The 243,711-nt window shown below is 35.4% G+C and overlaps 1 protein-coding gene and 1 pseudogene across 8 annotated transcripts; one reads left to right on the forward strand and one right to left on the reverse strand.

Annotated features, from left to right (window-relative positions):
- The first annotated feature begins 36,612 nt into the window (after window positions 1-36,612).
- On the forward strand, window positions 36,613-222,812 carry LOC126767269 (CUGBP Elav-like family member 2). Of its 8 annotated transcripts, none has more exons than XR_007669044.1 (11): window positions 36,630-36,952; window positions 55,727-57,107; window positions 77,485-77,834; window positions 81,008-81,090; window positions 97,267-97,315; window positions 194,727-194,905; window positions 204,338-204,845; window positions 214,166-214,603; window positions 218,470-218,616; window positions 218,759-219,978; window positions 220,046-222,812. XR_007669044.1 is itself a non-coding variant. In XM_050484833.1 (10 exons), the coding sequence occupies exons 2-10, from the start codon at window positions 56,395-56,397 to the stop codon at window positions 219,028-219,030; spliced, it is 2,739 nt and encodes a 912-aa protein (XP_050340790.1). In that variant the 5' UTR covers window positions 36,630-36,952; window positions 55,727-56,394; the 3' UTR covers window positions 219,031-222,812. The 8 variants fall into 8 exon arrangements, 6 of the variants coding, with proteins under 6 accessions (XP_050340795.1, XP_050340790.1, XP_050340791.1 ...); XR_007669045.1 differs by having other exon boundaries at window positions 218,759-219,816; window positions 219,915-222,812; XM_050484833.1 differs by having other exon boundaries at window positions 218,759-222,812.
- Window positions 222,813-239,924: 17,112 nt separating this feature from the next.
- Window positions 239,925-240,738, reverse strand: LOC126767263 (uncharacterized; annotated as a pseudogene).
- Window positions 240,739-243,711: the final 2,973 nt, after the last annotated feature.

Raw genomic sequence — 243,711 nt, forward strand, 5'->3', positions numbered from 1 at the left:
CACCTCAGTACGTCCTTTTCTCCCACGGATTCTACTCATTTGTCAGAACCGTCCGTCGGATCGCTATAGCATGGATTCTTCTCACACTCAACGACAGAATTATCGAAGAAATTATTCAGATCGTACTATATATAGCGGCCTTATAAATTTACTGATCATTTTCCAACCTTTTGTGGTATAAGAAATGTACCTGTGAAGGGCTCCATAACCGAAGTTAACGTTTCTTCTTTTATAATATCAAAAAATCGCCTTTCGAAGAAATAGCCTTAATATTTAATACTCATTACTTTCTTGTTTATTGAAGTAGAATTCAATTAGCCCTTATTAATTAAATTAAACGCGCAGGGTTGCAAAGGGAAATTAATTTATTAGCAATTAAGTACTAATTAGTAACAGTGAGACATACATATTATTATGCATATGCGTGTATATTAAAGCGGGTCTATTTTTTTCTATAGAATTGCGGGAAATATTCTACGCAAGATTCCGCACAACTTTGCCGAAGAGAGTCTGTAACAGATTTCGGGCTAGCGATTATTAAGAGGAAATTTAAAAAACTGAATAATCGGTTGTGTGAGTGATATGTTAGATTTGTATAAACTGACCGATTGCGATGAATGATCAATCGATTATTAAAATGCAGTTACATACTAAATTTCATATCTCAGAAAGAACTTTCGATGACTCAAAAACACACTAATGATCCCTTAACAACTTCGCTTTAACAATCCTTGGCTCGAAACCTGTTTTATACCTATAGTCTCTTAGACAATGTTCTGCAGAATGATCCATAGAACATTTCACGCATACGCGTTTTTTCAGTTTTTTCTGTAAATCAACCCGCTCTAGTGATTATTCTACACGGGGATCAATACTTATTTGAACGGTATTTGCAATGTCGGAAACTTATTGAAGTGCTTTGAAGAATGAGATCAATTTTAAGAAAAAAAACTGACATCGGCTTCTTGACATATTTGGATAGTAGCAAAAAAAATTTTATAAAGAAAGAATCAGGTTGGAAATTTGTCGACATTATCAAATGGAGTCTGAATTTTGTTTTCAGTTAATCAAATATAGTGAATTTCTCAGGAAATATTTTTGAATTGTGAATTTTGGAGTAAAATAAGCAGATTTATTGTTTGTTTTGTATATATTTTTTATTAGTAAGTTAAGGTTTCAATGACTTCATTCAACAATATACATATATGATATGGGTTACTTAGGCTTCCTTAGACTTGGAAATGCACCCCTTATAATATATGGCGAGCTCTAAATAAATATATCAATGAATTAAAAGCATTGTGAGAAGCATTTCTCTACACATACCAAAGCAGAATTTTAAATTGCATCCTATCTTTCCAAACCTTTCCAAATCTCATCGAGTAAATAACAATCACCCTTTTGCCCTTTGGCAAAAGTAAATCCTTGGCAACCCTCGTAAAGCTGATTTTGTAAACATGTATCCTTACGGTTTTGCCAATTCTAAACTCTATTTCCGCCTATGCAAATATGTACAAAAGTATTAGTTCGCCTGAAGAGGGATTCCATTGCTTACGGCACCTTTTTAACACTTTCCAAAGATTAGCCACATAAGCATTGTTTGTGCGTTCCTTTTACACAAAGTTTAATAATTTAAGAAATCTGCCGAACAACAACGCACATGCTCGTATCTGCTTTAAAATGTATTCATTGTATTATGGCCGGATTTTTTTAAGCTGGCTATTCTCAAAAATCTTGTATTTGCAGTTATATATATGTACGTGTGATAGGAGATTGACCGCAAAGTGTTCTGGATGGGCTTAGCTACCTTTTATCAGTTGCCCTCAGTACACATATATTTATATATGATTATATATATTATACGTACGTCCTTTGCAAACTTTTGCGATCCTATAATACACACAAAGATGTACTACAGTTAATACGGCTTTATTTCCGTAAAAGCGAAATGTAAACATCAAAGCCTTTCCTTTGTTTTCATCGATAGTTATTCTATCAGCTTCGCGACATTGTTGCACATATTGAATCTCATCAGTTCGGCAAAACTTTGGAAAGTTGCGAATCGAACAAAAAACTGGCACAAACTAAACAAAATGGTTTAATAAAAAAATATTATAAGTCAAGGGATTAAACAAATTTACTACTTGTATAACGAAATAGTGATAAAAAGTTAGCATTTATACCACTTTCGACGACTTTAGACCAGATGATATAGAGATAGCTCAACTTCCATATTCTGTTACATTTACAATATTATTATATATTAGCATATTCAAATTTTCTAGTCACAGTGTTCTTAACAAAAGTCTTAAATACAACAAATCTGTGTGAGTGTAGCGCCTTGATACAAAGCTGGTATAAATATATACAATTAATTCAATTAAACTCAGTGAATATAGACATTATTTAATACGAAATGCTTTAAAGAGTATAAACAAAAACTGGTATAAATCGGAAAAACTGGTATAATAAACCAGACATAAAATACATGAAGCTTACATAGTTATAGTAAGGTTAAAACATGCAGAATGGAAGATGTAACGAGTAGAAACATTAAACTGGTATAAATCGCAAAACTGGTATAATAGAATAAATAGCGATTAAATACCAGCGCTTATACCATTTTCGTAAGGTGTTAACAGACAGAAATTACCGCTATATTCTCGAACATTAACAATGTTTTGAATAGTATAAAAAATTGGTATAAACCGGTATTGTAGTACAATCAAATAGAATTCCATAAGATTTATTGTAGGCTGTAAACAGACAAGCAGCAGGATGTAAAGAGTAGAAAAATTAAACTGGTATAAATCTCAAAAACTGGTATAAATAAAAATAAAATACAAAATAATGATATAACGTAAACAGACAGCAATTACTTCTATTTATGTATATTACGAAGCATTTTTGGTCTAATTTGGTCATATACGCTTTGTGCGAAATCAGTTGAGGATCTGATATAAATGAGGATATTGTGATATTGAAGCAGATATTTTAATTCGAAGAACCTTGCAGGGAAAGACATGAATCACACAAATTAATACAATTAATTTAAGATGCATTAGAAAGTTTTTGGAACCTTATGAAAAGGTGTTCCAAACTCTCTTGTTAGCCTTAAGCGCACCGTCAAACTTTGTGGTGAAAGCGCACAGCTCATATAAATTCAGCATATATAAAATCAACAAAGAAATTTCATAAAATGATCTATGCAAAATTAAAGGACCTACAAGTCTTAAGCTGACATAAAGAGATTCGGTATTTCATGTGCATTTTTTTCAAGGCTGATATAGTACTTCTACACCATGGCGGTAGCTGAACACAATATCTGCAAAATTTGTAGCCTTTGATGACCAGAATATCTTTATTCCAAGAGAGTCAAATTTGAACTGCTCTCTCTATGTCCTTTCTCACCATTTGACTACTTTCTCAAAGGAGGTTCAGGACATTAAAGTAGCTACAGCGAATTCACTCGGCTTTCCTTTATACATTTTAGTTTTTTTTTTAACAGTATAGAGGCTTACACTCTCATATCATCTTGTCAAAATTTTTAAATTACATTTCAAAGTACACCCGGATTGCCGAATAACCTACATTTGCCAACCAGCAGCGCCTCTAAACCCAGCTCATCACCGCTGCTGTGATCTTAATGAGCTACGAAGTGCAGATATTAATTATTTTCGCTTTTACCCACAACAACTGTGACTCACTTTATCAGCAAAACTTAGAACTTATCAAGAAACTCATAAAAATCATTCGTATATGCTTGAGGAGTACGTTAAGAAAGTTGGCACACTTCAGTTGCAACCATGCTCTTGACTAACCGTACTTCTCGTTCCCGTTCGCCTTCCGCTCGCATCACACACCGTTATGAGTTGCACTCATATTTCAAACTTGCCTTCCTCTCTCTCCAGTAACTCAACGCCGCGCAGCAGTTTTGCTCATTTTTCGAGTTGCTTGCGTTTACTTCGCAATTCTTTGGTCGAACTTCGAACCATTTTCATTTCACTTTGCCAGCAATACCGCAACATTTAACAAAAACTCTTGAAACAAAAAGCAGCAAAACTTTTGCCCACTTTTCACGCTGTTAGTTTTAATTTTAAACACCCGCACACACGCGTCGCCCACGAATGCGCTCGACAAACAGGCAAAACAGCGCGCCGAGCGGGCGTTGGCAGTGGTGGTCCGAACTGGCCACAGAACGGGAACGACTTGGCATTCCAGTCGCAAGCTGTTCATGAGACCACTTTCGAAAATGCATGTCAAATTTAATTAATTTCTTGATTTATACGCAAAACTTTTAACACTCTTTTTCACTTGGCCATCAGCTTGAGCACCAACCCCACCACTCACCCACACACACACACTGCTATTTGTACAAAAGCAACGCCAATACACGCTGGTGGTCCGTGACATACCAGTAGCACGGTTTCGCCTCAGTAATTGGTCGTTTGTATGAGCGAAAGTCCCAGGAGAGTTGAGACGAGCGCTCAGCCGCCAGCGGCCACAATAGCAAAAACAGCAGTTTGGTCAGCAAGTTAAGTGTTAAAGACCTGTCATAGGCGTGGGCCACCCCGAGATGCCCCTTTTTCGCCAACTGGCCGAGAGTGTGCCGCTTTTACTGCTTTCAGCACTTTTAGCCAGTAAAGAAATGGAAAAATTCACAATTGCTTAGATTGCATAAAAAGCAGCAGCAAAACTGGGCTCTTATCGGCCGTAAAAATCTGTGTGTGCCCCCGGTTAGTCACGTTCAAAAACCATAAATAGCGGCTCACAGAAAGCCGCCAAGCTGCAAAGAGAGTGAGAGAGATCTAGTCGAGCTGTTTGAAAGTTGATTGCGGCGCTGGTGCGACACGTGCGCACTTTGCACTCGTGGCTGCTGGAGGCTGTGCGGAGTTCATTTTGGCCAATTTTCATGTTTGACGTTGTTAAAATTTATAACCAAATTTCCACTTTCAATTTGCATGATTTTTTACTCGATTACACTTAGGTTTTTCAGAGTTGAACATTTATGATAATTTTTTCAGTTTTTTTGGCATCTTTTTTTTAGGTAAAAGGACTAAATTTGTACTAGAGAAACTGACTTGATTTTGTTTATAAATCGGAAAGGTAGAAAGTGATAGATATATAACATCGATCTGAAATTTTCCACACTTCCTTTTTTCCCCATAAATTTGTGAAAAAGAAGTGGCGGTGCCGGACGACTTCATCATACTTCTGTAACTGCCATACAAACAGAACGATCGGAAGTTCTTTCATAGAATCGTTCATATTTTTGAACGATATTAGTGCTCGTTACAACGGAAGCCAAAGTTTTTTCTTGTTTGAGCACAAAATATTCTCAAGCTAATCCGTTCTTTGAAAGAGCAAATATATATATTATTTAAGGAACAGGCTTGTGAACCGACTTTGGGTTTACCACATTTTTAAAGGCTTCGATTTGTAATGGATTGTGCTCACTACTCTGAATTTTCACTCGAAAACCTACCTCAGCTTCTATTACTCCTATTTACATTGCTGAGCCTCTGGATAAAGTGTATAGACTAGCATAAGATCTATATGGAAGTATTGTTCAAAAATTTTGACCAAAAAATTTCTGTTCTTTTGATACATATTGAGGAGTTTCACCGAAGTCGATATTATTTATACAAATATTTATGAGCTTCACTGTAATCCACTTAATATATTATATATAAACTTACATTACTCCTTTCTGTGGCATTCGCCTTCTTCACTGCTGATAATTAATCTTCTAAAGTTTCTTAAGTGTTGCGGTGAGTTTTCGTTTTTGCCCTTTTCGCATTTGCGGGCTTTTGTTACTGTCACAATTAAATAAACTTTTGACTAATTGAAATATGTCAAATGGTATTTCTGGTGAAATCAATAAGTTTTCGAATAGTTTAGGTTAACTTTGTATATGTATGTACCATTGCATTGAAGCTTATAGAAAAATAAATAATAAAAACCCTCAAAATGGATAGGAAAATCGGTGTACACTTCAACATCTAACTGGATGCTAATTAATGGGAAAAATTTCCAAAGGTTTACTATAAGAAAAGATGGTTTTTTAGATGCGTGGTTTTCACTGAGGCAACTGGCAAGTTGCTCTTCTACTTGATTTGTGCTCAGTTTGGCTTGCCACTTCATAATAAGCAGTCTTACCCCGGAACAACGTTTGCATATAAATTTATTAACAATATAATGGTTCGGTCCGCGTGACTGGTTCAATATTCGGTCTATATAATCGCCTAGTACAGTCGGCAATTCAAACAACCATAGATCGGACCGCATGCGGCGCACTCAGGCCAGCGTTAGGCTCATTGTGGCCCCGGAAGGTAATCAATTTAAGCATTATCCAGCAACTTCATAGATTTTGTAAAAGACCTGATTATTTTCCACCACAGCTGCCGAATGTCTTTTAAGTTAAAATATGATGGAATATATCCCTTCTCATCCAGCTGAAAGCTGGGCATTCGCTTAGATAATATTCCATTGTCTCATCATCTTCCGCGCATGACCTGCATTCCGCCAAATTTGTTTCCCCATTTTTGAAAACAAGATATATGTATCTCTTTGATTACCTCTACAATGTTGCTAAGCTTCCTTTTACCTAAAAGTAAGAGCACTTTGGTATGTCCCAAATTATCTTTGTGGTATGCCCTGTGTTACTTGAACTGATGTGTTCCTCTGGTATCCATTGCTTCAAATAACCCTTGAAGTAGCAGCTCAGGGGGATTGTGTCTCCAGTTGCCCCCAAGCAGGTCAGCTCATCTGCCTTTTCTTTTAATTTTGTGCATATATGACCAAGTATCCAGATGATATACATCTTAAATGTGCTTCCTGCTAACAGCTTATTGATTGCCCTCTTGCATAACCTAACGCAATAAGACTTTGTGTTGGTACTAAGGATGACCTTAATTGCCGCTATCTAACTATCCACTAGAATGTTCATGGACTTGTGCTTAGAGCAGAAGTCTACTTGTCACCCTCTGTTATGCTAACGATTTCTACGTGAAAGACCTTATTGTGGTAATTTAGTTTGAAGCTGCTTTCAGTTTATGAAATGCTCCTGTTCTAATTTCCCTTTTGATCCGTTGGTTAATACAGAATATAAGTTTTCTAATTGTAACTGTCGATCCCAGAACTGTTGGTCCATACTACTTATTAACTGCGGAATGCAAACGTTGTGTTTGGTTTCTATTGGGTGTCCTTAACTCAGTCGCATTGCCAGCCTAACCCAAGTTCATTAACAAGGTCGAATAAGATGCCATGGCCTAAAATCATAAGCCGGCTGGTCGTAAGCATTGTCTCAAACCTCACTAGAATGTGTAATGGCCGGATGTCAAGGATATCATCCAGAGCCTTGTTGAAATAGTTTTCATTTCACCCGTAATCCCCAGCAAACAAGTCCTTTAAACCAGCGGTTTAATACGGCACGTTTTCTATAGTCTCTCCAATCATACTGCTGCATGATATGTTAGTATGGGACACTTGAATATAGCCAATAGGCCATGTGGGGATGTAAATCCTACTTTGGGGCAATGAGTCTTCTGCAGGAGTTCCGTATTCGAAGTGCTTTGAAAGCCCTGCTCTCAATCTGGCATAGTTTTTTATCTGGGATAACACCGAGATATTTGAACGAACTCGAAAGTGATATGGTCCTACCCCTTTATGTGGGGAGATTAAATTGCAAAAACCCATTTCTATGTATTTTCTCCAGATCAACAGTTAGTAGCGACCTGGTGGGTGATTTTTATACTTTGCTCATCGTAAAATTTTATTTGTAGTTTTAGGTGTTCCATACAATAGTTCTGTGTACTCTCAAACTTATAATCTGCATAGAAAGCTACAACGAATGAAGTTTCCGGATTAACGTGCATACACATATAATAAGACGATTTTGATGAATTCTATAACAATTTCAGTAAATTTTCAATCAGTATTTCAGGACAGGGCACCGATTGTATAAATCAATGTAACACCAGTAAAAATTCCTTGCATTTATTTGTGCCTTATCGGTTGATTGCCGCATCTATGTATAACAGGTGTAACAGGAGTTGCGTGTTGAGTACCTGTATTCATATGCGGACTTAAGGTATGTTACCTCATACCAAACAACCTTTCTTTGTTTGTTTGAGGTAGTCAAAAATGCACATGAAATGAATAAACATTGAATTGGTAGAGAAGGCGCAAAAGTGACGCTCGCAATAAATGGAAGTGTGCTTTTTGGCGCCACTGCCTCATGCATATGTATGACTTCACATCTTTGGTGCCACGAGGTGCTTAAATATATGCGTGAATACATAAAAGCGGTGCCGATTAAAGGACGTGGTAGAAGATGTCGCCCAAACCATAAGCATAAAATCAACAAATTTATTTTAAAAGAATAAAGGGGCACACATTTGACAGCCTAAAAAAGATGGCTTTGGGAATTAAAACAACCCAAACAATAAAAGCAAGGTCTTCCACAGCTGCAGTGATTTCGGCATTCTAAAAGCATGAAAGGAGAATGGAGTCATGTGTAGCAGTTCACGCAAGTGAGGAAAGTTCTCTAATGGTCATTCACTTGGGAGTGGCTAGAAATGATTCTCTTACATATGGCTCATGCAGCTCACGACTTCCGGTCTTAAGCCAAGTATCCTCTGGGTAACGAAAGAACATCCATTTGAATGCGAGTTAAAATAAAAAGGCGAACCAACCCTCCCCAGGGTTGTGAGCTGGGTTTGGGACCCGCCATGTAAAAAACGGTCCCGCGCGTTGATGTCAAATCGGCTATAATCGCGTAAGCGGTGTCTACGCCAGTAAAGAAGAAGAAGAAAAGAATGAAACCTAAAAACCAGGAATATTGGTTTGTCTGTACAATTACCTTTGGTCGAAAAAAACTGAAAAGATAACCGAACCTTTTGAAGTTTTACCTAAATCTTTAGTTGAGCCTGCCAAAATCCGATTTTTGTTCAGTTGTGGAAGGTCACTGCAGCAAATTCGAAAAATGCTGTTTCGAGAAAGATGTGTTAAAAATAAACTGACGGAGCTGACTGAACTAAGCGGCTACACTGAGAAAGTGTTTAACTAAAAATTATTTAAAATATTCCATTGGACTTTTAGTATTGTATTTATAAAGGCTTAAGGGGTTCCATGGGTTTATGGGTTTCAAAAAATCGAAGTTTTTTATTGTCTTATTAAATTCTACAACACCTCTAGAATATTGTCTTAAATTTTCAATTTGATCTGAGTAATAGTTTCGGAGATACAACCTTGAGAACTTGTGCGCTCGACACTAGCTAGGCTAAGTGCGCCGTCCTTCAACGTGTTTTTCTCGAAACTGTGTTTTTGAAGTCGGCTGGCAAGATTTCTCGTGGATTATTCAACTGAACTTCATGAAATATTTCACAGCTTTTTGAGATACAGTTCTTATAGACTTGAACTAAGGATTTTTTTCGATCACAACTATTTCAAAAAAATAATGTCGCGAAAGTTTCACTGAAATTTTAATTTTTTTTGTAAAAATGTCTGCCAAAAATCCAAATTTCAGCATTCTTTCCTTCGTCCAAGTTCTACATTAAGATTTTCACTAGATGATCCTGTAAGGAGTTATCCTGCTAAAGCGGGTGCATTTTTTCGAGGCGTCACCGAAAATGGTGTCTCAGTGGCCGAGTTTAAAATATATTATTTATTTCCAAAAACTTCAGAATTTCTTTATAAATAGTTTATATTTGTAGAAATAAAAAGTTCTAATAAAATATTTAATTTTTTATATGAGAAAAAAAAATGTTGAAAAATGTCTTTTTTTCCCCGAGCAAACCCATGTAACCCCTTAACCTACTAATATTAAACTACGCTACATTCATAAGTATGTAAATTACACCAATTATGCAAATATATACTATAACATTCACCCCCAACCCAGTGCTGCCCGGCGCTCCTTGGTCTAACGCACAACCGTCACGTTTGCTAATAATCATATTTGTGTTAATCAGAATTAGTGAAATCATACGCATAACTTTGTTGATTAGAAGGAGCCAAAGGAAACGGCCAGATTGCAATCAACACGTACGCAGTAAAGATTCGACGCAACAAAATGCACGAGCAATAAACCCGAAGAAATCATTTACGCTTGTAATGCAAACACATTCGCAAAGTTAATGTGTGGAAAATATCCGTAAAAATGCTTACAACGACAAGTACCGCCTACATGAAAGGTTACGCAAGCTGATTATATATATCAGGGGTGTGTGGGTGTGCGTGTGAAGTTGGGTTGTAAGTAATTGAACACGCACAATTCATATAAATCGAATTGGCTACACTTAAATCTGATTTTTGTTGTTGATTGTTTCGCGCTATGTACTAGTGAGTGGATTTAGCAAGAGTATTTCTTGACTTACTTGTTTTCGGCAATTACTAGCATGAGTGACATGCCAGTTAAATGTTGCGGAGTCATTTTTCTTTCAGTTTTCAATAAAACTCTACCAATAGGAATGTGTCAATGTGGAAGTTGTACTTGCATATTTAAAATATCAAGGTGAGCTATTAAATATATCAGTCTTCGATTCGCAAAATTTGTGGAATCCTGAATCAAACAAGCAACTCGCGTGAGTCATAGAGATAATTTCTCAAATAAACATCACCAATAGAAATGAGTTTCAGATTTCGATGTTTTTTTTTTGTGCTACCTTATAAAATAAAGAATGGGCGAGTTCAATAAGAAATAATTAAACTTTATTAGTAATTGTAAATGGGTATAACCCCTTGTTTCGTTCTTTCTGTCAAAACAATTTCTATTCGAACAATCTTGGTGCGATTTACTCTCTTGTATTAAATGCCATAAAACGGAAAAAATTTAGTTTTTGCTGTCAAAGTTTTGAAGAGAGTTGTAGCGAGTCAAAGAAGGATCTCACCTTCTCCACTCTTGTAAGTCCGAGATTATTTATAAAGTTGTCTTTAAAGTACATGAATAATGGTTCTTTAAACAATATTCACACAATTCCAATATATACTACTGTGGGCAAAAAATAGTAAGACACTTTAATTTGAATTTAGCGCGAAAACCCATGCGTTGAAATTTTTTTTCTAGATTGGTATGAATGCCAGTGAAAGCTGTGCTGATGAGTGAAATTATTCAACAAAGACGTTATTTTCTATTTTTCGTGTGCTGAATCAAATTTCTGGTGCCGAAACTTTCAGAATGTTGAAACAGGTCTTCAGTGATAATTGTTTGCCACGAGCAGGTGTTTTTTGTTTGGTAGAGACCATAAACATGTCAATAAAGGAATTAATGCTTGAGAATCGACGATCAGAGATCTTACTGGCATTCCTTGGAATATCGGAAGGTTCAATGGAAACCATTTTGAAAGATCATTTGAGCCTAAGAAAAGTGAAAGCACGTTTGGTTGTAAAATCACTAAATTTTCTCGAAAAACAGCGTCGCGTGATCTTCTGTGAAACAATGCTTACCGAATAACACCATGGCATGAAACGTATTAGTACTGGTGATGAGCCTTGGATCTATGCTTGCGACCTGGAAATAGACGATCGATCGAGCGAATATCGTGGCAAAGGTGAGCTGAAGCCGACCAAACAAGCTATCAACAAGGATTGGTACTTCAGTGTTATGCGTCGTTAGCGCGAAACTATTGGTAAAAAGAGGCTGGAATTATGGGTCGACAACTCTTAGATTTTGCAACACGATAATGTGGGATACTTTTCTGCACAAAAAATATCAATTTTGTTTTCTTGTTGTGAAAATTTTTAAATAAATTTTTATTACTAAATTATTTTTACCAATAAAGTTCAAAACGCTTAAACATAGACTATCGGATTATTATAATAACAACCTTTATATTGTGTAGAGGTTTGATCACAAAATATCGAGGATTTAAAAATGTTGCGAGTTTGGAGAGTTCAAACATATTTTTATTACGTTGATATACTGAAGTACGATATTCAATGCTTCCTTTGCGTGTAGCAGCCGCTATGTTTAGACGGGTTTTAAATCGCTGGGCGATTTTCGTTTGTTAAATGCTGACACTTCGTCGACTGTACGTGAATTTTTTCGACAAATAATACAGTAACAATACCCCAGTTGGCATATCCGTGTGACTTTTTTTCGATTTCTAAAAGTGAAGAGAAATTTAAAAGACCGTCGTCGCTGAAAGAGGCAAAAATCGTGTTTGAGAAGTGTTTCGACAATTGGAGAAGACGCTAGCATATGTACATAATTTTTAGTGGGAACTATTTTGTAGGCGACATTATTCAATTCACATTATTGCAAATGCATATTTTTTAAAAAACGAAAATTTTTGTAATTTTTTCAACACACTTCGTATTTCGAATTGTCCTCTTAAATTTATAAGGCAAAAATCAGTACAACCCAGAAATTGCTAATTACACCGCACACTGCAAGTTCAATTTTTAAAGCACTGCAATGCAGAAACATATTTTTTAATACATATTTCCATAACTCACCCAAAAAAAGTAAGCTGTTGGTGTCGAAAGTACGTTTATTTACACAAGGTTCAATAATACGAGCCGATTGCATGTAGAAACGAAGTATGTGTATGTGTGTGCGCGTTTGTCCAAATGACATGCGGCAATCGCTAATGTTCCCAAACACATAGCAAATGTATATGTGTAGGTATATATATGCACATAAATGGCAAGTGCTCACACGCAGCGAACTTGCTGGGCAACGAAAATGTTAAGAAATTGAGTCACGTAGCAACAATCACGGACAACTGATGCCATTGTTGCTCGTTCCAGCAATGTCTGCGACCGGAAACGATGCCCTCTCGCTTTACCCACTCACTCACTTACGTGTCCGTGTGTGTGTGTGGGCAACAGTATCAGTGTGATTGTCTGTGTGTGTTGAATAACGGCGGCGGCTTCCTTTTTCAAAAGTGCAATTGTTTCTCGATCCGCACAAACGCCACTGCAGGCAATTGTTGCCTACTTTCAGGCGCAGCATGGTTGAGTGAGAGGGAGAGAGATAGAGCGACTGCGTGTTGCAGAAGCTCATGGATTGTTTTATGCTTGAATTGACAACGTCATTTAATAGAATTTTAAATTATTAACTTGTCATTCAGAATTGAAGGTCCAGTAAGCCTCTTAAGCAATGAGGGTCGGGAAGAAGTTTGCTCTGCAAAGCATAACAACATGATGTTATTACTTGAAGTTGAATGCACATTTGTGTGTGGTAAAGTATATATGTGCATATATACATACATATGTATTTATGATGCCTATTACTCGGCGCTTATTTTAAAGCATTATAAGGGAAGCATGTCATTATTAGAAGTAATACATTAACCATTTTGTTCAGAATAAGAGAGGTTTATCTAAATTATGTTACTAATTAGATATATGAATATATGCGTAGGCTTATAATGTATAATATAAATATTTAAATTATCTGATAAACAGCCCAATTAAGCCTTTTCGGTTTTTATTCATATGCGTAAATCAGCTCGCACGATGTTTTGCTGATGTTTCTTACTTCATTCAATTACAGGTAATTTCGAATTTATGTTCGAAATAGTATTTATTGGGTTAGTTCACATTCGAACTTATTTCGGTATTATATTCGAATATATTTCGGTATAATATTTTTTCATTCGGTCAAACTTTTTAAATCAAAACATAAATTTTTTGCAATTTCGAAACATTTTTCACAATATTTTTGAAAAAAATAAGTAAAAGAGGTAATTCTAATTACCTTTACTTCGAAACTTGTAACTGCGATACAAAATTTTTCATGCAATCTTAGTGTTCATTCATTTCGATTTCGAAAAATTTAATTCGAAGTTCGTAAGAGAGACAATTCTTAATTATTTTTTCAAAAGATGTACCTTAAATAGTTTATTATATCGATTGTTTATTAATTTCGAAAAATTGTATACGAGTGTATCGAGTTTCGTAAAGAAAGAAAACGGTATACATGGAATAAAACAGAGTTAACCGAATTTATTTAATAATATAATTCGAGTTCGAAAAATATTTTTCGAAGTTCGTAATGGAAATAATTCTTACTTATTTTTTTAAAAGATGTACTTGGAACCTAAAAAAATATTATATCGATTATTTATTATTTTCGTTTTCGAAAAATTTTATACGTGTTTTGCAGTAATTCATTTGGTTTTCGAAATTTTTTACACTTCTGACATACCTGGAATAAAAAAAAACTCTGATAGAGTTTATTTAATAATTTAATTTGATTTCGAAATTATTCGATGATCGTAGTAAAAATAATTCTTAGTCATTTGCGTGAATTGTATTCCCAGAACTTAAAACAGTTTATTAAATCCATATACTAACTTATTTCGGAAAATTTAATTCGAGTTTAATAGCAATTCATTTCGTTTTGAAAAAATTTTTCTCGAGGTTTGTAAGAAAAGTAAGAAGCATAAAGATATCCTCGTTTCGAAAGATGTAACTGGAATAAAAGATAGTGCACCGCATTAAAATTAATAATTCATTTAGAATTCAAAAACGTATTCGAAGTTCGTAACAAGGTAACGAGAAGTTCTAAAATATTTTGACATCGAAAGATATACCTTGATTATTCTGATATGCAAGGGATAACATATTCCTAAGTAATAATTCCCGATTGCGAAAAATTGTATTTGATGTTCATAAGAAAAATTAAAATATGCAAGTTCTTTCCAAAGATATCTGGAGTTTTTTTTAGAATTCGAAAATGTTTATTTCAGTTTTTGGCACATCTGATTTAAATATGTCGATGTGGATTTCATACGGCTATAATCGCGTAAGCGGTGTCTACGCCAATTAAAAAGAAGACGTGGAGTTCAATTTAGTTCTTGGAGTCAAAATAATTATTTATTTCGAAACTTTTTATTCGAAACTTCGACATATTTGTTTTGAATATACCCAGATTCCTAAATAATGCAATAAAATGCCATTCTTAGAGATTTTAACAACGAAAGATGTATCTAAAAAATAAATGCATAAACTAGAAGCTCGAAGTTCGTACTTTCAGGAAAATCAAATCTTAATTAATTTTGTTTTGATAGGTGCACACCTGGATATAAAAGGTTTTGTGATTTTAAGGAAATAATTAATTTCGTGTTCGAAAAATGTTATTCGAAGTTCGAAAAAAAACAACAAGTTGCAACTCATAAACATTTTGGTATTAAAATATTTCCCTGCAATACAAAATATTTGTATACAAATAGTATCACATTAATAATAAATTTCGATTTCGAAAATTTTTTTTCGAAGTTCGTTAGAAAAGTAGCAAGTTAAAATCATAAATCGAAGGATATTTGAAGAATTTAAAGAGTTATAATAACCATGTAATTAAAAAAATTTTACTTCGAAAAATAATTGAGGTTACTAAGGAAAGTAATAAAATTGAAGAAGTAGATATTGATACCAAAATTTAAGTTATTTAAGTAATAATTAATTTCGATTTAAAAAATTTAAATATACACGTAGTTAAAAATCTTCGACTTCGAAAAAAAGTAATACATTAGTTTGGATACCCTCGAAGATATGTAAAATTTTACAAATGACCTTGATAAGATGCACAATCGGTCGATAGGTCCATCTAGTAATGATTACTTACTTTCAATGTCAAGTTTTTTTAGCAAATTTTGCAACCAGCTTAAACTGTTTTTGCCTAATGATTTAAGAGAGCGTATTTTATATTCGGTTTCGTACGAATTCAGCGTTCTTACTTGTTACTGAGTAAACCCACGATTTTGTTATTAAGCAAAGTTGTTGTTTCTTCCAACAAAATTTCCAATTTGTTGCCAAACTTTGATTGTTCATTGTGTGTAAGCAACAGCAACAAACAAAAAAAAAAGAAAAATCAACTTTATTGAACTGCCGAACGCCATTCACGAATAATAAATGCGCGAGGAAATTAAAGAATCCAGCCCAAAGGCAGGTAATAACAATCGCCAGCGAGATACAAGCAAATAATTGAGCAGCGTGAAAGTGAAATAATTTCATGCTGATTTGTCTTCACTGACCATGCGACCAGCGCGCGCCACGCACCACGCCCCCCACCCTACGTTTAGCACCTTGCCAGATTGTTATAAATTTGTAGAAAAGTTTTTGCGCAAACGCTTGCACTGCATACTAATTTATTAGGACCACAACGCCAGCGCGCTATTGCCGAGTATATGTAACTGTACACACTTACACATCAAGTTCGGCTTAGGCGGACGAGCTATCTACTCCAACAGGCGACATGGTGACCACAGCTGTTGCCATCTGTACCAACCAGCGTCTCACCGCTGTCCCTCCCCCAACTTCTGGCGCTATAACGTCGCCGTAAACTTTACTTTGCCAGGCATTAGGCAAACTTTTCGCACTCACCGACGCCTATAAGTATTTACTTGCCCAGTTTCTTGCCACTCAGACGATTTATTTTGTTAGCTTATTTTATTTTATTCTCATTTTCGTTTTATTGCCGGCTTTTTTGGTGCAGCATCTCAGCATCTTCTTCGTTAAGCATTTAAGCCATTTCGCGCTAACGAACAATGTTATCGAATGTTTTAACAAAGAATTTGCTCAACTGCATGAATTGTGTGCAAAGTTGTTATCAACTTTTCCTTGCCACAAGTATTTACTATTCGAAACACGTCACAAATTATTGCCGTTTTTAGAATTTACTTCGACAAAAGTGAAAATTTGCCAGTTTTATGAAGCCAAAAATGACGAACTGACAAAGGAAGCGCGAGGAAGAAGGGGAAGTTTGAATTTGCAACGGCGTTGCTCCACAAGTTGGTAAGGCGCAATTTATTGATTTTGAGGGACTATTTTTAGTGGTGGTGTGCTTTTGAAGAAGTAATAGAAAGAATTTTTATCTATATATAATGTATTTATATATATTATCAACTGCTCTTATTTTTAATCTGCGTAAGATTTAGAAATTAAAGTGAAAGAATAACGAAATATAAATATGTATACACTATTTACCACAAATGACCAGTTAATCTATCATTTTACTTTATTTAAAAAATTAGAAAAAGTTGCATCGATCTCATCTCTAGAAACATAATGTCGAAAACTTGGAATATAATTAATGGCTGCCAACCAAATAAATTGCTCCAATCTAAAAGGAAATTGATAGCCAGGGTCAACTACACGAAATAATTCCAAAATCGTGTTATATATTACCAAAAATTCAACTCGTGCAAGAATTGAAGCCGATCGACCATGAAGCGCGTCGCAGTCGGTGATTGCGTTTAAAACCAATTGACCACCAATTCCGATTTACGCCAGGAAATTTTGTTCAGTGATGAAGCTCACTTGTGGTTGAATGGGTACGTTAATAAACGAAGAAGTGATGACGATTCACAAGGCATTGTTGTGAGACCGTTACAAAGCACTGTTTGGTGTGCTTTAAGGGCAGAGCGAATTGGTCCAAATTTCTTCAGAAATTAAGCCGGCAGTCATTGAGGAACGCTATAGAGCTATGATTAACAACTTTTTCATGCCAGAACTGGATGATGTTGATGTAGGTAACTTCGGTTCCAACAAAATGACGCTGCCTGTGCGTGGTCTCCAAGATCGCGCGATATCACATTTCCGTACTATTTTTCGTGGGGTTGTGTGAAGTTGCTTATCTGTGCCGATAAAACCAGGACCTTCCACGCCTTGGTAGGAATTATTCGGCTCGTTATTGCTAACATACGGTCATCAATTGCTGGTCTAATATTAGGCGGCTCGGCTGGAATTTACTTTTATATTTATAATAAAGGCGATACAACGACTATAGGGGTCATACAATTTTTCAAAACCATTTTTATTAAATACATTTGCCTTAAGCAGCAAAATAAGCCTACAAGTCCAGTCGGCTGACCGTCGATAGAACTCCGGTGTGAAATTATGCAGCCATGCATCTTCTATTCTTATATATCGACGGAGAAATTTGATTTTATTACAATTAAACAGTTCCAAACACTGCACAGCATCTTAAATTCGCTTTTGATTTTGATGGATTGTGAGCACGTGCGGTTGCCACTTTGCATAGAGTGTTCGCGTGCGCAATATTCATTCACAATATAACCAAAATGTACTTCTGATACCATTATCTTATCGTAACTTTGATATCTTCAGAGTCTCAGCTTTATCGAATAACTTCACTTTGCTGTCATGCGAAATTATTTGGAAGGACTTTTTTGTGGTCTTCGTTTTTAACAGCCTCTTTGGATCGACCTCTGCCTGCAACGTCCTCGGTGCTCATTTCGCCTGCTTCAAACTTAGCAAACCACTTTCCAATTTGCCTAGTGCAGAGTACAAATAATGTTCATCAAACCAAACCTTGGCGTCAATACAAGTTGTTTCACTGTTAATTTTATAACTCATAAACTAATAATTCCAAAGCTGTCAAATTTGTGCGCGTATGTTTTGAGGTAGAGGCTGATTAAGAATCTTACGGATTTAAGATTAGTAGTACCATATTTATATCAGTCTACGAACTTTTCAGCCCATCTATTAAGGTAAAGTTTGGTTTTTTTATAAATTAAAATAGATATCTAGATAAATTTCTTCCTCTTGGAGCAGAACATTTGCACTTACTATTCTATCACTCTGGTGTCTTTTTCTTCACGGTATCACATATGCATGTATGTAGAAAAAAATGCCTTATGCCTTTATAATAAACGCACATAATTTAAGAAGGTATTTATTTTTTTTTTTTATTTGTAATAATTCTTTTTTATATTCGTACCTTAATCCAAAAATACTTAAATACCAAGTCAATCGCGGCGTTAATGCCAAATTGTCTTGTGCTGATTTATTGCGCTCCATACAGCAGCAGCTATTTAAAACGATTTATTTTCGCTTCAACTTTGTTGCTTTCGCCTGAATTAAACATAATTTAATTAAATTCTTCTGTTTGATATCTGTCACCGCCCGGCTGTATTGCAACGTCACCGCAGCCATAAAACGTTTTACTATACACCAGCGACAGTTCCCGAGCACAGAGCAGAGTCCAATGCCGCAGAGATATACTCCACCGAGCATACGAGCATATATAGTGAAAATGAGAGCCGACGAACGCGATCGCGCGATGTCACCTAGTAGCAATAAAAACATATACAAAGTTGTTATTATGATCATGATCAACGCATTCAAGACATTTTCGGCGGCGACGACGACTACGAACGATCGCATAGCTGCCGGGAAGCAACCGGAAAAAATTAAACGAATCTATGGAACGTTTTGGGCGATTGCGGCGGACCAGAAACGGAGGTGACGCTACGTTCTGCAAAACAACTCATAAATATTCTTACAAAAAAGAAGACATAGTTGCGCCAACAACAGCGCAAAGAAAAAACCGAAATGATTTCGTATGAAATTTGTAAAGAAATTGTGGCGGCATTCGTGAGCGCTGGGGGCGCGCCACTTGCGTTTGATTAGCCCACTCGAATATACATATGTATGTATGTATATATTATGTAGGCAGCATTGGCGCGGCGAGGCAGCGTGAGCGTGGAGCGCAATCAAAAAGTCGCTGTCTATTATAGTGAATTCGCGCTGACGCTGATTGTCTTACCTGCAGCGCACAAGTTGCTTGTGTCTTTCTTCTCATTCGCGTCCGAAAACGCCGACTATTCTATTTATTACAATAATTTATATCTATTAATATAATAGAAATAAAAATCGTAAGCGCTTTAAGGTGTAATGTCACTTGACTTCTCCTCCCGCTTGAGCAGTTCAACACGTCTTCGCGTACTCGCCGATCTACCGTCGAAGTGCATATCATCCTCATTTAATTGTTCCGGCTGTGATCTCTGTCAATCGTCAGCAGTGCAACGTTCCGTGGCGCATCTGTCAAACGCGTTGTTGTTGCGTGTCGCTTGTCGATCAAAACATCGGCACTCGTATATGACACGCACCCCCTACGAGTGTCACTCAACGATCCTGATCGCTGTCGCACTCGCAACGCATTTGCTATTCGCGTTGTGTTCGCTGTCGCATCTGCTACATACCGACATGTGCTTCCAAAGAGCCGCTTGCCACTGGCACAACTCTCGGCAATGCCGTTGTGCTTGCGACCACTCGCGTTCGGGAAGTGTTGGCGCGCAGCAAAAGCACATCCAATCAATTTAATTCATTCCGAAATCGCATCGCGCATAGTGCAAACATAATGGAAATTCGTCCTCAAGTAGCCTGCACTTAGGAGAAGTGTATATTTTTTACAAAAATAATAAAAACGAAAATTCATAAAGTGTAAATAGCGTTAAATGGAAAATTTCGTGTAGTTTGTGCTATATATAAAGTGTTTGTTGTGATCGGCGTGTATAGACCGTTGTCAATGTGTTCACTCGTGTCGTGTTTTTGTGTACTCTTTGTAGTATAATTGCTTGTACCGAAGATGTGACCTCGCACTTCATCAGTCAAGTGGTAAAGAGAAGCAATATTATGTGGTTGTTGTTTATTTTCTATAACGCTTTGTTTGTGTTTTTCTATGCGGTTTTTTGCAATTTCACTTTGTCGGTGTTTTCTCGTGGTGTCTTTCTAATTCTAGTCTATTTATGCAAGTCTCATTGCTAATTATTTAAATGAGTCAGTGAGTGAAATTCATGTGATTTATAAAGTGATTTATTTCCTATGCTGGTAAGCAAAATCTTTCAACCCAATCGACCAAAAATATAAAGACTGTCGCTGTGCTTGCTTGGCCACTATTTTGCACTACAGTTCTATTTATGTTCACTAAGATGATTTCTTTTAAGTGATTTTAGAATTTTTTATCGCTTTTACCACAAATATCGCTTACCATCTTGAAATGCGAACCGATTGTTATGGTGGTAACCTATTTACACAAGAACGAGACACTCGGTTGAAATTACATTCTGCTTGCTCATTACTAATAATTTGAACCGTCAAACCAGTCACATCACAATCAGCGAAGCATTCAAATACTTTTGAGAAAAGTATACATTTCTATGGACCCCTATGCAAGGTCTCGAAAAAATTCTAGCCGAGATACCCAATTCCCGACTACTTTTTGTAGCGTATGTCAGCAATAACGCGCCGAAAGTTCTTACCCAATCCGTCAATCGTCTCTTCGTAAATTGCGTGGAAAAGTGACTTTTTGAAGAGTACGGCACTGGCCCACTAGGTGAGATAAAGCGCAAATGTCCTTCAATGTATTGTTTATTTCTTAGGTTTTATGGCATGTCATTCATTCAACATACTCCAATTGAGGAACGAAAGTGTTATTAATCATTAGTTATCTTCGAGGTCGATAGAATGACCGAAAGGGTCATAAAATTTATTAATACCATTTTTATAATATATTTGCCTAGCGCGCCGAGCTTTCGCATACCCAAATATTTATTCAAAATATAACCAAAACGTACTTTTGATATATTTAGAGTCAAAGCTTTATGGGTAACTTCAATATACGGTCATCTAAAAGTATTTTGGAGACTTTTTGACGGTAACAGCCTCCTTAGGTCGGCTACTGCCTTCATCGTCCACGGTATTCATTTCGCCTCATTCAATCTTAGCAAACCACTTCCCAATGTCTGATTTCTTTGGTGCAGATTTCTAGTAATGTTCATCAATCCAAATCTTGTCATTAACCATTGCTTTAGATCAATGGGTTTCCCTGCTAGTAGAGAAAAACAAACAGTGACCATAAGGTACCTATTCAAGTGAGCTTCTTCGCTGAATTGAAATTTCTTGTGAAAACTAAGATCGGTAGCCATCTCCTTTTGTGATCATTCACCGAACATGCGACGTAATTGATTTATTCACCTTCAGTTGTTGCACGAGTTGGATTTTGTAAGCACTCGAACAAAAATCCTTTCGCAAACTCTTCATTCAAGTAAATGTCCCATTGTTCTCGAACTCTCGTGTCTCATGAACTCTCATGTGTTTAAAAAGCGGCTTGAATTCATTACAATTCTATCAGAGTTTCTATTAGAGTTCACAACGATGGCTGAAGATAAAAGATCCGAAATGTTTCTTTCGTTATTTCACAAAAGCCGAACAATTTCCTACTTTCCATCGAGGGTACTATTATACTATAAGGCATGGATGTAATTTTGTAGCCTAGTTCTGATTTCTGATAACGTTTTTCAAAATATTTTTTAAGAAATTTAAGAACTTCCAAGCCGAGGTTGCAGCCATTAAGGTAGCAGCAGATCTACTGCTCCGGAGTGCAGCCTCCTTCAGAGAAGTGATCATTCACTTAGATAGCAGAGCAGCGATACTAGCCTTAAACTCATTAACTGTGCGTTCAGAGTTGGGCGAAGAGTGTCTAACTTAGCATCGAGTGTCTTTGTTATAAGACTGGTATGGGTGTCAGACCGTAGAGGAATCGCAGGAAATTGCAAAGCGGATGAGCTAGCAAGGAAAGACAACCTAGAACCGCTATCGGTAGAATAGGAGCGAGTCGGTGCTCCCTTATCCCCACCAAAATGTCGGGAGCGGATATTAAATGTCTACTAGTACATACAAATTTATTTTGGTGTTTAAGTGTTTTCCTAATTTATATGTTCTAACACAGGACTTCTTCTTTTCTATAGCTTCACAAAGGACTACTAATGTATGTATAGTTCAGATGCGATCTTTGATTAGCCCTCTAACCTAATCTAACTTAACCTAAGATATTTTACTTTTTATCAGATATATTATACTTATTAAGATCAACCATTTAACCTAAACTTTCACATTATCTGAAACTGCAGTGATATCAATATTTATATGTAAGAAGCCTAGATCGAGAATCTAACTTTAAAATATTGCTTCACAACTCTTATACTCTGCAGACACAATTTCTCTATGCCTTTTTGAATACTATCAAGAATTATTGGAAATTGGTTGAAAATATAGTTAAAGCAAGCGCCTCATATAGAATGCTCGATGTCCAATTAATTTCAAAACTATTGTCAGCGTTGGAAAAATACCGGAAAATTTACCGCTACATGCATATGGAAAATGCCGCAACTCATTACAAGCCATTTTTAAGTTTTGCTTTGTCACGTACACAATCTGGTATTTATTTTTCGAAAACAAAAACACTTTTCGAAAACAAAAACAATATTTGGAAACACCCACAGATGTAGATTCAGTATGCGAACGAAAAGTCAATATATCTAATTTTAATAACATACGGATTATTAATAGAAACACTATTTTTGAATGGTGGAGGAAGCGCATATGTCATGTTCTCCAACTAAACATAACAGAAACAGTGGCGCTGGCATATAAACGAGTGGGTCTTGGACCACTTTGTGACAATTATTTAGAGCGAAATGATTTCAAGATGATACTCAATGGAGTGGTTAAAAGTGCTGCCACATAATTTTATATATATACTTATTGTCAACTAAGATTTATAATGACGAAACATCACTTTTAATAAGTTGACAGATGAGGGAAAAACGATGTTATAGGGACCAGTCGTATTGATTTGGGAGTTGGTTATAAAGTGGTTATATACTGGTTATAAGTTGGTTATATATTGGTTATAAGTTGGTTATATATAGGTTATAAGTTGGTTATATATAGGTTATATCTAACAGCGGAAGCTGAAAATTTTATGTTACATAAGTGTAATATGACGTAGTGAATCATAAGCAATAAAAACTAAATATATTATTGACTTGATAATAACATAAAGTATAAAAAATTTTAATAATACTTTGATGATAGTTAAAATTTTATGCTACATATTATGTATTTTGATGACGATTTAAGAATATTTTCAAAAAAAAACAAACTGCAAGTCAAAAATGATGTTTGTTGGTACCGAAGAGCTGACTTGGGACCATTATTTTCTGTATACTTGAAAATTAAATAATTCATATTATTCACAATAGAGAAAATAAAAAAATATTGCTTATAAATTTTTACAATAATAATAATAATAATAATAATAACAAAAGTATAACAATTTTATAAACAAAAAATACTTCAAATCCCTCCAAAAGCCCCTTCGAAATAAAATGCATATTCTCAAATTTTGCTTATATTATTTTGACAAAAACATTCAAATATTTGCGGTACATTGTATAGAAATATGTTTGTATACCCATATGTATATATACATATGTATGTATGTATTCTGCTTAAGAATCCAAATCGCTTAGCTTTTGCCTCTTTTTCCGTCGCAGTTGACCGACAGGTCGTCGGGAATGCGTTGGCGGCACAAATTGACAAATAATCACAAAATTAAACCGACACAGATACATATCTACAAACATACATATATACCTGCATGCATACATATATACACACAATCATACCTACAAATATGCAAACCGGCCCACAATATGTTGTTGAAAGCGAAAAAATGCGACATAATTCAAACAAATTAGAAAAAGGAAAATGGAAAAATTAAAATCAAGCAAAGCAATTAAGTAAAAAGATGTGTTTTTCCATTTGCATTCATATATATATATATATATATATGTATATATGCATGTGTGTGTGTGTATGTGCGTTGCTTTTCCGCTGCAGATGTGTGCTATATTTTAAATTTTCCCTCAATTCGATTTGCCATTCGCCGATCCACAACAAATGTATGGCATAAATTTCAAAAATTTATGACGTTTTCTTCCTTTTTTTTTTGATAAGTAATTAATTCGCATCGAACGCGAGCACTTACGAGTGTGAGCCAGCGATTGGTAGGTGAGTGTGCAAAAGGAAAGCATAAGTTCTTTTTATTGGTAATTTTTATTTTGCATTGCCGGTGCCAATAAGTGGCACGAATTGACAGATATATGGTTGTGTACCGAGTAGTGCATGCATACGTCTATATATAGTTATATATGTCAATATTGAGTTACGATACTTTTGGCAAAATTTCGAAAATGCAAAAGTAAAAAAAACTGAAAATTGCGACAAAAAAAAAAATTAAAAATTCAGCAAAACGAAATATTTCAAAATTCTGCAAAAAAAATTGTAAAAATATTGCAGTTGGCATGTTTCACAATTTCGAATTATAATTGCTGTCCTTATTCATAAAATTCATATAAAAAACTTTTATGAAGTCTTCAATTATTTTAACGTCTCTAGCTTGCCATGAATTGTGAATAGTAGTGGACCGCAACCATGAAGCCAGTCATAATATCTCAAAAATATTAAAAATTATGACATATGTTTGATATTTTTATGAGACACATTAGTTTTTTAACATCTGGATTTTGTGAATCAAAAATTTAGCAGAAAATTTATAAGAAACTCTGACTTTGTGTATATTAACTGCTAGGAAACTATTAAGCGCTCGCTTCTTAGTGAGTTAAACAATTTTGCATATCAGAACATAATAATACAACGTGCTCCAACAAGACAATTTAAAAATGGCAGCTTTGACAACAAATTTAAAAACTTATGGCATTTAAAATCTTACCAAAGAAGCATCATTGTCATTTTATTGAAAGAGGTGGACGAAGCAAGAAAAAACGTAAACATTGCCTGCACTGAAACTACCCTTAATAGGTGCATACTTTAGAGCTTAAAAGATTATAAAAAGTTCAAACCGTTCCACTACTTAAACCTAGCAAACCTGCTTACAAAGGGGAGTCGATTCATCCGATAACTCTCCTCTGCCCAGTAGTCAAGACACTTGAGGCCTTGATGGCTTCCGAAAAGTGCAGAGCACCACGCCATTGATTAGCGTCATAAACGTCCAGATAGTTTATGGCCTTACCCAGAAACCACCATGCGAGTGGACGATCTTCGTTGTGTTGGACTTATCAAAAGCCTTTGACATAGTCAATCACACAGCGCTACTTGAGGACATCAAAAAATGTACGCTCTCTCCAGCACCGAAGAGGTGGACTTTGAACTATCTGAAGGGTCGTCAATCATCCGTACCATTTAGAGGTAAAAACTCCAAACTAAGAAGAATTAAACAAGGAGTTCCGCAGGGTGGTGTCCTCTTCTCATTTCTGTTTAACTTCCACATCTCAAAACTCTCGCAACCACCAAAGGGAATTTCCATCACCTCGTACGCTGATGATTTCACGATAATGACGTCGGGCAATGGCATCGATGGCATGTACTCAAGCGCTATTTCTTCGAACTTTCTCGTTTCCTCGCTGCAGGAAACTTAAAACTCTCCTCCACTAAATCCATTTCGATTATATTCACAAACTGGGCGCAGGGGTACAGACTTGACCTTCATATTGTAGTCGATGTCGTTAAGATTCCGACTATCAAAAAACCTAAGATTATAGATGTAACCTGTGCTCCTTAATTCCTCACTCGACTGTGATTATTGCCAAAGTATAAAACAGCAAAAAAATCCTAAAGTCGCTAACCGGCAGCACATGGGACAAATACAAAAAAAAAACGTTGTTGCCAACATACAAGGCAATTGGCTATATGGTCGCCTGGATGCAGGGAAACGCAAACATGTCAGAATACCTCACTCCGAATTTCGACGGGATGCCTCTTGATGTCTCCCAACGAAACCCTTGTATAGTGAGGCCCGCACGTTCCCAGTAAAGGAGCATAGCGGACTCCTCTACAAGCAGTTTCCACTAGGGTGCTTTCGCATCACTAAGACCTTCCTCAACTACGTCGACGACGTAAAATAATTCGCCGACCAGACTCCGAATGCAACTAACTTCAGACATGCACTGACCGCCATTCACAGTGGATCCATTAACTCGAATTGAGAGTGACCCTTGCGCAGTTTCGTGCTGGATGCTGTAGTAGGTTAAACTCCTACTTATCCAGAATAGACCCTGTCATATGAAATATATGTCTAGCGTACAATGAGTCCCTGATGACACTATCCACATCTTTGCATGCCATGCTAATCCTACACATCTGACACCCTCCTCCCTTTGGTCCAACTCCGTCGAAACAGCACGTTTACTGAGCCTCGATGACAACTTATCTAATGCTTACCATCCATTTTCCATAAGTTTTACTTTTTGCACATTTACCCAGAGTTCTATAACTAGATCTGGTATGAGGCCGTATTAATTTTTTTTTTCGTGGGTGCTTTTCTTAGTCTTAAGTTACTTCCAATCTAATAAATTATATCAGATTCAAAGGGATTATTTCATGATCAGGACCTTTCAATAGACCCTCCTTAAAAAACGCATAGATTCCGTTAACCTGGTTATAAAAATTTGACATATTTCTCTTCAAAATGAATAAAGTTCGATTCACTGTTAAGTACATCATGTTAGGTTGTCAAATATCTCCCGTCCGCCTTTTTTGTCTTTTGAATTTTGCGGCTATATATAAAGCGCTACAGAGCTCGTATCTGGCAATACTATATATCTTTGAAAGTTCTTGATATAACCCACAAAACGACGCTATGTGTGATTAGTTTGGATATTGCGTTCAACTGTTACAGACGTGTAAACATGGAGTTCACTAACGCCGAAATTCATGCTATTTTAAAGTTTTCCTTCGTTAAAGCAAATCCGCTAGAGAAACGTTCCGTGAGATTAATAGTGTTTTGGGGGACGGTACTCTATCACTTCGAACTGCGGAGGTATGGTTTCGACGATTCAGAGCAAGTCGGCGGAAGACCTGTGACGATAAATCAAATCATGGGAAACATCGAGTTAGACCGGCATGTAGCATCTCGTGACATCGCCCAGAAGATGGGAGTTAGTCACCAAACCATTTTAAACCATCTGCAGAAGGCTGGATACACAAAAAGCTTGATGTTTGGGTGCCGCATGATTTGACGCAAAAAACCTTCTGGACCGAATCAACGCCTGCGATGTGCTGCTGAAACGGAACGAACTCGACCCATTTTTGAAGCGCACGGTGACTGGTGACGAAAAATGGATCACATACGACAATATCAAGCGGTCGTGGTTGAAGGCCGGTGAATCGTCCCAAACAGTGGCCAAGCCAGTGGCCAGGAAGGTTTTGCTGTGTGTTTGGTGGGATTGGAAGGAAATAATCTACTATGAGCTGCTCCCATATGGCCAGACGCTTAATTCTACCATCTACTGTAAACAACTGGACCGCTTGAAGCAGGCGATCGACCAGAAGCGTCCAGAATTGGTCAACAGGAAGGGTGTAGTGTTCCATCAGGACAACGCCAGACCACACACTTCGTTGATGACTCGTCAAAAGCTATAGGAGCTCGGATGGGTGGTTTTATCGCATCCACCATATAGCCCAGACATAGCGCCAAGTGATTACCACCTGTTTCTGTCCATGGGGAACGCCCTTGTTGGTGTAAAGTTGAAGAGGCTTGTGAAAAGTGGCTGTCCGAGTTCTTCGCAAATAAGGAGGGGGCTGTTATGAAGTTGCCGTCTAGATGGAAACAGAGTATCGAACGAAACGTCGCATATTTGAACTAAAACCGATCACTGTAACACTTTTTATAAAGCATTGAATAAAGAGAAAAAAGCAGAATAGACATATTTGACAATCTAACATTTTCATATCATGAAAACTTATTAAAATGTGTGTGAATACCTCATTCGGTGCTTAATTATCCCAGTTAAGTGCTGTAGTTATCAATTTGCGCCTTGAATATGATTTGTGCGATTTCTTATCCTATACAAATGGTGACACTTCTTACATTTAACGCCGGCTGGCTTTCGCCAATGATTTTCCAAACTAAAATATTCCAATTAGAGTCCAAATTACTTGCCAAGTGTTCGCTAATGCCCCAGAAACAACTTTCTTTTCAATTTTAAAGTTTGTCCGCAACACGCTTCGAAGTCGCAACCCAGCGCGTGGTAGCCACATAGCCAACGACCAACCCACTCATCTATAGTCCACGTCAACGCATGACTCGTCAATAAATTGCTATACAAAATTCAAACAGCGAAAACAACAATATATTATACTCGTACACCCTAATACGCACACATCACAACCATTTTGTATGGTTAATACACAGAGTATGCTTCACTTGTATGCGGTAATTACAGCAAACTTGTCACAAAATTATTGACCAGCTAAATGAACACTTCCCTTCGTTACCGGTTTTGTGGTCGACAGCTTACAGCAAACATTGCTCTATATAGTATAGCTATACCATGTAAGAAAACAAATGTACAGTTGTATGCATCATAAAACATATTCTCGTGGTCGAACGGCATGCAATCAGTTACAAAAATAACCGAAGTCAAGTCAATCTAACAAGGAGAATCGACGTAACTGCGGTAAAATCCTTTGGTTGTCGAAAATAATTATTGTGCCTGCATCGAATGGCGGTTAAATGGCGCTCAAATTGAGTTAACCCAGTAAAGCAGAATAAGGATTTACATGTGTGAGAAATTTTATAGCCGAACAGCAGTGGTGCCCAAACTTGTATAGCTAGGTGCATAAATTTCAGTGATTAGGAGTATTTTATTTATTATTTGAAAAGCATATTTTCACAGCGATTTGTTTAAGAAGATCATATTATATATAAAATATTATAAACCTAGATAGGTCTAGAGTCTATTGTGCCTTTTCCTAAGTCACAACGTCTCACCCAGCCGCAGCAAATTGATAAATTAGGTGCTATTGAGGTGATGTGATCCCTATACGGAAACATGGATCCAAGGGCCTTTAAAGGTTTCGGTCCAACCATGTTGGTGGATGCTGCGGAGCGGACAAGCTCTCCGGCTTCATCTTCGACTATACCTTTTTGACCTGGCACCCAAATAAGGTTCTGGTTACTATACAGTCGTTCTATACATTCCTGCACCAATAGCGTTTTGATATCGTACGCAGAGATGGCTTTGAGTGCCGCTTAGCACGTTCATTGTGTCATTGCGGTAGTTGCGTTGGATGTTTAACTCTACGCACCGACTTATAGTAAAGACCCAAGCTTGGAATATGCTCGGAAAACTACCCATAGCTATGGAGAGTTTTTTGCGTAGTCCTGCGACCTATGCGCCCATTCCCTTCAACGTTTTCGAGCCGTCGGTATACCACTTGATTGTTATGTCCCTAAGCAGTAGCTCGAGAGCGGACGCCTTCCATTAGGTCTTACTGCTGAAAGTAAGTTTAAAATTCCTATTGAAGTGAAGACTTTTGGTAATGCTATCCCTTGGAAGGTGAGCCACTGCTATTTCGCCACTTAGGTCCTTCATGCGTTGGAAAGATATTACCTCTGCCAAACCCTTCTGCTGTCATATGGAGCAATGTGATTTTGGCGACATGACCGAAGCAACCGAGTTCCAGCAAGACTTCAAGTGCTGCTTTCGGACATGTGCACATGGCACCCGATACACAGGACGCAGGCACTCGCCTTGCAGCTTCGATTTCCTCAATATGTGATAATCGGTCGCAGGATCATGGTGTAAAACCACTTGACAATCCTTGACTTGCAGCCTCAGGATCTACCAGCAAGCCGATTGAACATGCTGCTTCCAGCGCAGAGTGGAGTCCAGCGTGGGACCAAGATATTTGACCATATTAGTCCTCTCTCTCTCTCTCTGCCCCCGGAAGTTAAGTTTCTGAGACCAGGCAGAGACCTGCGTCTCGTAAATGGGACGATGGTCATCTTCAAGGAGTTGATACCTCTACAACATTCCTTGACTAGGCCTTGTCCCCTTTGTTATCGCCAAAGAGTGTTCTTAAATTTTCCTCCTCTTCCTAATCCAGATTTTCTAAATTAAAAATTCGGCGTCTAATTTTGCTACGTGGGATATAATTACATAAATATACGTAGAAATCAATAAATATCATACATTTAGCTACCATTGACGACGCTATACACAAATGTCCTTGCATATGCCTTGGGCCACAATACCCCACCTTCATCTTCTTCAAATACCTGCTTGACAAATTGCTATGCCTATAGTAACAATTGTCTTATTGTTCTATGGCTATTTGTTTACTATTAACCGCAGAAGCAGAATGCAATCGAACGTGGGCGGATGCCATAGAACTTAAGGTTATGGCCGAATTTCCTGCAAGAAATAATGATTTACTTATATGAGTAATATTTTTTTACTCGTGTACGTTTTCCGAAGGTAGATGGATATAAATACATATAATTTCAATTCAAACTATTTTTGTATTTTGAGGTTACGATCCGCAATACAATTTCGTAAGGTCTTTGTCTGAGCTGATGAATATACATAACTCTGACTCTCCTTTATAATACGTCAACCGCTTCTTCTAGCTTCGAGAATATTTTAGTTGTGTGTTAACAAAAAGAAATTTTCTGTATGTCAAACCGGGGCTGTCATACACATATGTCTCTCGAACAGGTCACTACTTGCATAAATAATACTTTCCATCGTGTAAGAAGACCAGAAATGTATTCTAAATCAATCCGCTCCTGCTCAAATAATCGAATTGAAAGAGACATATAGCGGGGAGCACCCCAACTGACAGACGGAGAAGCTGCCGCAGGGCATATGTGGTACCCAACTGCGGTACAAACCAATATATGCGATGCATTTATTTTGGATTTGAACCAAATTCGTATCCGCTCATTGTATGTTATTAGTTGTGGTCAACAAGCCACGAAATTGTGTTTTGACTTTGAAACGACACTCCGACCACCGGATCCTTATTGGTTTGCTGGTTTGGCATTTGCCTTTGATTTGCGGGTGACATTTTGAATGCGGCAATTCTTAAGCATATGCTCATACTCACACACACTTATACATTATATATATATACATACATACACACATATATTTAACTTTGGTTAGCTTGCGGTTAGTTGTGGGTTTTTCCTTGTGGCCGGCACTTAACTTTTTCTTATATAAATTTATAATGAATTATCGAACAATAACTGGCACAAGTGACATTTTCCGTCAGTGCCTTGGTGACTTGGGGTAAACACTGCATGCCCAGGTACGATATTGGCGCCTTTCCTATAAGTTGCAAGTGGAAATGCAAAGCATAATATTTTCTATAGTTACGCTGACTAATAGAAATTCGAGTTTTTCACTGACTGTCAGCACTTGTGGGAATTTAGAAACGGTCTCACAACAGTTAAGTCGGAATAATCGAAACGAAAGCGGACTTTTATTTGGTCAAGGACTTGACAACAAAACGGACATTAACTTTTTTCGTGATATTAACATAATTTCTGCATTTATCCAATCTTCTTAATTTTTTTGGCATATTAGATGCTAAAAAGCTAAGTCACGTGACCTTGGTGGTGTATTTTTTCTCATTTCTTGATATGATTCAGTCCATAAATTCATTCGAAAAAAAGTAGAGATTTCACTTGTTGTATTGCCTATTGTCCTACCATATAGAACCATGAACGTGAAAAGCCAAAAAATCAGTAAGCCTGTGTACTCTCTATTTTTACTCTCCATAAGCAAAAAGTTGGTCCCACTTCAGCTCTAAAAACGTGTTAACCAATATTACTCTTGGCATGTAACCTAACTTTGAAAAGGTAAGCTTTTCGATGTAAGTGAGTCTGCTTTCAGAGTCTCTTCTGGATTGTATTTTACTGCACAAATCGAAAATTATCTTTCCTACTTATCCCTTAAGAAAAATATTTGCTAAAGCAGACGATGAAGATTATTTAACGTTGAGAACTTAAACTCAATTTTGCACATCATTTTAAAAATCAATTTTAGTAACTTTTAAAATTTGTTTCAGTTTAAGTCTCTCCCAGGGTAGCATTTGAAAGCTTACGGAACATAAATGTCAAAAGCACGTCTTCACTCTGACAGCCAGTTTGACAGCTAACCCTCTAAGAAATTTTTTCTAAAAGCTATAAATAGTTGCCTTAACTTGAGGAAAGGTCTTTAATTTTAACAAATTATTATTAAATTTGAGTTTAGCAACAATTATTGGTAAACCACTGTAATTAAATTCTATGTTCGAATTCACTCCATTTAAAAACCACCCCTTCAAAAGTAATGTAAGGGCTCTTTATATAAACAAAGTGCTTTCAAATACGCTACCTATTTATATTTGTATCCCCATTTAGCCATAAGCCAGTTATTAAATATGGCTTTTAATTTCAATTAAGTTTCCGCCTCTAGTTAGCCAGTTAGTTAAACTTCCACGTGCGCTCACAATAGATTCAGGTAATCCTTGTATACTGAACAGGACACATGAGGTTTGTCAAAAAGTTTGTAACGATCAGAAGAAAACGTGGAAGGTCCTATAAAGTATATACTTATAACGAGTGATTAACGTCTCAATACTCTTCTCAATAGCCTTTTTTGAGAATATACTTGAGTCGTATCAAGTTTTCATTTTATTTTTCTTCAATATTGTTAACTTATGAACCTGAACAACAATTCGTTTACATTTTGTAAAGAATGTATTTCCCGCGATCGCTCAACTTATGGTCAACACAATCGGCCCACTGAGCGTACCGTTTGCAACATCACAACCCATCTTGAGACCGAGCATTTATCATTGGATAATTTTCGACCGAATAGATCACTCTCAGCACGTAGTGAAGAAAATAAAGTAGACATAGCTAAGAGTGTACACGAAGACGGCGCCTTTCCCAACAAATCGGACTTACGTATGGAACGGTTTGGCGCATTTTATTTCTTGAATTCAATTGAATTCTTTAACTGATAGCGTACAAAATTTAGCTTGCACAAGAACTGAAGCCGCTCGACTGGGCTATCTAGAAAATTCCGAGAAGATCCGATGTTGCGATGAGGCCTATTTCTGGTTCCATGGGTATGTAAGCAAGCGGAATTGCTGCATTTAGGACGAAGAACAAGTTGGTTTGTTTGCCGGTGGAAACTTAGGCCCATATTTCTTTAAAAATGATGCCGGTGAGGAATTAACCGTCAATTACGACCCCTATTGCGCCAAGATAGCCGACTAATTCATGGCTGAAATTGCCTTTAAAGTCTCACAATTAAATTTTCAACGTGCTCTTTGATTGTAAGGTTTCGATACACAGGAATTGAGATATGTATCCAAGATTTTTTAAGAGCTTGATATTAAAAAAAAACGCGTCTCATCGGTTCTTTATTTGAAACGTTAGATTGGTTCATGACATTTACTTTTTGAAGATAATTTCATTTAAATGTTGACCGCGGCTGCGTCTTAGGTTCCATTCGGAAAGAAATTTTGGGCAACTTTTTCGAGCTTTCAATAGCCTGAATTAAAATGTTGTCTTCCAAAGCTGGAATAGTTGCTGGCTTATTTCTGTAGACTTTAGACTTGACGTAGCCCCACAAAAAATAGTCTAAAGGCGTTAAATCGCATTTGGTGGCCAACTTACAGGTCCATTTCTTGAGATGAATTGTTCCGAAGTTTTCCCTCAAAATGGCCATAGAATCGCGAGCTGTGTGGCATGTAGCGCCATCTTGTTGAAACCACGTGTTTTCTTCCATTTTTGGCAACAAAAAGTCATCTAACGATAGATCGCCATTCACCGTAACGTTGCGTCCAAAATCTTTGAAAAATACGGTCCAATGATTCCACCAGCGTACAAACCACACCAAACAGTGATTTTTCGGGATGCATGGGCAGTTCTTGAACGGCTTCTGGTTGCTCTTCACCCCAAATGCGGCAATTTTGCTTATTTACGTAGCCATTCAACCAGAAATGAGCCTCATCGCTGAACAAAATTTGTCGATAAAAAAGCGGATTTTCTGCCAACTTTTCTAGGGCCCATTCACTGAAAATTCGACGTTGTGGCAGATCGTTTAACATTCAACATTTAAATGAAATTATCTTCAAAAAGTAAATGTCATGAACCAATCTAACGTTTCAAATAAAGAACCGATGAGATTTTGCAAATTTTATCCGTTTTTTTTTTAAAAAAGTTATCAAGCTCTTAAAAAATCACCCGATATTATATACAGGTGCGTTCCCAAGTAAACAGGACTTAAAAAAAACAGAAAAAATGTTTTTTTTTTTTTGGCAAAATCAATTTATTTTATGCAAAATATTCTCCTTCTACTTCAATACAGCTTTTTGCATGGTCCAGAAGCATGTCGAACGAGTTTTGGCCGGTACCGCCAGTATGGAAGATATAACGCCTTCCTTCATGGGCAAATGCATTTTACCGAAATGGAAGATATCGCACGGTACCATATCAGGTGAATACGGGGAATGATTAATGGTTAAAATGTAATTTTTGGTCAAATAATCGGTCACAAGCGTCGATCGAATGATCATCAGTCAATTTGTGCGGGACAAACCGTGCACACACCTTTCGTAAGCCCAAATATTTGATCAAAATGCGATAAGTCAATGTTTTGAAGATGTTCAATTCCATATCCATGAATTTCAATGATGATTTTGGCTAATTTTTGATGAATTCACGCTCAGATCCAATGGAAGTTCCGGTGATCACGGATTTGGATTCGCCCACTTGTTGATCGCCATTTATGTCCTCACGACCACTTCGAAAACGTTAAAACCACTCGTGCACTCTACTATGGGATAGGCAATCAGCGCCATAAGGTTGTTTCATCAATTGAAACATTTTGGTAAAAGTTTTACCAATCTTAAAACCAAATTTAATGTTGGCTCTTTGTTCGAAGCTCATTTTCGCACCGATAACATAAACGTACTGACACTTAAAACGCAATAACTTCACTTCCAATCCATGAAATGTCATGAAGTTCTCACTAGACAATCGATAAAGATAGCAGATTCTAACACAGTCGACATATAGATGGCGCCATCTGGGGGCGCTAAATTCAAAAAGTCCTGTTTACTTGGGAACACACGTACATATATGTATATGTATGTTCCATATGTATTTATTATTATATGTATAATAAAGAAAGTACGCGTAAGTAATTCCCACGCCTTTAAAATCTCAAAATTAAAATTTCAGTGTGTACTTTTATTATAAGGTTACTATATACAGAAATCCAAATATGTGTTATACTATACGTAAAATATTTGAACAAGTATGTAGGAATGGGATTGAAATGTCTACTCATACATACATAGTACTAGGGACTCAGTTGAGACATATTTATATAATTTAATAATTAAAAAAAAAATATTGAAACAAAATTAACAATACACATACATCTGTATGCACCTACATAAGTAGAATTATTAAAGCCATAAACACCCAATAAAAATTTCAGAAAAAATTTATATACCCGCGTGTCCCAAAAAGACGTAGTAAATACGCTTTCCAATGCATTGATTATTGTTTTAGAAGCATTAGTCTATATACCGTATAAGCACTTAGGCATAGACATATTTGAAATAATTATTATTTATGCCTAAATGGATGTAAATATGTGGAAAAGTGCCCCCCTCTGCCACCACCAACCATAGGTACATAAGTATGTGCCTATGTGGCGGCTGCCAGCCCATTTAAAATGTAACTGCCCACAACATTGTAGTAAGCAATTTAATGCAACTTTCACTCACGTGCCTCCCACTTCCCGATACAACTACATATACATACATATTTCTGTAAGTACTGTAATGTAAGTATGTATGCGCCGCCAAGCACATATCTATATGAAAAAGCTGGCCCTTTGCTTCATATATGCCGTTTAATATGCGCACACAAACACATACTTGCATATGTGGGGTATATATGGTTGTATGCACATATGTACCGTATACCAATAAGTTGTTTTCCTGTCCATCACAATTCGATTATTTCCACGATTAATGTGAACGCGCATACGACGCCACCACACCGCACACCCACGCCTTCAGCACACAACCCTTGCGCCGTACTTAACACATACTCATACCTACACACCCATACATATGTATATACATATAAAAATGCTCACCTCCACCCGTACATCCGTGCAGCTCCTGTTGGTGTGTGTCCTGCCAGTGGCCGGCACTTCAATCCATTTCCAATGTAATCGTATAATTTCGTTGAACGTCGCTTGCTGTTGACTTTGGTATTGGTATTTTTTTGTTTTTATTGAACGGTTGAGTTTAGTTTATATTTATTACCATTATCGAGCGGATATCGCGCGCGTAACCGGCCTACATAAATAACAGAAAAATCAAATGCGTTTCATATTATTAAAATAGAGTCATTATGAACCACAAAAAGCAATAATCTAATAATACGAGTGTTTTTAACGGTTTATAGGACGAACGTTTTGAATGTTTTTAGAAGTATAGTGTTTGAAAAGAGAGATACTAGTGAAAATAAGTAAGTTGAAGCATTTATATTATATTACTAAAAACATAGTAGACTCACAAATCCTAACATATATATATTTACAGTACAAATACACAGTGTAATTTCCATTATGGACAGCCCTGATAACAGGACACCTCTCATAACTGAACAAAATTCATGAAAATAACGTCTTCATTCATACTTTCATACAAAACCATTCCCATAATCGGACATGAATATGTTCCAAGAAACGGACTTGAAAATTATTTAGCTAATTTTTCGTGAGAATTATCTCTATTAAACGCACAAGATTTCACAAAACGTGAAAAAGAAAATTATTGGGAATATGTAGTCCCGGTTTTTTTTATAATTCTCAATAATTTGTGGAATTTTCAGACAGTTTTTTAAGAACAATACGCAGAATGATCACAGCAATCTAATTGACTTGCTCACTGGTTCGCGTTGGCTTAAGCGAAACTAATGGCACAATTGTCATTCATTCACTCCTGCCTGACATCTGCACCCTTTTATTAGTTCAGTAGAAACATAGTTCTGAATTGCTAAATCTGACTCTAAGAAAAAATTTTAAGCACTCGCTTCTTACACGCCGCCACGTCGTTCTTCATACTTGAACAGTTCTTATAGCCGGACAAAAATCCTGCAACAGTGGGTGTCCGGATATGAGGAACTCAACTATATACGTTAAAGCACTTATCTTAGTAATTAAATACAATTTTTAATAATCTCTACAGGTTTTTAGATCAACAGTCCTTTACCGCCAAAACCCTATATTAAGATCTCTTTCTCATGTAAATACAGTGCTGAATCTTGGTTCTAATAAAAACAACACTTGGAACTCCAATTCACGAACACCTACATAAGTTAAGATCGTATAATATTGTTTTGTTTTTAGCTATGGTTCAGTCATTTTAACCTACATTATCTAGCCTATTTGGGTTGTAGTTCTATTTTCACTGCATATAAAGCTTAGAAGATGTGTGGCAACATACGCGACGATAATGCGCATGCCTTATCATAACCGAATGCAACTACGTTAGTAACGGTATTCTAGTAATAAACGATTTACTATTTTGAATCGAACACGGCTTACACGACTTGATTTAACGGTGGTATTAAGCAACATAATGAGAAAACATGTTCTGTATATATTCGAATTACCGAATCGATGTTACTAATTAGTTTAGTGAATGAATACTGCTGCTTTTGGTGGTCTTTCTTTTGTACTAAGAAAGTTCAATTCAACAAAGTTAGTCTTATATGACAGTCATGATATTTTCACATCTAGTTTCTCAGCAGAATATACACTATCCGATTAGTGGTATTTTTTTTAGAAAAAACAAAAATCAACGTTGTTTCTTGAATAAGTTTTCCACATTAATTAAAATTTTTGCCATTAATTTTGGTCAACTTATTTAAATTACTATATTTACTTCTATAGAGTACATAGACTTATATAAAATGTCATCAGAGTCTTGTCGAGCCCAATACTAAAACTACTAAGAGAAGTGTAAACCCTTAAAAAGAGCTATAAATTTGATTTAGAGAGTATCGAACTCAACACGACTTCGACTCATAATTGGGAACTATAGTTGTCTTCGACTTGCGAAACTTTACTCTTCAGCGAATCGAACAAACTCTAAGAGATGCTTTAAAACGGTCAGCACTTGTGATACACCCTTGCGCTAACACGTCTGCTGAGGTATACGTAATGCCCTTAAGGTTCTTATTTAGTGGATAAGTAATTTTTTTCGTGTTAAAAAAATAAAAATTGCAATCAACGTTTAGTTTTGTTTTCTATGAGTTGCTAATTATATTGAATTTTAAGTCTTAAGTTTCAAAAATACAAGAAAAAATAGAAATATGTATCATTTTTCACTTAAACCATTCATTGGTCTAAAATATGTATAAATAAAAAAAAATTGACACCAAATCACATAATACTAAGGCTATGTTAAGATATATTCTGTAAGTAATAAGTATAAAATAAAATCAATCAGGAGAAAATATTATGGCATAGTGAAGGGTAGGGGGCTAAGAGAAGGTTTGCCCAATTATTAATATATTCAACACCAAAATAATCGGTGTTAATGACTCTATTTACTACCATGTAGATTATTTCACATATGTATATGACAGATAAAGATACCCTGTATGATATTTTCGGTATAAGCCTAGAGACCAAGCTATGAAACAAATCACTTAAAACCTATATGTTTTGGCCAAATCATCGTTTATGACGTAATTATTGGAGATATGCATAATTTTTGTAAATATTTTTTATGTTCAGGTAACTGAAAGTAGGATATGATGCTAATAATTTGATGGATTGCATACTTTTTAGTATTATATACAAAACATTAAGAGGTTACATGGGTTTCTTATATCAAAAATTAAATATTTTATTAGAATTTTTTATTGTTACAACCATACACTATTAACAAAGAAATTCTGAAATTTTTAGAAAAAATATTTTAAAGTCGGCCATTGCGATGCCATTTCCTGTGACCTCTCGGAAAAATATGCGCCCGCGTTGGCAGGATAACTCCTTACAGGATCAACTAAAGCGAAAAGCTATGTGTTTTAGTTAACACCTTAGTTTAAAATTAAGACAAAGGGGAAAAAACTGAAAATTAAATTTTTGGCATTTAAACAAAAAAAAAAATTAAAATTACGCGACATTTTTTTTTCAAATAGTTGTAATCGAAAAAAAAATCCTTGAAAGAAGGAAAAAACTGTATCTCAAAGATTTGGGTAATATTTCGTGAGTATCTGTTGAATTGTTTTCGAGAAATCAACTTCTAAAACACTGTTTCGAGAAAAACACGTTTAAAAACGGTGCTGAAACTATTTCTCGGATCAACTTGGAAATTTAGGATAATATTCTTGAGGTCTTGTAAAATTTAATAAGGTAATAAAAAATAGATTTTTTGAATTATTATTTATTATTTGCCTCTACAGTAAACTGAGAATATGAAAAGCTGCAGGTCTATGTTCAACTAACTTTTTTCCATGTCTTAAATTAAAGACACATTGAATTATTTGAAAAAATAAACTTCGAATTACTTATGCATCCCACTTGTTCCTTGCTATGCTGCGGTCCTATGACCTAGTGCTTTATTCTGGTTTTCAAATCTCAACAATGCAAATATTGCAGATGTCGATATTGATGTCTATTTTGAAGCAAGTATGTCTTATTCTATGAAAACTGGTATCTACTTGTAGGAAGTTCGCTTGATTTTTGGTACCAAAAAGAAAAAAAACATTTTTATTATAATAACCTTTACAATAGAAAAAGTTTTACAAACAAGAACTTGATTTTCATGGTTCATTTTGTATGGCAGCTATACGCTATACTCGTATTGTTCCGATGTCGGCGGTTTCTATAAATAAGCCGCCTCTTGGATGCAAAAGATCGTGCGAAAAATTTCAGAACGATATCTCAAAACCGAGGGTCTAGCTGATGTATGTATATACTGACACAGACGGAACTTGTTCAGGGTATAAACAGTTTTGTTTTCAGCGCTATAAACCTTCAAGGCCATATGTTATATCCCGAAATATTAGCAAATTCTGCTTTGCGAATCCATCAATCTGTTGCACAATTTCAATGTTAAGCTTATGCTAACTGATATTTACTATGGAATGGTATACATGTACATATATACAGTAAATAGCAGGAAATATTGTCTTCTGTCATGTATTTTAAGTAGCTGCAGGCAATGAGAGAAATTTAAAGTATGTTCTAACCGAAATCACTGCCTTATACATATTTATTATTTTCATTTAGACTTTATACTATTTAGTATTGCTGCAGTTTAGAAAATCCCTCGAATAAAGGCCTATCAACTAGGGCGTTATTAAAGCGACACTATACACTCAACTTACCGCAAAACAAAAGTATTGCACTTACGAAATTTAATCTTATCTAAATAACATTTGATATGTAGAATTTATGAAATTAGTCAGCACCGAAGGAGGGGAGGACGGACGCACAACGAACTGCCATAAACTCACGTTTCTACTTAATCGCACACTTGTAAATGTTTACACCCACAAATGAGGGAAACAAGTAGACAGCTATGAGCTGCCAGCAAACAAACACATACACACACACTAACAATATACTAACAATTTCGAAGGGCATTTTTGTATGGATCCGCTTGGGTTTCCGGACGTACAAAATCTACTTGCAAACCAAACAATGCGTGGAACGGGCGACGCGTCTGAAAAAAATGCGATAAATGTCACTTGAATTACCTGTACCGTTGTGTGGACGAAAACTATATGAATATACAATATGTATATGTTTATATGTACTTATATAAATATGTATGTGTGTGTGGTTTTTAAAGTGCATACTCACTGCTGTGTTGTGGCTCATGTGCGCGCTGGCATTAACACAAACACTCACAAACTGCTCACACACACACATTCATACACACCTATATATATATTTTCATACACATATATATATATACACACACATGCTCGCTCATTCACTAAACAAATATCTGTAGTGTTGCTTTATGGTTCACCAGCGGCAACGATCAACAATTTGCTTTGAGATAAGAGCGCGCTATATACGCTTATCGACGAAATGATAAGATTATTCTTATCTAAATGGACGCAGATAAAACAATACACTACTCATATATAGCAATAAACGAAACTGGAGCAGCGTCAGCGTCAGAGAAATATTTTTCGAGTTAGTTGAAGTTCGTGTCTTCTGCGGCAAAGGTTCGATATAACAAAATCAGTAGTTAATGAAAAATACTAGTGCTTACACACACACTCATATCTATATATATATAACTATATATAAAACTATAAACTCTTTCTAAACTAAATTTAAAAGCGAGTTCGAGCTCAAATCTAAATCCCAGCAACAACGCGCGTTCAAAGTAATCGAATTATAATTCAAATATAGAATCATTGGAGTGCAAAAACTAACGTGAGTGAATAGAAAATAATGGAAAAATATCTATACATATACATATGTATCTATATAACTGTTAGAAAAAAATGTCTAATAATACAGCGCATAAAAGTTTTGTTGTTGGCTAGAGCCATAGCCGGCAGGATTAACTACAGCCTGACCAGTGTTCCACTGATTGCATATGAAAAGCCATTCGGAAAAGCCAAAGTGCATAACAACACTCGGTCGCACACAATGCCAATAACACAAGCACACACACAATTATTTGCTTATACACACACTGATGTAAAAGTACACATACACACACATGAAAAAATATACACACACATGTAAAAAACACAATAGCTAACACTGACACACCGGTTCTAAGTCGCCCAGTCACAGAGTCAGTGGATGAACTCGTTTTTGTGTCACTGATCTACAAAAATAATGGATACGTTGCATCGATTTTTCCGGCTTTTGTGTGCCACACTATTACTTATACACACATATAAGTATAACTGTTTTTTTTTTGTAGCTTTGCGCACGTATTATTTTCTTTTTGTAATTTGTGTGCCAATAAAGTGCTGCGAAGGTAGCGCTTGCATATGTGCGTTCCCAGGTAAATGCATGGCTGGCTGACAGTGTTGTGCGAAATAATAGGTGCGCGTGAGTTATGAAAATAAAGTAGAAACCTATTATATAAGCGCTGACGAGCTTATAAAGGGAAGAATTTTACTTTTGGGATGTTTTGCAAGAAAAGTTAATACAAAAACTTAAAAATATAATGAAAAGAAAAAATATTAAAATATAATAACAAATAAAAATTTAAGAAAAATTAAAAAATATTGTAAAACAAGAAAAAATATAAAAATAGAATAAAACTTGAAAAGCTTTAAATTCAGTTGCAGCGGAGCTATGTATAAAACGCTTATCGCTTCGCTTATACAACAGTTTCCATACAAGAACTTGAATTTGATTGACCAGTGTGTATGGCAGCTACATGCTATAGTGGTCCGATTTTAAAAATTTTTGCGGGGATTGTAGCGTTGTTTTGGGCAATGATTCGTAAAAAAATTCGTGAAGATATCTTGTCAAATAAAAAATTTTTCATACAAGAGCTTGATTTCGATCTTTTAGTTTGTATGGGAGGTATGTGTTATAGTGAGCCGAGCTGAAAAATTTCTCCACAGATTACAGCAATTTATTAGGTGATAACTCTTGCTAAATTTAATGGAAATATCTCGCAAAATTAAGAAGATTTCCATAGAGAACTTGATTTTGATTGTTCAGTTTGTATGGCAGCTATATGATATAGTTGTCCGATTTGAAAGATTTCTTCGTTGATTATACCGTTGCTTTAGATAATAAGTTTCATGAAGATATCTTGTAAAATAGAAAAGTTTTCCTTACAATGAAATGATTTCGACAAATCAGTAGCTTGGAGACTATTTCACGTATACATATACTATATATACGGGCAGACATGACTAAAACGACTCAGATCATCATGCTGATCGTTATATGTACTATGTATATATGCATATTTCATAGGGCCTCCAACGCGTCCTTGCTTGAAATAACACATTTTTATACTAAAAACTGTTTACAGATTCATTATGTTGTGGAACGGAAAGGAATGTTAAAATACTCTGCAAATGTTAAATATTTTTCGCAAATTAAATAATAACTTTCAAGTTTTGTGCTGTTGAATAATTAGTGTTCATTTTGCATAAAAGTCGATAGCTAAGATTAAAATATAAAATTTTTTCATAAAGTAATTGTGAAATAAATTGTATTTCTTATAAAACAAATTGTGTAAGTCTGATAAAAAAAAAAGTGGAAGTAGCTTAGACAGTAAATTGTCATTTCTGTCATTCACAATAGTATAACTTGTCTCAAAACTTTAAACTAAAACTGCAAAGAATTGATAGTTACTTTTGTCTACTCTTAATGCCTTATCCACACCGAGTATCTGTCGCTCTCTTTCTCTCAGTTTCACTCTCTTTCATTCCACTATACAATATTCAACCACTTTAAGTTTTACTCGTATATTGCTTTTACTTCCAAATTTTTGGCAAGTGAGCAGCGTTGAAAGTTAATTAGCAGGAAATGACGAATCGATGACGAAATTGCGCCACAAACCTATTATATAAGCGCTGAAAAATTAACAAAATATAAAATTTTACTTTTGTTTTTGGAAAATATACAAATTATATTATAGACAATGATAATTTGAAATACAGTGCATTTTCATAATAAAAAATAGCCAAAAACACATAGTAGACATTGTTCAACTGCCGTACACCTTTTGTTTTAAGAGCACTAACCTTCGGAGCATGTTTCTATGTTTAGTTTAATATAATCTAATTTTAGTACAGAATTGGAATATAATCTCGAAATAAAATTGTTTCAAAAATATGAATGTTTTATAAACTGTCGGCTGGCGTAAGGGTATGCTAGCTAAGCGCAACACTCTTAACATTTATACGGATGGCTCAAAAATGGACGATGGAGTCATTGCGTGAATATATAAACTTTTAAGTTGCCAGATGACTATGTAGCACAGTGTGACTTTGTGTACAGCATATTTCAAGCTGAGGCCTTTGCTATTGCGAAAGCAGCGGAGCTGTTCCCTTATGCACCTGCAGGCAATTCCAGACTCAACATCTACGTAGACAGTCAAGCAGCAATCAAGGCAATAAACTTGTTTAGCACATCGGTCAGAAATTTCTTGGGAAGCAGGGCAGCAATGTAAACTGTTACCAGATGTAAGCAACTTCACTTCTACTCGGTGTCAGGTCACAAAGGCATCGAGGGCAACGAAAAAGTAGACAAGATTGCCGAGAATGGTCTGCCGCTAACATTCGAAAACGTGATAAACATTGGGAAACCCATGCATTGTCTATACGACGATCAGAGGACGACAGAAGTAAGAAGTAAGACTGCAAAAGTCATATGCAAAACAGTGGATTGGAATAGATTGGAAATACACAAAATTCCTATTGGCACTCGACAGAAGAGACTGTAGGAAAATTATCGGAATATTAACTGGTCACTGTCTGGTATGACATATCGTGATTATAGGATATGTTTAGAGCAGGGCACCAGGGAAACAGTGGAGCATCTCTTGTGCACTTGTCTAAGCATCTGGTGTAGAAATTATTTTTTTGTAGCCATAATCTTTTGTTTTTGTTTTCTATTCATACTCGTAACAGTAAACTGTTGTGTTAAAATTAGCAAAATAAAATTTGGTAGCACTGAAGATAGCGGCTATGACACTTTAATGCGGCAACCTGTCTGTATATATACGAACTAGTCCTTCAGTTTTTAATTTATCGTTTTGAAATTTTGCAAACGTCATTTTCTCTTCAAGAAGCTGCTAATTTGTCGGAACGCCGATGTTGGACCACTATAACATTTGAAAAAGAATCATTGGACCGTATTTTTTCAAAGATGCTTTACGCAAACGGTGAACGATCGGAATCGCTATCGTTGATGCTTGTATGCCAAAACTTTCGAAGAAGATTTGATTACTGTGGTTTCAACAGGGCGCAATACAAGCTCCAAATTTTGTTCAGATCGGCCATTACTATAGCATATACATAGTTTTATATATTAACTGAACACATAGTTACTAAAAGAAATGCATCTGTGAAGGGTATATTAGCTTCGGTGCAGCCGAATGGTGTTTTAGATTGATTTGTGTTTGATAAAAATAAAATGTATAATTTAAAAACTTAGATTCAATTCAATTGAAATATTGCATAATTCAAATGAAATCAGCGCTGAATCTGCATCATTCCATTCATTAACTTTATCGTCTGTAGTCTATTAATTTTCACATAACTGTAAGTGCATATGAACACAATAAAATAAATGGCGTACAAAACTGCTCACACATACATATAGACAGTACATGTAAATAAGCTGACATGCACACATGCAAACACATAAAAATGCACGACAATAAAATATATACAAATGTGTTTACACACACATTCGCAAGTCGCCGAGTTCATATGTGCATAAAATAAAAATAAATGAACTACACACACATACAGAGGACGTAATGTCCTTTCCTAACTGTAACACCTTTCAACAGCAGCAGATAGAGGACAAAAAACGATAGCGCGACATCAAAACCAAAAGTGCAATCTAAAAAATAAAAAATAAAAACCAAAAAATAAAACTAAAAGACAAATACACACACACACTTGAGCACATACAGTAAATATAATGGGTGTCAGTGAGGTGGAGGCAACAGCAAACTTATTCAAGTGCATTCAGATAAAATAAACCAAAAATAAAGACCAGATTAAAAATGCATTTAAGTTTGCTTTTGTTTCTTGCGCGTGGCTGTGTGTGTGTGTGTGTGTTGTACGTGCTGATGTTGTTCTTATTACTATGATGCGCTGAGCACAAAACCCATGCACATGTGCGCCTGGGCGTGTGTGTGTGTGGAAAGACATCCAAACACATGTGTAGCCGAGGCGCTCACGTGTCGTGTGTGTCAGCTCGGCTGCAGTCTGCTATTCATGCATGGGAGAAACCTCGATTGCCTTGTTTGTGTGCGCTTCTACACATGTCTAAGCACACACACGCGCTAGTACAAAGTAGTTGAGTGTGAGCGCTGTACGGTCGCGCCGGCAGGAGATGCGCAGCGCTCTTGAATGCCACTGGTGGCCATGCATTGGCAGACGCGACAACTGCGGACGACATATTTGGCTCGGCCGCTGTTGATATTTTTATGAGCATCACCTGGTATGCATTTGGAAATCGCTTTACAGTAGCGGTTCGTAGGCAATCAGCTAGTGAGGCCACTCACAGTCAGCGCATACTTTGTGTGACAGCTATAAAATGAAATTATTATTTTTCCGTTGACAAAAATAGTTCATTTATGAGTTTAATAAAAGTGCAATAATGAATGGGGGCCATTAAAGCGGAGAAATAGTCATGAATTTGAAATCTAAATCAAGAACTTTTTGGTGGCGTCAAAGAAGAGGGGTGGTAAAGTGGGAGGAAGATAGGAAGGGTGGTTGCGCACTAATATAGAAATCTGTACAATTTTTTTTAATATTTCAAGTTCTTGAAAAATAAATTATTTATAAGGAGACATATTTTACTGCAAATAACCCATAATTTATAGAGACAACGAAACAAAACGTGAATCATTAATACCAGCTATAAATCTTTATATAGCTCCCTTCGTTCATGTAGCCATGAATGCATGTATTTTCTGTCAAATAAGCTAGAATACCCTTCACATATAAAGAAGTTTTCATACAAAAGCTTGATTTTGGTTGTTCATATTGTATAGTATGACAGCTATATGATATAGTGGTCCGCTTTGAAAAACGTGTTCGGATATATTAGCGTTGCGTTACATATGCCAAATTTGGTGCAGATAACTCTTCAAATGATAAAATTTCCCATACAAACACTTGATTTCGATCGTTCAGCTCAAACAACAGCTATATGTAATAGTGTTCCGATATCGGCAGTTCCGACAAATGAGCAGCTTCTTGGGAAGAAAAAGACCAGTGCAAAATTTCAGACCGATATCTCAAAAACTGAGGGACTAGTTCGCATATAAATAGATAGACGGACAGGTAACCGGATATGGCTAAATCGATTCAGGTCGTCATGCTGATCATTTATATATATATATATATATAGATATAAGTATATACGAGTATATATATCTATATATATTATTGGGTCTCCAATGTTTCCTTCTGCGTGTTACAAACATTGTGGTACTCCTGATCGGTGTATAAAAAGTAACGAAACGAAATTATCGTGATCGTCATTTTTAACATTTTTCATTATAAAGAAGAAGGAGAGATTACATATACAAACCGATTGAACTTTGATTTGCTATAACAATTTCTTCAACAGGAAAGCGACTTTTTCACTTTGGAGAGGTCAGAAACGATTCTTTTACATATGGTGCAAGCAGCACGACTTCCGGTCTTAGACCAAGTATCCTCTGGGTAGCCAAAGAACATCCGTTTGAAGGCGAGATAAAGTGAGAAGGCGAACCAGCCCTCCTCAGGGTTGTGCGCTGAGTTTGGGGTAGCTGGAATGTCCGGTCCCTTTATCGGGAAGGCTGCCCAACTGGTTGATGTCCTCGTTAAAATAAGGGCTGACATCACCGCTGTCCAAGAAGTGTGATCGACGGGACAAAGACTGAGACGGGTAGGTCTTTATGGCATTTACTACAGTGGCCATATAAAGGAATGCAAATTCGGTGTGGGATTCGTGGTGGGAGAGAGACTCCATCACCGAGTCCTGGCATTCACCCCGGTGGATGAATGTCTAGCCACAACCCGCATCGAAGCGAAGTTCTTCAACACATCGCTGACTTGCGCCCACCCCTCGACAGAAGAGAAGGACGATGTGACCAAAGATGCCTTCTATGAGCGCTTGGGGCACACCTAAGAGATTGGTATTGGCGCCAATTCGATATTCCAAGTGTAGCCAAGTTATTCTCCAGCTGGTCTTTCCAACGGAGTGGAAGTCTTCCCCTTTCTCTGCTTCCCCCGGCGTATACTGCGTCGAATACCTTTAGAGCTGAAGTGTTTTCGTCCATTCGGACGATAGGACCTAGCCAGCGTAGCCACTGTCTTTTAATTCGCTAAAGCATGTCAATGTCGTCGTGTAACTCGTTCAGCTGGTCCTTCCATCGAATACGAAATTCGTCGTTGCTAATGGCCAAAGGACCATAAGTCTTTCGCAGAACCTTTCTCTCGAAAACTCGTTACGTCGACTCATCAGATGTTGTCATGGTCCTGCACCATATAACAGGACGTACAATTTGGTCTTTGTTCATCGAGAGATTACTTTAATTCTCAATTGCCTACTAAGTCCAAAGAAGAACCTGTTGGAAAAAGTTATTCTGCGCGGTTGTACGCCAGCAGTTTTACACTCTTGTAGAAGACTGTACCTTCTCTATTCAGCTCTACAGCTCGAATTATTTTCTTCAGAAATAGATTGAAGATGTCGCACGATAGGGAGTCGCCTCGTTTGATATCCAACGATCCTCCCCGATTCTGATGGAGCTTTTGGTATTGCTCAATGTCAGGCTCGAATGGGTTCCAATGAAAGTAGTACTGGAAACCTCATCAATATTCTAGCATAGTGTATGTCCTAGGCAGCCAAATACCTTCGTTAGTACGGATACTTCAGTAGATCTTGACTGTAGTTGATACAAAGCTAATAAGTCTAGGTTTTGCGGTATTATATTTCTAAATATTGTATAGGCCAGTAGCTTATGGAGTTTTCTACTGTACTTCTGTATATTTTTAGAGATTTTTTTTTAATCTAAACTGCTTGAGTGGGTGTGGAGCAAGGTAATGCTAGTATTTTTTTAACTTTGGTCAATATAAGCGTTAAAGTCGTTCCGAAATTTTCGGGCTAGTACAAAAATCCTACAAGTCATCGACGCAAAGTAATTTCTTATTGATTTTTGTTAAATGGCGCTAATATGACGATAGAGCAAGTATGGTATGGAGGATGTTTTTGCTAATACGAGTATATATTTTTAATTTAAAACTCTTAGGCATGTTTTTTATTTATAAATACTCGGCGAATAATAGCAAGAATGAATTAAAAACTTGTTGCCGACAAGCAAACGAACTCAAGCTGTGCGAAAATGAGCCACCCCATGGACCATTGAATCTGAATCCGCTCCTTGCAACAAGCAAGCAAAGCCATTCGCACAGCTAGGCAGAGTGTGGCAACATTGTAAAGCCCGAGGGCTGCAAAATTGGAAGCATAAAAGAAAATAGAACGACTGTTTGTATGTGTGTGCATATGTATGCCAGTGCGTTTGTCCGTAAGCTAAGACGAGCGTGTGGCGGTGACAAAAAGGAATATTCATACAAAAATGTACAATAGATAGATAAATAGAAAAGATAAAACCAATAACCAATATCTGGTAGATAAATAGATTTACAAGTTGCCAGCAGCAGAAACAGCAGCAACAGCAACACCACCAACAGCAACAGGACAAACAAAATAACAACAACAATCAACGTAAAACTATTTATAGAATACTCAAGAAAACAAACAAGCCAGAAGCGCATATTTAAAGTGAAGGCGAGTGAAGGCAGGAAGGCAAGCTAGGCGGAGAGGGGGGAGTGGGTTGTACACTGGCGGCTGCAGATAAAATGGTTATCTGTAAACAGACACACACAAACACAGCCATGCAACGCATCACATTGACATACTTGCATGTAAACACACACACACACACACAGGCGTGCTTGGCAGTGGCAGGCGGCATTAGAGTGCCGTTCTTTATTGTGTGCTGAATAAATTATCAGTTTACAACAAACACAAGTAGCACAACAAATACTGTTACACACATTGTTAAGCTTATATTGAGTAACTGTAGACACTGTAATACGATGTTTGCTCATCCTTCGAGGCAAAACAGGAAAAACAAAGGCGAAACAGCAAAGAAAACGGCAAAAACCCAACTGACAGCCAGCAACGGCGAAGGTGCAACAAAAAGTGTTCAATTTGATTGAAAGTACAACAGTATCGCACATGGCGGCGGCAGGTGACAACAAAATTGTAAACTCAGCTCTGACGCGCAAGTAAATTCACCGTTACGCTGGGAAAAGGTTCAACACGAAATAATTAAATTAGCTTGTTATCGGTGGAACGATAGCCGTGCGATAATGTTGCAATCGTGTTTTCGCTAAGTGTTGTTGTTGCAAACGAATTATCGGTTATTCAAGCTGATTAATGGCGCAAGTAGTGTGATTTCTCATATATAGTTGGTGATTATAAATACATAAATATGTATGCACATATATATATGTATGTGATATAACATATATATTAAGTTGGGTATCTCCCCTTGGTAGAGTAAGCATTATTAGCCAACAACAGCCTAATTGTGAGTAAGTTAAACAATATCGATAATGCTAAGTGCTCGCAGCACACGAGCGCCTACTCTCCAACAACAAATAGGAAACTCCTCGCTGAATGTTTGTCATAACGCGATTTATTGACGATACGCGCATGTGTGTGTTAATAGTTCATAGTAATTGTGTGCGTTGAATTAGTGTTGCCACCCATTCGAGAAAAATGTAATAACCGGTATCTACACCAAATTTCTTTTTAGCCGATTTGATTAATTTTTATGAAAAGTTTATGACAATTACTTCAATGTTCTTCTTAAAGATCATATGGAACAATGTCAAAATTATATGATTTTCTTTTATTTTAGACCGTGGTACATGATTTAAATATAAAGGGTCGCATTCGGAAGTTCAATAATAATGTCAAGGTGCAATGAAATAATTTTTCAAAACTAGTTTTATGTTCTTATTTTCGAAGTTATAGCTACCGATAAAGTTGAGTTCTGGATTAATAGGTTCAGATATAAGAAATACCATCCTATTTGGAACCGAATGAACCGTCGAATGGTAAGGAGACCAATCAAACTGTCAAAGGTATAAAAGCACTACTCACACATAAGAGGTGTGTTCAAAGCAGATATTTTCATTTTTTGAAAGTAAAAAAATTATTCAAGCGTCTATTATAAAAGTTTGTCGGCTTTAATATAGTCGCCATTGGATGTTATGCAGTTATGTCAGCGCTTTTTCCAAGGCTGCAAACAAAGTAAACGATGAATACAGCTGAAAATATCATCGGATTTTAGAGGCAAATCCGTTTCGAGATTACCTACATTTTTTTCAAGAAAAAATACATAAAACTCAAAATTAATGAGGACGGTTTATTATCATTCGAAAGAACATTTTTTGGCATTTATTTCTTGAAGATTATCTCTTTCAAATATTGGCAGTGGCTACGTCTCAGATGATCCATCCGTTGAGTTCAATTTTCGAAAGCTCATTCAAGCATTTCGATTAGTCAAGTCCTGAATCGAAGCGGTATTGTTTGCATGGACTTTAGACTTTACATATCCCCAAAGGGAATAGTCTAACGGTGTGATATCAAACGATCTTGATGGTCAATCCATCGGCCCAAAACGTGAAATTACCTACTTACTTAAGTGTTTTCCAAAAAATTATTGATTGATGCGATGTGTGGGAAGTGACGCCGTCTTTTTGAAACCAAGTGTCGCCGAAATCACGAGCTTTGATTGTAGGCATCAAATAGTCGGTTATCATGGCGCGATAACCGTCGCCATTGATGATTACGTTCTCACCGCCATCAATTTCGAAGAAACCAAACCAAATCTTTTTTTTTGTTTTTTGATAAAATAGCAGTTCCTGAATTTTTTCAGGTTGCTCTTCGTCCTAAATGCGACAATTTTACTGGTTTACATACGCGTTGAGCGGGAAACGGGCCTGAACCGAATTTGGCTTGAAAGCGTCGGATCTTTACAGAACTTTTCAAGAACCCATAGAGCTAAGCGATATCAATTGGGAAGGTCGAGGGATTTCAATTCTTGCACAAGCTATATTTTTTACACTTTCAATTTAAGATCTCTACGTAAAATGCGCCGTCGTTCCATACATCATAAACAGTCCGAGTTGCTGCGAACGGCACCAAACCGACTCTCCACAGCCTTTGTGTACACTCTCAGCTACGGCTGCAACATTTTCTTCACTGCGGGCTGGACGTGGTCTATTCAGTTGAATATAATCCAATAATGAACGCTAGGGTTCATTTTTTTATGAAAGTGTTTTCATTTGACGAGAAATCTACACGCCATCGTTACAATCCCTGAACATATTGTGCAAATAGGCCTTCTTAAGCTTATAACTACAATCCAAACTAACAAATCAGATCTGTTTACACCCTTTTACGCTAAAAAAGCAGCTATGAAGGGTATTATGGCTTCGGAGAAACCGAAGTTGAAGTTCTTGTTGTTATTAATTCCATTATAATTTTTTCGTTGTGTGTGGCAACATTGTCGCTGATGTTCAATAAGCTCACTGAGTTCACTCTTAATGGTGCTTGTGTAAAGCGAAGCGTGTAAAGTTTACATTTCAGCAATTGACCGATAATTAAGCTGCGCCTGCGGTATTTCAAGTGCGACAGCAAATAATTCGATTTCAATTAAATAAATTAGCCAAACATATGCTGCATTCGTACCTACCTACTATACATATACATACGTATGTAGTATATATGTATATGCGATGGTAATTAATCGTAATTCAAGGTGCACAGCATTAAATGTAAAAGGACTGTACGGAATGTCCTTGATAAGTGGCGGAATATATGGAGGAAGGCTAATAGTTTTAAAATTCCTCAGACATTATGAGATAAAACTTTCTGAAAAAAATTATTGAATCTAAAAGTTAAAGTTTAAACAATCAAAATATAAAGCTTTATTAGTTTTTTTACTTATTTGGAAAAATATAAAAAAAATAAAAATTAATATGAAATGAACCAAATTTAACATAAGAAATTAAAGTGCATAACTTTTAAAGTAGCAGCTAAAAACACAATATTATAAAATTTTGATTAAAATTTTTAAATAAAAAAATATTTTGAAACATTTTTTTTTGGAAATTGAAAGTGACAAAAATTATAAAATCTTTATATGAAAATATTTAACACTAAACGAACAGCGTGATGAGCTGAGTCGATTTCGCCATGTCCATTTGTTCATCTGTCTGTATATACTTGAACTAGTCTCTCGTATTTTTCTTCCAAAGAAGCTGCTTATATTTCGGTACCTCGGCATCGGCACTATGTTGCTATATGAACTGAATGATCAAAATTATGATCTAATATGGAAAAAGTTTTTATTTGACAAAATAAATTTCCTAAAATTTGCATGGATTACTATCTTAGGCAACGCACAGCGCAGGTGACTTTTTTTTTGTTTCCGAAAGAAAAATCTACCAAAGGTACTGCATGATTCATATTATTCATCACACCCTCCCTCCAGGGTTTTTTAAATTGTCTTATGCTTTTCCGCTGCAGTTCTTTCATTCTTAGTTTTTGGAACGATATTGCAACCCATTCATTCATTTAAGCCCACACCAACTCTGAGCGCAGCATGTGACTCACTATGTTGTCGAGCGTCATGCCTTCGCTTGTTAGTTCTTCTATGGTAGTTCTCTTCACTCCACATACCTCGAGCAGGAGAAAGAGATGTGCTCTGCGTTTTATGTGACATTTCTGCAGAAAGAACTTGTGTTTCGTCATCGTTGGTAAATTTATGAAGGTATTACCTGAACGAGCCATGGGCCGACAAGAACTGCATTTAATAGATGTCTGCCGCACGGTATTGTCTCTCAATTCAGGCTGGTACATTCTTAATTAGCCAATATGTGTCCATCTCTCTTTATCTGCCGCATTCCATTGCTTTTGTCACTGATCGAGACTTGTCTTTTTCTCCGTTTTGCGCTCGTCGGCTGTTAGGTGCCTCTTCGTATCTTTTGTTTTACGATAGATTCTACTTAACTCAGAGGCCCTTATATGCGGTGGCATAAGACCACATATGATAGCAATCGTTTCTTTCGAGACCGTTCTAAACGCACAGGCAACTCTAAAGGCGCATAACCTGCACACAGCCGTTGCCTTATTGACACTTTCTTTTTGTGGCAGGGCTGTCCCCCTTTCGGGGATCTACGTTCATAAGCATTGCCAGGCAAATTATAGCTAGCAGAGCTCTCCTACTTTGGCTTGGGCCATCAATGTTTGGTATGATTCATGAACCACAGGTACCGGTCGAGGATATTTGGAGCAATGTGGTTGCGAAGGTTGGCCCAGTAGCAGCCATTTTGTATCAAAATATCTGAAATTATTTTTGTGTATTCAAATATGAGTTTAATGAATCCACGAAGAAAAGGGTTCGATTCCTTTTTGACTAAATTTAAAATTAGGCCATTTTTATTGCTTTGTACTGGCTAAGTTGCTTAAGCATATTTTAAGGGGTTACATGGGTTAACGAGTTTCAAAAAATCGAATGTTTTTATTATCTTATTAAATTTTACAATACCTCTAGAATATTGTCTTAAATTTTCAATTTGATCTGAGTAATAGTTTCGGAGATGCAGCCTTGAGAACTTGTGCGCTCGAAGCTAGTTAGGCTACGTGCGAGGTCCTTCAACACGTTTTTCTCGAAACTGTGTCTATGAAGTGGGTTTTCAAGATCTCTTGTGGATTATTCAACTGAACTTCATGAAATTTTACACAGGTCTTTGAGATAAAATTCTTAGAGATTTAGATGAATGTTTTTTTTGTGATTACAACTATTTGAAAAAAAAAAAATGTTGCGAAATATTACGTGAAGTTTTCATTTTTTTTTGTAAAAATGTCTGTCAAAAATCCAATTTACAGTTTTTTCCTTCTTCCAAGTTCTAAGTTAAGGTTTTAACAAAAACACGTATTTCTCACTTTAGATGGTCTGAGAGTAATTATACTGCCTACGCGGGCGCTTCTTTTTCCGAGGGGTCAATGGAAATATCGTCGCAATTGCCGATTTTAAAATTTGTTTTTGCATAAATTTCAGATTTTTTTTGTTAGTAGTGTATGTTTGTAACAATAAAAAATACTAATAAAATATTTCATTTATTATGTGAGAAAAAAATTTTGAAAAAAGGCTGTTTTTTACCTAGGGAAAGCCTTGTAACGCCTTAAAATGACTTACTGAGAAATCGGTCACGTGTTCCTTGGCAATCTGTGGAGCTTATTCTAGCTGATAAGAATATTATTTTGAATACACTTTTGTCACGGATGAGCTAATGAAAATATTTGAATATATATTTTTAGTTATGAACAATTTTAAACTACTCATACATACTCATATATATCCTGTGCTACACTATACATTACACATATCATATTTATGTACATATAATATATAACACATTATTTACAAATTTATTTATTAAACTAAGATTTTTTTGGTTTTTTTATTACAGCTAACTACTCTATCGCAACTCTACTGTGTGCCATTTACCTAACTTATCTGCTGAAAAGATAAATACAAAATAGATGTACATAACGGTGTGCAAACATATAATGGCAGTTACAGCAGTGCTGAAAATCTGTGTCGACATCATTGAACTTTAACTGCAGCGTAAGGACCAGGCAATTAGCTTTAATTACGACGCGTCTTATCTGACAAAAAACAACAAAAAAAGGCAGAAAAATACAAAAACTGATAAAAATCATATTAAACTGATAAAGTGTGTAAATATTTGCTGAATTTGTGCAACTATTGTGATAATAATAGAGTGTTACCCAGTGCCATACGACAAGAGCAGTAGCCAACTACCGTTTATTATTAGCAAATCGCTGAAAACCGCGGCAGTTAATTTTTGCTGCTCAAACCAAAAGCAACCAACCGAGCGCTAGTCCCACACACATACAGACACACACACACACATATGCATGCGCGCTTTGTGCAAATAGCGGAAATAACGGCATATTTAATAGCGCGCCACCAGTGCGTAGGTGTAATAACGGCATATATGCATTAAGTGTATTTGAGTGTATTAGTGTATGAGTGTGCGCGTGTTCGCGTGTGTATGTAAAGTGAAGAAAAACCACCACAAACGCCAATAAAATTTGCAAACAAACCGCGTAAATGATGTTGCACTCCATGAAATTGTGCGCCGATCAGCTCAATGGCATAACAGCAACACCTACGGAGGCCACAGCAGCGGCAACAGCAGCAGCAATGCGCGTTGCTAATCCGTCGGCAACATTGCCAACACCTGTTGCCATTGTAAATGCAAATGCCAATGCTGCCATTTCGGATAATAATAATTTAAATACTAGCAACACGGCCGCCAGCATCGCCAGCCTAGTCAGCAATGGTAATATTAACAGCGGCAACAACAATAGCAGCAGCAATGGTATCGTGCATCGGCAACTTCATCAGTATCAAGGCAAATATTTGGAAGCGCCGACTGCCTCGAAATTCCATCCATATTTGCGTCCGACGGCAGTGTTGGCCAACGAGAATTCGTGCAGCTCGCCAACTGTGGCGGGTACAAGTGCATTTGCGGCAACACTGTTTCCCGCATTTCAAAGTACGGTAAATTCCAACGTTGCCGCCAACAAAACAACTGTAACCACAGCGGTTGTTGGCGGCGCTGTTAACGCCACGACAGCACCGAGTGGATTACTTACTTTGCCAACAACGCCACTGACAGCCGTTTCGAACACCACCACCAACAGCAACAGCAACAACAACAGCGCGTCAGCTACAGCAGCGGCATTCATTAATTCCGATGCTAGCTTTGGTAATGGCAACGGCGGCGTTGGCAACAACTACACAACAGCGCGCTTCGCAAGGTAAGTACAGTCTGCCCAGCCTAGCATTTAAGATAACGGATTTTATGGTTAACGGCATATGAATATGAATGTTAATGCGCAATTAAATGTGTTTGCAGTTAGCAGTGGTTTTCAAAATGGCTTATGTGTTATAGAAACCGAAAGGCTTCTATAGTCAGAGCCTACGAATGGTCACAGCTAAAATGAAAGTCTTTTATTGTATTATATTGGTGACCTCTTTTATTTCTAATGCCTCAATGCATCTGCCTTAACTCTTGTTTAGACACACATACCATGGTTTAATAGAGTTTCTAAGCATCGTAAGGTATACGAACGCAGTTCCTTTGTGATACCCCATAAATCCTAAATATGAATTGAAATACCGTCTTAGATCGAGGAAACGTTTCTGGTTTTGCTCCAATTCTGTCTACCGAGATATTTTAACCTATGTGTAGCAAAAGCAGGCAATACAAGAGAAATGCCTAAATGCTTCTGTTTTTTTTCACATAGCCACGATGTTCGTAATACCCAAGTGAAAAGGTAGGAACCCTACAAAGTATATACATACGAATACTATAAGTGATCAACGTGATGAGCTGAGTTGATTTTGCTATATCCATCTTTTTGTCCGTCCGTTATCTGAATATTTGCCCAAACTGATTTTTGAGAAACGTCTTTCTCTCACCAATAAACTGCTCATTTTTTGGAACCATTGATATCAGACCTCTGTAAATATGCTGCCATACAAACCGAGCGATCCAACTCAAGTCCTTGAAAAACTTGGTTGTTTGACGAGTTATCTTCACGAAGGTTAAGTTAGGTTAGGTCAAACTTATTGGCCAACCAATAAGCCACGCATAGTCCAGTTTTGGTTCTTTGCGGCACCAGATGTAGTTCAGTTGCTAGGTCCATGAGGAGTAGTCATCCTTGCGCGTCAAGTGCACAAGAGATGCTCAATTGTTTTCCTGGTGCCCTGCTCTGGACATTTCTTGCAGTCTTCTTGATCTATCAGTCCCATTCTGCGGGTGTGTATCGCCATCAAATAGTGACCAGTTCTTCTTCTTCTTCTTTAATTGGCGTAGACACCGTTTACGATTATAGCCGAGTTAACAACAGCGCGCCAGTCGTTTCTTCTTTTCGCTACGTGGCGCCAATTGGATATTCCAAGCGAAGCCAGGTCCTTCTCCACTTGGTCCTTCCAACGGAGTGGAGGTCTTCCTCTTCTCTGCTTCTCCCGGCGGGTACTGCGTCGAATACTTTCAGAGCTGGAGTGTTTTCATCCATCCGGACAACATGACCTAGCCAGCGTAGCCGCTGTCTTTTAATTCGCTGAACTATGTCAATGTCGTCATATATCTCGTACAGCTCATCGTTCCATCTGATGCGATATTCGCCGTGGCCAATGCACAAAGGACCATAAATCTTTCGCAGAATTTTTCTCTCGAAAACTCGTAACGTCGACTCATCGGTTGCTGTCATCGTCCAAGCCTCTGCACCATATAGCAGGACGGGAATTATGAGCGACTTATAGAGTTTAGCTTTTGTTCGTCGAGAGAGGACTTTACTTTTCAATTGCCTACTCAGTCCGAAGTAGCACCTGTTGGCAAGGGCAATCCTGCGTTGGATTTCCAGGCTGACATTATTAGTGGTGTTAATGCTGGTTCCTAAATAGACGAAATTATCTACAACTTCAAAGTTATAACTGTCAACAGTGACGTGAGAGCCAAGTCGCGAGTGCGACGACTGTTTGTTTGATGACAGGAGATATTTCGTCTTGCCCTCGTTCACTGCCAGACCCATTTTCTGTGCTTCCTTATCCAGCCTGGACAAAGCAGAACTAACGGCGCGGGTGTTGAGGCCGATGATATATTAGTATTCCCATTATGTTCTTACAGTCTCTTCTTTGAAGTGCTAATAGAAATTTTGTGTACTTCCGATCTGTCATTTTGCACATGACTTTTGCAGTTTTGTACTCAGGTAGCTCGTTCCATCGTGTTTTTGATTTTCTTTATGATGCTTCTGGCCAAAACTTCGCATAGAAATTGTTTGGGTTTCCCAATGTTTATCACGTGTTCGGATGTTACCGTACACCATTCTTGGCGATCTCGTGCAGTATTTCATTCTTCTGCAGCTTGTAGTCGTTACGCTGATTTTCCTACGCAGTTTTCAGCGAAAGGGTCTATAGGTGGCAGGCTTAGAACCAGTTCAAGAGCCGCAGTCGGAGTTGTTTTTAAAGCTCCTATTATGAACAGCGTAGCGAGTCTCTGAACCCTTTTCATCGTTTTCAGGTAGGTAGTTTTCCGTACGCCTATCCACCATTCTACTACACCTTACAATAGCTATGCATCACCAGTGCATGCGAGAGGGAGAGAGGTACTTAACCTAAAATATTTTCAAGAAATTTGGTACAAGTTATTATCCAAGACATTGTCAAAATTTCGGTAGACATTTTTTAGATCGGACAACGGTATATAACTGCCAAACAAACTGACCGATCCAACTTCGGTCTTTGTATGGAAAACTTTTTTTATTTGACAGCGCTGTAAAACCTAAGAATACAGATCGGATCACAATAGCATAAAGCAGTCATTTGCACTGGTCTATCAAAATCAAGATAAACATATTTTTGTACTCTTTTATGCTATAAAATATGCAGCTGTGTAGGGTATTATAGCTTAGGTTTCACCGAAGTTAACGTTTTTTCTTATCTTAACTCAAAGTCCTACCTTTTCTAAACCTTTTCTAAAACTTTTTCACCACTTTCAAAATGTATAGTATACACTTGTCCAACTAAGGGTTAAGCAATGAAAATATGAAAAAGTGCACCTGACTTTTAAATTGAAATCGATTTTAGTTGAAAATAGTACAATTACAATTGCAGGGCTTATGATTAATTAATAGGTAGAAATGTAATTGTGGGAAAGAAGGCTTGAAGTAGAGCATAAAGTAGGGCAAAGTATTTTACAGTCATTTCCACAGAAACAGACAAAATAAGCCGTTTTTGTGTGTATAGGTGGGCTACTTGTACTTACACAAATTCACAGTGAACAAGCTTAGGGTTGTAAAAATGCCACATACACAGACATATTTATATATGTATGTACAGCTATATTCTTAATAAAAATTACATTTCAAACATGAATTACATGGATTGCATGAAAGACATTAAAAATCGATTATTGTCGGTTTTTTAAATAATCTGAAAAATAATTAATAATTGTCAGCTTAGAAGAATACAGCTCTTTGTCTCAATTATAAAAATTGACAACTAAAAATTTATAAATATTTTAATAAAAATAATACATTACAAATGGCGATGGTAGTTAATAGAGTCCGTCTAAGATCAAAAATAGACCATTTTGTTTGATGACATCTTGAAGGTAGCTTCCACTACCGGTCTAGTCTACTTTCACTAGCTTTTTTTGAGACTAATTTTTCATCATTAGAATCTTTCGCCATAGAAGTAAAGATGTTGCAATCACTTGGTGCCCAGTTCGCACTATGTATAAGATATATGTTTAAGAAGCTTCCAAACAAGCTTCGGTGCTTCTGATTACTCACTATTGATGAGTTGTCTGCATGGAACACAAACTCCTCTCCCATTGGCCAAAGCTGCCCGCATATGGGCTATCGTTTCCTTTAGACAGTACAAGTGTACACTACAGATTCGAATAAAGAGTTTGACCGTCAATCCTGGCTTGACCAACTTTGGCGTAGGCTCTTCACTATTCGACTACGTTTTCGCTGGTTGCTGTCGTAAGTGACCCACTTTTCATCAACAGAAACCATAATTTAAAAAAAAAGTAATCAGAATGAAAAAAAGTTATTCGTTAGGCATTCGATAAAAGTGGCAAATCTTTATACCCTGAACAGGATATACATATTAAGTTTGTCAGGAAGTTTGTAACATCCAGAAGGAAGCATCGGAGAGCCTATAAAGCCATGCCCGTCTGTCTCTCTATCCGTCCGTCTGTCTGTATATATACGAACTAGTCCCTCAGTTTTTAAGATATCGTTTTGAAATTTTGCAACCGTCATTTTCTCTTCAAGAAACTGCTCATTTGTCGGAACTGCCGATATCGGACCACTATAACATATGGCTGCCATACAAACTGAATGATCGGAATCAAGTTCTTGTATGGAAAACTTTCACATTTCACAATGTATTTTCACAAAAGTTGGCACAAGTTATTTTCTAAGACAACAATATAATCTCCGAAGAAATTATTCAGATCGGTTAACTATAGCATATAGCTGCCATACAAACTAAATGATCGGATTCAAGTTCTTGTATGGAAAACTTTCGCATTTGACGTGGTATTTTCACGAAATTTGACATGGATTACTGCTTAAGGTAATAACACAATCTCCGAAAAAATTGATTGGATTACTATAGCATATAGCTTAGATACAAACTGAACACATAGCCACTAAAAGAAATGCACCTGAGAACGGTTCGGTGCTGCCGAAGTTAACGTATTTTCTTGTTTTTTATTATTATTATTTTTTTTTTTTTTGAGTTTTAAGGCTTTCCAACTATTATATTCTACGACTCGAAAATAAGTTACTTATACGCCACCACTTCTGTCTATGTAAAAATTCATATATTACGAATTATCTTCGCAGATTACAAGCTATGTAAAAGGTTTGTTATCCAACTCAGTGGATTTGGTAGAAATCCTGATTATTTTCCACCCCATTCTTTCAATGTCTCCACTTTTCCCATTTTATAAGGAAGGCATCTTAAGTGTAGCTGCCCCGTGATAACCCCTAAACTGTTACTAATCTCCGCTTTGCCTAGAAATAGGAGCTTTTTGGTCTATTCACCATCAACACTAATCTGCCTAAAAATAGAAGCTTTTTGGTCTATTCACCATCAACACAGCTCCAAAGGAACATTGTGATATACCCTCTGTTGCTTTGTTTTCCAGACCTGAGGTGTAGGACGTAAGACCATAGCTTCAAACAACCATTGCAAGCGGTCCAGCTCGTCCGCCTTTTCATTTCCTTCTATTCCAAAAAGACTGGATACCCAGATGATGATACTAAACGCGTTACCTTTTGAGAGTCTAGTAATTGAATGCTTTCATAACCTAACGCAGTGTGATATGATATTGGCGCCACGGATAGCCTTAATTGACGCTTGGCTAATCACTACAAGGGTTATGGACTTGCTGGTTAGAGCAGAATTCCACTTACCACACCTTGTTATGCCCACAATTTCCGCGTGAAAGACTGAATTGTAGCCACTTTGTTTGAAAGTAGCTTCTATACAAGTACATATACTACATATTACTTCAAAAGAAGACCAGAAGACCGCTCCTGTTCCTATTTCACTCTATGATCCGTCGATGAACCATGTCCGTACTAATGCCGAATCTGACTCTATTGGCCTAAAACTCTTGAAACGGCTGACGGTAAGCATAGTACCTCATTTGTAGGTGTATTGGCCGGATGTCGAGGATAACTTACAGAGCTTAAGGTTTACTATTCATTGATGTTTAAAAATTTGAAGATATAGATTTCCTCATATTGTATTCAATTTTTTGAAAAAAGCTTAGCTTTGTTAAAGGACTGCTCCTTATAAGGAGGCATCATTGGGAAGAGACATGAAAAATCAATTCAATCGTGGTATGTCCTTCATTGCGAGCAAATACTTTATTCAGATCTAATGTAAAAAATAACAATTGAGTTGAGCTGCTATGTCGAAAAGATAGAAACCCATATCGTCGTCTTTCTCTGACTGCGACTCCTGCTTTTTGGAAAGGAAAATTTTTTCGGCAGCAGCGCCAGCGCCATCTGCTGGAGCAGAGGTAGCAACAGCAACAAATTTATTGCCAAATATTCAAAAATTATAATTCAATTTATATTTTACTCTCTTCACTTACAATTTACTGTACAAATACTTTGAAGAAAGCTAATTAAATTGAAATATGTTTAAAGTCGAATATAAAATTAGTTCTCGCTTTGCTATGATTTATCATGCATTCACAGACGGTGTTCGAACTGAAATGGTACGTAATAAGACAAGCCTACACTAACACAACTACCACAACACACCGCACCGCCCTATTGCCTTATGAACGGCAACAACTGACACCTGCGGTTGTCAGCGCTTGTGGAATTCATAATTAATAAATGAAAATTTGACAATTTAATTTAATTTCGTATCTCATCATCATTTTTCATACTTTAACATGCAGTCAGCGGCGGCGGCGACGGCGCCAACTGTCAGGTGACGATTGTGGCGGAGCTGTGCTGCCCTGCAGGCAGCTAACTTATCGCTTTAGAGGCACGTTTGCGCTTACGCCATGATAAACTCATTTAATTGCCACATTTTACCCACTGACTGCGTTGAGTGGAAGCGCCGCGCTGGGAGGCGTCTGCAAATACATTGTGCAACGCACCCTAGAACACGCTACGTGTCTGCTGGAATAGTATAATTTCGCTTAAAATGCAAATATTACAAAAATAACATTTGTATGCGCGCATTGAAGCGGCTGGGGCCGAGGAATATGATATTCGCGATAAGCAGCGCGCGGGCCAAGAGTCTTATTGATTTAAGCTACGACTTTGGCTAGATGCTAGTATGTTTGTAGTATGAGTATTCGAGTAAGAATTGCTGTGAGTATTGCTATGAGTATTGTTATAAGAATTGCGCTAAGTATTGGTATAATTGGCAGCGCCGCTTGTATTGTGCGCATTTGCATAATTCAGCCATAAAAAATTTCTTTTGCTGCGAAAATTTATTGTCGGAAATTTAAATTCTCAATCGAAGCGCGCGCACACACACGCTGACAAACGCAGTTACAAGTCCGCTCAAATGCCGTGTGAACCGCAACAACACAGCTACTTGCGCGCTAATAGTGTGGCTGCTTTTTGGGGCCAGCTGCAGGGTTAGCTTTTAGACCGTAAGTGTTGCTTCTACGGATTTTTCCATTTCTTTACAAGACTCTTCGCGCTTTAGTTGTAGCTGCCGCGCATTTAAAAGGTATGTATGTATGTGGCGCCACCACCCACCTGTCAGTTTGCCGCTAGGCAATAAACGTGCTGGAAATTGCATTGGCATTACAAGTGTGCGCTCCAAGCTTCCTCATCCGCTTCCTGTTGTACGCTTGAACGCGCCGCTAACGCAGCGCGCGGCGACCGGTTGTTGCGTATCAAACTCTAAATCAGCATCACACATCGCCCGCAGCGTAGTCAACTCGACGAGCGGCACGCGTTCGGAAGATGCCAATGCCAGTGCGCCCTCTTTCCTCGCTTGCTGGCATATTAATAATTCAGGATATTCAAATGCGAGCGCTGCAATGGCAATGAAGATGTCAGCAGCCGCCGCAACGCAGACACGAGGCGCATAGCTGCGACAAGACAAAACAAAAGCGCTACGTACAGCCAAATAGCAAGCTGGATGAGCTGCTCACTCCCTGTCCTAGCAATCATACAGGCGCGCACACACATAGCAGTCGCTTAATGAGAAAATCGCCTGTGGTGGCACAGGCGGCTTTGTTGTCGTACTCCCCGCACTTCGCCATGTGATTATCTTCGTTTAGTGTGTGGAGTGGTTATGGCAAATATTTCACGCGGATACCAAATCCCTGTAGGTTGTAGCCAGGCACATGACAGCGTTTTTTGTTTCGCAATTTAATAGCGATAATTTAAATATACTCGTTTTTTAGTGAATTATTTCGATATAAAAAGATTTATTCCAAAGTGGCGCAGTTGCGTAGTGTCTTGCTAAAGCCGTTCAGATATTCGGGGAATCTCTTGCGTACGGCACTAACACATAAATAATAAGGGGAGAAATCAAAATCTTAAATGAGAAGGTGGTTAAGCCTATCAGGGTTGCTATTAGCTGTGTCAAGTAAGGCAAGGGCAAGGAAGTACTAAAGTACAAGGAGAAATGAGTGCCAAAGTGAGTGTATGTGAGACGCACTTACGACCTGCGGTGATTTATGAGATGACACCACGCTGATTTTATTAAATGAAATTTATTTATTCCTAACAAAATTATTTGGGGGTAAAAAACAATTCCGCAGAACAATGCTACAATATCTGATTTAATTTTTAAGACTTCATACCATAAAATAAATAGCAAGATTTTTTAATCTGCGTAGAGCGGTTCTTGTAGATACTTAGCTCGCTTAACTGCTGAAGCCTCTTAATTTTAATACTTCAGTTAATATCGTTTGCAAGATTACTTCTCTGCTTTGTTTCTTTAAATCAATGAGCTTCCCTCAAAATGAACTAAAACTCGCTTTTTAATAGAGTAGAGTGATAGTGACAGCAAACGACGCCAGATTTTTTGCCGCTCTTTATGATATTTCTTTTCAAAAAGGAAAGATATACGATCCAACAACGAGTCCAAATTATTAAAATTTACTACCGAAATTCGGAGTCAGTAGCCTCAACTTTAAGAGCGCTACGTCCAATTAATGGTAATAATCGTCCTGCCAGATCAACAATTGAGCGTCTAGTTGAAAAATTTGAATCCACAGACACAGTACAAAATTTTCCCGTGCCAGAATTCCCGTGTCGAGAATATTGTTGCCGCCAGTGCATCAATTGAGGAAGACACAAATAAGTCTCTCACACCTCATTCTCTAACGTTGGGCATCTCTGTGACGTCGTTGCGGCAAATTTTGCGAAAAGATCTTGGTCTACATCCTTAAAAGATCAAATTGACGGAAAAACTGAAGCCACTTGACCACCAGTATCGTCGTACTATATGTTCGTGAATTGGGCTGAGCAATAACTTGAAAATGATCCGAAAAAGCGATGAGATCATTTCTGGCTGAATGGTTTCGTCAATAAGCAAAACACACGTACTCCATGAGTCGCCATTTTTTCCCAAAAAAATTACGCGCCGGCGGCGTCATTGGGCCGTACTTCTTCCGTGATGACCTCGACCGACACGTTACTGTGAATGGAAATCGCTACCGCTCAATGAAAACCTAAGATTTTCAGCCCGATATGGATGACATGGACTTTGACAATATGTAATTCCAACAGGACAGCGCCACAAGCCACACAGTGAGTGTAACAGTCGATTTACGGAAAATCAATGGTGAATGTGTTAGTCTATTTCCTTTGGGGCTACGTCAAGTCTATGGTCCATGCCAACAAGCCAGCGACAATTGAAGAACTTCGTACGAAGTTCGAACGTGAAATTACAGCAATATCCGGCGATTTAAACTTGAAAACAGTCGAAAATTGGGTTAAACGTCTGGGCTTTTCTAAGCGTGCCCGTTGTTGCTATGCAAAAGAAATCTAGTTCATTTCACAGGAATAAAGAATTTCATTGATATTCCAAACCGTAGCGATCTTATTGAAAAACCCGTTAGTTTATCGTTTGAAATACGTTATTTTGACAGCGACAGCTTTGAAGAGTGACAGTTGTAAAGGTCAAAGCGTGCTAAGTTTCCAAAAGCTTGTTGTTGAGAAAACACATTTTCGTCTCAAAAATTATCTGGAGTATCAACTTAATTATATTTGGTAATCAAAAAGACCACACGTGATTCCTAAAGGTTAGGTTAGTCTGGAAGGGTCGTCAACCACGCATATTCCGTGGGCCATCAAATGTTTGAAGCGTTGCCTTGCTACTGCAGGGCACCACGGCTTTGATTGCTGCTGGTTGGTTGTCTACGTAGATGTTGATTCTGAGGCTGCTTGTTGATGCATAAGAGGCTAGCCCTGCGGCTATCCTCTGTTTGAAATATACTGCAGTGATCCAGCAACTTAAAAGGCTGACGTATGCCTAACTCTGAACAGTATATTTCCGCACCATCTATGTCTTCCAGTTTCGAGCCATCCGTATAAATTTTTAACATGTCGCGCGCAGTTAACACACCCTTATGCGAACCGTCTTGTTCTATGATCTCTGAAAAGTATAATTTGATAAGTATTTTTCAACAGTGTTGTTCTGGAAATCTCTTTTCGAATAATGGCTAATTCTACTGAGCAATAACTAACGATATATAGGCCAAGAGTGGAAGATGAGCAATGGAATAAGCTTGCGATTTAGCTCAGTTTTTGACCACTTCATATAGTCCCTAACATAATCAATCCTCTTTTTTTCAATGGACTCGATGCCAACTTATTTGGTGAACAAATATAATTTATCGATATTATGAGAACACATAACATCTTAGGAAAAATATTGAGTTAGTCGTGCATTTGGTGCAAATAGTATTGAGCACCAAAGACCTTATAAGCTGTTCTAACAGGATGAAAAGAAACTTTCGGCTCAGTTCTCTTGTAAGACCGAGAACTACATGCAAAAGATACTAAATAATAATATACTTCAATTTAATTCTGAATTAAAGCAGTATATCTTGGGTATAATAGCTAAAACTGTTTTTATGCCAGTCCATTTTCCTTGTACCAGTTGTTTGTTCGATACGCTGCAAGCAAGTGTTTGATAAACCAAAGAGAGCTAATGTTATTATTGAATTGTCTTTAGGAAGTTGACAATGGCTAGTCATGTAAACGCTTTTCTTAAATAAGATTCGAAAATTAAAAAAATATTAAAAATTTGCATGTCCACGTTGTTTAAAAACGCAAGTCTCTATTTTAATTGACAAAGTATGTAACGATTAGAGTGCTTTTTTTTCTAAAATTTGGTTGAGCGCGATTAGCCTAATACATGTGTTTGTTTTTTCTCATTTACGTCTCCGCGTGCCACGCATAAATTAAGATATTCGATTTTCTTTGGAATGGTGCTTATCTAAAAATTCCATTATCTTCGGCTTGGCCTTGAATGACTTTTATACGACACAACTTTCTACTCAGCTGTGTTTCAATATTACATAGCAAACCAATAATACCTCCACAAGTTAAATTCCAAGCAAATATGCCATAAATAAATATATAAAACCATGCTGTGCATCCCTGCTTGCCCCCAAAATTTGCGGATGAGACTAAAAGCGGCAGTTGGAGGTTGGAGGGATGCGACCTGCAATTGTCTTTTCAAATTCGTAAGGAGCGCTGCCTCACTTTCTGCCAACTCTCCCGTAAGTGATATACGGCGCGCTACCGCCGCCTTATTACTCGCGCCAAAGCTGAGCAGCACAGCGGCGCGTTTAATTTATTACAGCAGTTTGTTACGGTGTTTCTGTCACAACAGTCTACATAAAAATGACCCATCATAAATTTAATATTCTTGCTTTATTACTTAATGGCAGCAAAACATTTTATTTACACCACACTTCGCCTCACCTTACGCGCGGACCTAGGCACTGTGCGCCGTTGTACTCGGTATTTTTAGTCTACTATTTTATTTAATATCTCGCACCGCTCACATCGCGCGCGCGGCTATAAATCTGCGAGTATCTGCTGTAAGTAGAATATGACTTTGTCTTTATGCTGCGCTTTCTTATTTTTTCTGCTTTTCATATTTTCATCTACTTCCATTTTTAATCCATCATAGTTCTACGACACTGGGCTAAATCATTTCTCACTTATATGTAATTTTACGACGATGGCGAGAGCGCTGCTGCTGCCGACGGTATGACTCGGCGACCCGTCGACCCACATAGCGCCCGCTCTACGCTCCAGCGCGCTGAATGCGAATAAAATATGTCTTAATATGTAGGCCTGTCTGGACATTTACATACCTACTTTATATTGACATATATATACAGATATATATAGTTATTAGTCGTTCTATCATTCGTGTTGATTTCAATGTGTCACTTCGTCTAATTGTCTCATCAACACTCACACACAGCCAGATAGCGAAATTGTCTGCTGCGCCCGGTGTGTAGGGAAAGCCAATTAGACACTGAAAGGAAACTAAATAATAGGGACACAACAACAAGCATAATTGCAATAGCCTTGACTTCAATGTGTAACATTGTTGTTGTTGTAAAATGAAGAGAAATTATTGTTTGGTGCCGCTGCAAGGTGCCGGGTGTTAAGTGCCGTTCGAAGGCAACTTTATGATTATAAATATTGTCGTCAGCATTGTGTCGAACGAGCAGCCGCCGACCAACCGCTTGTAGCCACCACCAACGCCAAGACATTTATAATTAATGATATTAATAGCACGTAATTATCATTACTGCGGCTTTTGAAACCGCCTTCCGGAATGATTAGTGGGTGGCTTGAAGTCTTTCTTTTGTTTTTGCTTTTAGCTTGTTGTTGTGGACATGTGCTGCTCTATTATGCATAAGTTGAACGATTTTGTTGTGGATTTCTGTTTTAAATATAAGAATTTAAGCTTGTTTTGCTTAAAAACGATGATTATTATTTATTAATATTAATTATGGCATGAGATTTAAAGTATGGGTACTGAAGCAATTTACTTACTGCCGATACGAATTCAACATTGCTAAGTGGTTTTATATGTTTTATTTAATTATGCTTATCAGAAAACAATATCTGATAACCAAATCGAGTACTTCGATAAATAACAAAAAATATATAAATATGGGAGATAATTTAATATTAATTATAATTAGTTTAATAGTTTTATTAAAAGCAGTCGATGTTTATGATAAGATTTTTGATATACATACTATATCCTTATCTTCATAAACAAAATATACTTATTGTTGTTATTTTTATAACTGAAAATCGTTCATCAAATAATGTCAAAACAAACAGTGTGATTTCAGCTCATTTTCGAAGCTCCGAAGTACAACCATAATGTTGAGATTTGCAGAATTCTGCCCATAAACAGTCAGTACTTTAACCTTAAATATATAAAAATTATTATTTTGAACTATTCTACGACTGGCAAATAAGTTACTTATACGCCACCACTTCTACTATAACAATTCATATTTAACGAACTAACTTTGCAGATTACAAGCTCTCTTTGCACTCCAGCAACTCAGTGAATTTGGTTGAAACGATTACTTTCCTCCCGATTATCCCAATGCCCTCAATTTTCTCATTTTATGAAGGAGCGATCTTAAGTGTAGGTGTCTTGTGATAACCGCTGAAATGTTACTAGTTTGTTAGTTTGCCTAGAAGTAGAAGCTTTTTGGTCTGTTCATCAGCGACACAACTCCAAAGTAACTTTGTGGTATTTCCTGTCTGGCTTGTGTTACAAGATCTGAGACTATTGCTTCAAACAATCCTTGAAAGAACTGAAAGGCCTGGGCTGCAGCTTAAGGGAGTTTTATCTCCGGCTGTCCCCAAGCAGGCCAGCTCGTCTGCCTTTTCATTTGCTTATATTCCTATACGACCCGGTACACAGTTGATGATACTAAACGCGTAACCTTTTGAGAGTCTAGTTATTGCCTGTTTCTATAACCTAACACAGTGTGCCATGGTATTGGCGCCAGAGATTGCCGCTTGGCTATACACTAGAAGGTTAATGGATTTGATGGTTAAAGCAGAAATCCACTTGCCACATTTTCTGCGTGAAAGACTGAATGGTAGTCATTGAGATTGAAGCTACCTTCGGTGCATATATGGATAATCACAAAAGACGATAGCTTCTGTTCCTATTTCACTCTTTGAGCCGTCGATGAATATGTCGATTTTGACGTTGGAACTGTTCATCACCACTGGTTACTTACTTTCTATTAGGTATTGAGAATGTTGTGTTTACTTCCTCATGGTTTTCTCATTCTCGATTACATTGCCAATTCAGCCAGAGTTCACTAACAAGTTTGAGTATAACAACATTTCCGTGATGATGGCAAATCTGACTCTATTGACCTAAAATCTGAAGCCGGCTGGGCGTAAGCATTGTTTCGTGCCTAATTTGTATGTGTTTTGGCCGCATGTCGATGATAACCGCTAGAGCCTTATGTTTACCACAGATTGGTGATTATAAATTCGAAGATATGGGTTTGCTCATTGTTCAATTGCTTGAAGAAAACTTAGCTTTGTCAAAGGCATTATTCCTACAAGGAAGCAGCATTGCGAAAAGAAATGAAAAATCAATTCAAACGTTTTATGTATTTCTTTGTGATAACAGAGAAACATTATATTCAGATCTACTGCAAATTAAAATATAGAAATGTTTGCCCAGCACACATATTCAATCATAATTTTTAACAGTAAAAATCAAACTTTCATGACGATGAGATGAGTAGCCGATGGCGAGCAGTTAGGTTGTTGTAATGGCTATCTAACGACGCACCTAGGCATTTAGCAGGCCCATTGTGGTACCACTGGAAATAAAGAACCATCACTATACATATGTACCATCTGCACCATCCCGTGCTGCTGTTAAAGTTCATAAGTACGAAAAGTTTTATCTGCGCAACTTCAGAGATGTTGTCAAAAAACACCCGATCAATAGTTGCTAATATTATCATTTATTTGTCTACTCTTCTTCTACCCTGACAGCTACTCCACTAGCCGTAATATGGCATTTCCTGTCTAATGGCATGTCTGCCTATTACACAGTGACCTGTTAGTAGTCTTACTAAAATTCCTATGTAATTTCTTTTGAATTTTAATAGTCGGTACGTGCGGCCCATATCCCGTTCATGCCACGTTTGCCTGCTTGTCGAGCAAATCAGGGATTGATTCCGCTGAGACTCGGCTATGCTTATATTATGTACTATTTGTACGTTTGTTAGAAATACTCTTTAGGGATACTTTTAGCAACGAATCTGCCTTAGATTTCAAAAGTCAAAATATTCCATGTTTACAATTGCCGAGCCCCTCTTAAGTTTTTCTTGACTGGCTCTATTGAATTAATAGAAAATAATGGAAAACCACGAAAACTTACGAATTTGAAAAGACCTTTTTAACTCATTCGTAGCTTATTAGTTTCCTATACACTATTGGAATCAAAAGAGATCAGAGCTCAAACAAAGTAGATAGCAAGACAAACAAAAGAGTAGCGAATTCATTCAGCGATGTTTTCCAACACATATTGATATGACTCTTAGGCTTGGTCGTGGTCTTTTATCGCTTATTATCGACAATTTTTCTTCTGGTATTGTTCATAGCATTCACACAAATCCGACAACTTGAATCGGGCAATTTTTTGTATTCACATTCTTATCCTTAAACACCCTTTTCTAAAATATTTTTATTATGCATATTTTTGCATACATTTTGCATAGAAAGTGAGGCTTGGTACTGCGACCTACAGTACATTGTGTCTATACAATACAAAAAATATATACTAAAATACAAATTTTCGAACTCCTCCAAAACAAATGGCATCCTGGCACCCCTTTCTTAACTTAAGCTTTGCCTGCTTGATTTTGTTGACAGTCTTCCTCTGTAGCAAAGGTGTCACATTTCATCTTGTAACTTATGGCCTTTTTGGCACACGAAACTCCCCACATCGAATTTCCCCATTTTTATTGTAGCGCTCTCCATTTTTATTGCAATATTATTTCATGTCGAAAACAATTTTAACGACGCTTGTGATGGGTGTACGAATGACGTCTTACACACACTTTACATGGATATTCAATTTGGTCACATAAATATTTTACTACTTTTGATTTTTATTTATCTCAAATTGACGCCGTCTACAGATATATACGAGAAGGTACAAGATGATTTAGGGTGTTAAATTGTGGTTGTTGTACGCATATTTATGATTGCGCAAAATAAACACGAAATAAAATTTTAGGTATTTTATATCCTAATTTATTGCGTCTATGTGTTATGCATACGCGTATTTTTTAATGGTGGACAACCCAAAATGGGGCAAAAATGTACAAATTTTGAGCAGAAGGTTGGAAAACAAAAACATGTTATGGTTTATTTGGCAAAATATAATCTAATGTCGCCTTCATTTATCTTTCAAATGCATGTGCTCACCTTGATTTTCCCACGGCTCACATCATCGCTCGCTCAGCGATAGCAGTTAGGTTGGGTTAAGATGCCGATTCTAACAGGGGATCTCACTTGGATAGCTTAGAACGCTGGTCTGTTGTGGACTCAACAAATTTCTAAATATTGGATCATAAGACCCTCACAATGCAATAAAACGCTTTAAACTTACCACAAACCTAAAAGTTAGCTATCAGTTTTGGCTACATCTTACGGTTTGCCGAAGAAACAGTACTGATATGTTTCATCCTTAGTCGTGTTAAGGCTGAACAATGAAAAAGAAAGTCATTAGATGTTTCCACCTCACTCTCCTCCATTAAACTTTGGAAACTAGTTCCGCCAAGATTCTTAGCCTTATCGCTTGGATGCTTATTGGATAGTGTCTATTAAGAAATCTTACGATTACGGGAAGCTGAACTTTGCTCTGGGCAAGTAGTTCAGTAGCTCTTCAGCGTTCTGTTTAAGTGCAAACGGATATCGCAGTCGCGCAGAAGCTGTTCATCTACTAGCGCATCTGGTGATGAAATAGCTTGATGATGTTTCTAGTGAGGACAGACACTTCTTGACTAGTTTTGAGCTCAAAGCTAGCGAGCTCAGAGCTAGTATAGCTACTCTGCTGTCGTAGTGAATGGTCACCTTCCTGAGAGAAGCTGCACTTCATAGCAGTGGTCGGGTAGCATAAAGCTATGGTTGAAGGAGAGTTTCGTATAAAAAACTTCTCCTTTAACGTTCCCTCCTAAAGAAGATTACTGCGCTTGTTCTCCGACGACTTCTACTCATCTACATATCTACATATCCCTCGTCGGAATTTGAGCAGAAAAGAAGCCACCACAGGCGGTCCACGGTTGCTTTCTATAAAATGGGCTTTTTATCTTCTTCACTTCATAGTAGCGCTAGTTTGTATGCTCTCTGCCTTTCTCTCTCTCTTTCTTTCGCAAATCAATATGTGTTTCTCTTTTCATTTCTGTTTCTATTATTGGGATTACGGTTCACTTCAACTGAAATATTCTCACCCAAGTTAAATAATATTTTTCTTCTTCTTTATTGGCGTAGACACCGCTTAGGCGTTAACAGCAGAGTTTAGGGTCGTTCTTCCTTTTCGATGTTTAGCGCCAATTGGAGATTCCATGTTTATCCAGATCCTTTTCCGCCTTATCTTTCCAAGGGAGTGGCGGTTTTCCTCTTCCTCCGTCCAATACTCTCAGAGCTGGAGTGTTTTCATCCATTCGGACGACGTGACCTAGCACCCGCTTCTGTGCAACAAAAAACGAATGTCAACAAACACAAGGCAAGTTAGACGTCGAGAAGTTGCAATCATAACAGACAGCCGAATAATTTTCAACTCGACTTGCATTCCTCCGCTCCGAGGGCAACTCGGTATAAGGGACAGCATCTCAAGCTCTTTACGTACAGGTGCAAATGAAACTACTGGTTTTCGGAAAAGACAAAAGAACAGCTGGTTCGACGAGGACTGCCGTGTCGCATAGGAGGGAAGAGAGACGCTTTTGCAGACAAAAGGAGAGAGAGGCCGAAATGCGAAGAGCTTAATAAGCCAGCCGGCAAGGTTAATGCTTGATTCCACGAAAAGATGCGGCGACTAACAGAAGGTTTCAAGACCGGAGAATACTCTTGTAGATCTCCCAGAAATGATCTAGCAACCGATGCCTAGAGCATACTAAATTTGTGGAGGGAACACTTCTCTAGCCTGCTGAATGGCATTGAATGCATATAGTCGGACGAAAGCATGCCCAACGAGTGGATTTTAAGTGTGCTCTGCCCAATCCACAAAAAGGGAGACCCCACAAGCTGCGCCAACTACCGTGGAATTAGCGTCCTCAACATCGCGTATAAGGTTCTATCGAGAGTATTGTGTGAAAGATTAATCACCCGTTGATTGAACCTTATAAATGTGGCGGGGGACCGACGGAAAATCAACAACCGACCAGATATTCACCATGCGGCTTGAATCGTCTCCGTTCTGAAATATCGTGCAGTGGCAAGTTGGATGACAACATCTGACGAGTCAACGTTACGACTTTTAGAGAGAAAGGTTCTGCGGAAGATTTATACCGCAATCCATTTAGATTTTATAGATTGTTAAGTGGCAGAATGATTTAAACGCATATAAAAAAAATTATAAAAAGAGATTATGATATATCTCCATTCTACATAATTGTAAATTGATGTTATTCACGAAGTATATTTTCATTATCTGAATCGATAGTTGAGATTCATCAGATAATTTCTAATGTCTTAATTCCTTAAATTGGAAATGGGTTCACGATTGTGGCATTTTGACTGATTTCTTTATTTTCGAGGAAAAAAAGCTAAACATAAACACATCTTTTAGGTAATTAATTTATTAAATCAACCGAGTTTTGTCTTATTTCATAAATTAGTCACATTCTTTAAAATTTTAAATTTTCAACCAATATATGGTAATTCTCGTCTCTTTAATGATCTCAAATACACATACACATATTCACAAATAAGTTTGTTTTATCTACCAAAAGTTGGAAACGGCGAAATTTTCGAAAACGAAAAAAAAATCCACTTCACCACACATTCGTTGTGCCCCAGTTTTGACTCCCCAACCACAGCCACAAGCCACGTCGAGTTTTATATTATTTTATTACACAAGTATTTATTTCCATTTTATTTGTTGCACAACATTTCCAATCATTTGGCACGAGCACAACAACAATCGCAACAACCAAAGCAACAACAAGCGCAACATCAAAACCAATCGCTAAACTTTTTAACAAACTTTTATTAGATAGACCTGCAGTTACAGTATATTTGTGCTGCGGCAATTGTTATTCCAACTTCATTTGCTAATGACAATAAAAAACAAATACAGTGGCAACAACAGTCACATACATATACATACATATGTGTTTGGCATGTAGTGGCAGCACTGCACAGGCAATAACATGGCAATAAGTCGGTGACACTGGCGAAATCGCATTGAATACGAAAGCGCTCGCAATGGCAACAAACAAATAAAATAAAGAAACAAACGGCAGCTACTGCTACAACAACAGCAACGGCAATACATTACTATAAAATGTAGCTACTAATTGTTATTACCGAACTAATCTAATCTAAAAGTTGTAAACAGTTTTACTTTGCGGGATTAGTTGCCGGGCGATTACAATTGGCCAACGGTGCGGAGGAATTGGGGCAAGGAAAGCTCACTCACAAGCGCATAAGCGTGTCCGTATGTGTGATATGAGTGGTGAGTGTGGTGCCGAAGTGCGGGAAACAACTTAATAGACTTTTTGGGTATAAGGGACTTCACTTCGAAGCAGCGATGGTTTGCAAGGAGTTTCTAGAGACCAAGTAATTTGTTGCAGAAGTGGACAGAACCTCCGATTTTTACTTTCCTCCAACAAGTGGCAAAGAAATGTGCTATATTTGTGAAATAATGAAATAATCCAAATGGAAATTTAATATAAAACAATTTCAGGAAAAAAATTGCAACTTCTTTGATTTTTATAATTTCTCCAATTTGGAACAGGGATCAAAAATACTCTGTTTGATTGAAAACCATGTTGGAACTTGACAACCTGACTCTAAAGCTATAATAGTAATAGCGGCTATAGCGTTTTTCCCATGATCAAAATTGACCCGGACTGACCATAAATACATTTTCACGTATTTTAATAAAGAAGTTTGTTATCGCTCTCAAAATAGGCTTCTGAGCCATGCCAAGTGCACCAACGCTTAATCCAATTCTTCATACGCTTGTTATAAACCTCGGCTGGGAGGACCTAAATAGGGTTTTAAATAATTTTTGTAGCGCCTTTCGAAGGACTGTTGGTCAATTCAACGTCAACGTCTTATTTATAGTAGTGTTGCGTTAGATGAATGACAGCTTTTCAGCTGCGTTACCAATCATTACTTTTGTGAACTCAACTTGACGTCGTTTTTTCTCAAAATATTCAGGTCTTTTGGTACAGATCTAGCCTATGCTTGAAACTTACAGAAAGCTATAACTAAAAATATATCCAAAAATATACCCGAAACTATATACTAAACAAAGCTTTACCAAAAATTATACCCAAAACATTAAGTAATATGTATTGAGTCAATACATAAGAGTTGTTGAGAAACTCTGCTATCCCTCTGATTTCAACACGACAACTATGAAGTACGGTGTCTTTAACTCTTTCTATGTTATCGACCTGGTGGACGACTCACTTGAGGCAAGTTATCGATGACAACACAACCTTCACTGACGACTGCTCAAATACTTGTGTTCTTGATAAAGTAAACTTCCCAAAAGACTTCTGCAACACTTTCAGTTATTTATAGCCCTAATTCTTAAAGATACACAATATTTCAAACAAACTTGTCATTCAGTATGTATTTGTTTCCATGGCTATCAAACTCACACTACTTAATTGACATATGGAGATCAAACTTCGCACCACCATCAAAAAAGTGTAGAAAGCTAGTAAAATAAATTATGTCGGCTTTGGTGCAAGTTTATGGACTTTCCCGGCTCAAATTTGTGTATATTTTTAATAAAAAATAAATTTAAGACCACTATGTTCTACTTTCATATCTCCGATCGTTACTCACTTTACACAAACTAACTAACCTCACTTTCTTACGTTTTTCTCCACCCTTTCAACAGTGAACTAATGTCTGAAAATGAGGACATTAAGAGCGCTCAACCAAACAGTAACGAACCTAATCGTGCCACTGAAGCTTATGCCGAGTCGATGCTGACCGATGATTGCTCAAATTTAATAGCCCTTTCGAACAATAATTGCACAAATGGCAATACTGTGGATAACACAAATGGTGATGCCACCGTAGAAAATGAATTCAACAAAGATCAACCGGATCCGGATAATATTAAAATGTTTGTCGGTCAAATACCCAAGTCCTGGGATGAGGCGCAATTACGTAAAATGTTCGAACAATATGGACGCGTGCATACTTTGAACGTGCTGCGTGACAAGGTGACGTCGGTGAGCAGAGGTGAGTTATACACAATAGTGTTTAGAATATTTTACAGAAAGAAATCAAAGTGATGTGAGTATAGTTTTTAAGAAATAACTTATACAATTTGTACACAAGCACATGCATAAATATATATTTATTGAATTTGATGATTAATGATATGAAGATCTCTAGTAGGATTAAAAATTCCTTATTATACTATACATTATATGGAATTATGGCTATCTTACAGGCAGACCTTTGAGAGTTGTTAAAACATGCTTTATTAGCAAGCTCCTATTACTCATATCAGATTTATGTATATTTGTACATACAGGTATTGCTAAAATTTGAGTTGAATGCGAAGTATTCATACAAATTCTAATGAAGGGTTTAGGAGCTTCTAACCAATTAGCTGTTTTTTTTTCAAAATTTTCAACATCCTCTGCAAATAAATAGTGGTATATCCAGAATATCCCCTCTAGACTACGTAATACCATTCTACCCAATTGACCTTAAACAGTAAAAAGCAAACAATGATTGGTCCCTACGTGACTCGCAATTGAACTTATTTCCCCTAGTTGACTCATTTTGACACAACTGATAATATTTTATGTGTCATACCTTTACCAGAATTATGACATTTATCATCTTGTAGCACAAAATGTTATATTTACTCAATCCAGAAAAGACTAGTTAAGTTCTAAACGCATATGATACTAATTGAGAACTAGTTTAAAACCAGGTGATCTGCATATAAGGCAGGTATCCACATGTGATTATTTAGCATACTTTTAGGCGGGTGGTCGCATAGTGAAAACCGGGTTTTCAGCCAATATAAACACATAGAAATTGACCGACTCTTAAAGAAATATGAGCATCGTTCTTACATGAGCTTAAAATAAAATATTGATATGAGTCTCTACATATTTAATAAAAGATACATAGGCGCTTATGTAGTAAGTACACGACTCTGCATTTAATAGTATACTATGTGATAGTGTTAGGTGTTTCAATGTATTAAAGCATAGTATCATTATGTTTCCGAAGTCACCTGCCTTCAAAGTACCAGCTGCGTTTGGAAAAGAAAGCGATTTGAATTGCTTCAAAAGTGTGAAACTAAAAAGTGCTTTTCAGCTGAGCCGGTCACACAATTTTTAGTGCTCCACACTTATAGCCAATCGTCCGGACCTGAGTTATGTAAAGGAGCTATTACCGTAGCCCGATTGCCGCAGTAACACACAATTTGTGGTAATGATGAGCAATATTCAATATGCACATGTGGCAATAATCCTGAAAAATGCGTTCCGATTACTATAAATATTTAAGTGGATTTTCACGAAAGGTTATGCATAAGAAATATTGACTAAGAAAACTCATATTTAAGATCTAATCAACATTCAATTATCAAGCTACACAAAATTTCATGGTTATAAATCTGTATACATACTACTGTAACATTGTGAGGACAATTTTGAATTGCTTAAAATTCAAAATCTTATATACATATATAAACAAACAGAGATCGAATAAATTTCTTCTCCGACAAGCTTTCAGTTTAATTTATATTCTATTCAACCTTTAATAAGGTTTTTAAATCTTTCAAAACCGCATCTAGAAGATCGTTCCTCTCCCGGAAGGCATTATTTTAGGGCAAGCAAAGCTTTACTTTTGTATTATTTATACAAGCGGTTTCAGATTTAGTGATAACTATGAGACATTTTGAAGGTATTTGTAGTCAATTGGCTAGAAGGTGGGCTTTAAACAGAAATGATGAAAAACTTACATTATTTAGTGGCTTTGCCCATCCTTCATACTATCTGTATCCACCACTTATTCCATGAGATCATCGCCCATGCGCATATTTACCATAGTAAAACACATTTTTTGGCAAAATTTGTTTTTTTCCTTATTCAATAAAGTTTTCGTTTTTGTAGTACGTCCTTGTGTGTGCCCTTTGCTTCAAAATAGGCCTCAGTTTCGGCGATTACTGCTTCATTCGACGAAAATTTCTTTTCAGCAAGAACTCTTTTCAAATCTGAGAACAAGAAACAGTCGATGGGGGCCAATTCTGCTGTAACCAGTGAACCGCCTGAAAGATATTTATGTTCCAATAAAGCTTTATATTCAGGGTTACCACTAGATTTTTATCCGTATTGCTAAGTGGTAATTTGTTACACCTCAATGATGCGGTCTTACTTGCACAACAACTTTTACTTCCACTAAGATGCATTCAGCCTTGAAAAGTATATATCTGTTGATTGTCTCGAACATAACGCATAGAAAGCAATCAGCTTTAACACCGAACACTTTTCGATCCGTGTTTAGATGAATTTCGTCTACATGGCTCTATTCTTATCATAAGACTGTAGTAAAATATCGACAGAAGTCAAGCTAAAGAAACTTTGAATATAATAAAAACGCTTTACTTTGTGAGACTGTTACTCCATAGAAAATTTGTAAACGCTTTGGCATTCAATACTTATTCAGCTAAGCAGAATAAGGAATATGAAGATCATGATAAGGAAGTTATGTCTTAATATGACAAACATCAGTTACTATATTGAGCTTTGATCGATATCTTAGTGCCTGGAGTCGTAAATCTTAACCCATAAATCAAAATTAACATGCTGTCATTGTACTCTGGTAACCTTACTCTCGCATTATATACACAAATCATATTAATTTATTATAGTATATAATATTTATATATATTTTTATTAACTTGTAGTTATTATATATAAAAATAAGTATTTAAAATAATATTATTAAGGTATGATATCTTTAATGCAATAAGCCACATTAAATTCTAGTGCATGTAATCCTTGTTCGGATGCGATTCAATGTCAAGTGTCAAGTCCACGTATGAGTAATACTTAGCTTTTAGCCACAGTAATGTAAATGTTGTTCAGTTTTAATTGTTCAAGTTTGTTGCATGCCGTGCCGCATATTATAATTAATATATAATTAAATTTAAAGTATATACACCCAGTGTCTGCCAGCATAAGAGATAATTAAAGCGAAGTGTTTTGAAGAATTGCATGCGGCGCTTATTTAACATTAATGTTGGCAGCTTGTATTGAGTATTGAATTATTTAAATTGACTAATTGCATTTTACCAAGTAGCGAGTATCCATTGTCTTGAACTGTCCACGTTTGTTTTCTGATCTATGTATTTTCGTTCTTCTTTTCCGCTTTTTTCTGTGTTGCAGGGTGCTGTTTTGTTACGTATTATACACGCAAGGCTGCTTTGAAGGCACAAGATGCCTTACATAACATAAAAACACTCGAAGGGGTAAGTACCTAGTACATACATAGAGTTGCCATTATCATTACTGTTTAGTATTGTTTATCCGCCGCCCCCTTTTGCTGTTATGTTCATTTGAATTTTTGTCTTGTGTGTGATGTGCTCAGTTTACGAAGAGTTCGATTCGTTTTTTTTTTTCTATAATACGAAATGAAATTTCAGTATGCTTTTGACTGCAGAGGTTCCTTTGGATTGCAATAGTGTTAATGTAAGAGAAAACGTAAATGTAATTGCATTTTTGTGTTACTTTCAATTGAAAGAAAAATTAGCTCGAAATTGAAATTATATGCGGAAGAACAGTGCTTTGATTAGCTAAACCGTCTGCACAAAAATAAACCAGAGAAAAATTAATTAAAAAAAAACATAAATATTAAATAATAAAACTTTGTTCATAATTTTCAAATTCTTAATTTTTTTTTTTCAAAATCTATGTCGTCCCGCTCAAAGTAATCCGCCTTGGCACCACTACTCAATCTCTAAAACAGTTGCTAATTCGGAATGCACCACACCTCGATAACAGAAGAAAATTGGCAACATAGCCGGGATTTTTGACCTGCTTTCACGTGGTTTTTTTGTCTTCACCACATTTTGCCACGATATTCGGCCCATTGGTGTTCTGTTTCCGAGAAAAATTAGCATAGATACAAGACTATATGCGTCAAGTAGTAGTACGTTTTAGCATGACGTCCTGGCTGTCAGAAAAAATTTTTTCACAGAAAACAACGCTTTTTTCGAACAAATTTAATGATTTTGGAAGCAATGTGCCTTCACTTTTCTTAGGCCCAAATAATCTTTCGAAATGGTTTTCACTGATCCTTCCGATCTTCCAAAGATGCCAGTAAGATCTCTGACTGCTTAATCGTGGTTCTCAAGCACCACATTTTTCCATTTTATTGACTGATCGTTGATCATCGTTCTAGATACAAGACTCATCGCCAGTGAATATTTTGTCGTCCAATCAAAAACATTTTTTCGACGCGACGCTGTTTTTCGAAAAAAATTTAGTGACTTTTCCAACATTCTGAACATTTTGTCACCAGAAATTTTGATTCCGCACACAAAATTTAATGGAACTTCTAAAAAAAAAAATCGCCGAATGCACTTTATGTACTTAGGATGGACATGCGTATACTGAACACTAATGATTATTTTGATATGACGTTTTGCACAGATGTCACTAAAGGTCATACCAACATAGAAAAAATAAATTGAAATTAAAAAGTCTTACTATTTTTTGCCCTCAGTAGTATACCGCGTAATTTTAACTTCAAGCATTATCATTTTTTTATTTTATTAGCGGATCAAAATCTTAAAAAAAAATCATTACCCGTGTTAATTATAAATTTTCATAATATCAATATTTATTAAAAGTAATCTGTAGTGTTTTTCGAATAGTTTTGTCTCTGCATGGTTCACATTTGCTTGTAGTATTTTTAAAATTATCTGTCTTAAATTTCGCATATAATTATAATTATAAAGCAACAATAATCATCACATATATTATATTACATATACTTTATTTAGCGACTTTAAATTTCTCAGAGATATATTCCGAAGACCAATTTAATATTATAAATAATGATTTAGGTGTAGTTAGACATATGAAAAAATAACCCTTTTAAATACTTTTTTGGCCAGTTAATATTTTTTTTTTTTATAAAACTAAAAATTAAAAAGCATTATATACAAAGCTTGACTTGACTTGATAGAAATTTGATAGTTTTTTGTTGATCCAGTTCCAGCCAAGGCTCTTTGCGGTGAGCACCACGAACAAAAAAATACGGTTCTATTAATAGAAAATCTAGTGTCTGATTTAATTTTTTTAATTTTATTAAGACAATGACGGCTTCATGTATTTTTTAAACTTTTCTGTAAAAAAAGCAGCAGTTAGTTGTTTTTACCCAGTCGTAATTAGAAAAAAACAAAACCTACATCATTTTTAAATAAGTTTCATATTTTCAAAAAAGTGCGGTTTTCGAGCGACCGTGGTTAGTAGCACAGAAAGCATGGGTTTGGGGAAAAGCATTCGAAGTTTTACAGGATTATTCCGGAGCACCCGAGAACCCTTTGCTAATGATCAAATAAACCGAAAAGTATTTTTTGGATTTAATTACATTTTCCAGAGAGATATTGTATTTTATTAGAATAGAAAAATTCTGACTACCCCTAGTCCCTTAAGTGAGACGCAAAAGAATGCTCAACTCGACTGAAAATCTGCTAAAGATATACAACATCCAAGTTAAAATCACAATTGCCGAGTCATCCATTTTTTTGTTGTTGATATTGCATATTTACTTTGCAGCCTTGCAACTACGTTCCGTAAACTCTGAAGAATATTGGTATGCTACTTTTAAATTACCTTAACTTTTTTAGCGAGCGTTCGTTTTATCGCTGATTTAGCAGTAAGCTTTATTTTTGGTAGTTTTTAATATGGTTAGTGACTGATCTGGCATTTTGGCGGAGTATAAACCCGATTTTGTAAAGGTATTTACAGAAACCTCTTTTTAAAGGTTTCTAGTCCAGAGTAAGTGTTATTTTTCTTTTATTTCTTTTTTGTCTATAACCAAACAGGTATCAGTGTAAATTTCTGCTCATACACACTTTCAGTATATATTATAATATACCTATCTTTAACTCGTTTGTTTAATTCTTTGAAAGTCATTGTAATTTAAAAATTATTAAAAAAAGTATTCAGAAGTTCGCTGCAACGTTTATGAAATTTCTTTCCTTATCAAAGATACCTAACCCGGTGTTAGAGGTACTTGCCTGAGGTATTTTTTCGACTTATCTTCTTACCAGTATCTCTACGAGTATATAATATGTATATTCCACTCTTTACCGACGTTGGATTAACATCAAAAACACAGAATTGCTTTCAACTATAGTAGACTTCTCTTCAACATTTTTTATATAGTAAAAGCACTAAAGAAACTATGTACAACTAGTTCGATTTTTGGCATATAAATACTCAGTTTTTATGAGCTGCTTAAATCCCTATTATTTCGAGTTAACCTCAAAATTTATCAGCATTTCAAATCTGCAACTGTTTTTCAATTATTTTGTAGTACTGCCTACAAAGGTTGTTAGGTGTTGGTTTGCAGCAGTTAACAAAAGAGTTGTTCCTCATTTACTAGTATATTTCTACAAAAGGTACTAGAACGAATCATTTAGTTATATATTCTGATATTATTTTAATTAAATAATAAACTTTCAATATTTTTTTCTAAATTATTTGAAATGTTAGGCAAGCATTGAAAAACTGGTGCTGAGTACCCAATTTATTGAATGCTATCAAAAATATAGCATACTTTCAGGCTACAGAAAACTGCTGTTTTTCAATAGCGAATAGTGTAACAATATAGTAGGTATCAACGAGCTGCGAATATGTGTGAGATGTCGGTACACACCATAAAGTGTAATTATGAGACACCGAGTCGTATGAGTAATGCAATAATTTGGAGATTTAAGGGGTTACATACGGTTAGAAGGCCGAAAAATGTCTTTCCAAATTTGGGTGTAACTTTGAAAATATTCACCGGAACTATATGAAATTTTCAGTGTGTATTCTCAAATATATTTTCATTAAAAAAAAATAAAAAAATGATTTTTTGAAAATTCTAACTGTATGTAACTCCTTATCCAAATTCCTATACTTTCATATAAATATTCATATACTTTCATAGAAGCCAGTAGCAGATATACAGGGATCAAACCATTATCCCAACCTAAGCTTAAAAGGCAGTGAATGAAAGTTCAGTAATAATAATAAATTAACAAAACATTACCAAATAACATTTATATAGTCAATAGTTCAATTCATAGAATCCGCTACTATTATAAAATCAGAGCGAGGAAAATAACTTTAATTCAAATTCAAAAGAAATATTTGAAGCAACATCGTCATATTAGAAATGTGTATGTAGAAAGGAAAAATCTCCCAGAGAGAAGTTCTGTATCCACTACAGCCAAAACTATAAACCCTTAGTGTGTACTAATATGGATTATTGTGTTAAATCATGAAAAATTTTGAAAAATCGAAAAATCAATTTCCATTTATGTATTTTTTTTTTTTGTAAAGAAATAGAAAGAACAAAAAACTTAAAATGTGAGTAAAGAATTATTATAACATTTTAAGCTATTAGTTCATTTAAATTTTCCTAGCAAAAATGTATCAAAATAGTGCTACTAAACAAGCAATGTGTTCAACCAACTGTTGAATGTTTAAATAATAAAAAATATTAACAATAGAATACATTTAATTAATTAATTGTTTAAATTTAATCAATATGATTTCAGAAGTTTCATTTATAAAGGTTTTTAAAAATTTTTCATCTGTAACTGATTTTAAAAAGTTAAAAAATAAAGGATTTTTGAAATTTTTCGCATCACATGAGTTACTGTAACGCTGCAAGGAATGTGAGTAATGTTATATATGTACTTTTTCATACCAGTTTTAATTAATTAACTTTACTGCTCTGATATATTTGCGAATACGAATGCAGTGGAGTTCGAAAAAAAATCATAGTTAGCTTATTGAAATTTCTATCTCATTGTGGCATTCTGTGCAATGCTGAGTTCGCATACAATGTGTCCATATGTACATACCAGTAAATACGCATACACAAACATACATGGAATAACATACATGGAATATATTTGCAACAATTTCAAAAGAAGCACTTGAATTCTTTTTCATTAAATGCGTTGGAGAACGAAATATGTAACAAAAATTAACATTTTGTTGGTGTCAATGTGAGAAGTTAGATTTACTAGCTATATTGATGTCTTCAGGCGATGCAAGGACTTGTTAATGCATGGCTGGATGAAGTATTCTCACTCTTGTATTGTACTTGTAGAGTTGTCGACAAAAAGCTATTCACCTCTACAAGAACAGTACAGACTACATATATGATATATACAACCTATCAACATGCAAACAACCTATATTAAATGCAAAGTAAACTTAAAAATTTGACAATTTTTTTTGAAATAAATAAAAAAATATAAAAAAAATCGGCCCACTGCGGGATTAGAAGGGATAGTTGTCAAATTAATTGTAGTTTTCTTTGAGGAATAAAAAAATGGCGAACTTTCAAAAAATGACGATTTTACTTAAAAAACCGATTATTTTATATAGTTGATCGCGTTAAATTTTTTTCGTGTATTTTTTCGAAAAGTTCATTCAAAAACAAAAATTAAAAAAAAAGTCCCCAAAAGTCAATTTCTACAAAGGTTATGGCTATTTGAAAATAAAAAAGGGTTTTTTTTTGAAAAATTCATAACTTTTTTTTAAAGTTGGACAACAAATTTTGAAAAAATTCTCAAATATGTTTTTCAAAGGGTAGAAAAGGATGGATAAGTTTCAGCCAAATCTAAAGGGGTCGAGTTCAAAAGTGGTCTATTCGGTATGGAATACCCCATATACTATTAAGAGAAAGGTTAAGATCTTCGACAATAGACTACACATGTGACTGTATAAGAAGAGAGGCGCTATATAAATTATTGCTTTCACATTTGGAGTGAAACTCCAACTTAACTTAGTAAATTCTGATACTCGAGTTTAAAAAATGTTTGAGGTTACTTTTTTGAAATTTTCTTTCGAAAACTATTTTCGTATAAAATGTTAAATGTTCTGTTTAAATAATAATAAAATAATTCTGAAACTGGATTTTTGCTAAATTATATGTATGTATGTATAAAATATATAACAAATTTTTTATAGGATATTTAACATTTTTTTATATACGGGATAATAATTCTGAAAGTCAAATTTTAGAAACTTTTCTAAAACTTTAATAAAACATTTTCGTATAGAAAGTTTTAAAATTTTTTTAATATTAAGATAATAATTCTTAAACGCGTATTTGGAAATTTTTCATATAAAAGTATTTTGCGTAAAGAAATTTCAAAAACATCATTGTTATGAAGCACGAGGTTGAAAACTCTTTGAGTTTTGCTATTTAAAAATTTTCTTAGAAAACTGTTTTCGTATAGAAAATTAATTTTCTTAATAATAAGAAAATAGTGCTAAAACCGAATTTTTGAAAAATTTCATACACAATTTATTTTTATAGGTTATGTAAATTTTTTTTTAAACTTTATTTTGAATTTTGCGTAAATTTATACACACGAGTTCGAAAAATACTTGAGGTTATCTTTTTTAAAATTTTCTTAGAAAACTATATTCAAATAGAAAATTAAGGTTTTTGTTTTAAAGTAGAAAATAATTCTGAAACTGGGTTTTTGAAAATTGCCATATAAATTTTTTTTTATAGGATATGTAAAATTTTTTTTATTAATAGTATAATAATATTGAAAATAAAATTTGAAAAATTACTTATAAAAAACTTTTTCGTACAGAAACTTTAAAAATAAAAATATTTTTCAGATAAAAATTCTAAAACTCGAGTTCGGAAAATTTGGAAATAAAATTTTTTTTTTCGTCAAGAAGTTTTAAAATTATTTTTTATAAAAATATCATAGTTCTGAAACTTGAGGCTGAAAAAATTTTTGTATCATGGTTTTAGAAATTTCCAAATAAACCTTTTTTATATAGAAAATTTTGAAATTTGGAAATAAAAAAATTTTTTTTCGTCAAGAAGTTTTAAAATTATTTTTTATAAAAATATCATAGTTCTGAAACTTGAGGCTGAAAAAAATTTTGTATCATGGTTTTAGAAATTTCCAAATAAAATTTTTTTATTTAGAAAATTTTGAAATTTTATATACTATGTATATATTATTTATATAATACTTTGAACTCCAGCTTTTGTAAATTCTGAAACTCGTTTTTCAAAAATATTGCACAGAAAATCTAAAAAAGACTAATAAGATTAATCGGAAATTCGAGTTAAACAAAAGGGATAACAGTTTTGAAATTTTTAAATTAATTTGAATTTTTCAAGTTTTCCTAAATTCTGAACCTCGGGCTTAGAAAAACAATTAGGCCACCGTTTTCAAAGTTGTCATTAAATATATGTTTGCTATGAAGAGTTTGGAAATTTTTTTAATAATAATAAACGTTTAACTCTTAAATTCAAGTTAAAAAAAAATTTCCCGGTTTTGAAAATTGCTATATACAATTGATTCTTCATATAAAAAATTAAAAGAAAGAATAATAATAAAAATGGAACAGTTCATAAAAATATATAAAAACGCTTGAAATTATTCATATAAAAACGTTTTTGGTTTAGAAAACATTGAAATTTCTTTTAATAATTAATATGATTTTAACTATAATAAATCCTAAACAATTTCATACCCAAATTTAGAAAACTAATTAAGCCACCGTATTAAAAATTTTTATAAATAATAATAATAATTTTTTCTATGAAATATAAGGAATGTTTTTTAATAATATCAAAGGGTCAATTCTGAATTTCAAATTTAAAAAATTTCAGAGCTCTGTTTTGAAAATTTTCATTTAATTATATTTTTGTACTAAGCCTTTTTCATGTTTTTGCACAGCTTTCGGTATGAATTCTCATTTATTTTAAGCTCGCAGAAAAAAATCCCGAAGTAATTGTGCCAAGTTGACAATACTTGGTCGGATAAAATTGCGAGTGCCTTCCGATTACTTAGACCCAAATATCGTGTGAAGCACTCTTAAACTCATCATAAGGGTTGCTTAGGAAGCTGAATCGTTGATATATAGGATATAACACTCCTTATCTTTATATATATTTAGAAAGCTGAAAGATTTTATATAAAATTAGTGTGTGGAGACCCATCAATAGGGACCACGTCAGGATATCCAGTGTGATATGTGTGTTTTTCGTGATTTCATAATTGCCAAAATATAATTAGCCATTGTCTGGTTAAAAGTTACTAAAATTATATCAACAGTCCAATACAAACGCTATCCACAGCTTTATTTCGCCACAATATAAAATAACCATAAAATTAGCCACTAATTCCACTTTATGTTGGATTATTAATTGTTGGCATAAACAGCACATTAGCAGTTAAGCAGTTAAGCAGTTTCGAACATATTTTGGTAATTAAATTAAATGTTTTTTCGAATCGATTTTTCCTTTCACCGACACACAATGAACACGGCACGTGCATTTGATGGTTCTATTGTTTAAAGTTTACACATATGTGTATGTAGGTGAGTGAGTCAGCTTAACATACAATTCACATTTGACTGTCATTTCAGCTGTCATGCAAAAACAAAACTCCACTTTATTTGACAAACACAGTGTGACTTTTGCTGAGCGTAAATACTCCAATGCAATTAGCTGTCAAAACAGCATTTAAATGCAAAGTAAACAACCTGTGAAAAATCCTTTCAAATACTACAAGTGTGCACACACCCACTCACACACCTGCACTTATAACGTATACAACTACATTTACATAGCCAGACAGACAGAGCGAGTCAGCTGCAGAGATTTGCGCCAGCTCCGGCACAGGTAGAGCGCTACGAAATTCATTTACATTTAACACATACAGCCACGGGCCATATGTGTGTGAGTGTGTGTGTGAACAAACACCGAACCGAACACAAAAATAGTAAATACATTTGCGCAAATGAATTAAGCATTTCACAGCCCAGTGGGAAAAGTGAAGACAATTAAACAAAGCGTTAGTTGGGGTCTCGAGATTTTGAGGCTTGTGTAGAACTGACTGAAAATGGTAGAAAAGTGGCTTAGTGGAGACTCTTTTTATGCGTCCTGCAGGCAGTTTTGGTATTCTTTAGACACACGAACAAAGTCAGAATAAAATTTGTAATCAAAGATTAGGGCTACAGTTCAAGGAAAGGGGTATGTTGCCTCTTTTTAGTCACCGACAAGTTAAAATACCGTGAAATCATTAGATTAGGATTTCGGTCAGATAAAGCTTTAACGTGTACAAAGAGTCGCTCTCATAGGTATTTCTGGTGTTCTGTTAAATACACCAACAAAAGCTCTTAATGCCATATTACACATATTATCCGTGGATACTGCCGCCAAGTGCTTTACTGCAATGTGCGCTGTAAGGCTCAAGGAAGCTGAAATTTGAAGGGGTCAAAACAAAGGCACTTCAAAATTACCTCATGCATTCCTCAAAACATAGATTATTGCAACGCAGATGCTACTCGTGGCAGCCTTTTCTCCGCTCACATACCGACGACGGATTGGTGGATGGGAGGAGTCGCTGGAGAAAAGGCGTGGTGAGCTTTTTTAAGGATGGATCGAACCTAGGAGGAAAGTCGGAGAGGAGTCTTCTGTAAGCAACTCCCCGTCAATTTTGGCTTTAATATTACGAACCTCTGTAGTGTCTTTCAGGCAGTGCTTGATATTAAGGTGATGATAGACGTACTTATACGAAGTGTAGCAACCTTCAGGGAAGTTCAGGAAACAATCACTCGGAATGCTGACCGACATTACTAGCACTGTGCTTGCTGAGCTAGTCAAGGAGTGCCAGTTTTCACTAGAAATAGGTTCAAGCTGTTTTATCGTCAGATTCATTTGAGTCCTAGCGGAAAACGCTGGCAACTGTAAAGTCGATGAGCTACCTAGAGGCGGCATTCTTACCCTGGTCATATCCGAATGAAACCAAATTGGATCTTCATTGGCGTCTTGTAATTTTGTACTGAACCAATGGATCTCGTGTGCGCTTAGTAAGCTCTGGTCCACGATTTTCTCCGCAGAACGCTGGAGAACTTCTGAAGTACTTACCCTTAAGAGAGTTATTATTAGCGCAATAATAGTGTGAGGTTCATACTGGACATTGTCGATGTGTAAAGCCTTATGACCTATTATAAAGGAGTTTTAGGAAAAAAACAGGTCACGGGAGTACTTAGCTGTCCAAGTGATAACCCTATTTGAATCGATCCTTTAACATAACCTAACCCAACCCTAGATAAAACACAGTTTTTCTGCCCAATAACACCACGGAAGAGAAATCGCTTGAATGCTATATAGGGTAACTCTTCCACTTTGAAGTGGACTGACAAAAATTTGTTTAAGGAGGTGACAACTCGTTGTTTGCTAACTACCACGGAGAGGCTTAGACAGTTGTCACCTCAAAAGACCGTGTTATTCATATACTGCATAAACTATTAGAGAAATAAATTGTGATGGCACGATGAATATCGCATTGGCCACCCCGAATCCGAAAGGGTTTCTGCATTTGTTTCGTCGACGATGCTTGGGATCCACTGGTATATAATACAGACTTAGGAGCAATTAAATCAATGGACCTCATTGGCGAACAGACATCAAAGAAAGCAAAGACTTTCTAGTCGACCATAAACCAAAAACCACTTTTCACATCAACTCGATGCTGAAGTGGATATAAAGCAGTCCGAATTGGCGAAGGAAGTCGAACTCATGGCGTCGTCATCCATGTTTTCTAGATTTGGTGTCGCGTTACTTCTTTTTGTTTTCGAAGAAGAAAAATTCACTCAAATGGGTCAAATGAGATGGTTATCGCAATTATGGAAGCCCATTTTCAGATAGGTAAAAAACGTTTGGGAATCACTGGATGAGGTCCGAGTAAGAAAAAGTCACTCAAATGTGTCAAATGAATGACTGAATTATGGAAGCCTATTTGGCAGATCATCAGATGAGTAAAAAATGTTTGGGCATCGCTTGATCAGGTGCATCGAACTATAATGAGACTCGCCGGTAATAAAAAAAACTCATTTTTTGGTAATCTAAATAACTACTGAAGCACCCATGAAAAACTAAAACCAGCATAACCCTTAAAAGAGCTATTTCCACACCAGTTGCAAAGTAGTACGATTTTCTACAGGGTATATAGGCATTCGATAAGTGCAGCGTTATTTAGTTTGGAATCAGATGCACGGAAATAGTGAAAACTGCACGACAAGTATACGCCTGTCAGTTGCTTTAATGAACATTTTAGTTATTCCACACACTCACTTACATACATGCATACATCTGTATCTGTGTGTATAAAGAGTGCGGCTGATCCCAACAAAAGCGAAGATACAGCATTTCTACGCGGCAGCAACGTCATACAGCCAGAGGAGGAATTGATTTTTTCCGTTGACGTGCGAGAAAATGTCAAGCTTTTAATGCATGTTTGTCATTTCGATTATTTCAGGTAAATTAAGTAGCTCCAAGTACATGCAACCACGTACAAACGTGTATGTATGGCACATATATATGTGTGTGTGTGCTTGCATGCATTTAAGTAATAGCACAAACACACACACACTACCGTGCATGCGTAGCCATTTGTTGGGGTTTAATTTTACTCCGTAGTTAACGAATGAGTCGGCAGCTGCTGGTTACTCACAACACGAACACACACATAGCGGCTAGGTGAGCGCAAGCACAGGTACACACTCACACCCTCACCAGTGTTTAAGTGCAGTTGAGTGCTTGCGCACGGACTTTTCAGTGCATAAAAAGGGATTGGAAATGACGCCACTTGGTCATGGCTTGTGACGCAAATGTGGGCGCTGCCCGAGTATTATGCGAAGCTGACCATTGGTTTGCGCAATTACACGTGGCATTGCACGCACTCAATTTAGCACACATACACATACATGCATGCAGATTGTGATACACGTACATGCACCCATGCAGATAGTCATACACATACATGCATACATATAAAGTAGTGCCTGTGCAGCTATGGGTGCAAGGGTACAACGTGTCGTATACGTAATGTTTTGTGTTTTTTTTTGCAGGAAATGGCAGCGGCTAAAGTCTATTCCACACCATATACTTCGATTTTCCATTAACAATTTGAATATGTAAATCTGTTTACAAAAACATTATAGCAACGCAGACACTCTACTTACTTAACACATACTACATATAAATATGTATGTATATTGCCGTTTGCATTCACGTGTGCCTGGTTGTGTTTGTAGCGCAGTGGCATACGTTCTAAGTTTGTATGCGGTTATTTGCATACAAGTGTCGTACACTTACAATAGGATTATGCCCAGTAATTGAATCAACTAATTGCCTAGTCATTAAGCAAACACATAACCGAGCTTTGAGTACATCTGATCAACGCTTGTTTATGTACTCACAAATCACCGCATATGTGTGCGCATTAGTGTGCGTATGTGTATGTATTGGCAGCAAATGTGTTGGCATGTGATATGTTTACCTAACAACACAACCAAGAATATTATAAATTGCTAGAATAAACATTTTAAATTTAATTTAAAAATTTATAAAATTAATTGCCTTTAATAATAAGGCAATAAAACTAAAATAAGTAAATATATATGCCAGAATATTGTTATCAGAAAATATCGAAATTAAATTTAGACTGAGTTTTTGAGATGTCGATCTGGAATTTGGCACACGATCTTTTCTCTCCAAGATGGTGCTCAATAGCAAGTTCTTATACGGAAAACCTTTTTATTTGGCGAGATATCTTTACGAAATTTAGTATAGATTATTTTCTAAAGCAAGGCTATGATATCTGAAGAAGAGTTTTAGATCGGACTATTATAGCATATAGCTCCCATACAAACCGAACGATCAAATACCTGTCCTTGTAGGGAAAACTTTTTTATTTGCAGAGATATCGTCACCAAATTTGGCGCAAATTATTTTCAAATATAAGGCTATAATACTTGAAGAAATTTTCTAAATCGAACTACTATAGCATATAGCTGCCATACAAACCGAACGATCAAATACCTGTCCTTGTAAGGAAAACTTTTTTATTTGAAGAGATATTTTCACCAAATTTGGCGCAAATTATTTTCAAATATAAGGCTGTAATACCTAAAGAAATTTTCTAAATCGAACTACTATAGCATATAGCTGCCATACAAACCGAACGATCAAAATCAAGTTCTTATATGAAAAACTTTTTTATTTGACAAAATATCTTCATTTAATTAGGAGTAGAATATTTTCTAAAATAACGCTTTGATATCAGAAGAATTTGTTTAGATCGGACTACTGTAGCATATGGCTGCCATACAAACTAAACGATCAAATACCTGTCCTTGTATGGAAAAATTGTTTATTTGTCGAGATCTCGAGATATTTCCGAAGATAACATTAAAACATCTGAAGAAAATTTCCAGATCGGATTACTATAATATATAGCTATATATAACATAAAGCTGCCACACAAAATGGCCGAATAAAGTTCAGGTATGAAAACTTCCATATACTTACATATGTATGTATGTGTAACTTATGTGTAACTTATGTGTATTGAATTCTAACTTCGACAAAGCCGAACTTAACGTTTTTGCTGGTTTCTAATTTAATGTTCATTACTTTCTAGGGCCAAAATTGGATATTTTTCAAAATATTCAGTTTTTCAAAATTTGCAATTTTTCAAAATTTACAATTTATCAAAATTTGCAGTTTTTCAAAATTTTCAGTTTTTCAAAATTTTCAGTTTTCCAAAGTTTGCGATTTTTCAAAATTTTAAGTTATTCAAAATTTGCAATTTTTTAAAATTTACAATTTTTCAAAATTCGCAACTTTTAAATTTCGGTTAATTATTCGTGTAGCCCTAACACACTTCACCTACCAAAAGTGTCACTCAGTTCGAAATTTGCACTAGCTGTCCTTAAAACTGTTTCATAACCATGATTTCATTACTTACTAAGCATGCTTGCCTACATTTTCTTCGTCGCCATCATTTACTGTCATCGAACGCACACATTTTCTTTTTAATTGCCTTTGATTGTGCATGTTTAGGGTGAGAGTTGCGAGCGAATTCGTACGAAACGCTTTGTATTGTAAAGTAATCAGCCATTTGTTACTTCAAATAGAGCAACACCAAGAGATAAAAGCAGTCCTTACGAAACAAAAGTAGTAGCGCATACATACATACATGCAAATGTACTTGTAGACTCCTTTAGTGTGCTCTACGAGGCATAGCCTCAAACGAATGCATGTGTTGGCATACATGTGCTGTTGGATATACTATAGGCTAGAGATGGGAGGCTTTTTTTAACAACGTTTAGTGGATGCATGGTGTTGCGCAAGACTTCGAATGAAATATTGGCGTTTATTTGATAGCCAAAAAAACTACAAAATATTTCTTTTAATTAAAAAAAAATCACGTTACTGATCTTCAAGAAGCAATTTAAGCAGCAAACAAAATGCTTCGAACTCTTTTTATGACAATGCTCAAGTAACTTTCCTCGATAAATTGCCTAAAACGAGTAGATATTTTTTATCGAACAAATGGAAAATATTCTTTAGAATAAAGGTATACAAAAATTACTAAATTTCTAATAAATGGTATTTATTTGCTTTAAATGGGCTATACAAAATGGTTGCTGAGGTCAACCAAATGATTATGGAGAAATTCCTCTTCCAAAATTTTACTATCCAATCGATTTTTCATCTCCAATATTTAGACAACATCCATAATTTTTGCCAAAAATGTTTTATTGTTATCAATATATATCGACACTTTCGATAATTTTCGACAAAACGTCGCTTTCGACTTTGAATATTTATAAAACAGTTCCAAATTGAATATAGACTTTTAATATGTTTTGGAAATCTCCAATTTTTCATGTTTTTTATTAACGATAAGCCTTCGATAACTTTGGACAGCTTTCAGCTTTATATGTTAATACAGAAAATTGAACAAAATTTTAACAAAAAAAATTTTTAATTTGTAATACGATAATTTCTATCATCAATACATACTGTCACAATCGATAATTACAGAAAAATTTTTCTTCCGAAATTTTAGTATCCAATCGGCTTTTGACATTTAATATTCATAGGAAACCAATGATTTTTCTACTTTTAATTATCAATATAAAATAAGCACTTCCGATAATTTTCGATATACGATAATAACTTTCGATTATTTTCGATATAGAATCAGAACTTTCGATTACTTTCGATAGCATATATGTTTTGACTTATGAAATAGTTTTTGAACTAATTGAACCATTGAAAGTATGTGGATTTGTATTATGAATATTTATTTTTCACTAACGATACATACCGTCACTTTCGATAAAATAACACCTCTGACCTTAAGAATTTGAAAATTAAAATTTGTTTTCAAATTAATTTAAAAATATTCACTTTCAATTATTAATCGGCTTTAGAAAGTGAATATTTATAGCGAATCTACGATTTTATTTACTCTCCTTTATCGATATACATATGTATCGGCACTTTCAATAACTTTCGATAGCACATCTCTTTTGACAATCAATGTTTGTTGTAAACTTTTAAATTTTTATAACGAATATTTACTTTCAATTATCGATACATATCGTAAATTTCGATAACTTAACCATTTAGGGCTTGTATGATAATACAATAAATAGATTTCGTTAACAAATTGATTAAAAATATAATTTACTTTTACTTCTTGGTTTCTATTACAAGAAAAAAATTGCTTTATCTTCCTTTTTCAAAACCTTACCCTGCAGTATCGATTATTCAGGCATTATCGTATTTCAAAATATCATCACACTCCACAACTCCAAAAAGGTTCTGACTTAGATAAAACAACTATTTTCGTCAATAGTCCACAAGCAGGCATGGTATATTATATCATATTTGACCTTGAATATTTCTAGAAAAATTCGATAGCAATTTAAAACTGGAAATGTTATCATTTTTAAATGTTATTGGTACAACTTTCTTAACCATATTTCCCCAAACAAAGTATTAAAAACCTACTTTTAATTATCGATAAATATCGCCAGTCATTCGATAACACAACACACACCACTATAGCAAGCAAACAGCTACTGACTAACACATACCAGCTATTTTCATCAAGAGTCCACAAACATGCAGCGTTGTTAGACAGTGCATTGGCTGGTAAGTGGAAAAAGTAGTGGATGAAAAAGTAATCAAAAGCCTTTCAAAATGCCGAACTGATCGACTACTTTGGCCAATTGTGCTCTTCACGTTGTACACCTTTTATGAGAATGCAAAGAAATGGTGGGAGGGGTAGCAACTCTGGCTTAGAGCATACAATTGGCGTTGTTATTGAGTTTCTGTTTGTATTCGGAGCGTTCGTCCGGCAGTCAATGGTAATGGTTGCATGAATGTGGAAAATGAAAGAATGATGTTGTTACTGTTATATCATTGCTCTGTGCTTTTGTTGTTGTTGCTGTTGTTGTTTTTTGTTCATACCAATCTGTGCTAAACCTTTGTAAAGTTTGCATTTACATTTGCGAATTGATTAAATCATTTTTTATTGGATTGTTTTTTGCTGTTTTTTTCTTTGCAGATGCATCATCCCATTCAAATGAAGCCGGCTGATAGCGAAAATAGAAATGGTAAGTTGTATATGGTGTTTATTATTTTTGTGTTTTTTTTTTTTTGTTATTTTTCTAAAGAGATCAAAGTATTAAGTACTGAGTTATGGTTGGGATCAATTTCAACTGTTTATTTAAATCTTAAATTATACAAAAAAATTGAAGGTGTGAAAAACTGTTGCACTATGATTGTTCTCTGGAAAGATTTACCATAGATCATCTCTTATAGTTATTATCTTATTTGCTTATATTATTAAAAAATCGACTAGATGGTAAAGATGATTGTGCCTTTTGTATTTGTCAATACTATAAAAGTTCCTAAAATTGTTAAAATGTTTTGGTGATAAAGGAAAAAAGGTATTGTCATATAAACTAATTGTCCACAATATCGAAGTATTAAAGATAAAAGCATAAGCAAAATGCTATTTGAGGACTTTTCTTTATCAAAAATGAAGATATATGATCGATGGTTATTGTATATTATTTCTTTCTTTTCAAGACTCACTTCTTCATGACACTCATGTCATGTTTCTGTTTCTCTTATTCACTAACTTTTTTCTTGCCAAAAGGATTCTTACTCAATTGTATTAATCACATGAAAATTTGTCTCCATGCGGTATGATATGAACACACAGACAGAGCTGAAAAACTAACGACACTGCATTTAGAAGAAGATAAGAGAGAGAGAGAGAGAGAGAGAGAGAGAGATAGATAAGTAAATGAGAATTGCACCGCGACCTAAAGTCTATTGTGCCCTCAGAGAGGGCGTGTCTACTATGTAAAACTTTTACGCCTCTTTATTGCTGTTGCAGCTGCTGCACGTTCCTATTGTTTTTGAAAACACATATTAAATTGTATTTAGAAGAATACTTATCTTGACTGCCAGTAAATAACTATTAGATCTGCTGTTAAACCCTCTGGAATCATATTTTCCATACCTTATAAGCATAATGATATCTCTCTTTAGCCAACAAAGAGCCACATACTATATCTTGATTTACTTTTTTAAACTGAAACAAACTCTCTTTCATATCCAACGAGGTCTGTTTCATTAATTTGTTGCTGGAAGTCTCGTTGTGAAAGCCCGCTTGTCGTGACTGTCCACGATTGTTGAAATATATCGCTATAGTTCGTGTTTGAAATATGTTTTATGGTGATGGATTACCTCTCCAAGAATATAGTTCATCGCCAGTTTTCCTTTTATACAGACCCTTTCCATTAAGTGTTGGGAGTTAATAGTCTGTTCGTTTATAGGGATCTTACATGGCATTATATATGTAGGCATTTGCAATGATATATTTATGCAGGTCGCTTTCTACATATCAAACACAAGTTTGAGCTCATAAAATGAGCATTCAAGGCGTATTGCCTTACCTCGTTATCAATGACATCGAGTTACTTTGTGATAAGACTAGTTTGGGTGTCAGCCCACAGCAAAATCATAAAGCTGGCGAGCTGGCAAGGAAAGGCACTCTAGCTCCGTTAGCAGTGGTAAGGTAACGGAACGGTACTTCACTTTCATCGTGATTTATACTTCTAGATAGCTCGGCTTCGCGTGAGCTTGTCCAGCGCAGGGCTACTATCGGTTCATGTGCTGTCGCAAGATCTTCTCGACCCTATAGCGATGGTAAGGCACCCTGGGAGCTCTTTACCCTCAGTAAGGTTAACCTGATTCCAACTGTGGGTGTGTTTTATAAAAGCAGGTCAGCGTATCTACTTTGAGAATCCTACTGAAAGTCAGCTGCAGAAGCTATATAACATGATACTAGATGAAAGGATCTCGAACCCTCTCAATTGCCCGGGTTTTTGGGATAAAGGCTTAAACACTTGGGAGCTCATACTCTCCAATGTCCCACCGAGCTAGTGGAAATACAAAATAAACGTTAAAGCAAATTTGTACTGACTGGCCACAATGCTTTTGCTGACTTAGATATAGGGCCGGCTACACAAAGGACTGCATTTAGCAGTTCAAGGGCGATCATTAGATCAGCTATAGCACGCTGTTAAGCAGAGCACTTGATCGCACTATGTCAGAGCCTTAAGCTTTCACTCAAAGTCCAATTTGAGCTGGTTTATGCATCTTTTCAAGGGTCTGTTCACTGTAGCCAGGATAAGTCAGTTGGGAGAATAGTTTAAATAGAGCAGTTGCCAGCGAAAACCCTCCAAGTCGCATGCATATATCGGTGTAAAAAACTTAATTACCGTTAATTCAAAGCTAACACTAATTGTAAAATTCCAGAAAGAAGTCAAATCATAATTACATACCCATATGTATGTGTATATATGTACATATGTTGCTAGTACTTTTTCATACCAACCGTTGCAACTGTTCGAAATTATTCTCCATTTTTCGCATTTGCTGCTCATGCATGCATCTGTGTGTGTGTGTATTTAAAAGCTCGTTAAAATATGCCGAAATATTTCACAGTCGTAACAGTCAAAACGAGTGAAAATTCAATATCATTTCTTAGCAATAAACCGGTTTTGCCTGCCGCCTTTGCGAAATGTTCGGCAATTTCGCAGCTCAAGCCTTGAATTCGTGTTTATCTGCGAAACGATTCCAATAAACATTCCCAAGTATCACTGATATGCCGCATGCCAAAGACTAACACAAACAACAAAAGCAACAACAACTGCAGTAGTCAACGAGTTGCAATAAGTTCGAAAGTATGCGCTGCCATGAAAACGGCCACGTACAAGTAGTAACATATTTTGATAAGGATGTCTATATAGGGATACAATGCGCTGCGTTCAAGGATATATTTTCGATAAGTAGTATGTGTTTGAGTAGTGAAACAGCAGCCAGACGCACTCGCCTACACACAAAGCTAAAGATAAAAACAATTGGAAGTAGTGCATTCTAGAGGATTTTTGTTGTATTGCTAGTCTACTTAATTGGTCGCACCAAAATTAATTTTTCATTTCCTGAGGTGCCTATTAGTTTTTAGACCACCTCAAACAACGATAAGTTCAGCACGAATGTCTCTCTTGAGCTTCTCAATGGTGCGAAGTTTACTAATGTACTATTTTACTTTTTAAATATCACTTAAAAAAAGTTAGGGACAGCCAAATCTGGAGAAATGAATTTTCTCTCCACGCAGCTCATTTTAATAACAGACGTTCAGGGAATTTTTTTGTAGAAACTGAAAGCTTGACAAAGATGTCGCTGACTTTATTTTGTTTTAAAAGTATAGCCCTGTGATTGTGTTTGATCGAGTACCGTTCCTATCAGTCACTTTTCGGTCATATGAAGTCATTTCAACCATCTCGAATAGTTGGATTTTCTTTTCCCCAGGATAGGTATGATTGAATTTTATGGCTGATACTCAACGTGAGGATTGCACTTGGACTGCTATATACAGTTCTTTCTAAAGCCATAAATTCCTCTCATAGAATTTGGTCACAAATCTTCCATTGCGTTTTACTTCTATTCCCACTTGTTCTCCTGGATGTCGAAGTGGTTTAGGTTTGACCTCGCATTGTCGCGGCCATCAAAAAGGATGTATTCAGAGCTTCTATGTATGTCGTCTTCTTCCAAACAGCATAACTGGCATCTGGAAACACTGCGAAAGGGCAATGACTAGTTAAAACTTCAACAAGTAGGGAAAGTCCTACTTAATTGAAAGCGCCTCCTGTTATATAATTTAGGCCAAAAGGGCCTTCAGGCCACGCCAGTTCTAGTGGTTGCCTGGCGCTTGCCGAACTCCTCTGAAATTGACTCAGTTTTATCAAAAACACAAGCCTACGAATGGTACAAAGCCTTCAAAGACGGTCGAGAGATCGTTGAAGACATACCTTGCTCTGAACGATCCTCTTCGACCTCTTCAACTGATGAAGTTATTAAAAAGTTGAATCCTTCACTTTTGCAAATCATCATGCAAGTTTTAGAGAGATGGCAAGACATTTTGGTGGATATTTTGGGTATGAAACGCGTCTTGCTCGAAAATGTGCCATATCAAAAGGACTTTTGGATGAACTGTTTTAGACCTCCAGTAAATTCATTCCTTGCAGTATCCACTTATAAAAGGGTTTATATCAATGCACAGTGTACATATAAATGCTCTCATATGTACGTACGTACATTAACACTAACAAGTTAAACAATAGACACCCTCGCATACACTTGTTACAGAAAAAGCATAGAGTTGCTAGCATACAAAGCGGGACCAAGTGCTTATCTTTTACAATCTTGCATGTTGTCTTCTGCTACAAGAAGAGTACGCTTTTACATACCAACTACACATATGGTTTTGTACTATATACAAGGATTTAGAAAAATCTGTCTGTATATATTTTCAAGCGCCACTCATCCGATGTTTGCAAGTATCGCGCAGCTGAGCTAACTGGCGAGCCAATATTGTTATTGACCAGCAACTTTACAACAGTGAATACTACCATATTTGTTGCGATGTCGCGTATACTCCACAGTGGCCAACAAGCGCCGTTAGTGAAACACGAGAGAGTTGAAGCAACACTAAAGTCAATGCAACTATAATATTTGCAGGAGCAGTTTGTGCCACATTGCTGTAGTTAACCACACTAACGGTTGTTGAACGAAAGTTTGCACGTAAATGACCACTCTTGTATATATATAATATATAAAGGGTATTTTTTCTAGACATGTGTTTGCAAGAAAAGAATAGTACCCAACTAATTTAATGTTCTGGCAAAGAATTTATTTTTGTTATAAAGTTAAAGGTTTACCATCATGTTTCGGGTCAGTGACCGCCCCTGCTGACTCAAATAAATTCCAGCCTTGAGGCGCAATTTTCAACCACCTTTTGTCGCATGCCAGCAAGAACGTGCCGAATATTCTCTTCTAATACGTCAGTTATCTCGAGCTTATCTGCTTGGACTAGCGACTTCAGATGACCTCACAGTAAATAGCCCAGCGCTGCAAAATCGCATGATCTTGGATCCTACGCTGCAAACCCATAATGCGACTTAACACGTTCTCCAAAAGTTTCCTTCAATAGATTGTTTGCTTCGTTGTATATATGGCAAGTAGCGCTGTCTTGTGGAAACCAAAGCTTGTCCAGGTCAATCTTTTCCAATTCAATGCAGAAATTGACTCTGATCTTGGCTCCATAGCGTTCTCTATTGACTGTAATATTGTAAATAGATTTTTTGCAGTCTGTTCAGTATGAAAACACCCGTTATGTAAGACAGTTTTTAGCGCAGTGCCGCGTACACAGCGAGATAGAACCCTGAACGCGGTGAAAAATGTGGTTACTCGAGGCAAAAACTTTGCCGTTAATTAAAATAAATTCATAAAATTTATATTTGTTTTTTGTTATTTTATGAATTTTATTAGGTCATCTAATAATTTTGTATTAACTCATATAAAAAATATATAATCAATTCATATAAAATCTTAATATTATAGCAGAAAGTAAATAATGTTTTTGAGATTGAAAAGCATATATATTTCCTTTTAGATATGATTCCACTTACGATCCAAAAATTTCTTAAAAAACAAGCATAACAAATTTTAAATATGGTCTCCATATGGAATAAATTTGGTTCATAAAAGTACAACGAAACCTGGGATAAGATAGAGCTTATCATACAAAAAATATCGAAACGAAAAACACACAGGACATCCGTATCGAAATTTAGTCTAACATAAACTAAAATAACCTAACCAAATCTAAACTCGAACATAGGTTAGGTTAACCTGATAATCGCACGAGCCACACATAGACCAGTTTTGGTCCTTTGCGATACCAGATGTATTTCAGTTGCTAGAGTTGCTCTTTTAGGATGCCTACGCTTGACGGAGACTCTGCGGCCTCACGATCCATACCTTCTCCAGTGAAGTCTCACGGTATGGACCCTAGATTCTTACAGCGTAGTCCTGTCAATGTGGAACAAGTACGCAAGAGATGCTCCATTGTTTCCCTGGTTCCTTGCTCTAGACATTCCTTGCAGTCTTCTCTGTCTGAATTTCGAACATAATTCATAAACATATTTGAGTTAGACACTCAAGCGCCTTTAAAGTAAAACACATTTCGAACAACAACTCTAGACTCACCAAAAATACCAAGCACCTTAAAACCCCTCAAGCATTAAGCTCGTGCAAACTTCGTCATACACCCTACTCCTCTATATACTATATACGAGTATAAACACACTTACTCCTTGCGCACCCATTTAAAACAATCATTATGCAACAATGTTTTCTCTCACTTCCTTTAGCCGGAACTTCTATTTCTTCCGTGTGTTTCCGTTAGTACAAGGACCCAATACTACACTTTTATTATTATTGTTATTGTAATAGTTATCGCTGCTGTTGCAGTTGTTGCATATTTATTTAACGGCGCTTTTTCAAAATAACCTTTACAAGGCAAACGTGCGCAAAGTGTGGAATCTTCTGCTGGCCAGATATGTAATTACACATTCGTTTAAGTATGCGTGCCCGAACACGTGTAAGTCAGTGTATAATTACGATTTAAGCAGACGTGAGCGCTTTGGAAAATATGTTTACGCTTTTATTGAGTGGCAATGTGGGATTTGCGGCGGCTGCTTCGAAATGGACGGCTGGGAAATTGCTGTGCATTGATGGGAAATAAGGGAAATGTGCGTCTTCGTAAAGTTTTATGTGATAACTGTAATTTGTGTATATATATATAGAATAGTGCTTGGGTATACAAGTAATCAAGCTTCTTCAAAAGGTTGATTTAAGGTCAACATTAAGATCAAGCTCCACGGCCAACATTGGTAGTGTTCAGGAACACAAAAGTCATAAAAATACATATTTTTCATTATCCCTATCTTCATCTTCTGACAGCAGCGTATGACGATCAGGTTATAACCTCAAAACCAGAGAACGAAACTTTATCACAGATCCTAGAAGGTCGTAAATAAAATAAATTATCTTAAATGGAAAGTAAGTCCAGATCTTTTAAATTTTTATATAGAAATATTTTAGAAGAGTTGTATCTCAAACGATAACCGGAAAGGAATCAAATCGGTTTAGGAACTTCTCTAACGAAATTATAGACACAATAATGACCGGTAGCCAAAAATATGTTAGAAGAGAGTATTACAGTTTTTTTTTCAGGTTGAAGATAGTGTTGAAGTTACTGTTACTCCCAGAGCTAAAATGTGCCCGAGAAATGGGTCTAAAGTAGTAATTGCAGAGCTTAAATGCTGCAATAAGCTATCTGACTACAAGTATTCCGAAAATCTTCATTTTTGTAAGAAAAAGAGGAGTTGCACCTATCAGTGGAAGTAAACCTTTTTAAAATTTATTCAAGCTTAAAGCGTTTCGAGAATTTTATCAGAAAGGTTTTGAGTTTATAAAAAGTTTCGAACAGAGTTGCCACCCATCTATGAAATTAAAATTAAAACACTGCAAAATAGCTGCAAACATAAAAGCAATAGCAGAACTTAACAGAAAGTGATGGGAAAGTCTTGAATTTATTAAAATTTTGAAGCAGGGTTGCCACATATTTATTTAATATAACTGAAAATATTGCAGCATTAGCCAAATTTAGAACGAGTAAGAAAACCATTGGGAAAATTAATAATATGCATAAATTATTTAAAAGCACAAATAGGGTTGCCACTTATCTATAAAGTAAATCAGAAAACATTGAAAAATGTGTCCGATTATAAAGCGTTGAGGACTACTTGCCGAAATGTGAAGGTTTTGAATTGACATACATATTGCAGTAGAGTTGCCATCTATCTAAAAAGCGAAACTGAAAACTAATGACTGATTACAAAATCTATAAGAATAAATAGCGGTCACTTAAATCTATGACAAAATATTTTAGAAATTTTGAGTTTGCATGATTTGTGAAAAGTGTTGCCACCTTTCGTAGAAAACTGTTAATATTGCGAATAGTGTTCACTTAAGCACATACGAATTTCTTAAAACATATCAGAATTTATTAAGTAAATCACGAGTTTATAGAAATTGTGAAAACGAGGTTACCACTTAAAAAATAATAAAATTCAAAAAATTTCAAAATGTGTGCGAAATCATTTGAAATGTTGAAAACCCAATCAAAAATTAAGAAAGATTTGTTTTTATTAATTTTGAAAGAAGGTTGCCACTTAACACTAACAAAATACTAAAAAATGGGCAACAAGCATAAAGTTAATGAAATGCAAATTATTTGAAGTAGACGCCTGTATAGACATCCGTTTTTAGTAAGAAAATAACTTAAATTTGGTAATATCTATAAATTAAAATTATGTATGTACGTATAAGAGCACCCTGTATTTATAGGAAAAATTTGTCAATTCTATGAAAATTAACCAAAGATTTTATTCATGGTTACCAAAATGCTCTTTAAATTAAAATTAAGTACCTATTAGAGCACCCTGTGGTTTTAGACAAAATTTGTCAATTCCATCAAAGTTAATCAATGATTTTATACATGATTACCTAAACACTCCAAAAATTTAAATTATGTACCTATAAAATCACCCTGTATTTTTAGGAAAAATTAGCCAATTTCATCAAAGTTAACCAAGGATTTTATTCATAATTACCTAAATATACTTTAAATTAAAATTTTGTTATTAGAGCATCCTGTATTTTTTTTTTAAATATCTCACTTTCAGCAAACTTAAGCAATGATTTTATACATAATTACCTAAACACTCAAAAAATTAAAACTATGCACCTATTAGAGCACCCTGTATCTGTAGGAAAAATTTTTCAATTCCATCACAGTAAACCACAGATTTTATACATGATTACCTAAACTCTTATGTAAATATACATATACATAAGCATTTCAAGTGTAAACATTTCGAAAACATCAACGCTGAAATCTTGCTGTCAACCGCTAAATTAAATACTAATATATCACTTCAAATTGCGCCAAAAGTGAATCGCACCAGTGACATCACACGCATTAGCGCGCCCAAACCAGCTGCCACATATATTTGCGCTCACGGCCAGAAGAATATAAACGAAACATTTAAGTAGCGCCAAGCGGATTTTGGGGACCCATATTTTTAAGGTGTGCATGTGTATGTGTGGGTATGACTGTATGTGTGTGTGTATCGGTGTGGTTAGAAACATATATTAATATAGGTTAGTGTCTATGTTTTTAGTTATTATACTTTTCAAAACAGCTTTCACCTCAATAGATCATTGCATATATAGTAGCAGTTAATATGTATGTAGTATATACATATATACATAGCTATATAGCAGTGTATATGTCATTTTCCTACATATTTGAGCGCGTTTCGCGAAAAACTTTTCGAAATAACCAAATTAAATGCGGATGTTGAGCGCTTTAGTGCGCATTGACAAACTGCCAACTTTATGAAAAAACACAAACATATACTCTATTCTATGTTTTATGTATCTACACATACACACGCACACTGGTATTGTATTTTTGCTGGCCTTTTGCAGCCGCAAACTTTTTGCGTGTCTTTTTTTTGCATAAGCAAATTTTAATCAGGCAAATTAAATGCCACAAATGCTGTTTTCACGTTGTTGTATTGTTGTTGTTGTAACGTTATTGGGGCTTTTTTCCCCCAGCGCACTTTACGGCATGTTGTTGTTGTAGTTTTCACGTTTAATTAATTGAAAATTGCAGCATGTTCGCTGCAGCGCGTCGGCAATAACACCTCTGTGTTGCACCGCAACGCCCTCAAAATAAACGCCCACACGCGCGCGACGCACGGCGCGCCGGCAAACAACGTCGCCAAAGTTGCTGTTGATTTTGCGCTTAATCGCCAACTGAACGCGTGATAAGCGCAAATTAAGCATATAAAATCATAGCCACACGTTGCGGCCGTCGCCGGCGACCCCGCGCGGCTGCCAACAACTGCAATTGCATACGCGCGCACTCACATGCGTACATTCACGCGTTCGCAAACATACATATATATTTGAGAGTGTGTGCAAGTGCGCGCTCATGTGTGAGTGTGTGTGTTGCGCTGTAAGCATATTTATTTATTTTTCCCGCTAATTAGTTCCTGCTGCCATGTTTAATGAATGACTTTATTAAATTTTAAATCAACAATTGTCGGCGCATTAAATCAATCACTAAATAACGGCTTCACCACTTAAATTTTGCCGCTATCGCGCCAGCGTCGCCAGCCTGCCTGCGCGCCGCGCCGCGTCCTTGCGCTTGTGTCGTTCGCGTGCCAAATTATGCTGGCGCACCGTTTGCGCCGGCAATGGGGAATGAAGAACGGTGCTTGCAAATCATTAGAGGCATGCAAACATTTGTTCTCCGTTAGGGGGCAATTAATTATGAGCAATTTGAAGACGCCTTTCGGGACGTGCTGGCTCTAACAAATCTTTGCTGTGCACACAAGCACATATTTACATAAGCAAATTCGTACAAATTTCCGAATATATGCATTTGTATGTGTGCACGTATGTGTGTGGAACATAAGTGATTTTCATATGTTCGGTGGTTGTAATTCATATAAAGCTATTTTAGCGTAAATTAAGTGCGGATAATTAATAAAACCAACTTAGAAGAAATAAGAACATATACATAGTGGATAGTGCTTGTACACATATGTACTACTCTGGGCAAAAAATAGTAAGACTTTGTTCATAGTTTTAAAATTCTTAATTTACTTTTCTAAATCTCACCTCAAAGTAAGTTCCACTTTACCTAAGTGCATTTGTGCCAACGTTTTTTTCAAATCCTCGAAATAAGTCGATTTGGACTTTCACCGGAGCGGTAGTTTGTGCTCTCTGAATAGACAGAAGTCACGTGAAGCAACATATTTATATATCAGGCGAGCACGGTGATTGCGAGTTTTGCGAAAAACTCACGAAGAATCAATGCTATATGCGACGGTGCATTATCGTGGTGCGAAAACCAAGAGTTGTCGTCTCTTAATTCCTGCCTCTTTTTACTATAGCAGGGCGCAAATAACAATCAAATGGTATTCCCTGTTGGCGGTTTGGCCTTTGCACCTCGATAAGCGAAGAAAACTCTCAACATGACCTTCATTTTTGAACTGCTTTGACGTGGTTTTTCGGGTTCGACTCACCCTTGCCACAATATTCGGCCGATTGTTCGTCTGTTTCTGGGTCGTAAGCATCAATCCAAGACTCATCGCAAATAATAATAAGTTTCATGACATGATGGTAGCTGGAAAACATTGTTTCGCAAACGTTAACCCGACGCTACTTTTCTGAAAAAATTTAGTGCTTTGGAACCAATCGTGCTTTCACTTTTCGACTGAACCTTCTGATATTGCAACGTTGCCAGGTAAGACCTCTGGCTGTTAACCGTCGATTCTTAAGCACCAATTCCTTTATTTTATTGGCGTGTTGTTCACCACTTGATGTTTATAGCCGTCCTGGACATGGTTCGTCATCAACGCGTTCTCGAACCTCTTTGAATAATTTGTACCAAACAAAAACACTTGCTCGCGACAAACAATTATAACCGTAGGCCTTTTCGAATGGAGGAACATTCTTAGCGTTTCGGTACCAGAAATTTTAATAGAAATTCTTTGTTTAACAATTTCACCCATCGTAAAAATCGCCGAATGCATTTTATGTACTTCGAAAAGACAAGAATTTGGCAGATTTTTTTAAGGTGGATACAACTATCCTTAAGTGAGAAAATTGTTTGGCGCTTTTCGAAATGAATAAAGTATAATGATAATTCTTGAGATGAAACAAAAACCTTTTTCAACAAATAAAACCAGGGAAAAATAGTCCAGCAACAGTATCTCCAGCTTCATTTTGAAACAAGTACGAACCCATCAGTCCATTCAACAGAACACAAACCACAGCAAACTGTCAAACTGTCAATTTTAGTAAACGTAATGGTTGCTAATGAATAATTTGTGGATTTTCTTCGCACCAAAATCAACAGATTTGTTTATTTCCTGCGCCATTGAGATGAGAGTGAGCCTCATCGGTGAAGATGAATTTCTTAAAAAAATCGTTTTGTTTTTCACGTTGTTTCAAGACAAAATCTGTAAATTCACGACGTTTGCGGTGGTTCAATGGCATCAGTTCTTTCGTGAGAACATTTTTATATGGATGCAAGCCCAAGTACTTTCTCAGAATCCGTCAGGTTGTGGTTTGAGGCAGTCCCAATACTTGAGAACGTCTTGGAGTCGACAATTTGTGGTCTTCAGCAAACTTGCCTGAACTGCAGCAATTTTTTTTTCCTTTGAGCAAATCTTTGTCTTATTGGCACAACTCGTCGAATAGCGAGCAGAGGTGGATGATTATTACCACCACAAACTGGCAAAAGCGCACGAAAACTTGCAATGGAGAGCGATTATTTTGATGATAAAATTGAAAAATTTGTAAACTTTGTCGTGCGTATCTCTTTCCATGATGAAATTGTAAACATTACTGAATACATTGAAAAAAAAACTCAGGTCATGACATATTAAAAATGGCCTAAACGACATTCAGAAACATAACGCTATTAGAAAACTCGGTAGTTTGATAAGGGGACTCCAATAAGGGTATTAATATAAAACTAGACTTAATATTCAATTATATAGTCCCACCCTAATAGCTTAAAACAAAACATATTAAACAAAAGTGAATTGAGTGATATCAGCACTTGATTGCAGTTCATATATCTATGTATACATTCACCTATACCAACAACAGCAACAGCACACGTGTGTCATCCCATCATACATGTAGCAGATTCATATATTTTAATAAACGCAATGACGTTTATACATATATTATATATGTGTATGTAATCATTTGTGTGTTAACTCTTCACTAAACACTCCCACAACAAGCAGCTGATCGAAGAGTCAAAACAAAAAGTTTACAAAATTTAAGAGAAATAATGTGAAAAGATTCTTTTTCTGCATAAAGAGCATGCAGGAGAACTTGCCACATGATGCGAAAGCGAAACCGTCGTAACTGAGACATTGGATATCGAATTATTAGAAGCTTCGTAACTGAGAAATTGGCTAATAGCATTATAAGAAGCGGTTAAAAAAATTAAATTAACTTATAATAAATAGTGGCTTGTGCTTTTTAATTGAAAGTGCAAAAGAAACTGACGATAAATCACTAAATAAAAAATAATGGAATGAAAATTGGAATTATAAAGGAATTGATGAAGAAGCTTACAAAAATTATGAAGAATTTACTTTAAGTAAATCTTATGTAAAAGTGTTAAGGTAGCAGTAAGGACCCTCGCAATGGGCGGTACTAGCCTAATCATGCAGCATTGGAAAAAATGAGAAAGAAATCGTCGCCTCAACATTAGAGAAGTATAGTAACGTATGCAGCGGAGTTTACCTCCAAAGTTAGTCTCAGGTTTCAATAAGAACCGCGGTCTTATTATTTGCAGAATCTCTGAAATAACCATAATAACGTTAGTGATTTCCAAAAAAGAGGACAGAACCAGTGAAAAATCAAGGGTATATGGCTATGATGCCGAAACATCGACCACCAAAAAATTCAACTCAAAACTGAGTCTCAATTTTAGTAAGAAATTTTATCTTGTAAACAGCACAGCCTTTCTGATAACCTTAAAAATGATCGTGATTTCATGAAAGGCCTCATAACGGACGCGAAAGTATTGGTTATGTTTCAGATGTTAAAACGAAAATTCAAATATCCCAATCTCAAATACCTCAATCTTTGGAACATATTTTTCAACGACATAAAATTGTCAAGAGCCCTAAAATTGTTCGGTATTATTTTACCGCTCGCAAAAGAAACAGACTGTAAAATATAAATCAAGTGATCGTGACGATTATCGCAATGCAACAAAAGAAGTAAGTTAACCCACACTTTATACCAGGCATTTAATTATTTTCACCTTAAAGCTTTTATATAAGTAATATTAACCGCCATCAAAAATTATAAAGTATTATAATTTTGTCATCTGGCAACTACAAAACAACATTCATGTGATCAACCTGCGACAGTATTCGTATGCGCTCTCACTCTCGCTCTCTTCGAGGTCTGCTCATTGATCAATTACGGCGAGCGGCATTGCCAGAGCGCAGCAAAACATCGCCATACGTAGTAGTTAACGTTGCGCTCCAGCGACATCAATCAAGCAACGACAGCGCCAAAACAAACTAAATAACAAACGCCGACAATACAAAAGCCAACAACCACCGGCATAAGTGAATACCAGTGGGGAATATTTGTATAACACATACTTACATATGTTTATACCGTTTATACATAGGTATATATGTATGTATGTATGTTTGTCTGTCGTTAGGCAAGCTTGTATGGTCGTATGGATATTGCAGGTTTATACGTTCGATCGGTTTCGATGCGCAATCGATGTAAGTGCGCCATCAGTGACGGTACTTGACGGCGGTACGTTATAGATTTCAATTCGAATTCGTGTCGGATGTGCTGTTCTACAATTTGCTGTATTGTTTTTGTAACGCGTTGCGCTCTGTTTTATTAGAAGTGCGGATGCGTTCAGCGTTTGATTGAATTAAACGCGCAGCAAAGTTCGAATTCTCAACGAAAAGTGTTGGTTTACTTAAATTGTTTTTTAATTAATTTTGAAAATAATTTTAAATTTATTGTGCAATTATTGTGGCAGTGTGTTGTGGCAATAGTAGTGCAACAATGTTGCTGTGACATATTTACTTATATGCAAGTTGTTGTCTGTGTCTCTTGTGATCTTGTATGTGTCGCACTCGTGATAAACGCGCTGCGCCCGCGTACTTTGCGTTGTCGTGTGTTTAATTCTTTGCTGAAGTTTTTGTGCAACTTTCTGTAAAAAATACAACAATTGGTGCATACAATGAGTTAACTAACGTTGTGTATAGATTTCCCAACATTATCTGTGGAGTTTTGTCAATGGCGTAGGCGAAGCGACTGCTCAAATAATTGGCGTTTTTTGTGTTATTTTGTTTGTATTGTTGTTGTTTTGGGGTTTTATCCAAATTTTGCATATAATTATCTTTTTTAACGCACAAATATAATTTTTTTTATTATTTTTCTTTTTAACAATTTTTCTCTGACTGTGTTAATAATACTTTTTGAATATTTTTTCAAATTTTTTTTAATTTAAATTTTTTTCTTAATTTTTTTTTAAATATTTTTATTTAGTACTTTAATTATTTTAATTTCTATTTTTACTTTTTTATAATTTTTTAAATTTTTTTGTGGTATTTTTCAAATTTTGATTTTATAATTATTAATTTTTTTGGTAATTAATTTTTTTTTTAATTTTTTTGATTTTAATTTTTAATAAATAAATTTTTTCCAAAATATTTGTATGTTTTTTGTTTCTGATAAATTTTAAAATTGTGTTTAAATTTTGTATAAAATTTTTTCTTTAACTTTCTTTTAATTTTTTTCCGATTGTGTTGTTGTTGTTTTGTGGTTTTATTAAGTTTTCCATATATTAAATCTTTTTTAATTAAATTTAATTTACATATATATGTATGTATATATTTTTGTTTTTATTTTTTAACAAAGTTTTTTTGTCTAATAATTCATTTTAAATATTTTTTAAATTAAATTAATTGTTTTTCATTTAATTTTATTTTAATTTTGTTTAGTATTTAAAACATATTTTATAATTTGAAAGTTTTGTAGTATTTTTTAAATTAAATTTTTTTAATTATTATTTTTTTGTTGATAACTAAACTTTTTTAATTTTCTGTTAATTTTTTTTAATTTAAATTTTTTTTCTAACTTTACTTTTTGGTAATTTTTAAATATTTTTAAATTTGTTTATAAGCTGCTTATTAAATATTTTTTTGTATTTTAAATTTTTTTCATTTTTAATAATTTTTCTTTAATTGTTTTTTATAATTTGTAAGTCTTTTTAGTAATTTTCAAATTAAATTATTTTAATTCATTTATTTTAATTAATATTTTTTTTATTTTTTTCATTAAAATTTTTTTAATTGAATTTTGTTAAATTATTTTGTATGATATTTCAATTTTTTTTTTATAATTTTGAAATTTTTGGAGAATTTTTCAAATTTTAATTTTTTTAATTATTGTTTTTTTTTATTAGTAAGCTGTTTTAATTTTCTGTTAATTTTTTTTAATTTAATGATTTAGTCATACATATAATTAATAATTTCAATTTTTGCCATTATTAATTTTTTTTTAATTTCATATGGAAAAAATAAGTATTTTCAAAATTTTTTATAAACTTTTCAAAACTTTTTTTCGATTTCTTCTTTGCCTAGCGCTTGTTCTAGTGAGTATTAGTACCTAAATCAATGAATATATATAAATTTATGTGTACTCCATGCATGTCAACGACAAACTTTGCGCTTCAATGCACAGTTTGTCCGTGATAAACTACAAAATAGTAGAAAACAATAAGCTAAATGAACTTTTTTCGATTGGCAACTCAATTAAAAGCAATTTTATATCGAATCGATTCATCGATCGAAAGCAAAAGCGTGAACAACAGCAACAAAAGCACAGCATCAGCGCCAATAAAAATGCCAGCAAACACACACATATACCTAAATGCATACCTACACAGGCACACAAACAAATATCTACACATGCATATATGGATATGTGTATGCACATATATTTTTAGCTGTGTGTGCATACATACCTCAGCGATGACTCTTGAAAAATGCGAATTGACGAAATGCGAATATCCACTTTAAGTGGCCATCGATGATAGCTTGTTTGTAGGTTGGTATGTACATATGTGTGTATGTTTATAAGCAGATATTTTATGGCAGCGATGCTCACAATGCCGTTGCTGACACTGAAGCTCACTTGCTGCTGTTGCTGATTCACTGCGTTGTGCCAACCGGCGCTAGTTTACCATTGAACCACCCAGCGTCGCATCTACGGTGACGCTCTAGTCAAACATACATACATATCTACAAATATTTGCGTACATTTTTCAATATAGTAACTAATCTAGTTTTTTTAACAGCGCCATGGCATATTAACCGGTGGACTGTTGGCATGTGATATGCCTAATTTATGCACGGCACTGTGCATACATTAACCCGCCGGTGATAATTTCGCATGCTATCTATCTACACACATACATATATATTCGTATAAGTGATATTAGCATTTTTTCCCCAAAGTAGCACAAAACAGTAGGAGCTTCGCGCTGTGTATCGCGCAAGTGCGTTGTATCGAACTAGACAATATGGAAATTGAAGTGACACTTTAAATGCACATTGAAATGAGCACGGCAATGTGACTTGGGTATTCACGGCGCGTTCGCGGCCACAAATCTATTGTTTTGCGTACAGCAGTAATTGTACTCATCAACACACAAGCTATGTGTGTATGTGTGTGTAAAATACCTGTGTACTACATTTATATAAGTACCTTTGAGCTTTGTTTGCTAGCGTTCTAGAAGCGATTTGGTATGCTAATTACGACTTTTCCACTTGCATATGTAGATTCAGTAGATGTGTATGTTTGTATAAATGTAGGTGCATATAAATATGTATGTATGCAAAGCACGAACAAATGCAAAGCGTATTAAAAGTTCGGAGAAAATTCCAAATGCACATGTACTTATCTATATGTGTGTGTATATGTCATTTTATATACCGTATGTATATTGTATATATACAGTAGCGAGCAAAATGTCTAACGAATTACCTCGTGCCAAGGAATGGGTGGATTGCCATGTCTGTTTAGATATAGCATCGCTTCTCTCCCGGAACTTCTGGAGGCTGTGGATCATCCGGTCTAGTGGATCACTTCTTTTGGCAGGATCCGCAAAACCATCTTCTTGATCGTCGCTTATGGCCACCTTGATGTCGCTAAGCGGATCGTGGGACTCCTTATTTAGGAGAATCAGCATTTGTCGAAATAGTTCTTTAGTTCTCTCCAGGCGTGAGGGGCTAGAGAAGGATTGCAGTATCGCAACATTCCCTCAATTTTCTATGGGGTGGAGGGTTCATCTGGGAACCAGACACGTGGTCGAAGGCGTAGTAGAAGAACCACTTTAGCCACCGCCTCTAGTCTAACTTTCTCCCCAACCCTTGCGATAGCTTCCTTGTAGGGAGATTCCGATCGTTCTTCAGCACACTTTATCAGCTGTGGAGGCTATGGTGCCATCCGGCACTCTTGCACCTGGGAGGTGGCTTGGGTCTCCACCTGACCACCTTCATACAGACAGCGCATAAAGCATCCACTTCCACCCATCATGGAAGAGGGTTCAATTTTCCCCCCTCCGTCCAAATACTCCGAATTCAATGGAACCTGTTAGTTTTCGCTACACGTTGCTGCCGCTTCTGTATATTGCCTATTATCTAAAGAGGCTGTCCCTCCTGCGACCTCTGTCACCTTAAAACAGATTGAATATCACTCGATCCCACCCTGTTTCCATCCACTTCCCTCAGCAGCCTCTTAAACACTTTAAATGTGCTAGAATGCTGTTCAACCTCCTGTCCAACATTCTTACCACCGTAGGGCTTTATAGTCTTCGAGCCTTTGAAGTGGTAGATTCTTACTTGTTTCGCCTCCCATGTCATTGTTCAAGCTTGTTTTAGTTTCCATGCTTTAAGGGTCCCCAACTCAGAGCCGCTGTCGACTTCCCGGAAAGGTAAGGCGACTAACTTTCGGGATCTTAAGGTTGTCTCAGTGATGAGGCCAAAGCGAAGGCTGACGCGACCCCTTATAATGCAGTGTATTCAGAGCCAACTAGAGGGCATTGTCTTTTGTACCTACCGCAACAAGTGAATGATGACCGGAAGGGAACGTACTCTGAGATATGCCCGGAGTTTAACGGGATGGTGGCAGTCTTGTCACTAACTCACCAGCCATTTCTGTAGAGTGTCAACTCTACATACTAAGATGGCAGAATTCCTACCATACATACTCCGGCTTGTTTAGAGTTAGATGGTCAACTGGAGTTCAACAAGGCCACGGAGGCCGCGGCTAATTTGGCGTGGAAGCAATGCGCCCAGATGAATCTGCTTTACATCCCATACGTTCTCTGCTTTTATTGAATTTTTTATAAACTTATTAAACATACTTTCATCGATAAAAAAATGTCTGTCTTTCTCACAAGTCCGCCATTTTGAGAACGAAATATTTCAATCTAAAAATTTTCGTATTTTATTGGCAAGTCTTACGCAGATTAGGGTACCATTTTTCCTTCTTTTCCGTATATTATATGTTCCGAGAATCACCGTCGAACATAGAGGCTCTACGGAAAAAAATATTACTAATATTGACCCAAATGATAAATTTTGCTTTCAAATGTAATGAAATTTTTTGTCTTTATACAAATATATGTTCAATCAAATATAAAAGAAGCAGACACGTAATTCTTATTTTTCATTCCAAGCATAAATTGTGGCAGTTATGCCTTTTTTCGGGGCTCTAAACACGCTTTACCCCTCGACAAGGCGACAACCTCTAAAATAATAATACATAAACAATAAATAAATTCAAATTCTACTTAACGTTCATTTGCACACCTTGCGACCTCGACTTACGAGTCAACAGTCAATCACTTAATATTCCAACGTCGCCGCCGTTGTGGCAGTTCAATCGTACGAACGAAGCATCAATTTGCTAATGCATGTAACTCGTTTGAAGCCTCGCACTCGCGAGCTCTCCCCCGGTACACCGCGCGCTCAGTGTCTGCTATTTGAAAATAAATGAAGTGAAATGGCATGAAATGAAACAAAAATCTGAGAAAATATCGTATCAAAAATGTATCATAGCCACTTATCCGCTGAAGTCAAAAACATCATCAATTTCAGCGTCAAATAATTGCGTTGCTACTCGAAATACAGGCATACATACATACAATGTACAACAACAAGCATACAGCTGCTTAAATATGTAAAAATCGCAACAACGCAAAAAACTCGCCTCAAATGTTTGTTATTTTCTTATAAATTCATTTGATTTCATCTTTTTCTTTTAACACAACGTCGGAGCGAGAGAAGCGCGTCAGCACTCGCAAACCTGTTTGCAACTCGATCAGCTGTTTCTGTTTTTGTTTTGATTCACAGCGGCGTTGGAATTCGCACAGCATCACCAGTTGCAGCGAGGCGAGTTGTGCTGCAAACACACACACACACACAATATATATGTAAACACACACATACAAGCATCCACTTATGTACTCTTGTAGCGCCTAAATGCCAATTTTGTTGTTTATTGTTTACTGTTGTTGCTGCTACTGCCGCCTCGTTGCAGCTCATTTGCTCTCTCGCTTCCTAATCAAAGTGCATTTTGCATCAAAAACGCAAAAAAAAACTGGAAGACAAGTTGGAAAAACAATTTGTAACACCAGCCGCTTGCAGTAGGGGAGCCGAGTTGTGTCAATTGCATTGCAGCAACAATCGGTGGCAATTATAATGCGCCAGCTCGAATTTCGCTCGGCGCAAAGTTAGCGATATGTATGCGTTGAAATCAATCATCTGGCGGAAAATTAGTACGTTTATGACAGAGATACGTCGGAATACGCCAATGACATGCGATCTCACGGGCACGAACGGGCTTAAATGTACGAGCTTAGGCCTAGCTGTACATATGAGCGTCGGTTGGCCGATTGCCTAGTTATGTAACACCTCCATATTTGCCGTATCAAAGCTGATTGATAGACAGGGATTCTGCTTTTGTTAAGCATAATAGTCTTTACTGTTCCCTTTTGTAAAACTTTCATTCAAGACCTCACTAGTGAATCTTCAAAACTTTTTCCAGAAACTAGAATCTTTCTAAATATTCTGAAAGTAAAGAGAGTTTATTATAGCACCAGTTATGCATCACTGCATTAAGCACAACTGTCTATAGACATATAATTTCAACTGGCACCAATTTTCTTAATATATCACCCTTCAAATAAACACTCCTTGTCATAGAAATTTATCGTAGTGGAGAGTTTCGTCGTAGAAATCCGAACTAATTTAATTTTTGTCACCATAACTTGGTTGCTTATTACTTGCAATCACGCGCCAGCTATAGTTCTAGCCATTTTGTAAAGTCAAGGCTAGGCTCAATAAAGCCGAAGTTCTTAAAAATCGGTTGCGATTAAATAAATTTGTATTTAATATTAACATATGAGTAGGTATTAGGCAAAATACACGACCAGCTCGTTCCCACGGCAGTCTACGTCTAAGTAATCGGAACGGACCCGCAATTTTATCCGGCCAAGGTCTGTCAACTCGATACGATGCCTCAAAATTACTTCAGGAATATTTTCTGTTGCTACAAGCACAACAATCAGGTAGACCTCGTTAGTGAACTCGGATCACCTAAATTTACAAAGCGATCGAGAAAAAGGTCTCCATGAGGAATTAATCATAATAGTTTCATTCCCCAGTAGGGAAGAATGGATCAGTGGTTCTGTGATCAACAATACCAAACGCGAAGTCTACATATGTATATTTATATTACTGACGAATCAAAGGGTGAAATAGGAACAGAAGCTGGCTTCTTCTGTGGTAATCCATACACAAGAGGTAGCTTCAAACTAAATAACTACAATTCAGTCTTTTAGGTCAAAGTTGTGCGCATAACAGAAGGTGCCAAGTGGACTTCGGCTCTAACCAGCAAGTCCGTAAACAATTAAGCATCAATTAGCACTAACTGTAGCGTCCAATACTGAGTCACTCTGCGTTAGGTCATGCAAATAGGTAATAACTCAAATCTCCATAGGTGACTCGGCATCATATCATCAGTCATTAGTAATATAAGGCAATGGAAAGGCAGACGAACTGGCACACCAGGCCAAAAACCTTTTACGCTTTGGCAAAATGGAACTTAGTAACATTATAAGGGTCATCACAGGGCAGCTAGCTAAAAGATCCCACCTTCAAATTCGGCGGAATGCAGAGACAAATATATTTTATGACTCCCAATGCTGCAATTTAAGAGACATAGAGTAGCTGGGGTGGAAAAAACCATGTTTCTTAAGAAATCCATTGAGATGCCACCTTTTCAGCCAACCAACCAATAATGAAAATTAGATTCATGAAAATTTTATATCCAAATATTCAATTTTTTCCTTAATATCAAGAAAAAATAAGCTCCTCTTTATGACTCTACAAATTAAGCCTCACTTTCAAGTCAATAACAATAACGCTCCTTTACGAGCTACGAACATAACATATTTCTGACCTCTATGGCGGTTATCATTTGTGACCTCTTCTATGAGTGATTCCCCTATATGTATACAGATCTTAAATCCGAGCGAAGGACTCCAAAAAAACTTTATTTTGTATGTGAATGTAGCTCAGGCTTTTTATATTGTAAAATCAGCTTCTAAACTCCCCAATTATTTAATAAGTGCCTTTAGTTTGCCATTTTACTGGTTATTTTTGTGCGCTGCTCTCTTAATTATGCCATTCGGATGTATTTATACCAGTTGTTTGTTCGATTCGACTCAATATAAAGCTTTTTTCAATAAGTGAGAGATGGCATAGTTTTATTCTCAAAGTTATTCCAATGACCTTTCTTTTAAGATGCTAAGATTTTAACAGTGCCTACTTGTCTTAAAAACATATGATTTCTTCACATGTTATCTGTTCCCAATATATCTCAGTTTTTGCTGAACAGATATGGCAAATACTTTTAAAAATATTTAGGCTTACACTATCGGTTAAACTCTGGAAAGAGTTTCCACTCCGCTTTGTGTTTGTCAGCTTGTTTTTATGTACTTATATACAGGTAAGTATGAGGTCCCATAAGTGTTCGTTCACTTCTAAGGAAAACTCTTGTGATGTTATTTTCTTTGGATTAAACTAAAGCTCTATGGTGAGTGACATTCCCAAACAAAAAAAAAACTTTCCGTAGCTTGGTCGAAGAACACTTGGACTCTCATATTAATGTTGGTACAAAGTATTCCAACAAATAAGGAGTACTTATCTTCTAATTTCTAGCATTTTAAAGATTAATAAGTCAGTTAAATACACAGGTCTTCAATTACGCTGACCTCCCTTAATGATACCCGTCAATCAATCTTCATCTAAAAGTAGATCGTGCATTGACTCTTTCTAGTTAAGCAAAATAATGCAAAACTGGAAGTCTGACGCCCATTTTTTACTGCACCACAAATGCAAGCGAGTGTATTTGTGGAAACCACTGAGCTTTGTGATATTTCTGTATATATGGGGCGCTGTTATGTAGCACAGTTATTATATATATAAACCTCTGTTCGACAATACACATTTTTTCCAATTGATTGCGGACAAATTTTCTATGAAAACAGAATGTTGAAGTGTGTATTTCATTAAAAATCTAATTAAAACAAACCATATGCCTTGTATTCGTCCATGAGGTACATGCGATTAAAATCGCATTCCAAATGGCGGTCATAAACGAAATCAATGAGCCCTGCAAAATGTGTAATATGAGTTCGGCAGTGGCTTCAGCGCACACTATAATGCGGCGTGATGGGGAGAATGAAATGCTACGCTAGTAATATTCAGTTCCATACTCTGTGTGTGTGCCTTTGATAGCGCACACAGAACCGGCGCATATCCATTCAGTTTGCTGACGTAGTTGCGATGCTTGAATCTGGCGTCTTTGCCACTTGGCCCCACAAAGCGGGCGCGCACATTTCGATAATTGAAAATAATAATTAAAATTCTGATTGAGAAGCACTTGTGACTAGGTCGTTTCAGTCAGCATGCCGGCCACATGCATATGCACATAGATACCTCATAGATGTGCAGATATATATTCATTCATATATATGTATATGTGCGGATACTTGGGTGATGTTAAACACTTCGCGCATGCCCAACAAATAGCGGCTGCCGTGGACTAATTTGTGTGATTTGCTAGCGCTGAAGGTGGCTGCGCTTGTATCGATATAAAGCCTGTATGGAATTAATAAATTTCACAAGTCCTATATTTCCTATAGGGCACACACACATGATTTAAAGATACCATTTATGATTTCTCCATATCTCCCAAAACAGCGTAAATCAAATTTAAATTATTATTGTGACTTCTCGCCGATGTTCTTTGAATTTTTTTGCGGTTTTATCGACGCTCTATTAATCAGTACTGTATTTTTTAATTGATTTTTCGGTTTGAGCTGCCATCGTTAGGGTGTGTCATTTCTCCTTACTCCACAGCCTTTTGTTGCATTTGCATTGTTCATCCCTTTTTTGACAAATTATATGCAACGTCAAATCATTTTTGGATATCAGTTGTTTTGGCTTTTACTTGAACGCGCGTTTTGCATTTCAATTAAAGAAATATTTGTGGGCGTATTTAATAAATTTTCGGATATGAGATCCATAATCGAGTTACATATATATATGTATGTAAGCTTTTTGATTTGTGATTTAATCGCCATGTGATGAAATTATTCTCGAACCTCTAGAGTAAGCAATATTGAGAGTTTAATAAAATTGTATTAAGAAAATTCAATCACAGTTATAAGTATAGCCTGCCATGATATACATATGTACATCTATATTCTTGAAAAAGTTAGATATAAAGCTTTAAAGCTATCAGCAGTTTATATCTGTCTTTTCTAGCTTAACGGAGTGATACTGTCTCTTTCTGTCATTTCAAGAAATTGTGAAATTTTTGCGAGTTTATGAAACCTCTCTCTCGTTTTAAAGTCATTCAATCTTCACAAAACAAAATTTGAACTTGAAATTGAAGAATTATATAAATTATGATCGTTTACTTATAAACAACTCAAATTTTATATATAGGTATACTATAGATAGATGCGTATATACATATGTATATACTTCAATGTATATGCATATAGATATAAAGAAATTCTACTCTTATTTAAACAAGTGTTTTCATTTATTACGGTTCGTTGCTGTTGACATGCATGATCACGTGGTTTATACATATGTATATATAAGTATTTTCAGCATCCCAAGCAGAAAATTACCAATGGTACTCTCTGGGAAATGTATCGTGAGCATATTTGCATAAATCTGTGCTTGATTCACAAAAGCTTAGAGATGCTTATCATACAACAACTGGTATAATTCCGATAGGCATTGGTAGAAGCTGTCAAGTACACTAAATCTTGAAAAAAGCGAAGTGCACAAATTACTGGTATAAATCAAACAGAGTTTTATGTTCAAATAAAATTTGTTTTCAAATCTCTAACCACTAGTTTCAAATCAAACAATAAACTGGCATAAATGTAATGAACTGATATAAAATTTCTAGAAAAGTGTTTGATTGAGAAACGGGTGCAACATAAATAGCCCGGCAAGAACAGAACGTGTAATTGAACTGCTAACTTGAAAAGAAATAACTGGTATCCATCGAGAAACTGGTATAAAATAAATAGAACTACAAAAAACAACAGAATATGTATTTGAATTGTCCACTTGTTGAAGAAGCGTGAGAAAAATAACTAGTATAAATATAATTAACTGGTATAATTTTAATAAAATGGTATAAATGTCAAAAATATATAATCAGTTTAATCCAGTCTTCGTTTATCTGCGCCTTAAGACTGACGAGTAAAATAATAAACTGGTATAAATTTATATTACGATAATGGATTGTCAAAATTAAATTGAAAATATTTTTGAATTTACAACTTGTTGAACTAGCGAATAGAAAAGCCAACGGGTATAAATGCATTGAACTGGTATAAACTCAACAAACTGAAATTAATTATAAATATCAATAATCATATCAAATCAGTCGAAGATTTGCTACGCCTTAAGAATGGCGAGTAAAACAATAAACTGGTATATTTTGAATTTATTGGATAAAATAAATATAAAATGTTTTTGTATTGATAACTTGTTGAACAAGCGAATAAAAAAGCCAACTGGTATAAATATAGTTGACTGGTATAAATTCAATAAACACCGCTTTATAATATACATATATGACAAAATAATATAATCAATATAATCAATAATATGAAGCCTTAATAATGGCGAGTCAAACAATAAACTGGTATAATTTTTATTAATTAGATAAAATAAATAGAAAATGTTTTAGTATTGATAACTTTTTGAACAAGCGAATAAAAAAGCCAACTGGTATAAATATAGTTGACTGGTATTAATTCAATAAAGCGGTGTATATGACAAAATATTATAATCAGATCAAATCAGGCTACGATTCTTTTTGAAGCCTTAATAATGGCGAGTCAAACAATAAACTGGTATAATTTTTATTGATTGAAATAAAGAAATAGAAAATGTTTTTTGATTGTATTGTATAACTTGTTGAAGAAGCGAATAAAAAGTCAACTGGTATAAGTAGAATGAACTGGTATAAATTCAGTAAACAGGTGTAAATGCCAATAACTTGAATACCAGCCCCTTAGTTTTGTTTGTTACAATAAAAAGTCAACTGGTATAAGTAGAATTAACTGATATAAATTCAGTACTCTGGTATAAATGCCAATAACGGGCATACAAGCCCCTTAGTTTTGTTTTGTTACATGTACTTGTAAAGAATTCAAGCTCACAAAACGATATTTTGCCTAGAAATATCGAGCTTGTCGAGCCTTTTCACTTGGTTTTATATTAATTTTTCCGGCAGGGTAGAAAAACAAACATTTATACCTACATATATGTATGTAAATAATATGACATAGCAACAATGCACAAATACATATTCAGACAGATATTCAAAATTAATAATTCTTTCAATATACATTTGTACTTCTTGTTGCATTTTTTTCTCATTTTATAAAAAAAATATAATTTTTTAGAGTAAAAGTTTGTGAACATATTTTTATGGTAAACAATTGTTCAAGTTCAAAAACATATTTTCTACTCAAACTTTTGTAAATATTAGTTTCGAGAAAATTTAAAAATTAAGAATAGTTCGATAGCTTCCAGCAAAAACTAAAATTCATTAAAATTTTTTTAGTTATTACTTAAAATCCGAGCAAATATGTTCATTTGTAACTCATATTTGAAAACGTGTGCAATTTGCCTTTAGTTAACCAATTGCCAAAGAAAACACGCGCACATCTGTCTTCTATTAATACATTCATGAACACGCACACACACGTGCACATACATATGTATATTCAAGAGCGAGTATATAATCTTACAAGCACCTTGAGTAAAAAATGACACTTAAACGAAACTAAAAATTAAAATTACTGAAATACGATAAACTCTGTACAACAACAATAATAATTGCAACAACTCACAACTATATGTATGTATGTATGTTGTATAAGTTGTATATAATAACAAAAGTTATAAAAATAAATAGAGTGTTTGTCGAGTAAGCATTTACAGCCGAATTGAAGGCACTTTTTCATGGCATTATGGCAAATTGTTCTACATATTTTAAGGTTTCCGGAATTTACAAAAATTTCATGACACAGACTACCCACCGTTGAAGCTTTTATTGCCGAAGTCAGTGCACAATAATTAAGTTCAAGGCTTGAGTAGTAATTGTTGTTTTTTCGCACATTTAGTTCAAATAGGAGAACTGCTTGCAGCTGCTCGCTAATAAATATATATTTTTAATTTCTAATATATTTTCTTTCCTTTTTTTTAATATACTTTATTTATATGGAATTTATATAAATAATTAATTAATGGAAATAATTAATTATAATAATTGATTTTGAGAAATTCACAATTATTATAATAAGCATCAATATGTTAAATAAAATTTTAGAACTTTAATAGTGATTCAATTTTTCTATGGTTTTACATAGACTATAATATTGTAAAAAAAGTACAGAACACATATTGCATATACACTACGAGTATGTTCTCAGATATGACCAGTTATGACTAGACAAATTTAATTAGTTCAAGATGCAGGAATTTAGTCAATGTTTCCACTGCGGTTGTGATATGGAAATTTGAAATAAATAAAAGCATCAAAGGAACTCATTTGAACTCCCACATTTATACTGGCTTAAGTGTCATCAATCAGGGTTTTAACCGATATACACAATGTACATAGATCCCATGATACGAGACCGTCAAACTCACACCTCGTCATCTGACACCTAAAAATTTGAAATAAGTCCCTTCTTACTTGACTTTATTATGATTTTCTATATCAATATCCCCTCCTGGTGTTGGTGAAAGTTAGAAAAGTTGGAAGATCAAAGATCGCACGTGGACTGCAATGTGTAGTTCTTTGTGAAGCCCTAGAAAAAAAGGTCTGTGTTCGAACTTATAAGTTAAGCAATACTCATTCCACCGATAGCGTGGTGCCTTTCTTTTCTAGCTCATCAGCTTTGCAATTTCCTGCGATTTCGCGGCCCGGCATACATACGAATCTTATCACAAAGTCACTCGATGCTATTGATATCGAGGTTAGGCAATCCTCGAGCACTATTAATGCGTACAAGGATAGTGTATAGAGTGAATGGTCACTTCTCTGAAGCAGGCTGCACTCTGGACCAATAGATCTACTGCTACGTTAACGGCAACAACTTTTGAAGTCTGAAGCTGGAGTTGATAGCGAGCTCTTGATAGTCAACCCCTCCACCAAACATTACCCAATCTTTTACCCTTCCGTAAAGAAAGTGCTCTTTTTGACGATGAGACGGCGTACATTGATTCTTATCGCTCCCAAAGCAAGATTTTTGTTTTCAACCAAAATTCTCTTTTAATAAAAATCGGGAGCAGTGCCCATCCTATTTTAGGCCCATTCTAGAATTTGTGATGCGCCTGATGGTCTTTCGGCTTCAATTCTTGCCACGAGTTAGAGTTTGTAAGCCCGCAAAACCAAAATCCTTCGACAAAGTGAATATGCACAGATGAACTCATTTTGGTTTTTTTCGATAGTAGCAATAGCGTTATACAGAGTTTGTCCGGAAAGTAATAGGACTGAATCGATTTATTGTTTGTTATTTATTGAACCAATCGTTATAATTCTTTCAAAACGTTCAAATTAGGGGCTTCTTCTGTGTCAATGCAGTGCTGCCAGCGCGATTTCCAAGCATTGAAGGCGTCACGGAAGGCATTCTCTGGAATAGCAGAGATGCGCATGCTGCTTGGATCCCCACTGCCGTCTCAAAATGCTTACCTTTCATCGGCGTCTTGCGGCATGGAAACGAAAAAAGTCCGGGGGCCACATCCAGGCGGTAGAGCGGTTGCCGAAGCATTGGCATGCTGGCCTTGGTTAGGTTGCTGTTTGAAAGAAAGTCGGTATGAGCCGGGGCGTTGTCGTGGTGCAACTTCCAATCGGCTGCGATTGACCCTTCGTTTGCGTATCTTGAGGACTTCCATATAAAACTTACCGTTGATGGTTTGTCAAAGTGGAACAAATTCATGGTGGACGATGGCCTTTGATGTCAAAAAAGACAATAAGCATAAAGAAGTCACTGGGTCAGAAATCCACATACGTAGTCTTCTGTATTTTCTAAGCTCACTTTACTGGAATACGGCACATACATAAATGCCACTATCTAAAGTTATCAAATCTTTATCAGAAACGTATATATATGTACATATACGTGCTTTTATTTCTAATTTCTAAATTATTTTTGTTGTGTGGTCAAAGCATATTCTTTTTATATGCTCAACCAATGCAAGCTGCTTGGAGCAACGAGCAGCGCGGAACAATAAAAAAGAGCCACACATGCATTCGCTCGTGCACGCATCTATGAGAACGGTGTGGAAATGAAAAAAAAAAAAATGAACAATTTGGCAGCAAGCGAGCGATACGTTTGGCAAGACAATACGCGAGTAATTCGTATTCGAACGATGTACGTATGGATGGATAAATGGATGGTTGGACGGATGGTTGGATGAGCGGATGTTTATAACTCATATGCGGTGTATATAGGCGCTTACTTGTTTGTGTGGTTGTGTTTCTGTTTCTGTTTTTGATTGTGTGTTTGTGTGTTTTCGGTTGTATGTATGTGTGTATATATGTCTGTTTGTTTGTATATAGCTATGTGGGTTTGGCTAAAATGGGCTAGGCCTGCAAAACGTCACGTCAGTTTGTCATTCGTCAGCGTTTAAAGCGAAGCGAACACAAAGCGCTGCGACAACACCGGCATTTCACCGCTACCGACAGCACTAGTATCAGCAACGTCAACGACAACAAAACAGCGCGCACCGGCAACAGCAGGCGCTAAGCTATATATACATATTATTATATACAAACTTATATATATACATACAAGTATTATATGAATATTGTGCAGTATATAATTTATTGTATGTCAACGGCTTGTATTGTGTTCGTGAGCATACGCCGGGCGAGTACTTAGTACGTAGAGTACGGGCGTTTAGAAGTGAGTGCGTGTGTGTGCAGATTTATATATATATGTGTGTGTGTACTATATAAATATATACGAACCGAAGCTGTATTTATGGCGGTGCTAAAAAATTTGTCATATCCATTAGACACAATATGAAATTTTGCGCGTATCTCTTAGTGGTTGTTGTTGTCGTATTATTATAGTGTGTTGTAGTACATGGCATTTACCTGTTGCTCAGCGCTCAATAAGTGGAAAGCGCTCGTCGCTTTGAGCGCGCAATGCGAAGCGGCGGCATAGTTTGTGGCATTTTAGTGCGCCACTGATAATCGTCGCGCTAGATACGCGCCCAGCAGCGTAAATTGACGCTTTTGAATTTAGAAATAATAGCTAACAGTTAATTGTCTTTTTTTGTATATTTTTTCATTTTTTTTTCGAACTGTTTTTGAAATTTTTTTTTAACTTTTTTTTGAAAATGTGTTTCGAACTTTTCTTGAAATTAAAAAAAAATTTTTTTTTGTAATTTTTTTAAATTTTTTTTTTAGTTTTTTACGAAGCAGTGCCAGTTGAAAACAATAAAAAGCGAGCAAAAATCGTTTATCGCGTGTTCAAACGTCAAAATGCTTGCAATCGCGCGTGTGTTTGTGTGCCTTGAAGTGTCTAAACAATTATAAAAACATACAACATTACTTAAATGTGCTTAAATACATATATATGTATATGTATGTGTGTGTTTGCATAAGAAAGCTCTGTGCTGTGTGCGCTGTATGTGTTACGTGGTAAGAGTCGGTGTATTTGAACAACGTCTTGCTTTGTTGCCTTGTGGCAACGCAACGTTGCGTTTGCATACAGCACAAATACACGCAAATATATGTATGTGTATATAGACGCCTGCATGCTGGTGTAAGTTTGCATATTTGTTGTAGTTGCACGCACGTAACGAGCACATTAAATATTTGTCATTATTCTAGTGACACTAAGTGATTTACGCTACACACGCGCGGCGGTAAATATGTATATACATATGTATGTATGTACATATGTCGCGACGAAAGTGGTGTGATAAAATACGTAGAGAAAATACACGTGTATATACATACATACATCAACACATCACACACATACCAATTAAGCGAGCGGTTTGACTTTGCTTGGCTTACAAGTATATTTACAGCGGCTTAGACATACATTGTATATAAACATATCTACATATCGTCACTAAAAAATGCAAAACAACGTAACATCAAAAAAACAAAATCGAAAATCACTGTCAGTTAAAATAACCAATATATAACCCTTATATAACCAAAACTCAAGTGTGTGCTAACCGATATATAACCATTTTATAACCAAAACTCAAGTATATTATAACCAATATGTAACCAAAACTCAAGTGTGTGCTAACCAATATATAACCATTTTATAACCAGAACTCATATTTTGTTTCAATATGAATGGTTTCAATTTTATCGTCTTACCTTCGCCTTTAAACTTTTGAAAAGTGACGTTATGTTATTTTGCATTTTAGGTGACGATATACTATATGTATTTATGTATTTATATGTAGTATGTATGTAATTTATTTATATGCCTGCGTGTTCTCACGTGTGCGAGTATTTCAACGTTATTTGCCTGAAACGTAAACTGTAAAGTGTGGTTTCAAATGAAATTGTCAACAAAGCGCAAATTTTATTTATATAGTCGAGTGCGAAAAATGTGTGTGTTTATTTTATAAAGTCTGGCAACTTGTTGAAGAAATCAAAACGTCGTTTCGCGTTACGCGTCGCACCAACTTTGGAAAATGAGCCAAGTAAAATGATATTGCCACAAACTGGTGTACGATTCCTCCCGCCAGCAAATACAGCAACTCAATATTTAAACACATGTGTGTATGTGTGCGTAGCCAAATGACTTCATCTGCCAACATCTCGTGCTGCAAAGCTGGTTGCCATTGTTTTTCTCCTAATTTTTTTTTTTTTTTGGTTTATTAAGTTTTCCCTTACCTTGAAGTTCATTTGCGCAGCGGCGTATGTTGCAACGTTGCGTTGCATTTTCAAATACAAATACATACTTACAAAAGCATACAATATGCGCATAAATACATGCAGTTAAGTGTTTGCTTTGTGCATACATGGTTACATATTTGCATATATTTGCTTATTTATATGCGTCAGAAGATGCCTTCGTGCTGACAAGCAGCTCTCGTGACATACTCATACCTGCATTACTCATATGTGTGGATTACGTCGCAAGATTAGTAATTAAAATTTTGCAAAGAGTTTGTAGTTTGGAGTATTAAATTATGGTAATTAATTAAAAATAATTAAATAGTAATAAGTTAAAAATTAACTAATACCGAATTAGTAATAATTCGTTAATAATTAATTCAAACTGAGATAGATCATCAATTAATCATTAAGCTATAAGCTATAAATTATCTAAATATTAATTAAAATTTTGCAAAGAGTTTGTGTTAATAAATTACGATAATTAATTAAAAAAAAAAAAAAATAATTAATAATTATTAAATTACTTAATAATTATTAAATTAGTTAATAATTAATAATTAATGATTTTAATAATTAATAATTATTAACTAAATAATTATAATTCAATAATAATTAATTTAAACTAAAACAGATATTAGATTAATCATAAAATTAAAGTCAAAGCTATTAGTTATCTTCATAATAGATTATTAATACAAATGTTGCAAAGATTTTGCTTTCATACATTGAGAATTGAATTACGACAGGTAATTAATAATTAATTTAAAATTAATTGCGTTAATAATTAACTATTCATTTCTTTTTTTTAATTAATTATTGAAACTAAATATGATAATTTAATAATCGTAATTCTAAACTTAATTAAATTAACTTAATTAAAATTTAAATTACATTAATTACTGACTAATTATTTATTGAAATCAATATTTAAAATTCTAAATGGGGTAATTCAAACTTAATTAAATTTAATTATTTAATTAATTAATTAATTATTAAACCTAAAAAAGTTAATAACTTAATTATTAATTTAAACTTAGTTACATTAATAATTTATCTATTTTTTTATTTTAATTAATTCTTAAAATTTAAAAATATAATTTAATAATCATTAATTTAAAATAAAAGTTGTGAGTGATCATAGTGAAAATAATTTTATTGCTTTAATCTTTGCGAGTAATAAAATAAAAAAGTAAATTTCAATTCAATGGTTTCAAAAAACTAAAAATTTTTGTCATAATGAAAATTCAAAAATATCGTGTTAATAATTAACTACCCGATTATTATATTTATGTTTTTATTATAAATTCACTTAAAAAGTAGGCAACAAGCATTAAATTATTAAAATACATATTTTTCTTAAAGACAAAAATTATTTACTTCATTTTGTTATATATATTTTTAACTTTTTATTTTATTTAGATTTTTTTTGTTAATTTTAAATTTTTTTTTTTTTTCATTTAATTTTTGATATAATTTTGAATTTTTATTTTAAAATTTTTAATTCCTTTTTAATTATTTATTTTTTCAATAATTTTATTCGTAAAATTTATTTTAACTTTTTCACATTTTGTTTTGATATTTAATATATATATTTTTTTTAATTTTACTATTATTTTGAATAATTTTTTCATGAATTTTTTTTGTTATTATTTTCTATTTTTATAATATTTTTTTTCTTAATTTATAATTTATTGTTTTGATATTTTTTCAATCTTTGATGTATTTTTAATTTTTTTAATTTAAATTTTTAATTTTTAAATTTTTTTAATATGTTTTTGTGAATAATATTTTTCATTAATTTTATTTTAATTTGTTTGTTATTAAACCAAGTTTAGAAAATGATATTGCTTATTTCAAAGACAATAATTTCTCACCATGAAGTAGTTTTTTTCTAACTTTCATTTCGGAAAAATTGTATACTGAATTTTCGTAAAAGATTCCACTTTTCTACATCCAATGAACAAACAAAACACAAAGAATTATTGTTCACTCAGTTTGAAAATTGCACCAATGTCAGTTTTAATTTGCACCGGAAATTTGAGAAATCTTTGAACTTAGCATGCTAACTATTTATATGTACATACTAACACAGCATGAACATACTAGGGTGGACCGCAGAGAACCAAATGCTTTGTCAAAATTAACAAAACCGGGAATACTTCAAAGAAAAGTTTCTAGAAATCTTTATAAAAATATCTTAAAAAATTATTAGAATAAAAAATAGTTTTGAAATTAACAATTAACTAAAAAAAATTAAATTAATTAAACAAATAAATAAAATTAAGTAAAACAAAAAATAAAAATGAAACAACATTAAATTTAAAGAAATAAAAAAATAAAATAAAAATATAAAAAAATTTAAATTAAATTAAATAGCATAAAATAAATTAAATTAAATTAAATTAAGTAAATTAAATTAAACTAAAATTAAATTAAAAAATAAAATAAAATAAATGAAAATAATACATAATTATATTAATTAAATTAAAGTAAGCTAAGTAAAACTAAGGTATTTAAATTAGGTGAAATGTAACAAAATTATAAATTATCATAAAGAAATCTTTATGATCAATATAAAACTTCAGTGGTTATTACTCATATACTTAACAATTAGAAAAAGACGCAACCAAAATTTAGTTTGTGTCTTAAGTCTTTTGTTTGCACTACTTCAAAAAACTACCTTCAAAACCAGAACTATGTTTCTGACTTTCAAACTATCTTTTTTAGTTTCGAATATTAAATAAATTTACTAAAAGTTATTTCTTCAAATAAATACAAAATTGTTTTCATTAAATGCCATATTCATAATTAAAATATTTTAAAAAATTATTTTTTATTAATAGCTATAAAATTAAAAAAAATTAAGTTTATTCTTTTTCGATTTAAAATGAAACAAACTAAAACTTAGTAAGTTTCACAATTCTACAGGCAGCTCTAAACGCCAAATAATCGAATTCACAATAAATTTTACACACCCTAGTGTTCACTTTACTATTTCCCTGACATTTTAAAAGGCAAATATTAAATTGTATTCAGTTTCGTACCAGTAAAATAAATGTTTTTCGAGTAATTAGTGAACAACAACTGTGTATTGTCACTTGTCAATGAGACCGAAGCTACTTGAGCAAAAAATCATGCACACACTCATACATATGTAGGCATTTGCACACGTATGCGAGCACGATTGGATGAAAAGTACAACACAAATTGACAGATACAATTAAATACGGAATATATGCACTGTGCGAGCAAGGCAAGCGACACGTCAGCAGCACATAAAAATTCTCTACCACCCCCTATTAACCGAAAATATGTAAATGGCAAGTACAAAAGTACCAAAACAAACAGTGAACCGTGCTGGCGTGAGTAGTAAACAGATACTCATAAAATATTCATAAATACGGTTTACGGCGCGCGGCATATTTGCAGCCACATATGCGCAGATATGTATACGAGTATGTGTGTTGCTGTGTGTGTAAAGTAGACATGTGAAATGAAAGAAATTGACATAAACCTCATTTTGAAGATGCACTTTTTGGGCATAAAAAGGCAATAACACAGATATTTGCACTCAGAAACGCGTGACGTATACGCCCCACACCGTCGCCAAGGTAGCAAATGCATGTTTGTGTGTGTGCGGGCATATGTAAATAAGTAAATATTGCAATGCCACTTATTGCGTGGAAATTCCGACATTTTGATCTTATTCAAGCAAGTGCTAAATAGTTCTTTGTTGGTTCGAGTTGAAGGCAAGACTGAATATATACAAGGCTGTATACGTTGATATATATTTACTTGCCCTAATTGAGGATGTAATGAAGTATCGCAAGAAATTTTAATTTTTGGAAAAGTTTTCTGTTTCCAGGCTGAAAATTGGTCTGCGATAGGGGTCGCTTGAGTTCTTCATAAAGATTTTTAGATTACTTATTCCTATAAACTAAAAAAATTTGATATAAATGAATGTGAAATTAAACAAAAAAAAAACTTTACTAAATTATATAAATTGAAATAAAGTAGAATAACTAAAAGTTAAGTAAAATAAAATAAAGTATATTAAATAAAAATTAAAGCAAATAAATAAAATAAAATAAAATTAATTAAATTAAACCAAATAAAATGTAATTATCTGTATAGTATCGAATTTAAAGAATATTCAAAAATAAAATAAAATAAATAAAATTCAATAAATTTAAATAAAATTTAAAAGAACTTTATTAAATTATATAATAATTATTAAAAAAAAATACTATAATAAAAATTCAAAAAAAAAATTAAAGACTTAAAAACATCTAAATTAAATTTAAAAAAATAATTTACTTAAATAAATTAAAAAAAAAAATAAAAATTAAACAAAAAAATAAATAAAATAAAATAAATTGAATAAAACTAAAAAAAAGATAATAACACATAAAATATATTAAAGAATGAAGTAAAAATAAAATAATTAAAGCTTTTAAATTTAATTTGAATTAATTAAAATAAAATAAACTAAATAATAATTATTGTAATGAATTAAAAAAATAATAAAAAAAAATATAATTGAAAAGATATTTAAACATAAAGTATAAATAAGGTAAAGCATATTAAATTCAATAAATTTAAATTAATTAATAAAATTAATTAAAATAATAAAATTTTTTTAAATTAAATGAAATTAAAGTAAAATTATATAATATCAATTAACAAAACAAATAAAACTAAAATAAAATTAAAGAAATTTAAATGAAATACACAAATTAATTTAAAAATTAATTAATTAAAAAATTAAATAAAACAAAATAAATAAAAATAAATTAAATTAAATTTAAAAAATATATACATAAAATAAATTAAGCTAATTAAAATATACTTAGCAAATTAAAGTATCAAAAGAAAAAATTAAATAAATTTAAATAAAAAAGTAAAAATATTAAATTCACTTATAATATAAATAAAAATTTAATGGAAAGAAAAAATTGAAAAAATTAATTAAACTTTCGTTAAAACAAATTGAAAAAATAATAAGAGTACATAATTAACTAAAATCTAAATATAAAACCCTTCCAATGCAAGCTAATAAGAATTCTTTGTCGGTTCACATCGAAATTTGTGCGGTCAAACACTCATTTCTAATATTCGAAATAGTTTTCTGTAATTTTGTTTTTGCAAATTTGATAACATTTAATTAACATGAGACGAAAAATGCAGGCATGTGACTAATATCGCGCACAAATCATCACTTCTGCTACAACAAAATTCGTATACTATTTTTGTTGATTTGGTTTTTTATTACTTTTCTCTTGTTGTTATTGTTATTATTTTCCAAGAAAAAAATGCATAAAATTTCTTCACCCAAAACTGTGCCAAATTACTTGCACCGCAAGAATATTTACACGTACTTAAATTCCAATAAGATGCCAAAGCTGGCAGCTCTATTTCACTCAAGCACTTATAAACTCAAAAATAGCAACTAAAATAGTTTAAGTGAGTGTGCGGCGAGGCAAAAATGCAACATATCGACAATGGCAGTGTACTGTAGCAACAACAGCAATAATAATAAGAAAAAAAAACAAAAACAACAATAAAACAACAATTGTAGGACATAAACAAAAACAATAATAACAAGTAAGCAGCAAAAACAAAAAAAAATGTACAACAAAAACAACAAATTCATATGAAACAACAAAAACAAACACAAAATAAAACCAACAACAACCACGGCGAATGTCATTTTACTGACATCAACCATATTTCAATTTGCCCATTGAGTCAATAATAGCGAGCAAACAAGTGTACGAACCGAAAAGTCGAACGATCAGTCCGGCAAACACTCACAGGCAAACGGTTGGGCTAAAGCAGCAGTTCCGTATTGTTGTATACATATATAAATATGTATATACTCAGATGTACATAACTATATAGCGACGCACATAGCACTTGTGCAAACAGAAATACATAAATACATATGTAGATATGTATGTATGTATGTATATAGTAGATGTGTGTGTGTGTATGGATTGTGCCCAAATGGAAATTTTGGCTAAATGCAGCGTTGTATTTTGATAGTTTTTCTTTATATTTGTCGGAAAAGTGGAAAAATATTTTGTAAAAAATACTTAATGTACTATATATGACATGTATACATAATATATACATATATGGTCACCTAAAATGCAAAATAGCGTAACATCACTTTTCATAAGTTTACAGACAAAAAAACGTTGTAATAAAATGTGAGATTTAGTTAGAAAATGGTTATATATTAGTTATGACACACTCACATTGAAACAAAATTTGAGTTTTGCTTATAAAATAGTTAAATACTGGTTATCATACACTCATAGTTTGGTTATAAAACGGTTATATATTGGTTATTATAACAGATAGCGATTTTCGATATTTTGACGATACGCTGTTTTGCATTTTAGGTGACGATATATAAGAGTTTGCATATTTCTCACAAAACAATTCGTGTACCGTTATTTAGCTTCCTCAAAAAGCTGATTTTATACCACCTTAACATTGAAAAATGCTTCCAACCGGCCACTTTAAAATAAATATGCACAAAGTTACCTATTTATAATGTAGTTTCGTATAAATCCAGCTGACAGTTGCCTGCACTTGCATATATGCACACACAGGCACATGTACACACACACACATACCAACCTCCATGTTTACATTTGGTCATGTATGCGATTCTGAAAAGTTCATTGTTGACCAAAACGAACAGCCACTTAAAATGCCTGCCCGCCAACTACACACACACACATATATGCATATCATACGCCGGGCAATGGCCAATAAACACACACACATGCATACATGCAGGCACACGGCGCACTTGGAGTACATTAACATGCTCGGATATGCTGCCATTCTCGACGTGATGCAAAGCTGCGCATCGATACAAGTTCGAAAGTCTACTAAATCAATTGTGACATAGCCGAAAACAAATGTTGGCAAGCAGGCGCTATATATATGTACATATATGCGTCCGAGTGTGTGTGCGCAGGAAGCAGACAGACAAGCATTTAGGCAGCGCATAGTCGCGCTTGCTGGTACTTTTGGATAGTTTTTGCTATGTACTTGCGCTGCTTGACCGGCTTTTAGCCAGCCGCCCGGCTAGATAGTGCGCTAGTAGTTGTCAATTTATGCCGCCATCACTTTCACAAAGACATTTTCGTTCGATTTATGTAGTTTAGTATCGCTTGAGTACACTTCTTTGCTTTGCCTTCATGCTTTTCGCTTTTGCGCATTTTCAAGTAGTAAACAGCAAGTGCTTCGAGGAACTGCGAATATTCCAAGTAAATTGTATGTGTATCTGTATATTGTAATGGGATTTACATTTGTTTGTTTTTTAATAAATTGTACGCCGTTGCACTGTTGAACTTATAAATGTTGGATAATCACATTCTCGGCATTATTTAGATCAAAAAGCAATCCGTTGGGTTTTATTTTGAATTCTGTGTAAAGCAAGAATTTCGTTTATTAAAACATCTCAGCTCATTCTGTGAAATTTTTATTTTATTTTATACACCGAAACCACTTAGAAATACTAGAAATACGATTTTAAGTCCGTTAACTTAGAAATTTCTCACACAAAGACATTATTTGGATCGTTCAGTTTGTATGACAGCTATATAAGATAGTGTGCCGATCTGAAAAATTTCTTGGGAGATCACACAATCGCTTTAAATAATAATTTTTACCAAATTTTATGAAGATATCTCGTGAACTAAAAAAGTTTTTCGTACAAGGACATAATTTTGAATGGTAGGGTTGTATGGGAGCTATATGATAGAGTGATCCGATCAAAACAATTTGTACAAAAAATTATACTATTTCTTTAAATAATAATATGTACCTAATTTTGTGAAGATATTTCATAAAATAAAAAGTTTTCCATACAAAAAAAAATATTTTGGTTGTTCAGTTTGTACGGCAGCCATATTCTATGGTGGACGGTTTCCACAAATCAGCAATTTCTTGGGCAGAAACGGGCTTGTGCAAAATTTCAGAACCATTGCTCAAAAGCTTTTATAGGAAACGTCGGAACTCCTTCTACCTTGTATCACAAGTGGCAAAATCGATACCCTGTTCGAATATAAAATCGTTACAGTCATCTTAAGTGTTCAATTCTGGAATTTTTGCTGTGAATTTTGATACCACTGCACAAACGAAGGGCCCTAAAAAATTTAACAAATTTTTATGGAAGAGTTTCAATTGTAGAAAAATACTCTTTGATTTACTTACCTATCAAAATTTTGAAAATCAACTTCCTATCGAAGCAATTGTAGTTACTGATGTAGCCACATGATACCAGGCAGCTCAGTTTGCTGTGCCATCATTTCAGTAATTCAATATTTACTTATAATACTCAGGTTATAAATTAGACTTTAATACGAGCGTATACGAATGCTTTGTAACTGCTATGTTCCGCAACTCTCTATAATCTCTTTTATTTGTTCTTCTCTAATCGTCTTCATTAGGTGCTAATGAGGCACATAAGCATGCGGTTGCCATTGTCCTCGGCTCAATTCGGTACTTTTTTGTACGCTCGATGTTATTTCAACTACTTTGCTTTTTAGCACTTCTGTGCCAATATGTAATACTCGTCAGCAAAACAACCAAAAAGTGAAAACGGCACAGCATTTCGAGAAAGCTCAGTGGTCACTGGTTGCTTACTAGGGTGGGTGATAAGAGTTTGTCGCGAAAGAAAATTTAGTAGTTTTTTGGATTTTGATCGAAGCATTTGCCATTTTCAGCTTAAAGTGTAATATTAATGTATTTTCAAACCAAAAATCATTACAAAGAGATTTAGTTTTAATTTTGGAAAAACATGCGCAATAATATTACTCAAAGTATTGTTCATCCTAAGCAGTGTGCTTTTACAATCTTTCTGTTAATTTTTCGGACTACATCCCGAAATAGCTGTACCAGCTTGGCGGCCAAAGATTGATTCAAGCCAACTTTTGATATTTTGTTCTATTGCTAACCGTATTCCAGTGAGAGCGTTCCGAAACAAATGGTAGTCAGAAAAGGCAAGGTCTGGTCTATAAAGCAGATGAGACAAAACTTCCCGGAATCTGTTTTCCAAAAGTTTTTTTACCGGTCTTCTAACATGAAGCCAAGCGTTGTCGTGGTGGAAAATTACTGCCGCGTGTCTAGTTGCGAATTAGGGCGTTTTTCGGCAATTACTCACTTCAATTTGTTGAGTTATTGTATGTAGCATTCTCCATTAATGTTGTCACCTGGTGTTAGTAGCTCAAAGAACAGTATGCTCTGCTGATTCCACAAAATACAGAGCATTACCTGGGCGTCAAGTATTTTCAGCGTTCTCTTTGATTTGGCTGGTTGACCAGGTTTCTCACAAAATATTTTGCTAAGTGTTGTCGTAATGAATCCATTCTTCATAACAGGCCACAATACGATACAAAATCAATTTCTTTTTGTAACGCTCAAGCAGCATATTTGACTTTCAAAATCGTATTTCAAAGTCTCTATGCTCAAATCATAAGGCACCCAATTTTATTGCTTTTGAATATATCCAGCTATTTTACATATTTCAAAGTCACTGTTTGAGTGACTTCCAAAGATTCGGCGAGCTCTTCTTGAATTTGGCAACAATCTTCTTAGAGACATGCTTCTCTTCCTCATCTTCACACTTTTTTAGCCGCCCGGGATGGTCTTCGTCTTCCAAGCCAAAATCAAGTATTAAAAATCGTACAGCCGCCTTTAACTCCTTAGTCCAACTAGAACATACATAGGTGGATAGTTAGAGTGGATGTCTGAGAACACAAGTCGGCTTTTACAATACCCATTGTGTAACCATTAGGACAAAAATCGCCTCACTCTATTATATTCTCCCTGAACCACCCTGTGCTCCTGATGAAGTTCAGCAATACAAAAAGTTTTATTTCTGTAAGCTTGAAGAGATCATCAATAAATCCTCAAATGCGATTTTTTACCAATACGAAGCCTTACATTCATACATAAAATGTTCCTAAGTCTGTTCTTCTTTCACCCCCTGACAGCTCCTACAATATGTAGTCGGTGTCATTACTTTGAATTTGAATGAACTTTGTCAGAAGAAGATGGTTTTCTTTAATGGCTATAATATGCACATGGAAGACTTTTGTTGTGACCTGGAAGTTAAAAGGCGCTTATGGTATCTAGTATCACTGAAATGACACCACTTCCCACTCCATTATCTATTTTGAGCCCATCCGCCTTCTTCTTTTCACAGTCTTCTCTCAAAGTAAGTGCAATATTGGAGAACTGTTTTAAGTTATATTCTTTAGGATTTCGAATATCCGTGGTATTGGATAGAAACGGGAACTTACGGAGTAGAATGCCGTCATTATTAAAGACGACTGATAGGGAGGATTTGCTCAGTCCAAAAGTTGACTTCGCTTGGTGGCTAATCTACTGGCCCAAAACGTGAAATTATCTGCTCATCGAGGTGTTTCCTCAATAAATACATTGATTGATGTATGGGAAGTAGTGTCGCCTTGTTGAAACCAGAAGCCGCCGAGATCACGAGCTTCAATTTTAGGCATCAAATAGTCGATTATCATGGGGCGATAACGGTCGCCATTGACGATTACGTTCTCACCGCCATCAATTTCAAAGAAATATGGACCGATGATTCTCCCGGCCTACAGACTACACCAAACTTTTGTTTTTTCTGTATAAAATGGATCTCTTCTGGTTAATTTTCATCCCAAATGCGGCAATTTTGCTTAATTACATACCTATTGAGCCAGAAATGGGCCTCATCGCTGAACAAAATTTCGAAAACTTAGAACTTTTCAAGAGCCCATAGTGCGAAGCTTGGGAAGTTATACCGGCCTCTGTTCTTGCACAAGCTGTATTTAGTACCCTTTCAATTTAAGATCTAGGCGTATAATGCGTCAATACGTTCCATACGTCAATCCGAGTTGCTGCGACGGCGCCGAATCGACTATCCACGGTCTTCGTGTACACTCACAGCTACAGCTCTTTACTGCATGCTGGGCGTGATCTATTCGGTCGAATATTATCCACTAATAAATGCTGGGTCTCAAAATGTAAAAAAAAACTATTGAAAAAAGTAACTCTGCTTGGATCAACGGTTTTAGATCTAATAAAACTTTGGCGTTATCGCGTGTTTTAAAGACCAAAACAATTGAAAACTAATATCATAAAGAGATTTTTCTTGATGAATGATTTATGTAACTGTCCACAAACATGGTTATACTTATATACATCAATCATATTTGTGTATGTATTTAGCCTTCTTCTCCTTCTTTGTACATTTCCACTGGCTTTGCTGGGCTTTCTGGCCCCGTCATAGGGTGCACACTAAGTATTCAACCTGTTCTTAGACAAATATTTGTACACGCTTTCAGTGGCCTACCTTTGACGACACAATTTTAACCTCAACTCAATAGCACACACAAAAACAGAAAGTACTCAAAGCAAAAGCTGATTAAACAAAACATCAAATAAGGCTTAATGCGACAATTGAATGAGCAAATTAAAGTGCGGTACATATTGAAATGAAATTACTTAGTCAAATATACGGAGGAGATTAAATAGCACGAAATTGAAAAATAATGACGATTATAATTGGTTTAATCAACAGGCAGGCGCACACAAAATATCACCACAGACGCTACGTGCGCAACGCGCATATCGCCAAACTGCGTGCAAATGGCATTGCGAAATTGAAATTCACCACACACGCACACATGCATACATGCAAACAGATTTTCATACACACACATACATACATACAGATTTTCATACACATACACACACATATATTTTCATATATAAATACACATATTTTTTAATGCAAATATTTAGCTACACTAAAGAGCGCAGCGTCCAAGTACGTGCAGTGTGAAAATTAAAAAATAAATACAACAACAACAACGAGTGAAATAAAATAAATTAAAAGCCATAAATAAGTGCGTGCAAATAAACGAAAAAAGAATTAATTTAACAGATACAGTGTTGAAACAAAATTAAAAAAAAAATTAAATAACAACAACAAAGTACCAAATATTACCAAACTACAACAACATTGTGGCAGCAAACAAAATTTAACGAAATTAAAACACACATACACACACAAACAAAGAATTTGTTTAACGCAGCAGGGCCGTAATGAAAAATCCGAACAGGCTGGAGAGCCCGACGCCAGCCAACCAGTGTGGCAGCCCCACCACTGCCAACAGCCTGCTACTAGCCAACAACAGTAACGCCACTTCTAACGGCAATTCCAGCAGCAGCGCCAACAGCAACAACACCGCCAGCATTCCCAACAACAGTGGCGTAGCAAATGACGCGATTAATAACAGCATCACCACCGGAAACGGAAGTGGAAATGTTAACGATGGCGGCAGCAGCAGCGGCGGACACATCGTTGACGGTGGCAACGCCGGCATGATGGGTGGCATTGGCGGCGGCACTTTGATTTTAACAGCGGCCATGCAACACCACAAATCAAACGTGCAACACCGCCACTCACCACCTAACAGTTACAACAACAACAACAGCGGCCACAATAGCAACAACTTGAACAGCACCACCACCACAAATGGCCATCAGCTGTATCCGTCGATATCGTCCACATATTGGCTGCCGCCGCCAAATCCGGCGCCATATTTAGTTCCAGGTAATTAGCGCAATTCGCAAATAAGCCAATAACAACAACAACCAATTTGACCATTGCTAGCAAACACAAACCAAAGTACGCACACATACACACTATACACAACTCACAACTGTATGTACTTATATGTATATGTATACAACAATACCGTAATTTAAAGGTACGCGCTCATTGTGGCCGACCCGCCCATTTTAATGCGTTAGTGGGTGTGGGCGGGGAGGGGGCGAGTCCTGTTAACAATACACCGTAAATGCAACTAAAACAACATTATAGCCAAACAAATCGGCAGATCCGTTATTAAATTTGTTGTTCTTGTTATTATTATTGTTTGTTGCTGTTGTTGTTTATTCAGATTAGTTAGTTTGCTTTGTATTGTGCGCGAGCGGAAATGAAAGTACAAAATCGTTGTTAGCCGGCTGGCAAGCACAAAGTTCATTGAAAGTCCGCGCAACGGATAAATAAACAAATTGCCAAAGCGCCAAGTGTGCGGCGACAGCGAGGTGGGGAGGTGGAGAGCTTTAGTTAATAGACACAGTCATTTGTTAGCTTATGTGCGCATTTTGCCCTTGGTTTTTCGGATATCCGACATTAAAAGGAATATACAGTGGCCATTTCAAGGGTTCGCAGGGTTTTTTGAGAGGTTGAAGCAAGCGCATTTAACGGTAAAAATAGCAATACTTGATTTAAATCATTTAAAATGATTTTTGACGCTTGAAAAATATATTTCTTTCATAACTTTTGTAATAGTGTCAAAATCTGAACCCGAACCTGGTTATTTTGTGAGAGAGGCAAAATCTGAACCCAACCACGGATAGCAAAATTATATCAAACTGAAATTTTTAAACTTCAAAACAGCATTGCCACTTTTATAAGCGATTCCTCTTCAGAAAATAAGTAGTCATTCACTTCCTTCTAGATTTTTTAAAGAGTGGTATATTCATTTATATTTACGGAGACTGGAATGCACTTAGGTTGGGTTAGTATATGGCTAATTCCTTACCAAAGCGGGGTATCACACTTTGACTCTTACGTACAGACCTTTGGGACGGTGAAAGGTGAATGAAAAACTCTTGCACTTGTATGTTATTGTTGTAGCGACAAAATTTTGCCGGGTTGCCAGTCCTTGGACGGATAAAAATCCGTGTCCGTTCCAGTTACGTAGACCCGACTCTCGTGGAAATGAGTTGTATATCAGCTATCGTACTTGGATATTAGCTATCGATAAAACGCCCAGGACCTATCACAAATCAGCTTAGAGTGTCTTTTCAACTGGCTGTCTAAAACGAGGAGATTTTGGCTTGATTCGGCAAAGCCGGACATTCCAGACGGAAGTGTTGCGATAATTCTATCCCATCTTCTCAGCTGGCATTCGATAAGATGTTCTATCTTACTGCATTAATCTCGATCCAACAGTGTCCGGTTTGAACTCCTGCGATTATTGAAAGGTGAACCTTGCTGAGAGGGAAGAGATCACTAGATCTCTTCCGATTTACCCAGCGACAGAAGAACCTTACGACTGCACAACTGCCTGGTAGTTGACCAACATTTGTTGAGCTGGTCTGAGACCCAACAGCTCAATAGTGTAGCACAAGAAGCCAACGGAGATTCTACCTGTTTCCGTTATTGCAACTGAAATAGCTGTTCTAGCAAGCTTATTAGCCTTACATTTTAGCGGTGTGGCCAGGACCACAAGCCAGTCTATACATAGGATAACTCCATAGAAAATATAGTGAATTAGATGCCCTTAAGCTACTTCAGCGTCTTTTTTATAATCTCTTAATAATGTATAACATAAGTACATATTCATAAATCGTTTCTAGAATCAGATTTTTAAACTTCGAGAACCCAAGAAAAGTTAAGGTGGGACAAAGCAATCACCTGCTCCTCTTTCTTCCCATGTTTCGTTCTCAAATATCTAATTCTAAATACATATATACACATATAGGTCGATTTAAATTATAGTTCCCTAAATGACTTCATTATTATAACCTCAATTAACTAACAAAACACGGACTGACGAACGGATAATTTAGTTTTGGAAACGGAAAAAATGAAAGAGTGATAAATTTAATTACACATTTTTTGTGTGCTTCTTCTGAAAGCTTTTCCCATCTCGTCATTATCATTATCAACTTCGACTTTTACTGGATACTCTTTTTTCTTTCACAACTTCTGATGTCAAAGTGCTTTATAGCCAATATGCCATCTTATAATTGTTTGATCGTTCTATAAAACTTGTGCTAAAAGGACGTTTCGAAAAAAGTTTTCTTCACTTTTCCTTAACTTCCTACGATATTATAATTTATTTGATAAATCACATCATTCAAGTTTCTTAATATAATCTCAAAAACCTTCTTGAATGCTCTATGATCCCGAATACATAGACCCACGAACCTGTCCTAAGCAAATATGTGTAAAACTTACTTTATGCAAGGCTCTTTAATCTAAGAAACTCTATCGATAACTACGAAATCTATTCTGAATAGTATCCAGTCAGTAGATGTTGATCCCGCTACACAACGCTGGTTCAGAAGCCTTTTGACCTCTAGACGGATAAGAGTAGAATGGAACGACGCTAAAATGACCAAGGAAATCTGTAGAGGTCCTCTCTCTTAGGAAGACTGTTCTTTCCGCTTCTATGTACGTTAGCAGTGAATAAACTGCTAAGAAACTTTGAAGGCAAAACCCCTAAGACAGTGGCATATGCGGATGACATTGCCATCTTAATAACGGGTGGGTGTCTACTAGGGTGCTTCAAAAAAAAATTGTTGATTTTTTTTTCAACTCTTACTCCCTCAAATATTAGTGATTGACAAACAAAAAATCCTCCTTCAAGCCATTCGCCGTAGCTTAACTCTAAGGGGTCGCTATTTTTTTAGGTTCCCATACATTTAATATAGGAATTTTCGTTTTTTTATTCAAAGTAAAATTTCACCAACTAATTTTCGTTTCTCAAAAATAACCATCGCATATTCAGAAAGTTCACTTTTCAAACTTTAAAAATTTCTGCGCTTTTTTATAACCAAAACTCCAATTATGTTTCAAAATGAATGGTTTCTGATATATCGCTTTCCTCCGCCTGTAAACTTATGAAAAGTGATTTTACATTATTTTGTATTTAATGATATACAGTTAAGCTCAAATCGACTTCTGTTCTGCGAAGCCAAATTTTAACCATAAAAAGTCCGTTATATACATACATACATATTTAGAAATGAAACAAACCCATTTTCAAATAACTTTCACGGTCCATAATATAGGTGTGTAGATTGGTATATGTACATTTATGATCACAGTATTCAATTTTGTACATACTTGTATGTATATAATGTATGATGATCATACATATGTACATATGATAGTTATATAAACATATACTCATAATACACCCCTTTTTACACACACACATTTAAAGAAATAAAAACAATAACTTCAATTTACTTGAAAATAAAGAGCAGCTTTCGGTTTAATTCTTTTCATTTTGGCGTGAGCGAAAACTCTAATGAATTTCATACATACCTACATACATATATACATTACATTTATATTATATATATATATAATACACACAGCATATGTATATTGAAATGTTAGTACGCTTGAGTGCATCTAGCTAGGCGCGTATGTAAATGTCAATATCGGTACGTAGCGCTCGTCTGAGATGGTTTAATATGCAAGTCATGTTCGATTTGGTTGCGCCTCACTTACGGTTACATTGCTGGGACAATTTGCCTGCGCATTGTCGTTTCACAGAAACACACATACACACACATGCATACAAAGAATTTTATTGTCACTATTTATAGAAAGAAAATATGTAGAAATATTCGACCAGAATAGGCCAACTATTTGCCGCAGGTAAACTTTTAGTGAGCTTACTACCACATACATATATAGACGGGTGTATAGAATAATTCTATGCATGTAAGCAATAAACATAGAAATGAAAAAAGAGAAAACGAAGCGCGCCATTAGTGATACATTTTCAACAAAGCAAAATAAACAAAATATTAGTATTATTACTTTTCGTAGTAAGAAATAAATAACGCGTTTATACAGAAAATTTTAAAATAAACAGTCAATATTGACAACAGATAGAATTTACACCACATTATTGACATTCGATGTCGGAACGGAGTAAGTGTGACTTCAATCCAATGAATACCATTTCACATTCACATGTATATGTATATGTAGATAAAGCTCAAGGTCTCTTGAAGTTATTTTCTACTACTTCTTCTACAATATCGGTAAGGTATCAAACCATAACAAGTTTTTTATAACAATCTAGTAGATTAAAAAATTATTGTTAAACAGGTGGCATCCTTTTTCATTCTCAAAATTATTTACTACTGTAGAGCTTCTTCAACCTCTGTAGCTTAACCAATCATAATTAGTTTATTATACCAATTTTATTAGATTAAAAATTTATTGTTAAACAGATGGCAACCTTCTTTATTCGATAAATTACTTACCACTACACAACTTCGTTAGCTTATATAGACTAACCAACCATAATTAGTTAATTCTACCAATTTTATTAAAATCAAGTTTTAATTTTAAACAGGTGGCAACCTTCTTCATTTGCTATTATATTTACCGCCATACAGTTTTTTCAACCTCTACAGCTTAACCAACCATAATTTGTTCATAATACAAATTTTATTCAATTAAATATTTTATGCTAAACAGGTGGCAACCTTCGTCATTCGCAAAAATATTTTATGCTATAATCTACCTACAAACTCAAAAAATTATAAAGTTGCAATTAGTTTAGAGCATGAATTTTATTGAATTCAAATTATAACACAGGTGGCAACGTTTGCTTCATTAAACCAATTTTATTCAATTCAAAATTCAATGCTAAACAGGTGGCAACCTTCGTCATTGGCAAAAATATTTTATGCTATAATCTACCTACAAGTTCAATAAATTATAAAGTTGCAATTAGTTTAGAGCATGAATTTTATCGAATTCGACTTATAACAAAGGTGGCAACGCTTGCCATTTAACATTTTTAATAATAAGCCTTCTCAACCCTCACAGATTGCTACTCACACCCCGTTTTGAGTCCAGTCAGTTGCTTGGACTTAAAAAGTTAAACAGGCGGCAACCCTTGCAATAAAGCTTTTTTAAATATTAGCCTTCTTAACCTTCCCAGATTGATTCTTTCCACCTTTTTTATAATTACTTTTTTGGACATAAAAAGTAGAACAGGTGGCAACCTTCTAAATTTAATTCTATTCAATTCAAATTAGAACACATGTGGCAACGCTTGCCATTAAATATTTTTAATATTAAGCCTTCTTAATTCTCTCGTATTGATACTCACACACCGTTTTGGGGCCAATCAGTTTCTTGGATTTAAAACGTGAAACAGGTGGCAACCCTTGCCATAAAATTTTTTCAAAAATATGTCTTCCAAAATTTCCAGCATGATTATTACACGCCGTTTTAAGACCAATTAGTTTCTTGGACATAAAAAATATAACAAGTGGCAACCCTTGCCAAAAAACTTTTCCGAAAACTTACCAGTTTGTTCTTACACGCCATTTTTTGTCCAATTAGTTTCGTGGACATAAAAAGTAAAACACTCTATGTTCTCTAGTCTCATTTTCATTGCTGGATCTTCAGAAAACATGTGTCAGTGTTTTGGCAAATATTGCTCTATTTACTGACTTGTTTTTTAAGAAATGCTATAAAATCTTTAATTACACTTTAAAAAAAAGCCATACAGCATAAAATTTTATTAGAACAAATCTTTGTCGACCGCTTCATATTAAGAAATGCTTCCATTAATTAGACATTTACTTTTTGAATCCCCGCAAAACTAATTTCTGTGTAAATGACGTTGACACAAAAGCTGCGTCTTGATCGGGAAGGACCTCTCCGATTCGATAAAGTCAGACAATTTTGGGCTTTTTCAACTTTTTGGAGAAAATAGTTCGAGCCGCAGAATAAATAGAGAAGGTACCATCTTCTATAAATGTACAAAAACCAAAGCTATGCCGATGATATTGTATGCTCAACACCCGCGCCGTTATTTCTGCTTTCTCCAGGCTGGACAAGGAAGCACAGAAAATGAGTCTGGCAGTGAACGAGGGCAAAACGAAATATCTCCTGTCATCAAACAAACAGTCGTCGCACTCGCGACTTGGCACTCACGTCATTGTTGACAGTCATGAATTGAAGTCGTAGTTTTCCCTCAAAATGGCCATAAAATCGCGAGCTGTGTGGCATGTAGCGCCATCTTGTTGAAACCACATGAGTCAACATTTAAATGAAATTATCTTGAAAAAGTAAATGTCATCTCTAACAAAATAAAGAACTCGATAAGTCACTCATAATTTTATGCTGTATGGTGCAAAAAAGTCTTCACGATGTCAACAACGGATGACGACGTTGCGATTTTCGAGAGAAAAGTCTGGAATTGACTTATTTTCATTTGCGATCCAAATACCGAAAACGATGGAACGATGAGCTGAACATTTACTGACCTTTTTTAAAAGACATTTGCTGTAAAATCTCTGTAATTACACTTTACTAAGTGCAACAAGCCATACAGCACCTGAAAACCTCACTTTATTAGAACAAATCTTTGTCGACCGCTTCATATTAAGAAATGCTTCCATTAATTAGCACATCATAAGCTACTTTTTTGACTCTGTGATCTGAACTGATGATCAGAAGTGATCTTCTTATGTGAGCTCCTCGTATGAATGCTCTGTACTGGAAAATAACCTAGGAAAGACTCAATAAAAACGTTTGGTGAGCACGTTATTGGTAAAATCATGTCGGCTAATTTAGAAAGAAATGGTTATTCGACATGTTAGTCTTCATAAGACGCAATCAGTGTTGCCACATGTTTGAAATACCATACAAAATGTGAACGCAGCAGAAATTGGTGAACTACGAAAGCCAAAATAATGGAGATTTCTTTGAAATATGAAGCATTTGGCGCTAAAAAAGGCACCCTATGAAAATTTACTTATTTTCACTTCCTTATATATGTATGTATATCTCCTCTCGCTCTATTGTGTGTCTAATTTAGTTAAAATTTTATGCACCTTGTCAGCACTCATACACAATAGTTGTAAATATGAAATTCAAATGCATGCATGCATTTATATTTAGGTGCCTTTGTTGCACTCGACCGCCACCAAATTAGTAATGCAATCGAAACAGCACACACAATTGATTTGAATACAAAATTCACAATATTATCGCGACAAAATTCTATTACACTCTACCGGGACAAGTGGACACTCATTTGTAGCTGCTAACTGCATTATGCATAGCCGCACCGACACACATACCTAGGCACATATTTACTCACACACACACATGCTTGTATTTGCGTGCACACAGCAATCAGCAAGTGCACTTTTCCGGAGAGGCACCGGTCTGTGCTCGGTAGGCGTACCTACACACCTAATTCAATTCATGCAACAACCATACTGGCAACAACAACAAATTTGTCGTTATGAATTCATAACAAATAAGAGTATTGTGCATATTATGAAGTTGCATCAGAATTTCAGCAAAAGTTAAACCCTAGTACTACATGGGTGTACTACAACGGTGGCCAATAGAAGTCCGAGTGTCGTGTAGTGTTGTCTATGCGTCCAACGCGCTACTTGAACACTGTCGGTGGGCTTGTTCGACTAAATGAACTTCTAGTTGTTAAACAATGGTATATTTGGGGAATACATGAAATTTCACTGGCAATCGGCAATGCATGCCGCCATAGTAAGACCTGCTGCCGGTTGCGTTTCATTAACTGCAGACAATATATGCACACCAATACATTCACATACGCATGCACACGCATATGTGTGGCAAGCAATATTTGGTATGTACCGAGTGCAAAGCGACAACAATGGAATATTTTCTACCAACATAATTTGTAGTGGCGTGCAATGGCATTGTGTAATATTTTCACCAGTTTGTTGTGTTGGATTTCCATTTAAATGTGCGCAAATATTGGTGTGAGCACCACCACCAGCCGAAGTGGGCTATGCAAACATGAGTTGCACGCATGCGAAACCGAATACTCGGTCAGATAGAGAACAGAGCAAATTCATAAACTCTCACATTTGTATTTATTTATTTACTTATTTGTTGTAAAGCACACACACACACATACACACGAACCATGCTGACTGTGCCTTGTGTTGTTGCTAAAAAGTCACATCGAAGGTTATACTAAAAACTCAACAAACGAAAATAATATCAACACGCCACCAACACCAGTTACACCGAAAACTTTTTGTGCTCTCCGATTGTTTTTTTTTTTACAGTTGTTATTTTCCGTTTTTTGTTGTTTAATTAACACGTGTATGTGAATTTCCACAACCCACAACTTGCTGGCAACTATAAATACATACATATATGTGTGTGTGTGTGTATGTGCGTGTTAAAGTTTAGTAAATATATGTATGTATGTGCTCGTGATTGAAAATATATATGAAAATATAGCAATTTAAGAGCAGCTTAGAAGCAGCGCTTTCTGTGCGAGCACTAGTCTCTACTAGTTTTCGGTTAAAAAAATAATTGAAAATATTTTCATTCATTCAGAAAAAATTTAAATTTTTCATTTAAACCTTTTATCTTATATATAAAAATTACGTGTCGCGCTGTTTGTCCGCGATGGACTCCTAAACTACTGAACCGATTTTAGCAAAATTTAGCACACTGTAACCAGTTTGAAGCAACTTAGAAGATAGGATAGTCAAAACAATTCATAAATAAGAAAAACACTGAAAGCTGTATTAAATGGACGCTCTATTAAGCGGACATCTTCATTAACATATTGAACGGTCCTACAATTTGTTGATATTTATTAAGTACAATTTTTAACCGGTTAACTCCAATAACAGAAAAGCTGGTTCGTCTGTGTCTGTTTATGGGAGATTTCACTGTATATACAAGTATTTCTAAACATATGTATGTATTCACAATTCTCAAAAAAAATATAACAGAGTTAAACTTCCATAGCTCAAACTTCTGTAACTCGAACTTCTTCATAACTCGAACTCTTGAATTAGCAAAGAAGTCAAATTGCATAAAAATTTCCTGCCATAACTCGTAGTTTTTGTGTGGATCATGGTGATTCGAGTTAGGAAAATTCAACTGTAATTATAATTTTCAGTAAAATACCAAATTTTAAAGGCAATTTTCTCAATGTCAGTTAAGTTCTTGGTAAACTCAACCAAAATTCCTTCTTTCTGTAAAGAACCTTTCTTTAACTACAACTGACAGACGCTGTTAACCTAACTGAGAAAACAGCCTTAAATTCGTTATTTTTTCCATAGACATTTGTATGAACATATTCAAAATTAAACATCAAGTACAGTCACCCAGATTCTTATCCCGACAAAAACGTTCTCATCTTCATTCGTAAATGAAATTTTCACTGTATTCAATAGTTTATTATATGAATAATAGTATAAAATGTACACCACAGCAACAAGTGGCCAGATCTATTTGTAAATAATAAAAATTAACAGCCTTTTCGCACAGAAAAATTAATTTATTACTTTATGATTATAATTAAGAAACCGATTTTTGGCTTTCGCACATCCGGCTACACGATTAAAGATTGGCTCGTTTAACGATCAGCTGTTATAGTTGCTTTCATTCTTAATATTTTATTTTTTCTAATGATTAAAATTCCTCAGCTGATTGCTTTTTTATCGATGCACACAACCAAATTTATAGCCAGGACAAGAACTCACAGGGTTTCAACTCAATTGACATTCCAGTTTCAACTCGATTTGGTTTCGATTAAGAATTTATGTAGTAAAATAAAATTTTTATTTTGTTTGGTAAATCGAACTAAATTAGCGCTTCAATCTAGCAAAGGTTAATTGATCAAATAACTCCTGTGCGGAAATAATAAATTCAAAATAGACTAAAATATCCCAAAATGAGTTTCAGAATATTGGCAACATGCTATCTGTGAGATTTGAATAAAGTAAGTTATTGGAACATAGTAAGATTCTTGTTAAGTAGAAATATGAAATAGAAATCTCTTTGCATGAAAGCGAGTGCGAAAAGAACGCTCAATTGGCAAAAGATTTCGAAGAGGCTATTTGAAAAACACTGTCAGTGTCCTATTCATAATAAAACATCTCTGAATCTTTGAAGACAACTTATTTAACTCAAAATGGTGCATGCGTTTAAATCGTAATCTTAAATGCTTTTGGAATAGGGTCTCTCATCCTAGACTGTTTTCTTTTTTTCATTGGGGGTATTGTTTTTACGTGGCGGGTCCCAAACACAGCGCACAAACCTGGAGAGGGAGGTTTCGCCTTTTCACTTTAGGTCGCCTTAAAAATTATAATTTTTGGTTACCCAGTGGATACTTGGTCTAAGACGAGAGTCGAGAGCGGTTTGAGCCATATGTAAAATAATCATTTTTGGCCACTCTCAAGTGAATGGCGCTCTTAGAAGCGTTAAATATTTTAAGGTAACTTTTAAGCAGAATATTAAACTCGATCGTAACTTGGAACTGTTTTGGACAGCAGTCGTAGTCGTCACGTCGGTACATTATAGTACCTAGAACTCTTACAAAATTGATGATGAAAACGCTAATCATTCGACCAAGCGATTTCAGCCTATCAGAAGTTTGTTGAATCGAAGGAGATGTTTCCTTCTGTCTTCTATCTGACACGTTCCTCATTTGTGCTTAGTTTTCCTCAGCAATATTAATTTGAGTTTCAAGTAAGTGACAGAACTAACGGTGGTAACTTTCAGATCCCTACTCCTCAAAGTAATTTTTTTACTAACGCTTTAGAAATAGTTAAAAAAAATTAAAAAATTTTGCTACAAAAACAACATAACACCTGCAATATCGACTTTATAACTCACCCAATACGCACCAGTATGAAATTACTCTCGAGTAGGGTAGTTAGTAGTCAACCAGTATATTTCTGAACCAACTCGCTTATCACTTTAAATACATATTTTACAAAACTCCACAAAAATTCGTTTTTGTTACTTATTTTGAAAACTTTCGTAGTGCAAATGTATCAACTTCATAGAATATCCGCAGGTTCGGCGTCCATGTGGTGTTAGTTGGTACCTTGCATTAACATTAATATTGTTGTCGAAACAATAAGAATGAAAATTCAGAAAATCCGGTGATAAGCAAACAAAGCGATACAAACTTTTTTTTGGAAATTTTTCGTAGACAATGGGAATAATTCAATTAGAAGCGTTTACGAAGCTGTAAATATTCATTCAGAGTGCATATTGCAGAGGTAGAGTATGTATGTATGTATTTTTGTACCGAAATATTTATTTCATATGGAAATATATGGAATTTTCGGAAATTCAGATTTAGTGAATGAAGTTCAGTTTACAATTGTGGAAAATTTATGATTTTAAAATTGCAATGTAGCTCCTAAAGTTTCTCTTTTGGAAAAAATATTAGCAACAAACTACTAATACTTTTTTGCTTTTTTTGGAATTTGTAATGTCATGTTATGCAACAAAGTTTGTAGAAGAGTAATAAGCATTAAAGACGCAGTTTCGTACTGAGCTCCCGCTCATTGGTCGAATGTATAAACAAGGGCAGACTCCCCAATTAAAGTAGCTGCCAGATGTCACGTTTTGGTATTGATTCAATTCAATTAATAAATGTTCTAATATTGTAAAATTTGGCACTAAATCACCATTCTAAAGAAAATAATTTAATAGAGAAATATTCATATTACTTTTTCTAAATCTGACCACTCCCGAATTTAGTACTTGTGTCTCAACGTGACAACGTGCTTGGTTGAGTACTTTCTGGGTTTTTTTTATAAACAGTAAATAAGATATCTTAAAGTTTTAAGAGGTTATAGGTCTATCTTTGATCATTTATTCAGAGAGTCTTAAAAAAAAGAGTTTTTTTGCTGTATTGTAATCACCAAAACACTTTCCCCTTCTATCATGGACTTTTCGCTTGCCCTGGAACCGCTTTCGCATTACTTGAAGCAAAGTTTCCAAGATGGATCTATTTTAGGTTTCTACTCTCATTACGTACAGGGCTTTGTATCCAGCAACAAGCTATTTGGCTCATCATTTATTGACTCCAATTTTACTGAACCGGAGAATCTGTTTCTATGTTCCTTTTTTTAGTGTTTAGAACATACTACATATTGCCACATACGAGGCAATTCGCTGCCACTTTTCGTCTGTGGTTACCATTTCTTCAACTAAATTTTATGTAATGAGTTGTTCACGCTTCTAATATTCTGAGTGCATCTTTCCACAGGCGGCACTTAAAAAAGCATGGATTTCATCACCCAGAGGTTCGTCTCCGTAAATACGTCCAACTTGGGATTTGCGGAAACTCCCCTGACCGGAGGACATCGGTGTTCAGTAATAGTTTACCGCGTCGTGCTTCCTACTGAGCCACATCTCTATACCTTTAGTTTGGCGGTCCATCTTCTTTTGAGCTTCCGTGTCCACCGGTCTTCACAGAGTTCAAGGGGTTTCTTCCTCACTTGTTGTCTGGTGGATATGTATATTTCTGTAAATCCATTGGAATGACGCCACTTCTCACCAGTACTGCGGATTTGGATACAGCGCGGAACGCCGAGACGACTCTCAGAGCTGCTGTTTTCTACAACTTAGCAAGTACTTTCCGTCTAAGTTTCTCATGTATGTCCATTAGTTTTATCCTCCGGACCGGATTCTGGACCTCCGGTATTTTTCCTAAGTCTTAATGCGTATCTTTTTAGCGGCATGCTGAATTTGAGCTCAGTATGTCAGTTTGTAGTCCTTTCTTATACCGAAGTATTTTTGGGTTTCGCCGTTTTCACAACAGTTGGGTCTACGTAACCGGAACGAACCCATAGATTTATCGGGTCAATGACTGTCAACTCGGCAGATTTCTATCGCTGCAACAACAACAGGTTTTTCGTCATTTGAGTAGTTTCTGAATGAACTTGTATGTTCACCTCCAGCGAGCTATGTGTTCCAATGATCAAGATCAGTTCAGTTTTTCCCGTGGCTGGGTTATGTCGCCGTGTATCCAACTACATCTGTGTATCCAACTACTCTTGTGTTCGCAGCGTAACTTATGTTAGTTTGCGTCTGGTTATATCGGTCTCACGTGCGATTATGGCGACGGCGATATTGTCTGAATAACCAATAAGGTAGCAGTCGTCTGGCATTTCGACGTATAGAACTTCGCCGTGGCTTGCATTCCATAGATCAGGTCCAAGTATGGATAAGTTACAGAAGATTCGCTGGTTGAGAACGTACATTTCGACCTTTGCAAATATTTTCCGCAAACTGTTGGTCTCATAGCATAGTTAAATTTTTACCGAAATTTTATTTCTTTGCAACTCTTCGACCTAAGACACTTTAATATAGTGAAAATATAATAAATTTAGGAATAATACCATTCATTTTAATAAATAAACTGCAACGAGAAACCTTAACGTCGCCAACTGCAGCTTGAATTCCTTAGTGTGCTATGGCACCTATGTACTTTAAACCCAGATACATAACAACTATATACATAAGCACGCATGTAAGGCTACGCTCATAAGATATGCAGCAGCCTTAATGCATTTGACTTGAATGACATCACTCGCTTGCCACAGGTGGAGCGCATTTATGCCGCAGCGCCGCCAATGAAAAACATTTCTCACACAAGTGCCTTTATGAATCGACCAAGAACACCAAGAACGCACTAACAACACCAACATATAAAAGTATGGTTTTGCATATGTGCCGACCCAACATGTCTGAACACCCAACTCTTTTAACTGCCAACGTCAGTGGCAACAGCAATAACAATACACGCCAACACGAACGGATAGACAAACTAAATAAACGCAATGGTATTTGAGTGCGAAAGCGTTAACGTAAACACGTTGCTTTGCGCGTTACGTGACGTTACGTGTCATGTCACCACACATCAGATGTCAGCCAAACGAAAATGTCACGTCAGCGAAGACAGCCTCAAGGTGTTGTGCTAACCCCGCCACTGCCTTCTGCGCGCTCTCCAAGGTGTATGTACCAATATTGTTGTTGTTGTTGGTGGTTCAGTAGCACTTTGAGTTTTTTATTTTTGTTCGCGCCAACGACACTTTAACAAATAGACAAAATTTACAACAACAAAATTGTTGTTAAAATTACCAACGTAGCGCGCACAGGAAGAAGGAAATGAATGTCGTTGAAGAAACGGAAACGATTCTGCACTGCACGCGTAGTTGCCACACTTACACGAATTTTATACATCTACACACATACATACATGCGAATAGCTAGTGGAAAGGCGCACAAATGTGTCTAGCACGTGTTGAACAACGCCTGAATTTATAGAAATCGTTGAGTGTATTGTAGTAGGTCCTTCAATGCCTGCCGGAAAAGTCGTGTATAAGTAAAAGTGTGTGTATGTGTGTGAGTTGTGGCACGTGTATGCATTGCTGTGTAAAATTTTCTCTTCTAATTCGAGGAATATATATGTATATATGTAGAGGCATTTTTATATAGTTTTGGTTTATATAGTCGACGTTTAGGTGCCCTATAAGACCGATCGGGGAACTGGTGGCTACAAAAGCTTCTGACTTTTTGTTAGAGTATCTGAATATATCAGTTAGGGTTTTTTATTAATTTTGATACATAACTATTTTTTTTGATCTGAAAATATTCCAAGTTATCCTAAACCATGAAGCACATGTCTAATAATATCGTGCGTCTCTTTAGGAACACAGAGAAAGCTTAGCGATTTTCGGATATTTCGTTAAATAGTAGGTCGAAGAGCTATATGTGGTTGGAACCAGCTTATATACAAGTATTTTTCACTTTTCTATAAGCAATGTGAATCCAAGTTTACAAACTCGGTCGGATAATGACTTAGCTTTGCCACCCGATAGCGTCACTGTTGCAAGAAAAATTTACTATTGTAAAATTGCTTCTCGTAGTCGATCGCTGGCAAATTTTCTACTGAAAAAAAAATGTACTTGGAGAAATGCAAAATGCTCCTAGATCTCTTCTTCTTTGCTTCGGCACTGTAACAGTGGGTCGGTCTGAACCAAGAACTCAAAACCTTGCCAGTTTCCTCTATTCTTTTCGAGGTCATGCCAGTTTGACAGACGCCCAAGTGCAGAGAGGTTGCTTTAAATTAATCTTTTTCTTAGCTGCATGGGCGCTATTACTTCCGTTGTTCACCCAAAGGCCTCATATCGAAGGAGCTTTTCACTGGTATCATCTTCCAAGTGAACGAAATGGCCTAACCAACTCATTCGTTGGATTTTTATGCGCTGAGCTATATCGTTATCGTCGTAGTGTTTATACAGTTTATTGTTCCATCTTCTTTGACCTGGAAACCTCCAGGTGGATGTCTCCGCAGATCTTGTAGATAACAGTTCCCTCGAACGTTCTAAGTGCTTTCTCACCTCGGTTCGTCATCGTCCATGTTTCTGCGACAAAGGTCGGAAATAATAAGAGACTTATAGATTGTAATTTTGTTTGTCGATTCTCAATTGTCTACCGAACGCAAAGTAGCACCAGTTGGCAAGCATTATTCTGCACTTGATCCCCAGACTTAGATTATTGATAAAAATGTTGCTGGTTCCAAAATATACACAGTCCTTAAATTTTTCAAATTTATAGCTGCGAACAGTGAGTGAGACGCGAGGAACCTTTGTGTGTGGTCTCCAGATACTTTTGAACTTTATTCTGCTGAATTACTCCGCTGATTCGAAGATGAACTGAAGAAAATATGGTCCCATTTTTGCAAAAAAGCTTGATATTCCGACACACCCGCTCACTTCTCTGCCATTACCTCAGGCAATTTGTCCAATTAGGGTGCGTACTGCTGCTCCATTTACTAGATTCTCCAGATTTAATCCCATGTGACTGCTACTCGTCTCCAAACCTGAAAATTTCACAGCTTATCGACGCCACGGCGGCCTTTGTAGAGCTCCAGAAAACATATTTTTTCAAACGGCTTACAAAATTACGCGAATCTTGGGTCTAGTTCATCACAAAAAAGAAACCGATGTTGTGAAATTCTATAAATTGCGAATTTTTACAAAACTTTTTTCTATAATTTACAAGCAAAATATTTGCTGGGACCACACTGATATATCTGCAAACTAATTTTCTTAGAAAAGCAGCGTATCTAACTTACCACTATGACTGCCACATTTTCAACATTTCCAGCAACATTTTTTATTTGACTCTGTGCGCTTTTGTCGTGTGCTGCCTACATTTTAATGCACACACATTCTGCTTTCATGCCAGTGGTATTTGACTGCTGTTGAAAAAGCTGCAAGCAGTTTGACATTTTCTTGCGGTGACACAGCAGTGACGTGCAACATGAAACTTGCAACCATTTCGATTTAACTCTGAATTTAAGTATGTACTCGCCGTGCATTGGAATATTTAGTTGTGTAGCCCTTTCGAAATTTAGTATGAACACTACATATGTTACTCTGTATCCCTAGAAGTAGAAGTAGGCAAGTGTGCGCACTAAATTTTTCGTTTGATGTATGTGCAACATCAGCTCTTTATAATGTTAATACAATGCTGCTGCCGCCAACTGACAGCTTTTATTGGCCTGTCATAAAGTACCAATACAGATTGACGTGAACCTATTACATTGATGCTTGTTGCAAACGATAAATGGCAGTTGTACGAGTGCTATGTGGAATAATCATTTCCGTAATACGAACACGATTGAATTTTGGGGAGAAATAAGTTGTAAGCTTGCAATTTTTGGAAACAGTAGTTTATTTTGGGGTGCGTTATTGGCCCAATTAGTGGATAGCTAGTGACTACGGATGGAATTTTATTAAAAATTAATCGAAAATTTCAGAAAAATCGATAGCAGTCATACTTAGAGCGAGATCCTTCGATTGTCTAAAGAGAGCAAATAATACCTCCCCCAGTGTATTATACCGTGAGGACCCCAAATGCTTAAAGCGTATCTTGCCAATAAGGGGCAAGTACACAAGAGATACCCATTGTTTTCCTGGTGCAAATGCCTAGCATTTCGTAGTTTTCTCTGTCAATGCTACAGAAGTGTGTCGCCAACAAACAGATGTTAGTATTCCAATTAGTGCCAATAGAAATTTTGTGTACTTCCGATCTGGTGCCTTGGTGTAGGCACTTTCTGCAGCCTTTTCGATCTGTCAGCCACATTCTGCAGGCTGTGTCGTCACCAGACAGTGACCAGTTAGTATTCCGATCATGTTCCTACAGTTTCTTCTATCGAGTGCCAGTAGGAATTTTATGCCCTTCCGATCTACCACTTTGCATTTGACTTTTGCAGTTTTGCAGCCAGGTAGCTCATTCCATCGGGTTTTGATTTTCTTTATCATGCTTCTATCCAGAACATCGCAAAGACATTGTATGGGTTCCCAATGTTGAACCCGTTTTCGGGTGTTGGCCATACACCATTCATTGCCCTTGATGCCTTTGTCGCTTGAGAACTAGTAGAAGTGAAGCTAATTGCTTCTGGCAACACTTTTCACTGCCGCCCTGCTTCGCAAACACTTCTGGCCGATATGCGTTACGAGGTTACTACCTAGATTGCTGCTTGGCTGTCTACGCCGATGTTGATTCTGGAATTGCCTGCAGGTGCATTAGAGGTCAGCTCCGCGGCTTTAGCAATAGCAAAGGCCTTAGCTTGAAATATATTGCAGCGATCTGGCAACTTAAAAGGCTGCATTATGCCTTACTATGGACAGTATATTTCCGCACCAACACTATGGTCCATTTTCGAGCCATCTGTTTAGATGTTTAGAGTGCTGCTTCCTTTCAATTCCTTTATGCCCGAAGGTGCTATATGTAAATTATCCTGCAGCCAGTTGTCGTCCCGCCGATTTTGATGCGCAGCTTGCAGCGAAGAGGTCTATAAATTGCAGATTTAGTACCAGTTCAAGAGCCGCCGTTGGAGTTTTTCTTAAAGCTTCCGTTATGCACCGCGCAGCGAGCCTTTGAACCCTTTTAATTGGCTTTCGGTAGGTGGATTTCTGTACGTCTGTCCCTCAAACTACTGCACCGTAGATATATTAACGGAACAATGTTTTCAAAAATTTAGTTCCCAATGCCGTGCTAGTATATAACATATTTAGTAAAGGGACTTTTTGGAGATTAAAACCTTTTGTTTCAACTCTGGCGCTCTCTGGCGGTCTTACTTTTGACAGGGAACATGTCCGGGTTTGAATAAAAATCTTAAAAAATAATCTAAAAAATCTATTTAGGCTATAGAATGAATATTTATATATATGAATATGAATATCTATACAAGTACATACGTACATATACATATGTAAGTCCCTTATGTAAATAAAAATATTCAAGCTAGTGATTTTTAGGTTGACTGATTTCAGTATTTCGCAACAGACTTGTGTTTTTTGCTTATCAACAAAGTTTAATAATATTTAAATCACTATAATTTTTCCACAATCATGAGTACGTACATTTATTACTATTACTACTTTTATATTTATAAATTATATGTATATTTTACACACACTTACTTACACATTGCATAGGCAACTAGCCTCTACAATTAACACTGGAGTTACAGAATAAATGTTTACAATGAGCTTTGCTTAGCACGTGCGCTTCAAAACCGGTTTTAACACAGTTTATACACATCATATTTATAACAGCAGAGATTACAATAAAAGCGAAAATGCGATGATTTTGCAGTTTGTAGCAAATATCAGTACATATTAGACAATTTGCGTGAACATCATTTCTCAACAGAAAATTATTTGTCAATAAATACATATGTATATAGTTATGTGTGTAGATATTGGCATCCAATCAAATTGCGATCTTGAACAATAATCTAATAAACCAAATAAAAAAGTTCTTCATACAGGGACTTGAGCTTGATCAAACAGTTTCTATGACAGCTATATGCTATAGTGGTCCGATTGCGGCGGTATCGACATCTCAGCAGATTTTTTAGGAGAAAAGAACATCTGCAATTTTTCAGATTGTTATCTCAAAAACTGAAAGTCTAATCGTTTTCGTCCTCAATAGCAGCAATATGAAGACAATTGAGGAATAAAATTTAAAAAAGTTGAATGCTAAGCAAAAATCGATTGGTTTTAATCATGCCTTCCTTTGACTATGTAACATTCTTTAAATGACCCAGTACTGAAATCAAAATAAGATAGTTTCAAAAATAATTGAACGTTTCCGAAACTGCAGCAATGCTGACGAATGTCAAAAAAATTTAATTATTTTTAAATAACTCCTTTCCTAATAAAAAAAAGTCTAGCGCAAATCGAGCAGCTAAAAATTGTATGACTGTCATTATAAACTCAATCAAACCGTATATAATTATTTTAAATCATTTTATAGTGATATTTTCAAATCATAAGATCTGCAATAACTGAATGTGCGTGACTGCCATACGAATTGTAGGCAATTGCTTTATAATAGCAGTCGGCAATTGACAAGTAATATCAGGCAGTGGAGTGCTTGCAACAAATGCATTCTTTTTTTTCAAATAATAAATGTGGAAATGTTATTAAGCTCAGATAGTTTTTTTTTTAAATTTTTGAATTGAGATTTTTTTGAAATTTAGTATTTATTATTATTATTTATTTTTACATGCAGCAAATCATATTTGTTTTTCAAATAACTAAGAGGAAAATGTATTTATTACAAAAAAAGTTATAAGAAAAAATACTCTTATTTATATAAATAATTAATTTTGGTATTTTTTTCATATTTACTTTATTTTTATTTTTTAATTTTTAATAGTTCCTATTTTTTATTTAATTTTCACTATTATTTGTTTTTAACTTTTTAGTTTTTAATTTTTAGATTTTAATACTAAACTTAACAAAAATATTATTTTTTCATTATATTTTACATTATATATTCTTTAATTTCAGCATCATGCGAAGTTTTAAATATTTTTATAAAATTAAAAAACAAAAAAACAATATCTTTTAATGTTGAGAGTTAAAAATTAAAAATTAAAAAATGTTTAATTATTAAAAAAAACTATAATAATAATAGTGTCATTTGTTTCAAATTTTCAATTTTTATATTATTAAACTTATTTTTTTGCTTGGTTTTATTTTTTAAATTCCATTAATTTTAATTTTTTATTTTATATATTTCATAATATGTTTTTTTTTTGATTTAAGCATTGTTCTTTATTGATTTTTATATAATAAATAAGATTTTTTATTTAATTTTTTTTTTTAATAACCTAATATTTAAATGTTTTACGCATTCTCTTAAATTTAAGGAAAAAACATTAAATAATAAAAAAGAATTTAATTTCAACATAAAAAAAATAATTAATAATTTTTTTTAATTTTTGCTTATTTTACTCTACTGCTTTATTTTTTAAATTATATCTTAAATAATATTTTTTTTATTTTAACTTTTTTCTATAAATTATATATTACGTAATATTAATTTTTTTTTTTAATTTTAAGCATACTTTTTTTATTTTTTATTTAATATTTAATAATTATTTATCAATGTTTTTTTTAATTTTCTAGTATTTATAATTTTTTTATATGCTTAAATTTAAGAAAAAACAATAAATAATAAAATACAATTCAATGTGTGTTTTTAAAAACTAATTATGTTTTTTTTTAATTTTTCCTTATTTCTTTATTTTACGCAATGCTTTTTTAATTTTTTCTGTGCAATAAGTAATATTTAATAACTTTGTATGTTAATAAAAATTATAATTATCTTTTTTTTTAATATCATTGTCCTATTTCGTGAATTAAGGCTTTGTTCTTTTAGACATTTTTTATGTATTATTTAAAAAATGTAAAAAATTTACAAAAATTATAAGCCTCAAATAAACGTTACATAAAAAATTTCTAAAAGAACAAGGCCTTAATTCACTTTCTCTTAATTTTAGAAATAAACATATTGTTTTCAAGTAATAAAAAAACATTTTTAATTTTACAAATCAATTAATTTCTAAATAAATAAATAAATAAATAAATTTAACGTTATAATGTTTTTGTTTTTAATTGAGGCATTATGAGATTTTGGAAATATATTTTAATATAATAAGAAAGTTAGAATTACTTTTTTTCTAACTTTATGAATCTATAATATATATTTAAGTATTTTTTATATGTTTTTATATTTTCTTTTTAATTTTTATTTACTTTTTGCAATATTTGTTTTTATGTAATGATTATTAGTTACATTTAAACTAATTATTAGTTTTTTATATTTACTGAAATTCTATATACCTTTAAATTCTTTTTTTAGAATTAAGTAATTTTTAAATTTTTTGATTTTAGTTTTTCCTTAATTCTTTTTAGAGTAAATGATTATCCCTTATACATATTTTACTTTTTTATTGAATATATTTAAATTTTTTAAATTTGTGCTATGAGAGATAAAAACAAGATTTTTTCAACATTTTTCTAAAAACAAAAAATAAACTATTAATTTTGTCTAATTAAAAATTGTTTTTAAAGTTCATTATGGAAAAAATGCTGTATTTTTGAATCTATCCACAATTACTCCACTAAAAAACATTTTTGTTTTGACTATGAACCGCTTTCATTTAGTTGCATAACCGCAAAGCATTATTTAATATCAAAAAAAGCGAGAACAAAAACGACAAATTTACTTTCCAACCACAGCAATATTGAAAACAAGTTGAAAAGTTTTTCCGCTAGTTGTCTGCGCCGCACACATACACATACGCGCGTTCATAATTTCATTATTTCTGCTGCACGCTTTCGGCATGACGCAAACAAAGCACCGTATCTAACACAACCTTGAACTAGGCGAAAATAAAAATAAAATTCACGAAAACACACATGCAAGCCAAAACTAACACCACCAACACACACGCACACACACCCACAGCAGCAGCGCCGACTGAGCGGTGGCGACGACACTTGATGTAAACAAGCAGCAGATTTGCATGGATAAAAAATCGAGTGTGTGCACTTGCACGTTAACAAATAAGAAACGCTTCTTCACAACTTACTTTTCATTTGTGAAATATGACTTCAAGCTTTATTCTTTTATGCACTCGTGTACTGCCACACACACACACGCACAAGCATTTACTTGGCATGTGAGTAATACAACATTAAACGAGTTTACTACTATGTACTATATATAAAAGTAAATGTGTGTGTGTGTGTGTAAAAGTTAACGTGTTTTGTAGTTGTGAAAAGTTTGTTGTTGCAAAGCAGCAAAGTTGAATGAGATTTTATGATGGCAGAATTGGGTCAGAGTTGAAGTACTTTATGCCCAAATAAAAATGAAAAGATTCACACACACACACACATGCACGTGTTTATGTGTGCACATTTTATCATGCGTGTTTCTTTTGAATTAAACCGAATGAAAAGTGTAACCGGAGAAACTTCTAAACAAAACCAAATTCGAAGTAAAGCGTAAACTTTATGCGGAAAAGTGAAGAAAACTTCAGTTAATTGCACCAATTGCAGCGCGTATGCATACAATGTTGCATGGATTCTCTTGCAACGCCTCTAGAAATGTGTATTGGCATTCTTCAAAAAATATTTAAAATAAATAAATATATATATACATATGTATGAGTGTATAAAAATAATATCGGCAATTAAATGTGAAGTGTTTACCCACTTTCAAATGAAAAATATTGATTTTAGGAATTGAGAAACCATCAACTACTTTGGAGCTTATTTCAACAATATCCAGCTAATTGGTGATATGTGTAGACATCAAAATATTGTTTTTATTTATTGAAAAATTCAATGCTCGAAAATTAAGAGAAATTTTGTTTGATCGTGAAGTAAACTCGTTCGACTTCTATGAGTTTGAATGGCAGAACCAACTTAAAATACGTTTGTTACATTGAAAATATATAGCGTAACTACCTGATTGCTCAAAAAGAAAGTTATGAGGTTGCCACCAGTTTGAAATTTTGACGACAAAATTATTGAATGGATGGGAGAACAACTGCAAGATCATAAAACTTGAAACATTTAAGACTTCTTACGGTTCAACATTTTATTTAAGAAGGTTGCCACCTAGCTCAAACTGTTAACGAAATTAAAAAAGTAACCAAGCTGTTACAATTGTGTACTGAAATTAAAGAAATATTATAACAAAACATATTTTTGATAATACAGAAAAGTTATGTGGTTGCCACCTGTTCGAAAATTGTAAGTAAAAATAATGGAATATATAAGAGAACAACGGTAACAGAATTAAACTTAAAGATTTCTTACGATTCAACATTATAATAAGAAAGATTGCCACCTGTTTCAAACTGTTAATAAAAGAAAAAAGAAACTAAGTTTTTGAATGTGTGTAATCAAATTAAAAAAATTTCAGAATAATAATGATTGTTGATTATAAAAAAATAAATTATAATGTGGCCAGCTGTTTAAAATTTTTTAGTCACAATAATTTAAAATATTAGAGATTGACGGTATGGCAATAAAACTTAACAAGTTCAAAATATTTTGCGGCTCAACATATGATTTTTTCATAAAGCTTGCCACCTATTTAAAACTGATCATAAAACGAATAAAATAGAAAAATAAATTGGTGGCAACCCATTTCAAATTTTATAGTTAGAGTACTTAAAAATATTTTAGAATGACGTTATTTCAAGAAAACTTAAATAGTTTCAATCAAAAGGGTTGCCAGCTGTTTAAAACTAAATATAAAATTAATAAAATTCATGACTAATTACAACTGAGGCAGTAAACTAAAAATATTAGTACTTTTAGTAAAAAATATTTTGAGAGGGGTTACCACTTACTTAAAAATCTCGCAAAAAGTCATAAGTTAAACTGACAATTAATGTAATAATATAAACGCACAATCGTTATTAGAATAGCAAACTAAAATTATAAATAATGTGAGTAAGGATTGTAATTACAAATATTTTGCGAAGGGTTGCCACCTATTTAAAATCTCACAAAAATTCATAAGTTTATCAAGTAACATAATTGCAATTTCGTAATCAAGCTAGAGAAGACTAAAAGTAAATATAAAAGACTAAAGTTGAATATATTTTCAGAAAGGTTGCCACCTGTTTAAAACTGAAAATTAATTTTATAATATAAACGTATAGTCGGGATTAGAACATCAAACTAAAATTAAAAATAATGTGAAGGATTTTGGTTGGAAATAATTTGAGAAGGGTTGCCACCTATTTAAAAAAAATCGAGTTAATAAAGTTTTTACAGCTGAATAATGAAACTTAAGAAGTAAAATAGAAATCTGAAATATAAAAAGGTTTTTATAGTGGTTGCCACCTGTTGCAGACAATCTCAAAGAATGAAAAGATTGATTGAAATTTCTTTGCCTACTGAATTTTGATTTTTTGTTAAAAATATTTTTTATAAGGGTTGCCACAATCAAAAAAAATAACATTGATATATTAATAAATGGAATTTTATCTCATATCTAAACGATTAGATGAACTTAGCTATGTTACCAGCTGTGTTTACGAAAGATATTGTAAAATGACGAATCGAATAGTCATACTCGACTGAAAGCGCCCTACATACATACTTGTATTATACCCCAAAGGAAATCGAATAGTAAGGAGTCCGTGATGCTATTTTTCCCTGTATCTAGAGCTCGTATTTGTTACTTATTCGAGGTTAGTTCAAATATGCACTACTCAATTGTTAAAACTATAGTACCTTTAGACTAGCAATCAACTCAATTGAACTTATTTTGGCGCTCATTTTAAATATTGCTACCTCAGTTGACAAGTTATGGACATACTTATGTATATTGAAATTTATTTTAGTGAACATGTTATTTTGCAAGTGGGTGGCAAAAATTCGCTCAATTTAGAGAAAACTTTTATGAAGGTTTTTCGCAACTAGTCTCAGCTTCAAAGCAAACGTTCAATTCAGTTTTTCGCTGGTCTATTGAGAGTTTTTGGCTATGGGTCTTTGAAAAGTCCTCAATATCCATATAACCATATAGCAACATTAGTTAGTAAATACCTTACTTTTTAAGCATTTTTATTGAACACGAACAGTTTTCTCAAAGCTGTAGGATCGCATGAAACATGAAAGGATCAGAGAGTACTATGATCGCTGTCCATATCCTCTCACTTTCTACCTAACTCGTACGAAGTAGTTTGGTTTATGTTATTACTTTAGCAGCACTTTCTTTTCTTAGTGCATGTTCTATTGTCGCTCACTAGCAAGAGTGCAAGAATAACGCCAGCATCTGAATGTGCTATAATTAGCAGGATTGCTCAGTACACTCATTAAAAATGTTTGTTTGTAAATATGTATTGTAAACACAGCCGCATATAAACGCATTTTTGCCACTTGAAAATGTCATTAATTGACACATGTGCTTTACGGCTCAAGTAGCCAATTTGTTGCCGATGCAATTAAGCTTCAAATTCACAATGCAAACCAGCCCTTTCTACGGACCTATTAATATATAACAGAGTGTTTGTAATATGCATTTATTGTAGCAACAAATTAGCGTTATAGCATTTCAATACACACTTCAGCACACTTTGTGGTTATAAACAAAGTGTCATTGAAGGTTTTACGTAATGACAAACGTAGAATTGATTTAATTAACAGACATTAACGGCAAACGCCTGGGTCAGCATACAAAATTGCATAACAACTAACATAACTCAGGCGTGTTATTGTTGTAGCAGATAAGTAATCATTTTGTGGTTAAAACAAGTATATATACAAATATACATGTACTATTTATGTAATATGCGCTTGAAATAAGAATTTCGAAATGAAGCTGAACAAATGACTTTCAGATTTCCACATTCATGTGTATAAAATACAAAACTACGTATCATCAAAAATTCAAAATTTAGCTTTTTTCTTGCTTACGATTCACTACATCATAGAATATGTATGTAACGTAATTTCATTTTCAGCTCTCGCTGTCAGTTATAACCAGAATATAACCAATTTGTAACCAATATAAACCACTTAATAACCAAAATTCAATTTTGTTTCAATATGAGCTTTTGATTATGATTCTTACATCATATTATACATATATACAAGTATGTAACATAAAATTTTCAGCTTCTGCTCTCAGATATAACCAATTTTTAACTAATGTATAACCATTTTATAACCAAAGCTCAAATTTTCTTTCAGTATGACTTTTTATGCTTACGACTCTCTGCATTACATATATGTTACACAAAACTTTTTGCTTCAGCCGTCAGATATAACCAATATATAACCTATATATAACCAATGTATAACTAATATATAACCAATGTATAACCTATATATATAACCAATATATAACCACTTTATAACCAAAACTCAAATTTTGTTTCAATATAGTGGTCCACATTTAAACAAAATTTGAGTTTTGGTTATAAAGTGGTTATATATAGGTTATATATTGGTTCTATTTATCTCATATCTATTACATCGTTTTCCTTCACCTGTAAACTTATGAAAAGTGATGTTACACTAGTTTGCTTTTTAGGTGACGACATATAGAAATACTATATATGTACATATGTATGTATATATAGTATAAATATTTACGCAGCTGAAATATGAAGATAGCAAATGCTTTTCTTCTCGATAAGGCAATTAAAGGGTCGCACATACATACATACGTACACACACAATTAATTCTTAAAGTCACAGTTAATGCATATACTACCTCAAATGAACAATTGCAGGCCATTTGCCAAATTGCTCTTTCTATTCACTGCTTTTCATTGAGACAAAACAGCAAAAGCAAGATATCTTAATGATCCTTTCAATAAATTGCTGCCACAACTACACTCGTACTGGCACTATGCGAAAACACACACATACACTCACGTATATATATATAAATATAAATATATATTCATAGTAACTCGAAATATATATGCAAGCGGCTATAAATATATGTATATACCAAATATAGCTATATAGTATATATATACATATAAGTACTATAGTGGCATAGACTATATGTATGTATGTACCATCATAACTGCATGCATATTACAAGCAGCGTACAGCAATAGCAACAACAATCGAAGTCAAAGCGGATTAAGCAATCAACGTCATTGTATTCTAATTTCAATTGTGCATAGACAGTCTGCTAGCTGGCCTAGCGGACGGACAGTCGGCGCATTCAAGCACTTTAAGTTCAGTTCCCTTTGTCTTCGTGATGCTCAAGTTGGCGACGTCGAGTAGCGTGCGATGCTGATTTTGTCTGAATTGTCGGCATTGGGCGCACTGTTTTATTACTTAAATCAACTAGTGCGCACTCGAGAAGAAATGCATTTTCCATATTTTTTCGAAGTCGCAGCATGCTACAGTGAGGTTTTGAAAAAGTACGAAGTTCGAGGGTTCTTAGCAGCCTCCGGTGAAAAAGTACAAAGTCCAAGCGCTTATTGCATTCTCAAAAGAAAATATTCTATGCTAGCTTTTTGGTGATGTCATACTAGCATTACTTACTTGATGACAGAAAATTGACAGCCAGTTGGCAGGTGGAAGAATGAGTTGTCAATCTATAGTACATTATAGACATAAATATGTCTGTGAAATTCGTAGAGAAATTTATTGAGTAACAGGTGATGGAGAAACCATCATTTTTTCATCATTCCGACTTTAGATTTTTTAATTTGATTGTAATATTTCGCAAAATATTCCACTAAACAAGCGTCAGTGCTTTGAGCACCACTTCCTTGAAAGAACTGACTGAAAAATGACAGTCCGATTACAACATGACTTTCAAGTGCGTTGAGAATCTATGAACAATTGAGCATACCACTTAACATTCCACTGAACTAGACTATTTTTTGAGCGACGTCGCGTACTAAAACAACTTCTTAGAAGAAACTGACAAAAACGTCAAAATAATAAATGCGCAGCTGTCATAAGTGACTATGCTGACGGTTTTCAAACTTGCGAGGTTCTAACAACCCCAGAATATTCCACGTAGTATTTCACCGAGGTAGACTAACTCGTGAGTGATGTCATATATGCACTATTTTTTCCAAAGAACTGACAGAAAACTTGCAGGTGAACGTAATATATTGTCACTTTTTATAAGAGACCTCAGAAAAGATGTCAAATGCGCTGAGCAACTAACATCAAAGCAGCTGATTGAGAAATCTTTGGATTACATTCATCGTTGGTATCCATCGAATATTCCACGTAACGAGATTGACGTCAGTTTAGCACAATTTTACTGAAAAGGCTGACAGGAAATTGACAGGCGCATGACAAGTGTAAGCAATGAGTTGTCAGCTTTCATAACTCAGAACTGCTGTCAAATTCGCTGTTTAGACAGCGGATAGAGCAAGCTGTATATTATCTTAATGACATTTACGATTTTAGAATAGAATAAATATAAAATTGTGCTATAAAGGAAAACATTATTTGGCTTGGAATATAGAAAAAATGTCCACATAATATAAAAGTCCTTACAATATACCATATATACAATATACAATATATATTATATAACCACATAAATTGTAAATGAAACTAATCTAATATAACATGAATACCTGTAAACAGCTGTAAACCGCTCTCCAATAGTGCATTACATTTGCTCATCACTGTACCGCCACACAGCAATGAATTAAATGAAGTTTATTGAGTTTATCTACGGCGGGAAAATTGAAGAACAAGCAAGTTTTTTCAGAAATAGCGCGCAACTGCTCGAGAATAAACGCGAATAATGAAAAGAATTGTTGCAAGCAGCAATCCCCAACCAGCCGGCAACCACTTGAAGGTCGAGTGGTGAATAGAATTGTGCTTGACGTTTTGAACGCGGTTGCGGGCAAAATGCGACAATTGTTTAGTGTAATATTCGATGTAGTTATCATTGCTTGCGGCAGCAGTTTTCAAGTGGCTATGAGAGCACAGCCAAGAACGTCCTCGTACAGCAGCAACGCCATTGTCAGCACAAGCGCTGATGGCAGACAAGCGGAGCATTATCGAACATTTCCGGGTCGCATAATTGGGGGGCGGATAATGGCAAACAGTAAGATAGCTATATTTTTGGAACAACAGATTTTTTATAATTTTTTTTTACTGAATGTTGAATTTGTATCTTTTAAGTGCGATTACTTGTTTGAACAAGGTATTTTGTGCTGAGTAATTAAGGAAAAAATTAGCACTCAAAATGTTACAGTAAAAATTTGAGGACTAATACAGTAGAGTAGAACATTACAAGTAAAAGCAGTAAGTTAATGGTAGCATAAATCGCCTAGAGAGCTCTACTAGGGACGTGGCAATCGGCCAAAAAGCGCTATGCAGTGCAAACGTGCTACCCTTTGGCGGCCATTAGTGCCTAAACGGATGCCTTGGATCACGCTGTCTATCTAATTCAAGTAACAGTGGATCTCAGCAGTAAATGTGCCACTCTTTACCGGCCATTAGTGCTTAAATGGGTAACTTTGATCAGAAAGACTACCGACTTACAGCCACCAATACTTTGGCTTACAGCAATCGGACTTCTTCGATTAACCGCAGCTCTGCTCGCTTGTCAAAAAATTTGCACACGAAATAAATTTTTCTGGAGTTATTTAAAACAAGAAATAGAACCTCTTGAGAGTTCTGTAAATTCTTGCTTTTCCGTATTTGATTAGAGCTATTTAATTTGTGGTAGTTGTTTGTTCGATTCAATTGCTCTCTGAGGCTTGTTAAATCCAAACAGCTAGTGAAAAACCGCCCTTCATAATTGTTATCTTATTATCACTTTTCGCATAGAAGGCACGAGAGCTGTCACTATGAACTCAATTAGCTGCAAGTCTCTAAATGCTATTCCTGAAGATGTGAACTTAGATCTAGTCTTATCACACTTGGATTAATATCTATTCCGTTAACTTGCAATTGGTTATATACTTGTATTTCCATCTGCTCCTCGCTATAGTTCAAAGTGCGTATAAAGCTCTCTTGATGGTTCCTACCGCGCATGATATTAACTCTGCCTCGGTTTCGTCTAAAGAGGTTCCTATCTTAGCCAACACGTTTGCTGTTTCGTTGCCGAAAATGCTCCTATGGCCGAGAAAATAAATTATGAATAAGTGGAGTTGAACTTCCAGTGAACTTAAGTCCTTATTGAAATTGTTGACTGCGCTCAAATCAACAAGTGGCATCGACAAGCCCAGCAATGCCTCCAAGCTCTCCATGTCTATAGTTGCATTCTGTATACTGTCGCAGTTTTTCAATAGAACACTACACATTTCTATGCATAGCACTTACACTTGGAAGTTGCTTACTGAGTTTAGTAGTCGGATTGAGAAAGAGATTTCGAGATCATTGGAGTAAACACCGCCTCTACTCCGCAGTCCATTTTGACACATCGATATAGATAAATGTTGTGTCATCGTCGCCTACTAATAAGCCTCTTCTTCATTCACATTCATTCAGTTTAGAGGGTATCCTCACCCGGAAGTGGCTAAGTTTAACCTTGAGGGGATCGAACCTAATTTACATCAGCTTCTTCAGCAGGGTGCTATGTGCGTAATTTTTCCCGTACCGATTTCCTAATTCCTTAATTGGTCATTGGAGTTAAAGCTTAAAGTCAGAAAAATTAAACTTATTCATATATGTTATAAAGTATGCTTTCTTTCTAAAGACTGACGTATGGAACGACTTGGCGCATTTTACGTTGAGATCATAAATTGAAAGTCTACATAGAAGATACAGTTTGTGCATGATCTGAAGCTGCTCGACCTGCCCAAGCGACGTTGCTTCGCTCTATGGGCTCTTGAAATGTTTCGAGACGATCAGACATCCATTTCTGGCTCAATGGATACGCCGCAATTGGGACGAAGAGCAACCTGTAGAGATTCAACAGCTGCTTGGTTTCAACAAAATGGCGCCACTTCCCACACGTCGCACTATTCAATGGATTTAATAAGAGAACATTTCTGCAGATAATTTCACGTTTTGGGCCGATCGATGGGCCACAAAGATCGTGTTATAACACACTGTTAGGCTTTTTTCTATGGAGATATATAAAGTCTAAAGTCTATGCGAACAATTCCGCTTCGATTCAGTCCTTGGAAGGTCATTCGCCAGATACCAGTCGAAATTCTCGAACGAGTCATCGAAAATTGAACTCAACGAAGAGACCATCTGGATGTAGGCAAAATAATGTTATTTCTAGTGATAATTGGCATTCCCCATTAAATTCTAAGTTTCTGTGTTTGTGTTTTTTCTTAGAAAAAGTAGGGAACCTCGAAATGGATCACCCAGAGCCCAGAAGCGTTGAAAAATTAAGTAAAATTTTCAAGTTTTCCAACGTATTGTAATACAGGGGACAATCGTATCTTCTTCGAAAACACAAATACTTTTTCAAAACAAAATTACTACTTATTTTTATTTATCACTGCCACAATATCATTCACTTCGGCCAATTCCACCACAACCACATACATATAGTGAACCTTAAATCACTCTCGTCCACACACCATTCTAGTTAAACATACTCACACCTCCGTCCAGCGTAAATCTTCCAAATCCGAGACTTCCAATGGGTATTGAGTTAATTCATTTAGCAAAGTAAACACTTTGAAAGTGCATTCCACCCACAATACACCTGCCAATATAGCGGTACTTCGATTAAAACAAAAGAATGTATGGCCTGCGTTCACCCAACCTTTAGATCAATGATTTTTATCACACTAAGCCAGAAAGGAGTGCAGGCACATAACTGTGCATACAAACTATTGTGCGAACGGGATGTGGGCAAGCCTGACTCGACGATTGTACACCGAATGGTTCTGATGACTTTTGGCACCGGCCACCATCAACACTTGCTACCGACAGCAGCAAGGCTACAGCTATAATGGGCGGTTCGAACAAATGAACCTGCCTGCCTGACAGGCAACGGGGGAAGAGGGTAGGCGCGCGGCCAGACATGCTGCGTGCGTTGCATGGCGCGTGTTGACTGCACCAGCTGCGGTGCCAGCGCTGCGGCACGGCATATGTTGCCAATAATACGGGCGACTAACTAACTAACAACAACAATGTGATTAAACTTGCTGCTGTGCAGCTTGCAACACAGCGTTGTTGGCGCAAAATTCCGTTATTGTTTTCGATTTTCTTGTTTTTCCTCCATTTTAACGAACGGCAACGATTGCTTTTTGGTTTTATTTTTTCGCTTTTTTGCTTTTGTTGTTTTTTCTTTCATTGCTTTGATTAGAAATTGTCGCGCTTGCACCCGCTAAAGGGTCACCACGTCCTTTCGACGCGCGTTCTTCGCTCTTCGTCCGCCTCACGCTCTCGTTTTGGCGCCGCTCGCCACCAATCGCTGGCACAACGAGCCAACAGTGGCGTATGTGGCGAATGTCATTATCTTTTATTGTCATTATGTGTGATTTTTATTCACTATCGTGCCATATTGGTATTATCGCAGAGTGCTACTCCTGCTTTGGCATTGGCTGTGGAGTGTTTTGCCGATTATCATTTGGCCGAATGCGAAAAAAACACACACACTTACTTCTTTCTACACCGAGCAATGAATTTGTGTGTCACTTGAGCGCAAACATACCGTTATTTGTGTCTGGCTGTGTGTGCATAGGTTTGTATGTGTGTGTGAAGTGTGCGTGTGTAATGGGCGGTTGGCGCTCGGTGCAAAATTGAAATTAAAATTGAAAATTGTAATCTGTATAAATTAATTGGGTGGACAGACTGTTATGGCGTTGCACGGTCGGGGCGTTTATGGCAATTGCATTTCGAATAGGTAATTAAATTTACGTGATCTGCGTGAATTTTTAATTCGCCGCATACCAAGTAGACATATGTTTATAAGTATGTATGTTGAGCTGGCTACAAAAAATTAATTTCTTTATTTTTAGGGAAAATTTAATGAAATTTAATTAAATGATAAATAATTGGTAAGCCATATTCGTCCCACATTTTTTGAGATATCGCCTTGAAATTTTATGCACGTCCTTTTCTCATCAAGAGACTGCTCATTTGTTTGAACCACTGATATTGAACAACTATAGCATAGAGCTGCCATACAAACTTACCAATCCAACACAAGTTCTTGTATGGAAAACTTTTTTATTTGACAAGATATAGTCACAAAATTCTACAGAAATTATTATTCAATATATCGCTCCATTTTGCGAAAAATTTCTTCCGATCCGACTACTGTAGCGTACAGCTGTCATATAAACTGGCCGATGGAACTCAATTCCTTGTAAGAGAAAGTCTTTTATTTGACAAGATCAGGAATCACTGCAATCTCCGAAGAAACTGTTCAGAACCGACAACTGTATCATATAGCTGTCATATAAACTGACCATAAGAACTCAAGTCCTTGTAAGAGAAACTCTTTTATTTGACAAGGTATCATCACGAAATTATGAACAGATTATAACTTCAAGCATCGCAATAATATCCGAAGAAAGTGTTAAGATCCGACAACTATAACATATAGCTATCATATAAACTAACCGATGGAACTCAAAACCTGGTAAGAGAAACTCTTTTACTTGAAGAGATATCATCACGAAATTAAGTACAAATTATGACCTCAGGAATCAATACAATCTCCGAAGAAACTGTTCAGATCCGACAATTATAGGGTATAGCTGTCATATAAACTGACCGATGAAACTCAAGTCCTTGTATGAGAACCTATTTTATTTGGCAAGATATCATCACGAAATTGAGCACAGAGTATTAGTACAGGTATCGCTACAATCTCTGAAAAATTTGTTCATATCGGATCACTATAACATATAGCTGCCATACAAACTCTAGAAGCAAAATTAACATAAACATCTATTTGTACACTTTCATTCTATAAAAAATGCAACTGTGATGGGTATATAATTTCTGTGCAGCCAAAGTTAACACTTTTTTGTTGTTTTAAATTTTTTTATAGAATTTTTGATATCGAAAGCAAATTTTTATTGCCTGCCATACTCAATTTGTGAAATGCAACAGAAATGGGTATATAACCTCTTATATGGGTACAATTCCGATAATATTTTCACTAACAAAAATAAATAATTACTGAAGCTATTGGCACTTTGCTAACACGTATACTAATTGCAGAATATATGTATAAATATTTATATATATTTATTTTCAAGCAATTAGTTGCTCGCTTATAAACCTAACACTTTCATTATATGTATACATATGTATATACCATGGTAAAATTATAAATATACAGATATAAGTGAAATGCTATTCCTTGCTGCAATCCAATGCGTTCCAATCGGCAATGCAAAGCACTCATACTAAGACAATTAACGCAACAACACCGAAAACACGTGAGCTCCCTACTTATGTGAGTTCGCAATTTGCGCAAACAATTCAACGTAAATTAGTTGAGTTAAGAAAATTGTTATTATTGTAAAGGAAAATGCGTGCACGCACGCAAGCCGACAGTCTATTACAAACACATATGCAATTTAAGTATGTATGTGCATTTGCACATGCAAACAGATTAGGCTTAGTGCCAAGAGGAGCGGTAAGACAGCTCTAGAATGCAGCTAAAATATGTTGTTACTAAGCGGATTTAAAGCTGTAGATATGTGCCATAGATTTACGTAAACAGTAAAATACAATAATATAAAGCTGACGCTATTTTTTAGTGCGAATACTAATTGAAGAGCTAATCCTTTCAATTATATATATTTCTCTAGCAGCAGTCTAAAAATTTATAGAGTACATTTGGTGATCATAAATGAGGTTAGATTAGGTTAAAAATTCCTGCTTCAGAGGGATTTCCAAAATACGAAGTAAATTCTCTCGTCATCCATAAAGCAGAAGATGACAGCTTATGCAATATTTTAGGTTATATTGAAAAAACATGCGTTTTGAGTTTACTTAAATGGAATATGTTTTTTAATCAGCCTAAAATCGTGAATGATTTAAGAGAGCATCATACGATGACTTCTTGAGTTTTTCTTCCCTACTTATGGTATAATTGTTGTTTGGGTTTCACTTCAGTAAGACTGTTATTGAAATAATAAAATCAATCTAAATAATTTTAAGTCTGTCAAAGGTCTGTCAAAACTTTAATTAAAATAATTATTCCAAGAGAAATGACAAGAACCCTAAGACAGTACAATATCAAACCTCCATGATATTGATAACAAAATCAAATTTTTTTAAGTGTTCGCTATTTTATCTGAAAATAAGTCAATCTCATGCTTTCTGGGTCTAAAATTCAATAATTTTTAATTTTTGTTCCAGAGCTTGACAAGATACATATATTCACTCTCTTTGCCGCTGAAGCACAGCGATGGTAGGCTTAGACTCATGGCCGCCGTCATTGTTTTAGCAGCTTAGGTGTGTTACGAAAGTATGGTTTTTGGTTCAATTTGATTTTATATAAGCCAATACAGAGTTAGGCTGGTCACAGAAAAACCAAACGCCAAAGAATTTGGGTTACGAACTGCTAAGTTTTCGTAATTTTTTAATAAAACTTTTGCAGTCTACTTGTAAACATGTTTATTTAATTTGATGTTTTGTTCAATTTAAATGTTTGTATAAAAAAATAGTAACAATACTGTGCTTTGAAACCTCCGAAATTCACCTTAAACTACTTCGACCAGCTAAAACTTTATCGGTTGTTTTCCTTGAAAAAATAAATAGAACTATTTCCATCCTAATTTAAACTTGGGTAATCGCTTAATCTCGAAATCCAACGCAGAATAACTAACCGGTGTATACGCATATAAGGAAGAAGAAGAATCGCTTAAGTAGACTGTAGTCTAGCAATCACCAGAACTCATATCAGCTTATACGCAGTTTTTTAAGCATTCAAGCATCAATAAACTATGAATACCGTTAAGCGAATCGTGATATTTGGTTAGGTGCATATATGTATATGTATATATTTAAGTGCAGTTATGTGCATGTATTTACCGCTCACCTACGCATATTTGCCTACGTTTGCCATTCTCGAAACACTAAAATGCACGATTGTGTTGCATATGTTGTTGTTGCTGTCGTCAGCGTAAGAGAATATACGTGGAAATCAACAGAGTTGCCACTGCAGACATTTTACTTTATTAAAACTATAATTAATATTTAAAAAAATTTCGCACAGCGATAATATTGCTTAAATTTCTTCAATATTTCTAGATAACTAAGAAAACTTCGTAGACTACATAAGCTTTAAATATTGCAGCTGCATATATTGGGTAGTCGAAAAAGTCTTTTCGTATTTCTAATCAAACTTCAACTTTTTTTTGCAAATCGTTTTTTAACATTTCATCACACCTCAAATCATAAATCTGCTCACCTGGCAACTCTGCCAAAACAAATATGATTGCATAACGCCAGAATGATGAGCGCGCTATGCGAGCTATGACTGAAATGTAGATGTGCAACGCTGCGCAGTGGCATAGCATGAGTTTTGATATATCTGCATATGTGTGTATGTGTATGTGCGTGCCACGTTTGCTTTGTGTTCACGCAAATACCAAGTGTGCATTACATTATTTTGGGCAAAATGAATGATTATAGCTGGTTTTGTTGTTTGCTGTCTGTTGTCTCGTTGAGCATAAAATATTTGCTGCAAGCGGAAATGTAAACAGCGGAAGCGGAAAATGCATCAAACTGTTTTTATGAATGCAAAAAGTTGTAGAGCAAGCACTCTTTACCAAATTGTCTGCGCGCCAGCACACCAGCATTGTGGCATCACTCATCTATATATGTATATACCCACATATATGTATATACCCACATATATGTATATACCCACATATATGTATATACATACATACATATATGGTATATATCTGCGCTCATATCTTTCATTACTTACACTTGTGTGTGTGTGCCTTTGATACGCCATTATTGCAAATATCTGATTCAATGAAATTTATCCGTTAGCATCGCTGTTACTTTTCATGTATTTTCAATTATACAAGCAATAAGTTAATTGAGTTTTCAATTCAATGCCAGCAATCGGTAGTGTCCTGTGCCAGCTGTAGATATGTTTTAATGTATCACTATATACATATATACATATGTATTCCGTTATATTTGGAGATGCTGCGAATAGTATCTGTTAACTGTAGGCATGTTTAGGATATTCGGCTGATTATTTATTAGAAAAAAGAATGAGCTCAAGCTGAAAGAGGAGTTTCTCGATCATTTCGGAATGGAAGTGACTTAGGATCTCTCGGCAGACTGTCGTGGAATCATTTAGTTTATTGTGAGAGAAGCTTTAAGAGTGGTTTTACAAATTCGGAATGAAGCACACTTAAGATCTGGTCGCTAGACAACCATGGAATCATATGGCTATTGTCAAAGTACGAAAATATGATTAATTGTAAGAGCAAGCTGTGTCCTTTTGTAATTTAATGAGTCCAAACTTAACTCTCTATAACATAAAGAGTATTAAAAACGTATTCTTTGACCAAGCAACTAATACCCTCTACTTTTAAACACTTCAGCATCATATTTGTATTCAAAATATATTCAACTCAAACTCATCCCAAAGCTTTAGTTGACAATGTTTCGTATGCTTATGGAATTCTGGAGAGTTTCAAGGATTCTAACACACATTTATATCCAGCCGTGGCATGCTTTCATTATATTGACATGTAAAGTGAGAAAATTAAAGGTAAAGCAATGACGTTTCATTGAAATCAAATCAACTAAATGCCAGAAAATATCCAGGGTTATTAAAAAATTGGTATTATAATTAGGATCGGACTGATTGCATGCATGATTTCTTTACAACGTGATAAAAAACTGATGAAAATAAAAGTATTTAGAATTTATTTCGTGTATTCCTTCTCTGACGATGCCTTAAAAGTCATGCATGTGTGTTTCAAACAGAATCTCAATGATTATCAGAGAGTTGTCGGTTAGTTAACGGATAACTATCAGATAGTATTCGGCAATAATTGCGGAATAGTTCCATTATAAGAGGCTTACTAACTCACTTCGTGTGCTCACTAAAGTGATTAAGGCCCCTCAAGAAAGAGCTTAACATTGACAATCTAGGAAAAAGATTTCGATTTTTCTGATTTTTTTCCAAAAGGAAAGGAAAGGATCCCATAAAGTATATATAATATATAAGTAAAGCGCGTAACATATTGACTTGAAATTTGACATGCCTCCATTTCTCACTGAAAAGCTGCATATTTGTCAGAACCGCCGGTAGTGGACAACTATAACATATAACTACCATACAAATTAAACAATCGGAATTAACCGCTGGTATGAAAAACTTTTTTATTTGATGAGGTATCTTGCCAAAATTTGGCACAGACTATTATCCAAGAAAACAATACAACCTCCGAAGAAATTGTTTAGATCGGATCACTATAGCATATAGCTGCCATACAAACTGAACGATCAAAATCATCTTCTTGTAGGGGAAACTTCTTTATTTTACGAGATATCTTCACAGAATTTGGCATGGATTATTCTACAAAGAAACAATATAACTTTTGTTAGAAATTGTTTTGATCCGACCACGATATTATATAACTCCCATACAAACTGATCGTTCAAAATTATGTCCTTGTATGGAAAAGTGTTTTATTTCACCAGATATGTTCACCAAATTTTACATGAATAATTGTCCTTGACAACAGTATAATCTTCGAACAAATTGTGTGGATCCGATCACTATAGCATATAGCTTCCATACAAACTGATCGGTCAAAATTAAGTCCTTGTATAGAATACTTCTTTATTTGACGAGATATATTCAGGATATTTAGCGGATATTATTATTTAAATCAGCGCTACATTTCATGAAGAAATTGTCTGGATCTGACAACTATAGCGTATAGCTGTCATATAAACTGAGCGCTGAAACTTAAGTTCTTGTAAGAAAAACTTCTTTATTTGACAAGTTATCAGCACGAAATTAAGTATAGATTATTTTTACAAGCAAAGCTTCAATTTCTGAAGAAATTTTCGACATCGGATCACTATAACATATAGCTCTCATACAAACAGAACAATCAAAATGAACATTAAGATCTTTTTATACGATTTTTTGAACGATTTGAACGTTGTTGTGGCTTCGAGTGCAACCGAAGTTGTGTTTTTGCTTGTTTTTTTTTATTTTTTTTATATTTTTTTCTCTAATTTTTTTTTACACATTCGCATTCGCTTTCGTCCACTTGTAGTTTCAACATCACCAATATCCATATGGTATAACATCCAGTTGTTTCAAAACTCCCACGGCAATTCTTTCATGTTCCGCATAAGCGTATCTCTTTATCTCTCCTTTTTTACACCGAATTCAATTGTATATAATATATGCATCTGCTAAATGCCTCAGCTCCTGCTGCAATGCTCCAGCTTTATTAAAATGAAATGTTAAATGTGAACGCCAATTCCATTAACGCACTGCAATGAATGCAGATAAAAAGAGTTTAACGTCACAAGTAAAAAAAAAAGCAGCAACAACACCGAAGAGAGTGTAAAAGAGAGTCTGTATAAATAAATATTGTTAAATTGAAAAATTCGGTACGCAACGGCAATGAATTCCGCCTCTTAGTATAATTGCAAAATTATGCAAATAATGCACCTCACCATACCGGTAGTCTTTCCGCCAGCGTAGCTACGCAGCCGCGTCGTCAGTTTGACAACGTCACCGCGCCAAGGACATGCGGAATATTTCACATACAAAAATGCAACACACACACATTTACATGCATTTATAGATGTGTGTATGTGTGTATTGATGGAGTGAAAATGAGTAGTGAAGTCGCAATTCAGTTGAGTTGAGTTGTTGCTACAGTGGCGAGGTGCCACACACCTGCTGCTGCAGTTTACACTGCTCGCTTGCCGCTTGGTGGCAAGGGTATATACGGTGTTGCAAGTTTTCTGCATTTTACAACTTAATTGAATTAATTTTCATTTTCTTCGTATTTTTTTCTCCCCCTCTCTCTCTCTCTGGCTCACAAGCTATCTACGCTTGCCGGGTTGGCGTTTTCCAAAACTTGGCAGTCTACTTGATTGCTGTAACGCATACGCCCTGGAGGCCATCAAACTGGAATTTCTGCATAAAATGTAAATTTAAACTTCCCAACTTATTCTTTGCAGCGCACTGTTTTATACTTTTACACTTTTAATTCTTTTCATGCATAACGGCGTTGTTTTTCTCTTTTTCATTTTGTGTGTGTGTGTGTTTCTCTTACACTTTTCCATGTTTGCGCATAGTTCGCACAACAAATTCGCCATTTTTTTTTTCGTTAGGCTAATAGTTGAAGTGCGCGCGTTTGCATTTCATTGCTGCGGAATATGCGGTGGCAGGCGACACTGAATTCAATTGCTGGCTGCCAATGCGCTAACATGTGCAAATATTTGCAAAGTTTTCTATGTGTGTGTTTTATTAAAATTATTAAAAGGACATATATAGCATTTACTCCAAATCACAGCGCTGAAAATGAAATATGTTTAATTTAAATCACAAAAATTGTGAAAATATATACAAATTATTAGCTTCAAGTTTTTAGGTAACCATATTTACAAAGCACTGCATTTTTTTGTGTTGAACTAATTCAATTATGACTTCAATATTTGAAGCATACTCACTGTTTTAGCGCGTTTAAATTTATAAATATTTTGTATGATGCCTATCCTGAAAGTAATAGACGTTTTTATCCCAGTATAAAAGTTTTTTTTTTCTGTCATGTGGCTCCTAGCCTGCAGAAAAAATTATGTTCTATAAGCTCAAGAAGTTTTTAACTACTTTTTTATATAATCTCTATCTCTACCTCTCTCTGTCTCTTTCAATACAGATTTTGTCGTAATATTTGTTATAAAGAAACATATTTTCTTTCATATATTAGAAGCATTGATTGTTCAGATAGCTGGTTCGAATATTTATAGTCAATATCAGCGAAACCGAGGAATGCATTGCTTTTTTGGAAGGCCATCCAACTAAACTTAATAATGTACTACATAAGCAAAGAGAACCAAAAACCAGAAAAAACGTTAAACTAAAACACATTACACACATACCAAATAGGAAATATTCTCTACAGAAACTTAAATTTGATGAGTCAGTTTGTATGGCAGCTAAATGTTATTGTGATCAGATCTTAACAGTTTCTTCGGAGATGAGATGCGCTGTTGCTTTGGAAAATAATACATGCAGATTTGGTGAAGATATCTAGTTAAATTAAAAAAAAAATTCCTTAAAGCATCTGATTCCGATCGCTTAGTATGCTATATGCTAAAGTGGTCAGATATCGACGATTTCAACAAATGAGCAGCTTCTTAAAGAGAGTAGAACGTGCGCAAAAATTTCAGATCGATATCTGAAAAATGGAGAGACTAGTTTGCATATAAGCAGACAGAAGACGGACAAGCGGACGAACATGGCTAAATAGCCTCAGCACACCATGCTGATTTTACAAATATTTTCTTCGAATATTAATGGTCACTTTCACCGAAACTGAAGCTAAAGCTTAAAACTCATTCTGTTTTAATATACAATACATCTACGAGTATATGAGTACTTAAATAGTAAAGTGAGAGTACCAGAGTCTTATGCTTATCGTCCAAATAGTTGGTTATAGAAGCAAAAGGAACAAAAAATCCATGTCTTTTGAAATAGATAGCATAGTTTATATGAGTTAAGATTGAAATCAAAAATCTGTCATATGTCATATAAAATCTGTCAACAAAAAAAAAGTATGTAGTTGAATATTGGCTATTAGCAAAAACACCCTGCTCCTGTCACAAATCTGCTTAGCTGCTATACTATTACTTCTAAGGCATCCTAGGTGTTTTTGCCTAGATCTGAGAAAAATGCGACATTTGAGGGGGAAAAGTGGAGATGATTCTTGTTCTCATCTTTTTCCAAACATGTGATGCAGTTGACATCCAGCAAGGAGTTCAAGCTGCATGAATTCCGAACTGACAGTGTCCACCTAGAACTCCTACAATTATTGAAAGGTGGAATTTGCTGAGAAAGAGGAATTCACTGAACCTCCTGCGATTTCCGCTGTGAGAGAAGCACCTTGCACAGCTACTGGTATTCGACCAGCATTGCTGAATTGACTACGACTGATTTTGACTATGACACTCATTAAATTTGGCATAATGACAATAAGCGTTTAAGCTGCTATCGCTGCTTCGTCGCAAAGCGCACAGATATCATTGAAATTTTGACAGATTTATGACAGTAAATTACAGTTTTTTAGAAAGAACGTATGCTTGACAACAATGATTAGACTGAAACAAATAGTGTGCACATGTTAAATTTAGTTTGGTTTGTTTGAAATAAAAATATAAAAATAAAAATCTTATAATTTGACAAACACTGTCATTAAATACGTCAAACACTTCATTAATTTTGACATAAGGAAAACATTGCGTGATAAAAAAACTTCTTGAGTTAACAATAAACATTAATTATCAAACATTTTTAAGCTGTCATCCATTTAGTATTAAATATGACAATGCTTCTCACTACTCGAAAGTGAGCAGATCAGCTGGACTGACATAATGACATAGTTATGACATGTCATCTGCAAAAGTTTCTTCTGACTTTCAGTTTTCATGAACTACACAATATATCACTTAGTTGTAAAATATTTTCTGTAGAAATACTGCCTGCTTAGTTTAACATTAAGCACCCGTAGTTTGATACAAAAATTTGACAAAAAATTATGGCGCCGTTTTCGTAACCAGAAGGGTAATCAGGGGCCCAGTCTTACGCCTAGGTGATTCACAGCTTTTTGAGTTCTTAAAATATTCTTAGTCGTTTGCATGTTTATTACGAGAGTTATGTGCTTGTTCGTCACCAGTAGTAACTATGTTATTCTGTAGCGAGTTGGAGGTTATGTGTGTGAAGCCAGTCAGCGCGTCCGAGTCATGACCGGATTCAGCTTTCTTCTGGCTTCCTCTGTGTCTTGGGCTATCATTACTGCTGCTATGTCGTCCGTGTAGACGATTAAATATGTTTCGTCTGGTATTTCAAGTCATAGCATTCCATCATAACTAATGCTCCACAGGTCTGGGCCTAATATGGATCCTTATGCTGCTGCCGGCATAACTTCTATTTGTGGTGATCCCTCCATAGACTGGTACAGCAGTTTTCTTTTACCAAGAGAGCTCCCCACTACAAATTGAGGTAGTCGGAAATTCTAAATTTTTTTTCTAAAGCATTGATTATCCATCTCGCGCTATTGAAGGCATTGCGAACATCTAAAGTCGCCAATAGAACTATTCGTTCGTATTTGGGGGTTCTAGGCTGGGGTTTCTACATTCAAAAAGATATGGTAAATGAAAGTCAATTTACATGTGATTATTTCTTCGAATTTCTGACTGTGTCAGTCACTGACAGGACAGCATTGAAACTATGCTTTATGTAGACCTTCACTTATCAATCGAAGTTCAACACTGCAGCAAACAACAAATCATATTTTTGAGAAATTCAAACAAGCAGCTCATGAAAAAAAAAAAAAATTTTCATTGTCAAAGATTTTGACACCCTCGTGGGTCGTTAAATTTTGAAAGTGGAAAAAGAATATCAGTACATATTATAACAAAAAAACTGACAATATGAAGAATGAGAATTTTTTTCTTCTGCGTCCTCATCATAAATGAAACATCACTCCAATCAATGACAATTAAAACTTCACTCTTTTTTCGACGCTTTCAAACTGCGACACCTCTTAGCACGCGACAACTGCATACAAAGCAAGTATTTTGCGGAACGCACTCCTGCACTGCACAAAGCGAAAAAGGCTTCACAAAGCCATTTGCAGCATTCAAGCTGTCAAACAATTGCAAAAGTGTGCGTGAGGCATGTTGCATATATTAAGCCGACAGTCGCTCTAAATACGCGCATAAAACTATTAGAGTGCTGCACTTGTGAATTTATTTAACTTTTATTTTCGTTACTTTTTTTTAGTTTTTTGCGACCTCACACATTATGCCGTTATAACGAAATTTAATGAGATAACTTTTTGACATTTAAGTGAATCATATCAAAAAAGTTTCTTTACGATTTCATGTCTATTGCGCGGCACAAGCACACACACACACACAGCGACGTTGCCTGGCCAGGTATCAAAGCTATTAAAGCATGCAGACGATGCGGAGATATGTATGTATATATATATATATGCATATATGTACCTTCATATGTATGTATATATACATATTTATTATATCTATACTACTTCAAAAACATGTATGCATGTCTATAAGCAGCTAAGGAAGCACTTTGAATTTCGCTGGCGTAAGTTCGCTTCCTGTGTGGCATGCAGCATGCACAAAGGCATGGCTACAAATGCACATTTGTATATATATACTATACATATATACTATATATCATAAATATATCTACATGCGGACCATGTCTCAAGTTAAACGCAGCTATGCAATCATAGACGTATGGCACTGGGGATTCATATGCATATGCATATATATATGTGGGTGTGTGTGTGGCGAGGCAAGGCGGCTGCAAGCAGTAGCAGCACTGCTGAGTTGTGCGCGCAAATATGAGTTGCTGAGACATTTGCAATGCTCCGTTTGCACTATAATTTTCGCACACCAACACACAGACGCACACATATGCCAGAAGTCAACGTCTTTTTGCGCTTTACGATGAAATTACAATTCCACCACCAATTACTGCAAATTGACATTGCATTTTAAATTACTTACTTACACGCTTCTCACTGTAATTTTGTGCGTCGCCTCGCAGTTGTTGTTGTAGTGACATATGCATATAGTGTATCTGCTTTTGAGAACATAACTTTACTTGCAGCGCAGTTTTGTCAGCCATTTTTTGTGCTTGAGGGGTTAGTATGGTATAGAGTGCGCAAAAATAGTCTAACTTTGATAATTTATTATGGAATTAGGGAGGGAGAGCGTGATTTTTTACCTTTAAGTCTTTAGTAAGCACATATTTGAGCATTTTACACTTTTCTTAAGAGATCCACCGCTGCCAATAGTGATTCTGGATCTACTGCTATTTGAAAGGAAATAAAAAAAACATCTTCAACAGCATAATACTTTATTATTACATAAATAAAAATTTCTTCCAAAATTACGGACTTATAAAGAACGTATGTAAAAATATATAAAAATGTTGAGTTTTTGACCAAAAAATTAGCAATAATTTTTTAAAATTTTTTTTAAAATTTTTACATAGTATACCATACTATTCTTCTGTTTATCTACAGTTTTTATTTCACATAAATATGTACGATAGTCTCCGAGGCTCATCATAGCAAGATTTGAAAAATTCAACTTTCACCCGACTGGCTCGTTTTTTTTCAAGCTACGGCGAATTGGTAAACAAAAAAAATTGTTTCCCACTATTCTGCCGATCTAATGAAGTTTTCAGAACCCTAAAATCTACTTTGTGCCAAAAGAGTACAATTCTTGAAAATCTTATGCTGCCTTGACCCGCCAATAGACCAGCACAGAACACTTTGAACACGGTAAAAAATAAAAGAAATTAAGAAATGAGGCTGACAGATCGAGAAGACTACAGGCATTGTCTAGCGCAAAGCACCAGGGAAACGATGAAGCATCTCTTGTTCACTTGTCCCGCATTAGCAAGTGTGTAAGCATCTTGGGTTCCCACGGTATGAAACACTAGAGGAGGTATCTCATAGACCTAGTAAGTGAACTCCAATTGGTATCCAAATGAACAAAACTAGTCCATGCGTGGCTTATTGGCCTACCATATTAATCTATTTAACCTAAAAAAATTCAAATTTTAAAAGGTTAAAATCGCTTTAGCTCAATTTCCTGCAAAACTGCGAGTCCAATAGAAAAAAATAATATGGCACAGTTTTGGGTAATGAAAATATCTGTAACTTTTGAAAGCACACCTTTCTAACATAACTTCAAAATTTAGGCGAAAGATTCATATAACCAAATTGTTTGGATTTTTCAATATTTTTTGTATAAAAAAATTTCCATTACAAAATTTGTTTTAAGTACACTTCTTTTGCCCAAATACACTATATTTTATTTCAAACTACAACTTTTGTGTGTACAAAATTTTAAAATAACCTCAAAATTTTAACTAAAATCCAATATCCAAGTTTTTGTTTTTTTTTTAATTTTTATTTTTTACAAAGCATAACCTTTAATTACCTTAATATGTCATGTAATTCGCTGTATTTTTTATTTAAAATATTAGGAAGGAACCTTATTTGAACTTAAAAGCCAAAAAATCCAAATTTTCTATCAAAAATTTCCGTGTTAAAAATTGTTTTTTTTTTAAGTTAGTAGGCTTTAAATTTTCTAAAATCTTTGCTTTCAAATGGTATAAAAAACTGTATACATTACTATGGAAAATTTCTCAGAGAATTCAAAAAAATGCCACACATCTCTGCTTGCTATGATTTTTTTTTCCTAATTTTCAAACAAAACTTCTCACATCAAAATACGCATATTTTTAAAAAAGCTAGTAGGTCTTATGTACGCTAAAAACTCTGCTTTCTAATTACTTAAAAAATTTTATATATTACTTTCTCAGACGATTCCAAAAAATTCACCACTACTACGATTTCTTTGCTTTAAAAAATCCACACCCCATAATCTTTGTCTGAAAGTATGCACGTATATGTGTGTATTACACCGTTACTCCCTCAATTGGCAGCATCTGCATATTTAAAAATTAATCCTCGCCATAAAGCAACTGCGCTGCCTTCCCCAGCAGCTTAACACTTTTGTTTTTAAGTGCACAAGTCAAATGGCAAGCCGGGGCGTATACGTGATATATTTCGTAGAACTTTAATCTTGAACAATAAATGCAACTTATTGTACCCGAAAGTATACTGAGTGCTACGCAGTGCAATCGCAGTGAAGTTACAGACAAAAACTTGGCTTTGGTGTGAGATTTGGGTGGGGGTATGGCTGTGGAAGACGCGCAAAAGCTGCAGCTAAGTCGCAGCGCCGGCAAGTTGCCGTTGCATAAGCACCGACTTAACTCAACAGTTTTCAGTTGCAATTGCACATTTTATTGCATTTCCTTCGTTACACATATACACGAAGATAGATTTATAGCAATACATGCACACACATATACATACATGTATGTGTTGCTGCCTGCGCATTTGTCTACGCCATGTAAAGCGCAGTTGACAAAACTTCGGCCCAACACATGCAAAGTAAATCACAATTGCAGCAAATCGAATCATCACAAAAGTTTGCACATCTCTAACACGCATACATGCATTTGTTTGAGTATCGCTCGACGCGCTGTGGCACTGTCTTAAATATGCGCACAAGTTTATGCAACACTTTGTTGGCTTACATATATACATACACATATCCACATACTAACAAATATTTATCTTGCCATCTATCTAACTGCACACACATTGACTCAGTGTCTTTATCACACGTTCGGTCGAAACTTGTGCAATACAAACGCAATTTCAGTTGCGAATTCTAACTGTAAGCTCTCAAGTGTGACCGCCATTGCAATTTGTAACGTTGGATATGGTTCGGTGTCACTCGAAACATTAATACAACATGCATTTATATATACTCATATCTACTCACACACACACACATACACGCACATATGCACCCTCAAATCGTTGGCTACACGCATTCTGCGCGCTTTCGTATTGCCTTTTCCTGCAAAAGTTGTACGTAAATAAACTCGCATGCAATTCTTTTATCTCAGCAACGGAAGTGATTGGAAATTGTTTCGTTTTGCAGCTGAAAAGTTTACTTTTTCACTTTGTCAACTTGCAACAAGCGACCCCCTCGACCCATATATCACGTCGCTGAGTGCCACCTTACAGTTGGAGCAAACTTAAATTTTCCTTCAACGCTTTAGTTGGATTGTATATGTCTATAAATGAATATATATTTGTGTATATATATATATATATATATATATATATATATATGCATTCGTGTGCTTGTGTCTGCTCTAGAGCAGCTTGTTTGTTTATAAAATACGACTGGCGCTTATTCTCACACAAATTTGTGCACTCGCTCGTTTCTTTCTTTCTTACTCTCTCTGCTTTTTTATTGCTTAGTTTCTGCTGCAACTACTTGCTGCCGCTTTCTTAGCGCACACAATTTATTTGAGGTTAGTTTTCGGACGTGTGTCACTTGTGCTGCCCCCAGCCCGCCCGCTCCGCTTGTGCGCATGCAAAAATTGTTGTGGAAATAAAATTTATTTTCATTGCGAGTGTCGTCTACGACCACTTCGTTTGGCACTTTGTGCTTGCTTGTGTATATATGTGTGTGTTGTGGCATAAACCGTTAGTCGTACACGTTCTTAGATTATTGGGTAAATTTTTCTTATTGAAGTGTTTGTTAACGAGTAGTATTGCCAATGCACTTTGGCTTAAGCGCACACAACTTGCAACACTGCTTTGTTGCTGTTGCCTTGTTGTGCAACTAACGAAAGTAAGTTGCGGCGTGATAATGCGAAAGTTTCGAGAATTTATACGCATTTCCACTAACACAATGAAGCGTAGCTGGCGCAAGACTTTAAGTTGCATAATTAAATGACTGGCGTATATAAAGATTTAGGGCAAATATTGGCACTTGGTGCGCTTAGTGTAGATTGTATGGATGATATTTTTGTTTTTTTGTTTTACGTAAACTTCTTAAATGTATATTTTATGAGAAAATCTAGGTACACGAGAAATGATGAAATAAATATTTGAAGCAGTAGAGTTAGAGTACCATATAATTCTATTATATTTAAGAGTATAAGCAACCAGTTACCAATTACCTTACAACTAGTATGAATTCTAAGTTAAATGAGTCACGCTATACATGTACTTCTTCGAACAAATATTGCTAATGCTTAGTAGCCAATACCTTGGTTTTGGATTCTGAATGAAATGGCAGCTCTTGAATGTCTTCAGATTGATCTTCGTCCCAAATACGGCAATTTTGCTTTTTTACATATCAATTGAGCTGGAAATGGGCCTCATCGCTGAACAAATATTTGGCTCGAAAACTTCGGATCTTCTAGACACGACTCACGCGTGATCTTTCAAAACAAAGTATTAAAAAAAAATGCCTCTACTTGGAGCACCCATTATAACAATCCAGTTTTATTATTCCTTCACAAGCTAATTTTATTTTGAAATTTGTTCACAATATGAGTACGGTTTAACCTTTTTCTGAAAACGAAAACTTTCGAAAAAAAATTGCTTTATTTTTTTCATTTTCAGTTCTTTCTTCTGAAGTTCAGGTGCATTGACTAATATTGTCATATATACCTTTTTATAAATGATAACTTGTAGTTAAAACGACTAGTTACCAATTACTTTTAGACTAGTTATCAATTACTTTTAGACCAGTTATCAATTACTTTACGACTAGTATATCCCAAATGACAAACCAGTCAACCAACTGTCTCTTTCTATACAAACAACTTTTCTTCCCCAGTTAGCCGTTGTCTTATGAGTTATCAGCTGTGATGTTTCAGCCAAAAGTATGTCAGTTTTATATTAGTTAAAAAACGGTAAATAACTTTTTATCTCTACTTGTATCCTCAGCAAGAAATTTCAATTCCAATTTTACTCAGAAACTCCGCCTGATTAGCCAACCTCACTAAGCTGCTTTTCTGAAGTCACTTTCCAAAAAATTGGTATAATTTTGCTCTCTTTTGACCGTTTTGATACTAGTCCTCTGTTCTCTACTTCAAAATGCTTATATCTCTTCACTAGTTTTTTTTCTTTTTCAACTCTTCTAGTGGTTAAGCTTTTTCTGAGATGCCTCCAAGTGTATTCCTCTGTTCAAGTTGTTGTTCCACTGTTCAAGATTTTAGACTTCGCAAACTACCAGCAAGGAGACAATTGTTATTTAAGTGCGGCTTACTTTAATTTCGGAATTATATTTTTCTATTCTGCTGATTAGCAAACTTTTTTGAGAAACATCGCAAAATTTGTCATGGAAGACTTCCCTTTCCGCTTCAAGATATATGTAGGTGTGTAAGGAATCCTACAACGATGTCTACAGCGAACTAATCACTTTTCTGTTAGTTTGGAACACGATTTGTTGTAACTTGAGACTTTTTACTTACGTTTAAAAACTCTCACTCAAAATACATGAATCATTATAATCAGGATGACGAGACGACTTGAAATACGGATGACTGTTTGTCTGTGCGTCCGTCAATGCAAGCTGTAACTTGAGTAACTTGACTCTGACCTTCCCTTAGTCTATACTAATATTGACTACATTTTGATTTCTAAAAAAAGTGGCTGCAGATTTTCATCTATTTAGAACTCTTCTAGTTAAGAAAGCGAATTTTGCTTATACTTTCACAATATTTGATATGAAAGGCCCCTCTATGCAGTTTATAACAGATCTAAAGTGGTGAAGAATTATATGACACTATCTTAGAGGGACTATCGCCGCTGATAAATACTTTTCTGTAATCGTCGAACACGAGTCTGAGGCCTTCGATTGACAGACTCTCAATTAAGATGCTTTACTCTGAAGATTTTTTACTCACTGAATTACTAATCGGATTTTCATTAGAATACAAAATATACAAAAGGGGCTGACAATTCTTCTAATTCCAGCTTCATTAAAAGTTCAAACGATTTTTTTATTTGTGTTGATATTCGACTTGAAGGAATGAATGAATTTTTTTTACTTTACTTCAAGAGGAAACAAATTTTTTGTAGTTTCTTTAAACAAGTTTTAGAAGGCACTTTTTTTGTTATTTTAGTATGAAACTTTTCAAAGTTTGAAACCTCTTTCAACCAATTAAACCACCCCCACTCATTTTCACTCACTTTAGTCAAGTATATTGGTCGCTAAGTCTATCAAAGTGACTAGATTGTGATTTATGGAAATTATTCAAAATTATATGAAAATAGCAATTACACTCATTAGCCTCATTAAATAAATAATTTGCAACCAACTTGCAGCACGCACAGCACTTAATCGCTTACAAATACTACCACATATATAGTGGTATTTATATGCAACTATATAAGTGGCAACAGCTGTAATAAGTCGAACTCAACGTGCGTAAAAAGTCGCATATAAACAGCCACCAGTCATCAGCAGCGTCGATATAACAGTTGCCACGGCCACAGATTCTCAAGCGCTGCGCGTACTCAAGCGACAGTTGGAGCGTGCAGCAGCTTGCCGGTTTTACGTAGCATATGCGCAGGCGCACTGGCATTTGGTAGTCGTCTTGCAGTTAATGTCGGTGCAATAATTGCCTATAAAGTGCTGTAGGTGTGCTTTCACCACTTGCCTTACATGCAACACTGCCCCGCAACCACTTCACCTGAGCGCATTCGCTTATTTATTTGTGTGTGTATATGTGTTTGTGTGTGCTTTGGTAATTTTAGTAATGAACACTTGGTTTTGGGAGCGCAGCTGCTATGCGCGCGTCAACTACTCATAAATACTCGTAAATATGGCTTTCATGTGCATTCATTATTGTTGCAATTATGGTGAAACAACTTTTCTGCGGTTTATGCGCGGTGAACACTTTTTTGATATTTTTATGATTTTTTTTGTTTTTTTTTTATTTTTTATATTTTATACCCTCAATAGAGTTTGCCACAAAGTTTGTAACATCCGAAAGGAAATATCGGAAACCCTATTAAATGTATATATAACTATAACGAATGATGAGATGTGTCGATTTTGTCATGATGAGTCGATTTAGTCATGTCCGTCTACTGACCGTCAGTCTGTTTGTATATATACGATCTACTCTCTCACGTTTAGAAATATCGATCTGAAATTTTGCAACTGTCCTTTTCTCATCAAAAAGCTGCTCATTTGTTGGAACGGTTGATATCGGATAACTATATCATATAGTTGCCATACAAACTGAACAATCGGAATCAAGTTCTTGTATGGAAAAGTTTTTGATTGACAAGTTATCTTCCCGAAATTTTGCACAAATTATTGCGTAAGTAAATAATGTAATCTCCGAAAAAATTGTTCAGATCGGACGACTATATCATATAGCCGTCATACAAACTCAACGTTCAAGATCATGTTTTCGTATGGAAAACTTCTTTATTTTATGAGATATCTTCGCAAAATTTGGTATATATTATTCTGCAAAGATAGGTTATAATATTTTGTATAAAATATTTTGATCGGATCACTATATCATATAGCTCCCATACAAACTGACCGTTCAAAATTATAGCCTTCTATGGAAAAATTTTTTATTTGACGAGTTATGCTCGCGAAATTTGGCGTGGGTCATTTATTAAAGCAACTTTATAAGTTTTGAAGAAATTGTTCAGATCGGACTACTATATCATATAGCTCCCATACAAATTGACCCTTAAAAATTATATCCTTATATGGAAAAATTTTTTATTTGACGAATTATGATCACGAATTTTGGCCTGAATTATTGTCCGAGATAACGGTATAATCTCCGAGCAACTTGTGTGGATCGGACCACTATAGCATATAGCTGCCATACAAACTGATCGTTTAAAATATATCTATTGTACTGAACTTTTTGTATTTGTGTAGGGTATTAAAGTTTTGAGGCAAATGAAACTACAGTTTTTCCTGTATTTTTTACTGTTTATTGCTTCTTTACTTTTTGCGCGTGCTTACACGGGCTAACCCTACAGCAGCGTCCGTCAACCACTTCCCGAAGCAAATTATTTTTGTAGTTTGTTTAAAGTTCATTTTTCGTGAGTGTGTGTGTATGGGTGTGTTTGAGTTTGTAATTTGCACATTATGTGCTTATATTCGGCCATATGAAAGCATAAGTATATAATTTATGTGTATGTTGGGGCATGTTGCAAGAACACCAAAACATACACGTGTTTTTTGGAGTTGCAGCCTCCGTTGCAGCGATAGTTTTAACCGTTTTTTTTTCTTGTTTTTTGTGCAGAGCTTTTCAACATTCCGCTTTTGTTTTTCTCATTTCAGAGCGTAAACTTTTCGTTGGCATGCTGAATAAAAAGTATAATGAGGCCGATGTGAGGCAGCTGTTCACGGGCCATGGCACCATCGAGGAGTGTACGGTGTTGCGCGACCAAAATGGGCAGAGCAAAGGTTGCGCTTTTGTGACGTTTGCAACGAAGCACAATGCCATTGGAGCGATTAAGGTAAGTACGTGTGTATATTTATGTGTTTGTGTGTGTGAATGGCTGAGCAAGTGAGTGTTGCGCAGTTGCCCGGCACCACTTGCCACTTGCCACTAACCACTTGTGGTGGCACCGCAACGATCAACGATGCGCATAAGTAGAACGCGATTTGGTTATGGCGCAAGCATTTTTAAATACCCTTCTACTTGCAACAGTGTTAGTGTGCGTGTGTGTGTGCCTCTACATGCAATTCTAGTGGTCTCCGCGAACTTTTGTATCCTTAATCTTTGCTACGTACTTGCCACTTGCAAGCAAGCGCCGGAAACTGCTGGTTTTCGTCTTGAAGATTTCGTGCTCGTGCTTCGTGCTGCATCAACTACACGCTTTGTTTTGCGCAATTTCTCATAAAGCGCCCACTTACGCTGCCATATCCCCACGGATATACCGCAATGCCGCCAACGGCTGCAGACTGTCGCATTACTCAGCCACCATCTCGACTGCTACACACACCAGCCGCCATCAAGTGGGATGGGGGACGATGGAGGCAGGCGTTAAGCGCGCACATCCGACTGCAGCAGGCGGCGCATAAATGTGTGAGGTAAATGACCCAAGAAAATAAAAGTTAAATGCTGAGCACCCAGCAAAATCGCTTAAATAAAATGCATGTAGTACTTGCCACCACCGACGACTTATGCGTGGCGCGCTCAGTGTGTGGCACTTGACAAATTGGCGACGGTATCATTTTGGCTGAAATGCAGTGGCTGTGGCAATAGCAATAAAACAACAACTACTTCAATCACACACAATGCAGCTCAACTGCAACGGGAAATCATGAAATAACAAGTTAAATAAAACGTGTAGGGAGGAGCTAAAAGCGAATGCAGTCGCAGGTTTTGTAAAGTCGGATTTTGCAAGGCTCAGATAGTTATCTGACGAAACAAACTTTGTATATGAATTCAATAACAGTTTACGTCGAAATACCGATTCGTTTGAAATTAAACTGCAAACTATTTCATATGGAATATATTGGTTATATAGTGGTTATATAATGGTTATGTAGTGGTTATATAATGGTTATATAGTGGTTATATAATGGTTATATAGTGGTTACATAGTAGTTATATAGTGGTTATATAGTAGTGATATAGTGGTTATATTTTTTTGGTTAGTGGAACATAATTATGTATCGATTTATAGCACCAAAGCTCAATATGTCCGAGATACAACTGTTAACACATATGTCACCTTCTTTTAACTTGATTAAAACATCACAAGTTTCAACCGATATATATAGTAAACTATTATATAAGGTAATACGAATGCAATAATTCATGGGTCGATTTCACAAATTTTCAGCACCGAGCTACGACATGTCGATGACAATACGTTCACTTCATTTTGCTAAGGTTACTTATATCTCGCCAACCGAAAGTTCCCGACTTCCTAAATTAGGTATATGGTACCACTAGGGGCATATCGAACCGATTTTATCCAGACTTATCACTAGACTTTCATTTAAATATCTTACGAATTATGGAAATATTTATAACGGCCTCTGAAGTCCACATATTTGGCACCTTGGGCTTGAAAAGGTCATGTTTAAGACCAAAAAATAATATTTTAGTTATATGGGAGCTGAGGATATTCATGGATCGATACCACTTATTTTTTGAATCAGAAAATGTTTACCGATAAAGAATATATATATTCAACCAATAGGTCGAAAATAGATATATAATATTAAGCATATGGAAGCTGAGGTAATTCATAAACCTATTTCACCCAGTTTTGGGGTCAAACTGTATTAGAACGTATCGAATATGAAACATTCCCATATTGTTCTAAGCTAGCTTAGATATTGACGAATATGGACCTTACAAAGTCAACCGGAAGTTCCGAAGCCATTGAATTAAATATATGGGGCTAGAGGAAGTACCAAACCGCTTTTATACAGGTTTAGCAAGAGACCGCAAATGGGAGAAAATATGATGATGTTATTAAAATATCGTAAAAATTAAAGAACTATGCTCCGTATTATGTGAGCCATTGCTACTGAGGTCAATGTATTCGTTATCAGGAGTTTAAAAAGCCATTGTCTGATTTCGATCCTTAATCTTTTTCGTCTTTATTGGAGTAGGTTGTTTCCTTTTTATTGGGATCGTTTTTTACGTGGCGGGTTCTAAGCCCAGCGCAAAGCTCTGGGGAGGGATTGTTCGCATTCTCACTTTAGCTCGCCTTCAAACTGATGTTCTTTGACCACCCAGAGGATATTTGGTCTAAGACCAGAAGTCATGCACTGCTTAAGAAATCGTTTCTGGTCTCTTCCAAGTGAATGGCGCTCAGAGAACTTTCCTCACTTGCGTGAACTTCCACATATGACTCCATCCTCCTTCGACTATTAATACTCACTTAAACAAATTTTAGTTACTCTTAAATATTTACTGCTCGACTTATCCATTGCCAATTGAAAACAAAATTGGTTGAATTTTTAATGGTATCTTATGAGAAATAGGCGTGGCTGTAGTCCGATTTTAATCATTCTCAAACTGAAACATATAGATGAAAGCTTTTGACCATAAAATTGTGATTTTAGAAGTTTTCATTACAACTTTTATGTAGATGGTGGGCATGGTTAAAAACAGATTTCAGATAGACAAATGCTCCTACTAAATCGGTGTGGTTTGACGATCGTACTTTGGCTTAGATGCATATCAAACCTCTCAGGGGTCAAAGCACCACCCACTTCTCCAAAATACCCGATTTTTTCTACAAAAACATTTTTTTAGTAGTTTTCAATATAACTTTTTATAAGAGATGGTTAAGAACCGACTTCACATAGAGAAATGTTCCCACAAAATCTGTTATGTATAACCTTCCTACTCTGGGAGTTATACATAATAAATCTACCAGGAGCGAGGCCACGCCCACTTTTCAACAAATTTCAAATCAAAGAAATTTTTATTTACCATCAGAGCTCTGCACTAAACTTGAGATTTTTACTCAACTCGATCCATATACAAGTCTACATCCGTCTCGAATAGTTTAAGTTATTACAAACCACTCTTGGTTAAAAAAAAACTCACTTATACTTTGTGCAACATGTTGCATGAGTACAAATATTCATACTAGTGAGCTGCAGCAGCCTTGCCAGATTTGAGCAATTCCTCATAATATGTCTGGAAAGCATAAGCGCAAAGTTGCGTAGCTTTCTTCTAGATCCTGCGGCACAAATAAACTCAAATTTTCAAAGCCACCGATGACAAGCCTTTTCCATTTGCAACATTGCAACTACGCGGTCGCATAAACTACAACAATAAAGATCAATAAATTCCGCTGATTACGTCTGGCAACATTGCATTGTTAAAGCGCTGCGACAATAACAAAAGCTGCAACATGAATAGCAAGCAATGTCAAAATCATACGATGTTGCATGGCGCAAAACATGCCACGTACCGCATGCCATATGCACTGCATGCAAGCCAAAGCAACGACCGCACTCCCCTAATCAAGCAGCCAGCGCGCATATATCCTTAAAAAAATATATATATCATGTCTATGTATATACATATGTATGTGTGTATATATATATATGTGTGTGTATACATGTATATTTTGTATAAATATGTGGCATATAAAAAATAAGCCCTTTTGATCGGCTGTGCGGCAGGCGGAAGGCCTTGCCGGCGACGCCGTCGTCAACAGCATCAAGCGCGCGCTAGGCAATGGCGCGCTACAAGAAAATAAATTGCAACGGATAAGCATTACACATAAATATTAAATGCAACGTGAAGTAGAATGCAACTAGGATGCAAGCACTCCGGCCGCGCCAACTATAAACAGTTAAAAGTGTAGCTTGTTTGTGTTTTTTGTAGTTGTGTGTGTGTGGGTTGGTGTGTGTCTCTTCCCCACATTGTCGTAATCCTGGGAAGCTTTTGCCCCTCGCTATCCTTGCCACCCCTGCCAACTCCACGCTGCAACACAATAAAGTTTTACTCCACGGTGCAACTGAGTTGTGGCATGTTTCGCTGCTTATTTCCTATGCTTACAACTTTTCACGCGAATTTTTAAATTTATAGCGCAAATGTGTTGCACGTTCCGTGCCGCCGGAGAAAAAATCGCTTGCTCCTATCGATTTTATGTATTAACGCCCATGCCTGTGTGTATGTGTGTCTGTGTTTGTCTATATTTGCACTTGAGTACACAAGTCTGCTGCATCTCCGCCAATGGCAACAAATTATAAAGCGCACATAATACAAATGTGGCAACATTTTTGTCTTTCATGGCCGCGTTCCGCTTGACACTTGCCTTCAAACCATATAAATCGGGTAAACATACACGCATAAGCATTTGAAGATAATGCAGTTTTGTGTTCTTTAGGTCGCAATGACATAAGAGAAATCCAATATCTGAGCGAAGTTTGCAAGCATCGTTGGTTGTATTTATTAGGAATTAAATTCAAGTTAGGTTTGGTTAATCTGGTAGGCCAATAAGCCACGCATAGACCAGTTTGTTTCTTTCTTTTCGATACCAGATTCTTTATGATACCAGATGGAGTTCACTTGCTAAGTCCAAGAGGAATAGTCATCGTTTAGAATGTTTTGCAAATGCGGCACAAGTGCACAAGAAATGCTCCATTATTTCCTTGCACCAGACAGTTCCTGCAGTCTTCTCGATTTGTCAGCCCCATCCTGCGGGCATGTGTCGCCACCACAAAAGTTTAGTAAACTATTGTCTAACTACCGTATATGAGGTAGCCGAAGGCACCTGACCGTCGTATCCAATTAGAATAATAGAAGCGGTTTACCCAAGTAAAACTGAAATGGTCTTATTTACCAAAAGGTATAAAGTGCCAGACGTTCCTCTCTCCTCATTCGGAGACTTACGCCTTCAATCTGTTGATAAGGTGAAACATCTAAAGCCCATTCTTCATCGAAAGCTTTCATGGGGGCCAAATATGGAGGAGATACTAAGGAAGATACCGATTGCCTTATAATACTGCAGATGAGCTATAAGAAGGAAGAAGTGGTGAGTATCACTAAAGGTGTAGTTCTACTTGTATGTGGATGAGGAGAAATTGCTGGAGGAGTGACGTAATGAGCTTTTTCATGGATGTGTCAAGGATAGAAGGAAAGGTTGAGGAGAAATTCCTATAAGGAACTCTCCGGAGTTTCTCATAAGGAACTGTCCGTAAAACCAGCACTGGACCTATGAACCTCACACGCACTTTGCAGGCATTGAACGACGACTTCTGAGCAACTCCGAGATTCTGTTGATGTAGAACTGGTTATTTGCTTTTAACAAAGTTCATCTTTCGTTGGTGTAGGTATGGAAGGAAGTGAGGTGTTAACAGCCAGCCATCAGCTGTCCGGCTCTTGCAGTTCAGCTTTTGCAAGATTGAACCAGGAGCCATAGCGTTTCACTAGCCATCATAATACATTTATGACAGGCTCAAAACTCTTTACACTCTCAATCTACTTCTGTTTCTCTATGCTAGTCCGTTGGCTTATGCTAATTTTTGTTAACTCCAAGTGTTGACGACTCGAAGACGGTTATTTCTGAATACCTACAATTTTAATGGAATAAACTTTTCAACTCGACTTTATACAATAACTTTTTCAACTTTTGAGTTTTACCAATTTTTATCTCCAAACCTACTTGTTTATCTCTCAGCATTGTCGAATCCAAGACAGTTATTGCTAAATATCACATTAAAATTGTATACGCTTTGCCATTATTTTTGTATATTTTTATGTCATTATTTTGACTTATACCAATTTTTCACGTACAAGGACAAACTTTTTTATCTGCATGGTTAAAAGGATCGGAGGCATTTGGTAATAATTCATAAAAGTAATACACAGCTTTTTTATTATATTTCTATTTCTCTATGTCAGTCATTTGACTTATACCAATCAGTCATTGGACTTATACCAATTTTCACCTTACATCCAAGAATTGTGGAATCGAGAACAGTTGGTCTGAATAACTCAATAACACTTTTATAAGCTTTTCCATGATATTTTAAATCCTTTGTGCAACATTATGACTTATACCAGTTTTCTATCGACAAAACTTGGCGCATTAAAGTCAATCAGTACTATAAATAACACAAAATATGTACAATAGATTTTCAATCTCGAAGTCTTTCGAAACCACCTTTCGCATATACAGCTGTTATACTACATACTTATTGCACCACTTTTTTGAAAGCAATTACTCTCTTTAAACAAAACGTCTTAAATACAGATTTGAATTTAAAGCAATTATAATTACAAACCCATTGTTGCATAAATAATGTGTTCACATAATTCCTTGGAAAATTACTCCTCAACCCTTTAAATTTTCAAGAAAAGTACAGCCTCCCTCATTAGAATAAATATTTATGTAAATATGTAGGTATGTACACTTACATGTATATTGTCCCTTAATGTCCATCTGCAGCGGAAGTTTGTGATTTTACTGCATTTCCCATGTACTATTAGTTGACCTCTTCCGCTGTTCTTGTAAATGCATGTATGTTTGTGCAAATACCTACGAGTTTGACTGCAAGCTGGGGCATACTCCAGCCTTGTCAAAACTATACATATATATGTACATACATATCTACCGCTTGCTTCGTGATGCCTCACACGATTGCATGGCAAATATTCTAGGTACGAGCGTACAAGCAACACTAGTGTTGGTGCAATTAATCATCTTGACAGTTACTGCAAAAATATAACCGCGACTTATTGCAAAAAGATACGGAATTTTCAAAAGTACGATAAGGTATAACCTAGAAATACATATACAGGAATAGAAATAGAAATGATAGTGGAAATGAAATTCTCAAGGGTTTCAAATTCATATTGAATTTACGAGAAGTTTGCTTTAAGTTGACTTTGGAGAAATTGAAAGTAGAAAAGATGAAAAACGTGAAAGGTAGAAGTAGTTTCAATACTTAGTTTTCAATGAAGATGAATCGATTTTTAATGAATAGCTTTAGATATTATTTATAAGAGTATATAGATGTTTTTTATATAGTTTGGAGGTGCTCTCATTCACTCTTTAAGGTCCTGAAGAGTTCTGTTTCTTAAACTTATTGTGACATAATCTGACTGAAATGTTAGAGCAGTACAAGGTTTCGCAAATGAAATATCGACATTTTTTTACCTAAAAGTACACTTTAGGGCTTACATACTTTAAACGCGTTTTCTCGAAACTGCATTTTTGAAATCAAAAAATCATACACTAAGGGTACACGGAGACTATAACATGTATGCCCATGAATTTGACCGTAGCTTCTCAGTACCATTTTCTGGTAAACTATGTACGATTTTTTTCTTATAATTGCAACTGCTCAGGGTATAACCGAACAGGCTATATTAATTTTTCCACGATATTTGTAACACTCAAAAGACAACGACGAAGACCCTTTAAAGTATATATGATAAAAACCGTGCAAGCTGAGTTGACTTACTAATGTCCGTTTATACACCATCGACCTTAATTTTTTCACACTTCTATTTCACCCCAAGAAGCTACTTACATATTTGTTAGAATCGCTGATGTCGAACAATTATAACATATAGCTGCAATACAAACTGATCGATCAAACTCAGGACCTTATATGGGAAACTTGTTTAGTTGACAAAGGTATCTTTGCGAAGTTTTGCATAGATTATAATCCAAAGCATCTCTGTAATATCCGAAGAAATTGTTCAGAACGGACAACTACTACTTATACCAGCCAAACTGACCGTTTAAACTCAAGTCCAGCTATTTGAGAAGGTGTCACCACGAAATTTTGCACAGATGTTTTCATCGATGTCATTCCAAAAAAACCTCGCCTTTATCTTGTTTCAGATAGCATGAGATCCCTAAATCACTGTCGCTTATAAAAAATCTCTCGAAAAAAGTGCCCTAAGATTGGCCCAGCATTCTCCATTTTACTAGCAAAACGTCAATAAGAAATTCATTTATAAAGGGTGATCCATTTCATGGTTCTCCACTTAAAAAAAAACAATGAACAAACACAAAAACTCCAAACATAATGGCGAATGTTTATTATCAGTCAAATGAACATTCTTTGGCATTTATTTTTGGAAGGTTATCTCTTTCAAATATTGGCCGCGGCTATGTCTCGAATGGTCCAATCGTTAAGTTCAATATTCGATGACTCAGTCGACCATTTCCACCGGTAACTGGCGAATGACATGCGTGATATTATGCTCCATGGCCTGAATCGAAGCGGGATTGTCCACATAGGCCTTAGACTTTACATATGCCCAGAGGAAAGGCTCTAACAGTGTGCCCAAAGCATGAAATAATATGCTCACTGAAGTGAATGTGAATAAATCCATTGATGTGTGGTCGAAATCAAATATCGCCGAGAGCACGAGCTTCGTCATTGACCGTTCTCACCGGCAATATTTTTGAAGAAATATGGTCCTATGATTCCATCGGCCCACAAACCACACTAAACCGTTGTATTTTGTATGAAATGGCAGCTCTTGAATTTCTTCAAGTTGCTCTTCGTACGCCAATTTGCCTTTTTTTCATACCCATCGAGCCAGGAATGGGCCTCATCATTGAATAAAATTTGGCTCGATAACGTCGGATCTTCTTGGAACTTTCGCTTCGCTTGGGAAGTCGATCGGCGTCAGTTATTGCATATAACATGACAGCTTGGCATGACTCACGCGTGATCTGTCAAAAGCAGGCTATTAAAAAAGTTCCTCTACTTGGATCAGCCGATCAAAGTAGACATTTGCTTACTTTTAAGTGTTTAAACTTCCTACCAACTGCTACTTGTATGTACTTTAATATTTAAAGTAATTTAAAAGCACTGCAAAAGTCTAAGCACTTTCTCCCTCTCTCTTTATCTCCATTTAATTACACCAAATATGCTTACTTCAACTGCAAGTGCCAGCTACAACTCGGTTGTAATGTGATCGCTTTGCCGGTTTAAGAGCTTCGAAGTGTTTCGGGCTTGTTGCGGCGTGTTGCCGATTTCTAGCGTAGCCTGCAATAAACTCTCCGCACAGACAGTGTGCCGGCAGTGGTCTTTAATTACCGTCACCATAATTCCTGGCCACCACAGGCTTTGCTGCAGTATTGTCTTACATTGCATGAGAGTAATTAGGAAAATTTCCTGCGCGTTAACCCGCCAGCTGTGGGGCAGTAACGTTTAAGACAATTTCTGCCACCAAAGCACCAGACAATGCACACACTTTGAAATATGCATTTAAATACACGAAATAGAATAGACACTTGCGAAAGATACGCCAGCGTTTAGCTTATGCAATGACGTTAAATTAAAAACATATTTTCTCAGCACTTCGGAAATAAAATGTGAAAACTTTCTGCATTTAAACCTTATGCGCGCCAGCGTTTAGCAGTACATACACAAACACCCATTTTAACACTTGACTACAACGAGATTTTCATGCACATTATTTCACACCATTTCAGGCACTGCATCAAAGCCGCACCATGGAGGGTTGTTCGGCGCCGCTCGTTGTCAAATTCGCCGACACACAGAAGGAGAAGGACCAAAAGAAAATGCAGCAGCTGCAGGCGAGTCTTGTCGGCATTACCGCACTGACGACCCCCTCTACCGGCAGCATTGCCGGTCTGGCTGCGACGCCTACCAACGGCCTCAGTCCGGCTTCGGGCGCCACCCTAGTACCCAGCCCCCTAACGGCGGCCAGCGTGCGCTCAAATTCCTCAATGTCGGCAGCATTGGCAGCAGTGGCCGCTGCACCACAACCCACCGCTGTCGCTAATCCTGCCTCCGCTTTGGTACCCACTTCGGCAGCGATCTCAGTGTCGCCATCACTTTTAACGGCCGCCGGCACAGCAGCGCAGCAAGCATCGCCATACCTGACCACCACGGATGCCATGAATGCGTCGGCCGCACAGCTACACCTATTCCAGCAATTGCAGGCCTTCGGTCTACATCCAGCGCAGTATTTACAAGGTGAGTGACAAATGACTAGCATACAAAGCAAACAACTATACTCTTTATGATAAGAAGGTGGCGATGTGAAGCAGTTTCTCTCCAACCCCAAAAAATGGCGCTTTTGGCGGGAAGCTTAGTCACGTTGCGAGTCTTGCATATACATACATAGTTTTTTTTTCTCGAAATTCGTTAATTTTCATACTTCATTGATTGCCGAAGTTGTCGAAGCGCTGTCTTCTCTCAAAATTTACAACATTCGCCCTACCGTTGTCTCCTCCTTTTCCCTCCAAGTTATGTCTATCAACTAGAAGAAACTAAATTATTTTCTTGTTTTTTTTTTTGCACTCTACTTGTATAGTTTTTGTTGTTTATTATATTTTGTTTGTGCCTTGATTACTTGTTTTAGTTGTTGTTGTTGTTTCTCGTATGTGAGTCTATTAGTGCAAACATATTTACATGTGAATAACTCCACAGCCTGCAAATGCATGAGCATACAGTTATACATGCGGATTTGTAAGCTCCCAATATATGTATGTACATATGTATTTGTAATCACTTACATATGTATGTGTAGTGTGTACTGATGAACCGCCGACCATATGAAACAGCTGCATTTCATGTAACTGCCAAAATGTAACAAGTCAGTTGCCACAAGTGTGTAACAACAGTTTTAGTTAATGCCAAACTAGAATATTTTTTGTTGGTGATATTTTGACAGTCAACAATAAAAGTTTTGTTTCGGAATTTAAGTGAGCAAACGCTATAATATAGGGTGTATGTTTTTGTGCTATAAAATTTCGTAGAGGTAGAGCTGTCAAACCAGCTGTCATATAAAGCATTTGGGTTTGACATTTCTATTCAATTTACGAAATTTTGATTGTGATATCAAAAAGTGAAAGTTTGTCTTGAGAATTGTTCGGAGTTTCTAATCCGTTTTCTTAGACTCCGTCAAAAGTATGTGGTTCAATAAGCCTACTGCATGCGATCAGCAGCAAACCAACACCACTTTCGTTATTAACGAGATAATGTCTATTATATTGGAAAAAATTTATAAATATAGCCGACAGGAAGATTTTAAGATGAGCCGCTGGATCAAATGCACGAAAATTCTCGGTGATTTATTAGAAAAAATTTTAATTGTATACCTTAAGAGACCCTATATATTATATGTAGGGACCTGCCACACAGTGTATTTATGCTTTTAACTGTTTTTTATAGTATTCTTGAGCACGACCTAAGGTGCAATATATACTTATGACTGTTATTCTAATATGAATATTTAGTTGGACACCGAAGAAGTTATCGTGCTAACCAAGTTTCTACAAATAATTTCTAATTATTTTAGCATCGCCAACTTTGTGTTGACGAATCTATCACTTCGTACCCTTAGAATCCGTCAAGGATGTCAAACTTTAGAGAGTTAGAGAGTGTATTCATATTTTGCATATTCAGTTGAACACCGACGAAATTGTCGAGCTACACAAGATAACACGAAAGATCTACTTCTAAACCGTCGTAACTTCCTTTATGATCGACATATCCATCACTTCAAACCGGAGCTACAAACTCTCAATTCATATTTTCAGGTTATAAAAAACAGGCCGGTCTATTAGCACTTAATTCTGGTTAGCCCAACAATTTGCAGAAGCAGGCTCAAGGCTCTAGATTCATTCTACGTGTACAGGGATCACATCACCTCAGTCGCGCACAGCCGGCTCCTGGAATTTTTAAGGTTGCTGGACCTTGGTGATAATATGTGATATAGGGGAGGGCACAATAGGCCGCAGGTCGCAGTGCCAAACCTCAATTTTTACTCTCTTTCTATTAGCAGGTAGAGAAGCATACTTTATTCAACTAAACTTTTCCTTTCTAATAGTCTTCTGGTATGATTTTAGATATGAAAATCTTTCGCTCACTTATTTATTGTTGAAATAAGAGAGAACTCTTCCTCGGTTACCTCGAAAGTTCACTAGTTACAGCACAATTCTTTTTTTTTGAAGTTGTAGTTTTTTCAATCAAAGTCACAAAACTTAAAAAATAGCAGAGTTATTTTACTGAGTATTGTTTTACCGGCCGCTTTTAGGAGGAAGCTCTCAATTTTTAGGCCTTCATATCAGAATGACTTGAAAAACTGTTCATGTAAACTACCATCACCATTTCACCTGATTATCCAACATAATTTGTTATTTATCATACACTTTGGAACTTGTTGTTAATTTTTATGAGACTTAACTTAAATGCTAAGTCAGCTCAGAATGCTAATAAAAGGAGTTCAATTGTGATCTCGTTAAAACTAAGAAGACCATTGTATAAGCTAACGAGCTCTTTGAACCGTCTTGAACAGTAGAGAAAACAACTAGTATAAAGTAACTAAAATATATTCATTTAATATAAGATGTTTTCAAATCGCTATATTTGGTGAATTGTGGTCAAACAGATAACTGGTATAAAAAATACAAAAACTGGTATAACTAAATAAAAAACTTCTTCCAACAATATACATAACTAACTACAAGACATCCTCAAATCGTTATATTTTATGAATTGTGATCAAACATAAAACTGGTATAACTAAATAAAAAACTTCTTACAACAAAATACATAACTAAACACAAGATATCTTCAAATTGTTGTATTTGATGAATTGGGGTCAAACATATAACTGGTATAAAGTATTTTTTTATAAATAAAATTTATTTTATTTATTAATACACTGGTATAATTTAATGAAGAAATTCTTATGACGATATACATACATGATATATTGCGGCAAAACAAATAATTGGTATAAAATAAAAAAAACTGTAAAATATTTAAACTGGTATAAAATATTTCTTCCAACTATTTACATACATATCTAAAAAATAAAAATGTTTTCAAATCGCTATATTTGGTGAATAGTGGTCAAACAGATAACTGGTATAAAGTTAAATTTTCTATACAAAACTGGTATAAATATATATAAAATGCTGCAATTTATATCTTTGCGGTACGCGTGACCAAATTCGGCAACTAGTATAAAATAACTAAATGATATAATTGGGCATAAAATTTTTATAAAATGATTTAAATGTTTAAAAGTTGCTTATATCTGCAAAATTCATGATACATTACGGCAAAACATTAACTGGTATAATATAAATAAAATGGTATGAAAATGATAAAAACTGGTATAATTTCAAAGAATATGTTTAAATCGATATATTTGATAAAATTTAGTCAGTTTAGTAACTGGTATAAATATGAACTGGCTAAAAAAGTTAGACTGGTATATTTATAGAGAATTTGCTTTCATAATTTTAGTTAAATGTGGTCTAAAAATTAATTGGCATAAAATTAATGTTCAAGCATATTCAATAAATAGAACAAAAATCAATAATACAGTTTAGTGAGTTGCGATATAACGAGCATAAGAGATACGAATCGAACATTGCTGTCATTAACGTCAAATCATTTTGAAAGCTAAAAATCATATCAGATTCTTTTTAAATAACCGGCTTATTAATTTTTTAATAACTGTAATTCTTAATCTTTTTCATTCCAATTGCGAAGATTATTCAAAAAATTCCATTTGCACTGGCGCTACTTGGCCCACAGCGCGAGTTAAAAAAAGCTCGACTTTCGACAAAACCTCCGAGTGCTTTGCAAGGATTAACAAAAACCAGCAGGCATTAACTCGTCCACACATACAAATTACAATTATTAATGTATATGCTTAGTAAGTACATGCTTTAAAGCACCAGCAAGTACATATGCGCAAAAAATATAATGGACGGCACACTTGTAATCGGATTAAATGTGCAGGCACTGACGGGCAACCAACACACACACATCGCTGTGACCTGCCAGTACAATAAAACTGATGCAAATATGTGTATGTATGTATGTGAGCACAAAAAAAACTGCATTTACATAAACACATACACATGTGATACAAATACATAATGCATTAAAGCTGCTTTGTTTAAATTCACTTAGAAGCATTTTTGGTGGGTCCATGGCAGCACCCACCACCGGTGACGAAAGCTGACCCGCATAATGATCATCATATGTGCATACACACTTACATGTGCGCCAACATGACAGTCACGTCAATCACTTAGAACCATATTTCCATTTTTTGGGGCCCCCTACAACAACACAGAACTGGCCAGTTTCAAGCAATTTCTCCGCTTTGTTTGAGACGAACATTTACCGTCGGAGAGCTGAAAGGCAACAACTGTGTTGAGTTTTGCTGATATGACTGTAGACATGTTTACAATTATTTTTTGTGTTAGAATAAATTTAATTTTATTTATAACTGTACATGCACTTAAATACACAAAAAATGTATATGTACATATGTGAATGTGCAACAAAAATTATTCTCCTTTACTATGTACTTATTCATAAATATAAAGAGAAATATATGTGTGTGTACTCATGTATTTATTTAGCAGAAGCGTTGTCCTTCAACCATAATGACACCGAACGTATTTAAGACTGTAGGCCCCTGCTCGCATGGCAACTAACTTAAGTGCAAGCACAAACTAAGTACAAATGCTGCAAAGAACGCCCATTGTGCTTTGCACTCGTTCGCCATACTCTTTGCGAAAGCGCTTTGTAGGTGACTATTTGAATGTATAATATTTAAAATGTCAACAGCGTTGAGTGCCGACTCGGCAGGATTTTAAAAATTTCAAAAAAAAATTGCAGCTTGACAGCAGTATGAAAGCTTTCAGGGAAGATAGTATGGGCCACATGGGAAACAATAAGGCTGAAGGATACTTACGACAAACTGCTTATGTATTGGTGTGGTACTTCCGAAAGAAATAGAAACTTTAATGTCAGCAAAACATTTTGTTTCTTTTTATAGGAATCAGAAGGCTCTTAGTATTTCTCGTTATTGCACTAAATAGAATGTCATGTGCTTATTTAGTTTTAATTTTTGATGGACAATAGAAATGTGTTACTTTTGATTCTAGAGCTCAAAGTCAAAATAAAATTTCGTTTATTTCTATTAATAAAACTAACGGTCCTTCACTCAGATTGTGGTTATTGAAATGATTTTACATACACATTGAGTTATACTTTCATCTTCGTCCAGCACCATCTGTCTGTCTATGTGAAATCTTTGAAAATGTTCCGAATATTCACTGTAGTTATAGAGGCAAGGGAAAAGTCGACTGGTATATTGGCATGTTGGGGTCATGATTTCTTCCACTTACTGCTGCTTACCTCAAATATCATTCAATTTTCCCTTAAAATATTCTGGACCCAAAAATACGAATGTGTCAGAAAAATATCGAGAATTTTAAATTTCGCGTTTTCGCAGAGTCCAATTGACAAAATTTTTGTATTATCTTGATCCCATTCCATTTTCAGCAGTATTCATTGCTTTAGTTTGTCTATAGCAGTCGCTAAGGTTAGACACGTTTGTATGAGCTTGGCGATTTTCGTTTGTTAAAAGCCTACATTTCGTTGCTTATTTGTGAATTTTTGACCAAAAACAATACTGTGACGATGCCCCGACTTCCATAATCTCCAGACAGGGCTCTATGTGACTTTTTTCTATTTCAAAAATAAAGATTAAGGTTCACTAAGGGCCATCGTTTTACAAGATCGATGACAATCCCTGAAAGAGTCCTAAAACTCATACAACAACTAAATTTGCTAAGCTCGAATATTATAAGAGCTCCTACTGACAGTGTGAAATGGAAGCAATCGGTCACTCGCCATATAACGGTACCTGTAGTTAACTTTTGATCGAAAAAAACGGTCAATGTGTGATATAACTGAAATTAAGCGATAATCCAATAATATCTAATAGTGGTATGTCCGTGTGTGAAAAATGGGTTGAATCCGATGAATACTTCCCTTAGCCCACATATAGCTAATATAAGAATTTTCGAACTTCCGGGTGACTTTGTACCGCATATATCGGCCAATATGTGAGTTAACCCAATGAAAATAAGAGTCCAAGTTTTACTCATAACAATATAGCCTAGCCGCTATATAACTAATATCAGGATTTTCGAACTTCCGGCTGACTTTACTCTATATGATTGGTTTTACAGCTTATAGTGTTTCCCTGGCTTTAATGCTTGCAAGTTGCAAGAGTATAAAATGTTCGGTTGCACCCGAACTTAGCCCTTCCTTACTTGCTTAAAATATATATTGAATTATTTTCTTCGACAATGATCTAGTATTGACATTTCGGCCAATTCGTGTGTATTGCTACTGTCAAAAAATTACCAAAAGAAAAAACGAAATTTCGGAACTCTTTAAATGTGTATTTACTATTCCCTCTGCCCTACAACTGAGGTCTCGTGAACTAGTTAGCTTATCAGTAATAAAAAATGAAGTTATTTGTATATTAATACTACACCTATTGCCGTAGGCTTTGGAGAGAAGATGATGAGATGTTTTAGTATATATTTTAATTAAATTTAACGATTTAGAAAAGTTTGAAAATTGAAAAATATTTCTTAATGTATGTATATTTATAATTATATTTTTTTATATAATAAATAAATATATAACTCTTAAAGTTATGATTAGCTATACATCTCATAAAAAATTTGATATATTTAAACAAACAAAACAGTTATAGCAGTCTACTAAAGAAACACCGATTATAAATATTTCTCCCAACTGTTGTTACACTCAGACTTTTGGCAAACACTTGGTAATTGAAAGCAGCTCTGTTGGAAAAAAAGTACACAACTTTTTTCTCTACTTCTTTTGTATATGTATGTATTCATATGTGTGTGTAGTTAATTGCGGCGATTACAATTAAACCATAAGCCACACAGAAATAATTATTTGCTCTGTTTTTTTTTTGTAAGTTTTTTTTTGTGGTGAGTAATACTTACGCGGTTTGTTCGAAAAATATGGTGAATTAAAAATTGCATAATCTACGTTCATAAATTCAAATTAAAAAAATGTATTTAATATATTTTTAAATTTAATATTTTAATGTCATTTCACAACACGCATTCACAGCGATATTCGTACTTCAATTCTTCTGTTCGATATTAAGGGTTTTGAACTTAAGTTTAAACTAAAGCTGCTTGCACAAAACGTCGTCTGAAAAAAATCACGGCACGTACAAATTGGGCTCTCTTCATCTTCAATAATTTATCTAATTGAGAATCTGTTATGCTTCAAACATACTTTGCTCACATCTTTCATGATTTTCATCTGATCTTGAATAGCTGGGTTCGAAGATAGTTTACAGCTTCGCGCACATCTTCGATAACCTACTCGAAGCAGTATTTTTTACTTATGTAGGTTATACTCGACGGATACCTCCACAAATATTTCAGCATCAAAAAACATTCTACACCACTCAAAAAAAATTTATGTTTCTTGCAATAAAAAGAAACGCTACATAGTTCAAAACTAACTCAGAACTTTTTCATTGCGAGCCGCTAACTACCGACCTCTGCCCAAATATTGCCACCAACGATCACTTTTAATATGAAAGTGTCCTAAAAAGTAATAAATAGATCGATTTCAGAGCTTCAGAAGATATTCTCAAATGGTTCTAAGGGCAATATTCAAATATAATTTCAAGAAAAGCCCTTTCTTACATTTTTTTAAACAACTTGGACGCACCTTAAATACGATACGGTACGCCTAATAAGCCATAATACTCATTTGTAGAAGTCCACGCAAGTGAGGAAAGTTCTCTGATTGCTATTCATTTGGTAGTGGCCAGAAACTATTCTTTTACATATGGCTCATGCAGCTCACGACTTCCGGTCTTAGACCAAGTATCCTCTGGGTAGCCAAAGAACATCCGTTCGAAGGCGACCTAAAGTATGAAGACGAACCATCCTTCCCCAGAAGTGCGCGCTGGGTTTGGGACCCGCCACGTATAAAACACCACAATGAAAATTGATGATTGATTTTTTTCTTCTAAATAGCGGCTTGATCCGTAGTATATGATGGTGGTCGGAAGCTCGAAGCTTAATTCATTATACTTAGATATCTCTGGAGTGTCAGCTAATGATTTATTTCATATTTCCATCCATAATACACTCTTTTGGATGTTTACTGTATTCAGATAAATCGTCATGCCATATTCCTAGAGAAGACGAAATCGATGTCCATTACATTTTTTAATAAATGCCAAGACTTCTGTCTCTCAACTTTCCTTCCTTTCCTTACTGCATGGATGATTAGGTCAAGTTCAATACAACAACAATATATGCAATTTGATTCACGTGTCATGCGAAATATGAGAGTTCATCATACTTTTCGAACAAATCTCGTAAATTTTTTCATAAGTATGTACTATATATATATATAAATATGTATATTCTTATTCTCTCACACCAATATACATACTTTGTCATATTAGCAGCGCAGTTTCCGCCACCACACTCGTGCTTATCGTCTGTCTCCGCCCACTCGACCACCCACTCTTCTCGTTCTCATTTCTCTTATGATTTCATTACTTTTAAAACATAAATCTCTATCCTCAATGTCTCGCTACAATTAAAGCATGCAATTAGATTGAATTTTGTCTGTGTATAAGTGCATACATACATACTTGTATATTATTTATTAACTCTGACCCGCCGTAGTGGTACCACAATGCATTGCGCTGACTTAAACGCTAATACAATAATGTCATTAATTAATACACACACAACGCTTACGCTGTGACGAGCGTCTGGCGTGACAAATAATTCGCTGGTGCGCAAATTAATAAGCGCGTTGTTACCGCAAAGTCTCGATTTCGCCGCAGCACTTTTAATTTTCCCATTGAAGTTCTCATTTAGTTTAGTTTGTATTTGTTGTTGTTATTGCTAACCGCATTGCATTTTCGCAAAGTTTATTTTTCTGTAATTTATTTTTATTGTATTTTTATTGTAATTTTCTCGATACTAGCGTATTTTGATGCATTTTCCTTTCATTAATTATTTACATTAATCTATAATTACTCAGTTTATTTATGTAAGTAGCATATATTTTTGTATGATTTTTTTATACCCGTACACTTTGTATGTATGTTTATATGTATTTGTTTTATGAAATATTATTTTGTTCATTTTGAAATTTTACAACTTAAACTGCAAATAGCAAAAATAATTTTTTTGTAAATGTAAATAATCCAATTGGGTGTGTGTTTTCTTCTATGTTTATTTTTATATTCGTTGAACATTTTTTGGTATGTCTCTATGATTGACTCTGTGGTCATGTACAAAAACAAAAAACCAAAAAAACCTAAATCAATATCAAAATCATAAAACCACAAACAAATTCAAACAAAAACCAAAAATCCAAAATACAAAACCTTTGATAAACCAAAAACCAAAAAAAAAAAACACATAAAATGGAAATATCAGGACTAAATTTCCCACCGGATCACAGTGTCACAACCGCATCTCTATCGGCCGCTGCCGCCGCCGCCACCGCCGCCGCCAACCATGCCACAGCCGGTGCAGCTGATGCGTCTGGCCAGCCCAGCAACACTGTTGGCAATGGACTACTCTCAGCTCGATCCATTCCGATGCAGAACCTGGTAACGCTGGCCGCACTAGGTGCGCACAACTATTCACCCAACCAAGCGCTGCAGTCACACAGTCACCTCGTCGCCTCATCACAACAACAACAGAGTCAACACCAACAACAGCAACAACGTCAAATACACGGCCTGTCGTATGCCCCCGCACAGGCGTTAAGCGCCAGCAATCAGGCGCAGGCGCAAGCGCATATGGCCCATCTACTACAATCACCTCTAACTATGACTGCACAGCTGACCGGAGCCACCGCTGCCAATCTTTGTAAGTATGCGTCAAGTGCCAGTATGGAAATGGGGTCTGTATTTACTGAATAGTCTTATATAATATGGTATTATATATATATAATGTGTGTAGTTCAAGCATAAAACGCTAAACTCGTATTTAAGCAATTTTGAGAAATGAAATTTTGAAAACAACTTAACTAACAACACAACTCAACTATGACAACTACGCAATTATTAACACAACTCAACTTTGAACACTACCAAACTTTGAACACAACTTAATTTTTAAAACAACTCAACTTTGACAACAAATCAACTGTGAACACAACTCAACTTTGAGCACTACTAAACTTTGACAGCAACTCAACTCTGAACACTACACAATTTTGAAAACAACTCAACTTCGACAACAACTGAACTTTGAAAACAATTCAACTCCGAAAACAACTCGACTTTGAAAACAACTCAACTCTGAAAATATATCAACTTTGACAACAGCTTAATTTTCAACTCAACTAAACTTTTAAAACAACTCAAATTTGAACACAACTCAACTTTTAAAACAACTTTATTTTGAATAGAACCACACTATCAAAACAATTCAATTTTACACACAACTTAACTTTTAAAACAACTCAACTTTTAAAACAATTCAACTCTGAACACTACTAAACTTTGAAAACGATTTAACTCTGAACACTACTTAACTTTGAAAACAACTCAACTTTGAACACAACTCAACTTTAAAAACAACTAAATTTTGAAAAAAAACTAGAGTTTGAAAACAACTCAACTTTAAAAAAACCCAACTTTGACAACTATTATATTTTGAACACAACTCAACGTTGCCTTAATTCGAGTTTAGTTTTTATGACTTTCCCGTCTCATACTCGTGAATGTTCTTAACGTTTCCTAGTTGCGCACCGCATGTAATATTTAGTTGGAAAAATTATTATTTGGGTTCCTCATTAACACTGCATCTTATAGAAAATTTAGTTTTTGTTTGTTCTTGCTTGAGTTTAGCACATTTGCATGTCTTAAAATGTGTAATAACGTTCATACAACCAAATAATAAAAGCAATAACAGTATAATATTCAAACATGTAATAAGCGTCTCCAATTAGTTGTGGGCACATATAGTATAATATTATTTGTTTAGAAAAGGAGGTCCACGTAGTAACGCCGATAGTATACATCAAACAAAGGGCATTGTACTAAAACATTGTTGAGTTGAAAATCAGGAAATCATTTTTCCCAAGCACCTAACTCATTTGTATAATCATGAAATGGCAGTGCCAACTGAAACAAATTCAAAATATCGTCATTTTGTTATCAGTTGTAAGGTAATTTACCCGCAATACAAATATAAACCATAACTATTATACTTATACCTGTATAAAATGTTACGAGAGCAAAATAACACCCCAGAGACGTGACCGTTTTTCTCAACTCAACTCATTTCCCATTTGGTCTTCATAACCCACAAAAGCCTTATTTTTGTATTTTAACTATACTAAGTAGGGTCCGGTTGACTTCAACACTATATTATAATTCTGTGGTCTCTGTTCTCAACCTATTACTCTTATTTTAAAAGTATTCTCATTCGCCAGTTCTCAGTGAAAGTGTTTAGAAAATCGCTGGCGAAATAGTTTCTCAAATACTTCCTAAAAAACAATCAGTCAAGTTTTGGTAACTTGGCAATAGTTTCGGAACATATTATATTTCGATATTACGGAACTATATTTTGCCACTAAAATAACAACAAGGTCAACAAGTTGCACCAAATTATGTATTTAAAAAGTACCAATGATCCGAATAATTATAGGTAATTGATAAAATTAATCATGTGATCATCATAAGATTGCTCTGAGTAAGGATTTAATCTGACCACACAAGACAACTTTCGGAAGAGTGATGATGTAGCAGTAATCTGGTTTTAATTTAAATTAGGTTAGTAGTCTTCGAATTGAAACAGTGCGACAGATTTAAAAACGAAAGGTTTCGACGAGATCAAATAGATAGATCGGGAAAGTAAGGTTAGATTAGCAGGATTGAGGTGAAAAATATGGTAATAAATATTAAAATATTAACTATAACTATAATCCCAAAGTAGAGCTTCAAGTTTACATAATTTTCGAATTTTTTTCTTTCAAACAACGACATTCAAAAATGTATTGAAATAGTTGGGGATATCTTACTATTCAGAAGGTTTTATGGAAACAGTTGAATTAGTTGCTATTTTGTATCTTTTAATTTCTATAGTAATATATGTATAAATAATAAAGAATCAGAATTGAGTCAGAATACTTTATTAAAGGGTTGAGTTACTTAAAGCCCAAAATATTCTCCTCCAAGCATTTTTTTAATGAGTTGAGTTCTCTAAAGCACAGAATCTTCTTCGTAAGGAATTTTTTTTTAGTAAATTGAGTTCTTTGAAGAGCAATACCTTCTCGTTCAGGAAATTTATTAACCAGTTGAGTTCTCTACAGCCCAAAATTTTCTAGTTCAGATATTTTTATTAACGAGTTGAGTTCTCTAAATCTGAAAATTTTCCCGTTAAGAAATTTTTATTAACCAATTGACGTTTAGGAATTTTTATTAATGAGTTGAGATTTCTAAAGCTCCAAATCTTCTCCTTCAGGAATTTTTAATAATGCACAAAATCCTTAAGCATACCAATTATTTTCCAAGAGAAAAATACATTTTTCGGCCACACTCTCTTCACATTAAAGGGACCCTCTCTCTCTTTCTCTGGCCACTTTATTTTAGTTTGGTATATAAAATTGAGATGAGGAATTCCTTTATTGCTTAAATCTAAGAGTTTCTGTATTAAGTGCCCAATAATGCCAATGAATTCTGTTCAGTACATTTGTCACGATTAAGATTTTTTTAAATCATATACTTTGGAAATGAAAGGCAAGAAAAATAAGCACCCTTTACGCGTCATATATGCATACACGGCGATATGGTTATACAGTTAAACACAAAGAAAAAGCAGACAGTAAACAAAATTTTAGCAAATATTCTGCCTAACACAAAGCAAAGAATTACAAACTTTACATAAATTTTTTTATAGAGAAAAAAATATTTTTCACATACAACAAAAAGGCCGAACCTGCTGCTGTCAACCATATTCAATATAACCAAAAAGGTGCATAAACTCATACAGATAACCACACACAAAACCAAACTGTAGGTCGATATTAGGCAACCAATATTAAAAAATAGTGAAATATAAATACATACCGTCACCTAAAATGCAAAACAACGTATCGTCAAAAAAATCGAAATTATTTTTTTATTGCTTACGGTTCACTACATCATATTACAAACATGTAGCATAAAATTTTCAGCTTCCGTCGTCAGATATAACCAATAAATAACCAATAAGTAACCAATATATAACCATTTTATAACCAATACACAAATTTTGTTTCAATATGAGTGGTTTCTATTATATTGTTTTTCCTTCGCCTATAAACTTATGTGAGTGATGTTACGTTATTTTGCATTTTAGGTGACAATATGTAGGCGCATAAACAGGTGTATCGCATCGTGCGCACCCAGCAAGAAAATTATGTATCGCCCTCAATGCATGTTTTCCTACTTTTATTGCGCAGATTGTTGTAGTCAACTCCTATATGTACGTCTATGTATACCTGTGTATGTTAATGTCTTTACATAGCTATGTATGTTTGTGTGTCCCGTGAATTTGTGTAGCTCTGATATTTCTCAAACAGACATTTGTGGATGATATGTTGCGAAATCAGTGAGCTCGTGTATACAAACTGAACAAACAATGTGTTTTCAGCGGAAAAATGATGAAAATATATACATTTGGATTTTCCAAGCATTTAAGTAATATTCTGTTTTATAATTTATTTTGCTAAAAATTTTATATAGGGCCCGGTGGAGAAAGCCTTACCTCACCCTATGCACCGACACTAAGCCCCTTAACTAACGGTGCCGCCTTTGCATCAACTGCTACACCACTAACCACCACAGCACTGCAGGCCGCGGCAGCAGGAGTCGCTGGGAAACAAGTCGAAGGTGAGTTGATACCAATTAATATGGAAATTAATTTAATTTAAATCGAAATTAATTTAATTTAAATTTAAATTAAGTTAGTTTTTCAAGATTTTTTAAGCAAACCAGCACTTACACTAATACATATATGTTCAACTCTCTGCAGGACCCGATGGCAGTAATCTTTTCATTTACCATCTACCTCAGGAATTCACCGACACTGATCTCGCATCCACATTTCTGCCATTCGGCAATGTGCTGTCCGCCAAAGTGTTCATCGACAAGCAAACTAATCTGTCCAAATGTTTCGGTTTTGTATCCTACGATAATCCGCTGTCGGCGGGCGCGGCCATACAGGCGATGCATGGTTTCCAAATCGGCACCAAACGCTTGAAAGTACAACTAAAGCGCTCCAAGGACGCAGCTAAGCCATATTGAAGCAGCTAAAGCATAGTCGCCTGCAGCTAATGTGTGACAATGCGGATGATCAATGAGACGTTGAAGCGGAAGTAGTAGAAGATAAAGAGTATAGCCTGCAGCGACAAATAAACCAAAGGCCCCAAATTTTCATAGTGAAAATAAAAGTTCAAGTCAAAGTGCTTAAAAGCACACACACATACATATATACATCTAATTGCATATATATATAAATATAAAGACCAAAGAAAGAGCTTAAACTAAAACAAAGCAAGCAAAAAGTGTTAGGGAAGTAGCTTACCTGAAGCATGGTTACATTCAAACAAATTTGCTGAATTGTTTAGGGATAAATTAAAAAGCAAAATAAAGGCAAACCAAAATGTTGATTTTTGTTTTTGTATGTAAAATGTAACTATACAAATATATTCAGCATCAATTGTTATACCTAGTATATATAGTAATATTTACAAAAGTCCATATTTACAAAGAAAAATTTGTTCTTGTAATTAAATGTACCATAATTACACCTTCATTGCGTAAGATTTGTTATAAAACATATTTTTTTTTTCAAAAGTCATTTTTTGCAAATTTAAATATATATTATTAACAGTGCTATCACATAGACCGATCCACAATTTCTCAATGCCTCGAAGCAAAACAAAAAAAATATATGCTCTGCAGCTAACTAAAGATCTGGAACAATTAAAAAAAAAGATTTAGGGAAAGCCAGCGCTATAGCTAAGATATTATAAGACCAAAGTTGCTATAATTTTGATTTTTTTTCAAAACCACTTTTTTTAACCAACAGTTTCAAGACTAACCACTTTTCGTTAACAAATAGTCTCAAGAACATATTTGCTATAATTTTGATTTTTTTCCAAACCCAGTTTTTTGTAAACAAATAGTCTCAAGACCAAATTTGCTATAATTTTTATTTGTTTCTTCAAAACCACTTTTTATAAACAAATAGTCTCAAGACCAAATTTGCTATAATTTTGACTTTTTTTTTTCAAAATCATTATTTGTAAACAAATAGTCTCAAGACCAAATTTGCTATAATTTTGATTATTTTTTTCAAAACCACTTTTTGTTAACAAATAGTCTCAAGACCAAATTTGCTATAATTAATTTTTTTCAAAACCACTTTTTGTAAACAAATAGTCTCAGACCAAATTTGCTTTAATTTCGATTTTTTTTTCAAAATCACTTTCTGTTAACAAACAGTCTCAAGACCAAATTTGCTATAATTTTAATTTTTTTTCCAAACCCATTTTTTGTAGACCAAATTTGCTATAATTTTTTTTTTAAACACTTTTTGTAAAAAAATAGCGTCAAGACCAAATTTGCTATAATTATGATTTTTTTCAAAACAACTGTTTGTAAATTTTTACGGTTACTTAGTTTTGACTGACTTCCGAAACATGCCGAAAATGCGCAATAATAGCTCAAAAAAAAAGCGCAATTTCATTAAAAAATTTCTTTTCGCCGCTTGAAAATTAATTTCTTTAAAAGTTTTTTGATGAGCTTTGGAAAAATTAGACATAAATACTCTACACTTTGTTTCATTGCTATAAAGATAGCCCTTCCACTACGAAAAAATGGAAAGAAGCAAATTTCTCTTTTTTCCTAGTTATTTTCACGTGTTTCCATTATTATTAATAGGTGCGAATATTAAATTGAGTTGGTGTAGTAAAAAAGTATTTCGGCGGTCAATAAAGCCCATGTATCCAAAATAGGACTTACATCAGCTGGCCATTCCAAAAGATCAATATTTTTACGTTGAAGTCACCTTGTCGTCAAAAGATTTAGAACACTAAAACAGAACTTTTAAACTTCACTCGTGATTTATGTGAAGGTTTTCGCAAATATATAGAGACTATGATTTACTTATTACTGTGGTCTGACAGCTTTAGTTGTTTATACCAGTTTAAGTAATTTATACCAAAAGTTTGTTCGCCTCGCCACTCTCTTAGAATTGGCAAATGGCAGCTCTCATGAGTGTTCAAGGAAGAATTTAACAACTTAAAAACAAAAACTCAGAAAATTAAAGACAGAACTACTGAACTTCATTTGTAATATATCCATCCACATATTTTCGATTAATAAAGTTACGACTCAACTAGATTAATATTTTATACCAGTTTGTTTGACCTAAAGTGTCAAAATTTTAAAATTTGTTCAGTTCTTTTATTAAACAATAAGTTTGCATAGTTTTTAACACAACTTTATAACAAATTTTAAACAAATTAAATATTTATTCGTAAAAAGAAAGATTCAAGTATCATTTTTTTTTTAATTTAGGCATTTTTCTGAAGTCAGTTGAGCAATTTAATCAAACTCCAAATCAAGTTTTATGATAAGTTCCTTATTTCTTTGCTGTTGTTGTTGTAGCGGGAGAATGATAGTCCTTGACCGAATAAAAAATCCGGTCTGTTCCGGTTACGTAGACCCAATTGTCGTGTGAATTATTCTTATAATTATTTCTATAAAAGTTGGCAGCTCATCAACCATTATACGGCAGCTTTAGAGGCAATAACTTGTTAGTATTTTTATAAATTATAATTTACTTTATTTTCTTAAAATTCTGCCTTCTCTTCTACCTAACCTTCTAAGTAAAATAAATTAAAAATATTTTCCAAAATATAATGGGTGCATTTCTCATAAGCTCGAGACATTCGTAGCTCTGCAAAGATTTCATTGCACATTTACACAAATAAAATAAATAAAATCTTTATAAAATAGTTTACACAGGATCAGTTCTCAGTAAGCGACTGGCAAAAGAACGCACAACTCGCTTAAAAACTCACCAAAAGAAGCAGTAAGTTCAGAGTATTTTATGCTAATTTGGTACAGAAAATGAATGATTAAGTTGCTATTATCCCTTGAAAAGCGTTTTCGTATTTTAGCGCGCGTTCTTTTGCCACTCGCTAACCAAATAACGGTATATATAATAACGTTGCCACATTACACCACACATTCTTAGTAGCCATGCAGTGATCAAGAGAGCTTTTCTTGCTGGATCAATGTAAACATAGCACAAATGTTAACCGTAAGCACATATATTTTAAACAGTTACATTTAAAATATATTTTAATTTTGCTTTTGTTAACTGCATAATAAGTTTAAGCCAAGCTCTTAGCGCAAGCACTTCTTAGTCATGAAACTTTCGCACCAAATAAAAGTTGCAACAAAATAAAATAAAATTTGTAGGTCACAAATTGAGTCATAGTAATTACAAAGAGTCAAATACATACATACAGTTATGTTATATAAACATCTCCGAATATGCCACGCTTTGTTTTAACGCATACATACATAAATCAAATTTACAAATTTTTAATTAAAATTAGTTGTGTGACTTAGTCTTAGGCCAACATTCGTAGTAAATTAGTAGTGTTTTTAGTTTCCGTTAAATATACATGTATGTGCAACAATTTGTTGCGCGTAGAAATTTTATAATGTAGGCATACAGACATATACATACATATATGTACGCGCATAAGTGTATATGTGTGCTATCAAAAGTGTACTTACTATTTACATAGCGGTAAATTAAGTGTTTAACCTTCAGACAGATTCATATTCACGAGTGAAATATGAATGCATATACTAATATATAATATATATATACATACTTACATACAAAACGCTACAATTTTGTAGAATTTTATTTTTTCTGTGGAAATCTGTAAAACGGAAAACTATTTTTAGAGCATAATATTAAATATTAATAAATGTATTATTGAATTATTATTTAATAAAATAAAGAAACTAGTAAATGCATTAATGGGAATATATTGAAAGCGAATTTTTATTATTAATTATATAAGCAGTTGTCTGAAAACTATGAGTGAAGTTCGTATAGCGATTATCCGCCTGAAAAACAACAAAACTGCGGACCACGATGGATTACCGCCCGAGCTATACAAATACGGCGGCGAAGTACTGATAAGGAGCATGAATCAGCTTCTTTGTAGAATATGGTCGGATGAAAGCATGCCCGACGATTGGAATTTAAGTTTACTCTGCTCAATCCACAAACGGTGGACCCCGAAATCTGCTCCAATTATCATGGAATAAGTCTCCTTAATATCGCATATATTTGTATATATAGATTCTATCCAGCGTATTGTTTGAAAGACTGAAGCCCACCGTCAACAAACTGATTGGAACTTATCAGTGTGGCTTTAGACCTGAAAAATCTACAATCGACCTGATTTTCACCATGTGCCAAATCTTGGAAAAGTGCCGCAAAAGAAAGATCGACACACATCTTTTTGCTGTTTGTAGTGAGGATACTCTTTAACTAAGTTTGATCGCACAATTAGCGAGGTCAGACGCTTTGCTGTCGGGGTGAATGCTTGCTTACCTTCCCGAGATTTTGTAGATGCACGTCTACTGCTACCTTAAGAGCAACGACTTCTGCCTGAAAAACATTACAGTAGTACGGTAGGTTAACGCTCAACTTGGCGGAGAGCTCCTTACAGAAAACTCTCCATCCAACCTTCCCTTTCATCTTCAACCCTGCCCTGGTGTCCTTTTCTCAGAATATTGCCTTCTATTCTAAAAAAAAGTGCTTATATTGTTAGTTAACAACATTGGTATCTCAAAGGTATCTTATGATCTAATCGAAGGTCGAAGAATAGGAGCGTAAGAAGAATAGGAACTTAAGATATAATCTTAAAAATGCGATCAAGGTTAGGTTAGGTTAGATCGTAGAGTCGACCTGAAGTCGATAGATCGCATTTGGACAGATATTCGTCTTTTATGGCACCCATAAATTCCTAAAAGTGAATCACCGCATTCTTATATATCGGCGGTTAATACCAGCCCGAGCAGCTTCGCTCGGATTGCCAAAGATATGTCTGCATAGATTTCTCCGCCCCGTGAATGAGTCTTTTGGACAACGTCCAGTCAAAACACCTACAAAAGAGACGAGATTGACTTTGCTAAGAGCCAGTAGTTCGGAGGATCTCTTATGGTTCACTCTGAACCCAACGAACCTCGCAGTCGCACATGTTCTGGTTGTGGACCAACGCTTCTTGGGCTCACAGGAGGTTCCAATTCCAACGCCAGAACACTAGAAGACATTGGAATACCGACTCATTTCAAATCGTATGAAATTGGGTTAAAGGTGCCCTTCCCAGTTTTCGGCGATTCCGCTGTGACCAGTCAGAGAGCTCAAAACCAATATAGCCGCACGGCTATCGGAGTGAATAAACAAGCTAAACTTTGGAGCTGTACGATACATATACTGCTACATTTAATGCAGTCACCTCCGCTTGAAAGGCGCTACAGTGATTTTATAGCTTGAAAATAAATATGATGGCGAGCTGCCAGCAAAAGACTCCACAACTTACTCTCGCTCTCAACTCCCGACGGTCTCGCCGTACCCACAAATCCCTCCTAGTTGAGAAAGAACCGTCAGGAGATGGTTTCGTGATGCAGTGATCTAAATTGTAAGGAATGCAATCGAAGTAGTGGTGGAAATTTTCAGTATGTCCCCGTCCAGAGCCCCTCACGTACCGAGCTTCCCTTAGTATAATAGAAGACTTCGCCGTCAAGCACCTACTAGCTATGTCTACAGATGCAACGTTTAGAATGGCATTGAGTACCATTATTCGGGTTGTCCTTAGTGAACCACAGATGCCGATGAAGACGCCTCTTTGAAGCCATTCCAGCTGCTTAGCTACACACAACGACCCCTTGAAATACTATCGACGGTTTCATAGAACCAGAATATTACTTTCAGGTTGGAGGCTCTTACCAATTGCTTCTCTATAAGAGAATAATGCGAATAACCCTTCCTACTCTGGGCTGACGATGTTTGGCCGCCATGAGAGCATCCTATCAAACCATTCCAACCCCGCCAGAGTAATATCAGAAATTTTAAATCTTCTTGTAGATAAAATTAGCTCAGTTTTATTTAGAAGTAACCACATTTAGGCACACTTGGGTTAGGGATTTTCCTTTTATCAAAAGACCTATGTACATCGTGTGCGTAGGCAACCACCCGCGAGCCTTGTGAAGGTACCTCGATATCAAGCTAATGATAAAAAATTAACAGTCTTCATATACATAGTTGTTGAGGACACTCGATAATTCTTGATAATGCAAATAAAGTTTGTATGTAATTTGAAAATAGCGGTATTGTGCAGCCTAAAAATATGCTTTGATTTTTACACACACACCGGAAATTGCTTAAAAATACAACACATTTTAAGAGAGGCTAAGATAATGAAAAAAACCAAACTATAGTTAATCTAAAATGAAATATTGCAAGTAACTATAAACCTAAATATTAAAGAGAAAATAAAAATTAATAAAAAATCACTGTTTGGATCGAGACGTACATTGTTTGTTAGTGCAACAAATATACACTAAATGCAAACAAAATTGCAAGCGTTGGACTGTGTGGCGTGAGAGACAGAAACCACGGAAAATTTTATTTAGAAAATTGGTCTCAGCAAAAAAATTATGTAAAAATTTAGAAAAATATACATAAAAAAATAATTATATTATTTATTATATGCATTAGTACTTAATATAACAATTATTTGAGTTTTAATATTGTTACTAAATATAAGAAAATCCAAAGTGCAATAATATTTTAAGAAAAAAATCATAAAATTCCTAGAATTCATAAGTAAGCTTCAGTATATAGCTGCATTGAGACTTTATAAATAAATAATAAGCAGTAACTGGAAAACTTTATTTCCGTCGTTCTCTGTTTTGGGCTCCACGCCAGATTACTTTCCCTTCATATGACTGATTAAGCCACTGTGCCTGTTAACAGGAAAAACCGAAGAATATAGTTGCAGGCTATAAAAGTGAAAACAAATAAGAGTGAAGCAGTGAAAAGAAATTACTTGGCAATTTATGTTTTCACACCGACAACAGAAAATCACCCGCGGCACTGGCACCAACGCGAGCCGCGCCACGGCGATGGATACGTTGGCTTTGGCCGCGCTACAGGCACGGCACACAGCGGCTGTTGCAACAAATCGAAACAAATAAAATAAGAAATACATATATGAAAAGCATATACTCGTATAGCACAACATGGCTATTGAAACCGAAAATCCGACATAAAAACAACGAAGTGTTGCAACAATATTTGCAACTATTTCAGCATTTTCGGCAACAATAACACACCTTTGACACCTCAAACCAAAGGAAACGCGAAAAAAAGCATTAAAATTGTTGCCAAACACTGAAATTGGTTGGAATTGAGGGGCGGATTGGCGAGGACGTTGGTACATATGAGGGCTTGGTTGCGGATCATGGTAAAGCGGGTAAGAGGGAGCGCGCAGCTTTGCTGTTTAAATATTTCATGTGTTGATAGCAAACATTGGCGGCCTACTGCCGCAGCGCCCCTTTGGTTGTGTTGTTGTTGGCGTTATTGTTGCGCCAGTAGACGGACAACCGTTGCCTGATTTATGACTTTAAGGATAACGGCAAGCAATCATGATCTGCACAGCTGTAACGTCAACATTGTAGCGGATGAACACGGCAAACGAAACTCGCACGTCTACAACGGTGGGTGGCAAGTGCCACCAACTACAGGTGGAAGTGCAGCAAACGAAGGCGTAACGCTGAAGGAGAGCAGAAAAACTTTAGTAACAGCAGTATATAAAAAATATACGGTATATAAAAAAATATCCTGTGTATCCTGCGAGTAAACTGATTTCGCGGATGCCGCACAGACATTTCGTTGGAGTTGATATTATTAGTAAATCAAATTTACAGAAAGCATCAAGTAACGGTATTTTATGTGTGGTTGTGAAAACCCAACGTGTTTTGTGGCAGTGCATAACAGATGCATGTGTATTTGATTGTGGTGTTTTAAAGCCAACAGTTTATATAATTCTTTTAGGAATTTTATTTTTTATTATTTGTAGCTAAAGGAGCAACAACAATGCAATATGCAGTTATAAAAAAAATGTCGATACGGAATTCAGAGCATAATAAAAATTTATAGGAGACACCCACATATGTTTGCAGATCTTGATTTTCAAGTGACAGCGCAAGGACCAGGTGAAAATCTAAGCGACGGCATACTTCGATATATTTTACTAAAATCTCCTCATTTTGTTTTCTTTTCAGAGGGTTTTAAGCAATATTTAATTATTCATAACAATATTTCGAAACATATAGAAAATATGTATTCAGTAAACATGGGCTTTCTAACCATTCCATTCCAAAAGTAGCTGCAAAATCTGCGATCTTTTTCTGTATTTCCCTCTCTTTGAAATTTCTTGTTAAATTAAAAACGGCAAATGGTGATGTCTTTTAAGCGAATTATTCCTTATTAAGTCAGGCTATGTAAGGTTAGGTTAGATTTGGGCTCAGCGGAAGGATCACACATTGACTGTAGTGACAATTATTTCTGAAGCCAGAAGAAAAATTCTGTATTTGGATATTAACCAACGACAAAGCGACCTTAACCTATCACAAATCTACACAAGTGCTTGATTTCTATTTTCGCTTTTTCACCTGAATCTCTGAAGGTATGAAATTTAGTGACTTGATCTGGCAATTCGAGGAGGAAGTTTTGAGATCTTTACATCCCATTTTCAGCCAAACAGTTAATGCAGCTGACAACCGGTAAGATGGTCAATCTTACCGCATGAATCAAATAGTGTCCAGTTAGAACTCATACAACCATTAAAAGGAGAACTTTGTAAAGAGCAAAGAGCTGTCTGACCTATCGTAGTCCAGAAGGACCTTGTGACCAGACAGCTGCTGATATTTGACCAACGCTTGCTGAGCTGAACTCAGGCCCAACAGTGCAGTAGTAAACCACAAGAAGCCAACGGAGCTCCTACACGTTTTGATTCTGCAGTAATTGCGGCTCAGCAGCCTTACAGTTTCCTGTACAACCACGGGGGCCAAACCAGTCTAATCACAAAACTATTCGATACCAGAGGTAAGAAGTATTCCTTCTACCATTCCCGAGCGCACAGTCAGCATCGGAGTAGATAGCTAACACTATGAAGGAGGATACGTTCGTGGCTATGTAAGTACAAAGTAAACGTAAAAATTATCGGTTTTTCGGCATAGATCACCTGCAAATAATTGCGAATATTACTTCCAACTTTACAGTCTTTGACTGTAAACGACTTAAAACCGGATCGGATTAGACCCTGTAACACCACTGCAATAGATAAAGAATAAGTAAAATAAAATGATCTACATTTGTAACCGACGGCAATTGAAATAATATTGATGATATAGTTGGTACATTTTTGACATTCTTTTTAAGAAACTTTCAAGGTATAATGTTTTCCGATTGAAAGCGAGTCGGCTTTCCGATATTGTCTTGCGTTTTAGCGCTGGACCTATGCACCCACCGTAACCTCGACTAGCCAACAACCATAATTTGTGCGGCTGCGAAAGCTTTCTAGCCCCGAAAAAACCGAAAAAGGTCTTTCGAACTTCTGACCCTTAGCAAATTCAGTATCGCCATAATGGTAGGTGTGCTCAGTGTCTCAGTGTCCAGTGAGCATACCTACCATTATAGCGACTGCACAATATGTTCACACGCAGTACGGCTAAATATTTTGTCGGACGCTCTTTGCCTATGTTGTATGGAGGTAGGTGAGTCTTCAAGGTGAGATTAAAATATCTCGGTAGATACACTTTTGATGAACTTAGCGAAGTGGCTTAGAAGATATTATCTGCCTTAATACAGGACTTGTCCAGAAAGTAAAAGGACTGATTTTCTTCCGCCGCGCCCGACTTCGGAGCGTACGCGCAACGACTGGATTCGGTGGGGGTGTTCCTAGCTAACGAACGAGCGGCTGGTCAGTTGTCTCCCAGCACCTGGAAAGTCAGGACAAATATTTTCCGACGTGTTTCTGTGAGTGGTGTAAACCGTCGTTAGAGCAGAGGTACACGATTAAATTCTGTCTGAAACTCGGTAAATCTGCTTCAGAGACATTTGATATGAGCAAATAGACACTTACCCAGATGTTGCTATAACAAGAAATGGTGTAGTTTGGTGGCATCAGGCCTTTTTGGCGGACCGGGAAGAGGTCGCTGAAGAAGACCGTGTTGGGAGGCTTGCGACTTCGACAAACACCGACAATGTGACTCGTGTGCGCAAAGTTTTGAATTCATACCGTCGACTAAGTAGTCGTTTAACTGCGCAGATGTCAAATTTGTCAAAATGTGTCACTTATGATATTGTGATGGAGCACTTGAATATGCGCAAGGTGTCCGCGAAGATGGTCCCAAAAGTGTTCACTGACGACCAGAAATTGCTACGAGTGGAAGTGTGCCAAGAAATTTTGAACATGTGTGAAAGTGACCGCCAATTTTTGATGAGTCATGGATCTTTGAGTATGATCCCGAGAAAAGGCTGCTGAAAGGCAAGCATTTTGAGACAACAGAGGGGATCCAAGCAGCATGCACCTCGGCTCTCAAAGTTATACCGGAAAATGCCTTCCGTGACGCCCTCAACGCTAGGAAATCACGCTGGCAACGCTGCATCGACGCAGAAGGTGCCTATTTTGAAAGAGTTTAAAGAATTGTAACGATTGCTTCAATAATTTTTTTAAATCGACTCAATCCTATTAGCTTTCGGCAAACCCTGTATAAGTGGCGTAGCTAATATTGGGTAGTCGGAAAAGTCTTTTCGTATTTCTAATCAAACTTCAACTAATAAATAAATAAACAAATGTGTACCATTTTAGCCAACTACTTTTTGCCATTTTTCCACTAGAGACTTTATTCCATCAGTGTAAAACTTTCAACAGTGTAAATCGAAATTTCCAGAACGGAAGCGAGCGAACCATTGTTTATACACGAACTGATACTGTATCGTCTCCGTAAACTTCACAAATTTAAATTGTGACTTGCGTGGCATTCTGTTAACCTATGATAATTTTGAACACTCCAGTCTTTGGAAAACTCTTCTCTTATACGAAATCTCACAGAGCGATTTCATATTTAGTCCATAGTTTTCAAGCGAATTTCGGCGAATTAGAAACGAAGGGTTGAAAATGCAAATGCAAAAAGTTTGGTAATAAAATAAGCAAAAAAAAATGTACATCCGCTGAACCCAAGCTATAACAACTATTTTCAGGTGCATTTTTTATAGCATAAAAAGGTTATAAAAGATCATTTATTTTGATCGTCAATTTTGTATGATAGCTATAGTGGTCCAATATAAGAATTTTCTGCAAAGATTTTACCATCACCTTTGACAATAATCTGTACCAAATTTCGTGAAAGACAAACTTAATAAACCCTTTTCCCGGTATAAAAATAGCAGTAATTTCTGAATTTACCAAACCTTTGCACCAATTCGTGGATTTCTTTACCCGCTCACGCTCAACTGTTATTAATTTACTCGGTTGCCATTGTAATGTTCCAATATTACCTAATGTTTTCCCTACAAGTTCGTTAATCAAGATATCGCTTTCAACGTATAATGAAAAATGTTTTAAACAGAATTTTCATAAAACGCATATTTACTCGCCATTGTATAGTTCCTGCATTCGAAGTGCCTTTTGGCCGAGTTTCCGAATTACTAAAAAATATTGAATCTAGTGAAAAGTTTTCAAATAATAATTACTAACTATGTGTGTGTGTATATTTCTTGCATTTATACCTGGCACATACAACATTTACTATATTGAAAATACTCCGCCACTCCAAGTTCTTTAGTTATTTCATTTTCCTTAATTACCGAACTGGAAAACTAAATAGAAATGAAAGCACACACCTTCTGCAGAATTTAATAACAATGAATATATTCGAATGCAACAACCAGCACCACCACATACAATAATCTCACATAAGTGAGCGTTTTTGATACACACATACATATGAGCATATGTATGTATATAAAATTTCTTTCCACTCATATGCTGCCCCGAATGTTGCACAATGAACAAACGTTGCCACTTTCTGTTGGGGGGAGGAAATAAAGCACTGTCGGTGGGATTTTTAATCTGGCCAACTATTTTACAGTAACAACAAAGTTTAAGTTTCAATAATGAAAGGGTGAATTTTCAAAAAAGTTGCCACTAACAATGGCTGACAGGCTGCATAATGTCGAAACACAATGGAATTTGGAAATTGAAAAGCGCATATGTGAGGGGAAGGAGAGGGAAGAACAAAAAACAGAAAATATACTATAATGTGTAGAAGTATGACTTGTTAAATACATAAATGTAAGTATGTATTTTTTAAACATGAGTGGTATATATACCTACATGTGCATATGTTAAAGTGATCATAGCTTGGTTCAAATTTTAGAATTTCTAATACTGCAAAATTCGGTACAAAGTTACTATTTGTTAACTCACACACCTTTTTCAGCAAATTTCAGTTTAATTCTTTATTCTTGCATTTAAATGAAAAATGTGAAATGTAGTGGCAAACTTATTGCAGAAACTTCTTGAATTTAATCCTCTTGCATTTATGGTAAAGTTTTAATTAACGTATTTATTTACTTTGAAAGCTGTAATGCGAATTAAAAACTCATCTCCAATATTATTTTCTAGTCTTGTCTTCTCAAAACAATACAGGGTGCGCCAAAAAGTATTGAAAAAGTTAAGTTAAAGCTTTGGCATTTACAAACCAATTGTTCTGATTGGCCTTGTGTTTTGGAAGCCTTCGTTCGGTAGAATACTAAACATTAATCAGCGAGTTCCGAACGTGCACTCGCTGTCGGCTTTGTATTGAAATATGGAAAATAGAAAGTGACATATTAAAAAATCTGATTTTTGGACACATTTCCCTCCATCATCATCCTGTTATCGTTTATGAGCAAATTTGACGCATAGCCCTACAAAAGATTGATTATTTGCACCTTAGTTGTCACCAAAACCTTCAGTAAGCAACTTTTTTCCAAACAAAATTAAAGATGTCTAATGGAAAATGCGAAAAAATCGCTTCCGATAACTAATTTAAAGAACAAAGTATGCCACGTCACTCTCCGAACTAAATTCGACAGTTTCTGAAAATAAAAACTATCGAAACATCAGATTCAAAGTAAGTGACAATGACTGACAACTCATTTCACTAGCTTTTACTACTAATAACTTCTTTTTTATATTAAGTTCGGTTAGATCGTAGCATTGATATTCGAAACAAAGGTAATCCTGTATCGCGCTTGAACAGCTGGGAACGTTAAACCTAAAACTAGATTCATATATCGATGAAGAATTTTGAGCTTACCACAATATCGTTAAAGAAGTTATTATCAATCCCAGCTACTTCACTGGGTTCGCTGAAGTTATCTACCAAGATAGTTCAATCTGAGTCTAGCAAAAGCTGGGCATTAAAGAAGAAAGTACCTGGATGATTCCATCACGCCTTCCTTTATACAGCCTTGGCAAAAAGCGTACTAGAAAAGACGAAGAAACATTGTTGGCGACATACGAAACATTCAACCGTCCAGTCCTTAACTATACCGCACCAATATGGTCGCCAAGTTACATTTAAATGCAGACGAGGAAGCTTTATACCAGAACACTGCACTCTGGACTATAACGATCCCCGATCGAACATCTACAAAGTGAGACCCGTATGCTTCCAGTTAAGAAGCATAATAAGCTCCTCTCCAAGCAGTTTCTGCTTGAGTGTTTCCCTTCCCCTGATTTTAGATATACACTAACCGCCATTCACAGTTTAGCCATAAACACCTTCACCGACTCCTGCTCAGTGAATGGTGTGGTTGGAGTCAAACCAACACCCATGCAGCCAATGAGCTCGAGTTTCCGCGAGAATCGAGAGTGACACTTGCGCAACTTCGTTCTGAAGACTGCAACAGGTTAAACTCCTAGAAACCAAACAGATGTCGAGCATGAAACAAGTCTCCGCATGGCTCTAACCTCCTCTTTGTATGTCAAGCTAACCTTATACACCTGACGCCATTCTCCCTATGGTCTGTTTCCATCGAAACAGCACGTTTCCTGGGGCTACCCTTGGATGACATCCATGACAACTTATCTGAACCTCCCCACTCTAATGGGGACTTAAAACTGTTACAACAATAACAACGACAGAGTACCGACTCGATTCCAATCGGATGAAATTGAGTTAAAGGCCCCTTTCTAGCTTTTTTGAAATTTTTTGAAATACAAAAGTATTTGTTAGCAATCTTCCTCTATTGAAAAATTCAAAATAAACACATAAAAATTATCCGAATAACCCAAATCAAGGATCAGCATGATAGAAGGAGCACCCTGTATCTATTGAAGCGCTTTATTATATTTCACATTATTTTAGTTTATGTATCGCAACAAAATTAATTGCCCTTATAAGCATTTAAATGTAAATAATTCTTTAAATGTACTTAATATTTGCAGGGGCCTTTAAAAACTGCATTATTTGTCCAATTAAAATGATGAAACTCATCGGTTTTAACCAAATTGAATTTATGCAACAAATTTAATAATATTTTACCTAAATACAATATATCATAGGTATTTAAATTGAAAGTGCACATGAATACTTTCAATAGACACAGTTTTTTATTTACTTAAAATGTATTCAAGAGAATGCCGGAAATACCAATCATGCAGTGAAGTAAAAAAATATAGCAATTTAGTACAAATTATGAATTTTACATAATTGATAAGATATTCATAATTAAAATCAGTTAAGAGAATTAAATAAATTCAAGTTAGGCTCCTTATTTCCCGGCTAATGTGTGGTCTAACAAGTAGTATGGATATAAGACAGATATTTAAATAGATCAGATATTCTAGATAGTTGGCTGCTGTGGTAGAAAAATACCATAAACCCTCACGTTTAGAATAAGTAGTTTTAGTAGCTACCTCAAAAAAAGCTGAGTCGCTCTAGATTCAGTAAATATGCATATATAATGGAAGTTTTTTAAACATACGATTTTCAGGAAGAAATAAAACGCATATCATTAAAAGTTAAAACGATAAGTGTTTGTCATTATGTTTCAAAAATGATTTCGGGCAAGTGACCGCAGTGGCTGGCTTCCGGCGAATATTCTTGATTAGGCAAGTGACTTCACATATTCTCAAGGCAAACGACGCGAGATAAGGCGCACATCAAGCATTACTTTCAATAAATATATTGCCTTGCTGGCATGTCGCGCCGTCTTATTGGAACCAAAGGTCGCCATTAATATTGCTCTATAGCCTTGCCCATTGACTGTAAGATTATTGCCGCTTTCATTTTTGAAGATATGTGGACCAATGATTCGCTCTGCCCTTAGAGCACACCAAACAGTGACTTTTTGAAAATATAACGGCGTCTCAATAATGACTCCCTATTTATCAACACTCGATCCATTACCCAAGCTGAGTTTTAATCAAGTAGCAGCTGACAAAACGACCAACTCCGAAAAATGGGTTGGCTCATTGATAACCACACCTCTAAAAAACGACCCGATATGTAACGTATGATCCAAGTAGAGGTTTTTGTGTCAATAGCCTTTTTTTGACAGATCATGTGTGTGTCGTTCGGTGCCGCTCGCAGCAAGTCGGTCTGACGTATGGAACAACTTGGCGCATTTTACGTCGAGTTCTTAAATTGAAAGCGTACAAAATACAGCTTGTGCAAGAACTGAAGCCGCTCGACCTTCCCATCGTTTTACTCTATGGGCTCTTGAAACCTTCCAAGAAGATTTGGTTTTCGAGCCAAATTTTGTTCAGCGAGGAGGCTCATTCCTGGCTCAATGGTATATAAAAAAGCAAAATTGCCGCATTTGGGATAAAGAGCAACCTGAAAAGATTCGAGAACTGCCATTCCATAAAAAAACATGCAAGTGTTGTTTGTGGGCTGGTAGAATCATTGATTCATATTTCTTCAAAAATTATGCCAATGAGAATGTAACCGTCGACGGCGACCGCCGACTATTTGAAGCCTGAAATTGAAGGTCTTGATCTCTCAACGGATGGACCATCTGAGATGTAGCCGCGGCCAACATTTGAAAGAGATATTCTTCAAAAAATGAATGACAAAAAATGTTCTTTGGAATGACAATAAACATTCCCATTAAATTTGAAGTTTCTATGTTTTTTTTTTAAGTAGTGAAACTCGAAATGGATCACTCTTATAATGAAACTTATTTTTATAATTTGCGATGAAATTTCTACACCTCACTGTAACTATACGATACTTTAATATTTTCAAAAAGAATAAAAAAATATTTAATATTAAAAATTCTGACTTTCGAGTGGGCTTAAAATTAAAAGTTTTTTCTCTCAAGTATTCAGAATATAATTGGAATCTACTGTCGGTTGGTTCTCATCAAAAGTCCCAACATCGAAACTCTTATTAAATACAGATATACGCTGTATTATATTTGGAACCGGAAATATTTTAATTTCCTAGTTTTATAGCGCGACTACTGGAAATACAACGAAATTAAAATTCACATTTTTCTTGAGACGATTTTTTTTTGTGTTCATGGTTTGATTTATATCGCCTTTAAATATATTTTCTGAAAAAGCTGATTTGACAAACAAGCTGCTCATAACCTCAATTGCATTGCCTTTAATTACGTCTGCTTAAATAAATATATTGCCGTTAAATTTAACTGATTATTAATTTCTCTTATAACTGTGTACATAAGCTCAAACAAATTGTACATAATTAACTTGACAGGAAGTTGACCATAATTAATACTGAATAAGCAATAAATAAATATTTTTTGCCGCATTTTCAACCAAGCGGAATGAACGGTAATACAACTAATTATTCTTTAGTTAATATATTATTGCCCTATTGTGCTACTTAAAGTTTAGTTGGAATATAAATTTAACATTTTTAATGCAACAATTCAGTTATTATAAGAATGAGAGGGGATTTGAAACGGTGTTGGATGTTTGAAAGTTGTCCAAATCATTCAAATAGCAAGCATGATAATGTTATGCTCCAACTTAAAGATTATGTTAGGTCAGGTTAGGTCGTAGGTTTGATAGCTAAAGCCACCTTTATGGCGATGATAATAAAGTGACAATACTGGTCTTGAGCTCGCTGACTCCGCGCTCCAATGTAACCAATTAGTGTTTGACCTACTTATCAATAGCATAAAGCATTTTATTATCAGACTTTTTTGTTTACCTGCTTATCGTAGAATTGCTGCAGATTTCAAAGCCAATGAGCTCATGAGTCGTTGAGGGTGTTAATAGCTCCACTGTGAATGGAGGTCAGTGCATGGCTGAACTTTGTTGCGTCCGAAGTCTAGTTGTCATATTGTTTTATGCCATTGCCGTAGTGGAGGAAGGACACGAGAAGCACTTCATAGTGAACGGCTAGATATCGTCTGTTGGTGATTCATATTTTGATCAAAAGCGAAAAAGTAAAGCCTCTGCTAACTCTTGCCTTAAATTTTGTCTCTTAAACTCTTCTCATTGTTTTCTTAACCCATATTTTAACTAGGGATATCACATAAAAAGGCGTTTGAGGCGCAGAAACCAAACTTGCTGGTGGAACTAGACGTTAGCCCGACAGAAATAAATCACCATAAAAATTCGATTAACCCTTGAAATGCATCCTTAAATTCAAAACTATCATTATAAAGGATTACTCTTAAAAAATTTGAATACAATTTTAATAGTTATGAATTTTCTATTAATATTTGACAGCTACAAATTCATACAAATAAAAACTCAGCTCAGAAAATTTGTCAGCACTTTAATGGTGATTATTTTTTTATTTAACCAATAAGTTATTTTCAGGTTGTGAATTTATGAAAAACCATTTAAATATTTTATTAGAAAACACACACAAAACTTTGCGAAACATAAACGAATATGTCCGCGGACATGATGGATGCGAAAGACCGCTAAGGCGATTGTGTGGGGTTTGTATGGCGTTTTGGATTTTGAGCTTTTAGACATATAGCTACTGCTCACATATATATGTACATATGTATGCATGTATGTATATATGTATATCAATATGTACTTTCTATGCGCGATTTTGTGCGCACTTGTAGGGGCATAAACGGATATTTACCACGGAGTGAAAAAGTAACTAAGTAAGTAAAATTAAGACTAGTTCATAACTGGCAATTTTCAGTTCAAAAGTGAGGTAGTCCGACAAGGACTATACTTGTACCTAAACTTGAGACCGTTAGTTGGAAAATTTAAAGGATGTAAATTCAAATTTTGTAATATTCTTGATTATGCTCAATCTAGCTCTTAAAGCTGAGGCCACTGACTATGAATTTCGGTATTAAATTTTAATATTTCCGACTAGTTGTTGAATCGTATGTCTTTCCATGATGAAATGGCAAACCTTACTGAAGAGAAATCTCAAAAGAACGGGAAAAATATGGCATCGTTTGCTGCCCCCATAGGTCTACTTTTGTAGCGTCCCTATTGAAAACTCCTATAGTCGAGAGTTTTTGACTGACGTAAAATATTACTGGCGGTTTTGGTCCATAAGAGATTTTGACACTTTTTTTTGAGCTGGCAAGGGATTAAACCAACCGAAATCAGCTGATTGACATGCTGAAGAATACTACTTTATCTGAAATAACATCTACTAGATTGGAAGAATGACAACCGTCTGACTAGTTGTGGTCACGGTTCATACTGGCTATAAGGTAATGAGTGCATACCACTACAGTAAGTCCTATAAGTACAGGGTATTGCATTATTTGCATTTCAAAACAACATACTAGCACATAAAAAAGCCGAAACTAGTCAACAAGCAAAAACATCGTCAACCTATTACACAGCAAATAAAATAAATGTTCACTAAGCCCCCATGTTCAGCCGGATATGAGTGAGTTTTTCATGAGTTTCGTTAATAAAACACAATTTATTTGTCACAAAATGCCAATTTGAAACTCGCGGGAGTTGCGTGTTTTTCGTGTGACACAAACACATACATACATAGCTGCACATTTGCGCACAAGCACTTATGTGGCACTGCCATAGTTCCGCAGAGAACTTTAAACTTCGTGTTGCAGGCATGAAATAAAATCATAAATGTCTATATTCATGCATATGCCTTCATATATAAATACGTAGGTAGTAGTGTTTGTGTGCGCATATACCTGAAAAGCATAAGCGCATCGAGCCATAAATGCACACATTTTTGTACACGAACATGCATGTTGCAAAGTCAACCTGAAAGCGCATCAAATTGACAGAACAATTTTTAAATATTTCAGTTTTTTCCGAAAGTCAGCAAATTTTTTTGCGTAATATGTTGCATGCCCCGACAGATTACAATGAAAATGATAGACATAAAGAGCTGAGTACATTTTTTTTGTTTATCTGCTTGTGTTTGTTGTTTGGAAAAGCGCTACTGTAAAGCGAGTTTTTCACTGATATCAAGCAAGTGCGCGTTATGGTGTGCGGATTATGCTGAGAATTCGAAAAATTTTAGTTAAATAAAAACAAATTCTTTGAAAACAAAAAGCAACTCTCAACAATTTGTATAGTTACAATGAAACACAATTATTGGTTACAAGAGTTGCCGATACAATACAAAATTAATTATAATTTGTATAAATGTTTTTGTGTATATCCTAACAATTTTTAATTATTTTTATAAAAATCAAGCAAATATTTGAATAAGTGATTCAAAAAAGTCAAAGGAAGTTGAAAAACTAAGATTTTGGATTTTTAAACATACTCTCAAAATGCCAGACCGAAATTTTCTCAAGCTTAATCTCATAGATTCATAGATTGTTTAAACCATTACTCTTTATCTCTCTCTAAACGGGAGTTAAGCGAAGAAATTGATTACATTGCCCCTTGCAAGAGTATCAGAGCATTAATTTGACCGAATTATTTTGCATACCCTGAAAAGAATATACTAAATTTGCCACGAAGTTTGGAATACGCAGAATAAAACGTCGAAGTCCCTACAAAAGTTATATGTAATCGATCAGCGTGACGAACGAGTATGCGAACCAGTCTCTGAGTTTTTGAGGTTTCGAAGTGTAATTTAGGATATTCCCCGCTCTCCCGAAAGGTATTGGACCACCATCATTGTATGGAAAATTTCTTCATTTGACGAAATATCTTCACGATATTGTTATTTGTTACTTTCCAAGATCACGGTGACAACCTTCTAAGAAATTATTCAAATCGAGCTCCTATAAAATGTTGCCTTTTTTATTTCTGGATTGGAGATCTAAAACAAATTTTAATCATCGTAAATCGCTTTATTGCTTTTCAAAGTGATCTCCATTAAAATCTATACACTTTTTCATGCGTTTGAAACAATTATCGGGGGACTTTTGCCACTCCGACTTAGGTATCTCCAAAACATTTATTTTGAACGCATCAACCGCCTCTTGCGGTGCCTAGAAACGTTGATCTCTTAGTTTACTTTTTACGAATGAAAATAAGAAGAAGTCATTCGGTCCCAAGTCAAGACTATACGGTGAAAGACTTATCAAATTCAGGTTTTGAGTGCTCAAAAGTTTAATTTTTTCAGTCGATGTGTGAGAACTCGCAAAGTTGTGGGGAAAAGTGATCCGGCTTCAGTGGTAAGTTTCTTGAAGGCAAATTGGCAAAATAAAAATTATTACATACCACTCACAATTTACAGTTCTGCGTTGTTATAGTGGTATGGTGGTGACATATTCATTTCTTTCCCAAAAAACGTTTGGCATCTGATTGGTAGAGCTTGAATTATCCATAGAGTCGACATGCCATCTTTCCGAACCTCGCATGCAGAAGATCCTCGGCCACTTTATTGATCTGGAGGATGAAGATTTTGCCTCAATCTTCGATGATGCAGTTCGCCACGCTTAACACCCTCCAGTCGCTAGTTGGCACGTCCGGATTCTGTTTTTGTAGCAGTCGCAGTGCATATTTTGGGTCCACGCGAGGTATGTTTACCTGCGCTTTGGGCACCGATGGAATACTGCCGCGGTCTACGATCTCCAGCTTCGCTCCGTTCCAAAAGTTTGGTTCGCCATTGCATTTTAAGATCTAGACACTGCTAAGTCATTCTGCTCTACCAAATGACGGCATGGGTGCCCTTGGTTCGACGTCCATTCTCTAGAAGAAGGCTTCCAATAGCTTCATTTCCACTATTTTCCAACGCTTCTGTGACATTTTTCCTATCCGGTTACTGCGGTTTACTACCGTGACGGTCAACTGCCGTTACACAATCTAATTGGCCACCGCCGCTGCTTTGAACGTTGTTGGTTTTTCATCCGCGCACTTGACATTTAGCTTTCCGGCTACGTCTTTGTACGTCCGATTTTTCGAGGGCGCCTTAGGTTTGCTCTTCGTTGAATGCTGCCACTTTTCAGCAATGTGCTCCTTGATGCGGGATCCAGGGCATTACACCAATTCGGAGTGATGAAGTGTCCCCGGCCGTTCCTCACCTCCTCTCTAGCCCAAGCCAGCCGTTTCACATTTTCTTCCTTCAGGCTGGACTTGCCTTTGAGGCAGTTGCATATTCCGGCCGCCGTCTTATATCTCGCTTTTTTCCTTAAACCCTCCTTGCTTGCCTTCTTTCGGAGCCCTCTTTTGTTACCAGAGTTAGAACCCTCGGTCGCACCCGTGCGCTGTAAAGCTGGTTTGGCAGTAGCAATACAACCACCGTAACCTGCTCCCGTTGGCGGCACAGCTCTAACGCGCTGTACCCATCGGTGGTAGCAGCCTCGTCTCCCACCGACTTTTAGCCCGATATCCGGTCCGTTTCGTTTCTTTGTCCTCCTTTATTACGAGTTTTAGATTAAGGAGTGTCCACTTTTAGCGATTTATACCAACCGCCAGGTACCTCATCAGCAATGGCCGTTGTATTTCCCATTCACCTACTTCTGAGGATGCATATATAGCAGGGATGATTGGAAAAATACGTCAGCCTTCGCTAGGGACCGCCGGCTTGCGATGTAATGACTCTGCCCGAAGCTAGCTTGAGAACGTAACATTGTAAGCAGCGACAGCCATTGCCCAGTCGACACCCTCACAGTATAGCTAGAAGAGAAGAGTTAAATAAATATGTCAACCTGAGCATCAGAAAATAAAAAGGTTCCAAAATTTGTTGCTGGTTTAGTTCAACCCGGAAACAGCGATTTCCGATGTGTTTCCGTAGATCATCGTACAACTTTGTGCTGCGCACGGTGAAGCTTTATCTCCAAAAAGAGATTAAAGTAACACAGACAGCTTAAAAACCAGTTTTTTTTTAATCCACATTTACAAACGCGCCTAATTAAGCACTAAATCACATATATTTTTATCAGCGGTTGGCAAACTTTTCGGTGCAACTCGTTGAACCCAACTCTTGTGTCAAAATTGTATCTCCGACATTAAAAGCGGATTAAAGAACAAAGCTTAAAATTTTGATTACACAACAGCAACACCTACAGTAAAATATGCGCTAGACGAAATTAATTCCTTCACCCACCCACCTTCTTCCTGCTTCTCACAGCGCAGGCATAAGAAAAGCCTGCTGGAATCAAGCGCCAGACCAATGTTGTTGACGATAAGCAAGAGATTGAATAATTCAGTATGGACATTCGTTGTGTGTCTGTGTATATGTGCGTGTCTACGGCTAACAATCTCTCCACAAGATTGTATTTACATTATCTACAAACAAATACAAATGCACTTTCGTACTTGACGTAATAGTGGTGATAGTGCCACGAACTTTATCAAAGAAAAACATTGCCAAATACGTAGAGACGCAGAAACTCCCTGCCCAAGCCTTAACTACCCCTGTACGCAGACGAAATTTACATTGTTCTTCTGCTTACCAGCGCTTCTTGTCTCCCCTCCTACTTTCCCACCGAGTGGCGTATAGATACTTAGATAAAGGATAACAGGCCAACGCATCCTCTCTTGTCACTCGTTTTTAGTCAGATTGCCATTGTTAAGTTACTTTTGCACTTTTGATGAGTTCATGTTTTTCTTGTTGACGTCGTCGTTGTTAGAGAACACGCTCGCCGCATTGGTGCGAAGCTCCGTACTTAACTGCATTGAAATTCGTCGGTTCGGCCGACCTGTTTATACTCAGTTGACTTCATATTTAAGTTGAGAGGTTTTTGTGCTGAATCGTCACAACGGTCGTTTGGCCTTACCCCGAGCCGGCGTATTTCATTTTTCCGGGCGTTTGTTGAGATTACGAAACTACTTAACATGCAAATGATTTAATTGGAGACTTATGCATTAAATTTCTTACTCGGATTAAGTGTTACAATGTCTTTGCATTTGACACTTTTCGTTGTTTGGCGCAACAATGACGTTATTATACTTGGCTCACCCGGAAGTGGCTGGCCGAAATGCGCCAAAGCTGAGAGAAATGGAAATCTACACTAAAACTAGCGTACAAATAGCTAAACAGAGTTAACTCGCTAAGTGCGTATGTATATGTAAAGCGTGGATGCGTTAGTGGTGCTAATAATGTCAAGTATCTGGTTAACAGTTGTTAAATAAAGTTCAAACTCTGCATTATTTTGGAAGCGCTAGAAAAATAAAACTGTGTAAGTGATGCTAACTCTAATTTAGGAATCTTTATAATAATTGAAGTAGATAAAGCACTTAGGCTGTCAAAGATAGTATCTTTTGCAGCCCCAAACGCTCCTAAGCTTATATTTTAGGAATCGACGAACCAAACTCAATTCTGGGTTAGCATGTTTTGGATATCTGTAGGCGTGTCTTAGTGCTGATCTGACAAAGACCGGACATTTAAGTAGGAATAATTGATCTGATACCTTCTAAGCTGTTTCGATTACTGACATCCAGCAAGATTTTTAACCGGACATCGATTGGGTAATGATCAGTCGAAGCCACTACAAAACAAAATGATAATATTGCTGTGGGCTAAGGTCTCACTAGATTACTCCACTTACTGCTTACCATTAATCATGCTCATAGTTGCTAAAAAGGAACTTTCGACCGCTCATATTTACTAATAGTAAAGGTTAACCAAAACTCTTTAAAAATCTTTAATGTAAAAATCTGTATTGGTAAGTATGCGCAGTTCCAGTTATCTAGTAGTAAAGCATTTGAACTCTTAGAAGACTTGTACGATTTCTATTGGTAGCCATAAGTACTACATCGAAAACCTAGCAAATCCTAAATCATTCAGGGTTTCTTGGATATGAACATCTTTATAACATGCTTTAAGTAGTTTACATCATATGTTCACCTGCAGATTTTTCTAACATGAAAATACTTTTGAAAATATCCATTAGACATCAGCGGCGGATAAGAGAAGTAGTTGGTTATACCAGTGACGAATACTATCAAAACTTGTCGTTTCGGCGCCGCAGTACGTCGATATCTCAAATTGAAAGCACACAAAATATGGCTTATGCTAGAAGAGGCTCGACCTTTCCAAACGACATCGCTTCGCTCTATGGGCCCTTGAAAAGTTCCAAGAAGATTTGACGTTTTCGAGTTAAATTGATTCAGCCATGAGGCCCATTTCTGGCTCAATGGGTATGTAAACTAGCAAAATTGCCGCATTTGGGACGAAAAACAACCTGAAAATATTCAAGAGCTGCCATCTCATCCAGAACAAACAACGGTTTTATGTGGTTTGTGGGATGGTGGTATCATCGCTCCATATTTCTTCAAAAATGATGCCGGTGAGAACGTAACCGTCAATCGTGACCATGGACTATTTGATGCCTGAAACTTAAATTCGTGATCTCGGTATCATTTGGTCTTCACAAAACGACGCCACTTCCTACACATCGCATCAATCAATGGATTGATTGAAAGAACACTTCGGTGAGCAGAAAATTTCACGTTTTGGACCAGTCGATTGGCCACCAAG

The sequence above is a fragment of the Bactrocera neohumeralis genome, unplaced genomic scaffold, assembly GCF_024586455.1.
Source record: "Bactrocera neohumeralis isolate Rockhampton unplaced genomic scaffold, APGP_CSIRO_Bneo_wtdbg2-racon-allhic-juicebox.fasta_v2 ctg49_3, whole genome shotgun sequence".
NCBI classification, from domain to species: domain Eukaryota; kingdom Metazoa; phylum Arthropoda; class Insecta; order Diptera; family Tephritidae; genus Bactrocera; species Bactrocera neohumeralis.

Bases quoted from the DNA above. Each gene is read 5' to 3' on its own strand.
- LOC126767269 (XM_050484833.1), top strand. From the start codon at position 56,395: ATGATGTTGCACTCCATGAAATTGTGCGCCGATCAGCTCAATGGCATA. The intron at 194,906-204,337 runs GTAAGTACGTGT...ACACCATTTCAG, and splicing joins ATGCCATTGGAGCGATTAAG to GCACTGCATCAAAGCCGCAC. The intron at 218,617-218,758 runs GTGAGTTGATAC...AACTCTCTGCAG, and splicing joins CGCTGGGAAACAAGTCGAAG to GACCCGATGGCAGTAATCTT.